Source organism: Ranitomeya variabilis, chromosome 3 (assembly GCF_051348905.1).
Source record: "Ranitomeya variabilis isolate aRanVar5 chromosome 3, aRanVar5.hap1, whole genome shotgun sequence".
In the NCBI taxonomy this organism is placed as follows: Eukaryota; Metazoa; Chordata; class Amphibia; order Anura; family Dendrobatidae; genus Ranitomeya; species Ranitomeya variabilis.
In genome coordinates this window covers 81,820,523-82,108,880 of record NC_135234.1, presented here as the reverse complement: position 1 = coordinate 82,108,880, position 288,358 = coordinate 81,820,523, and the positions used below count along the sequence as shown (strand labels likewise).

Sequence of the window (288,358 nt, the reverse complement as noted above, 5' to 3'; positions counted from 1 at the left end):
ATCATCAACATTAACAGAAATAAACACTTGAAATAGATCACTCTGTTTGTAATGACTTTATATAATGTATCAGTCAGTTTTTGTATTGAATAACTGAAATAAATTAGCTTTTTAATTTATTAGCAGATTTTGGGGCAGGATTTACATAAAGTGTGACCTCACTTGAATAAAAGCCATGAAGGAGAGCCATGTTGAATTATTTTGTTTTTTTATTACTATTCTCTTGAAAAAAAACTAGGTGAACGTATTGCCCCTACGGTGGATGCCTTTCTGATAACAAATCTGACATCAGAGTTTTTTTGAAAGATTTCTGATAGTTTACTGTCCTGGTTTAAAATCGGTAAATATTTGCGTATAATGACTGTTATTTCATTATACTGTGGATTATTAATTATTTTCACATTTGGTATTTTTTTGTAGATTGTGATCCAATAATAGGCTCTCTCTATTTATATTTTCCATAATCAAATTGAACCTCTTTTATAACCTCTATGCTTCATTCGAGGCTTTTTTAGATTCTGTATTAAAGTTATTCTCTTCGTTCTAATCAATTCACCAACTGGAATATTTTTTTACTACATATGGTGGGTGACATGTATGAGCTGTTAAAATGGTGTTACTATCTGTAGGTTTTCTATATGGGAAAATCACTCTCCTACCTGTTGTTACCTTGTCTATTAATGTAATATCCAAATAACTAATTTTTGGAGGGTTACACAATGTGTAAATTTAAGATTGAAGTCATTTTTATATATTTAGAAATTAAATTCTTTACCTCCTCATTCAGCCCCTTCCTAATAATTAGCAAGTTGTCTATATAACGACAATAAAATGCTATTATATGAGAAAATGGATTGGTTACATTAAAAAGACATTTTTCTTCCCAAATTGATAATCTTAAATTTGCTTGCGTGGGTGAAAATTTAGCACTCGTACTAACTCCTTGGCCATGTAAATAAAATTGATTGCCAAAAGAAAAGTATAAAAGAGACGGCCAAAACCAGAAATTTTGGTATTGATTGTGTATAGATACTGTATTTATTAAAAAAAATGTCAGGCTATTAGTTGCAATTTCATGTGGAATCGATGGGTATAGATTAACCACATCGCAGCCCAACCACTTGTGGGTGAAGTACCATGGATATCTATATAGGGTAGAAATAAACATTTCGGTGTTTTTTATATATAGAGCTAAGGGCTCTTTCACACATCCTGATATTTCCGGTAGTGGAAAAAATAGTACCAGAGATATCCATGTCCATGCGTACGTGTGTTTAATATGTGTGGCAACAAAGTGCCGCCCATGTGCCGCATCAGTATTGTACGTACCGGTGCCTGGGAATCAGCGGTACTGGTTGCACCGTTCCCCGGCACCGGATGCTAAAGGCAGCTCTCATCACTGTTACCTACTCACGCAGTGATTAGCGCTAGCAGGGGAGAATGTTGAGAGTTGTATTCAACTGTTAACATCGAGACACCGGTGACCTCACTGAGCTGAACTGTAGTGAACTCTCTGAGCTTGAACTGCGGCAAACTCACTGGCTTTTTCCTCACAGTGCTGAGGTCAGTGCAGTTCAATGTCCTGTCTGGGAATGCAGCCTCAGTGACCTGCGGTAACCTCGATGATGTCACCACTGCTCACTGATACTGCACTCTTAGTAGCTTATTCCTCCGTGGTTCTCAGCCTGGACAGTCACATCTTGGCACTGTCCAGGTTGAAAGCTGTTTATCCCGAGACATGGATTACGGCATGGGACAGAACGACGGACAGGTGAGGGATTTGTTGTTTTTTATTTTTGTTTTATTACAGAAGATGAGGGCTTCATTGGAATGGTCATTAGGGGAGAATACAGCTGTGCTCAAAAGTTTACATACACAGTAGTTTGACAATAAATGGCTTCACCCAACCATTAACCATCAGTGGAGACAGGAAAGATACAGTATATATATTGGTACCATGGAGAAAAACTTTTGGTGTTATCATTCATATTCTCTGAAAAAAGGTCAAGAAAGCAAAAATTCTGCCTGGTTATGTAAACTTTAGAGCACAACTGTAAAGTTTTGCTCCAAAAACAAAAAAACGTATTTTTTAACTCTAAATCATTAGCTATACTGTATGTCACCTCAAAGTTCTGAAAAATGTAGAGAAAGACCTTGGGCCGTGACCAGAGAACCCCTTTGTGGCTTCTGAGATCCTACTTTACAGTAGGAAGTATATTATCCCAGATCTGTTCTCTACAGCACCAACATGTTTCTTGGTCTTTACATTTATTTTTAACAATCTGCCTTTAACAGGTCTGACAAAATGGGTCTGGAATCACAGATGTTAATGCAAAGGACTTGCACCTCCATTAGGCTGTGTGCACACGTTCCAGATTTTTCGCATTTTTTCCCTATAAAAACGCGATAAAACCGCTAAAAAAAGCTCACATTAAACATCCTATTAAAAGAATGCAATCCGCATTTTGTATGCATATGCTGCGTTTTTTTCCTGAGCGGAAACGCATTCTGGAAAAAAACACAGCATGTTCATTAATTTGCAGAATCGCGGGGATTCCGCACACATAGGAATGCATTGATCCGCTTACTTCCCGCATGGGGCTATGCCCACCATGCGGGAAGTAAGGGATCATGTGCGGATGGTACCCAGGGTGGAGGAGAGGCGACTCTCCTTCACGGACTGGGCACCATATCACTGTTAAAAAAAAAAAAGAATTAAAATAAAAAAGAGTGATATACTTACCTTCTGATGGCCCCCCGGAGTCCTCCCGCCTTTCAGCGGTGCACACGGCGGCTTCCGTTCCCAGGGATGCTGTGTGACGTCATCCCAGGTCCTTCGCACACAGCATTCCTTTGAACGGAAGCCGCCGCGTGCACCGCTGAGGAGATCGGGGGCCGTCGGAAGGTGAGAATAACCATTTTTTAATTATTTTTAACATTAGATCTTTTTACTATTGATGCTGCATAGGCAGCATCAATAGTAAAAAGTTGGTCACACTTGTCAAACACTATGTTTGAAAAGTGTGACCAACCTGTCAATCAGTTTTCCAAGCGATGCTATAGATCGCTTGGAAAACACTAGCATTCTGCAAGCTAATTACGCTGGCAAAATGCTAGTGTTTAGCGGGAATATGCATGCCAATTCCGCATGCGATATACCCGCGGCAGGAGTTGCGGAATTGCCGCGGAAATTTCCGTGGCAATTCTGCAACGTGTGCACACAGCCTTAGAAACAGCTGTGCGTGAAATCTGCTGGCTGAAAATATTCTGTACAAAGTATCACGTCATCTGCCATGTGCAGCTTTGTTAGAGTACACTGAGTATAGCCAATTTAGGCCTTGTTCAGACATCAGTGATTTTTCTTTTACGCAAAAAAAATGACCAATTTTCATTAGTGTTTGGGATCCGAGTTTCATTTTTTACCATCAGAGTTTCATCAGTTTCTCGTATGAGAAAAATAATTAGCAAAACTTCTCCTATTAGGCATGAGCGAAACCGAACTGTAAAGTTCGGGGGTTCATACCGGACACTTAGCGTCCGGTGCTGAACTGCAAACACCGATTTTTTTTCTGGAAGTCCATTGTACTGTTTGCGTTTGGGTGTCAAATAAAGTTTGTTGAGTACTACAGAAATTCTGTTGTAACCTTGGCCAGATCTGTGACTTGCCACAATTCTGTCTCTGAACTCCTTGGCCAGTTCCTTTGACCTCATGATTCTCATTTGGTCTGGCATGGACTGTGATCTGTGAGGTCTTATATAAACAGGTGTGTGCCTTTTATAATGAAAAAAATAATTATATACCGTATATACTCGTGTATAAGCCGACCCGAGTATAAGCCGAGGCACCTAATGTTGCCACGAAAAAATGGAAAACCTTACTGACTCGAGTATAAGCCGGGTATGCATTGTCAGTCACCTCATCCCTATCCTGGTATGCATGGTTCCTCATCCCCATCTTTGTCTGCATGGCTCCCCATCCCCATCCTTGTCTGCATGGCTCCCCATCCCTGTCCTTGTCTGCATGGCTCCCCATCCCCATCCTTGTCTGCATGGCTTCCCATCCCCATCCTTGTCTGCATGGCTCCCCATCCCTGTCCTTGTATGCATGGCTCCCCATTTCTGTCCTTGTATGCATGGCTCCCCATCCCTGTCCTTCTATGCATGGCTTCCCATCCCTGTCCTTGTATGCATGGCTCCCCATCCCTGTCCTTGTATGCATGGCTCCCCATTCCTGTCCTTCTGTGCATGGCTCCTTATCCCCGTCCTTGTATGTATGGCTCCATATCCCCTGTCCTTGTATGCATGGCTCCCCATCCCTGTCCTTGTATGCTTGGCTCCCCATCCCTATAAAAAAAACACATCCTACTTACCTTCCCTGCGCTCCCTGACAGCATCTCGTTCCAGTGCCAGCAACTCTTCCGGCCGAGCAATCACATGTCCCTGCTCATTAAAGTAATGAATATTCACCAGTCGTCCTGGTCCCTTTGCAGAGACACAGCCCCAAAGCATGATGTTGCCACCCCGATGCTTCACAGTAGGTATGGTGTTCTGTCTCCTCCAAACACGACGAGCTTTGTTTCTACCAAACAGTTCCACTTTGGTTTCATCAGACATTATGACATTCTCCCAATACTCTTCTGGATAATCCAAATTCTCTCTAGCAAACTTCAGACGGGCCCAGACATGTACTGGCTTAAGCAGGGGGACACGTTTGGCACTGCAGGATCTGATTCCCTGGTGGCGTAGTGTGTTACTGATGGTAGCATTTGTTACAGTGGTCCCAGCTCTATGCAGGTCATTCACTAGGTCCCCCGTGTGGTTCTGGGATTTCTGCTCACCGTTCTTCTGATCATTTTGACCCCGCGGGGTGAGATGTTGCGTGGAGCCCCAGATCGAGGGAGATTATCAGTGGTCTTGTATGTCTTCCATTTTCATATTATTGCTCCCACAGTTGATTTCATCACACCAAGCTGCTTGCCTATTGCAGATTCAGTCTTCCCAGCCTGGTGCAGGGCTACAATTTTCTCTCTGGTGTCTTTGGTCTTCACCATAGTGGAGTTTGGAGTGTGACTGTTTGAGGGTGTGCACAGGTGTCTTTTATACTGATAACAAGTTCAAACAGGTGCCATTACTACAGGTAATGAGTAGAGGACAGATGAGCCTTTTAAAGAAGAAGTTACAGGTCTGTGAGAGCTAGAAATCTTGCATATTTTTAGATTACCAAATACTTATTTTTCACCATATTTTGCAAAATAAATCTTGCCAAATCAAACAAGGTGATTTTCTGCATTTGTTTTCTCATTTTGACTCTCATAGTTTTGGTCTACCTACGATGTCAATTACAGGCCTCTCTCATCTTTTTAAGTGGTAGAACTTGCACAATTGGTCTCTGACTAAATACTTTTTCCCCCCACTATATATTCAGTGGTGCTCAAAGGTTTACATACCCCGGCAGAATTTTTGCTTTCTTGGCCTTTTTTCAGACAACCAAAAACATCCAAATAACTCTGATCTAAAGTTCACAAACCCCATTTCTTAATACCGGGTATTGCCCCCTCTACCATCAATGACCGCTTGAAGTCTTTTGTGGTAGTTGTGGATGAGGTTCTTTATTTTCTCAGATGGTAAAGCTGCCCACTCTTCTTGGCAAAATCCTCCAGTTCCTGTAAATTCCTCGGCTGTCTAGCATGAACTGCACGCTTGAGATCTCCCCAGAGTGGCTCAATGATATTGAGGTCAGGAGACTGAGATGGCAACTCCAGAACCTTCACTTTGTTCTGCTGTAGCTAATGACAGGTCGACTTGGCCTTGTGTTTTGGATTGTTGTCATGTTGGAACGTCCAAATACGCCCCATGCGCAGCTTCCGGGTTGATGAGTGCAAATTTGCCTCCAGTATTTGCTGATAACGTGCTACATTCATCTTTCCTTCAACTTTGACAAAGTTAGCTTTGCCTTTGTAGCTTACACATCCCCAAAATATCAGCGATCCACCTACGTGCTTTACAGTAGGAATGGTGTTCCTTTCACCTTAGGCCTTGTTGACCTCTCTACAAATGTAACATTTATGGTTGTGGCCAAAAAGTTCAATTTTGGTTTCATCACTCCAAATTACCTTGTTCCAGAAGTTTTGAGGCTTGTCTCTGTGCTGTTTTGTGTATTGTAGGCGAGATACTTTCTGGCATTTGTGCAGTAATGGCTTTCTTCTGGCGACTCAACCATGCAGCTCATTTTTCTTCAAGTGTCTCCTTATTGTGCATCTTGAAACAGCCACATCGCTAGTTTTCAGAGAGTCCTGTATTCAGCTGATGTCATCTGTGTTTTTTTTTTTGCATCCCGAACAATTTTCCTGGCAGTTGTGGACGACATTTTTGTTGGTCTACCTGACCATGGTTTAGTTTTTACAGAGCCTCTGATTTTCCATTTGTTAATCACAGTTTGAATGCTGCTGACTGGCATTATCAATTCCCTGGATATATTTTTGTATCCCTTTCCTGTTTTGTACAGTTCAACTACCTTTTCCTGTAGATCCGCTGAGAATTCTTTTGCTTTCCCCCAAGACTCACAATCCAGAAACGTCAGTGGCTGGATGAAAGATGCAAGAGTCCGTCTGGATACCAGAAACTCACTGAGCTTTTATGCACACACACTAATTACGAGCAAACAGGTCACAAATGAGGATGTTACCTTTAGTAGCCATTCAAACCCATTTGTGTCAACTTCTGTGCATGTTATCAGGCCAAAATCAACAGGGTATGTGAACTTTTGATCAGGGTCATTTGGATGTTTTGGGTTGTCATTATGATTTAAAAAGAGAAATCATAGTAGTTTAACAATAAGTGGCTTCACCCAACCACTAACTATGAGTGGAGAAAAAGTTTTGGTGTTATCATTGATATTTTTTGTAAAAAGGCCAACAAAGCAAAAATTTTGCCAGGATATATATATATATATATATATATATATATATATATATATATATATATATATATATATATATATATATATATATAGTCTAAAATACAAAGGAAATGTGTCATTTATAACTTTAGGCCTTTTAGAAATAATTTCATCCTCACATTTCTTAACTGTTCACATTAACAGTTATTTTGACCAGGGGTGCCCAAACTTTTACATGCCACTGTACATAGCCCATACACACATGTACATACAGAGCAAATACATACACACATATATACATAGTACTATAGAGGGCTTAACAGTCATTCTCCTCCTGTTCAGTCATTCTAGGATTCCGCACAGTACAGGACCTTTGGTGACATTATGGTCACATGATTGTGTGTCACCAAAGGTCCTACTGAAATGTTAAGGTACCGTCACATTAAGCGACGCTGCAGCGATAGCGACAGCGATGCCGATCGCTGCAGCGTCGCTGTTTGGTCGCTGGAGAGCTGTCACACAGACCGCTCTCCAGCGACCAACGATGCCGAGGTCCCCGGGTAACCAGGGTAAGCATCGGGTTGCTAAGCGCAGGGCCGCGCTTAGTAACCCGATGTTTACCCTGGTTACCAGCGTAAAAGTTTAAAAAAAACAAACAGTACATACTCACCAGCGCGTCCCCCAGCCTCTGCTTCCTGACACTGACTGAGCTCCGGCCCTAACAGCACAGCGGTGACGTCACCGCTTTCACTTTCAGTTTAGGGCCGGCGCTCAGTCAGTGTCAGGAAGCAGAGGCTGGGGGACGCGCTGGTGAGTATGTGCTGTTTGTTTTTTTAACTTTTACGCTGGTAACCAGGGTAAACATCGGGTTACTAAGCGCGGCCCTGCGCTTAGTAACCCGATGTTTACCCTGGTTACCAGTGTAAAATATCGCTGGTATCCTTGCTTTTGCTGTCAAACACGGCGATACACGGCGACCTAGCGACCAAATAAAGTGCAGACCTTCTAGCAGCGACCAGCAATTTCACAGCGGGATCCAGATCGCTGCTGCGTGTCAAATACAGCGATATCGCTATCCAGGTCGCTGCAACGTCACGGATCGCTGGCGATATCGCCTAGTGTGACGGTACCTTTAGTCTTGAAAACTGCACTGATAATGCAGGACTACTACTATCAGTTCAGTTTCTGCTTATAAATGCAGAGGGCCTTTATAAGGATGTGGGCCCTGGCAAAATGCTCACTTTCTCCCTCCCCCACATCCCAATGCTGGCCCTGGTTGTACATAGCCCATTCATGCCTTTATAGCCAACATTAGTTAAAGAAGGAGCACACATCGTTTTATTAAAACAACACAATATATATACAGTATATGATAAATGCAGACTGCTGTTAGGTATTGTACCAGTATAGAAGGTGGATACAAGATAAACGTATAATGTCAAGGGAAAGATATGGGAAAGGAGATAAGAAACAAGTATTACATATATCGGTATTGTAAATATTTTAGATAAGTGTTATTTTTATGCAGCAGTTTGCTTTACATCTTTACCACCAGATGGCGCCTTTTTGTAATGAGCTTTGCTGATAGTCATTATGTGTTGCACAGACTACACAATGTTATTAAATGAATGCATGCTGCAACTTTATAAGCAAGCACAGTCAAATTTACTCAAAATCCTGGTTCATTTCATGTTAGATTCATACTAGCCTCAAAAATGATATCAGACAGACACATATATAATGTGATAGAGCTTCTAGTTGTATCCTCATGTGTCTGTCTTATTACTTTCAGTATATAATTCTCCGGATTGGCTATGCTCCAGGTAGTTTCCTAACATCCATGGGATTTCCCAACATCCAAGCGGAATGATTAGATTTGGGTGTCAGTCGTTGTTAGATCACAGGTGAGACAGACTGTGCACACTGCTCTCTTTATGTCAAGTGGAAATACACATTATCTCAAGAAATCTTATTGCCTTTCTTCTGAAGAATTGAAGGAGCAGGAACATGTTGTACATGAGCCTAAGGCCGAAGTTAATCTATGGGGCAGCTCCCATCATCCGTTTTTTTCCTCGGCCGTATTATACATGCGAGACAAATCGCAGCATGCTGCGATTTGCAACGTATTATGCCCGAGACTCGCCAATGCAAGTCTATGGGTGCGAGAAAAAAACGGATTACACACGGACTATGCGTGTGACTTGCGAGAAATACGCACCGGTGCCCTTTAGAAAAGCCGGCAATTCAGGGCGCTGTAATGTAAAATCACACTGACAGGTTAAAATAGAAAATAAATGTATACACATAGTATAGGTATATACACTCACCGGCCACTTTATTAGGTACACCATGCTAGTAACGGGTTGGACCCCTTTTGCCTTCAGAACTGCCTCAATTCTTCGTGGCATAGATTCAACAAGGTGCTGGAAGCATTCCTCAGAGATTTTGTCATATTGACATGATGGCATCACACAGTTGCCGCAGATTTGTCGGCTGCACATCCCAAAGATGCTCCATACAAGGCAGGATGGATCCATGCTTTCATGTTGTTTACGCCAAATTCTGACCCTACCATCTGAATGTCGCAGCAGAAATTGAGACTCATCAGACCAAGCAACGTTTTTCCAATCTTCTACTGTCCAATTTCGATGAGCTTGTACAAATTGTAGCCTCAGTTTCCTGTTCTTAGCTGAAAGGAGTGGTACCCGGTGTGGTCTTCTGCTGCTGTAGCCCATCTGCCTCAAAGTTCGACGCACTGTGCGTTCAGAGATGCTCTTAGGCCTACCTTGGTTGTAACGGGTGGCGATTTGAGTCACTGTTGCCTTTCTATCAGCTCGAACCAGTCTGCCCATTCTCCTCTGACCTCTGGCATCAACAAGGCATTTCCGCCCACAGAACTGCCGCTCACTGGATTTTTTTTCTTTTTCGGACCATTCTCTGTAAACCCTAGAGATGGTTGTGCGTGAAAATCCCAGTAGATCAGCAGTTTCTGAAATACTCAGACCAGCCCTTCTGGCACCAACAACCATGCCACGTTCAAAGGCACTCAAATCACCTTTCTTCCCCATACTGATGCTCGGTTTGAACTGCAGGAGATTGTCTTGACCATGTCTACATGCCTAAATGCACTGAGTTGCCGCCATGTGATTGGCTGATTAGAAATTAAGTGTTAACAAGAAGTTGGACAGGTGTACCTAATAAAGTGGCCAGTGAGTGTATATATATATATATATATATATATATATATACTGCTCAAAAAAATAAAGGGAACACTAAAATCCCACATCCTAGATATCTCTGAATGAAATATTCCAGTTGCAAATTTATATTCATTGCATAGTGGAATGTGGTCAGAATAATAAAACATAACAATTATCAATGTAGATCAAAATGAATATCCCATTGAGGTCTGGATTTGGAATGATACTCAAAATCAAAGTGGAAAATCAAATTACAGGCTGATCACACTTTAGTGGAAATGACTCAAGACAAGAAAATGATGCTCAGTAGTGTGTGTGGCCTCCACATGCCTGTATGACCTCCCTACTGTTCAACGCCTGGGCATGGTCCTGATGAAGCGGCGGATGGTCTCCTGAGGGATCTCCTCCCAGACCTGGACTAAAGCATCCGCCAACTCCTGGACAGTCTGTGGTGCAACGTCATGTTGGTGGATGGAGCGAGACATGGTGTCCCAGATGCTGAAGGATGTTGCAGGCAGAAGATCGCTCTCCATGGCATCTCCAGATTCTGTCACATGTGCTCAGTGTGAACCTGCTTTCATCTGTGAAGAGCACAGGGCGCCAGTGGCGAATTTGCCAATCCTGGTGTTCTGTGGCAAATGCCAAGCGTCCTGCACGGTGTTGGGCTGTGAGCACAACCCCCATCTGTGGACGTCGGGAATCAGACCAACCTCATGGAGTCGTTGCTAACTGTTGGTGCAGACACATGCACATTTGTGGCCTGCTGAGGGTCATTTTGAGGGGCTCTGACAGTGCTCCTCTTGTTCGTCCTTGCACAAAGGCTGAGTTAGTGGTCCTGCTGCTGGGTTGTTGCCCTCCTACGGCCCCCTCCACGTCTCCTGGTGTACTGGCCTGTCTCCAGCCTCTGGACACTACGCTGACAGACACAGCAAATCTTCTTGCCACAGCATGCATTGATGTGCCATCCTGGATGAGCTGCATTACTTGAGCCACTTGTGTGCGTTGTAGAGTCCATCTCATGCTACCACGAGTGTGAAAGCACAACCAACATTCAAAAATGACCAAAACATAAGCCAGAAAGCATTGGTACTGAGGTCTGTGGTCCCCACCTGAAGAACCACTCCTTTATTGAGTGTGTCTTGATATTTGCCAATAATTTCCATCTGTTGTCTATTCCATTTGCACAACAGCATGTGAAATTGATTGTCAATCAGTGTTGCTTCCTAAGTGGACAGTTTGATTTCAAAGAAGTTTGATTTATTTGGCTTTATATTCTATTAAGTGTTCCCTTTATTTTCTTGAGCAGTGTATATGTATATAATTGACATATATATATATATATATATATATATATATATTTATGTTTCATAGAGAGTTAGGTAGCAGAATAGCCGATAATTCAATTGTTGGCTTCTGTTAAATCATTGCAGAAGCCGACAGGATATGACACATGGTTTACATACAGTAAACCATTGCATATCAGTTAGATTTATATATGTCCCTGACTAATAATGTTAGTACTATGTGTGTGTTAAATTTTGGAGATGTAGGTGTTAAATTAACAAATTTATTCATGGAAAAAAATTGTGTGGGCTCCCGCTCAATTTTCTTCCCCAGGGAGGGAAAGCCAGTGACTGAGCGCAGATATTAATAGCCTAGAAAGGGACCATTGTTATTGCCCTCCCTGTCTTTTTAGCAACTGCCACCAGCCACCCCAGAAAAGGCACATTTGTAAGATGCACCAATTCTGGCACTTAGCCTCTCTCTTCCCTTTGCCCTGTAGCTGTGGCATATGGGATAATAAGGGGTTAATGTCACCTTGCTATTGTAAGGTGACATTAAGCCTGGTTAATAATGGAGAGGTGTCAATAAGACACCTATCCATTATTAAGCCAATAGTATGAATGGGTTAAAAAAATACACACATTAAGAATAAAGTCTTTTAATGAAGTAATTAAACACACAGGTTTTCCATCTTTATTACACTCTCAATCCAAGCGAAGCCCTCGTTCTCCTGTAAAAGATCCAAAAAAAAAAAGCAACAATATCCCATACCTGTCCGCCGTACAGTCAAGTCCTACACTGCGATCCATCTCAAGGGGTTAAATAGTTTACAACCGGGTGCAGTGCTAATGCTACCAGCCCGGCTGTAAACCACTGTGTAATGAATGAAAAGCTGCCTGAGCAGCCTCCCCACCTGAACGGACATGAACTCTGTAGTGTGAGAGCAGAGCAAAGTCCAGCAGTGCGCAGGCGCTGGGCCTCTCTGACCTTTCTCGGTGCCTGCGCACTGCAGTACTTTGCTCTACCCTCAAAAGGGCAGATAAGTACGCCTGCACAGGAGCGCAATTCCAGGGAGCCTGTGTGGATGACACAGGGATGTGTCATCCACATGAAACAAGCAGGAGGATGGGGATCGTAAGTAGATGGGAGGCGCCGGACCACGACCAGCGACACCCATTGGACCAGACCGCCCCCATATAAGTATAGTAAAAGTTATTTTTCTTCTCTTACAGGTCGGATCGGGGGCTTATCTACAGCATTATAGAATACTGTATATAAGTCCTGAAAGGGGGTGGATGTAACTCGTATCTGCCAAACCTGGTGACAGCTTCCCTTTAAAATCCGAAATGTTGGCCTACTGAAATATATGTTCAGTAAATGCACTCATTACTTGGTCGGGGCTCCTTTTGCATCATTTACACCATCAATGCAGCGTGGCATGGAGGCAATCAGCCTGTGGCACTGCTGAGGTGTTATGGAAGCCCAGGTTGCTTTGATAGCAGCCTTCAGCTCGTCTGCATTGTTGGGTCTGGTGTCTCATCTTCCTCTTGAGAATACTCCATAGATTCTATATGGGGTTAAGGTCAGGCGAGTTTGCTGCCAATCAAGTACAGTGATAATGTTGTTTTTAAACCAGGTATTAGTACTTTTGGCAGTGTGGACAGGGGCTAAGTCCTGCTGGAGAATAAAATTTCCATCTCCAAAAAGCTTGTCAGCAGAGGGAAGCATAAAGTGCTCTAAAATTTCCTGGTAGACGACTGTGCTGACTTAGGAAGCCTTTTCAGGTGTTTTTTGTTATTTTTCTTCTAATTTACTGAGATAATGACTTTTGGGATTTCATTGACTGTTAGCCATAAATATCAACATTAACAGAAATAAACACTTGAAATAGATCACTCTGTTTGTAATGACGCTATATAATATGAGTTTCACTTTTTGTAATGAAGAACAGAAATAAATTAACTTTTTGATGATATTCTAATTTTGTGAGAAGCACTCGTATTTGCAGATATTTATAATTATTCTTAGATGGTGTTACAGGAACAATTCTACTTTTCTACTTTTTCACTGACATGCAGTATACCATAGCACCTGTGCAAACCTACAGTTCAAATGTTGTAGATTGTAAGCTTGCGAGCAGGGACCTCACTCCTAATGTCACTGTTTAAATTGTCTTAACCTGTATTGAATTTATTGTTTGTACATGTCCCCGCTTCATTGTAAAGTGCTGCGGAATATGTTGGCGCTATATAAATAAAAATTATTATTATTATTATTATTATTATTAATGTTCATATTGCTTGCATTATTCCCAATAATACATGATAATAGCGGACTAAATATTTTTTTCCATATGTGCCAGTAACAAACATAATATAGAGTTATAAGACTATGTGCACATGTTGCGGATTAGGCTTAGGAATTTTTGGTGCGGATTCTGCATTTCTTGGCAGAAAACGCAGGTGCGGATTTGACGCGTTTTTTGTGCGGATTTTCTGCTGATTTTTTGCGTTTTTTACTGCGTTTTTTACCCCTGCGGATTTCTATAATGGAATGGGTACAAAAACGCTGCAGATCCGCAAAAAAAAAGTGACATGCTACTTCTTTTAATCCGCAGAATTTCCGCACGGAATTTTCAGCACCATTAGCACACCGGTTTTTTTTTCTCATTGATTTACATTGTACTGTAAATCACTTGCGGATCTGCAGCGTTTCTGCACCGCAAAAAAACGCTGCGGAAGAACTGATTCACAGGACTCCAGTTCATCGGCCATGTCAGAAGGTTTTTAAATCTCCTTACCTCCTGGCATTCCTGACTATTCTTTTGATTAACCTGGCTGGCACAATGTTGTATTACAAACACGTCATTGTGCCAGCCTGACAAATCAAAAATGCATACTTTACATTATTAAATTGGCCATGAATTTGTTTGATATATCTATAGGTGCATTGTAATACAGAGCTTCATTGGACTATGAAAACTGAGACTTGTCTTAAGACATGCCATGTGGAGGAAAACTCCATTCGGTTCTGTGTGGTCTTACACAAGTCTTTTTATAACTAGTATTATGCAGAGTGTACATGATATGCGAGTAAAAATAATCAGATAATGTAAATAGCACCAACACTATCCGAGATAATAAATGTTTTCTAAGCTTTGATTGTTTTCGTAGGCGTTATTCTGAAGCTGTTAGAATATCTCGCAAACATTAAAATGGATTGTTTATTCAATCCATCTTCTCCTCTCTATACATTGTCTCCGAGCTTTTTCAAGTGGACTCCAAAGAAAATATAAGAGACTGACACCTGATAATATCCTGGTGGTAAATATTGTGTAGCAGAGTTATGATCACATTGTGATACCGGAGAGAAGGATGGTTTCAGATGGGCATTTGACAAGTAACTGTTGCAAACATTGTAAAACACTCTGATCAGCCACAAAAATAAAATGTTTTCCAAAAATTTACACTTGTGTTCTGTTCAACAGGTGACAACTATCTGATTTCTGGGTGCCCATTGATGGATCCTCCAACGATCATTGAACAGAGATAGCTGCGTGTTGTACTTTGGTGATGTTTTTTTGCATTTTTGAGCAAAATCACATGCATATTTTTGCATTGTTGAGCAAAATTGCTGCTAAATAATTCCAAATTTCCTGTCTTTTCACAAATTGGTACAAAAAAACATCTAGAAGAGGTGACAGACAAATAACCAAAAATTTGGATTGATGAGAAAGTGAACGTAGGCTAATTCCCTCTGGGTAGAAATGGGAGAGGAGCAAAAGAGGTCAAAAGATCAGACGGAAAAGGAAGGGGCTTACTCATAATGAAGCTATATGTAGGAAAAAAAACCTTTATAAGCATAGTGAATTGCATGCACTGTTTAGAACACTATATTTGATGGTATTATTTAGCACTGGTGACATTATATCTTTTGGACTCTATTTGTAGGCACTATATGAGTAATATAGTTACTAGCTCTGCAAAATTTTCTTTTAGTCGATATTATATGGATAGTGTATCACAGATGTAGCAAAGGCTAAGGCCGGGTTCACATTAGCGTATGTGTGCGCAGCGTATACCTGCGTACCGATCCGCATGCATCTTGCGTACATATATTTAACACTGTGAATGCAGGGACATGCGTTAGCATGCGGATGCGTACACATGTGTCGTTTTGCGGTGTGCGGCGAACTTAGCGCAGACATACGAATGCGGATGAGTGCGTCATAACAACGCATTACTGTCCATGGGAACGCATTGGTACACAAGGACATACGTACGCATGCGTACTTCACACTAATCATGTCCGGGAAATATAATGTCCCTGCTGTATAAAAGGGGGTCTGGAGACAGGAAGTCCATTACTCTCAAAACTCTGGATGCGAGCCCAAGACTCTGGACAAGACTCTGGATGTAAGTAAAGAAGCTTTGAAAATGTCTGTCTGTCTCTCACTGCATTCTGTACTCTGTACTTATGTTTTGTTTTTTGTTCCTTCTAGACAGTGTGAATATTCCTGTCCTAGATTCCTTGCCTGGCTTGCTCCTTCCTGTCGGGGATTACCTGTTGTGGATTGCTCCTGTGGCCCTGTGTAAGTGAAGAGAGTAAAGGTACCTTCACACGAAACGACTTTACAACGAGAACGACAACGATCCGTGACGTTGCAGCGTCCTGGATAGCGATCTCGTTGTGTTTGACACGCAGCAGCGATCTGGATCCTGCTGTGATATCGCTGGTCGGAGCTAGAAGTCCAGAACTTTATTTGGTCGTCAGATCGGCGTGTATCGTCGTGTTTGACAGCAAAAGCAACGATGCCAGCAATGTTAAACATGGAGCTAACGACCTGTGAGAACGATAAGTGCGTCACCGCTACGTCACAGGATCGCTCCTGCGTCGTTCTGGAGCTGCTGTGTTTGACATCTCTACAGCGATGTAAACAGCGACGCTGCAGCGATCAGATCGTTGTCGTTCTCGTTGTAGAGTCGTTTCGTGTGAAGGTACCTTAAGAGTTTGTTGGCGTTCGATGAAGGATCAATTCAATAAGGATGTCAGACATGAGATGCGGGTAAAAAGTGGTGCTGCTCCAAAGCTTTCAAAGTATAAATACAATTGTATGCTGTCTTTTCTGAGGCCTGCGCTTGCTCAGCGAACGTGGGTATCTTTTCTGTTGTCTGACTATTATATAAACTTTTAAAAAAAATTTAGTAATGTTTTTCTTTTATTTTCCACACAGAATCTGGAGCAGCACTATAGAACCTGGATCTTCCTCTGTTGGAGCAGCACCTCATCGACCAGCCAACGAACAGTCCCAATCATCCACCAGAAATGTAGCAACCAAGCAGGCTTCACAGGCTGTGGAACAGGCAGCCGGTCCATCAGGTTTTCCCTTCTCCCAGTCCTCTGCCACTGCTTTTGTTGGGACTTCTCTTCAGCGGCAGAGGGCCTGGGAGTGGTCAGTCATGCCCGAGTTTATTCACTTAAGCTTGATTTCCCAGGATGGGATGAAGGTGATTGGAGATAGACTGGACAGTGGGTTCACTCAGGTGAACATACTTTTCCAGGATGTCCACCGCCTGGAAGCCGACCTTCAGAGACCGGCGAGACATTTTTTTTTTTAGCAATAGAGCGGGGCGTGTCAGAAAACCTTACGCCTAAACTCCAGCTGCATGTCATGCAGGCCTGCCAGGCTGCTTACAGCCAGGCATTACAGCAGCAGCAGTCCCGAAGCTATCAGCCGCAGGCCGGATTTTACCAGCATCAACAAGCACCGCATCACTGGCCTGTTCACATCCCCCAGTTCACAGCTACACCATGCTCCAGAGTGCAGCCCCCCTGCAGCAAGCAGCATCCACCATGCTCCAGAGTGCAGCACCCCTGCAGCAAGCAGCATCCACCACGCTGCACAGTCCAGCACCACGCACTGCTACAGAGGCCAAAACTCCCACTCATACAACAAAGAGACTCAGAAAGACTCCCATTAGTGACTTGGTGCTGCACCATAAAATGAAGACCAAGAGCAAGAAATGTCAGTCAAAAATGGTCCTACCACCTCCACCCTCACCTCCCAATGTGTCTCTGTTGTTTAATATGTTACTACCTTCCTTTGGTTGTCTCCCTTCCAATTTGTCTATCCCTTCCCACAGTTCAGCTGCTACTGTGTCGTCTACTCCCAATGTGTCCAGTCCCATCCAGGAGCCAATCCTTCAATTAATTGCCCCTTCCCCTGTAACCCCTTTATCATCAAATGATACTTAATCATCACATCTCAACACTCCCAAGCAGGGGTGTAACTACAACAGGTGCAGGGGTTGTAATCGCACCCGAGCCCTGGAGCCTAGGGGGCCCTAAAAGTCCCTTTGGCCTATAGAAAAAGACTATTGCTATTAAAGATTTAAAATATTTGGGGGCCCCGCTGGAGCTTTTGCATCGGGGCCCATGAGTTTCAAGTTACACCACTGCCCCCAAGGTCCACAATATATCACCATCATACAGACCCTGAACATAAAACCAATTGTTTGTTTGTTGTTAAATAAAATGTTTATTTTGTTTGCACAATCCCTGTTTTCTTTGTCTCTTTATGCAAAAACACACACATGTGTATTGTATTGTTAAGTCAAGTTGAAACGGGTGTTTAACTGGAGGTGTTTTATTAGTAGTAAAGTCAGCAAACATATGTAGTAAAGTCAGCAAACATATAACATTTACTTAAAGTGCATTAAGCCATATCATCTTGTCATGCAATACATCCAATATCCGAAACAAAGTAAGCAGCAAACTTATCCCTCATGTAGGCAACTTCCACTGCAGTCCTCAGAGGGTGATCACGGTAATCCTCCAAAGTGGTATCAACAGGTTTGTCAAGTTCTAATTGTAGTCGCTCTTTTGCCAGAATGTAATTGTGCATAACAATACACACTTTGACCACATCATCAATTGTCTCAGTTTTTAGATTGATTGGTGTTCCCAAAACGCGCCATTTTGATGCCAGCAATCCAAAGGTACACTCCACAGTTCTTCGGGCCCTTGTCAGTCAGTAGTTGAAAACCCTTTTGGTGTGATTCAAGTCCCAACTCGAGTATGGTTTTATGAGGTTGGCATACATTTGAAACACCTCATCTCCAACCACAACAAACGACATTGGTGGTCCTTCCTTCAGTTTTCGGAAGAGGTTGTGGCGGTGGAAAATTAAAGCTGATGCCAATAAAAAACGCAGCGTAACCATGCGTTTTAATGCGTTTTGGTATGCGTTTGCGCATGAAAATGATACGCTGCACATAGAGACGCTAATATGAACTTAGCCTTAGTGAAATCTTTGGCATTGTACTATGCCTATATTTCTCTGCCGTATCTGTGCATCATGAATCATGGTATGTGTTAAAAGAGCCACTGAGACTCTTTTGCCTGGGGCTCACGAAAACCTGGAGCCAACCGTGTATATTAATAAATATTTATATATATATATATATATATATATATATATATATATATATATATATATATATACATATATATATATATATATACACACAATGGGGAAAAAAGTATTTAGTCAGCCACCAATTATTATTATTATTATTATTATTATTATTATTCATTTTTATAGCGCCATTTATTCCATGGCGCTTTACATGTGAAATACGGGGCAAATATAGACAAATACATTAAACATGAGCAAAAACAAGGCACACGGGTACATAAGGAGGGAGGACCCTGCCCGCGAGGGCTCACAGTCTACAGGGGATGGGTGAGGATACACTAGGAGTGGGTAGAGCTGGTTGTGTGGCGGTTCAGTAGGTTCAGGATCACTGCAGGCTGTAGGCTTGTCGGAAGAGGTGAGTCTTCAGGTTCTTTTTGAAAGTTTCTATGGTAGGCGAGAGTCTGATGTGCTGGGGTAGAGAGTTCCAGAGTATGGGGGAAGCACGGGAGAAGTCTTGGATGCGGTTGTGGGAAGAAGAGATGAGAGGGGAGTAGAGAAGGAGGTCTTGAGAGGATCGGAGGTTGCGTGTTGGTAGGTACCGGGAGATCATGTCACAGATGTATGGAGGAGACAGGTTGTGGATGGCTTTGTAGGTCATTGTGAGGGTTTTGAACTGGAGTCTATGGGCGATAGGAAGCCAGTGAAGGGCTTGGCATAGGGGAGAGGCTGGGGAATAGCGGGGAGACAGGTAGATTAGTCGAGCAGCAGAGTGTAGGATGGATTGGAGTGGTGCCAGAGTGCTAGAGGGGAGGCCAGAGAGTAGGAGGTTGCAGTAGTCGAGGCGGGAGATGATAAGGGCATGCACTAGTGTTTTTGCGGTGTCGCGGTCAAGGAATGTGCGGATCCGGGAAATGTTTTTGAGTTTGAGGCGGCAGGAGGAGGCAAGGGCTTGGATATGTGGCTTGAAAGAGAGGGCAGAGTCGAGGATCACCCCGAGGCACCGGACGTGTGGGACTGGGGAAAGTGAGCAGCCATTGACATTGATGGATAGGTCTGGTGGAGGGGTAGAGTGAGATGGGGAAAGACGATGAATTCTGTTTTGTCCATGTTCAGTTGTAGAAAGCGAGCAGAAAAGAAGGCTGAAATAGCAGACAGACAGTGCGGGATTTTGGTAAGTAAGGAGGTGAGGTCAGGTCCGGATAGGTAAATCTGCGTGTCATCAGCATAGAGATGGTACTGCAGACCGTGGGATTCTATGAGCTGTCCCAGACCGAAGGTGTAGATGGAGAAGAGCAGGGGTCCTAGAACAGAGCCTTGAGGAACACCGACTGACAAGGGGCGAGGTGAAGAGGTGGTGTGGCAGAGTGAGACACTGAATGTCCGATCTGTCAGATATGATGAGATCCAGGAAAGGGCCAAGTCTGTGATGCCAAGAGATGAGAGGATTTGTAGCAGAAGGGAGTGGTCCACAGTGTCAAAGGCAGAAGACAGGTCCAGGAGAAGGAGAACAGAGTAGTGTCGCTTGCTCCTGGCAGTTAGTAGGTCATTGGTGACTTTAGTTAGGGCAGTTTCAGTTGAGTGATGGGAACGGAAGCCAGATTGTAATCGATCAAAGAGGGGGCAGGAGGAGAGGTGAGAGGACAGTTCAAGATGGATGTGTTGCTCCAGCAATTTGGAGGCATAAGGAAGAAGAGATATCGGGCGATAGCTAGACACAGAGGATGGGTCGAGGGAGGGCTTTTTGAGGATGGGTGTGATCTTGGCATGCTTGAAGGATGAGGGGAAGACACCTGTTGTGAGTGAGAGGTTGAGAAGGTGCATTAGGGTTGGGATGAAGACCGTGGAAAGGTTAGGGATGAGGTGGGATGGGAGCGGGTCGAGCGTGCAGGTGGTGAGGTGTGATCTTGACAGGAGGGTGGAGAGCTGATCTTCTGTCATGGTGGAGAAGCTGGTTTTGGAGGAGCAGGGGTGAGCAGCTAAGAGGGGCAGTGGGCGCTGTGGGCCAAAGCTTTCTCTGATCGTATCGATCAATTGTGCAAATTCTCCCACTTAAAACGACGAGAGAGGCCTGTAATTGACATCAAAGGTAGACCACAACTATGAGAGTCAAAATGAGAAAACAAATCCAGAAAATCACCTTGTCCAATTTTGCAAGATTTATTTTGCAAATTATGGTGGAAAATAAGTATTTGGTCATTAACAAAAGTTCATCTCAATATTTTGTTATATATCCTTTGTTGGCAATGACAGAGGTCAAATGTTTTCTGTAAGTCTTCACGAGGTTGGCACACACTGTTGGTGGTATGTTGGCCCATTCCTCCATGCGGATCTCCTCTAGAGCAGTGATGTTTTGGACCTTTCGCTGGGCAACACAGACTTTCAACTCCCTCCAAAGGTTTTCTATGGGGTTGAGATCGGGAGACTGGCTAGGTCACTCCAGGCCCTTCATATGCTTCTTACGAAGCCACGCCTTCATTGCCCTGGTGGTGTGCTTGCGATCATTATGCTGAAAGACCCATCCACGTTTCATCTTCAATGCCCTTGCTGATGGAAGGACGTTTGTACTCAAAATCTCACGATACATGGCCCCATTCCTTCTTTCATGTACACAGATCAGTCGTCCTGGTCCCTTTGCAGAGAAATAGCCCCAAAGCATGATGTTGCCACCCCGATGCTTCACAGTAGGTATGGTGTTCTTTGGATGCAACTCAGCATTCTGTCACCTCCAAACACGACGAGTTTTGTTTCTACCAAACAGTTCTACTTTAGTTTCAACAGACCATATGACATTCTCCCAATACTCTTCTGGATAATCCAAATGCTCTCTAGCAAACTTTAGACGGGCCCAGACATGTACTGGCTTAAGCAGGGGGACATGTCTGGCGGTGTATCTGAGTCCCTGGCGGAGTAGTTTGTTACTGATGGTAGCCTTTGTTACGGTGGTCCCAGCTCTATGCAGGTCATTCACTAGATCCCCCCGTGTGGTTCTGGGATTTTTGCTCACCATTCTTGTGATCATTTTGACCCCACAGGGTGAGATCTTGCATGGACCCCAGATCATGGGAGATTATCAGTGGTCCTGTGTGTCTTCCATTTTCTTATTATGGCACAGTTGATTTTATCAGATAATTCAGTCTTCCCAGCCTGGTGCAGGGCTACAATTTTGTTTCTGGTGTCCTTCGACGGCTCTTTGGTTTTCACCATAGTGGAGTTTGGAGTGTGACTGTTTGAGGTTGTGGACAGGTGTCTTTTATACTGATAACAAGTTCAAACAGGTGCCATTACTACAGGTAATGAGCGGAGGACAGATGAGCATCTTAAAGAAGAAGTTACAGGTCTGTGAGAGCCAGAAATCTTGCATATTTTTAGGTGACCAAACACTTATTTTCAACCACAATTTGCAAAGTTAATCTTGCCAAATCAGACAAGGTGATTTTCTGGATTTCTTTTCTAATTTTGACTATCATAGTTGTGGTCTACCTATGATGTCAATTACAGGCCTCTCTCATCTATTTAAGTGGGAGAACTTGCACAATGGATTGCTGGCTAAATATATATATATATTTCTCCTAATATATATATATATATATATATATATATATATATATATATATATATATATACTTGAGTATAAGCCGACCCCCCCAAATTTTGCAACAAAAAACTGGGAAAACTTATTGACTCGAGTATAAGCCTAGGGTGGAAAATGCAGCAGCTACCGGTAAATGTCAAAAATAAAAATAGATACCAATAAAAGTAAAATTAATTGAGACATCAGTAGGTTGTGTTTTTGAATATCCATATTGAATCAGGAGCCCCAAATAATGCTCCATACAGTTCATTATGGCCCCATAAGATGCTCCGTATACAAATATGCCCCATATAATGCTCCATGCAGTTCTTATGGCCCCATAAGATGCCCCATATAATGCTCCATTCAGTTCTTTATGGCCCCATAGATGCCCCATATAATGCTCCATGCAGTTCTTTATGGCCCCATAAATGCCCCATATAATGCTCCATGCAGTTCTTTATGGCTCCATAGATGCTCCATATAATGCTCCATGCAGTTCTTTATGGCTCCATAGATTCTCCATATAATGCTCCATGCAGTTCTTTATGGCCCCATGTAATGCTCCATATAATGCTCCATGCAGTTCATTATGGCCCCATAGATGCCCCATATAATGCTCCATGCGGTTCTTTATGGCCCCGTAGATGCCCCATATAATGCTCCATGCAGTTATGTCCCCATAGATGCTCCATATAATGCTCCATGCAGTTCTTTATGGCCCCATAGATGCCCCATATAATGCTCCATGCAGTTATGGCCTCATAGATGCCTCATATAATGCTCCATGCAGTTCTGTATGGCCCTATAGATGCTCCATATAGCATTGTGCCACATGTAATGCTGCTGCTGCACTAAAAAAAAAATGACTCATCTCTCGTCGCTGCTCCTCAGCGTCCCGTCTCTCTGCACTGACTGTTCAGGCAGAGGGCGGCGCGCACACTAATACGTCATCGCGCCCTCTGACCTGAACAGTCACAGCAGAGGACGCGGAAGACTAGGCGGCGGTGGAACGCGGAAAGGTGAATATGACATACTCACCTGCTCCCAGCGCTCCTGACGCGGTCCCCGCATGTCCCACGGTCTTCGGGAGCGGCAGCTTCTTCCTGTAGTGAGCGGTCACGTGGCACCGCTCATTACAGTAATGAATATGCGGCTCCACCCCTATGGGAGTGGAGTCCATATTCATAACTTTAATGAGCGGTATCAGTGACCGCTGAACAGGGGAAGAAGCTGCCGGCTCCCGAAGACCGTGGGACATGCAGGACCGCATCAGGAGCACCGGGAGCAGGTGAGTATTTGACAGGCGTCGCTCCCCCTCACCTGCCGACTCCCCCGCCTTCCATGACTCGAGTATAAGTCGAGAGGGGCACTTTCAGCTCATTTTTTTGGGCTGAAAATCTCGGCTTATATTTGAGTATATACGATATATATGTATATATACATTGATGTGAAAAAGTGCTTGCCCCCTTCCTGACTTCATATCTTTTACAAATGTAAATATTGAACAAAGATAACACAAGTAAATACATAATGCAGTTTTTAAATTAAGGTCTCTATTATTAAGGGATAGTCAAAACCTGAAAACTGTACTAAATCAGAAAGGGGGCAACCATTTTTTCACACCACTGTATATATTAACCTACAAGATAACCTTTTACACCAGTGAAGAGGAAAAGCAAGATGGAAACTAAAGTGGATTAGCACCATGCAATACAAACTGCGCAACTATTTAACAGATATCTTAAACCTGATAAGACTGGTCTTACTAAGAAAATCCTTATGGGAATGAATGGCTGTATAATAAAGTTTCAAACTTTTCCTGGCTAAAATTAAAATGACCATTTTACGTATTGTGGATTTCTTCTCAATATGTATTACTTACCATATACAGATATATCATGTGCTAAGCGAAGGTCAAACAGTCGTCTGAAATTTGCATAACACTTTTGCTCTGCTACAAAGTAAGTAGCGTAAGTGGCCGTGCTTCACCCAAGGGGGGATTTTATCATTCCCTCTATGCTCTACGCAAAATTTGTCTCAAGTGGTAATTGCATGAACTTTTGCAGTTTCTTGTCAAAAAAGTGATGGCTGACATCATTTTCATTTTCTTGCAGCCCACATCATGGCCAAATTTATTAAGAGGTTTGTGCTTCCTAATATATTGGCACACCTCACTCCAATGGGTTATATACTGTTGTATGTAGGCATGCTACGTTAACTCTCTAGTCTTACAGGGTCTCATAATGCCTGCTACTTTTTCTTCCAGAAGATCATTTGTGAAGTCAGTCACACATGTTGGAAGAGAGGACCAGGCTCGTTACCTCCATTGGAGTTCATCCCAAAGTTGTTTGATGGGCCTTGCGCAGATCTCTTTCTGACCAGTCAAGAGCTTCCACGCAAAACTCACTCAACCATGCTTTTATGGACCTTACCTTATGCACTGGGGCTCATTCATACTGGAACAGAAAAGGGCCATCACCAGACTGTTCCCACAAAATTGAAAGTATTCAATTATCTAAAACTAGATGGCAGCCCGATTCTAAAGAATCGGGAGTCTAGAATCCATATATACTTTATTTATTCAAATGTAAGAATAATTTGGTGGGCGGGGACCCTCGGCCTCCGATTTGGTTGGCGGGGCCCCACGGCCTCCGATTTGGTGGGCGGGGTCCCTCTGCCTCCGCTTTGGTGGGCGGGGCCGCTCGTCCTTCGATTTGGTGGGCGGGGCTCCTCGGCCTCCGATTTGGTTGGTGGGGCCCCTCGGCCTCCGATTTGGTAGGCGGGGCCCCTTATCCTCCGACTTGGTGGGCGGGGACCCTCGGCCTCCGATTTGGTGGGCGGGGCCCCTCGGCCTCCGATTTGGTGGGCGGGGCCCCTCGGCCTCCGATTTGGTTGGCGGGGCCCCTCGGCCTCCGATTTGGTGGGCGGGGACCCTCAGCCTCCGATTTGGTGGGCGGGGACCCTCGGCCTCCAATTTGGTGGGCGGGGACCCTTGGCCTCCAATTTGGTGGGCGGGGACCCTCGGCCTCCGATTTGGTGGGCGGGGACCCTCGGCCTCCGATTTGGTGGGCGGGGCCCCTCGGCCTCCGATTTGGTTGGCGGGGCCCCTCGGCCTCCGATTTGGTGGGCGGGGACCCTCGGCCTCCGATTTGGTGGGCGGGGTCCCTCTGCCTCCGATTTGGTGGGCGGGGACTCTCGGCCTCTGCTTTGGTTGGCGGGGCCCCTTATCCTCCGATTTGGTGGGCGGGGACCCTCGGCCTTCGATTTGTTGGGCGAGGCTCCTCGGCCTCCGATTTGGTGGGCGGGGACCCTCGGCCTCCAATTTGGTGGGCGGGGACCCTCGGCCTCCGATTTGGTGGGCGGGGACCCTCGGCCTCCGATTTGGTGGGTGGGGACCCTCGGCCTCCGATTTGGTGGGCGGGGCCCCTCGGCCTCCGATGTGGTGGGCGGGGCCCCTCGGCCTCCGCTTTGGTGGGCGGGGCCGGGCCCCTCGGCCTCCGCTTTGGTGGGCAGGGCCGCTCGGCCTTCGATTTGGTGGGCGGGGCTCCTCGGCCTCCGATTTGGTTGGCGGGGCCCCTCGGCGTCCGATTTGGTTGGCGGGGCCCCTCGGCCTCCGATTTGGTGGGCGGGGACCCTCGGCCTCCGATTTGGAGGGCGGGGACCCCCGGCCTCCGATTTGGTGGGCGGGGACCCTCGGCCTCCGATTTGGTGGGCGGGGACCCTCGGCCTCCGATTTGGTGGGCGGGGACCCTCGGCCTCCAATTTGGTGGGCGGGGACCCTCGGCCTCCGATTTGGTGGGCGGGGACCCTCGGCCTCCGATTTGGTGGGCGGGACCCTCGGCCTCCGATTTGGTGGGCGGGGACCCTCGGCCTCCGATGTGGTGGGCGGGGCCCCTCGGTCTCCGATGTGGTGGGCGGGGCCCCTCAGCCTCCGATTTGGTTGGCGGGCCCCTCAGCCTCCGATTTGGTGTGTGCTCTGCCTGGGGCCACTGTGCTCTGCCTGGGGCCCCTGTGCTCTGCCTGGGGCCCCATATGCTGCCTGGGGCCCCTGTGCTCTGCCTGGGGCCCCTGTGCTCTGCCTGGGGCCCCTGTGCTCTGCCTGGGGCCCCATGTTCTGCCTGGGGCCCCTGTGCTCTGCCTGGGGCCCCTGTGCTCTGCCTGGGGCCCCATGTTCTGCCTGGGGCCACTGTGCTCTGCCTGGGGCCCCATAAGCTGCCTGGGGCCCCTGTGCTCTGCCTGGGACCACTGTGCTCTGCCTGGGGCCCCATATGCCGCCTGGGGCCCCTGTGCTCTGCCTGGGGCCACTGTGCTCTGCCTGGGGCCCCATATGCTGCCTGGGGCCACTGTGCTCTGCCTGGGGCCCCTGTGTTCTGCCTGGGGCCCCTGTGCTCTGCCTGGGGCCACTGTGCTCTGCCTGGGGCCCCATATGCTGCCTGGGGCCCCTGTGCTCTGCCTGGGGCCCCATATGCTGCCTGGGGCCCCTGTGCTCTTCCTGGGTCCCCTGTGCTCTGCCTGGGGCCCCATATGCTGCCTGGGGCCCCTGTGCTCTGCCTGGGGCCCCTGTGCTCTGCCTGGGGCCCCATGTTCTGCCTGGGGCCCCTGTGCTCTGCCTGGGGCCACTGTGCTCTGCCTGGGGCCCCATATGCTGCCTGGGGCCCCTGTGCTCTGCCTGGGGCCCCATATGCTGCCTGGGGCCCCTGTGCTCTGCCTGGGGCCACTGTGCTCTGCCTGGGGCCCCATAGGCTGCCTGGGGCCCTTGTGCTCTGCCTGGGTGTAGGACACTGGTGACGTCACTTATCTCCGGACATTACCTCCGGACATTAGCTCCGGACATTAGCTCCGGACATTATCTCCGGACATTAGCTCCGGACAAAGCCACGTAAGTTGGCACAAATTGCAGGAAGTAGTATTCTAGGCAATTATATATTAGATGTCTTGGTATGGTGGAGCATAAAGAGATCTCATCACTGGAACTAAGAGACCTAGGCCAAGCCCTCAAAAACAAGCCCATTGCGTTATTCCTTTTCTGCCACACTTTACATTTGGCACAATGAAAAGGCAAATGCAAATACTATCCTGACTGTTGCCAAACAGAGACTCATCCAATCGACTGCCAGATAGAGAAGAGTAACTGAGAAGCTTTCAGTGGTGCTGTGTTTTACACAATTCCATCTGATTCTTGGCATTGTGCTTGGTGATGTAAGACTTGCATGCTGTTGATTGGCCATGGAAACTCAAGCCATGACACCCGTTACAGAGTTTTTGTGCTGATGTTAATGCCAAAGGAGGTTTGGACTTAGCAGTTATGGAGTCAGGAGAGTGTTATTGACTTTTATGCACTATGCGCTTCAGCACTCAGTGACCGCACTGTGGTCTAGCACTTTGTGGCTGAGTTGCTGTGGTTCCTAAACGCTTTACGTTTTCAATAATACCACTGAGTTTATTGTGAAATATTTAGGAGGGAATAATTTCACTAACTGACTGGTTACATCAGTGGTTGCTATTACAGGACTGCCCTGGTATCATTGAGCTTTTTAGAATGACCCCTTCTTTCACAAATGTTTGTAGAGGCCGCCTACTTGGCAAGGGGCTGGATCATATATACCTGTAATAAAGGGACTGAATGAAAAACCTGAATTCAATGATATCCCAAACTTTTAGTAAATTTAGTGTAGGGCCACATAGCAGCCTACATGGATCTCCACGTAAGTACCATGGTATTATACAATATTGGTCAAACATTTTGAGACCCCTGTTCCATAGTTTCATAGTTTATAAAGTTCCATAGCTTTTAAGGTTACATACAGTGCCTTGCGAAAGTATTCGGCTCCCTGGAACTTTTCAACCTTTTCCAACATATCATGCTTCAAACATTAATATACCAAATGTAAATTTTTGGTGAAGAATCAACAACAAGTGTAACACAATTGTGAACTTGAACGAAATGTATTGGTTATTTAAAATTTTTGTGGAAATTCAAAAACTGAAAAGTGGGGCGTGTAATATTATTCGGCCCCTTTACTTTCAGTGCAGCAAACTCACTCCAGAAGTTCATTGTAGATCTCTGAATGATCCAATGTTGTCCTAAATGCCTAATGATGATAAATATAATCCACCTGTGTGTAATCAAGTCTCCGTATAAATGCACCTGCTCTGTGATAGTCTCAGGGTTCTGTTTGAAGCACAGAGAGCATCATGAAGACCAAGGAACACAACAGGCAGGTGTGTGATACTGTTGTGGAGAAGTTTAAAGCCGGAATTGGATACAAAATGATTTCTAAGACTTTAAACATCACAAGGAGCACTGTGCAAACGATCATATTGAAATGGAAGGAGTATCTGTGAAGAAACCAGATTGTATCTTAATTTCCCAGACAACCATGTTTTTGCAAAAAAACAAAAGAACTGGCTTTTTATCTGTATATTGGCTTGTGAATTTAAGTGTTTACGTCTGGTGGGTCAAGAAGACAGACTTGCCAACTGATATACTATCTAACATACTGTGTAAGTCTGTAATAGTGACTGTACATAGAGTGTGTTAAGCTTTGTTTATTGTTGTGTGCTTATATGCTAATAGTGCTACTTAATCCCATCACCATTGTTTACCTTATCTTAATGTTAGACTGAAAGACCCTGGGTAATTCTAAAAATAGCTTACATGCCTTGGGTATAAAAAGACTCAGAGATCACATCCTGAGAGACTGAAGTAATACAGACCTACCAGCCGGACATTCTGCAAACCACACTACGGACAGGAGAAAAGACTGCAGCCAATTCATTATGGCACCATCACGAGGGACACTGATCTATGATTCTATAGGAAACAACCTAGGGGTTTTCGGCTCTGGTTGGAAGGACACAGATCTGATCCAGTGACCATCTCTGGACCATGGATATGTTTGGAGAAAGCCAGGTTTGGGACCCGCTGGTCGCCTGGTTCCATGGAGATGGTCAGATAAGCCAGGTGGTGGCTCTCGTGTCAACTGGCTTTGGACCTTGTATGGACTCTTTGGACAGTTCTTGGTCATCTCCCTATGCTTGTCATTACCTCTTCTCTGTGCGTTCATCCACAGATGAAGTAGCGACCCTGGGAGCTCTGACATCATGTCATACTGGAAATACGTGGAGATGCAGTGATCTTTTATATGCGCTCATGTGACCCTGGGAGCTCTGACAGCATGTCATACTGGAAATACGTGGAGACGCAGTGACCTTTTATATGCGCCCATGTAACCAAACAATTCGAGCCATGGTGGGATTGTTCTGTTTGCTATTGTGTGTTGTGGTTCAATAAAGTATTGCCACATTGTTTTACCTTAACCCTGTGTTGTCTGTGTAGTGTATTGCCCACGAGGAGATAGAGCGGGCGTTCAGTGGTATGAGCCATGGTCCATGCAGTCTTGCTAAAGACAGCCGGGCCAGCGGATGAGAGCACTCACTGAACCCGTTTCTCCACAGTATCATACCACTGCAAATCTACCAAGACCCGGCCGTCCCTCTAAACTTTCATCTCAAACAAGGAGAAGACTGATCAGAGATGCAGCCAAGAGGCCCATGATCACTCTGGATGAACTGCAGGGATCTACAGCTGAGGTGGGACAGTCTGTCCATAGGACAACAATCAGTCGTACACTGCACAAATCTGGCCTTTATGGAAGAGTGGCAAGAAGAAAGCCATTTCTCAAAGCTATCCATAAAAAGTGTCGTTTAAAGTTTGCAACAAGCCATCTGTGAGACACACCAAACATGTGGAAGAAGGTGCTCTGGTTAGATGAAACCAAAATTGAGCTTTTTGGCAACAATACCAAACGATATGTTTGACGTAAAGCAACACAGCTCATCACCCTGAACACACCATCCCCATTGTCAAACATGGTGGTGGCAGCATCATGGTTTGGGCCTGCTTTTCTTCAGCACTGACAGGGAAGATGGTTAAAATTATTGGGAAGATGGATGGAACCAAATACAAGACCATTTTTGAAGAAAACCTGTTGGAGTCTGCAAAAGACCTAAGACTGGGACAGAGATTTGTCTTCCAACAAGACAATGATCCCAAACATAAAGCAAAATCTACAATGGAACGGTTCACAAATAAACGTATCCAGCTGTTAGAATGGACAAGTCAAAGTCCAGACCTCAATCCAATCGAGAATCTGTGGAAAGAGCTGAAAACTGCTGTTCACAAACGATCTCCATCAAACCTCACTGAACTCGAGCTGTTTGCCAAGGAAGAATGAGCAAGAATTTCAGTTTCTCGATGTACAAAACTGATAGAGACATACTCCAAGCGATTTATAGCTGTAATCGCAGCAAAAGGTGGCGCAACAAAGTATTAAGTTAAGAGGGTCGAATAATATTGCACGTCCCACATTTCAGATATTTAATTTCCACAAAAATTTAAAATAACCAATAAATTTCGTTCAACTTCACAATTGTGTTCCACTTGTTGTTGATTCTTCACCAAAAATTTACATTTGGTATCTATGTTTGAAGCATGATATGTGTGAAAAGGTTGAAAAGTTCCAGGGAGCCAAATACTTTCGCAAGGCACAGTATCTATAGCCTAACATGTTGATCCAGAGGAAGGCAAAAACTTGTGCCAAATGCTAATTGCCCCTTATTAGAGGAAAAATTGCTCCCGACTGAACATATAGTAATCAGCTTAGTTCGCTGAATCAACATCCCATCATAGAATATAGTGCTCATAACCTGTAATATTACATTTTTCAAGAAAGGTATTCAGACCCTCCTTGAACTTTTGTAATTAATAAACAATGTCATGTTTTTCATTTTTGAATACTCACATTATAGATTGAGACTGAAGGCAGCAAAACTACTAATTAACACATATGGAAACAAAGAGTAAACATGTGTGACTTAAACCAGAAAGTGTTAAAACCTTAGATTCCTCAGAGTACCCCTCTTTTACTTTCAGGACAGCTTTTCATTGCCTTTGCATTCTCTCAAGCAGCTTTATCAGGTCGTCACCTGGAATGGCTTCCAATGAACAGGTATGCCTTCTAAAGAGTTCATTTATTGAATCATTGGCCTTCAGAAAGTGCCACAATCAGATGTTTTTGTATTTCATACAGGGCTGAGTCTTATTCCACAACTGTTCTAAGGCAGAATATGGAAAGAACCACTCAAATAAAGTGAAGACAAATGATAGTTCATCATTATTTTAAGATATGAAGGTCAGTCAATCCAGAAATTGCTAGAACCTAGAAGGTATCTTCAAGTACAGTCATTTAAATCATAAATTGGTATTATGAAACTGACTCTCATGTGGACATCCCAAGGAAAGGAACACCATGAATATGCTTTGCTATTCAGAGTCAGCCTCAAAAAATGCAAATTGACTGCACCTGAGATAACAGCATAGGTATCAAGCAGCAGACACATTTCAACATCAGTTTTCCAGAGGAGACTGTGAAGTGGCCGAGGGCAAGGTCGCCCATGTATATCCATGATCTGGCCCAGCAAAACTTCCACACTCAGATTCCATCTTAACAAACGTATCTTTACTGTTATACATTTTCCTTAACACAGCGGAACACAATAATAGACAATACAAAATATGCCTATTCACAGAGATAACGTGTAATAACAAACTGTCTCTCACTGTCCCTATCCACACGTTACCAGTTCCTTTGCTCCAGGAGGTTATCTTCCCACGTCGCAGGCCTGTCTGTCACTGCAGGGAGACGCTCCAGCCGAAGAGAAAACAACAGGGAGTAAACAAAACTCTGTCTCTCAGGTCCAGACTGTAGTCCTTGGGGTTCAGCAGGTAAGGGTGGGATGTGAGGCCTCTCAACAGAGGACCCGCTTACAGTTCATGGGCTCCAGGATCTGTGAAGATGTCACCGCTGAGTGCTCCGCAGTGTGGGAGCTGGGAACAAGCTGGATGTCAGCTTCCAAGAGAGAGAGGTCATCCAGGCAATCTTCTATATCGCATCTACAGGAGGACGCCAGCACACCCAGATCTCTCTCTGCACAGAAAAGTTTCCCGAGCTCTCTTTCCCACTCCCCTTCCTGTTCACATGACACAACAGGGGGAAGTTTAGCCAATACAGTTTGTTTCTCTGTAATCACATTCGGCATAGGTATAACTTCTGGCCACACGGGGGCAGTGTCTGTCACAGATTCTATGTCAATGATAATAGAACAGTCACAGCCGGCCAGCTCACTACACGCCCCCCCACTCAAAGGTTGGCAGTCCCTGTCAACGACTGACTCCAGGGCGGCGATGGCTGTGGAGGTTGTAGGACCCGGCTGTGAAGAGGGCCACACATATTGGTCTCTGTAGGACTGTCCCGGGGGCACTCCTGCGGTGGTCCTCACCGTCCGCCTAACGGGTGCTAGTCTCTCTCCCCGATCGGTCACCCCACTCTCTACCCCAGTCGGTAAGTCAGTCAGGCGAGCAGGGGTAGGGATGTCTTCCACCTCTACATCCCCAGTATCGGTGTCTCCCACAGTATTAGTGATATCTATCTCTCTAGGTATCACAGGAGGGGAGTCAGGCTGAGAACGACAGGGGCGCAACATGTTACGGTGCAGGGTGCGGAGGCTGCCGCTGTCTTCGCCTTGTACTTGGTAGACGGGGCCACCAGGGTACGGGTGTCCAATTACTCGATAGACTTCGGTCTCCCACTTGGGCCGGAGTTTTCCTTGCGGTTTCTTTATACGAACTAGGACTAGTTGACCCACATTCAGTAGGTCTTCTTGTACTGGAAGTGGATCAGCGTGGACCTGGTCCTGGATCTGCTGTTCCACCAGCCGGTAGACAGTCTCCATCCTTTGACGGTGTGCTTGTAGCCAGGAAAGATAGGTACCACAGGTGTCTTCATCAGAGTTAGACAGGTGTAGCTCATGGATGCCTTTGCCTGGGCGGCCAAAAAGGAGGGTGTAAGGCGTGTATCCGGTGACGGAATGGACTTGATTGTTATAGGCCCACAGCAGTTCTGGGAGGAATCGAGGCCAGTCGGGTTTTTTGTCTTCTGCTAAGGTTCGGATCAGTTGTAAGAGGGTCTGGTTGAAACGTTCACACGCGCCATTCCCTTGTGGATGATACGGGGTGGTCCTGGACTTCTTGATTCCATACATCTGCTGAAGTTCTTCAATGACTCGCCCTTCGAAACACGCCCCCTGATCAGAGTGCAGCCGCTCTGGACACCCGTAGACCCGAACGAAGTGTTGACAGATGGCCTGTGCAGCTGATTCGGCAGTCTGATCTTTGGTAGCAACAGCGACGGCGAATTTCGTGAAGTGGTCCACCATCACCAGACAGTACTGGTAGCCACTATTCGCCGTTCCGATCAACAGATAGTCCTCCATCAACAATTCGAGGGGCCTGGATGTGCTAATAGTCTGGACGGGTGTACGCTGCTCAGTAGACTTGTGGAGTTCACATGTACGACATCTTAGATAGACGTTTTCAACCAGCTTACGGAGTCCTGGGCAAAAAATGAATTGCTGGGTCCACCGGAGGGTCTTGTCTATGCCGAAGTGGCCGTTCCTTCTGTGGGCTTCAGCCACCATCTCATGGGCTAGCTGCACCGGGACGACAATCTGCAAACATTCTTCCAGCATATGGGATAAAAGGGCCCTGCGATACAAGACTCCATCCTTCACGATCAGCCGATCCCATTGGGCAAGTAGGGCAGAGGCCCTGGTTGATAGTCGGGCTCTTACTTCGGAGGGTGGTTTCTCTTGTGTCTTCACGTACTGTTTCAGTAAGACGTGTTCAGGGTCTCGATCTTGAAGCTTGGCCCATTCTTGTTGGGACAGGGGGGACCCCACTACGGCTTCGATCCCGCCTACAGCATACTGGCGGCTATCTTCTATTTGTTTAGCTAGCCGGGCAAAGTCGGGCAGTTCATCTTCCTCCAACTCTTCATCCCGGTCCCCCACTGGCGGGGATGATGTCACTCTGGAAAGGCTGTCAGCATTCTGATTCTCCGTCCCCGCTCTGTATTTAATTTTGTATTGGAATCTAGAGAGCCTTGCCATCCAGCGCTGTTCCATTGCCCCTAGTTTGGCATTTTCTAGGTGGGCAAGAGGATTGTTGTCTGTCACGACCAGCACCTCCGCCCCTGTCAGGTAGCCAGCAAATTTCTCTGTCATAGCCCAGGTCAGGGCCAGGAGTTCCAGGCGGAAAGAGCTGTAGTTGACGGGGTTCTTTTCGGTGTCACGGAGGTATCTACTGGCATAGGCTATTACGCGTTCCTTGTTATCTTGGACTTGGGAGAGGACCGCCCCGAGACCTTGAAGGCTGGCGTCGGTGTATAACTGGAACGGCAAGGTGTAGTCTGCAAATGCCAGAATAGGGGGTGATGTCAGAGCAGCTTGAAGCGCCCGGAAGGATTTTTCTTGGTCGGGCCCCCAGCTGATGCGTCGTCCTCTGGGACTGTTCGCGGTCCCTCGGAGGGTCTCATGCAGTGGTTCCGCAAGCCGGGCAAAGTCCTTGACAAATCGGCGGTAATAGCCCGCTAGCCCCAGGAAAGCCTGGACTTCTTCGATGGTAGTTGGTTGTGGCCACTCTCGGACAGCTGCTATCTTCTCTGGAGAGGGTTGGACACCTTCGGCCGAGATCCGGTGTCCCAGGTAATCGATCTCCTGCTGGAATAGACGGCACTTGCTGGGCTTCAACTTCAAGCCGTGTCTCTTCAAGCGCTGGAACACTTTGCCAAGCTTGTGAAGATGATCCTCAAAGGTGGCGGAGTATACCACGATGTCATCAAGGTATATCAGCGTGAATTCGAAGTTGAAATCTCCCAGACAGCATTCCATCAGTCTCTGAAAGGTCCCTGGTGCGTTACTCAAGCCAAATGGCATCCGGTCAAACTCGTACAGGCCCATGGGAAGGATGAAGGCGGTCTTTTCTCTGTCCTTCTCACTCATGGGTACCTGCCAATATCCACTGGCCAAGTCTAGAGATGAAAAATATTTGGCCTTTTTCAGGGCGGTCAGTGACTCTTCGATCCGGGGGAGTGGATAGGAGTCCCGGATCGTGCAAGCGTTCAGCCGACGGTAGTCTACACAAAATCTCAGGGATCCATCTTTCTTTTTGACTATCACCACGGGTGCAGCCCATGGGCTCTGGCTCTCCCGCACCACTCCGGCGTGTAGCATAGATTCTAAGAGGCTTTTCACCTCCTGGTATTGTTGAGGTGGTATTTGTCGGTACCTCTCTCGAATAGGGGCAGTATCGCCTGTGGGAATCTCGTGTTGGATACTGGTGGTGTACCCGAAGTCGGTGTCATGCTTTGCAAAGGAGTCTTGGTGTTCTCGCAGTAGTTTCTCCACTTGAGACACTTCCTGTTTGGTGTACTGGGACGGGTCCAGTTGCACTTTTTCCAGTAGTTTTCGCCCAATGTCTTCATCATCTGCTTGAGCATTTATGGCTGAGACAGTTACCGTCCAGCCATCTTCTGTAGATGGGGTGAATTGTAAGGGTCCCATGGAGTTCACTTCTGTGGGTAGAGCATATACTCTGGCAAGTTGCGTGCCAGCTTCAAGGGCTACACCTATGTCTGCGGTGTTGTTCAGCCTGACAGGGACTCTTCCGTTCCTCACGACGGCTAGGGTGCGGGCGACTAGTGGGTTTAGCTTACTCCCACTTTGAGCCCTCGGCTCGATTAACACTTCAACTCCTTCAAGCTGTCGGTTGGTGTTAAGAGGCAGGGAAATGACTGTCTCTTTTTCAGCGGGCAAAGTAATCCGGGTACAGCGGGGCACTTTAATGGCCGCTAGGGGTAGTTGTTCCTTTGCCATCTGTTGAAGTCCAACGGTCCGGATTACGCTGGAACGCCAGACGAGTCGGTTTATGTTTGGTAACTTTCTGCCAGTACTTGGGCCCTTTTCTTGTCAACAGCATAAGATCCAGGTCTTTCAAGATATTCATTCCGATTATTACTGGGGTCTCGGAGCCGAAGCCTTCCTTGACAATGACGATTCCTCGTTTCCCTAGGTCTTGTCCGCAGGCCTTCGTATCCATCCAGGCGACTCCGGTTACTGGAATGGGTAGGTTATTAGCTGCAATTATCTTAATGGTGGTATCTGGATCACAAGCAGTTCTTGGTTTGAGGTACTTTTCATAAAACTGTTCAGAGATCGTGGTCACTTGCGACCCAGTGTCCATCAATCCTTGCACTGCAACTCCCTCCAGAATAACTTCAAGTGTAGGACTACTCGAGGCAAGAGTACTCCGTTGCTGGCTCTGTTTTTCTACACCCCATTCTCTGTCCCCCCCTGCTGCTCGAACCTCAGCTGCAGGGGTGTCTAGTTTAACGGCGGCCATTGTGGTGAGACCTGGCGTGGTGGCTCTGCTCGTGGATGTAGCTGATATTCTGTTCGTCGTGGAAACTGATGGTTTGTTCGTTGAGGACAACGATTTGCCCTGTGGCGAGGGTCACCACATGACCAACACGGTCCCGCGGGACGGCTAGGTCGTATCCGCTGGTCTCTCTGTCGTTCTAGTGTTAACTGTGACACCTGTTGCTGTAAATCTGCTACCATCTGTTTCAGCTCCTCGGTGTCACTGTTGGGCTGTTTAATGTCTAATATGGATCTGCACGCAGCGCTTTGAGTCCCCACATCCATGACGGGTCCCCTAGAACGTTCTATGGCTTCCTGCTTGACTTCAGCGAAGGTGAGAGTCGGCGTCATCCGAATCAAGTCCTGTAGCGTACGGTTAAGATACTGGTCTCTCAGCCCTATAACGAATTGGTCTCTCAGTACCAGGTCACGAGGAGCTATATTAGCCAGTTGTTCCCCCTTTGCACAGACTTGTTCAAGGAGTACCTGAAGGGCATTTGCATATTGGGGAATGTCCTCCCATTCAAGCTGTGTCCGTCTAAAGAACAGGTATCGCAGTGTTCCCTGGTACGTAGTAGGCCCATAGGTCTTTTCCAGCACCCGCACCAAATCCTCCAACGCATGCTGCCCCCTGACCGTCTCCAGTCTGACTGTCGTCCATGCCTCCCCCTCTAGCGTCAGTACCGCCATTTCTGCCAAGGTCTTAGGGTCAATATTATACATTTCTCCCAGTATCCGCACTTGTTCCGCCCACTCTGGTACGGGGTAGTTTCGCCCGCCAAACTTCCTGACCTGGTTTACAATGGACACCGGCGGAGGTTTCTGACTGTACACTGGGCCTGGGTGGGAATCTTGCTGGGCACAGATCCTGCCGACTACGCCAGATGAAGTGGCCGAGGGCAAGGTCGCCCATGTATATCCATGATCTGGCCCAGCAAAACTTCCACACTCAGATTCCATCTTAACAAACGTATCTTTACTGTTATACATTTTCCTTAACACAGCGGAGCACAATAATAGACAATACAAAATATGCCTATTCACAGAGATAACGTGTAATAACAAACTGTCCCTCACTGTCCCTATCCACACGTTACCAGTTCCTTTGCTCCAGGAGGTTATCTTCCCACGTCGCAGGCCTGTCTGTCACTGCAGGGAGACGCTCCAGCCGAAGAGAAAACAACAGGGAGTAAACAAAACTCTGTCTCTCAGGTCCAGACTGTAGTCCTTGGGGTTCAGCAGGTAAGGGTGGGATGTGAGGCCTCTCAACAGAGGACCCGCTTTCAGTTCATGGGCTCCAGGATCTGTGAAGATGTCACCGCTGAGTGCTCCGCAGTGTGGGAGCTGGGAACAAGCTGGATGTCAGCTTCCAAGAGAGAGGGGTTATCCAGGCAATCTTCTATATCGCATCTACAGGAGGACGCCAGCACACCCAGATCTCTCTCTGCACAGAAAAGTTTCCCGGGCTCTCTTTCCCCCTCCCCTTCCTGTGTACATGACACAACAGGGGGAAGTTTAGCCAATACAGTTTGTTTCTCTGTAATCACATTCGGCATAGGTGTAACTTCTGGCCACACGGGGGCAGTGTCTGTCACAGATTCTATGTCAATGATAATAGAACAGTCACAGCCGGCCAGCTCACTACAACTGTGAAAAACAAGCCTTTATGACCGAATTGCTGCAAAGTGGACTGTAAACATGAAGAGACTTGTTTTTAGGCTAAGGAATGCAAGGACTGGATTTTACTTTAGTGTAAATCGGTACTGTGATCTGATGAGTCAAAATTTGAGATTTTTGGTACCAATAGCCATGTCTTTGTGAGATGCAGAAAGGGAGAGCAAATTGGTTTTTTATATGTATGGTGACAACCGTAAAGCAGGTGACACTGTTTATTCCAAATTCAAGACACAGTTACCCAGCATGGCTACCACCGCATGCTACAGAGACATGCCATCCCATCTTAGTGGGACCATAATTTGTGTTGCAAAAGGATAATGACCCAAAGCACAGTTCCAGGCTATGCTGGGGCTATGTAAACAAGAAGGAGAGAGATGGAGTGCTGCATCAGATGACATGGCCCTTAAAATCTCCCAGTATCAATGCAATTGAGATGGTTTGGAATGAGTTGGACTGCAGAGTGCAGGCAAAGCAGCCAACAAGAGCTTAGACCCTCTGGGAATGCCTTCAAGACTCTTGGAAAGTGATTACAGGTGCCAATCCATTACAGTGGTGTACAATGCTGGCATTGGAGTAAAAGGGGAGGGTGGGAATGTGAGGAATCTAAAGGTACCGTCACACTAAGCGACGCTGCAGCGATATAGACAACGATCCGATCGCTGCAGCGTCGCTGTTTAGGTCGCTGTAGAGATGTCAAACACAGCAGCTCCAGAACGATGCAGGAGCGATCCTGTGACGTAACGGTGACTCACTTATCGTTCTCACAGGTCGTTAGCTCCATGTTTAACATTGCTGGCATCGTTGCTTTTACTGTCAAACACGACGATACACGCCGACCTGACGACCAAATAAAGTTCTGGACTTCTAGCTCCGACCAGCGATATCACAGCAGGATCCTGATCGCTGCTGCGTGTCAAACTAAACGATATCGCTAGCGAGGACGCTGCAACGTCACGGATCGCTAGCGATATCGTTATAAAGTCGTTTAGTGTGACGGTACCTTAAGGTTTAACACATATTCTGCTTTGTTTCACACTTTCTTCTTTACTCCTTGTTTCCAAATATTTACCTTCCTGGTTTTGCTGCCTTCAGTCTGAATCTACAATGTGCACATTACAATAAAAACAAGGAAAATCAATTTATGAACAGACGTGTCCATACCAGTACTCTATATAATGTAATGTAGATGGAATTATGCAAATGACTGCTATTTCTCTTGTGCTTACCCAAACTGATTTTTTTTTTTTACATATACAATAAAAACAGCTATATACAACCTTAAATATAATGTATCATACACCGTAATATACTACAGTATTTTTACTGAAAAATAAGATGGTAGATTAGGTTTTGGGGCCGCCGATACGACCATCCCCCCATATCGGTCCATATGTTGATTGGAAACATACAGATGCTTCCATACAGAACTTCACTGAGGAAGAATTAAAGTCTGTGATATTCTTGCCGTAGTGATTCCAACATTGTCTTGACAGGAAATTAATTAACACTTTCCATGCTGGGGAAACGAATAAAACATTGTTTCATTATCTGTTTTCCTCAGTCTCAGAATTAACAAACCTTCAATATATTACACCATAGGTGTAATGTGAATGAGGTACCATATTATATATACAGTATCATATTTTTTATTTCAATTGCTATGGCATTGATCAGTGTATTCTCTACAAAATCCAAAATGTAAGTGTATATGATCTGCCATGTTATTATAGGGGATGTCCACCTCTGAGGAAATTTATAGCAAATCCTTCAGCTCGCAAATCCTAGTGATGTGTAATGTGCACACAGTTAGGAATTAACTCTGCTTTCAGGTTTCAACTGTCTTCACGTTTCTGCAAGTATCCGATGCACATAGTTGGACCACTTTTGGTAAACAGTAACCACTGTATGTCAGCTGCTCTGGAGATGCTCTGACCTAGTCGTCCAGTCATCATAATTTGGACCTGGTCAAAATTACTCAGATGATTAGGCTTTGTTCACCTGTCTGCTTTAGGAATGCCCTAATGGAATTCATGACCATGTAAGCAGGTTGCGAGATAATAATAAATAATAATTTTTATTTATATAGCGCCAACATATTCCGCAGCACTTTACAATTAAGCGGGGACATGTACAGACAATAAATTCAGTACAAGTTAAGACAATTTAATCTGACATTAGGGGTGAGGTCCCTGCTCGCAAGCTTACAATCTACAAGGAAATGGGGGGACACAATAGGTGAAAAGTGCTTGTTATTTCAGGTCTGGCAATTATAATAAATAGGGATTTTCATATAAAGCTGCATGATCCGGTCATCAGCCCGTGTGTTTAAGTGCAATAGTCAAGTGTCAAGTGCAGTTATCGTGTGCATGGAGGGTGTGGAGACAGATGGATAGTAGGGTGCAGATTCAGAATAATATTTGGAAGGAGGGAACAGGGCAAAGTTAGTTTACTGAGTAGTTGATGTGGTAGGCTTGTTTGAAGAGATGGGTTTTTAAAGCGCGCTTGAATAGTTCGGGGCTAGGTATCAGTCTGATCGTCTGGGGAAGTGCATTCCAGAGAGCTGGCGCAGCACGAGAGAAGTCTTGGAGACGGAGGTGCGAGGTTCGGATTACGGAGGATGTTAGTCTTAGGTCATTTGTAGAACGGAGGGCACGTGTAGGGTGATAGACACAGATGAGAGAGGAGATATAAGGCGGTGCAGAACTGTGGAATTGTGGGTGAGAGAGATGAGTTTATACTGGACCCTGTAGCGAATGGGTAGCCAGTATAATGACTGGCACAAGATGGAGGCATCGGTGAAGCGGCTGGACAGAAATATGACCCTGGCTGCCGCATTCAAGATGGATTGGAGAGGAGAAAGTTTGGTAAGAGGGAGACCGATCAGAAGAGAGTTGCAGTAGTCCAGACAAGAATGAATAAGAGCGACAGTAAAGGTACCGTCACACTAAACGATATCGCTAGCGATCCGTGACGTTGCAGCGTCCTCGCTAGCGATATCGTTTAGTTTGACACGCAGCAGCGATCAGGATCCTGCTGTGATGTCGCTGGTCGCTGAATAAAGTCCAGAACTTTATTTGGTCGTCCGATCGCCGTGTATCGTTGTGTTTGACACCAAAAGCAACGATACCCAGCGATGTTTTACACTGGTAACCAGGGTAAACATCGGGTTACCAAGCGCAGGGCCGCGCTTAGTAACCCGATGTTTACCCTGGTTACCAGCGTAAAAGTAAAAAAAACAAACAGTACATACTCACCTGCGTCATACCTCCCCCAGCCTCTGCTTCCTGACACTGACTGAGCGCCGGCCCTAAAGTGAAAGTGAAAGCCGCTGTGCTGTTAGGGCCGGAGCTCAGTCAGTGTCAGGAAGCAGACGCTGGGTGAGTATGTAGTGTTTGTTTTTTTACTTTTACGCTGGTAACCAGGGTAAACATCGGGTTACTAAGCGCGGCCCTGCGCTTAGTAACCCGATGTTTACCCTGGTTACCCGGGGACCTCGGCATCGTTGGTCGCTGGAGAGCGGTCTGTGTGACAGCTCTCCAGCGATCAAACAGCGACGCTGCAGCGATCGGCATCGTTGTCGCTATCGCTGCAGCGTCGCTTAATGTGACGGTACCTTCAGAGTCTTAGCAGTTTCAAAGGTGAGAAAAGGTCAGATTCTGGAGATGCTTTTAAGATGCAGGTGACAGGAGCGAGTGAGTGATTAGATATAGGGAGTAAAGGAAAGTTCGGTGTCGAATATGACCCCAAGACAGCGGGCATGCTGCTTGGGAGTTATGGTTGAACCCTCCAGGGTAATTTCGATGTTGGGTAGAGTGAGGTTAATAGAAGGGAGAAACACAAGAAGTTCAGTTTTGGAGAGATTTAGTTTCAGATCCTTGGTATTTTGAATTAGGGTAGGGCTGATGTCAGGGGAAGAAGTGTATAATTGGGTGTCGTCAGCATAGAGATGATACTGGAACCCAAATCTGCTGATTGTTTGTCCAATAGGGGCAGTGTATAGAGAGAAAAGGAAGGGGCCTAGGACTGAGCCCTGCGGAACCCCTATAGTAAGGGGACGAGGAGAGGAAGAGGAGCCGGCAAAAGATACAGTGAAGGAGCGGTCAGAGAGGTAGGAGGAGAACCAGGAGAGGGCTGTGTCCTTGAGACCTATGGAGCGGAGCATAGTGAGAAGGAGCTGGTGATCCACAGTGTCAAATGCGGCAGATAGATCCAGGAGAATCAGCAGAGAGCAAGGATCTTTGGATTTAGCTGTTATTAGATCATTAGAGACTTTAGTGAGGGCAGTTTCAGTGGAGTGTAAAGAGCGGAAACCAGATTGTAAGGGGTCGAGAAGAGAGTTATCCGAGAGATAGCGGATTAGACGGGAGTGGACCAAGCGTTCCAGGAGTTTAGAGATGAAGGAAAGGTTAGAGACAGTTCTGTAGTTAGCAGTGCAGTTCTGGTCCAGGGATGGCTTTTTAAGTAAAGGGGTAATGATGGCATGTTTAAATGAGGAGGGAAAGATACCTGAAGAAAGAGAGAGGTTAAATATTTTAGTCAGGTGAGTGGTGACTACTGGTGAGAGAGACTGCAGGAGAAGTGAAGGAATGGGGTCACTGTTACAGATTGTAGGCTGAGCAGAAGTGAGGAGCTTGGAAACTTCTTCTTCTGAAACAGGCTCAAAGATGTCTAGTGAGCTTGAGGTGTGGCAGGGAAGAGGATCCAGGCACTGAGGAGATTGGGCTGAGATATCCTGATGGATGTGGTTGATTTTTTCTAGGAAATAAGTGGCCAGATCCTCACCACTGAGATTGGTGATGGGGGCCTGTACTTTAGGTTTCAGGAGGGAGTTTAAGGTTTCAAAAAGTCGTTTTGGGTTGTTGGATAGTGAGGTGATGAGGGTGGTGAAGTAGGATTGTTTGGCCAGAGAAAGGGCAGAGTTATAGGTTTTGAGCATGAACTTATAGTGGATGAAGTCTTCTGCTAAGAGAGATTTTCTCCACTGCCGCTCTGCACGCCTTGAGCAACGCTGAAGAAAGCGTGTTTGCATAGTGTGCCAGGGCTGCCGTTGTCTGTGTCGGGTCTTTCTGCGTGTATGAGGTGCTGCTTCATCTAGGGCATTCTTCAGTGTAATACTGAAGTGTGACAATGCTAAGTCTGGACAGGAGAGGGAGGAGATGGGGGCTAAAGATGTGTGGAGGTTGTCCATAAGCTGCTGGGTATTAATGGTATGTGTATTCCGATAAGTGTGGTAAATGGGGGTGTCCTGGGTGAGAAGACAATTCTTGACAGAGAAGGAAAGAAGGTTGTGGTCCGAGAGCAGGAGAGGGGAGTTAGTAAAGTTGTGCAGCGATCCGGGACGGGAGAAAACCAGGTCCAGAGTGTTGCCGTCCTCATGCGTAGGAGAATTAATGAACTGTGAGAAGCCGCATGAAGAAGTTAGAGAAAGAAGATGAGAGGCAGATTGGAAGAGGGGATCGTGCCGCTTACACCTAAAGAACATCTCTAGAATCCGCCCTTTTCTTACCATAGAGACAACAAAAACACTCACTGTCGCCCTGATCCACTCCCGCCTTGACTACTGCAATGCTCTATTAATTGGCCTCCCCCTCACTTGACTTTCCCCTCTCCAGTCCATCCTTAATGCAGCAGCCAGGGTTGTCCATCTGGCTAATCGTTACTCAGATGCATCCGCTCTTCGCCAGTCATTACACTGGCTGCCCATTCATTACAGGATACAATTCAAAGTACTTGTTCTCACCCACAAAGCTCTCCACAGTGCGGCACCCCCATACATCTCCTCCCTCATTTCGGTCTATCGGCCTAGCCGACTGCTGCGCTCTGCAAATGACTTTCGACTAACCTCGGCACTAATCCGTACCTCCCACTCCCGACTCCAAGACTTCTCCCGTGCTGTGCCAATCCTCTGGAATGCTCTACCACAAGATATTAGGACCATCCACAACTTGCATAGTTTTAGGCGCTCCCTCAAAACACATTTGTTCAGAGCTGCCTACCACATTAACTAATCAAAGTCATTTTATGTTTGTGTGTAGCTCTTTCACTATCTCCATCTACCCCCCATCCCCTGAAGATGGCTGGACCATCATTATAAATACATCATTGTAAATACACACCTGTACTTTGTATCTCCCCCACCTCATTGTAGATTGTAAGCTCTCACGAGCAGGGGCGGCTTATTTTGCTTTATTATTGTATTGTTAACATTGTTACTTATGATTGTTGTTTGAAACTGTTAAACTGTAAAGCGCTGCGGAATATGTTGGTGCTATATAAATAAAGATTATTATTATTATTATTATATATGGCTGGAGTAAACAAGGCTGCAGCACAATCAGGGTATCTGCTGGAAAAGGTGGGTTACAAAAGTCTATCCAGTACTCGGTTCTCTGTTTGCGGTACGTGCGCTGTACTCACGATCGCAAAGCACCTCGATGTCTTATCAGCTACGGGGCGCTGCACTTCTGTCTCTATGCTGCACGCTGCCTGTTCCCACCAAGACTGTAGCGCCGACAACCACTGGCACGGGGTTGTTCTGGTGAGGTCCTGCAGACCACGGTCCGACAACGAGGGCAGCGGCGAACAGTCCTGAACTGTGCCCTGGCTCTTAGGCTGGCGTGCGGCGCTTAGCTTGAACAGGTCTCTCGGCTCTTTTCTTATTACTGCGGTGGGCTCCGCCAGCGTCCCGGCATCGGATCGGCCTTGAGTCGTTGCGACCGGGCTGCGCACCCCTCGGAGCCCGCTGCGCACACACCTTGCCTCTATCACTGCCGGCAGGAAACTGTATGATGCTGCGAGCGCTTTCTCTTTTAACTGCGCCCCTAGCTTCCGGGTCAGAGCCCCGGTCCGGTCCTTTTTGCCTTCCCCCAGGAAACAGAGGATGCAGTTCTGAACCTGGCTCAATACAGGTACTTGCAGCCTGGTCTTCCTCCTTACAACCAAATGGATGGGTCACAGACAACAGCAGATAGGCCCATTGAATATTATGGGATACACTTTGTTTCTCTTTGATGTCAGTTTTTAAAATGTAAGACAGTAGTGTAGTTACCGGGGAGGGGTAATGGGGCAGACACCCCAGGACCACTTACATGTTGGGGCCCAACTAGAGTGACCACAACTCTTCACTTTATCAGGCTGCATAGGATGCTGATACAGTTAAAGCCTGTGGTAATGCAAGGAGTTATGGTCTCCCAGTCTCTGCCCTACCACTCTCCATTCCAAAGCAACCTGTAGCCTACAGAATGGAAATGGCATGTACAGGACATCAAGCATCCTCGTACAGACGGTGCAATGATGCCACCTGATTGCTCTGCCTATGCCAAGACGCTGACTGTGCTAGTGGACTTGGCAAGATCCGTGGGCTAGGTGGGTATATTTAAGTATATATTTTTTTATGTTCTGGGATACTGTTACTTTTTTGTGGTACTAAGAGGTCTTTTTTTACTACATATGGTGGGATCAGAAAACATTATTACTATATGTTGGGGGATCAGGGTGAATTATTCCCATATATGGGGAACTCGGGTGGGGGAGCAATAATACTATACATGGGGGTACTTGGGACTAACTATATGTGGGGCATTCAGGGGTTAATAATAATTTTGGTGGGGCACTTGGGGCATTATTGTAAAGGTGGTATTCAGGGGCATTATTCATTTTGTGGGGCACTGAAGGGACATTAATACTCTTTAGGGACACTTTGGCATTATTAATTGCTAAGGGGACACTCAGGGCATTTCATTCTTTGGAGCATTTGGGGGCAATATACATTATTAAGTGGGCACAAGGCAGTTTTACCATCTTGAAGGCATAAACAGGGTGTTATTACTTTGTAGGTGCACAATGCTAGGCATTATTAGGAGTATTGTTAGGGAATGTTCACACAGTGCTCTTTTGCAGCCATTTTCCTGCTGATACTCTGCATTTTTCTTGTGGAAAAACAGCTGCAAAAAAGCACTGTGTATATTGTCCTTAAACAGGGGCCCTCTTCTGTAACTGTCCGTCAGTGATGGTCAGAGTATGCCGGTAATATCGAAGTTGGTCTTTATATATTGAATTTTATTCAGTATTATCATCTGCCAAGGTTCCCCTTTAGCCACTATAATTAGGATGTGCCTCTGTAGTTGTAACCATGGTTACCTTGGGTAACCTGAGATGTTTTTTTTTTCTGTTAGCCCTCCTTCGCGTGTTGCACCCCTCGCTACGGCGGTGATGTAGGGAAAAAGGGTATCATGTAGAACTTTTTTCTTCAGTTCTAAAAAGAACTGACACCAAATGAAAACCAGACGGACCCCATAACAATAAGTGGGGTTGCTCTGCTTCTGTATGAGGCAATTAGTAAACGGGTCTGTTTTGGGTATCAGTTTGTTTGGTCTTATTACAGGCAACACTTTTGTTTTTTTTCTATTTTTCCTGGTGCCTGATATATTCTACCCCTAGACAGGGGCCATATCACAAGATAATCAGTGGTACTAATTTTACCTGTCAGGTTTTTTAATGTTATGGCTGATTGTTGTATACCATCTCTATCTAGCTTATTGTACATTTTGAAGGCATGTCCTTTATATAGGACATATTGGAGATTGTCATTATTAGGCCATGTCCACACGCTCAGTCTTTGGTCAGTATTTTACCTCAGTATTTGTAAGCCAAAACCAGTAGTGGGTGATAAATGCAGAAGTGGTGCATATGTTTCTATTATACTTTTCCTCTGATTGTTCCACTCCTGGTTTTGGCTTACAAATACTGATGTATTATACTGACCAAAAACTGAATGTGTGAACATGGCCTAATTTAGTTAGACTCGAGAGTCGGTAATAATATATTTCTCAAGCGGCGGGGTCGATGCACTTTCTGGAAAAAAAAATTGTCCCATCATTACTTGCTAGTGAATCTCAGAAGAACTTACTGTGACCAGATACTTTGGTAATATTAATATTCTAGATATTAATGAGCAAAGATCTATTTCTCGTTTGTTTTTTTAGATGCTTTTACCAATATCATATGAAACGTATATTATTACATGTAAAAATATTAATAAAACATATAAATATTAAATATATATATTTAATATTTTAGCATGTAATCATAATGTTTTATTGTGTCGTTTTACTAATATTATTTCACCTGACGTGAAAATATTAATTATATATACACTCACTGGCCACTTTATTAGGTACACCTGTCCAACTTCTTGTTAACACTTAATTTCTAATCAGCCAATCACATGGCGGCAACTCAGTGCATTTAGGCATGTAGACATGGTCAAGACAATCTCCTGCAGTTCAAACCGAGCATCAGTATGGGGAAGAAAGGTGATTTGAGTGCCTTTGAACGTGGCATGGTTGTTGGTGCCAGAAGGGCTGGTCTGAGTATTTCAGAAACTGCTGATCTACTGGGATTTTCACGCACAACCATCTCTAGGGTTTACAGAGAATGGTCCGAAAAAGAAAAAAAATCCAGTGAGCGGCAGTTCTGTGGGCGGAAATGCCTTGTTGATGCCAGAGGTCAGAGGAGAATGGGCAGACTGGTTCGAGCTGATAGAAAGGCAACAGTGACTCAAATCGCCACCCGTTACAACCAAGGTAGGCCTAAGAGCATCTCTGAACGCACAGTGCGTCGAACTTTGAGGCAGATGGGCTACAGCAGCAGAAGACCACACCGGGTACCACTCCTTTCAGCTAAGAACAGGAAACTGAGGCTACAATTTGTACAAGCTCATCGAAATTGGACAGTAGAAGATTGGAAAAACGTTGCTTGGTCTGATGAGTCTCGATTTCTGCTGCGACATTCGGATGGTAGGGTCAGAATTTGGCGTAAACAACATGAAAGCATGGATCCATCCTGCCTTGTATGGAGCATCTTTGGGATGTGCAGCCGACAAATCTGCGGCAACTGTGTGATGCCATCATGTCAATATGGACCAAAATCTCTGAGGAATGCTTCCAGCACCTTGTTGAATCTATGCCACGAAGAATTGAGGCAGTTCTGAAGGCAAAAGGGGGTCCAACCCGTTACTAGCATGGTGTACCTAATAAAGTGGCCGGTGAGTGTATACTGTATATATAATCTGTTTTATTAATATTTTCATGTGTAATAATAATGCTTTATTATGACTTTTTAGTAACACTATTTCACATGACGTGAAAATATTTTATATATGTATAAAATCTGTTTTATTAATATTTTCATGTGTAATAATAATGTTTTATTGTGAGATTTTAGTAATACTATTTCACCTGATGTGTGAAAATATTAATAAAATATGTACATTAAATTTTTATTCATTATGCTTTGCTTATATAACGCTATCATATTTCACAGCGATACATTGTCAACACTGTCTCCAATCGGGCTCACAATCTAAATATATATAAATATATATATACACTACCGTTCAAAAGTTTAGGGTCACTTAGAACTGTCCTTATTATTGAAAGAAAAGCACATTTTTTTTCCAATGAAGCTAACATTAAATGATTCAGAAATACACTCTATACATTGTTAATGTGGTAAATGACTATTCTAGCTGCAAATGTCTGGTTTCTAATGCAATATCTTCATAGGTGTATAGAGGCCCATTTCCAACAACCATCACTCCAGTGTTCTTATGGTACTTTGTGTTTGCTAACTATGTAAGAAGGCTAATGGATGGTTAAGGTACCGTCACACTTAGCGACAACGATTCCGATCGCTGCAGCGTTGCTGTTTGGTTGCTGGAGAGCTGTCACACAGACAGCTCTCCAGCGACCAACGATGCCGAGGTCCCCGGGTAACCAGGGTAAACATCGGGTTACTAAGTGCAGGGCCGCGCTTAGTAACCCGATGTTTACCCTGGTTATCAGTGTAAAATGTAAAAAAAAAAAACACTACATACTTACATTCCGCTGTCTGTCCCCCGGCGTTCTGCTTCTCTGCACTGTGTAAGTGCCAGCCGGAAAGCAGGGCACAGCGGTGACGTCACCGCTCTGCTTTCCGGCCGCTGTGCTTACACAGCGCAGAGAAGCAGAACGCCGGGGGACAGACAGCGGAAGGTAAGTATGTAGTGTTTTTTTTTTTTTACTTTTACGCTGGTAACCAGGGTAAACATCGGGTTACTAAGTGCGGCCCTGCGCTTAGTAACCCGATATTTACCCTGGTTACCATTGTAAAACATCGCTGGCATCGTTGCTTTTGGTGTCAAACATGACGATACACGCCGATCTGATGACCAAATAAAGTTCTGAACTTTAATCAACGACCAGCGATATCACAGCAGGATCCAGATCGCTGCTGCGTGTCAAACTCAACGATATCGCTAGCCAGGATGCTGCAACGTCACGGATCGCTAGCGATATCGTTTAGTGTGACGGTACCTTTAGAATACCCTTGAAAACGCTTGTGCAAATATGTTAGCACAGCTGAAAACAGTTTGGCTGATTAGAGAACCTGTAAACCTGACCTTCCTTTGACCTATTTGAGAATCTGGAGCATTATATTTGTTGGTTCCATTAAACTCTCAAAATGGCCAGAAAAAAAGAACTTTCATGTGAAACTCGACAGTCTATTCCTTTTTCTTAGAAATGAAGGCTATTCCATGCAAGAAATTGTCAAGAAACTGAAGATTCCCTACAATGGTGTGTACTATTCCCTTCAGAGGAGAGCACAAACAGGCTCTAACCAGAGTAGAAAGAGAAGTGGGAGGCCCCGCTGCACAACTGAGCAACAAGACAAGTACATTAGAGTCTGTAATCAACGCCTCACAGGTCCTCAACTGTCAGCTTAATTAAATAGTGCACGCAAAACGCCAGTGTCAACGTCTACAGTATCTGGGATACTGACCTTCAGGGCAGAGTGGCAAAGAAAAAGCCATATCTGAGACTGGCTAATAAAAGGAAAAGATTAACATGGACAAAAGAACACAGACATTGGACAGAGGAAGATTGGAAAAAAATGTTATGGACAGACGAATCCAAGTTTGAGGTGTTTGGATCACACAGAAGAACATTTGTGAGACGCAGAACAACTGAAAAGATGCTGGAAGAGTGCCTGACGCCATCTGTCAAGCATGGTGGAGGTAATGTGATGGTCTGGGGTTGCTTTGGTGCTGGTAAAGTGGGAGATTTGTACAAGGTAAAAGGGATTTTGGATAAGGAAGGCTATCACTCCATTTTGCAACGCCATGCCATACCCTGTGGACAATGACCCAAAGCACACCTCCAAATTATGCAAGAAATATTTAGAGTAGAAGCAGGCAGCTGATATTCTACCTGTAATGGAGTGGCCAGCGCAGTTACCAGATCTCAACCCCATTGAGCTGTTGTGGAAGCAGCTTGACCATATGGTACGCAAAAAGTGCCCATCAAGCCAAACCAACTTGTGGGAGGGGCTTCTGGAAGCATGAGGGAAATTTCTCCAGATTACCTCAGCAAATTAACTGCTAGAATGCCAAAGGTCTGCAATGCTGTAATTGCTGCAAAGGGAGCATTCTTTGATGAAAGCAAAGTTTGAAGAAAAAAATTATTATTTCAAATATAAATCTTTTTTTCGAACCTTGTCAATGTCTGGACTAGATTTTCAATTCATTTGGCAACTCATTTGATTAATAAAAGTATGAGTTTTCTTGTTAAACACAAAATTGTCTGGGTGACCCTAAACTTATATACACTACTTTATTAATATTTTCACGTGTAATAATAATGTTTTATAGTGACGTTTTACTAATACTATTTCACCTGACGTGAATATATTAATAATATATATATATATTTATGTATTCTTTATTATTCTTTGCTCATATAGCGCTATCATATTTTGCAGCGCTTTACATACATTGTCATTGCTGTCCCCAATGAAGCTCGGCTCACAATCTAAATCTAAATATATATATCTAAATATATACAGTACAGACCAAAAGTTTGGACACACCTTCTCATTTAAAGATTTCTCTGTATTTTCATGACTATGAAAATTGTACTTTCACACTGAAGGCATCAAAACTATGAATTAACACATGTGGAATTATATACTTAACAAAAAAGTGTGAAACAACTGAAATTATGTCTTATATTCTAGGTTCTTCAAAGTAGCCACCTTTTGCTTTGATGACTGCTTTGCACACTCATGGCATTCTCTTGATAAGCTTCAAGACATAGTCACCGGTAATGGTCTTCCAACAATCTTGAAGGAGTTCCCAGAGATGCTTAGCTCTTGTTGGCCCTTTTGCCTTCACTCTGCGGTCCAGCTCACCCCAAACCATCTCGATTGGGTTCAGGTCTGGTAAATGGAGGCCAGGTCATCTGGCGTAGCACCACATCACTCTCCTTCTTGGTCGAATAGCCCTTACACAGCCTGGAGGTGTGTTTGGGGTCATTGTCCTGTTGAAAAATAAATGATGGTCCAACTAAATGCAAACCGGATGGAATAGCATGCCACTGCAAGATGCTATGGTAGCCATGCTGGTTCAGTATGCCTTCACTTTTGAATAAATCCCCAACAGTGTCACCAGCAAAGCACCCCCACACCATCACACCTCCTCCTCCATGCTTCATGGTGGGAACCAGGCATGTAGAGTCCATCCATTCACCTTTTCTGCGTCGCACAAAGACATGGTGGTTGGAACCAAAGATCTCAAATTTGGACTCATCAGACCAAAGCACTGTTTTCCACTGGTCTAATGTCCATTCCTTGTGTTCTTTAGCCCAAACAAGTGTCTTCTGCTTGTTGCCTGTCCTTAGCAGTGGTTTCCTAGCAGCAATTTTACCATGAAGGCCTGCTGCACAAAGTCTCCTCTTAGCAGTTGTTGTAGAAATGTGTCTGCTGCTAGAACTTTGTGTGGCATTGACCTGGTCTCTAATCTGAGCTGCTGTTAACCTGCGATTTCTGAGGCTGGTGACTCGGATAAACTTATCCTCAGAAGCAGAGGTGACTCTTGGTCTTCCGTTCCTGGGGCGGTCCTCATGTGAGCCAGTTTCTTTGTAGCGCTTGATGGTTTTTGCCACTGTACTTGGGGACACTTTCAAAGTTTTCCCAATTTTTCCAACTGACCTTCATTTCTTAAAGTAATGATGGCCACTCGTTTTTCTTTACTTAGCTGCTTTTTTCTTGCCATAATACAAATTCTAACAGTCTATTCAGTAGGACTATCAGCTGTGTATCCACCAGATTTCTGCTCAACACAACTGATGGTCCCAGCACCATTTATAAGGCAAGAAATCCCACTTACCGTATTAAACCTGACAGGGCACACCTGTGAAGTGAAAACCATTCCCGGTGACTACCTCTTGAAGCTCATCAAGAGAATGCCAAGAGTGTGCAAAGCAGTCATCAAAGCAAAAGGTGGCTACTTTGAAGAACCTAGAATATCAGACATATTTTCAGTTGTTTCACACTTTTTTGTTTAGTATATAATTCCACATGTGTTAATTCATAGTTTTGATGCCTTTAGTGTGAATGTACAATTTTCATAGTCATGAAAATACAGAAAAATCTTTAAATGAGAAGGTGTGTCCAAACTTTTGGTCTGTACTGTATATATATATGCTTTATTAATATTTTCACGCGTAATAATAATGTTTTATAGTGATGTTTTACTAATCCTATTTCACCTGACATGTGAAAATATTCATAAAATATATATTTATGTATCCTTTAGTATTCTTTGCTCATATAGCGCTATCATATTTTGCAGCTCTTTACATACATTGTCATTGCTGTCCCCAATGGAGCTCAGCTCACAATATATATATATATATATATATATATATATATATATATATATATATATATATATATATATCTTTTATTAATATGTTCATGTGTAATAATAATTTTTTATTGTGACATATTGGTAATAATATTTCACCTGACATTAATTTTGTTAACAAGAGCTTACTTATCTCTCATGTCTCTTCTGTTCCTAACCTGCTATTGACCTGTGAGGTGTGATATGAAGATTCACCTTTAGAGGGCGCTTGTGAGTCAGAAGAGGAGCACAGACAAGTTTACTTGCCTGAAAGTGACGCAAAGATGTCTTATAGAGCCCTTTGGCAGTGGATTTATCTGCAAATCAGACCATGTGAGGGGGGTTTGGTGTACAAAAGCTGTGCAGGATGCTGAGGGCTGCACTGAGCAGCTGAGAGCTCAGCAAGCAGGTGAGCACAGGGGAAGGGATCTCCTCCCAAGAAGACTTTGCTACCTCCTGTCTCTGCTACTCCTCCACTATTCAGGTAACTTACTGCATCTGTCCTGCCATGGACCTGACTGTGCAAGTGCTGCCACCTCTTATCTGGGCTCTTCTGTCTCTTATTAACTGTTGACTCATTAGTAGATTACTTATTGTATCATTAGTACTTGTGTCCTCAGCCTGACTGTACAGTATGTCAGGACCCTGCAGGAAGAAATACCTTGATGTAAAGGATGTTTTATGTACCAGGACCAAACAATTACTGATTGATGTCAGATAATTATTTATATGGTGGGAACATATTTCATAGTACTTTAAACATTGTATTTCCTAGAAAAAAGTAACAAAGGAAAAGTGGATGCTGCCCCACGGAGCTTACATGTTAATATTTACTGAATAATTTCTTCATATGAGGATATCACCTATGATCAGAATTTTTAGACTATATATATATATATATATATATATATATATATATATATATATATGCATACAAAACCTCATATGAAACTATATGATATATATATTTATTTTTCTCACTTATATAGCTCCATTAATTCTGCAGCGCTTTACAGACATTATCATCACTGTCCCCATTGGGGCTCACAATCTAAATTGCCTATTAGTACGTCTTTGGAGTCTGGGAACAAACTCACGCAGAACATAGAAGCTCCTTACAGATATTGTCCTTTGTAGAATTTGAACCCAGGACCTCAGCGCTGCAAAGTAACAGTGCTAACCACTGAGCCACCAAGCTGCCCTATATACACATGTGTATATACAATATTTATACATCCTAAATATCTGTGTAACCTATATCCTAAATAGTATACTAGCGACTAGAGAAACTGCAGCAGCACTGTGGTAGAGATGGGTGCAAATCCCAGGGCTTCAATCAAATTCAGTTAAGAGCTAATAGATAACATTAGACACACTTTTATTTGCAAAGATAGATATTGGTGGGGCAGAAAAAAATATATCAGCTAGTGCCTTGCTGGGACTTGACTTTTTAGATGTAATTTTTTTTTATTAATCAGTATTTTTCGTCCATGTTTGTATGCCAAAACCAGAAGTGGAGCTTACAGAGAAAAGCTATAATTGAAAGATTGACGCTTGTTCTGGAAACACTCCTGGTTTTGGCATAGAAATACTGATGTGTGAATAAAGCCTTAAACATATTGTTGATTACACCTTTTGGCCACATTCTCACAATGAGCTTTTGGTGAGTTTTTGATGTTGCAGATCCCTTTTTTAAAAAAAATACTCAACGTAAAAAAAAAAAACTCATCGTGGGGGCATAACCTTCCTGGCTTCTATCATTTACATTATATTGTCTATTTCAGCCTGGCTCACATAAACCAGTTTATTTTTCTTTATCCCAATATAATAACAACTTGGTGAATATCAGCCAAGCTTTTGTCGCTGTTCTGTCATTCATCGTTTTTTTTCTTACGCTAAATTTTACAACTTGGTTCACCTTTTAGTAGTTTTTTTTCCCCCGTCATCAGTCCTGTGTCAGCATAATGAACAGTAGATTGAGATCTTCATAGAAGGCACCGCGCTGACATGGTAAATTTGCACATCTGCCGGCATTTTCAATGAACAGATGTAATGAGCTCCAGACTGGAGAACAGGTTTCCATTCAATTTGGCTATGTCATGGTCTTGTTAGGGCCATCTTGTTCTTGTTTTATTAGAATTCCTATATTCAAAGAATATAATGAAGGGATTTTTTGGAGGGGGTCCTCCGTTTTTATCTATGTTCTGCCGTTTCACAAAGCAGCCGTGGTGCGTTCTGTCAGTGAGGACTCCCATTATTGTGAAGATCTCGGGAATCCTTTAGTCAGTGTTGACTGGGAATGACTCGGAATGACGGGTGCAGGTTTTAAGACGAGAGGACTCTGTAACATATTAAAGTATAGAGAAAACTGGAGCGATCACTTTTAAATCCATTGACTACTTGTAGTAAGCACATTGCCAGAAAGACATAGTTTAGTTTTTGAGCCAAAGTCTGAAGTAGATTGAAAGGGAATGGAAATATTAAAAATATATGGTTGGCCTTCATGTTTGATCCAGTTTTGGCTTTGTCTCAAAAAACTATTGAAAACTGCACCTTAAAATACATCGTCGACACTTGATAAACTCTACACTGTGAATCATTTATTACATTTCATGTCTGAGTAAAAATCAGCACCCCCACCAATGTAATTCCGTATGGATGTTCAGATAACCGAGTGTCCATGTAGGGGGGGGAAACATCATACTCGCTTATACAAGTCAATGGAGCGCAAACAAAACAAAAAAAATGTGATCCCTCGTGGATCATCTGGAGAACATCTGATTTTTATGGATACATGACAATTATTAACACAAGAATCTGTATTTGTTCGTGTACATTTTAAAATGTTGATTTATAAATATGGGCACGTGGATGAAAATCGTCCAATGTTTCTGGATGAAAATTAGATGACGTGTTTCATATAAAAATGAAGTTTTCATAAGACGATTTTTCATATAATAATACTATGCTTGTCTAAACCTGGCCTGATACAGTGGTCCACGAAGATTGGGTCTGTGTTGCAGTTGAGTTATGTCTTTAGTTATCTTAGTAAACAGATATGGGAAAAAAAGGTGATTGCTGATGAACTTCATTCAAATAGTGTTGTTACTGAATTAAAGGGTTATCTTGCTTTTCACTCGAAGCTGAACATCCACTTCTACTATGTTCTTGGAGAAAGAAATTGACAAGTGAAGAGGGTATTTCCTTTAGGTCAGTGCAGTAGTAAATGGAAAGGTCTTTAGTGTGAGGACTAGTGATGAGTGAACGTGCTGGGATAAGGTGTTATTCGAACATGATCGTGTGCTAACCGAGTGTCTTCCCCATGCTCGAATAATATGTTCGAGTCCCCTCGGTTCCATATCTCGCGGCTGTTCGACAGCCACAACACATGCTGAGATTGCCTGTTTGTTAGTCATTCCCTGTATGTGTTACGGTTGTCTAAGCCACGAGACATGCAACCACGGGGACTCGAACATATTATTCGAGCACGGGGAAGACACTCGGTTAGCACGCGATCATGCTCAAATAACACCTTATCTGAGCACGTTCACTCATCACTAGTCCCCTTCAGCAAATGGAATCATAGATCTTGTTTAGGGTCTATTCATACATTTCAGATTTGATCCATAAATTTCTGCAGCAAGAGATTAGTTCTGTACATCTAAATGGGCTGTTTTTGCACGGTGTGGATGAATTGAATGAGATAGTGACATAATGATCTGAGAACTTACATTTGGCTCTATTCACACCTCACCTGGCATATACAACTGGATGCAAAATGGTTCACTTATTAAAGGACCCTGGAGTCATTGGCAGATGTAAGGTATTTAAATATATGTACACCTCTTTGTGTTTATTCACTTTATACATTTGCATTCATCTTTATCAGATCTGAACTGTCCAAATTGTATATTTTATTCATATTCTACATATATATACTTGCTTCTTTACTGGACTTAGCCCTGACTTTTTAGTCTTTGAATGGATTCAGGGTTTGATGTCGAGAAAGTCTTTAGCTCCATCAGGATATTTACATTATATATCAGCCCGTAAAGCATACTTCTGTAACTTTTTATCTGTGTGTAACTACAAATGTCGACAAGCCAGTCTAGCCGCTAGAGATGATTCTTACTTCAATAGCTGTAGCGGGAACCTTTCATGTTGAAAATGGTATGTGATCTGCAGGCAGGATGTTATAGAGCAGGAGAAGCTGATCAGATTGATAGACATTTTTAAAGGGAAAAGTTTCACTAAAACTTGCATTTTATTTGACATCTCTGGTGAGTCCAGTGGGAGGTCCTGTTCAGTGACTGACAGTGTTGCGTGCATGCCGATAGCTGTCAATCACTAGTAGGACCGCCCACAGGACTAATATACATACAGATGCCAGGGATTTCAATAAGTGACATACAAGTTATACTGAATGTTTTCCAACAAACCTATATATCATTCTGCTCAATGTCTCCTTCTCTATACCGTGCTGTCCAAAGATCTCAGTACATATACAATGTGTCAGGTCCCCTTTAAGTCTGTAATTAAAGATTTGGCAACGATACCGTGTAGTGTCCTCTGCTATCTCACCACCTTTGGTTTTTATTATTTATCTGTCATTCAGAAAACATTTATTAACCATATTCAGTGGTGACTTTTGAGCATTAAACTGTAGGTCAGGATCTCGTCTGGAGCTGTGTAAAACTTGGATAGTAAATCCAAATGTTTAACACCTTTATTCCGCAAGCATTTCCTGCAGTATATTGCTGTGAATGGGTCACAAATATTTTTCTCCTCTTGCACCAGATGTTGGGGTTGGGGGAAGATGAGGCATGTTGGATTTCAACATACCTAATCTTTTGTTGTCACAGCAGATAAGTCATCATCAGAGGTATCTGGCAGTAGCTTTTCCACTCTCCCTATTAAGAGACGAGTCAGACGGCCGTATAACTCGGATGAGGATCACAACGCACTGCTTGGACTGGTCATCGGTTCTTCCAAACCAAGTGTGACAGCATGTATTTGTCATTCTTACAGTAGGTTGAGAGAGCCGATTGCCAGTCCAAGCAGTGCGTTCTGATCCTCGTCTGAGTTATATGGCCATCCTACTGTTCCCTTAGGAAAACACATGGACACTTGACCATTTATACCTGTCTGGAGGAATAACTGTTGGTGGAACGAGCATTCGATCAAAAACTATCTAAGATGCAGGATCTTTTAGAATATTGAGATCTGTTCAGAAATGTATTCATCTTAGGCCCGGTTCATACATCCTGGTGATTCTGGTACTGAAAAAAAAGTTTTGGTGAGATCCAGGGTACGTGTCCGTGTGCTAGACATGTGGAACATCCGTGTTGCATACCTGTGTATGTGTGCTATCAGTGTGTAAATGCGTTGCATCTGTATGCCGTACTTGTGCACCATCAGTGTGACAGTTTGAATGTAGAATGCACTGTAGAAATTACAGATGTTTAGGTGTTAGATGTGCAAAGATAGAGATGAGATACATAGATGATAGATAGAAAGATATCCATGAGATACTTTAAATAATCAGTGTTTTGCCTGTGTAGCTTGCTGTACATGTATTTAGCTAATAATTAAATAAATAACTGAAAAAAAAAATGGAGCGGGGTCCCCCCTATTTTTCAAAATGTACTGAGGACAACAGCCCTTTCATGCCATACAGCACTTCAACGGGTCCTTGATGTACTGAGGACAACAGCCCTTTCATGCCATACAGCACTTCAACGGGTCCTTGTATGACAGCACCTCATGTACTTCAACCATCCCAGCCTGTTAATATAAGCCCACAGCTGTTTGCTTGCCCTTAGCTGGTTATTAAAAATAGGGGGACCCCACACCTTTTTTTAGGGTCCCCCATTTTTAGTAACCAGCAAAGGCAAAGCAGACAACTGTGAGTTGATATTAATAGGCTGGAAAGCTCCATTCCCCTTCCCGGCACTTATGCCCCTTCCCGGCATAAGAAGACCAGCTCACACTTGTCTGCTTTCCATTAGCTGGTTATTAAAAATAGGGGGTACCCAATGCCATTTTTATCAATTATTAATTTAAGTATTAGTGAAATACATGTACAGTAACCTACACACGCAAAGCACTGATTATATATCTCACATACATCTATCTATCATCTATGTACCTCATAGCTAACTATCTATCTCTATCTTTGCACATCTTTAACACCAAAAAAACTTTGATTTCTATTCAGATATGTGTCACACGGATGGCACACATGTGTCATCCTTGTGCACGTGTGCAGCACGCATTTCATCCGTCCTGATGGTAAAAAAAGGACTTGTCTACTGGTTTTGGACACGGACATACAGTCATGTGACATGTGAGCAGCACCATAGAATGGGTGTGCGTGTGTCAGTATTTGCAGTGTGTGTGAAAACTGACAACGTACGTGCTGCAAACACGTACGTGTGAAGGGTGCCTTGGGTATTATGATGTAAACGAAGGTCTTAGTGCTAGTGACAACATATAAAAATGTATATTATTAATTGTGTTAAAGGAGGAGATCTAATGAGACGTTGTAACGTGGTGCAGGGCAGTAGCCGTGGGCAAGGTACTCATCATGATACATGAAGATGAGGGTCCAGACTGGGTGTGCGGACTTCTTCTATGGGGGCGCTACTCCCTTGCAGGTCGCATGTTACTGATGACTGATTGGTCAGGACCAGATGTTGAACAGTTCACTGAGGGAAACCACCCATCAAAAAGAAACTTTTTACTGAATGATAACTTGGTGGGGATTATGTATGACAGATAACTGGTACACAGTTTAATGGGCATTTCCTTCAGAATACGGAGTATTGTCACACACAGTCTCACTTACTTTCTCTTAACTCGCTTGGTTTCTGTCTCCACTAGCTCACCTTAATTCACCACAACCCAGCACAGTATTATATTCCAGCTCATGATAGTCCTGTACTTCAACCCGTAGTTCTGCGTTCTCTATCCTCTTAAGGTAACTAGTTTGCCAATGTAGTTGGTACTTAGTTTCTCCGTTTGCTGATGCCTTGGAATTCCCACCTGGGCACTCCCTTTGTCCCATGTTTACTGTTCCATCCTGGTTTGTTAACTCTCTGAGTTATAACTCTCTGAGATATAAGACGTACTGCTAGGCGTCCTGTGCCAGAGCTCCTCTCCAGGGCATCACTCTGTTATTCGGTCACTTTTCTGTTATGACCCCAATGGCAGAGGGTCTCAGAAATAGTTTCTAAGTCTGCAAACACAAAAACCAGCTCATAGGGCAGTGGTAACTGATCTGACCATATATCTAATCCTAGCACCACAAATAACAGCAGCCGGGGAACGTGCCTACGTTGATTCTAGATGTCTCGCGCCAGCCGGAGAACTAACTAACCCTAGAAGGGAAAAGAAAGACCTTTCTTGCCTCCAGAGAAAAGACCCCAAAAGTTGGATACAAGCCCCCAACAAATAATAACGATGAGGTAAGAGGAAAAGACAAACGTAAGGATGAGCTAGGTATTTAGCAAAGAGAGGCCCACTAGCTAATAGCAGAATATAGTAAGATAACTTATATGGTCAGCAAAAACCCTATCAAAAATATCCACGCTGGATATTCAAGAACCCCCGAACCGTCTAACGGCCCGGGGGGAGAACACCAGCCCCCTAGAGCTTCCAGCAAGGTCAGGAATCACATTTCGTACAAGCTGGACAAAAATGAGAGCAAGCAAATAACCCAAAAAACAAAGAAGCAGGACTTAGCTTAATTTTGCACGAACCAGGACCAGCAGATAGGAGCAAACAAAAAGGATCTGATTACAACGATGCCAGGCACTGGACTAAGGATCCAGGAGGTTTATATAGCAACACCCGTGGACTAACGACCCAGGTGGGTGCAAACTGAGGAAAGAAAATCCCAGAGTCATATCACTAACAACCACCAGAGGGAGCCAAGAAGTCTAATTCACAACAGTACCCCCCCCTTAAGGAGGGGTCACCGAACCCTCACCAAGACCACCAGGGCGATCAGGATGAGCAGCGTGAAAGGCACGAACTAAATAGGCCGCATGCACATCAGAGGCAACCACCCAGGAATTATCCTCCTGACCATAGCCCTTCCACTTGACCAGATACTGAAGCCTCCGTCTGGAGAGACGAGAATCCAAGATCTTCTCCACCACGTACTCCAACTCGCCCCCAACCAACACCGGAGCAGGAGGCTCAACAGAAGGAACCACAGGTACAACGTACCGCCGCAACAAGGACCTATGGAACACGTTGTGAATGGCAAACGACACCGGAAGATTCAAGCGAAAGGACACAGGATTAAGGATTTCCAATATCTTGTAAGGACCGATGAAGCGAGGCTTAAATTTAGGAGAGGAGACCTTCATAGGAACAAATCGAGAAGACAGCCATACCAAATCCCCAACACGAAGTCGGGGACCCACACCGCGGCGGCGGTTGGCAAAACGCTGAGCCTTCTCCTGTGACAACTTTAAGTTGTCCACCACATGATTCCAGATCTGCTGCAACCTATCCACCACAGAATCTACCCCAGGACAGTCAGAAGGCTCCACATGTCCCGAGGAAAAACGAGGATGGAAACCAGAGTTGCAGAAAAATGGCGAAACCAAAGTAGCGGAACTAGCCCGGTTATTAAGGGCAAACTCAGCCAACGGCAAGAAGGTCACCCAATCATCCTGATCTGCCGAAACAAAACACCTCAAATAAGCCTCCAGAGTCTGATTAGTTCGCTCCATTTGTCCATTAGTCTGAGGATGAAAGGCAGACGAAAACGACAACTCAATGCCCGTCCTAGCACAAAAGGATCGCCAGAACCTGGAAGCAAACTGGGATCCTCTGTCAGACACAATATTCTCAGGAATGCCGTGTAAACGAACCACATTCTGAAAGAACACAGGAACCAGATCGGAAGAGGAGGGCAGCTTAGGCAAAGGCACCAAATGGACCATTTTGGAAAAGCGATCACATACCACCCAGATGACAGACATGCCCTGAGACACCGGGAGATCAGAAATGAAATCCATGGAAATGTGTGTCCAAGGCCTCTTCGGGACAGGCAAGGGCAAGAGCAACCCGCTGGCACGAGAACAGCAAGGCTTAGCTCGAGCACAAGTCCCACAGGACTGCACAAATGACCGCACATCCCGTGACAAGGAAGGCCACCAAAAGGACCTAGCCACCAGATCTCTGGTGCCAAAAATTCCCGGATGACCTGCCAACACCGAGGAATGAACCTCGGAAATGACTCTGCTGGTCCACCTATCAGGAACAAACAGTCTGTCAGGTGGACAAGAGTCAGGTCTACCAGCCTGAAATCTCTGCAACACGCGTCTCAAATCAGGAGAAATGGCTGACAAGATAACTCCCTCTTTAAGAATACCAACTGGTTCTGCGACTCCAGGAGAGTCAGGCACAAAGCTCCTTGAAAGAGCATCAGCCTTCACATTCTTTGAACCTGGTAAATACGAGACCACAAAGTCAAAACAGGAGAAAAACAATGACCAGCGGGCCTGTCTAGGATTCAGGCGTTTAGCAGACTCGAGATACATCAGATTTTTGTGATCAGTCAAGACCACCACACGATGCTTAGCACCCTCGAGCCAATGACGCCACTCCTCAAATGCCCACTTCATGGCCAGCAACTCCCGATTGCCGACATCATAATTCCGCTCAGCAGGCGAAAACTTCCTGGAGAAGAAAGCACATGGTCTCATTACCGAGCAACCAGGGCCTCTCTGTGACAAAACGGCCCCTGCCCCAATCTCAGAAGCATCCACTTCGACCTGAAAGGGAAGTGAGACATCAGGCTGGCACAAAACAGGCGCCGAAGTAAACCGGCGCTTCAACTCTTGGAACGCCTCCACGGCTGCAGGAGCCCAGTTAGCAACATCAGAACCTTTCTTGGTCATATCCGTCAAAGGTTTAACAACGCTAGAAAAATTAGCGATAAAATGACGGTAGAAGTTAGCAAAACCCAAGAACTTCTGAAGACTCTTAACTGACGTGGGTTGAGTCCAATCATGAATAGCTCGGACCTTGACTGGGTCCATCTCCACAGCAGAAGGGGAAAAAATAAACCCCAAAAAGGGAACCTTCTGTACTCCAAAGAGACACTTTGAGCCCTTAACAAACAAAGCATTCTCACGCAAAACCTGAAACACCATCCTGACCTGCTCCACATGTGAGTCCCAATCTTCAGAGAAAACCAGAATATCATCCAGATAAACAATCATAAATTTATCCAGATACTGCCGGAAAATATCATGCATAAAGGACTGAAACACTGAGGGCGCATTAGAGAGCCCAAAAGGCATCACCAAGTACTCAAAATGACCTTCGGGCGTATTAAATGCAGTCTTCCATTCATCTCCTTGCTTAATGCACACAAGGTTGTGCGCACCACGAAGATCTATCTTGGTGAACCACTTGGCACCTTTAATCCGGGCAAACAAGTCCGACAACAGAGGCAAAGGATACTGAAATTTAACAGTGATTTTATTCAGAAGCCGATAGTCAATACAAGGTCTCAAAGATCCGTCCTTCTTGGCCACAAAAAAGAATCCCGCACCAAGAGGGGAAGAGGATGGACGGATATGCCCCTTCTCCAGAGACTCCTTGATATACGAACGCATTGCGGCATGCTCAGGTACAGACAGATTAAATAATCTTCCCTTAGGAAATTTACTACCTGGAATCAAATCTATGGCGCAGTCACAGTCCCTATGAGGAGGCAGAGCACTGGATCTGGACTCGCTGAATACATCCTGATAATCAGACAAATACTCAGGAACTTCCGAAGGAGTAGAGGAAGCAATAGACACCGGCGGGGAATCAGCATGAATTCCCTGACAGCCCCAACTTGACACAGACATTGCCTTCCAATCCAAGACTGGATTGTGGGTCTGTAACCATGGCAGACCCAAAACGACCAAATCATGCATTCTTTGCAGAACAAGAAAACGAATCACCTCCCGATGTTCAGGAGTCATGCACATGGTTACCTGCGTCCAAAACTGCGGTTTATTTTCCGCCAATGGCGTAGCATCAATACCTCTAAGAGGAATAGGATTTACCAACGGTTCAAGAACAAAACCACAGCGCTTGGCAAATGACAGATCCATAAGACTCAGGGCAGCACCTGAATCCACAAACGCCATAACAGGGTAAGAAGACAATGAGCAAATTAAAGTCACAGACAAAATAAATTTAGGTTGCAAATTACCAATGGCGACAGGACTGACAACCCTTGTTAGGCGTTTAGAGCATGCTGATATAACATGTGTAGAATCACCACAGTAAAAACATAACCCATTCTGACGTCTATGATTTTTCCGTTCATTTCTAGTCTGAATTCTATCACATTGCATTAAATCAGATGTTTGTTCAGACAACACCACCAGAGGATTAGCGGTTTTGCGCTCCCGCAAACGCCGGTCAAATTGAATAGCCAGCGCCATAGAATCATTCAGACTTGTAGGAATGGGGAAACCCACCATCACATTCTTAATGGCTTCAGAAAGGCCATTTCAGAAATTTGCGGCCAGAGCACACTCATTCCACTGAGTAAGCACGGACCATTTCCGAAATTTTTGGCAATACACTTCAGCTTCATCCTGGCCCTGAGAAATAGCCAGCAAGGCTTTTTCTGCCTGAACTTCAAGATTGGGTTCCTCGTAAAGCAATCCGAGCGCCAGAAAAAACGCATCAATATTTGCCAATGCCGGATCTCCTGGCGCTAGCGAAAAAGCCCAATCCTGAGGGTCGCCCCGTAAAAAAGAGATAACAATTTTCACTTGCTGAGCTGGATCTCCAGATGAACGGGGTCTCAGAGAAAGAAACAATTTACAATTGTTCCTGAAATTCCTAAACCTAAATCGGTCTCCAGAAAACAGTTCAGGAATAGGTATTTTAGGTTCAGACATTGGACTACTGGTAACAAAATCTTGTATGCCCTGCACACGAGCAGCAAGCTGGTCTACACTTGTAATCAAGGTCTGGACATTCATGTCTGTAGCAAGCACAAGCCACTCAAAGGTAAAGGGGAGGAAGAGAGGAAAAAAAAAAAACAACTCAGAATTTCCTTCCTTATTATCCCTCTTCTGCAATGCAATAAACATTCAATGTTGTCCTGGCATACTGTTATGACCCCAATGGCAGAGGGTCTCAGAAATAGTTTCTAAGTCTGCAAACACAAAAACCAGCTCATAGGGCAGTGGTAACTGATCTGACCATATATCTAATCCTAGCACCACAAATAACAGCAGCCGGGGAACGTGCCTACGTTGATTCTAGACGTCTCGCGCCAGCCGGAGAACTAACTAACCCTAGAAGGGAAAAGAAAGACCTTTCTTGCCTCCAGAGAAAAGACCCCAAAAGTTGGATACAAGCCCCCAACAAATAATAACGGTGAGGTAAGAGGAAAAGACAAACGTAAGGATGAGCTAGGTATTTAGCAAAGAGAGGCCCACTAGCTAATAGCAGAATATAGTAAGATAACTTATATGGTCAGCAAAAACCCTATCAAAAATATCCACGCTGGATATTCAAGAACCCCCGAACCGTCTAACGGCCCGGGGGGAGAACACCAGCCCCCTAGAGCTTCCAGCAAGGTCAGGAATCACATTTAGTACAAGCTGGACAAAAATGAGAGCAAGCAAATAACCCAAAAAACAAAGAAGCAGGACTTAGCTTAATTTTGCACGAACCAGGACCAGCAGATAGGAGCAAACAAAAAGGATCTGATTACAACGATGCCAGGCACTGGACTAAGGATCCAGGAGGTTTATATAGCAACACCCGTGGACTAACGACCCAGGTGGGTGCAAACTGAGGAAAGAAAATCCCAGAGTCATATCACTAACAACCACCAGAGGGAGCCAAGAAGTCTAATTCACAACACTTTTCACTTTATTCCGGATCATGCTATCCACTGCCTCGGTCTCCACTTGCATCAGGGACACCAACGTGATGTGGCTCTGCTCACTAGTCAGGCCATAGGTATCAGCGTGCCGTAAAAATGGACCTATCTGACTTCCTAACAGGAAACTATCTCTGTCTCTTCACCTTATCTCCCTCCCACTCTAGGCTTGTCCCAAACATTAAGCAACTCTCCTACTGTCTGGCAAAATACAACCAGTCACTAACATTTCACAATGCACTTTGTACATTAAGATACATTATATTAATACACATGTCTTCAAGGGGGAACATGGGTAGTATGTCCATCTCCCGACAATGTCTTATCACAGATCTGTTTTCTCCTGTGTCACAAATGAAGAAACTAGTGAAAGTCTGTGTTCAGATAACATACATTGTAATAAAAGTCTCTTAATGCATTTAAATTGCAATGTTCTAATTTTTAACAATTACTAACCATTTATGGATTGGATGACACCCTTGATAACGCATTTAAATACTTTTCATTATTAGATCTATTTTGATATATTCCAAAACTGATGGATGAATTAATGTACAGTGATATGGCATCACTCATTACCCATTGCAAATCTTTTTTCCCATACTTTTTGTTTAAAGAGACCTTTCACTGTTTTTTTTGTTGTGTTTTTTAAAATTTTATTTTCTATGCCATTTTTTTGCCCCTGGTAATAAAGATACAAACTTTTCCTTCAACCAACTGGGCTTAATTATGAGCTACACCACCTTGATAAAGTCCATAGTAATTAGCAGTTCCATATCTCTGGAACTGTATAGTGGGTTTCAAAAACAAACAAATGCATGCATGTTAGTGACCATAGATAGTGTCCCATACACTGGGGGCAAGGCAGAGGACATCAAGTGATTGTTATGATAAATCTTAGAGGCTCAATTTTAATTTTATTAAAATATGTATACTTTGATTACTTGGAAGCACACAACAGTATATAACAAAGTCGCCAAATGACTTGCTTGCCTCTTTTTCTAGATTCATGTGTTCCATAAGCGATCTTATTCGTTGACATAAATGTGAGACAAGCGGGTTATGAACACATTTCATAGAGCAAGAAAGTATGGACTGAATGCAACAAGTATACCAAGATAACAACTTTGTCCAGTTGCATGTTTATTTTTGTCTACTTTTCAATGGCAGCCCTACATACTTCATGTAGATTATACATCTAGGTTTATCTGTATTTATCTTGTATCATAAACACTTATTATTTGCTTACATCTTATTATTATGGCAACCTGTGCCTCCCTCCATTTTCCTACTTTGTATATATTGTGTAAGTCTATTTCTTCTCACTTTGTTACTATTTGTTTATATAGAGTCTTAATTGCTTGTGGTGAGTGTAGTATGCTCTACTGAATCGGTCTGGTGTATGTATTACATGTACTGCCTATTGATGTGAAGTTGCAGTGTAATATTACGTTTGTTTATCTACCTCCTGTAGTGAGGTTTTTATTGCTTTTAGTTTGTTTCCAAAAGGTTTTATAATTGTGAGATTTCATGAGGATTTCATTTAATTGCTTATGAAACAATGTAAAAAAAAAAATTTAACCAGTATGAAAGGTATTTCCACAGGATTGCCAAAAATGTCTGACAGATTTAGGTTGCAATTTTTTTGTCTCATACCTGTCTTGAGTTCAGGTGTCAGCCTGACTCCCTTCTCATGACCTGTCTCACTGTCAGAGTGAGTGTCATGCTTCTGGGTTCAAACCCTTGAACTTATGTTTTGTTGTCAACTTCTCTTTCGCCAAGCGACAACAGACACACCTTTTGTCAGGGTGTTTTGGTTATGCTATTCTGATTGCTGTCTATTTAGCATAAAACAGGTGTTTTCATTTGTCTGACCTATCATCTTTCGGGTGCAGCTTTATATTCTTTCTCCCCATGTTGGCATTTCCTACTGGTGATGGTTTTCATTTGGATGTTCAGCCATTCTGCAGTAAGTTAGAACCAGTCAGAGAAATTCCAGCTAGAGTTTATCACTTTGCTGTTTCTATTATTTACTTTGCACCTACCTTCTGTATGTTGTTAGGAAGTAGGAGGCATATAATCGAATTATCCGTACTTTTTACTTTACTTTGGATTTTGTGGTTTACTTTACTCACTGTGGGATCTTTCCTTTTTCAGCACACTTTCCCTTTTGCAGGTAATTCACACCCTGCACTGCCCTCTGATTCTTTATGAGGAACATGAATTGGTAGTTTAGATCCGAGCCGTCATCTTCTAGTCAGTGATTGGGACTTTCTCTTCTCATGTAGGAAACATTAGGAACTGTTGGTCAGGATCTGTAGGCTGTACAGGAACTGGCAGGGTCAGTTGCAGTTTTTAGTTTGTTACCTCATTTCCCAAGTGAGTTGCTACACAAGCATAACACAGAACACAGAGAAGAAATGACCATGCATGTGCATCTCTCTCCGTTTGAGATGGTATGAAATGATTCACAGGACCCCGTCCAGTAGCCATGTGAACAATCCGTGGTCACCAGACGGTAGCCCTATAACATGCCTCCTACCAATCAGCATCCATGGCTCTTCTTTTGTCACATCATCGTCACGCCACAACAATCTTACACCAGGCTGGCTAATTAAAAGAGAAACCAAGGATGCTGCCAGGTAAGAGGTGGTTCGCAGGGCAGCCACAGATTATCGATGTGTCTCCTGAATTTGGTCTTGCGACTCAATCTACACCATCTCTAGCCTCTCTTTGAAATCATTTTAGAATTTTTATAATAGCAAGGCAAGCTTAAATGCTATTCTCTTAAATCTCGTAGTGTGCAGTGAAGAGAGCTGTGCATGTGCATGCACTCCACCTGGGCTAGGGGACATAGATATGGGTGCCACTTTTATGGCTTGGTGGGGGTTGAGAAACAGATGCAAATCTTGTCTTCTTAACATGTAGCTCTCAGGACAGAGATTCTCACACTGAGTTTGAATTCTATTAAGCACATCTATCAAATTTAATCACTAGCAGCATATTATAAGAAATTACATTAGATATTACATGTACACAATTGGCTGTAATCGCCAAAATTAGAAATATTGGCTTGGCGTTTCTTTTCTCCTGCACGCTAAGGCTGTGTGCACACGTTAAGTAAATGGATACATAAATTTCTGCGCCATTTCTGCATCTCTTGGCAGGAAAAACGCAACTGAAAAAAATATGAATTTTTTATTCGCTTTTGACCTGCATTTTTGCCCTGTGGTTTCTGATTTGAGTGAGGTCAATGGTGAAAAACACACAGAGAATTGACATGCTACCAAAATCTGCAAGTCAAAAATACTCAACGTGAGCATGACACTTTAGGTTTCTCATTCACTTTGCTGGCATCAGGTTTGCTTCAGATTTTGCTAGCAAATCTGCATGGCAAAAACGCGCCAAATCTGCAACGTGTGCACAAGCCCTTATACTGCAGGTTGAACTTGAACGCCAATCGTTCAGGTTATCTTTTCAGAACTGGAAAGGAAAAAGAACCACAAACAATTGATGGTTGATAGAGGCCAAAACATTACTTTCTCCTAAGTAGTTTTAATCAATAAACTTGAGTGCCCAATAACAGTTGGTTCACATTTTGGTTTTCACAAAGTTTCCTGCTTCACTGTTTTTAAATGTTTTATCCAGATGTTTCTATGGTTACTGAAGTACAATTATCAGCATTTCATAAGTTTTTAAAATGTCATTGACAAATACATCAGGTTTACGTTAAGACTGCTACCTCTTAGTTTTCTAGAGTTCTGCAATTCCCTCTGTCAGTTGGATATCAGCTTCTGGGCCTAATCCTGACTGATGACAGTCCATTTATGCATAATCAGTGCTTGGAGTTTATCACAATGTCTGTGTTTGGCCAGGTACTTTTTGGTGGTTGACCACAGGTTCTCAATGGGATTGAGATGTGGAGAGTTTCCTGACCATTGACTTAAAACTTCAATTTTTTGTTCACTAAGCCACTCGGTTATCACTTTTGCCTTGTAACATGCCCTCCATCATGCTGGAAAAAGCATTGTGCATCATCAAGTTGCTCCTGGATCATTGGGAGAAGTTGCTCTTGGAGGATGTTTAGATCCCATTCTGTATTCATAGCAGTGTTCTTAGGCAAAACTATAAGTGAGTCACCTCCCGTAGATGAAAAGCAAAACATAAATGGTCTCAATCGCCTTTTCTTCTGGATAATCATTCTTCTAGATGTCCCAAACACTCCAATGGGGGCTTAATAAAAATTAAAAAAAATCAGTCCATTGCAGTCCAATTGTAAATATACCTCCTGCAAGATATCAGTCTGTCCTTGATGGTTTTTCATGGTGATAAATGGTACCTTTGCTGCGCTTCTTGATACCGGGCTAGCCACCAAAAGTCTTTTTCTCACCGTTTTTGCAGGTGCACTGACACGTTCCTGCTGCCATTCTTGAGCAAGCTCTGTACTGGCGATGACCAGATCCCATAGCTGAATCCTCTTTAGGAGGCAGTCCTGGCACTTGCTGGACTTTCTTTTATTCCCTCTTCTTCAGAACAATTTAACTTTTCTCTTCGAATTTCTAGATGATCTGATAAATTGTTGAATAAGGGTCAATCTTACAAGCAGCAATGTCCTTGCTTGTAATACCCTCTTAATGCAAAACAATGTCTACCTGTGTTTCCTTGGAGGTAATTATGGTTCTCATAAGAAGACAATTATTTTAAGCACCAGCTCCCAAAGCAACCAGTCTTTCTTATAATGAGAAGATCACTGAAAGCAGGTCATTTTGTGGTAGAGCTAAAATTCTGTGGAAATGGGGAAAAACGTGACTATTGTAGCCAATTCCAGGCTGCTATATAGTTTCAGTGGTCATGTAACGTCCCCTCTGGATGTTGATGCATCAAGACCAACAAGGGACACAGTTGCGAGATAGAAGGAACAACAACAGTCTGGGAGTAGAGTAAAGGTTTATTTTTCCGATTTACACCACCCTTTGGCACATAGACAGTGGTCCGATTAATCAAGACCTGTATTATGCATGATGGCTATGATGAGGGGACATGCTGGAGTCCAGACGCTCCTGCTTTGTGAAAAGGTATATGCCTCTTCATGAATTGGGAGCATTGGACAAACACCTGACACCTCTGTGTGCACCTCACCACAAATCCTACTCCAGCCCTTACTGGGGTAAGATTTGTGGCATAGAGCAGGGGTGTCAAACTGCATTCCTCGAGGGCCTCAAACCATGCGTGTTTTCAAGATTTCCTTAGCTTTGCACAAGGAGCAGGAATCATTATCTGTGCAGGTGGTTAAATTATCACCTGTGCAATACAAGGAAATCCTGAAAACATGACCTGTTTGTGGCCCTCGAGGAATGCAGTTTGACACCCCTGGCATAGAGAACACCACCGCTCGTCATTAATTTGACAAACAGCAGTCACCATGCCCCTGTCCTATGCCAATTTTGTCCATCTTGTTGGAGCTGTCAGAAACTGGTGTGAGAAAGCCAAAAAGTCACAAATTGTGGCTCAACTTGCAGTTGCACCTACATTTTGCAACTTCTCAGAGCTTTTACTCCAGAACTCTGTCATGAAAGCTTTGATAAATCAGGCCCAATTACTATTAAAGTAGATGAAAAACCCTTTAATAGCTATGTTTGGTTCCTTGGTCCGATGTCTGCATGTTGTTTAGTAAATTTTATATATTCAGATGTAATCATGTGTTTTCCTCATTTTCTCTAGTCTTCCAACACAGCTGCCTGTGTGCAAGTTTTAGAAAGAGGGGAAGATGGGTGGTAGGGGCTCTATTGTGACGCACAAGAACATAGAAATATGTGCACATTAAATTTAATGAGTCTTCAATTTTCTTTTCATTTGCATGTGTTATTAATATATTAGTATGCAACACAAATATTCTTAATTCACCAGTATAACAATACTAAATTGAAAATCCAGCATTGTCCTGTTAATAGGATTCTTAGCATTTAGGATTCTGATTGCATTTGTGAGAAAATACATCTGATGCTTATAGGCATTTACATACAATGGGGTGTACACAATGCTGAATGGCATGTCATAAATGGTACTCCAAGGCAGAGATGACATAGCCTATAAGTACTGTATGTATCCTATGAGTCTCTGCTGTGCCTCCAGTTGTCTTTAATGTTATATGAAGGCCCACAGAGGCTGTGTATTGCGTTCTGTACAAATGTATGGAAAATAAATGAGTACATTTTGTTAATTTTTATGCCATCTTTATATGCCATAGATGGACACAGATCACTAATTTTGGGCACCACTTGTATGTATGTAAGTTGCTGCAGACAATTGCGAGTAACAGCGGGTCACCTATTAAAGGGTATTGCAGTATTGGGGTTCTGTAGAATGTGGGGTTTTGCCATGAAAACATAATAGTGAAGAAAACTCTGCAGAGGTGAATTGTAGCTAGAAGAAGTCTTCATGGCATTCTGGGCCAGATGGAAAAGACTGAATTACTTAGTCAGAGAAGATATTATGAGAAACTGAATTTATTTCTTCTGCCTTTCATTGCATCTAATAAATATATTTATTTTGTTTATTCTGGTTGTGCCGGAATTAATTTAGTCCCTGTGTGATGGAATAATTTAGTCACTTTTATGATGGTAGTAATAAAAATAAAAGAATAGGACAGAGAGTGGAGGGACCCACATGTTGTTGTAGCACTTAGCCCCTTATATCTCAAATATGAACACAAGATAGTCCCCTGATGATTGTTCTTGGATGAAACGCGTCAGGACTTGTTTATAAGGGAAAGTGCAGGGCCTTTCATCCTAGGGGTAGCTGTGGACTGCCCTTGTCAGGGTGGGAGTATTGGGGATCAGTCTATAGCTAGCCCCACAGGGACATATAGGGATAACTGTCATCCCATTTCTTCTCTGGAGGACCATTTCAGGAAGACGATCCTTTTGTGAAAGTCGACTACAGAACCGGTGAGAGCGCTCCAATTTATTACCCTTTCCTTCATCCTTTTATATGATCTCTCTATATATCACCTATTAGATGTAACACATTGTTTTTTGTCCTTAGAGTCTAGTATCAGTTCCACTCTCGTAACAAAATAAAGGAATAACTAATGCTATTTCAAACAGCATCTATTGTCCCATGCACTCATTCGCATATAGTTTTTTCTTTCATGATTGGGTGGCCCATTTTGTTTGAGAATGTATCTGTAGATAAAATCGGTTCCACCCCATGATTATCATTCTTGCATTATTTTACCTGACTTCTCTTACTGCAGGAGAGGACAGCTCCCATATTTTATACAGTGGAGAAATAAGTATTTGATCCCTTAACATTGAGAGATAAAATATCAAAAATAAAATCTAGAAAATCACATTGTATAAATTATATAAATTTATTTGCATTTTCCAGTGAGAAATAAGTATTTGAATCCTCTGGCAAACAAGACTTAATACTTGGTGGTAAAACCCTTGTTGGCAAGCACAGCAGTCAGACGTTTTTTGTAGTTGATGAGGTTTGCGCACATGTCAGAACGAATTTTGGTCCACTCCCCTTTGCAGATCATCTCTAAATCATTAAGATTTTGAGCCTGTCGCTTGGCAACTTGGAGCTTCAACTCTCCCATAAGTTTTCTATGGGATTACGATCCGGAGACTGGCTAGGCCACTCTATGACCATAATGTGCTTATTTTTGAGCCACTCCTTTATTGCCTTGGCTGTATGTTTTGGGTCGTTGTCTTGCTGGAAGACCCAGCCATGACCCATTTTTAATGTCCTGGCGGAGGGAAGAAGGTTGTCACTCAGGATTTTATGGTACATGGCTTCATCCATTCTCCCATTGATGCAGTTAAGTATTCCTGTGCCCTAAACATCCCCCTAAACATAATGTTTACACCTACATGCTTGACAGTGGGGATGGTTTTCTTTGGGTCATAGGTTGCATTTCTCTTCCTCCAAACACGGCAAGTTGAGTTAATGCCACAGATCTAAAATTTTGTCTAATCTGATCACAGCACCTTCTCCCAATCACTCACAGAATCATCCAGGTGTTAATTGTCAAACTTCAGATGGGCCTGCACATGTGCCTTCTTGAGCAGGGGGACATTGCAGGCACTGCATGATTTTAAACCTTTACGGTGTAATGTGTTACCAATGGTTTTCTTGGTGACTGTGGTCCCAGCTGCCTTGAGATCATTAACAAGTTCCTCCCACGTTGTTTTAGGCTGATCTCTCACCTTCCTCATGATCAAGGATACCCCACGAGGTGAGATTTTGCATGGTGCCCCAGATCGATGTCGATTGTCAGTCATTTTGTATTCCTTCCGTTTTCTTACTATTGCACCAACAGTTATCTCCTTCTCACCCAGCGTCTTACTTATGGTTTTGTAGCCCATTCCAGCTTTGTGCAGGTCTATGATCTTGTCCCTGACATCCTTATAAAGCTCTTTGGTCTTGCCCATGTTGTAAAGGTTAGAGTCTGACTGAGTCTGACTGATTTACTGAGTCTGTGGACAGGGGTCTTTTATAAAGGTGACTATGTAAGACAGCTGTCTTTAATGCAGGTAATGAGTTAATTAGGAGCGTCTAACTGGTCTGTAGGAGCCAGAACTCTTAAGGTACCTTCACACGAAACGACATTATAACGATATCGCTAGCAATCCGTGACGTTGCAGCGTCCTCGCTAGCGATATCGTTTCGTTTGACACGCAGCAGCGATCAGGATCCTGCTGTGATGTCGCTGGTCGCTGAATAAAGTCCAGAACTTTATTTGGTCGTCCGATCGCCGTGTATCGTTGTGTTTGACACCAAAAGCAACGATACCAGCGATATTTTACACTGGTAACCAGGGTAAACATCGGGTTACTAAGCGCAGGGCCGCGCTTAGTTACCCGATGTTTACCCTGGTTACTAGCGTAAAATGTAAAAAAAACAAACAGCACATACTCACATTGCGTCCCCTGCAGTCTGCTTCCTCCTCTGACTCAGCGCCGCAAAGTGAAAGTGAAAGCAGCACAGCGGTGACGTCACCGCTCTGCTCTCACTGTACGGCGCTCAGTCAGTCAGGAAGTGGACGCAGGGGGACGTGAATGTAAGTATGTGCTGTTTGTTTTTTTTAGATTTTACGCTGGTAACCAGGGTAAACATCGGGTTACTAAGCGCGGCCCTGCGCTTAGTTACCCGATGTTTACCCTGGTTACCAGGGGACCTCGGCATAGTTGATCGCTGGAGAGCGGTCTGTGTGACAGCTCTCCAGCGACCAAACAGCGACGCTGCAGCGATCGACATCGTTGTCGCTATCGCTGCAGCGTCGCTTCGTGTGAAGGTACCTTTAATGGTTGGTAGGGGATCAAATACTTATTTCTCACTGCAAAATGCAAATAAATGTATATAATGTATACAACGTGATTTTTCTGGATTTTATTTTTTGTAATCTATCTCTCAATGTTAAAAGTAACCTACCCTTAAAATCACAGACTGTCCATGTCTTTGTCAGTGGGCAAACTTACAAAATTAGCAAGGGATCAAATATTTATTTCTCCCACTGTATATGCGAGGGAGGACAGAACTTCAGTCAGAAACACAGGAGTACTTGTTTCCTTGACTGGCTTTCTGGTTCCCCCTACTTTTAGAGGGGGCACTTTACTTTTTATTTATCTATTTAATTAAAGGTTACATTTTAGTGTTTAATATCTTACTTTTTGCTGTTTTTCTCTAGTAATAAAAATATATTAACCCCTTCCTGACGTCGGACGGGATAGTACATCCGACGTCAGGTCCCCTGCTTTGATGCAGGGCTCCGCGGTGAATCGCGATCTGCCCGCGCCTATTAACTAGTTAAATGCCGCTGTCAAACGCAGACAGCGGCATTTAACTACCGCATCCGGCCGGGCGGCCGGATATGACGTCATCGCCAACCCCGTCACATGATCGGATGTCGGCGATGCTTCTGAATGGTAACCATAGAGGTCCTTGAGACCTCTATGGTTACTGATCCTCGGCAGCTGTGAGCGCCACCCTGTGGTCGGCGCTCACAGCACACCTGCATTTCTGCTGTGTAGCAGCGATCTTATGATCGCTGCTACATAGCAGAGCCGATTGGGTTGTGCCTGCTTCTAGCCTCCCATGGAGGCTATTGAAGCATGGCAAAAGTGAAAAAAAAAAGTTAAAAAAAATGTGAAAAAAATAAAAAAAACATAAAAGTTTAAATCACCCCCCTTTCGCCCCAATCAAAATAAATCAATAAAAAAAAAATTAAACCTACACATATTTGGTATCGCCGCGTTCAGAATCGCCGATCTATCAATAAAAAAAAAGCATTAACCTGATCGCTAAATGGCGTAACGAGAAAAAAAATCGAAACGCCAGAATTACGTTTTTTTGGTCGCCGCGACATTGCATTAAAATGCAATAACGGGCGATCAAAAGAACGTATCTGCACCAAAATGCTATCATTAAAAACGCCAACTCGGCACGCAAAAAATAAGCCCTCAACCGACCCCAGATCATGAAAAATGGAGACGCTACGAGTATCGGAAAATGGCGCAATTTTTTTTATTATTATTTAGCAAAGTTTGGATTTTTTTTTCACCACTTAGGTAAAAAATAACCTAGTCATGTTAGGTGTCTATGAACTCGTAATGACCTGGAGAATCATAATAGCAGGTCAGTTTTAGCATTTAGTGAACCTAGCAAAAAAGCCAAGCAAAAAACAAGCGTGGGATTGCACTTTTTTGCAATTTCACCGCACTTTTTCCCGTTTTCTAGTACACGACATGGTAAAACCAATGATGTCGTTCAAAAGTACAACTCGTCCCGCAAAAAATAAGCCATCACATGGCCAAATTGACGGAAAAATAAAAAAGTTATGGCTCTGGGAAGGAGGGGAGTGAAAAACGAAAACGGAAAATCCCACGGTCATGAAGGGGTTAATAATATCAAATGATGGTTATAATTGCCATTAGTTACAGTATGGTGATATTCAGTTACAATGTTAGTGGTAATTTATTTGTTATTTAGGAATAAGGTGGCCTGTATATAAAGATTCAGATAAAGAATAGAATTAGAATTAGTATGTGAAACAAGTACAGTGCTTAAAAAAAAGAAGTAAACATACGTACACGTCATGCAAAAACCAGTACAAAAACTAAAGTGCTTAAATACATGTACAAATGGAATCTGTGAGTTCTTCTGGTGGATGAGATTGGCGTGAATATTTGGAAAGATCTACAATGTATCTTGTATCTCCTTGGTGTAAAAATGATTTTTTTTCTGGATGAGATATTATAGAAGGTTTTGAGAGAGAAAGGTTTTGTAAAATAAAGGGTCGGGTGTCAGTAGTTTGGCTAATTGTATGAATGGAAAGATGCAAGGACATGATTCTAATATGTCATATTTTCCCACAGGAACATTTTAGTTGATTAATGTGAGCTCCATGTTTCCGAGCTTACTTCCACCATCCAGGACACACCAAAGATGACTAATATATCCATAGTTTTTGCATTGATATTACATCAGAAAGTGTCAGCTACTCTCCTATGTGAAGAAACATTAATTTAACTGATCCATAACAGCCCTGCATTCCAGTATAAAGAACATGATTCTTGAGGGGCACCACTGACCACTATGACCCACCTGCATGTGTGATATATATTTATAAAAATTATGTTGCTCATAATATTTATTTTGACGATATTACAATAAATGATCAATGGTAAACATTTAGTTTTCTTCTACTTTAAAGCAGTAAGCACTATGTTTGTTTAGAAACTACAGAATGATGACAATAATTGGTTGGTATAAATAATACTTGATGCATGAACTGTAAATACACCCCTGGAAGTAGGCAGCAGCGTACAGAGAGGTATACAAATTCAGAGTGATTGTGCATACTTCTGTAGGGGGCCCTTATGCACACCAGTGGAATGTGCCATAATGCTTTTCTTGGTATTTTAAAGTTTGTGACCTCTTCAGAATTTTCCATTTTACTGTATAAGATTGACATAAAACGAAATCAGATTTTCACAAAAGTCCTAACAGAAGATGAAGATAATAAAAGCGGACTATTCTGAGTTAGTTTTTCTCAATATAAAAAAAATCTAATCACATGTTTGTGAGAGGCAAAAGCATGTGAACTGTTAAAATAGCAGATAATTTGAAGGTGAAATTAGAGTCCAGTGTTTTCAATCAATGAAATGCCAATCAGGTGGAGTGGGTCACTTGTTTACCTGCAGGATGTCTCTATAAGGGCTCATTTCCACTTGCGAGGCACACGTCCGTATCTCGCATGTGGAAACCAAGCTGTGGAGCCGGCACTCAGGAGCGGAGCGTGCGGCCACATAGGAACACATGGAGCTGCACAGCTCCGCTCCAAAGTGCCGGCGCCAGAGCTTGGTTTCCACATGCGAGATACGGACTTGTGCCTCGCATGTGGAAATGAGCCCTAAGAGCTCGCTCCCACTTGTGATTAAATCGGACGAATGCATTCCGATTAAAAATTTGAATCATATGGTTCTGTTCCCAATTGCGTTTTTTTTCTTTCGCCAATCATATTGCGATTGGGCACGAAAAAAATTGCAGCATGCTGTGATTGTATGCTGAATTCGGATTACATGCACCCATACATGAAACATCGCATTGCGAGAGGATCTGAGCACAGAGCTCTGACACTCGGCTCATGCTTGCAGCAGAGCAGGAGCTGAGTGTCATTAGCATATCGCATCTGATGCTCTCACATCGGATGTGATTCTGTAGTGGGACCCCGGCCTTATTCTTGTGTCAGCATCTCTGCAGAGACGCCGAGATACTCACCAAGGCGGCTGCTCTTCTGCTTCCTCCGCTGCTCATGTTCATCAGGGTTGGTGCACGCCTTACAGGTCCTCTGAAGCACTCTTAGGGCGCACTCACTTCCTGTATTTTAAAGAGACAGTGTGTGCACTCCTAGTGTGGCTTCAGCTTATAGCTGGAAGGCACTTAAAACCGAAGGCACCTTCACCTGTTCGGAGTACCTGTGCAACAATTGTGGTTATTGTGTGTGCAAACTTGTCTTGCTCTCTGTTATCCGTCATGTCTGCGACAATTCCAAAACTGCTCCAGTGGTACCTGAACCTGCAACCGCTCGGGCGGTACCTGAACCCAAAACTACTCTGATGGTATGTTAATGAGTATCTGCGCTTACCACCAGTATCCGGTTCGACCTTGGTCTCTGAGTTTGTGTTTCCTGTCCTGCCCTTTGGGGTCAGCTCCTGCGGTATCTGGGTCTGTTCTGGAGTAGCACCTGACTTCCACCTGTGGCACAAGTCTAACCACACCATCAGGAGCTCTATTGAAAATCAAGGTGTTTGCCTATTTATGCCCCTCCAGGCTCTCCCCGATTCCACAAACCATCTATGTTAGTGTTAGGGTTGGCAGAACACACTAAATAAATATGAAAATAAAATGTGTTCGCCACCCGGGGTCCACTGTGCAGAGATGGCAAACTGCAGCTAGGAGACAATGGTGAATACAAGTGCAGCGCCCCAGAGTCCTGGTCGTTGCAGTAATGTTGTTCCACCAGGGGGAGTGATGGTACGTCTGATGGTACTAAAGGAGTTCACCTGACCAGGTATCACAGTCACACACTACACTTCACACTCCAGTCCACCAGGGGGAGCAAAGGTTCTATGTACTAGGCCACTCCTCACACACGGGTAAAACTGGTGTGTTGGATAGGAAGTCAGTCAGAAAGCTACCTGGGTTCAACCCAGAGAAGACCTGTCAGGCAGACAGGGGGAGAAGGAGGAACATCTGAGCTGCAGACAGAGGTGCCTGTCAGGGGTGGGATCCTGACAGAGACAGAGCATGAGATAGAACGTTAGGGAGCTGTGCCTGCACCTCATTGCGGCAGCATCTTAAGAAAGGACACGAAGCGAAGTATATTGTGGAGAGTGAGAAACGAGATCACAGCACAAGGAGATAACACCGGGAGGAGTTCTGCCTTAAGATCGGCAACATCCTTCTGAGGCGCGTAGCCGGTGGCCGGAACACCAAGGGAGTAATCAGCTCTACGCATTACTTTGAAACACGGCAGGGCAGTTAATTCCAAGTTGGCTGTCCAACCTTTACACCTAATGAAGACAACGGAGGCAAATTGTGGGAGAGGGGTGTCACTAGGGTCCCTATAAAATAGCTCCAGGCCTACCCCGTCATACGGGTCGTCCTAGCCATACCATCTGGGGGACGGAGAGAGAACATCAGATACATCTAAGAGAGTTGTGAGGACTATCCCGTTGTGCTCAGCAGGGAGGTACTACAACACACAGGCGCCAGTAGAAAGGCTACTGATTTCCACCTGCAAAGGGAACTCTGGATGTGCCTTCGGACCGGCCGGACTCAGCCAGCCCTGTGAACAGTGCTCTGGACTGCGGACGCTGAAGTCTTCAGTAAAAGGTAAAAAGACTGCAACCTTGTGTCCTCGTTATTTACTGCAACCTACCATCACCACCTACTCTACTGGGAAGCCCTGGGGACATACTTCACCTGTGGGAAGGTACACCATCTAGCTGCTATAACATCACCCCAGCGGACCCCTCAGCAGCGTCGGTCATCCTGACCGAATTCCACAGGTGGTATCACAAACACCGTACAAACTGCGCTTTTAATTGGACGCCCCTCGGAAGGGCCACGGACCAGGTCGGGCCACCGTGACATCCTCATCCCCAGAACCGAGACAGAGTGACCCGGTACCGAGTTCTCCATTGCCCTTACGCGTGGGGGCGCTCCACAAGCAGCGAGCAAAAGTGACTTGCACTCAGCGGAATTCTAAAGGCACTAGCGCCTGCCCTGAATTGAAGCACACAATCTCCTCTTCGGAGAAGCTGGAATTCGAAAGACACTGAGCCTTCCCTGAGCACATATAGCAGAGTCCACACTAACGTTAGGTTCCTCACACACACCAAGCATAAATGATCTTAGCGCACTGACGGGTGCGCCAAAGAACCTTTTATAGTTTCTGTCAATCTGACAGGACCTTGCTCACTTGCCAATCTGGAGACGGACCAGGACCTGAGCATGTGACGGGCGAGCACCAACAAGAAGTCGTCCTACAAGCATGCTCAGTAGAGCGAAACCAGGACTTAGACTAAGAAGTGATCGCTCGCTGCTGTCTATTATTGATTACTAAAGCAGAACCTGGGAAGGCAGCAGTAACCATGCTCACAGACTGAGTCTGAGCAAGATGCCGATACTGACGTCTTTGCTGAGCAGCATCCACTGTGGTCAGAACTGAATGGGAGACCGCAGAGGAAGATAAGGCTTGGGATCCATCCTGTGCAGAGGAAGAATCCTGGTGCCTAACAGTTACACATACAGTTGTACATTATTACCCTCCCCAGGAGTAGTTAGCAAACAAAGATCACTCCAGAAAAAAAAAATTATACCTTTCCATGAGGTTACAAAGGAACCCAAGGTAAGCTCTAAGTAACTAAAGGCTGGGAGTTGACCAACCAACTTAGAAATTAAGCTGTTTTGTAGGGAGGAATGGGCTAAAATTACTCTTAAGCAAATATGCAAGACTAATGAACAATTACCAGAAATGTTTAGATGCAGTTATGGCTTTACAAAGGAGTCACACATGTTACTAACAGCAAAAATTCACATTTTTGCCACTTAATGCAATATTGGATTATTTATGTCATTTAAAAAAATGACAGTCTAATATTCTTGACTTGTGTGGTTCTCTTTATTTACTTTTTGGACTTGTGTGAAAATTAGTGTTGAGCATTCCGATGCTGCAAGTATCGGGTATCGGCCGATACTTGCTGTATCGGAATTTCCGATACCGAGATCCGATATTTTTGTAATATCGGATATCGGTATCGAAACAACATTAATGTAAAAAGGTGTAAAAGAAAGAATTAAAATAAAAAAAATCGCTATACTCACCTGTCCGACGCAGCCGGGACCTCGGCGATTGTAAGCGGCAGCGTTGTTTCTTTAAAATTCGCGCTTTTACTTGCTTACGTGAATTCCCGGCTTCTGATTGGTCAGGGCGGCCATGTTGCCGGGACTCGGACCAATCACAGCAAGCCGTGACGAAATTACGTCACGGCTTGCTGTGATTGGTCCGCGTCCCGGCAACATGGCCGCCATTAACCAATCACAAGCCGTGACGTCACGGGAGGCTGGACACGCGCTTATTTTGAAAAGCGCGCGTGTCCAGCCTCCCGTGACGTCACGGCTTGTGATTGGTCACGGCGCCATATTGCCGGGATGCGGACCAATCACAGCAAGCCGTGACGAAATTACGTCACGGGTTGCTGTGATTGGTCCGCGTCCCAGGAACATGGCCGCCATTAACCAATCACAAGCCGTGACGTCACGGGAGGCTGGACACGCGCTTATTTTGAAAAGCGCGCGTGTCCAGCCTCCCGTGACGTCACGGCTTGTGATTGGTCACGGCGCCATATTGCCGGGACGCGGACCAATCACAGCAAGCCGTGACGTAATTTCGTCACGGCTTGCTGTGATTGGTCCGAGTCCCGGCAACATGGCCGCCCTGACCAATCAGAAGCCGGGAATTCACGTAAGCAAGTAAAAGCGCGAATTTTAAAGAAACAACGCTGCCGCTTACAATCGCCGAGGTCCCGGCTGCGTCGGACAGGTGAGTATAGCGATATTTTTTATTTTAATTCTTTATTTTACACATTTATATGGTTCCCAGGGCCTGAAGGAGAGTTTCCTCTCCTTCAGACCCTGGGAACCATCAGGAATACCGTCCGATACCTGAGTCCCATTGACTTGTATTGGTATCGGGTATCGGTATCGGATTGGATCCGATATTTTGCCGGTATCGGCCGATACTTTCCGATACCGATACTTTCAAGTATCGGACGGTATCGCTCAACACTAGTGAAAATCTAATGTAGTTGTAGATCAGATTTATGCAGAAATATGGACAATTCTCAAGGGTTCACAAACTGTATTGGATGCCCTAGGATTGATTAGTGTCACTACCATCTATTAATCTAAACGTGACCTTACATAATCGCCACTATGAAACCTGTCAACATGAAAATGCCACCCAATCTGCAGGCACCATGTTATAGAGCAGGGGTAGCTGAGCAGATTGATACATAATTTGGTAAGAAAAGATTTAGTATAACCTTTATTTTGCTAATGGAAACCTCTGTTTTTTCTGGAATTTTCTGGCCATTGGGTGGTCCTATCAGTAAATCCTTTCTGTAAGTGTGCATACAGAGGCAGCTGTCAGTGCACTTCCCTTGAAAAATAGGTACAACAAAGGTTTTTAGATAGATGCTGACTTTCAAAGCAATCTAAAATAAGATTTATATACTATATATTGCTATTTTTATAAAACTAACTCTTTGGTGATCCTTAATCACCAAATTAATTTGGTCCTCCTTAATTTTGATTGCAACTGCAATTATTGAAATCCCCTCCCACCATTACAAATACAAGTTTATTAGCAAAATGTAAAAATGTACAAACTTTCTGCTATTTTGCAATAAATCAATCAAACCAGCTCATTATGACTAATACCGTTCCTCGTGCGGTATAAGTGATTCAGCGACTTTATTCTTTGGGTCGGTGCAAGTACAGAGATTTATATCGGGTTTTTATATTTGGCGACTGTCACACACTAAAAGACGCTTTTTTTCAAAAACTATTTTTTTGCATCACCATATTTTGAGAGCTATAATTTTTCCATATTTTGGCCCACAGAGTCAAGTGAGGACTTTTTTTTGGTGAGAATGAGACAAGTTGACATTTTTATTGGTACCATTTTCAGACACATGACATTTTTTTATCCCTTTCCAATTTTTGGGAGGCAGAATGAACAAAAAATAGCAATTCAGGAATATTTTTTGGGGGGTTTATGTCATTTCACGTGCTGTAAAATTGATTAGGCAGTTTTATTCTTCGGATCCGTACTATTACAGCGATACCTCATTTATATATTTTTTTTAATGTTTTGGCACATTTACACAATAAAAACTCTTTTATAGAAAAAATAATTATTTTTGCATTAATTTATTCTGAAAGCTATAATTTGTTTATTTTTCCACTGATAGAGTTGTATGGCAGCTTGTTTTTTTGCGGGACAAGATAACGTTTTCAGCTATACCATTTTTATTTATATCCGGTTTTTTTATCGCATTTTATTAAACTTTTTGTTCGGCGGTATAATGATAAAGCATTGTTTTTTCGTCTTTTTTTATTTCGTATTTTATTTATTTTATGATGTTCACTAAAGGGATTAAGTAGTGGGACAGTTTTATAGGTCGGGTCATGCGGACCAAATATGTGTACTTTTATTCTTTATATATACGGTATATATTTTTTTTTTCATTCAAATATTTATTTATGGGTACAATATCTTTTGACTTTTTATTATTGTTTTTTTTTTTTTTTTTTTATATATTTTTACAATTATTTAAAAAAATATATGTTTTACTTTTTAACTTTGTCCCTCTATGGAACTATCATTTTTTGCAGGCTGATTGCTCATATAGCATGGGGATCCAGCAGCATCCCTACGCTATGCAAACTGTTAACTCTGCACTGACAGATAAAGTTGCTGATCATGCTCTGATCATAATCTTGCAACTTTCCTAGCTCTCGTGACCCTGATGTCGTCATGGCATCGGGTCACCATGGCAAAGATCGGGATTCGGGGTCTCCAATCCAAGGGCAGGGGGGCTGTCATCCGTCATCCGTCTCAAGTTCGATCGCAGTATTTAGGGAGTTAAAGCGCCGGGAGCGGTGCAGGACCGCTTCTGGCACCTAGTGCTGGGTGTTAGCTGTTAGAATCAGCTGACACCCGACAGAAATTGCGCAAGCACGGCCTATGTGCACGCACGATCGTCTGGAAGTAATAATACATCCCACGTCAAAAAGGGCCAGGGCACAGGGACGTATTATTACTGACTATATCGGAAAGGGGATATAATATATAACATTTTTTTTTTAAATCAAATACTTGGACTGGCAAGGTTTTTTTTTCAGAGACTTTTGATTGCATGTTAGAGATAAAGTATGTCTTGGAAATAAGTCAAGAGAATTGTCCAAAAAGTTAAGAACTGATTGCCTTATACAATCATGGAAAATGATACAAAAATATTGGAAATTCTTTGAATATTCCTTGAAATAAAGTTGGCAGCATAGTTTGAAAGTTCAAGATGAAGGAACACTGGGTACACTATTATGAAATAGCAGAAAAATAATGTTATTGGTTGCAACCAGATTTCTGAAGAGGCAGATGGTCAAAACCTCCCAAGTCCCCCAAGTCTTGGTTTCATAGGAAGTCACTGAAGGTTCTGGAGTGGCCATCATGGTTGCATGTATTAAATTCCATAAAAAAATCTTTGATGGCAGTTGAGGAAGGCAGTTGCACAAACAAAACTGTATTAATGAACTGGAAAGGAAATTAACTAAAATTCCGCAGGAATGCTATACGAAGCTGGTTTCTAGCTGTTAATTTGATGCATAGCCAATGGCGCTTTACTAGGTATTAAAGACACTTGTAATGAAGGAGTTGAATAATTCGTCCTTTTAATTTTAAACTTGTGAAGTATGCGTCAAACTATACCTTTAGGAATATCCATTACCTTTCTAGCTTTATATTTTTTTCCTCTTGATTGTGCACCGCAGTGAATGATCTCTTGTGGGTTTTTTCTTTTTTTTCAGTTGGTCTCTTGACAACCCAAGAATATTGGTAAACTGGGGTCATTGCCAAATAAATCTTGCTGTTAAACCCTGTGTGCAATGGAGCTTGAATAATTGTGATTTCACCTGTGTATATATAAGACTAATCATTGGCTATTGTTATAGAGGATCATCCGCAGTGGTTAACTAAGTGACTCCAATGATTGCATCCAATATTCTCAATTAATAAACCTAAAACTATTAGTAAAAAAAAAATATAGTTCTTTAATGTTATAATATCTATTAAAGACTCATAATCTCCACTCTGTGTATGGAATATTGCCAGGTCTTAATTAGTTCTTTAACCTTTATAGCAGATGCTGGTTAATTGACATTTTAATCTAGATGTTCTTTTTTTATGATTTGCTATATTAAAGTTAATCCAATCAGTAGCAATTAGTTTGATGTATTTTCGTAATACATGTGGACAGTAGTTGCCTAACTATGCGCTATCGTTATGTCAATTTGGGACATGTGTTGTCTGCTTTGTAGTAGATCATATACTAGACAGCGCGAATGCTCTTAATTTATCTAATTCCCATCAGTAATAAGTGTTAAGCTCATTGCCCAAAACGCAGATCACCTTCTCCATGAGGTAATAACCATTAGACTTTACTTTCAAAGCCTCACAATTAACAGGTTATGGCAATTGAGGCGAAACTAATTCTAGAGTTTTTCTAAAACCAGTCTGTATGACAAACTTAGCGTATTTTTCCGACTATAAGACGCACTTTTTTTCCTCCAAATTTGGGAGGAAAGTGTGGGTGCGTCTTATAGTACGGATATAGCATGTGGGGAGGGGGGCAGCAGCGAGTGGGATCGCAATGATATCCCACTTCAGGATGTCCCCGCTGCCGGAATCAGCTGCTGGGGAAACCACATGGCCCCGCTGATTAAGTGCAGTGAATATTCATTAGCGGCTCCCCGCCCACCGATCAGCTGAGCGGTGAGCGGGGAGCAGCAAATGAATACTGCACTTAAGCAGCGACACACAGTTTCCCCAGCAGCTGATTCTGGGGAGAATCTGTGTGTCCGGGGGAGGAGGCAGCAGCAGCAGGGGCCAGGAGATCGCTGCATACCTGCCTGTGCTGGACGAGTGCTGTGCAGGAGGACCTGTGTGATGTCAGGAGTGGGCGGGCTGGAGCATCACATGGCAGCTCAGAGCCCTCCCTCTTCTGACATCATCATTAGTGTTGAGCGATACCGTCCGATACTTGAAAGTATCGGTATCGGAAAGTATCGGCCGATACCGGCAAAGTATCGGATCCAATCCGATACCGATACCCGATACCAATACAAGTCAATGGGACTCAAGTATCGGACGGTATTCCTGATGGTTCCCAGGGTCTGAAGGAGAGGAAACTCTCCTTCAGGCCCTGGGAACCATATTAATGTGTAAAAGAAAGAATTAAAATAAAAAATATTGCTATACTCACCTCTCCGAGGGAACCGGCAGCGTTGTTTGCTTAAAATTCGCGCTTTTCTTTCCTTACGTGAAGTCCCGGCTTTGTGATTGGTTGCGTCGCAGTCACATGGGCGACGCAACCAATCACAGCAAGCCGTGACGTAATTTCAGGTCCTTAAGGATTTTAAAATTACGTCCCGGCTTTGTGATTGGTTGCGTCGCAGTCACATGGGCGACGCAACCAATCACAGCAAGCCGTGACGTAATTTCAGGCCCTTAAGGATTTTAAAATTACGTCCCGGCTTTGTGATTGGTTGCGTCGCAGTCACATGGGCGACGCAACCAATCACAAGCCGTGACGTCACGGGAGGCTGGACACGAGCGCATTTTAAAATGCGCGCTTGTCCAGCCTCCCGTGACGTCCCGGCTTGTGATTGGTTGCATCGCGGTCAACCAATCACAAGCCGGGAGGCTGGACACGCGCGCATTTTAAAATTTTAAAATGCGCGCGTGTCCAGCCTCCCGGCTTGTGATTGGTTGACCGCGATGCAACCAATCACAAGCCGGGACGTCACGGGAGGCTGGACAAGCGCGCATTTTAAAATGCGCGCGTGTCCAGCCTCCCGTGACGTCACGGCTTGTGATTGGTTGCGTCGCCCATGTGACTGCGACGCAACCAATCACAAAGCCGGGACGTAATTTTAAAATCCTTAAGGGCCTGAAATTACGTCACGGCTTGCTGTGATTGGTTGCGTCGCCCATGTGACTGCGACGCAACCAATCACAAAGCCGGGACGTAATTTTAAAATCCTTAAGGACCTGAAATTACGTCACGGCTTGCTGTGATTGGTTGCGTCGCCCATGTGACTGCGACGCAACCAATCACAAGCCGGGACTTCACGTAAAGGAAAGAAAACCGCGAATTTTAAACAAAGAACGCTGCCGCTTCCCTCGGTAAGGTGCAGGCTGCGTCGGAGAGGTGAGTATAGCAATATTTTTTATTTTAATTCTTTCTTTTACACATTTTTACATTAATGTTGTTTCGATACCGATACCCGATACCACAAAAGTATCGGATCTCGGTATCGGAATTCCGATACCCGCAAGTATCGGCCGATACCCGATACTTGCGGTATCGGAATGCTCAACACTAATCATCATAGGTCCTTCAGACTCCCACCTAGAATCTGCAGCTTCCTCTTATGTCCTGCGCGTGCGCTGTGGAAAGGCAACAAGAGAGAGGGCTCTGTGTGTGCAGCCATGGGATGCTCCAGCTTTTACCTTACCACAGGCTGGCTCCCACAATTAAGAGGTTAGTCTTTACAAAACACAATAAAGCACTCTGCCACTCCTTTGGTGAACTATAACTCCCAGCATGTCATAGGATCTGCAGGACATGCTGGGAGTTATAGTTCTCCCATGGGATTTTAAAGCAGCACTCCAGTGTTATTTTGCAGTGCTGGAGTGGTGCTTTCACTATAAGCCCTGTGCCCCCATTCTTATACTCACCCTCCAGTGTCTTCATATAGTACTTTACAGACACCACACTGGTCCCGCAGCTTCCAACATAATAACGTACTATTATATATAATAACACCACATATAATAGTATGTTATTTATGTTATTAAATATTTTACCACATTTTTTTTGCTTCAAATATTTTTTTCCCTATTTTCCACCTCTAAATCCTGGGTGCGCCTTATAGTCCGGTGCGTCCTATAGTCCAAAAAATACGGTAAATATGTAGAAAAGCATGATATATCAGTGCTCACCATTGACAACAGCTTAACCCCTTTACGACTTTGGGGTTTTCCATTTTGCTTTTTCGTTTTTTGCTCCTTTTACTTCCAGAGTTATAACTTTTTTCATTTCTTTCTCAGTATGGCCGTGAGAGGGCTTGTTTTTTGCAGGAGGAGTTTTACTTTTGAACAACACGATTGGTTTTACCATATTGTGTACTGGAAAATAGGAAAAAAAATTCCAAGTGCGGTGAAGTTGCAAAAAAGCTCAATTCCACAATTGTTTTTTTTTTTTTTTTTACCATGTTCGCTAAATGCTAAAATTGACCTGCAATTATAGTTCTCCAGTTCATTACGATTACGCAGATGAAAAATATGTATCGGTTCTTGTTTATTTAAGTGCTAAAAAAAATCAAAAGTATGAAAAAAAAAATGGTGCCATTTTCTGAGACCCGTAGCGTCTCCATTTTGTAGGGATCTAGGGCTGGGTGAGGACTTATTTTTTGCACGCCGAGCTGAAGTATTTATTGATACCATTTTGAAATAGATATGATCTTTTGATAGCCTGTTATTGCATTTTATTGCAATGCTGTGGCGACCAAAACAACGTAATTCTGGCATTTTGATTTGTTTTATCGTTACACTGTTTACAGATCGGATTAATTCTTTTTACATTTTGATAGATCGGGCGTTCCTAAACCCGGCGATATCAAATATGTGTATTTTTTTAACGTTTTATCTTGAACAGGGCAAAAGGGGGTGATTTGAAGGATATATATATATATATATATATATATATATATATATATATATATATATATTGTATTTTTAAAAACCTTATTTTTTAATTTTTTACTTGCTTCAATAGGGAATTTGAAGTTGCGATCCTCCGATCGCCTGTGCTACACATAACAGGGCTTCAGGGTCCCTTGTCAGCTAATGAAATTCCCTTGTCAGCTAATGAAATCATCTGTCATGTGCCAGAAAACATGCGGGCTCATCGCTGGAGCCCGTATGGAGTGCAGTGACATGACCTATAATGTATAGATACGTCATAGCTCGTAAAGGAATTAAAATTGCTTTTCGTGTACATACTAGTCTAACGCATTCAGGTGCTCATGGTGCTAGTGGGGATCTCACCGAGGTCACGGCAGATCAGCCTGGCTGAGAACGCAGCCTCAGTGACCGGAGGTAACCTCGATGATGTCACCGCCGGCCACTGAGGCTGTGCTCGCAGTAGCTAAGTCACCAGTGGTTCTCATCCTGGATGGTTGCATCTTGTCCCCTAGACATGGATTATGGCGTGTGACAGAACGACGGAGAGGTGAGGGATATTGCTGTTTTTTTATTTTTGTTTTATTACAGAAGATGAGGGCTTCGGTGGAATAGGCATTAGGTGAGTATAACTGTGTTTGTTATTTTTAAATAAATAAAAAAGTGTGTGTTTTGTTTTGTTTCAAATGAAAGACTTTTTTTTCTCTGTGTTTATTTACCATGTAACTTTAGGATTAGTAATGGACAGGTGACTTATAGATGCCTCTCCATTACTAATCTGTGGGCTTGATGTCACCGGACAATACAAAGGTGACATCAACCCCACAAATATTAACCCCATTGCCACTGCTACAGGGCAAGTGGGAAGAGACAGGCAAAGTGCAAGAATTGGCGCATCTAATAGATGTGCCTTTTCTGGATGGCTGCAGACTGCTATTTTTAGGGTGGGAGTGGGCCAATATCCATGGCCCCTTACCAGCCTGAGAATACCAGCCCCCAGCTGTCTGCTTTAGCAGGACTGGCTGTCAAAAATGAGGGGGGACCCCATGCCATTTTTTTAAAATTATTTATTTAAATAATTAAAAAATACGGCATGGGGACCCCTCTATTTATGATAACCAGCCTTGCTGAAGCTGACAATGAGGGTTGCAGCCCCCAGCTGTGAGTATTGCTCTGCTGGTTGTCAAAAATACAGGGGAACCCATGCCATTTTTTTAAAATTATTTACAGTACAGGAGCCGGCTAATGAATACTCCCATCAGCCGCTCCTGCTCTTACTGTTATTATCAGCAGCAGGCGTCGGATGATGGGAGCAGTAGTCCCATCAGCTGACACCAGGTAAACTTTAAACCTCCGATCACAGCTGAGCACACACGCTGTCTTTTGACAGCCTGGGATCTGCGGCTCTATGACCGGCGGCGATGATTTTAGCACCGAGCAGAAGCAATGCTTGCTGCGCTGTCATGCACAGGAAAGTGTGGCAAACACTGGATGTTCGGGCTCCCCATTTAAGTGAATGGATTCCGAGTTTGGGTTCGGGTACTGTTGTGGTACCCAACCCGAACTTTTTGTAACTATTCGGCTGAACCCGCTGGACCCGAACATCCAGGTGTCCGCCCATCTCTATATGTCATAAATGTCTACCATATACATACATGATGTGTCAGCACACTGCGACTAATGAATGCGTGAACTCCAATATTGCTGTAAAACATGGAAAACCTAAAGGTACTTTTTCATCAAAGAGCACAAAAGCCTTCCAACCACTCCAAGGTGTACTTAATTATGAATGGTCCCCAACCTCTAAATTGTCCTACCTCTTTGTGCCAAGCCTTATATGAATGGGGAGTGAAAAGGAAACCAGGCACAATTAGCAATTAAAACTTTATTTGAGAAAGATGGGTAGACAAGGGTGCTGAGCCTTTTCTGAGAGCTTTTCTGAATGCAGCGATACCAAATATGTGTATTTTTGATTGTTTTATTTTGAATGGGGCAAAAGGGGGGTGATTTTAACTTTCGGATATTTTTTAAAACATTTTTTTAACTTGCTTAAATAGTCTCCTTAGGAGAAGATATAGAACCTGGGACAACCCTTTGAATCCTAGAAAAAAAACTTTTTAATGTGCATGTGAGTAAAAAAGAAATGACAGCACTCACCCGATCATTTGGAAGGTAAGTTAGTCCTTTATTGCTTAAGTGCTGTCATTTCTTTTTTACTCAGACTTTATATATACCTTTGATATTGTACCACCCTGAGGCAATCTGAATTAGAGGTTGTGAAGAAAAACTGGGTATATGGACACTTAACTAAAGGTACCTTCACACTAAGCGACTTTGCAGAGAGAACGACGACGGTCCGTGACGTTGCAGTGTCCTGGATAGCGATCTCATTGTGTTTGACACGCAGCAGCGATCAGGATCCCGCTGTGATATCGCTGGTCGGAGCTAGAAGTCCAGAACTTTATTTCGCGCTGATCACCCGCTGTCATCGCTGGATCGGCGAGTGTGACGCTGATCCAGCGATGTGTTCACTTGTAACCAGGGTAAATATCGGGTTACTAAGCGCAGGGCCGCGCTTAGTAACCCAATATTTACCCTGGTTACCATTGTAAAAGTTAAAAAAAAAACCACTACATACTCACCTTCTGATGTCTGTCACGTCCCCCGGCGTCCATAGGGTTACGCGCTGCTGCCGAGAGCTTCCTGCACTGACTGTCAGCACCGGCCGTAAAGCAGAGCACAGCGGTGACGTCACCACTGCTGCCGGCGCTGACACAGTCAGTGCAGGAAGCTCTCGGCAGCAGCGCGTAACCCTGTGGACGCCGGGGGACGTGACAGACATCAGAAGGTGAGTATGTAGTGTTTTCTTTTTTAACTTTTACAATGGTAACCAGGGTAAATATCGGGTTACTAAGCGCGGCCCTGCGCTTAGTAACCCGATGTTTACCCTGGTTACCCGGGTGCTGCAGGGGGACTTCGGCATCGTTGAAGACAGTTTCAACGATGCCGAAGTCGTTCCCCTGATCGTTGGTCGCTGGAGAGAGCTGTCTGTGTGACAGCTCCCCAGCGACCACACACCGACTTACCAACGATCACGGCCAGGTCGCATCGCTGGTTGTGATCGTTGGTTAGTCGTTTAGTGTAACGGTACCTTAATAGTGATGAGTTACTTGTTACTCTGGTTTTCTTGAGTATGCTCGGGTGGTCTTCAAGTATTTTGGCGTGCTCAGAGATTTAGTTTATGTCGAGACAGTTACATGATTTGCAGCTGCTAGACAGCTTGAATACACGTGGGGATTTCCTGTTTGTTAAGCAACCCCCACATGTATTCAAGCTGTTTACTAGCTGCAAATCATGCAGCTGTGTCAACATAAACTAAATCTCCGAGACCACTCGGAGACCACCCGAGCGTGCTCAGAGAAACTCGAGTACTGAGCATACTCGCTCATCACTATTAACTAAGGCTAAAAAAATTGGTGCCCCTCTATCTCTCTTTTTTGAAAAACGTTTAAATGACTAAACGTCTTACTTTTTTAAAATGTAACTTCTGATATAAACCCAAAAGATCAGCCTATATTTGACTTTAGAGAGCATATTATAAAAACTTCTTTCTGTAGTTGAATTAGCCAGTATTCCCTCTCCAATAGCATATTTCATCCTTCATAATATCTATTTTATGTTTCTAGTTATGTGGAATGACATTCAAGATATTTTTAAACAAGCCCCTAATGTGACTTCTGCTTTGGATCTCAAGATGGCAAATTCAATTGCTGTGTAGTAATTTTGTTAGTCATAGGGACCTAAACTCCTGTGCTGCCACGGGGATGAAAAAACGATGCTTCGAGGAACCTGATATGAAGCAGTTCACTGACGTTCAGAGAATGAATGACAGAGACGCAAAGGGTTTTTCCTTTCAGCTGAGGGACTGAGGCATCGCTTACAGGACCGCTGCAGTATAAGGAGACGTGTATATAGGGGGCATCCTTTTACACTTTATTAAAATATTTTAGCAAGAAATGTTTTACAAGACTTTCAATTTCTCCTTCCATTTTGTTAGTCTCTCTCAGAAGTACTGCAATACTGTTGTGCGTATGCAAATATGTGTGAACAAAGACTTAGAAACAAAACTACAGCAATAAAATAAGGGTTACTGTCGCTACTTTAGATAACACAGCATAAATCCAGGCAGATTTCCTTTAATGTAGATCTTAAAGGAATTACCAAAACTTTCCAAGGTGGCACTCTAGTGCCATCTAAATCAACATTATCAATCTATGCATAGACTCTTTAGTTGCTTGCCCAGATGTAATTTCATAAATTTGGCTTCAGATCTTGGTGCATTTACCCCCCCAAAAAACAGCAGCGTCTCTAAATCAACACACCGAGCATTATACTGAAAATAGAGGTTACCGGTGTTACCAGTTACTTGCTGGTTAAATTATGTAAAGATGTATTAAGCACCACTCCAGCTATTTTTTATTGTAGCGCTCGAATGGTGCTTCTAATCTAAATTACCTGCCCCTGGTATCAAAATTGCCAGATGCCATCTTCATCTGTTATCGGCGCCTCTCCGGTCAGTCTCCAGCAGTTTGTTACCTGCTGGACCGCTCTTGTGTTTGCTGGGCAATCCAGTAGTCATTAATCAATGTACAGTAAGGGCTTATTCACACGTTAGTGTTTGTATGACAAAACTAGGAGTGGAACTTACGGAGAAAAACTATAGTTGAAAGATAGACACTTGTACTGATCAAATATATTGATGCGTGAAAAAGGCCTAAGTCTATGAGAGCCAGAACGAGACTAGAACGGGCTCTCATAGACTTACAGTGAGAGCTTGTGATGGTTACCTTCCAGTCAGTCAGACGTTGCAATCACAAGATGGTGGTGTGAGACTGGAGTGGTGCTGGAACAGATGAAGATAGTGGATGGTGAGTGTAAGATTAGGTTCAGGAAACTTGGATTAGTGGCACCACTCCAGCTCTTGAATAAAAAAAATAAACGCTGGAGTACTGCTGTAAAATAATAACTTCTAAATGCCCAATTAGATCGGGATCCAAACCCACTAATTTTACGTATGAAAGGCAACCATAGGCATCTCGGTCAGCTCTCCCGTACCCAGGAGTGATCATCTGGCTGAGCATGTCTATACTGTCTACAAAAGAGCAGTCATCAGATATGTGTGGTAGCAGCTTATCTCTGAGGGACCATATGATTAGCAGTCTGAAATCAAACATGCTGGATGCTTAACTCCTCTACGATCAACTGTTCAGGGCCCCCAGACACATTATTCGGTTGTACTTATCGATAATGGCAGGTTTGTCCGACATTGACCTCTTGTGTATGGGGGGGGGGACAGTTTACAAGATGAAATAACTGGATGCATGTGCTGTGCCTTTATTGTAGTAGCTTACAAGCAAACAAACATAACAGCACTTTGAGAGCATATATGGTATATACAATATCTTTATTTCAAAACTAGGATAAACAAACCAACACAACCCCTTAAAAAACCCCTCTATATGAGACTGGGTTTACAGACTGGCCTGTATGTTCATGGGCAAGAAAGGGGGGAATGGGATACCCATTTAGAATCTGATACCTACACGTCCCTAGGATACCCCCTGCCTGTCTGCGGAGGTTGGCACCCTCTTGGACGCAATGTGGCGCCCCCGCTCCTCGACGGCTGACCCTAAATGCCCTATGGGTCCCTAGTGGATGGATATCGTGGACACAACACACTTGCCCACACCTAGGGCCCAACCTTGTGCGAACAAATCAAATGCCAGATGATATTTCACCAAAGTGCCACAATAACAAAAACAAGCACAGTGCCTCAACAGGCTCAATTAGATAACATGTGGCACACCTAGCCGTCTGCTCTAAGCCTCCTTCACTGGCTATTACACCCTTATACGTCCCTGCCCGGACTGCCCTGCCTGACAGCGGAGGTTGACACCCTCTTGAACGCAAAGTGGCGCCCCCGCTCCTCGGCGGCTGTCCTTTAGAAGCCCTAGGCAGATCCCTACAAAAAATGAAACTACTAAAAGGAAGTGCCTATGGGGCTGTACTAGTGGACTGCAGTGGAAGCATAAATGTATAGCAATTTAAGCAAGGAGAATACACAGTGAATTAGCCCCGGTATCCATATGCCATGTATCAACTTTGTTTGTGAATTATCACAAAAAATAGCAGAGGAGATACAATAACCTCTATATTCCAAAGGCACATAGATACAATAACAATTTTGTCTTAGAGCATACACATGGTGAAAAATCAACAATAAATAATAAAAAACCTGATACACTTATCTGTGCTCAGATCTCGCCTCTACACGTTTCCCCCCCATGATAAGGTTCTTCAGCTGCAACCAGGCACAGCATATCTCCGATGTGGCTGGAACACACGGTTCTTTTTCCCATGTGCCTCCTGAAGAACCATATCATGGGGGGAAACGCGTAGAGGCGAGATCTGAGCACAGATAAGTGTATCAGGTTTTTTATTATTTATTGTTGATTTTTCACCATGTGTATGCTCTAAGACAAAATTGTTATTGTATCTATGTGCCTTTGGAATATAGAGGTTATTGTATCTCCTCTGCTATTTTTTGTGATAATTCACAAACAAAGTTGATACATGGCATATGGATACCGGGGCTAATTCACTGTGTATTCTCCTTGCTTAAATTGCTATACATTTATGCTTCCACTGCAGTCCACTAGTACAGCCCCATAGGCACTTCCTTTTAGTAGTTTCATTTTTTGTAGGGATCTGCCTAGGGCTTCTAAGGGACAGCCGCCGAGGAGCGGGGGCGCCACTTTGCGTTCAAGAGGGTGTCAACCTCCGCTGTCAGGCAGGGCAGTCCGGGCAGGGACGTATAAGGGTGTAATAGCCAGTGAAGGAGGCTTAGAGCAGACGGCTAGGTGTGCCACATGTTATCTAATTGAGCCTGTTGAGGCACTGTGCTGGTTTTTGTTATTGTGGCACTTTGGTGAAATATCATCTGGCATTTAATTTGTTCGCACAAGGTTGGGCCCTAGGTGTGGGCAAGTGTGTTGTGTCCACGATATCCATCCACTAGGGACCCATAGGGCATTTAGGGTCAGCCGTCGAGGAGCGGGGGCGCCACATTGCGTCCAAGAGGGTGCCAACCTCCGCAGACAGGCAGGGGGTATCCTAGGGACGTGTAGGTATCAGATTCTAAATGGGTATCCCATTCCCCCCTTTCTTGCCCATGAACATACAGGCCAGTCTGTAAACCCAGTCTCATATAGAGGGGTTTTTTAAGGGGTTGTGTTGGTTTGTTTATCCTAGTTTTGAAATAAAGATATTGTATAAATTAGTTTTTGTTCATTTTTTTGTTAATACTAATTTTGGGTTATCATTCAATTAATTTTCATATATGGTATATGTAAACGTAAAACATATATGATTTGCATTACTGCTATATTAGATTATACTTAAAATTGCGAGGTTCTGATATCTAAGAGTGAGATCCTTCTGACTCTGTCTAACAGATGAAGTTGAAGGATTGGGCTATGTTACATATGACGTCTTACCAAGCCACCAAATCATACGCGGTATCGAGATGTCTGGAAGGTCAGGAAGTTTGCACAGGTCCTGTCCACAACCAGAGAGCAATAACCGTGACCATGGGCCCGGGGTGCTTGAAACAATCCGCCTATCTATAGTGTCTTTCTCCTTTACCTCTATTGAGAACAGATGAGCATTCATCTCTATGGAGGAGTTACTTGATATAGCCACACTATATCGCCTCTTATTCATTGTATTCAGGTTTTTCATAAGGTCCCATTACCACAGATGTGTAAAATTCAGCCACTTGCCATGGTGTCAGCCTTTCCTAATATTTTTTTAACAAACTGGTAGATTTATAGAGCTCACTAAATTGAAATGTAGCACTCTAGTAGGATGTTACCATTGTAACAAGTCAGTTCACAAACTTCCCTAAGTGTGAGTGATGTAATTGAAAAGTTGAAATCTTTAAATATCAAACCTCTGGCTTTAACTTCAGGACAAAAACTGTGCTCTGGAAGGATCATAGCATGGGTTTCCATGTCCAAGCAGCTGCATGCAAGCCCTACATCACCAAGCACAGTGCCAAGTGTGGGATGTAGTGCTGTAAAGCCACTTGGCTCTATATCAGCAGAAATGTGTTCTGGGGAGTGATAAGTCACTCTTCTCTGTTTGGCAGTCTGTTGGATAAGTTTGTGTTTGATTTCCTCAAGACTATTATCTTTCTAACTGTATTGTTCCAACAATAGAGCTTGGTGGATGAGGGTTAATTATTATTATTTATTTTTATATCGCCAATTATTCCATGGCGCTTTACATGTGAGGAGGGGTATACATAATAAAAACAGGTACAATAATCTTGAACAATACAAGTCACAACTGGTACAGGAGGAGAGAGGACCCTGCCCGCGAGGGCTCACAATCTACAAGGGATGGGTGAGGATACAGTAGGTAAGGATAGAGCTGGTCGTGCAGTGGTTTGGTCGATCGGTGATTACTGCAGGTTGTAGGCTTGCCGGAAGTGGTAGGTCTTCAGGTTCTTCTTCAGGGTTAATGCTAAGAGGTTGTTGTTAAGGGGTTGTTCTTGATCCTATATTTCCAGTGATGAGAATTCTTAATTCTTCAGCATATCTGCGATGCTGAATTACTACTCATGGACAAACCGTGAGACAGTAGTCAGGAGTTCTGAGGTCAGATACCAGGTGGGCTCATAGTACAGAGGAGTAAGACAAAAACATGGTCAGGTGATAGTTTGGGGTCAAAATCCAGAAGGGTACATCAAGACAAGGGAGTAAAGCAAACGAATAGTCAGAGGCCAAATTTGGGCTCAAATACCTGATATCAGAGAGTGTTGAGAGCAGGAGGGATACTCTACAAGAATAGTAATAACAAATCCCAGATCTGGCAGCAAGGTCAGGGGAAAGAGACACAGGGCTAAGCAAACACACCTAACTTAAGGAAAACTACAACTGACACTAACTACTAACAGCTAGACAGCTAAATACCTTGCAAATGAGTAAGGATGGGAGGCGCCTGGGGAAACACTCGCAGACAAGACCAGATTGAGTAGCAGGACCCCAGGCTCAAATTGGATGATTCAACTGTAAATCACAAAATTGACAGTCCAGCACACTCTAGATCCCATAGGGAGGCTGAGCTGCCACTCAAAGCGTTCCTTGGCCACAGTCATAGTCAATGTTGAAACTCTTACAATATCAAGACATTTTGGACAATCTTCTTTTCTTTCTTTATTTTTTTATATATAGCACTAACATATTCCGCAGCGCTTTTACAGTTTGCACACATTATCATCACTGTCTCCATTGGGGCTCACAATCTAAATTCCCTATCAGTATGTCTTTGGAATGTGGGAGGAAACCAGAGTACCCGGAGGAAACCCACGCAAGCACAGAGAGAACATACAAACTCTATGCAGATGTTGTCCTTGGTGGGGTTTGAACCCAGGACTCCAGCGCTGCAATGCTAACCACTGCGCCACCGTGCTGCCCACATATTATGCTTCAAACTTTGTGGGGACAGTTTGGGGAAAGTCCTTTTCTGTTCCTCATGACTATACCTCAGTGCACAAAGCAAAGTCCATAAAGGCAGTGTTGGGATGTTTGGTATGTAAGGACGTGCTTGTTTACACATAGTCCTGACTTTAACCTCATCCAAAACCTTTGGGATGGCCTAGAACAGAGTTGTCAGTCAGGGTCTCTCATCCAACATTAGTGTCTGACCTTACAAATGCTCTTCTGGATGAATAGGCAAAATTTCTCCCTCACACACTCCAAAATCATGTGGAAAACCTTCTGAGAGGAGTGGAAGCTGTAATGTTTGCAGAAAGACAGACAGACTCCATATTAATGCGTATGTGTGTAGAAAGGAGTGTCAAAAGTTCCAGTAAGTGTAATGTGAAGGTTTCCCAATAATTTTCCACATATTGTGTATCTAAGGCTCACAGACATTTGAGAAGGACACTGTAATGGAAACTGACCTGACCCAATGGCATCATTTGTGTTCATCATGGAACATACCTACTTCTCTGATTAGTTGTAACCTTCATGTGCTAGGTGTTCAGGCATCTTTTTGCTCCATCTCCAACTTCTGATCAGCTGATTGTCAACTGATTATTAGTGTTGAGCCACCCCCCTAGTGTTCGAGTTCGGTTCGGTTCGTCGAACTAGGACGTGTTCAACGAACGTTCGACGAACACCATCGACCCCCATTGAAACCAATGGCAGGCAAATCCAAACACATACAAACACATAGAAAACACATAGAAAACACCTTAAAAGGTGTCCAAAAGCTGACAAACTGCTCAGAAGACACAACAAACACATGAAAAAGTCACAACTACATATAGTTATGCGAACAGAAAAGAGGTGGAGGAGTAAAAGGAGGACGAGACACAGATATAGGCATGTCATGCCCTTCTAAAATCAAGAAAGGCTGAAGTAAAAATCTAAAATCACCCTACCAACACCCAGACGTCGTTTAAACAATAAAATAAAAAATAAATATCTTTAGGTAGAATGGTGGCGGTTCCATTCAGAACACTTTCCTTAGAAGTCGTAGTGGTACCCCCGTTGGGAGTTGTGCCAAAAAAGGAACCCAATACATTTAGACTAATCCACCATTTGGCATATCCAAGGGGCAGGTCAGTAAACGACAACATCGACGTGGAACCGAGTACATTACTATGTACTGTACCTCCTTTGACGAGGCAATCAGGTGGGTCAAGAAGTTGGGAAGGGGCACCCTAATGGCCAAAACAGACATTGAGGGGGCGTTCTGGTTTCTACCTGTGCCTCTGAATAGTGTCCTCCCATTGGGCTGCTTCTGTGAAGGAGCATACTACATAGATCGCTGTTTGCCCATGGGGTGCTCCATATCCTGCTCACTATTTGAGGCGTTTAATTGCTTCCTCGAATGTGTCGTCATGGACATGTCTAAGGCAGCACATATTATCCATTACCTCGACGACTTCTTATGCCTGGGCCCAAAAGATTCGCCACAGTGTGAATACACGCAGTAGTCCACCTGTGAGAAGGAGAGAGCTGGAGGGAAAGTGGACACCCCAGAGCCGAGGGGTTAGATTGAGAAAGGAAGAAGGCGGTGTAGCTTGCTTCATGGGTAGGGTACTCTGCTGAGTAGCAGAAATTGCTACTAGGCCCAAAAGGATTTCCTGGGCCAGATGCTGTTAAAAATTAGTAGTTAGGTAAACAGGCGGTGTAGCTTGCTTCATGGGTGGGGTACGCTGCTGAGTAGCACAAAATGCTATTAGGTCCAAAACGATTTCCTGGGCTAGATGCCGTTAAAAAATAGTAGTTAGGTAAACAGACGGTGTAGCTTGCTTCATGGGTGGGGTACGCTGCTGAGTAGCAGAAATTGCTACTAGGCCCAAAAGGATTTCCTGAGCCAGATGCCGTTAAAAAATAGTAGTTAGGTAAACAGGCGGTGTAGCTTGCTTCATGGGTGGAGTACGCTGCTGAGTAGCAGAAATTGCTCCTAGGTCCAAAACTATTTACTGGGTTAGATGCAGGAAAAAATTTAGATACACAGGCGGGGTAGTTAGCTTCACAGGCGGGCTACTCCGCTGACATGCAGACACTGCTCCTAGGCCCAAAACTATTTACTGGGTTAGATGCAGGAAAAAATAAAGATACACAGGCGGTGTAGCTAGCTTCACAGGCGGGCTACTCCGCTGACGTGCAGACACTGCTCCTAGACCCCAAACTATGTACTGGGTTAGATGCAGGACAAATTTAGATACACAGGTGGTGTAGCTAGCTTCACAGGCGGGTGTTATGACCCCAGTGGACAGGGTCTCAGAGGAACGTGTAAGTCTGCAAGATACAAAAATCCAGCTCATAGGGCTGTGGTAACTGGGTTGACCAAATAGCTACTCCTAACGCCAACACTAGAAGTAGCCGGGGATCATTCCTACGGTGATCGCTAGATGACTCGCGCCAGCCGGAGAATCTAACTACCCCTAGGAGAAGAAAACAAAGACCTCTCTTGCCTCCAGAGAAAGGGACCCCAAAGCAAGATACAAGCCCCCCACAAATAATAACGGTGAGGTAAGAGGAAATGACAAACACAGAAATGAACCAGGTTCAGCAAAGAGAGGCCAGCTTACTAATAGCAGAATATAGCAAGATAACTTATCTGGTCAACAAAAACCCTATAAAAATCCACGCTGGAGATTCAAGAACCCCCGAACCGTCTAACGGTCCGGGGGGAGAACACCAGCCCCCTAGAGCTTCCAGCAAAGGTCAGGATACAGATAGGAACAAGCTGGACAAAAATACCAAACAAAACAAAAGCAAAAAGCAAAGAAGCAGACTTAGCTTGAAAAACAGGAACCAGGATCAGAGGACAAGAGCACAACAGATTAGCTCTGATTTCAACTATGCCAGGCATTGAACTGAAGGTCCAGGGAGCTTATATAGCAACGCCCCTGAACTAACGGCCCAGGTGAGGATATAGGAAAAGACAGACGCTCCAGAGTCAAATCACTAATGACCACTAGAGGGAGCAAAAAGCAAAATCACAACAGTACCCCCCCCTTAGTGAGGGGTCACCGAACCCTCACCACGACCACCAGGGCGATCAGGATGAGCGGCATGAAAGGCACGAACTAAATCGGCCGCATGAACATCAGAGGCGACCACCCAGGAATTATCTTCCTGACCATAGCCCTTCCACTTGACCAGGTACTGAAGCCTCCGCTGTTGTGAAATTGGATTTTGGGCTCCCCCGGTGGCCACTGGTGGAATTGAACTTGTGTGCATCATCCCCTCTGTTCACCTGTTCCCATCAGGATGTGGGAGTCGCTATTTAACCTTGCTCCTCTGTCACTTCCATGCCGGTCAACATTGTAATCAGAAGCCTTTCTGTGCATGTTCCTGCTACCAGACAACTTCCAGCTAAGTCGGACTTTTGTCCTTGTTTGTTTTTTGCATTTTGTTCCAGTTCACAGCTGCAGTTTCGTTTCTGTGTCTGGAAAGCTCTTGTGATCTGAAATTGCCACTCTGATGTTATGAGTTAATACTAGAGTCTTAAAGTAATTTCAGGATGGTGTTTTGATAGTGTTTTTAGCTGACCATGAAAGTGCCCTTTCTGTCTTCCTGCTATTTAGTAAGCGGACCTCGATTTTGCTAAACCTATTTTCATACTACGTTTGTCATTTTCATCTTAAATCACCGCCAATATATGTGGGGGCCTCTGTCTGCCTTTCGGGGAAATTTCTCTAGAGGTGAGCCAGGACTGTATTTTCCTCTGCCAGGATTAGTTAGTCCTCCGGCCGGCGCTGGGCGTCTAGGGATAAAACGCAGGCTACGCTACCCGGCTACTGTTAGTTGTGCGGCAGGTTTAGTTCATGGTCAGTTTAAGTTTCCATCCTTCCAAGAGCTAGTTCTTATGTATGCTGGGCTATGTTCTCTTGCCATTGAGAACCATAACAGTACTGTTGTGAAATTGGATTTTGGGCTCCCCCGGTGGCCACTGGTGGAATTGAACTTGTGTGCATCATCCCCTCTGTTCACCTGTTCCCATCAGGATGTGGGAGTCGCTATTTAACCTTGCTCCTCTGTCACTTCCATGCCGGTCAACATTGTAATCAGAAGCCTTTCTGTGCATGTTCCTGCTACCAGACAACTTCCAGCTAAGTCGGACTTTTGTCCTTGTTTGTTTTTTGCATTTTGTTCCAGTTCACAGCTGCAGTTTCGTTTCTGTGTCTGGAAAGCTCTTGTGATCTGAAATTGCCACTCTGATGTTATGAGTTAATACTAGAGTCTTAAAGTAATTTCAGGATGGTGTTTTGATAGTGTTTTTAGCTGACCATGAAAGTGCCCTTTCTGTCTTCCTGCTATTTAGTAAGCGGACCTCGATTTTGCTAAACCTATTTGTCTTTCTCGTCTGCTTTCCATCCTCAGACTAATGGCCAGACCGAGCGGACGAATCAGACTTTGGAGACATATTTGAGGTGTTTTGTGTCTGCAGATCAGGATGATTGGGTTGCTTTTTTGCCTTTAGCGGAGTTTGCCCTCAATAATCGGGCCAGCTCTGCCACCTTGGTGTCTCCTTTTTTCTGTAATTCGGGGTTTCATCCTCGATTTTCCTCCGGTCAGGTGGAATCTTCGGATTGTCCTGGAGTGGATGCTGTGGTGGAGAGGTTGCATCAGATTTGGGGGCAGGTGGTGGACAATTTGAAGTTGTCCCAGGAGAAGACTCAGCTTTTTGCCAACCGCCGGCGTCGGGTTGGTCCTCGGCTTTGTGTCGGGGACTTGGTGTGGTTGTCTTCTCGTTTTGTCCCTATGAGGGTTTCTTCTCCTAAGTTTAAGCCTCGGTTCATCGGCCCGTACAAGATATTGGAGATTCTTAACCCTGTGTCCTTCCGTTTGGACCTCCCTGCATCTTTTTCTATTCATAATGTTTTTCATCGGTCATTGTTGCGCAGGTATGAGGTACCGGTTGTGCCTTCCGTTGAGCCTCCTGCTCCGGTGTTGGTTGAGGGCGAGTTGGAGTACGTTGTGGAAAAAATCTTGGACTCCCGTGTTTCCAGACGGAAACTCCAGTATCTGGTCAAATGGAAGGGATACGGTCAGGAGGATAATTCTTGGGTGACTGCCTCTGATGTTCATGCCTCCGATCTGGTCCGTGCCTTTCATAGGGCTCATCCTGATCGCCCTGGTGGTTCTGGTGAGGGTTCGGTGCCCCCTCCTTGAGGGGGGGGTACTGTTGTGAAATTGGATTTTGGGCTCCCCCGGTGGCCACTGGTGGAATTGAACTTGTGTGCATCATCCCCTCTGTTCACCTGTTCCCATCAGGATGTGGGAGTCGCTATTTAACCTTGCTCCTCTGTCACTTCCATGCCGGTCAACATTGTAATCAGAAGCCTTTCTGTGCATGTTCCTGCTACCAGACAACTTCCAGCTAAGTCGGACTTTTGTCCTTGTTTGTTTTTTGCATTTTGTTCCAGTTCACAGCTGCAGTTTCGTTTCTGTGTCTGGAAAGCTCTTGTGATCTGAAATTGCCACTCTGATGTTATGAGTTAATACTAGAGTCTTAAAGTAATTTCAGGATGGTGTTTTGATAGTGTTTTTAGCTGACCATGAAAGTGCCCTTTCTGTCTTCCTGCTATTTAGTAAGCGGACCTCGATTTTGCTAAACCTATTTTCATACTACGTTTGTCATTTTCATCTTAAATCACCGCCAATATATGTGGGGGCCTCTGTCTGCCTTTCGGGGAAATTTCTCTAGAGGTGAGCCAGGACTGTATTTTCCTCTGCCAGGATTAGTTAGTCCTCCGGCCGGCGCTGGGCGTCTAGGGATAAAACGCAGGCTACGCTACCCGGCTACTGTTAGTTGTGCGGCAGGTTTAGTTCATGGTCAGTTTAAGTTTCCATCCTTCCAAGAGCTAGTTCTTATGTATGCTGGGCTATGTTCTCTTGCCATTGAGAACCATAACACTCCGCCTGGAGAGACGAGAATCCAAGATCTTGTCCACCACGTACTCCAACTCGCCCTCAACCAACACCGGAGCAGGAGGCTCAGCAGAAGGAACCACAGGCACAACGTACCGCCGCAACAAGGACCTATGAAACACATTGTGGATAGCAAACGACACAGGTAGATCCAGGCGAAAGGATACAGGATTAAGAATTTCCAATATCTTGTAAGGACCAATAAAACGAGGTTTAAATTTGGGAGAGGAAACCTTCATAGGAACAAAGCGGGAAGAAAGCCACACCAAATCCCCAACACGTAGTCGGGGACCCACACCGCGGCGGCGGTTGGCAAAGCGCTGAGCCCTCTCCTGTGACAACTTCAAGTTGTCCACCACAAGATTCCAGATCCGCTGCAACCTATCCACCACAGAATCCACCCCAGGGCAGTCAGAAGGTTCCACATGACCCGAAGAAAAACGAGGGTGGAAACCAGAGTTGCAGAAAAACGGCGAAACCAAGGTGGCGGAACTAGCCCGATTATTAAGGGCAAACTCAGCTAACGGCAAGAAGGTCACCCAATCGTCCTGATCAGCAGAGACAAAACACCTCAAATAAGCCTCCAAAGTCTGATTAGTTCGTTCCGTCTGTCCATTAGTCTGAGGATGGAAAGCAGACGAAAACGACAAGTCAATGCCCATCCTACTACAAAAGGATCGCCAGAATCTGGAAACGAACTGGGATCCTCTGTCTGACACAATATTCTCAGGGATGCCGTGCAAACGAACCACGTTCTGGAAAAACACAGGAACCAGATCGGAAGAGGAAGGCAGTTTAGGCAAAGGAACAAAATGGACCATCTTGGAGAAGCGATCACATATCACCCAGATAACAGACATGCCCTGAGACACCGGAAGATCAGAAATGAAATCCATGGAGATATGTGTCCAAGGTCTCTTAGGGACAGGCAAGGGCAAGAGCAACCCGCTGGCACGAGAACAGCAAGGCTTAGCTCGAGCACAAGTCCCACAGGACTGTACAAATGACCGCACATCCCTAGACAAGGAAGGCCACCAAAAGGATCTGGCCACCAGATCTCTGGTGCCAAAAATTCCTGGGTGACCTGCCAACACCGAGGAATGAACCTCGGAAATGACTCTGCTGGTCCACTTATCAGGCACAAACAGTCTGTCAGGTGGACAAGAATCAGGCCTATCAGCCTGAAATCTCTGCAACACACGTCGCAGATCAGGAGAAATAGCTGACAAGATAATACCATCCTTAAGAATACCAACAGGTTCAGCGACTCCAGGAGCATCAGGCACAAAGCTCCTGGAAAGAGCATCGGCCTTCACATTCTTTGAACCTGGTAAATACGAGACAACAAAGTCAAAACGGGAGAAAAACAATGACCAGCGGGCCTGTCTAGGATTCAGGCGTTTAGCAGACTCGAGATACATCAGATTTTTGTGATCAGTCAAGACCACCACACGATGCTTAGCACCCTCGAGCCAATGACGCCACTCCTCAAATGCCCATTTCATGGCCAACAACTCCCGATTGCCCACATCATAATTTCGCTCCGCAGGCGAAAACTTCCTAGAGAAAAAGGCGCAAGGTCTCATAACAGAGCAACCAGGGCCTCTCTGCGACAAAACGGCCCCTGCTCCAATCTCTGAAGCATCCACCTCAACTTGAAAGGGAAGCGAGACATCAGGCTGGCACAAAACAGGCGCCGAAGTAAACCGATGTTTCAACTCCTGGAAAGCCTCCACGGCAGCAGGAGCCCAATTAACCACATCGGAGCCCTTCTTGGTCATATCCGTCAAAGGTTTCCCAATGCTAGAAAAGTTAGCGATAAAACGACGGTAGAAGTTAGCGAAACCCAAGAACTTCTGAAGACTCTTAACTGACGAGGGCTGAGTCCAATCAAGAATAGCTCGGACCTTGACTGGGTCCATCTCCACAGCAGAAGGGGAAAAAATGAACCCCAAAAAGGGAACCTTCTGTACACCAAAAAGACACTTTGAGCCCTTGACAAACAAAGAATTTTCACGCAAAATTTTAAAGACCATCCTGACCTGCTCCACATGCGAGTCCCAATTATCAGAATAAACCAGAATATCATCCAGATAAACGATCAGAAATTTATCCAGATAGTTCCGGAAAATGTCATGCATAAAGGACTGAAAAACTGAAGGGGCATTAGAGAGCCCAAAAGGCATCACCAAGTACTCAAAATGACCTTCGGGCGTATTGAATGCGGTTTTCCATTCATCCCCTTGCTTAATGCGCACAAGGTTGTACGCACCACGAAGGTCTATCTTGGTAAACCACTTGGCACCTTTAATCCGGGCAAACAAGTCAGACAACAGCGGCAAAGGATACTGAAATTTGACAGTGATCTTATTTAAAAGCCGATAGTCAATACAAGGCCTCAAAGATCCGTCCTTTTTAGCCACAAAAAAGAATCCCGCACCAAGAGGGGAAGAAGACGGACGGATGTGTCCTTTCTCCAGAGACTCCTTGATATATGAATGCATAGCGGTATGTTCAGGTACCGACAGATTAAACAGTCTTCCCTTAGGAAATTTACTGCCTGGAATCAAATCTATTGCACAGTCACATTCCCTATGAGGAGGCAATGCACTGGACCTGGACTCGCTAAAGACATCCTGATAATCAGACAAGTACTCCGGAACTTCCGAAGGCGTAGAAGAAGCAATAGACACAGGCAGGGAATCCTCATGAATACCACGACAGCCCCAACTAGACACTGACATAGCCTTCCAGTCAAGGACTGGATTATGGGTCTGTAACCATGGCAGCCCCAAAACAACCAAATCATGCATTTTATGTAGAACGAGAAAACGTATCACCTCGCGGTGTTCAGGAGTCATGCACATGGTAACCTGTGTCCAATACTGCGGCTTATTTTCTGCCAATGGCGTGGCATCAATACCCCTAAGAGGGATAGGATTTTCTAATGGCTCAAGAATAAAACCACAGCGCTTAGCAAATGAGAGATCCATAAGACTCAGGGCAGCACCTGAATCTACAAACGCCATGACAGGATAAGATGACAGTGAGCAAATCAAAGTTACAGACAGAATAAACTTAGGATGCAAATTACCAACGGTGACAGGACTAACAACCTTAGATATACGTTTAGAGCATGCTGAGATAACATGTGTAGAATCACCACAGTAGTAGCACAAGCCATTCCGGCGTCTATGAATTTTCCTCTCATTTCTAGTCAGGATTCTATCACATTGCATCAAATCAGGTGTCCGTTCAGACAACACCATGAGGGAATTTGCGGTTTTTCTATCACATTGCATCACATCAGGTGTCTGTTCAGACAACAACATGAGGGAATTTGCGGTTTTGCGCTCCCGCAACCGCCGGTCAATTTGAATAGCCAGGGACATGGTATCATTCAGACCTGTGGGAATGGGAAAACCCACCATAACATTCTTAATGGCCTCAGAAAGGCCATTTCTAAAATTAGCGGCCAGTGCACACTCGTTCCAATGTGTCAGTACGGACCATTTCCGAAATTTTTGGCAATACACCTCAGCCTCGTCCTGGCCCTGAGACATAGCCAGCAAGGCTTTCTCTGCCTGAATCTCAAGATTGGGTTCCTCATAAAGTAAACCGAGCGCCAGAAAAAACGCATCAATATCAGCCAATGCCGGATCTCCTGGCGCCAACGAAAAAGCCCAATCCTGAGGGTCACCCCGTAAGAATGAAATAACAATTTTTACTTGTTGAGCAGAGTCTCCAGACGAACAAGGTTTCAGGGACAAAAATAATTTACAATTATTCCTGAAATTCCTAAACTTAAATCGGTCTCCTGAAAACAGTTCAGGAATCGGAATCTTGGGTTCAGACCTAGGATTTCTGGTAACATAATCTTGTATACCCTGCACACGAGCGGCAAGCTGGTCCACACTTGTAATCAAGGTCTGGACATTCATGTCTGCAGCAAGCTTAAGCCACTCTGAGGTAAAGGGGAAAATAAAAAAAAAAAAAAAAAAAAATGAGAGAGGGAAAAAAAAAAACTCAAAATTTTCTTTCTTATAATCCCACTTCTGCAATGCATTAAACATTTAATACGGGCCTGGCATACTGTTATGACCCCAGTGGACAGGGTCTCAGAGGAACGTGTAAGTCTGCAAGATACAAAAATCCAGCTCATAGGGCTGTGGTAACTGGGTTGACCAAATAGCTACTCCTAACGCCAACACTAGAAGTAGCCGGGGATCATTCCTACGGTGATCGCTAGATGACTCGCGCCAGCCGGAGAATCTAACTACCCCTAGGAGAAGAAAACAAAGACCTCTCTTGCCTCCAGAGAAAGGGACCCCAAAGCAAGATACAAGCCCCCCACAAATAATAACGGTGAGGTAAGAGGAAATGACAAACACAGAAATGAACCAGGTTCAGCAAAGAGAGGCCAGCTTACTAATAGCAGAATATAGCAAGATAACTTATCTGGTCAACAAAAACCCTATAAAAATCCACGCTGGAGATTCAAGAACCCCCGAACCGTCTAACGGTCCGGGGGGAGAACACCAGCCCCCTAGAGCTTCCAGCAAAGGTCAGGATACAGATAGGAACAAGCTGGACAAAAATACCAAACAAAACAAAAGCAAAAAGCAAAGAAGCAGACTTAGCTTGAAAAACAGGAACCAGGATCAGAGGACAAGAGCACAACAGATTAGCTCTGATTTCAACTATGCCAGGCATTGAACTGAAGGTCCAGGGAGCTTATATAGCAACGCCCCTGAACTAACGGCCCAGGTGAGGATATAGGAAAAGACAGACGCTCCAGAGTCAAATCACTAATGACCACTAGAGGGAGCAAAAAAGCAAAATCACAACAGCGGGCTACTCAGATGACTATCAGACAATTCTACTAGCCCAAAAGGATTGGCTGAGCTGGATTACACCAAATGCTGTGACTAACACTTGCACAGCACTGGCTCAGACCTGCCTGGCAAAAAGTGCTAGGAACTTTTGTAACCTACCCTGAAAAGGGCTGATATTACAACTAGTCCCGACTCCCTAAACCTATCTCTATCTAACAGAAAATTTGCTCGCAAAAAACACTCTTAGAATGTATAGCTCCCACAGCAGCAGCGGTGCCGTCTAACACTATTCTGCAGCAGTGAGGAAATGGTGGCGACGGGGCAAATGGCTGGTTCTTATAGGGCAAGGACATGTGACATACACAGCCAATGACACATGCCCTTGCTTGTGTGCATCACATGCACATTGCTGTCTGTGTGTGTGCACTGCTGATAGGCTGAGAGACTGCACCGCCCCACTGTAAATGCGGGAAAGAAAAAAAAATGGAGATTGGCGTTATTTCAGCACAGATCTATCCCCCGCCCACCTCCCCCCCCGCCCACTATTCACTGAAACAGTCCATTAACAATGATAAACAGTTTTAATGTGCAAATCAAGTTAGGCTTTTGGTGAGCGAACAGTTATCGAACAGAAACTCGAACAGTCGAATTTTAAGCAAATTGTTCGAGTTCGACGAACGACTCGAACACCGCCCAAAACAGCTCGAATTTGAAATTGGAGAACAGTTCGACTCGAACATCACTCATCTCTACTGATTATACATTCTTTGTTGCAGATTTGCTAGAAAGGGTCCTGATTAGGAACCCTCCTCTGTTGGATTGATATATCTACTCGCTGGGAAGAAAAAAGTTAATTCTTTAATGATGTTATGTCCTTAACCCTTTTATGATCTATGACTTATAAGTACATCATAGGTCACCTCCCCCTGTTTGATGCAGGCTCCAGTGCTGAGCCCGAATGTTTTGTTTTTTGGCACATGACAGCTGATTTCATCAGCTGACATGTGCCCCTAACAGCCACAGTAGGATTGGGATCCACCCCCGGCTGTTATCATGTTAACTGCCACTATCAATCTCTGACAGCATCATTTAACATGCCCACGCCACAAGCGTGTCATGAGCCCCGCCCACCAGCACCCCTGTCACATGATCGGGGGAACCAATGGATTGGCATGACATCCCAGGGTCAGTTTTAGCATTTAGTGAACATAGTAAAAAAAATTAAAATTGTGAAATTGCACTTTTTTTGCAATTTCACCACACTTTGATTTTTTTTCACATTTTCCAATACACTATATAGTAAAATTAATGATGCCATTCAAAAGTAGAACTCCTCCCACAAAAAACAAGACCTCTCACGGCCATATTAATGGAAAAATAAAAGAGTTATGGCTCTGGTAAGATGGGAGCAAAAAACAGAAAACACAAAAACGAAAAATCCCAAGGTGCTAAAGCGGTTAAGATTAATAACTTGTAAACAGATTTTTCCAACATGAATTGCGTGGAAAAGGCATTGGCCCTGAATCATCAAAGCTTTTTTGCCCAAAAAGTGGCATAAAATGTTTGAAAAGTCACAAAATTTTGGCACAACTCAGAGTTGTGCCAAAGATTGTACCTCCACAGCTCGTCTAAAGAGCTGTGGCATTTCCTATACCTTAAATCTTACTCCAGCCTCTGACTGGAGTGAGAATTATTGTGTGGCACACAGAGCCTCACACCACTTTTCAGACATTCTAGATTCATGAAGAGGCGTGTGTCTTATTCTACCATGAACTCTCATCAAGAACAGCGAGAAAATCAACGGTTTTGATGAATCGAAGGCCATTGAGTATTACAGTAGAAGCATTGTGGATGAGCATTCATGACATCTAATCCATTCTCTTGAGCAAATGTGCAGCATAAATTGACCAAACCAGTAGATTCTCCATTTCAGGGAGTCGCCGGTAAAGGGCTTCTATGGGAACATACCCCAGAAAGATGAGGATAGTTTCCAATTCTAGTTATTAGAATTTAGAATTAGAAGCTACGGAGCTACAGGATACTTGTTGCTCAGTTGTTTTTTTTAATTAAACCTTCATTGTATATTTGTGGGGGGGGGGGTTCTGTTATGATGACCTGGTGGTTAGGAGCACTAGGAATGACCAGATGAGCAAACTAGTAATACAGGACAAGCTCTGGGAAGTGGGAGCTCTGCTGACCGCAACCCCTAATCCTATCACAACAACTAGAAACAGCCGTGGAGCGTACCTGACTCTGCCTAGACGCCTCTTCACAGCCTAAGAGCTAACTACCCCTAAAGATAGAAAATAAGGCCTAACTTGCCTCAGAGAAATTCCCCAAAGAAATAGGCAGCCCCCCACACATATTGACTGTGAGTTAAGATGGAAGTCACAAACACAGGAATGAAATAGGTTTCAGCAAAGGAGGCCAGACTTAACTAAACAGACTTGAGGATAGAAAAGGTATCTTTGCGGTCAGCATAAAAAACTACCAAAAAACCACGCAGAGTGTGCAAAAGAGACCCCACACCGACTCACGGCGTGGAGGTGCCACTCTGCATCCCAGAGCTTCCAGCTAGCAAGGCAGGATCATGATAGCAAGCTGGACAAGAAAATAGTGGTAAACAAATAAGCTAGCAGGGACTTAGCTTTTGCTGGAGGAGACAGGTCATCTGAAAGATCCAAGAGAGAACTGAACCAGTACTAGGACATTGTCAGCTGGCATCTAGTAACGATCTAAGTGGAGTTAAATAGAGCAGCCAGCCTAGGACTAACGAGGTCAGCTGAGGAAGGAATCTCAGAACCAGCAGCTCCACTCACAGCCACCAGAGGGAGTCCATGGACAGAACTCGCCGAAGTACCATTCATAACCACCGGAGGGAGTTCGAGAACAGAATTCACAACAGTACCCCCCCTTCAGGAGGGGTCACCGAACCCTCACCAGAGCCCCCAGGCCGATCGCACAAACAAGATCGGCAGCATGAACATCAGAGGCAACCACCCAGGAATTATCCTCCTGACAATAACATTTCCACTTAACTAGGTACTGAAGTTTCCGTCTCGAAATACGAGAATCTAAAATCTTCTCCACCACATACTCTAACTCCCCCTCAACCAACACCGGGGCAGGAGGGTCGATGGAGGGAACCATAGGAGCCACATATCTCCGCAATAACGACCTATGGAACACATTATGGATGGAGAAAGAAGCTGGAAGGTCCAAACGAAATGACACAGGATTAAGAATTTCCGAAATCTTATAAGGACCAATGAAACGAGGCTTAAACTTAGGAGACGAAACCTTCATAGGAACATAACGAGACGATAACCAAACCAAATCCCCAACACGAAGTCGGGGACCAACACAGCGACGGCGGTTAGCGAAACGTTGAGCCTTCTCCTGGGACAATGTCAAATTGTCCACCACGTGAGTCCAAATCTGCTGCAACCTGTCCACCACAGAATCCACACCAGGACAGTCCGAAGGCTCAACCTGTCCTGAAGAAAAACGAGGGTGGAAACCAGAATTACAGAAAAAAGGCGAAACCAAAGTGGCCGAGCTGGCCCGATTATTGAGGGCGAACTCAGCCAAAGGCAAGAAGGACACCCAATCATCCTGATCAGCAGAAACAAAGCATCTCAGATATGTCTCCAAAGTCTGATTGGTTCGTTCGGTTTGGCCATTTGTCTGGGGATGGAAAGCTGAAGAAAAAGACAAATCAATGCCCATCTTAGCACAAAAGGACCGCCAAAACCTCAAAACAAACTGGGAACCTCTGTCCGACACGATGTTCTCCGGAATGCCATGCAAACGAACCATGTGCTGGAAAAACAACGGAACCAAATCAGAGGAGGAAGGCAATTTAGGCAAAGGTACCAAATGGACCATCTTAGAGAAGCGATCACAAACCACCCAGATAACCAACATCCTTTGAGAGACAGGGAGATCTGAAATAAAATCCATGGAAATATGCGTCCAGGGCCTTTTTGGGACTGGCAAGGGCAAAAGCAACCCACTGGCACGAGAACAGCAGGGCTTAGCCCGAGCACAAGTCCCACAGGACTGCACAAAAGAACGCACATCCCGTGACAAGGAAGGCCACCAAAAGGATCTAGCCACCAAATCCCTGGTACCAAAGATTCCAGGATGACCAGCCAACACCGAACAATGAACCTCAGAGATAACTCTACTAGTCCATCTATCAGGGACAAACAATTTCTCCGCTGGGCAACGGTCAGGTCTATCAGCCTGAAACTCCTGCAGCACCCGCCGCAAATCAGGGGAGATGGCAGACAAAATTACCCCCTCTTTGAGAATACCAGCCGGCTCAGGAACTCCTGGAGAATCAGGCACAAAACTCCTTGAAAGGGCATCAGCCTTCACATTCTTAGAACCCGGAAGGTACGAAACCACAAAATCGAAGCGGGAGAAAAACAGCGACCAACGAGCCTGTCTAGGATTCAACCGCTTGGCAGACTCGAGATAAGTCAGATTCTTGTGATCCGTCAAGACCACCACGCGATGCTTGGCTCCTTCAAGCCAATGTCTCCACTCCTCGAACGCCCACTTCATAGCCAACAACTCTCGATTGCCCACATCATAATTGCGCTCAGCAGGCGAAAACTTTCTAGAAAAGAAAGCACATGGTTTCATCACCGAGCCATCAGAACTTCTTTGAGATAGAACAGCCCCTGCTCCAATCTCAGAAGCATCCACCTCGACCTGAAACGGGAGCGAAACATCTGGCTGACACAACACAGGGGCAGAAGAAAAACGACGCTTCAACTCCTGAAAAGCCTCAACGGCCGCAGAGGACCAATTGACCACATCCGCACCTTTCTTGGTCAAATCAGTCAATGGATTAACAACACTAGAAAAATTAGCGATGAAGCGACGGTAAAAATTAGCAAAGCCCAGGAATTTCTGAAGACTCTTCACAGAAGTAGGCTGAGTCCAATCATAAATGGCCTGAACTTTAACAGGGTCCATCTCGATAGTAGAAGGGGAAAAAATGAAGCCCAAAAATGAAACCTTCTGAACTCCAAAGAGACATTTAGACCCCTTCACAAACAAGGAATTAGCACGAAGCACCTGGAACACCATTCTGACCTGCTTCACATGAGACTCCCAATCGTCCGAAAAGACCAAAATATCATCCAAATATACAATCATGAATCTATCCAGGTACTTTCGGAAGATGTCATGCATAAAGGACTGAAACACAGATGGAGCATTAAAAAGCCTGAATGGCATCACCAGGTACTCAAAATGGCCCTCGGGCGTCTTAAATGCTGTTTTCCATTCGTCGCCCTGTTTAATACGCACAAGATTATACGCCCCTCGAAGATCTATCTTGGTGAACCAGCTAGCCCCCTTAATCCGAGCAAACAAATCAGACAGTAGCGGCAAAGGGTACTGAAATTTGACTGTGATTTTATTGAGAAGGCGGTAATCTATACAAGGTCTCAGAGAACCATCCTTCTTGGCCACAAAAAAGAACCCTGCTCCCAACGGTGATGACGACGGGCGAATATGCCCTTTCTCCAAGGACTCCTTTACATAACTCCGCATAGCGGCATGTTCTGGCACAGATAAATTGAACAGTTGGCCCTTCGGAAACTTACTACCAGGAATCAAATTAATAGCACAATCACAATCCCTATGAGGAGGTAGGGCACTGGATTTGGGCTCATCAAATACATCCCGGTAATCTGACAAGAACTCAGGGACTTCAGAAGGATGGGAAGACGAAATTGACAACAATGGGGCATCCCCATGTACCCCTTGACAACCCCAACTAGATACAGACATTGATTTCCAATCCAATACTGGATTATGGACCTGTAGCCATGGCAAACCCAAAACGACCACATCATGCAGATTATGCAACACCAAAAAGCGAATATCCTCCTGATGTGCAGGAGCCATGCACATGGTCAATTGAGTCCAGTACTGAGGCTTATTCTTGGCCAAAGGCGTAGCATCAATTCCTCTCAATGGAATAGGATACTGTAAGGGCTCCAAGAAAAAACCACAGCGTCTGGCAAACTCCAAGTCCATCAAATTCAGGGCAGCACCTGAATCCACAAATGCCATAACAGAATAGGACGACAAAGAGCAAATCAGAGTAACGGACAAGAGAAATTTTGGCTGTACCGTACCAATGGTGGCAGACCTAGCGAACCGCTTAGTGCGTTTAGGACAATCAGAGATAGCATGAGTGGAGTCACCACAGTAAAAACACAGCCCATTCTGACGTCTGTATTCTTGCCGTTCAGCTCTGGTCAAGGTGCTATCACATTGCATAGGCTCAGGCCTCTGCTCAGAAGATACCGCCAAATGGTGCACAGTTTTGCGCTCACGTAAACGTCGATCGATCTGAATGGCCAAGGACATAGACTCATTCAGACCAGCAGGCGTGGGGAATCCTACCATAACATCCTTAAGGGCTTCAGAAAGACCCTTTCTGAAAATTGCCGCCAGGGCACACTCATTCCACTGAGTAAGCACAGACCACTTTCTAAACTTCTGACAATATACCTCCGCTTCATCCTGACCCTGACACAAAGCCAGCAAGATTTTCTCTGCCTGATCCACTGAATCAGGTTCATCATAAAGCAACCCAAGCGCCAGAAAAAACGCATCTACATTACGCAATGCAGGATCTCCTGGCGCAAGGGAAAATGCCCAGTCTTGAGGGTCGCCACGTAGCAAAGAAATAATGATTTTTACTTGCTGAATGGGGTCACCAGAGGAGCGGGGTTTCAAAGCAAAAAACAGTCTACAATTATTTTTGAAATTCAGGAACTTAGATCTATCCCCAGAAAACAAATCAGGAATTGGAATTCTGGGTTCTAACATCGGGTTCTGAACTACATAATCTTGAATGCCTTGTACCCTTGCAGTGAGTTGATCCACACAAGAGGACAGACCTTGAATGTCCATATCTACACCTGTGTCCTGAACCACGCAGAGATTTAGGGGAAAAGAAAAACAAAACACGCTGCAGAGGAAAAAAAAATGGTCTCAGAACTTCCTTTATCCCTCTATTGAGATGCATTAACACTTTACGGGCCAGCTGTACTGTTATGATGACCTGGTGGTTAGGAGCACTAGGAATGACCAGATGAGCAAACTAGTAATACAGGACAAGCTCTGGGAAGTGGGAGCTCTGCTGACCGCAACCCCTAATCCTATCACAACAACTAGAAATAGCCGTGGAGCGTACCTGACTCTGCCTAGACGCCTCTTCACAGCCTAAGAGCTAACTACCCCTAAAGATAGAAAATAAGGCCTAACTTGCCTCAGAGAAATTCCCCAAAGAAATAGGCAGCCCCCCACACATATTGACTGTGAGTTAAGATGGAAGTCACAAACACAGGAATGAAATAGGTTTCAGCAAAGGAGGCCAGACTTAACTAAACAGACTTGAGGATAGAAAAGGTATCTTTGCGGTCAGCATAAAAAACTACCAAAAAACCACGCAGAGTGTGCAAAAGAGACCCCACACCGACTCACGGCGTGGAGGTGCCACTCTGCATCCCAGAGCTTCCAGCTAGCAAGGCAGAATCATGATAGCAAGCTGGACAAGAAAACAGTGGTAAACAAATAAGCTAGCAGGGACTTAGCTTTTGCTGGAGTAGACAGGTCATCTGAAAGATCCAAGAGAGAACTGAACCAGTACTAGGACATTGTCAGCTGGCATCAAGTAACGATCTAAGTGGAGTTAAATAGAGCAGCCAGCCTAGGACTAACGAGGTCAGCTGAGGAAGGAATCTCAGAACCAGCAGCTCCACTCACAGCCACCAGAGGGAGTCCATGGACAGAACTTGCCAAAGTACCATTCATAACCACCGGAGGGAGTTCGAGAACAGAATTCACAACAGGGTTCTTATGTAGTAAGAAATTTGACATGTTGGATAAAATGTTTTAGAGATGGAATTCTTATTGCAACATTTTGAATTGACCTTTTATTTGATGAAAAAGTTGATAAACTTTACTAATAAATCATCATAATTAATAAGCCGTGTTCTGACAGGAGAAAATATAACTCCTTACTTAAATCTCCTTTTGTTTACAGTACCGGTTTTGAAAATCCAATGTAACCTTATAAAATTTGTTATTTTAGGCCAGAGTCACACTATTGCAGAATACGACTATGCGAGAAAACATCTTATAGCACTGGGCACAGTGTTTATCTATGGGGCAGCTCACATCAGCGTTTATTTTCTGAGCCGTTTTCGGCGTGTTTGTAAGATCGCTGCATGCTGCGATTGTTACTGAGACTTGGCTGAGACTCGCTAATGCAAGTGCTCTCTGATTTTTAAGCATCGGTGTCCTTTGAAAAGCCGGCAATTCATGTGCCGCGCACAGTAAAACCACAGAGTGACAGGTTAGAATAGAATAGATATATACATATAGAATACATAGATACATGGATGTCAGTGACACACACATATATATACTGTATATGTATATATATTACATATATAGAAGCAAAGCCCGCAATTCTGCAGCTGCGTAAAATCACAGCAGGAGCCAACAGGATAGAAGAGATGGATTACATACAGTAAATACAAATAGAATAGGTAGATATATAGATGTCAGTGACAAATACAATTACTACAGTGTGTATGCAGCTTACTGTACATGTATTTAATTAGGAAAATTTAATTTTTCTGAAAGAAATGAGGTGGGCTCCTGCATCATTTTCGTAACCAGCAGAGGGAAAGCCGACGGCTGGGGGCCAATGTTTATAGCCTGGGAAGGGGGGTAATAACTATGGAGCTTCCCAGGCTATTAATATCAGGTCACAACTGTATACTTAGTCTTTACTGGCTATTAAAATAAGGGTCCCTAAAAAAAATGACGTAGGGTTCCCCCTATAGTTAATAACCAGCAAAGGCTACACAGACAGCTGCGGGCTGATATTAATAGCCTAGGAAGGGGCCATGGATACTGCCCCCCAGGCTAAAAACATCAGCACTCAGCTGCCCCAGAAAAGGCGCTACTCTATTTGTATTTACTGTATGTAATCCATCTCTTCTATCCTGTCGGCTCCTGCTGTGATTTTACACTACTCGGCTGCTGAATTGCTGGCTTTTCTTTTATCTATCTATGCAATATATATACATACACCGTGTTCCAAATTATTATGCAAATTATATTTTTCTCGGATTTTCCTAAATGGTCGGTGCAAATGACAGTCAGTCTAATAAAAGTCACCACCCGTTAGATTATACATCAAATTTTATTGAATAAACCTCCCAATGATAACAGTATCAAAATGAATAAAAACTTAAAATGCACTGTTCCAAATTATTAGGCACAGTAGAATTTCTAAACATTTGATATGTTTTAAAGAACTGAAAATGCCCATTTGTGGAATTTGCAGCATTAGGAGGTCACATTCACTGAACAAAAAAGCTATTTAACTCCAAAACATCCTAACGGGCCAAGTTACATGTTAACATAGGAACCCTTCTTTGATATCACCTTCACAATTCTTGCATCCATTGAACTTGTGAGTTTTTGCAGAGTTTCTGCTTGTATTTCTTTGCATGAAGTCAGAATAGCCTCCCAGAGCTGCTGTTTTGATGTGAGCTGCCTCCCACCCTCATAGATCGTTTGCTTGATGATACTCCAAAGGTTCTCTAAAGGGTTGAGGTCAGGGGAAGATGGTGGTCACACCATCAGTTTATCTCCTTTTATGCCCATAGCAGCCAATGACTCAGAAGTATCCTTTGCAGCATGAGATGGGGCATTGTCAGCATGAAGATGATTTTGCTCCTGAAGTCACATTTCTGCTTTTTATACCATGGAAGAAAGTTGTCAGTCAGAAACTCTATATACTTTGCAGAGGTCATTTTCACACCTTCAGGAACCTTAAAGGACCCTACCAGCTGTTTCCCTATGATTCTGGCCCAAAACATGACTCCGCCACCTCCTTGCTGACATCGCAGCCTTGTTGGGACTTGGTAGCCATCCACCAACCATCCACTACCCCATCCATCTGGACCATCCAGGGTTGCTCAACACTCATCAGTAAACAAGACTGTTTGGAAATTAGTCTTCATGTATGTCTGGGCCCACTGCAACAGTTTCTGCTTGTGAACACTGTTTAGGGGTGGGCGAATAGTAGGTTTAGGCACCACAGCAAGACTTTGAAGGATCCTACACCTTGAGGTTCGAGGGACTCCAGAGGCACCAGCAGCTTCAAATAACTGTTTGCTGCTTTGTAATGGTATTTTGGCAGCTGCTCTCCTAATCCAATGAATTTGTCTGGCAGAAACCTTCCTCATTATGCCTTTATCTGCATGAACTCTGTGTGTGCTCTGTTTCAGTCATAATATCCCTTACAAAGCCATGAAGCTACTACCATGAAAAATACCAACAAGAACCCTGTCACATAAGACCAGGAAATAATTAAAAATATATAAACTTTATTGAAACACACATAAAACAACATAAAAGGCAGTAACCACAAGTGCAGCAGCAAGGGTGGGAACCCCACAAGGACATCCTCTATATAAATATTTAGTAAAGTGCAAATAGGATACAATACATCAAAAAATATGCAAATAAATAATCAATATGATATTTACATATAAATATATATAAAATGGCATCCACCTTGCACCAATGACAATATATAGCAAACAACTAAACTAAACACTGAACCTGTAGGTACTACATAGATATAAATTGAAATTTTTTTAAATTATAATCACCTGGAAAACTAATTATCACATGTGTTTAAGATTGATTTCAGTGATCCATTGAGCCCTGAGACACAATAGCAACCATGAGTTTACGGTATTTGAAAAACAAAACAATTACATCTTTATGACACTTAAATCCAATTTGCATAATAATTTGGAACACGGTGTATATATATGTGTGTGTGTCACTGACATCTATACAATATATCTATATATTCTATGTGTATATATCTACTATATTCTATTCTAACCTGTCACGCTGTGATTTTTACAGTACGCGGCAAATGAATTGCCGGCTTCTATCTATCTGTCTATCTATTATATATATATATATATATATATATATATATCTATATATATATATAGATATATATAATGTGTGTGTGTTTTGATTAATATTTCCTTTGAAAACGATATGTAAATGATCATATTAAAATCGCATTGCAATCGAATAGCAATCGCACTGCATTCGGATGTAAATCGGATGCTAGGTGTGAAAAATCGGATTGTACTCGCATAACACTCGCATTAAACTCGTGCGACTCTCGGCAGGGAGATTCGGACCGATTTTTCATACGTTTAGTGTGACTCCGGCCTTAGAGGGAACCTCATTTATTTTAAATGTCACCTAACATGGTTTTTAGTAATTACATATTCATTTGTGGATTGGCACAAAAGAAAATGAAGTGTGAAGAAGAAGAAAATTTAAAACATGAATTTTATTGAAACAAATTCGTTAAAATTATACATATAATATCAACAATAGAAAAAAGGGGTTAAAAAACCACCAGACTAAAGGAGACAACGGATCTACACTATACCATACAGGGTAAAATATGTAAACCCGGTTTTTATCTACTAATGGTGAGAATATAATGATGGTATAAAAAGCAGCGCAGGTGTGTAAAAACAGACTGTATTTATCCCCAGGCAATTACCATAATCCCCAACCAAATGAAAATGTCCAGTTAATGCAATTGGTAAATAGATATATAGGTGTGGGATAAGTACATGTATCTCCAGATGTGCGGAAAAGACTGCTACTCAACCTGAAGCGTATACCCACAACAAGTATCAATATGGAAACAAAGACAAATAAATATGGGGAAGTGGATTACCTGCGGTGCAGAGTGGATGAAATAATACCTAACGCTGATATTGGAAGTGCAGATCCGGTTCCCCAACGCCCTTGGGCGTTGGGGAACCGGATCTGCACTTCCAATATCAGCGTTAGGTATTATTTCATCCACTCTGCACCGCAGGTAATCCACTTCCCCATATTTATTTGTCTTTGTTTCCATATTGATACTTGTTGTGGGTATACGCTTCAGGTTGAGTAGCAGTCTTTTCCGCACATCTGGAGATACATGTACTTATCCCACACCTATATATCTATTTACCAATTGCATTAACTGGACATTTTCATTTGGTTGGGGATTATGGTAATTGCCTGGGGATAAATACAGTCTGTTTTTACACACCTGCGCTGCTTTTTATACCATCATTATATTCTCACCATTAGTAGATAAAAACCGGGTTTACATATTTTACCCTGTATGGTATAGTGTAGATCCGTTGTCTCCTTTAGTCTGGTGGTTTTTTAACCCCTTTTTTCTATTGTTGATATTATATGTATAATTTTAACGAATTTGTTTCAATAAAATTCATGTTTTAAATTTTCTTCTTCTTCACACTTCATTTTCTTTTGTGCCAATCCACAAATGAATATGTAATTATTGGATTTTTTTGAAGTGACTTTCAGCCTTAGGAAATAAGGACTATGGGAACATGGTTTTTAGTAAGTATTTTACCAAATTGAAAAGTAAAGTTCAATTCTCTAATATTTTTATCTGCCTTTTTAAAATGCTGTTGGCATCAATCATCTATTACACGTCACTTGTTTGGAGTATAGATGGCATTGATTGTCAGGTTGGCACTATCATGGGCATGATACAGCAAGGTTATAATGGCCTGCAGCATTTGCCTTGGGATTGGCATTGGAATTGTAAGCGAATGAGCGGCAACATTGCATGATGTTTCCTGCCAAGCACGGGGAAACAAATCTGTTGGTAGAATGAAATTATTATAGCATTTATTAGCTAGAAGGGATAAGTGTTTTGAAGAATATCCCCTTCGAGCAGTTTTAAAGTTCTATCTCTACTCGTCCTACTCTGAACTTACTCACCCAATTGTTAAAAGATCTTGAGGGTTTCATTACTGACCAGAGGGAAAATCTATGGGTCACTAACATTTACTGCATAGGATTAGCCAGAAAGTTCCAGATTGTTCACACTCACTACATTGTGGATACTCCACTTAGTTAACTCTTTGAAGAACTTCCAATGTAATACTTAACACTTGGGATATTTACATTCTTCTGCAATTTTTATTATTAAAAGTGCTAATATTGGGAAGTAGTATATCCAGAATGACGGATGCCCCATTGATTATCTTACCTATCATCCATGATTGGATAGCAGTGAATGCAGTTATTGTAACCGCTGAGTGTTCCTACAGTAGAATTTGTGGGATTCTTGAGTTCATGGTGGAATCAGTTGCACATATTCACCTTATTTTAAGTTTGTAAAATATTTCAAGTTTCTGATTATTACAGTTTCAGGTGACATAATTAACACTCGGTGCCTGAAACTTTGCTGCATTGTTTCTATTAAATAAAAAAAGTTTTGAAAACACGAAAAAAGTCAACAGCAGTACAATAGTTTTAAGTTTTTACAAATTATCAGTGTTCCAACCGCGAGAGGGGATTGACGATAAAGGTACCTTCACACTAAACAACTTTACAACGAGAACGACAACGATCCGTGACGTTGCAGCATCCTGGTTAGCGATCTTGTTGTGTTTGACACGCAGCAGCGATCTGGATCCCGCTGTGATATCGCTGGTCGGAGCTAGAAGTCCAGAACTTTATTTGGTCGTCAGATCGGCGTTTATCGTCGTGTTTGACGGCAAAAGCAACGATGTCAGCAATGTTAAACATGGAGCTAACGACCTGTGAGAACGATAAGTGAGTCACCGCCACGTCACAGGATCGCTGTGGAGCTGCTGTGTTTGACATCTCTACAGCGACCTAAACAGCGACGCTGCAGCGATCGGCTCGTTGTCTATATCGCTGCAGCGTCGCTGAGTGTGACGGTACCTTAAGAGTTTCATAGGGTAGGAGAATAAAGAAGGGTGTCTGAAAAAGACATCTGAAACAGCAGCATAAACAGACAGGACATCATAGCGCACAATTCCATATGCTTTGGAGATGAAAGTGGGCCCCCTTAATTTAATTTGTAGCCACCATAGATTAGATAGGACTGTAAATTGTATGAAATGGCTACATTTAACGCTTAAAAAAAACCACCAGGAGGGTGTCCATGATGGACTTTTCTCAACTCAGAAGAGTGTAGACTGATTTGCGCCGTCACTTTGAAGGGATATTCATTTCAATCATTAACACCTTTCTTGCTCAATAGATTACAGCTGCTCTTTGTACAGGAACTGCTATATAGTATAAGCTATTTGGTTGGAAGCCACCAATGAGAAATCAAGAAGAAATGACAAGGCCTGCTGGCCATAGCTGTCTGCCTCCTCATGTCATAGAGCAGTATGAATCACAGTAACTGAATAATACACTAATTCAGTAAGACACAGGGAAATTCCAGTATAGAGATGCACAGCCACAATAAATCTCCATAAATCGGATGACCAATTCTCTATTTTATCTTTGGTTCTTCACTAAGAAAAATCAATGTAACAATTACATCATCTGTGATAAAATGTAACATTTGTTTGCTTCAATAAGCAAAATGTTATTAAGAATTACTTACTAGCAGCGTGGAGAGAAATGGATTCCCTTTTAAAAGGACTTTCATGAATTTAAGTTTAAATAACTACCGTTGCAATAAAAATTATTCAACCCCAAGTGCAAGTCAGGTTTTTTTAGCAAAATGTACAAACTTTCTGCTGCTTTGTAATAAACCAAACCAGAACAATTTTGAAATAACCCAACACAGCTAATAGAACATGCAATTTCAGTTTGTAAGGCAGATAATAAATGCAGAAGGTCTCTATGCCAAAACTCCTAGCTATATAGTGGTACTAACCCAAAACACAAGAAAAGTCTGCTCTAATTTGCTCAAAACTTTTCATACCTATGGAATAAATCACCGGTATGTTTGGAGGAGGAAAAACAAAGCATATACTGCAAAGAACACCCTGCTTACTACAGTCAAGCATGGTGATGGCTTTGTGATGCTCAGAGCCGCCATCAGGGCATTACTGCCCTCACTGCCGTTTGGGGCCTGATGAGCAGAAGGCCCCAGTGGCAGGATTCTGCCAGCTCAGTAGCTGCCCATGAAGATTCTGCAGTATGGGGCATATTGTACACTATGGGGCGCATTATACCCCTATGTGGGTGCATTATACCACTATGGGGCTGCATTATACCCCTATGGGGGTGCATTATTCCACTTTGGGGCTGCATTATACTATTATGGGGCTGCATTATACTACTGTGGGGCTGCATTATACTATGGGGGTGCATTACACTGTGGGACTGCATTATAACACTATGGGGGTGCATTATACTATATTGCTACATTGTACGATAGGGCTGCATTATACCATTGTGGGGCTGCATTATACTATGGGGGTGCATTATACTGTTAAGGGGCTGCATTATACTATGGGGGTGCATTATACTGTTATGGGGCTGCATTATACTATGTTGTGCATTATACTGCTATGGGGCTGCATTATACCCCTATGGCGGTGCATTATACCCCTATGGGGGTTGTGAGATAGCGCTTACTGCATGTGTTGGAGGACACTCGCTTACCAACGAGACTCAGTCACACAGGCACATTTTTCTCAAAAAACAGTCCACGCGGTTTATTATGCAGTCATAAACCGGGTTATGCACAGTTCATTATAAACTTAATAGAACACAATAGGCACCAACAGGTGACATTAAGTGGCTGCTTTAACTTATATACTTCCTATATGGCTTTAACTCACAGTTCAGACACTACACCCGCAAGCCCTCCTTGACTAGTTCTCGGGGGTGTCCGTATGCCTTATCAATGTCTCTAGTCATATAGTGCACATGACATTGATTCGTAGTCTCTAAACACGCTAGACCTTACTTTGTCCAGGTACCGTGGGAGACCACACAGTTCATTACTGACCCCTGTCAATGCACACATTTCCCCATACTCTGAATTACCTTCCAGGAGTTCCTGCTCTACACGCTGACCTCCTGTCCTCTCCCCTCCAGGGAAACCGCCAAACCGGGATCACCAACTTGCCTGGCAGGCACACATCAGTTAGTCCAGATCCTCAGACGGGCTGTAGCTCCCTCTGCAGTGCCGTTGCAGACTCTGCATCCACTCCTTCCCATGTGCTCTACAGGAAGTCCTATTCCCAGGATTTTCCAACACAGGTTGTGCTATTCAGGAATCCTACTCCTAGGACTTCCAACACAGGCCACTCATTGCGCTATTCAGGACGTCCGTCCCCACCTGGGACCGTCCAACACACCAGTCTCTCAGTGCACTTAACAGGGATTCGATCCTACTCCCAGGATCTCCCAATACACAGGTCTAAGTGCGCTGTTCAGTGATCCAATCCTACTCCCAGGATCTCCCAACACACCAGTCTTCAGATCCATGGCCTCACAGTGCGCTATTCAGGGATCCAGTCCACACACAGGACCTCCCAACACACAAGCCGTCCAGGATCTCACACAGTCTCCATTACAGAGACCACTGAGGTCCATACACAGGAACCACTACAGACCATATGACCACACCATGGTCACATTATGTAGTTGTAAACACTTAGTTGTAAACACTCCCATAGATGGGTGGTGTGTGTGTGGCTAGTCCAACCAGCCCAGCTCTCGAACTAGCCCAATAAGCCTCCCTACATAACTATACAAACACTTGTGGGACTACAGGTCCCAGAACAACAACATTACATCAGGCTTACAGCGCAGACTCCCTCTGCAACACACATCCGCCATTTACAATTCTGCCAGTCACTGTTTCACCATCATTATAACCACAGATATGCCTCCATGCATATTCTGAGGAGCACACACAGCACCCCCTAGCTGCAACAGGGGTCACTGCATCACAGGGTGCATTATACTATGGGGGTGCATTATATGACTATGGGGCTGCATTATACTATGGTGCTGCATTATACCACTATAGGGCTGCATTATACTATAGGGGTGCATTGCATTATATTGCTATGGGGCTGCATTATACTATGGGGGTGTATTATACTATGGGGCTACATTTTACTATGAGGTTGTATTATACTGTTATGGGGCTGCATTATACTATGGGGTGCATTATACTGCTATGGGGGTTCATTATACTACTATGGGGGTGCATTATACTGTTATTATGGTGCATTATACTGCTATGGGGTACATTAACCCCTTCACGACCTTTGACGCATACGCTGCGTCATGAAAGTCGGTGCCAATGCGACCTATGACGCAGCGTATGCGTCATGGAATGATCGCGTCCCTGCAGATCGGGTGAAAGGGTTAACTCCGATTTTACCCGATCTGCAGAGACAGGGGGAGTGGTGCTTCAGCCCAGGGGGGGGTGGCTTCACCCCCCCGTGGCTACGATCGCTCTGATTGGCTGTTGAAAGTGAAACTGCCAATCAGAGCGATTTGTAATATTTCACCTAAAAAACTGGTGAAATATTACAATCCAGCCATGGCCGATGCTGCAATATCATCGGCCATGGCTGGAAATACTCAAGGGCCCCCCCCCACACCCACCGATCGCCCCCCCAGTCCTCCGTTATGGGGTCCGGTCCGCCTGCCGGCTCCCCCGTCCTCCTGTCCGCTCCCTCCTTGCTCAGATCCCCCCCCCCCTGTGCTCCGATCACCCCCCCTGTGCTCCGATCCACCCCCCCACCACCCCTTCATACTTACCGATCCTCCCGGTGTCCGGCCGTCTCCTCGCTGGGCGCCGCCATCTTGGAAAATGGCGGGCGCATGCTCAGTGCGCCCGCCGAATCTGCCAGTCGGCAGATTCCTTACAAGTACATTTTGATCGCTGTGGTAGGTTCTATCACAGCGATCAAAATAAAAAAAATAATAAATAACCCCCCCCCCCTTTATCACCCCCATAGGGACAATAATAAAATAAAGAAAATTTTTTTTTTCTTTTTCCACTAGGGTTAGGGTTAGAACTAGGGTTAGAACTAGGGGTAGGGTTAGGGGTAGGGTTAGGGTTACGGGTAGGGTTAGGGGTAGGGTTATGGCATGTGCACACAGAGCGGATCGGCCGCGGATCCGCAGCGGATACGCAGCGGATCGGCAGCGGATCTGCAGCGGATCGGCCGCGGATCGGCGGCGGATCGGCAGCGGATCGGCAGCGGATCGGCAGCGGATCGGCCGCGGATCCACAGCGGATCGGCCGCGGATCCGCAGCGGATTGGCCGCTGCGAATTCGAAGCAGTTTTCCATCAGGTTTACAGTACCATGTACACCTAAGGAAAACCAAATCCGCTGTGCCCATGGTGCGGAAAATTCCGTGCAGAAACGCTGCGTTGTATTTTCCGCAGCATGTCAATTCTTTGTGCGGATTCCGCAGCGTTTTACACCTGTTCCTCAATAGGAATCCGCAGGTGAAATCCGCACAAAAAAACACTGGAAATCTGCTGTAAATCTGCAGGTAAAACGCAGTGCCTTTTACCTGCAGATTTTTCAAAAATCGTGCGGAAAAATCTCACATGAATCCGCAACGTGGGCACATAGCCTTAGGGTTAGGGTTGGAATTAGAGTTAGGGTTGGAATTAGGGCTAGGGTTTGAAATAGGGTTAAGATTAGGCTTGTGGTTAGGGTTACGGATAGGGTTAGGGGTGTGTTGGTGTTACAGTTGTGGTTAGGGTTGGGATTAGGGTTACGGTTGGGATTAGGGTTAGGATTAGGGTTGGAATTAGGGTTACGGGTGTGTTGCGGTTAGGGTTGTGGTTAGGGGTGTGTTGGGGTTAGGGTTGTGATTAGGGTTATGGCTACAGTTGGGATTAGGATTAGGGGTGTGTTGGGGTTAGTGTTGAAGTTAGAATTGAGGGGTTTCCACTGTTTAGGCACATCAGGGGTCTCCAAACGCAACATGGCGCCACCATTGATTCCAGCCAATCTTGCGTTCAAAAAGTCAAATGGTGCTCCCGCCCTTCCAAGCCCCGACGTGCGCCCAAACAGTGGTTTACCCCCACATTTGGGGTACCAGCGTACTCAGGACAAACTGGGCAACAACTGTTGGGGTCCAATTTCTCCTGTTACCCTTGCAAAAATAAAAAATTACTTGCTAAAACATAATTTTTGAGGAAAGAACAATTATTTTTTATTTTCACGGCTCTGCGTTATAAACTTCTGTGAAGCACTTGGGGGTTGAAAGTGCTCACCACACATCTAGATTAGTTCCTTGGGGGTCTAGTTTCCAAAATGGGGTCACTTGTGGGGTGTTTCTACTGTTTAGGCACATCAGGGGCTCTGCAAATGCAATGTGACGCCCGCAGACCATTCCATCAAAGTCTGCATTTCAAATGTCACTACTTCCCTTCCGAGCCCTGACGTGTGCCCAAACAGTGGTTTACCCCCACATATGTGGTATCAGCGTACTCACAACAAACTGGGCAACAAATATTGGGGTCCAAATTCTCCTGTTACCCTTGTGAAAATAAAAAATTGCTTGCTAAAACATCTTTTTTGAGGAAAGAAAAATGATTTTTTATTTTCACGGCTCTGCGTTGTAAACTTCTGTGAAGCACTTGGGGATTGAAAGTGCTCACCACACATCTAGATTAGTTCCTTGGGGGGTCTAGTTTCCAAAATGGGGTCACTTGTGGGGGGTTTCTACTGTTTAGGCATATCAGGGGCTCTGCAAACGTAACATGATGCCCGCAGACCATTCCATCAAAGTCTGCATTCCAAAACGTCACTACTTCCCTTCCGAGCCCCGGCATGTGCCCAAACAGTGGTTTACCCCCACATATGGGGTATCAGCGTACTCAGGAGAAACTGGACAACAACTTTTGGGGTCCAATTTCTCCTGTTACTCTTGCAAAAATAAAAAATTCTGGGCTAAAAAAATATTTTTGAGGAAAGGAAACACGTTTATTATTTTCACGGCTCTGCGTTATAAACTTCTGTGAAGCACTTGGGGGTTCAAAGTGCTCACCACACATCTAGATAAGTTCCCTTGGGGGTCTAGTTTCCAAAATGGAGTCACTTGTGGGGAGTTCCTACTGTTTAGGCACATCAGGGGCTCTGCAAACGCAACCTGACGCCCGCAGAGCATTCCATCAAAGTCTGCATTTCAAAACGTCACTACTTCCCTTCCGAACCCCGACGTGTGCCAAAACAATGGTTTACCCCCACATATGGGGTATCAGCGTACTCAGGAGAAACTGGACAACAACTTTTGGGGTCCAATTTCTCCTGTTACCCTTGGGAAAATAAAAAATTGTGGGCTAAAAAATCATTTTTGAGAAAAGAAAAATTATTTTTTATTTTCATGGCTCTGCGTTATAAACTTCTGTGAAGCACTTGGGGGTTCAAAGTGCTCACCACACATCTAGATTAGTTCCTTTGGAGGTCTAGTTTCCAAAATGGGGTCACTTGTGCTGGAGCTCTAATGTTTAGGCACACAGGGGCTCTCCAAACGCGACATGGTGTCCGCTAATGATTGGAGCTAATTTTCCATTCAAAAAGCCAAATGGCGTGCCTTCCCTTCCGAGCCCTGCCGTGCGCCCAAACAGTGGTTTACCCCCACATATGGGGTATCATCGTACTCAGGACAAACTGGAAAACAACATTTGGGGTCCAATTTCTCCTATTATCCTTGGGAAAATAAAAAATTCTGGGCTAAAAATAATTTTTGAGGAAAGAAAAATTATTTTTTTATTTTCACGGCTCTGCGTTATAAACTTCTGTGAAGCACCTGGGGGTTGTAAGTGCTCACTATGCATCTAGATAAGTTCCTTGGGGGGTCTAGTTTCCAAAATGGGGTCACTTGTAGGGGAGCTCCAATGTTTAGGCACACAGGGGCTCTCCAAACGCGACATGGTGTCCGCTAACTATTGGAGCTAATTTTCCATTCAAAAAGTCAAATGGCACGCCTCCCCTTCCGAGCCTTGCCGTGCACCCAAACAGTGGTTTACCCCCACATATGAGGTATCGGCATACTCAGGAGAAATTGCCCAACAAATTTTAGGATCCATTTTATCCTGTTGCCCATGTGAAAATGAAAGAATTGAGGCTAAAAGAAATTTTGTGTGAAAAAAAAGTACTTTTTCATTTTTGCGGATCAATTTGTGAAGCACCTGGGGGTTTAAAGTGCTCACTATGCCTCTAGATGAGTTCCTTGGGGGGTCTAGTTTCCAAAATGGGGTCACTTGTGGAGGAGCTCCAATGTTTAGGCACACAGGGGCTTTCCAAACGCGACATGGTGTCCGCTAACGATGGAGATAATTTTTCATTCAAAAAGTCAAATGGCGCTCCTTCCCTTCCGAGCCTTACCATGTGCCCAAACAGTGGTTTACCCCCACATGTGAGGTATTGGTGTACTCAGGAGAAATTGCCCAACAAAATTTAGGATCCATTTTATCCTGTTGCCCATGTGAAAATGAAAAAATTGAGGCTAAAATAATTTTTTTGTGAAAAAAAAGTACTTTTTCATTTTTACGGATCAATTTGTGAAGCACCTGGGGGTTTAAAGTGCTCACTATGCTTCTAGATAAGTTCCTTGGGGGGTCTAGTTTCCAAAATGGGGTCACTTGTGGGGGAGCTCCAATGTTTAGGCACACGGGGGCTCTCCAAATGTGACATGGTGTCCGCTAAAGATTGGAGCCAATTTTTCATTCAAAAAGTCAAATGGCGCTCCTTCCCTTCCGAGCCCTGCCGTGCGCCCAAACAGTGGTTTACCCCCACATATGAGGTATCAGCGTACTCAGGACAAATTGGACAACAACGTCCATGGTCCAGTTTCTCCTTTTACCGCTGGGAAAATAAAAAAATTGTTGCTAAAAGATCATTTTTGTGACTAAAAAGTTAAATGTTCATTTTTTACTTCCATGTTGCTTCTGCTGCTGTGAAACACCTGAAGGGTTAATAAACTTCTTGAATGTGGTTTTGAGCACCTTGAGGGGTGCAGTTTTTAGAATGGTGTCACTTTTGGGTATTTTCAGCCATATAGAACCCTCAAAATGACTTCAAATGTGAGGTGGTCCCTAAAAAAAATGGTTTTGTAAATTTTGTTGTAAAAATGAGAAATCACTGGTCAAATTTTAACCCTTATAACTTCCTAGCAAAAAAAAAAATTGTTTCCAAAATTGTGCTGATATAAAGTAGACATGTGGGAAACGTTATTTATTAACTATTTTGTGTCACATAACTCTCTGGTTTAACAGAATAAAAATTCAAAATGTGAAAATTGCGAAATTTTCAAATTTTTTGCCAAATTTCCATTTTTTTCACAAATAAACTCAGAAATTATCGACCTAAATTTACCACTAACATGAAGCCCAATATGTCACGAAAAAACAATCTCAGAATCGCTAGGATCCGTTGAAGCGTTCCGGAGTTATTACCTCATAAAGGGACACTGGTCAGAATTGCAAAAAACGGCAAGGTCATTAAGGCCAAAATAGGCTGGGTCATGAAGGGGTTAAACTACTATGGTAGTGCATTATGTCACTATGGGAGTGTATTATACCACTATGGGGGTGCATTATACCATTATGGGGGTGCATTATACTACTATGGGGCTGCATTATACTACTGTGGGGCTGCACTATACTACTATGGGGTGCATTATACCTCTATGTGGGTGCATTATATTATGGGGTGCATTATACTGCTATGGGACTGCTTTATATTGCTTTGGGGCTGCATTATACTGCTATGGGGCTGCATTATACTATTATGGAACTGCATTATACTGCTATGGGGCTCCATTATACTACTATATATGATTATGGAATGCATTATACTATTGTGGATGACTTGGGGGGCAATATGGAGAGACATGAGGCAGAATGGGTGGACACATGGGGTCCAGAATCTGGGATAATATTACTCGTACTAGGGCTAATTAAAGGATATTATTTTTGAGGATACTGTTTTCAGTGTGGGGGAGGAGAGGTTCTGCTAATGGACAGGGCGACATGGTCGCTGTTTTCTTCATCCGGCGTAGCATAGCAATTGGGGAATGTGCTCTAGGTAACTGTGTTATTTTCTGCAGAGACGATTCCTGGCTATAAGAAGTGATGGCGGTCTGAACTGGATGAAGAAGAAAAGTGAAGATGAAGAACTTCAACTAGAGACGTCACCGGTGAGTCAGTGTGTTACCTGTACACTTATACATTATACACTGTATACTATATGCAGAGCTCCTGTGTATCATATCACTAGTGATCACTGTATAACATCACTGGTGTTCACTGTATTACCTGTACACTATATACAGCATTTGTGTGTATAATGTCACTGTAATACTATTGCAAACTCCATCTTAACAAAGTGCAAGATCATTCACAAGGTGACTTGGAAAACCCGGAATACTGAAATTACTCCCCCCCATAAACGGCCTCAGGATGATCCTGGACCAGGCTTGTCTGGGTATCTACGATGAAATTGAGCAACCTTCAGGGGAGCATTGATGTTACTTACTGGTTCCCAAGAATCATTTTCAGGAGAGTAACCCTGCCATCTAACTAGATACTGAAGCCGGTTCCTATGAAGTCTTGATAATGTCCTGTACCACAAATTGTTTTTCGCCATCAACCAACACTGGTGGAGGAAGAGGTACCATATGTCCCTGAAATGTGTTAAGAGAGACCGGTTTTAATAAAGAAACATGAAATACTGGGTGTACCTTTAGAGTTCGTGGTAGCTTCAGCCGACAAGCAACAGAGCTCACAATCCCAGTGATCTTAAATGGACCGATGAACTTCTGTCCCAGTTTCTGCGAAGGAACACCAATCTTAGATTCTTGGTGGACAACCAAACCGAGTCTCCTACCTAATACATAGGTGCCGGTTTCCAGAATCTATCGGCCGACTTCTTGTAACGCTCCTGTGCTGCGGTCAGGGAGTCTTTCAAAACTTCAAGATTACGTTGCAACACCGCCACTCTGTCTTGAACTGCCGAGACCAAAGTAGCAACCAGAGACCTAGGCAAAATATTTGGATGATATCCCAGATTGGCGAAAAAAGGCGTTACCTTCGTGAAACTGCTCTGTGAGTTGTTATACGAAAATTCCGCTAAACAAAATTAGCTTCAGCCAATCATCCTGCAAATGACTGATGTAACAGCGTAGATATTACTCCAAGGTTTGATTGGTCCTTTCGGTCTGCCCATTGGTCTGAGGGTGGTATGCAGAAGACAAGCAAACATTATTGTGGAGCGCAGAACAAAATCCTTTCCAAAACCTAGAGGTAAATTGTATTCCCCGGTCAGAGATGATCTCATCTGGTACCCCATGCAGCCGGAAAACATTCTTGATAACCAGATCCACTGTCTCTGTAGCTGAGGGAAGACCGGTGCAAAGAATAAAATGAGCAGCCTTCGTTAAACGGTCCACTACCACCAAAATAGTATTTTTATCAACAGAGGTGGGTAACTCCACAATAAATTCCATCGAGATAGACCCCCATGGGCGAGATGGTATGGGTAGTGGCTTAAGAAGGCCAGTAGGTGAAACACGAGGAACTTTGTACCGGGCACAAACCTCACAAGAGCGGACATAGTCATTCACATCCTTCAAGCAGGTAGGCCACCAGAAAAAATGACTTAAAAATTCCTGCGTTTTCTGTACCCCCCGATGACCAGCCAATACGGAGTCATGGACCAATTTGAGAATTCGAAGTCTCACAGCCTCGGGACATAAATACATCGATCTCTAAGCCATACACCATTCTGAAAGACATGGTCCTGGAGCACTCCTATGAAATTGGCATCAGACAAGATGGTCTTAGACGGGGTCCCAGGCACGGAGTCCATCTTGTGGATTTGGGATAATGCATCGGCTTTCCCATTACGTGAACCTGGGCGGTACGAGATAATAAAATCAAACTGGTTCAAGAACAAACTCCACCTAGCTTGTCGAGGAGAGAGACATCTGGCGGACTTAAGGAATTCCTAATTTCAGTGATCTGTGACTGAGCACTACTACCTGTTGAGTTGCTCCCTGAAAATGGTGTATCCATTCCTTAAAGGCAGAAATGATTGCCAAAAGTTCCTTATCTGTTATATCATAGTTTAGTTCAGCAGATGATAACCTGCGAGAAAAGAAGGCACACGGGTGCAGCAAACCTTTGTCTCCGGTTCGTTGTGAGAGGATTGCTCCCATCCCAGTGCACAGTCAGAAGCATCCACCTCCACGACAAAAGGCAGTGCAGGATCCGGGTGCGTCAATATCGGAGCTGTGGTAAAACAAACCTTGAGGCGATCAAAGGCTTCCTGGGCTTGCGAAGACCATACAAACTTCTTCCCCTTCTTAGTGAGGAGAGTGATGGGACGGACAATTTCTGAAAAATTCCGGATAAAGCGTCTATAAAAGTTAGCAAAACCAATGAATCGTTGTACCTCTTTAATGTTTCCTGGTACCGACCAATCTATGATCGCCTGGATATTGCTGGACTCCATATTCAATCCCTGGGGAGAAATAACTTGGCCTAAAAATCTCTCAAACGTCTGAGCACGGTCTTGACATGTTCCTGATGTTCCTGTAGGGAATCAGAGAAAATCAAGATGTCATCCAGTTAAATTACTACATAATGATCCAGTAAATCCCTGAAAATATCATTGGCTAAGTGTTGGAAAGCAGCAGGAGCGTTACAGAGTCCGAATGGCATCATTAAATATTCAAAATGTCCATACCGGCATCTGAAAACTGTCTTCCATTCGTCTCTGGGACGTATATGGAGTAAATTATATGCCCTGCGAAGATCTAATTTGGTAAATATTTTAGCTTGACGCACTCTCTCCAACAATTCAGGAATTAGCAGCATCAGGTACCTGTTACAAATTGTTACCTTATTTAACTCCTGGTAGTCAATGCAAGGTCTTAGAGTCCCATCTTTCTTCTTTACAAAGAATATGGGGACTCCTGCTGGTGAAGAAGATGGTCGGATAAATACCTTGGCTAAATTATCATCTATATATTCTTGTAATATCTTTAATTCTGGAGCTGCCAACGGGTAAACATGGCCGAAAGGAATCATTGCCCCAGGAAGCAGTTCTATGGGGCAGTCATATGGTCTATGTGGAGGGAGTTGGTCTGCCTTCCTCTTGTCACAAATGTCCAAGAATTCCTGGTAAACCAGAGGGAGAGTAGATACCTGTATTGTTTCCTCCAAATTCTGGGTAACTGGAGTCGTTACCGTTGGACTGATGATAGGACTACACTTCGGGAGGAAGGATATCTCCTTGGTTTCCCAATTGATGTTTGGATTTTGTGACCGTAACCAGGGAATACCTAAAATTACAGGAAAATGAGGAGAAGATATTAACATAAATGAAAGGGTTTCCTGATGGTCTGGTTCCATCTTACACTTCATAAGCACCGTCTCCCGGTCTACTGGTCCAGAAACTAACAGAGAACCATCCACCGTTTCCATGGTGACTGGTGAGGCTCTTGGTTGTGTCTTAATACCATGTTCCCTTGCAAAAGAAGAAACCATGAAATTCCCGCCTGCTCCAGAGTCTATCATAGCAGAACTTGATAGCCACTGTCCCTCCCACTGAATCTGAATAGGAAGAGAGCAATGTGAATATTTCTCCCCTTGATCTTTAGGGGAAGTCGACATCACTGTTAAGGGAACCACAGCATCTAGATGTAAACTGGTCTCCGAAACCTCTGACTCAGTGTCCGTATTGTCATAATCCCCTACTGCCACCAACACTTTATTAGGTCGCCTGGGACATTTAGGACAATTAATGAGGAAATGATCTGATTGACCGCAGTAAAAACATAAGCACACACAAATATGATATTCATGGCGTTCATTTCCCTCAGGTTTTTGTAGTGAGTCCACTTGCATAGGCACCTCCTCAGCCTCCCGCGGGTTCTTGCTGGTAGTTTCCCTAGACGGAAGAGCAAAATTAGTGATGCGATTTAAAGCTGCCCATTTCTCTTGTCTGCGTTCAGTTAGGCGGATATCAATATGCACACAGTGTTGTAAAAATAATTCAAACTCCTGTGGAGACTCTGAGCGAGCTAGCTCATCCTTGATTGTACTGGACAACCCTTTCTTAAAAATTGGCAATAAGGCATTGTTATACCAGTTGGTATCCACTACTAACCTCTTAAATTCAGTAATATATTCTATGACAACATTTCCCCTGGCATAAGGAAAGCAAGGCAGTTTCAACGGAGGCACGGCAGTTGGGGTCATCAAACATTTGCGCCATAGCTGCCAGAAAATAATCCAAATTATTTAGATGGACATCGCGACTTTCAACCATAGGATTTGCCCAAGCCAGTGCCCGTGATGTCAACAACATAATAATACATAATACCTTAGATCTATCAGACTGGTAGTAGGAGGCATGTACATCAAAGAATAATATTCATTGATTATCAAACCCGCGGAATTGACTTCGGTCACCATTAAACCGGAAAGGAGGCAATTTAGGCATACTGGTGGATGGTGTATGCTGAACAGGTGGTGTATGCTGAACAGGTGGTGTAATCTGAGCTTCTACCAAGGTACGTAAATCTTGGAGAGCCTGACCAAACACCTGCGCATTGTGGTTAGTCCGGGAGTCCATGTCTCTAATCTTATTTTGTACAGCCGCCATCACCTGCTGCAAGGAGTTAATCATAGCAAACATCTTGTCTACCCGTGTCTCTGTCATTGCCCCAGTAGAATCCTTTTTTGGGCTGGAGTATCCTGTAATACTATTGTAGGAACTCGAGGATTCTGGTAGCGTGGGGCAATGAACAGGCAGGGACGGGTTTCTTTAGTGCAAATAGTGTATTTGTACCACAACAATAATGCCTAAAACAATATCCTGATAACCCGCAATGAAATAAGTCTCTTAACCTTATACAGCAAATCGGCAGAGTTCTTAGGGCAGAGTCCTCGGCAAGGTGAGTGTGACATGTGACGTGGTGCAGAAAGAGTCAAATCCAAGTATGTAGTAAACACAGGTAAGTCCAGAACAAGTCCTCAGGTTAATCCCAGGTGTGGCATGAACACGGGTAAGTCCAGAAACAAGTTCTCAAGTTGATCTCAGTTGTGGCATAAACACGGGTAAGTCCAGAACAAGTTCACATTAAAGTATTATACTAGTGTAGAATCCAGTAGCTCCCACTGGGGGGAGTAAATGAAGGATTAAGTAGCAAAACCACAGTCCAGCAACATAGTTCCAAAACACAGTTCAAAAACAGAGTTCTTACCAGAAGGAGTGAACCAAGGGTTAAGTTTCAAAGTCAACAGACTAATGATAACTGAGAGTGTAGCTTACAACGGCAGAGAATGTCCAGAGGCATGGGTAGAAGCACAGTAGAACAAGCAGCTGAGCTGAAGGGGAAACAGAAGCAGAATACTCCAGCAAGGAGGCTGACACCTGAGCCGGGTTTTAAACAAACAAACAGAAAGTAGGGCAGACAAAAACAGCAAACTCCATCTTAACAAAGGGCAAGATCATTCACAAGGTGACTTGGAAAACCCGGAATACTGACAGTCACTGTGATCCCTGTATTACCTGTACACTGACTCTATACACTATATGCTGTATACAGAGCTCCTTTGTATAATGTCACCGGTGAACACTGTATTACCTGTACACTATACACTATATGCAGAGCTCCTGTATATGTCACTGGTGATCACTGTGTTACCTGTGATCACCAGTGTGTTATCACTGTATACTAAGTACAGATCTCCTGTGTATAATGGCATTAGTATTGTGTGTTTTTTATTAATGATCAGTATTGTAGTATTCGGTCACTATGTGGTGGTAATATGTGATCTGGTCATGGTGTGGCGGTATTTGTTCCTTGTATGTGGTATTATTCAGTTACTATGTGATTGTAATATATGGTCTGGTCATGGTGTGGCGGTTTTTGTTCCTTGTATGTGATATTATTCAGTCACTGTGTGGTGTAATATGTGGTCTAGTCATGGTGTGGTGGAATTTGTTCCTTGTATGTGGTATTATTGGTCACCATGTGGTGGTAATATGTGATTCTGTCATGGTGCGGTGGTATTTGTCCCTTGATTGTGATATTGGTCATTTTAAAAATGTAAAAATAAATATATACCTAAAATGTTATTAAATATTTTAACAAATGTTTAATAAGTTACAGTAGAGTAGATCCTGGCCAAAAGAGTCTACCTTGTCATCGTGGCGAATAAAAAATATTTTGGCCAAAACAAAAGTTCCTGGCTATGTATGTGATCTGGTGATGGAAACTGTTAATGTGTCATTGGTGAGAACATGGTACAGAAGTGGAGTTTTTCCAAGAGAGGGTGGTGGGACTGTGGAAGGTTTGGGGGTGGAGCCGGAGCTAGGGTGGAGCCTAGGCAGATTTTCAAGGGGGCCCCAAAAATGTTGCCAGTATGGGGACCTGAAATTTCTAGTGGCAGCCCTGGTGATGCTTACAGTGAAGCAGCGGGGTGATAATCTAGGGCTGTATTACTTTTACTGGGACTAGAAACCTGCAGCGTGTGTAGAGCGAGTGTTCGCTCACACGAGCGTATAACACGACCAAGTTATATCCAATGTTGTATCGGATAGCACTTGTCCCAGTGTTATATTATGGGGCAGTGCAGATCTGCTTTTTTTTTTTTCTCATTCTGATTTGGCACGAGAAAAAATTGCAGTATGCTTCGAGTGCATCCGATAATCGAACCATGCACAACAATACAAGTCTATGGGTGCATGTGAAACATCAGACTGCACTCGGATGTCATTGAGTGCAGTTCGACATCTGCAGAGTCAGACAGTGGAGAAGATGGATAAATTAAGTTCTCCATCTTTTCCACACCTGTGCTTCGATTCTCGCATGCAAGAGAATCTGATCGCACTAAGATAACATTCGGCTCAATCTCTAACAGCGTTCGAGACCAGTGTCATTAGCATAATCGGCCTGATTCTCTCGCATGAGAGAACATATGGGCGTCTGATTGCAGCCTAAAATGGATTCAGTCAAGAATCAGAAAATTCTAGGAGAAAACATCATGCCCTCTGTGAGGAAACTGAAGCATTACAGGACCTTCCGATATGACAATTATCCCAAGCACACCTAAGGTTGGTTTCAGAAGATATTCTGGATTGGCTATTACAGGTTCTGCACATAAACTCAACTGATGGCCATTGCCATTTTATAATGGGCAAACGCTTGTAGAGAAAGGGTTAAATATTTCTACGACTCCAACAGTCAGTAGTGGGATTTTATGTTGATTTTTGGATAAACCACTTGTTATATGCAGCTATTTTTACAGAAATTTTTTGAGTTGATCCACTCCAAAAACCTCCTCAAAAACTACTTTAACATACCGTACTTAGAAATTAATTGTAGCAGTTTTTCATGGAAAGTCTACTTAAGGCTATGTGCACACGTTTAGGATTTTTAGCGTTTTTCACGTTTTTCGGACGTTTTTAGTGGAAAAACGCTAAAAAAAGCTTACATAAGCATCCCATCATATTTAATGCAGTCCGCATTTTTTGTACACATGCTGCATGTTTTTCCACATCAGAAACGCATTCCGGGAAAAATCGCAGCATGTTCATTCTTTGTGTGGAATCGCGGCGATTCCGCGCACATAGGAATGAAGTTGGATCGCCCCCAGGCGCAGGGCAATGGGGTACTCGGCACCGGGTCCCTCGGTCTCGGTTCTGGGGATGTCACGGTGGCCCGACCCGGTCTGTGGCCCTGCTGAGGGGCACCCAATTAAAGGTGTAAGTTTGGTGTTCGTGACGCCACCTGTGGTATTCGGTCAGGGTGACCGACGCTGCTGGGGGTCCGCTGGGGTGATGGAATGGCAGCCAGATGGTATACCTTCTCACAGGTGAAGTATGTCCCCAGGGCTTCCCAAAGTGTGTGGATGATGATAGTGATCGTTGTGAGGCGCGATGAATAACGAGGACACAAAGGTTGCAGTCTCTTTACCTTTTACTGAAGACTTCAGCATCCGCAGTCCAGAGTACCGCTCACGGGGCTGGCTGAATCCGGCCAGTCTGAAGGCACATCCAGAGTTCCCTTAGCCAGGAGGAAATCAGTAGCCTTCCTACTAGCGCCTGTGTGTTGTAGTACTTCCCTGCTGAGCACCACGGGAAAGTCCTCACAACCTTTGTAGATATTTCTGATGTTCTCTCTCTCTCTGTGCCCCAGATGATATGGATAGGACAACCCGTATGACGGGGTAGGCCTGGAGTTAATTTATAGGGACCCTAGAGACGCCCCTCTCCCACAATTGCCTCCGTGTCTTCTTAGGTATTTAGGTTGGGCAGCCAACTTGGAACTGACTGTCCTGCCGTTGTCTGGAGTAATGCGTAGAGTCAGTTGTTATGATCCGGTGACCTTGGAGCCGCATGAAACTTTCTCTGGAGTAGGTGGAAACTATACTGACCGCAGATCCTGAACTAACACCGCAACTAGAAGTAGCCGTGGGGTGTGCCTAACAAACCCTAGACACCTCGACACAGCCGGAGGACTGAATACCCCTAAAGATGGAAATAGGAATACTACCTTGCCTCAGAGCAGAACCCCAAAGGATAGGCACCCCCCACAAATATTGACTGTGAGTAGGAGAAGAAAAGACACATGCAGGCAGAAAACAAGATTTAGCAAAAGAGGCCACTCTAGCTAAATAGGAAAGGATAGGACAGAATACTAGGCGGTCAGTATTAAAACCCTTCATAAAATACCCACAGCAGATAATACAAAAAATTCCACAATCTAACTAAAGACGTGGAATGAATATCTGCAACCCCAGAGAATCCAACAAGACTGAGAAAATACTGACACAATCTAAGCTGGACAAGAAGACACAAAAGAATAGCACTGAATCATGAAGCACACAGCATGTGTGCCACAGAAAAAAAAACAGACACTTATCTTTGCTGATTTGGCAGAAAGGCAGGAGGAACCAGGCAGAGGTCCAACACCTCCCAACAACAATTGACAACTGGCAAGGACTAATGGATCCTGCACACCTAAATACCCCAGTCAGAACTGCAATCAGCAGAAACACCTGACCAGGACTGCAACTCAGGGACAACTGCATTACCACCTACCACCACCGGAGGGAACCCAAAAGCAGAATTCACAACAGTACCCCCCCCCCCTTGAGGAGGGGTCACCGAACCCTCACCAGCGCCCCCAGGCCGATCAGGACAAGCCAGATGAAAGGCACGGACCAAATCAGCAGCATGGACATCAGAAGCAAAAACCCAAGAATTATCCTCCTGGCCATAACCCTTCCATTTGACAAGGTACTGAAGCCTCCGCCTCGAAAAACGAGAATCCAAAATCTTCTCAACCACATACTCCAACTCCCCATCAACCAACACAGGGGCCGGAGGATCAACAGAGGGAACAACGGGCACCACATATTTCCGCAATAAAGATCTATGGAAGACATTATGGATAGCAAAAGAGGCCGGAATCGCCAATCGAAAAGACACCGGATTAATAATCCCAGAAATCCTATAAGGACCAATAAACCGAGGCTTAAACTTAGGGGAAGAAACCTTCATAGGAACATGACGGGAAGACAACCAAACCAGATCCCCAACCCGAAGCCGGGAACCAACACACCAACGACGGTAAGCAAAACGTTGAGCCTCCTCCTGAGACAACACCAAATTGTCCACCACATGAGCCCAAATCTGCTGCAACCTGTCAACCACAGAATCCACACCAGGACAGTCAGAAGGCTCAACCTGCCCAGAAGAAAAACGAGGATAAAAACCAAAATTACAAAAGAAAGGCGAAACCAAAGTAGCTGAACTAGCCCGATTATTAAGGGCAAACTCGGCCAATGGCAAACAGGCCACCCAATCATCCTGATCAGCAGACACAAAGCATCTCAAATAGGTCTCCAAGGTCTGATTAGTTCGCTCGGTCTGGCCATTTGTCTGAGGATGAAATGCAAAAGAAAAAGACAAATCAATGCCCAGCCTAGCACAAAAGCCCGCCAAAACCTAGAAACAAACTGGGAACCTCTGTCGGACACAATATTCTCCGGAATACCATGCAAACGAACCACATGCTGAAAAAACAACGGAACCAAATCTGAAGAGGAAGGCAATTTAGGCAAAGGCACCAAATGAACCATCTTAGAAAACCGGTCAAAAACAACCCAGATAACCGACATCCTCTGGGAAACCGGAAGATTAGAAATAAAATCCATAGAAATATGCGTCCAGGGCCTCTCAGGGACCGGCAATGGCAAAAGTAACCCACTAGCACGGGAACAACAAGGCTTGGCCTGCGCACAAGTCCCACAGGACTGCACAAAAGAGCGCACATCACGCGACAAGGAAGGCCACCAAAACGACCTACCAACCAAATCTCTGGTACCAAAAATACCAGGATGACCAGCCAACATGGAACAGTGAACCTCAGAAATCACACTACTAGTCCATCTGTCAGGAACAAACAATTTCCCCACAGGAAAGCGGTCAGGTCTGTCAGCCTGAAATTCCTGAAGAACCCGCCGTAAATCAGGGGAAATGGCAGAAAGGACCACCCCTTCTTTCAGAATGCCGACCGGTTCAAGGACCTCAGGAGAATCAGGCAAAAAACTCCTAGAAAGGGCATCAGCCTTAATATTCTTAGAACCCAGAAGATACGAAACCACAAAATCAAAATGGGAAAAAAACGAGGACCATCGAGCCTGTCTAGCACTCAGCCGTTTGGCAGACTCGAGGTAAATCAGATTCTTATGATCAGTCAGGACCACAATACGATGCTTAGCTCCCTCAAGCCAATGTCGCCACTCCTCAAACGCCCACTTCATAGCCAACAACTCCCGATTGCCGACATCATAATTGCATTCAGCAGGCGAAAACTTGCGGGAGAAGAAAGCACACGGTTTCACCAAGGAACCCACAGAATCCCACTGAGACAAAACGGCCCCTGCCCCAATCTCAGAGGCGTCAATCTCAACCTGAAACGGAAGGGAAACATCCGGTTGGTGCAACACCGGAGCAGAAGTAAATCGGCGTTTAAGCTCCTGGAAGGCAGAGAGAGCGGCAGAGGACCAATTCGACACATCAGCGCCTTCGTCAAATCGGTCAAGGGTTTAACCACACTGGAGAAAGTAGCAATGAAACGGCGATAAAAATTTGCAAAACCCAAAAATTTCTGAAGGCTCTTCACGGATGTGGGTTGAATCCAATCATAAATGGCCTCAACCTTAACCGGATCCATCTCCATAGATGAGGGAGAAAAAATGAAGCCCAAAAAAGAAACCTTCTGCACCCCAAAGAGGCACTTAGACCCCTTCACAAACAAAGCATTGTCACGAAGGATCTGAAATACCATCCTAACCTGTTCCACATGAGACTCCCAATCATCAGAAAAAATCAAAATATCGTCCAAATATACAATCAAGAATTTATCAATATAAGTCCAGAAGATATCATGCATGAAGGATTGAAAAACCGATGGAGCATTAGTGAGCCCGAATGGCATCACAAGGTATTCAAAATGGCCTTCGGGCATATTAAACGCAGTTTTCCATTCATCACCCTGTTTAATACGAACAAGATTATATGCCCCCCGAAGGTCAATCTTAGTAAACCAACTAGCCCCCTTAATCCTAGCAAACAAATCAGAAAGCAAAGGTAAAGGGTATTGAAACTTGACCATGATCTTATTCAAGAGGCGGTAATCAATACAAGGTCTCAAGGAGCCATCCTTCTTAGCAACAAAAAAAATCCCACTCCCAACGGTGAAGAAGATGGCCGAATATGCCCTTTCTCCAAAGACTCCTTAACATAACTCCGCATGGCGGTATGTTCAGGCACAGACAGGTTGAAAAGTCGGCCCTTAGGAAACTTACTGCCTGGAATCAAGTCAATCGCACAATCACAGTCCCTGTGCGGTGGAAGGGAACTGGACTTGGGCTCATCGAATACATCCTGAAAATCAGACAAAAACTCTGGAATTTCAGAAGAGGAAGAAGAGGAGGTTGACATCAAAGGAACATCATTATGAACCCCCTGACAACCCCATCTAGTCACAGACATAGACTTCCAATCCAACACAGGATTATGTACCTGCAACCACGGAAAACCCAGCACGATAACATCATGCAAATTATGCAACACCAGAAATCGACAATCTTCCTGATGGGCTGGCGCCATGTGCATGGTCACCTGTGTCCAAAACTGAGGCTTATTTTTAGCCAAAGGTGTAGCATCAATCCCCCTTAAAGGAATAGGGTTCTGCAAAGGCTGCAAGGGAAAACCACAACGCCTGGCAAACTCAAAATCCATTAAGTTCAAGGCGGCGCCTGAATCCACAAACGCCATGACACAAAATGATGACAATGAGCAGATCAAGGACACCGATAACAGAAATTTAGGTTGTACAGTACTGATGGTAAATGAACTAGCGATCCTGTTTGTCCGCTTAGGGCAGACTGAAATTACATGAGAAGCGTCGCCACAATAATAACACAACCTATTCTGACGTCTGAGTCCTTGTCGTTCTGTCCTAGACAGAATCCTATCACACTGCATTGGCTCAGGAATTGGCTCTGAGGACGACGCCACAGTGCGCACAGTTCTACGCTCCCGCAAACGCCGATCAATCTGAATGGCCAGAGACATAGAATCACTCAGACCGGAAGGCGTGGGAAACCCCACCATAACATCTTTAACGGATTCAGAAAGACCCTTTCTGAAAATTGCCGCCAAAGCATCATCATTCCATTTAGTCAACACAGACCATTTTCTGAATTTCTGACAATACAATTCTGCCGCCTCTTGACCCTGAGACAGGGCCAACAAGGTCTTCTCCGCTTGATCCACAGAATTTGGTTCATCATATAATAATCCTAAAGCCTGAAAAAAGGAGTCTACATTAAGCAAAGCAGGATTCCCAGATTCCAGGGAAAATGCCCAATCCTGTGGATCACCACGCAGCAGGGAGATGACGATTTTAACCTGCTGAATGGAATCACCGGTGGATCGAGGTCTCAAAGCAAAAAACAGTTTACAATTGTTTTTAAAACTCAAAAATTTGGACCTGTCACCAAAAAACAAATCAGGAGTAGGAATCTTCGGTTCTAAAACAGGAGTCTGAACAATATAATCAGAAATACCCTGTACCCTAGCAGCAAGCTGGTCTACACGAAAAGCTAATTCCTGAACATCCATGCTAGCACAAGACTCCTCAGCCACCCATAGATAAAGAGGGAAAAAAAAGACAAAACAGACTGCAGAAAAAAATGGCTCAACACCTTTCTTCCCTTCTTCTGAGATGCATTTAGCTCATTATTGGCCAGTTGTACTGTTATGATCCGGTGACCTTGGAGCCGCATGAAACTTTCTCTGGAGTAGGTGGAAACTATACTGACCGCAGATCCTGAACTAACACCACAACTAGAAGTAGCCGTGGGGTGTGCCTAACAAACCCTAGACACCTCGACACAGCCGGAGGACTAAATACCCCTATAGATGGAAATAGGAATACTACCTTGCCTCAGAGCAGAACCCCAAAGGATAGGCAGCCCCCACAAATATTGACTGTGAGTAGGAGAAGAAAAGACACACGCAGGCAGAAAACAAGATTTAGCAAAAGAGGCCACTCTAGCTAAATAGGAAAGGATAGGACAGAATACTAGGCGGTCAGTATTAAAACCCTTCAAGAAATATCCACAGCAGATAATACAAAAAAATTCCACAATCTAACTAAAGACGTGGAATGAATATCTGCAACCCCAGAGAATCCAACAAGACTGAGAAAATACTGACACAATCTAAGCTGGACAAGAAAACACAAAAGAATAGCACTGAATCATGAAGCACACAGCATGTGTGCCACAGAAAAAAAAACCAGACACTTATCTTTGCTGATTTGGCAGAAAGGCAGGAGGAACCAGGCAGAGGTCCAACACCTCCCAACAACAATTGACAACTGGCAAGGACTAATGGATCCTGCACACCTAAATACCCCAGTCAGAACTGCAATCAGCAGAAACACCTGACCAGGACTGCAACTCAGGGACAACTGCATTACCACCTACCACCACCGGAGGGAACCCAAAAGCAGAATTCACAACAGTCAGTACTCCCTCGGTGTTCCGGCCACCGGCTACGTGCCTCGGAAGGAGGCTGCCGATCTCGGGGCAGGACTCCTCCCGGTATTATCTCCTTGTGCTGTGACTTCAGTTCTCACTCTCCACAATATACTTTGCTTCATGTCCTTTCTTAGGATGCTGCCGCAATGATGTGCAGGCGCAGCTCCGTAACGTTCTATCTCTTGCTAGGCCTCTGTCAGGATCCCACCCCTGACAGGACCTCTCTGGGTCAAACCCAGGCTGCTTCTCCCTCCATGTTATCTGGTCGAGGCCCAGTCTGCTTCTCTCTCTAACTTCCTATCCAACCCACCAGTTTTACCCGTGTGTGAGGAGTGCCCTAGTAGATAGAAGCTTTGCTCCCCCTGGTGGACTGGAGTGTAAAGTGTAGTGTGTGACTGTGATACCTGGCAAGGTGAACTCCTTTAGTACCATCAGACGTAACATCACTCCCCCTGGTGGAAGAGCAACATTACTGCAACGATCAGGACTCTGGGGCGCTGCACATTGATCTGCTTACTTTCCACATGGGGCTATGCCCACCATGTGGGAAGTAAGCGGATCATGTGCGGATGGTACTCAGTGTCTGGAGGAGAGGAGACTCTCCTCCAGGGACTGGGCACCATATCCTGTGTAAAAAAATAAAAAATAAATAAAAAATAGTTATATACTCACCTTCCGGTGGCCCCCGGATCCAGCCCAGGCCTTAGCGATGCTCCCGCCAGCTCCCGTTCCCAGGGATGCATTGCGCGAATCACCTGGATGACGTAGCGGTCTCGTGTGATACCACGTCATCTCGGGTTATTGTCGCAAGGCATCACTGGGAACGGGAGCTGGCTGGAGCATCGCGAGGATTGGGAAGGCTGCGGGGGCCGTCGGAAGGTGAGAATATCACAATTTTTTTTATTTTTTTTAACATATCTTTTACTATTGATGCTGCATAGGCAGCATCAATAGTAAAAAGTTGGTCACACTTATCAAACACTATGCTCGACAAGTGTGACCAACCTGTCAATCAGTTTTCCAAGCGATGCTGCAAATCGCTTGGAAAACGCTAGCATTCTGCAAGCTAATTACGCTTGCAAAATGCTAGTGTTTAGCGGGAAAACGCCTTTCCATGACAATTACAGACGTGTGCACATAGCCTTAATGTTCACATGAGGAGTTTTTTTAGCTTTTTTTCTGAAAAGGTTTTTAAAAATGTTTTACCTGGTGGGGAAAAAAATGGACATCACTTCTTTTGAAGCAGATACTGAAAGAAGCATTTTTATTCGACACTCTGTCCCATCAAAAGGTTACAAAGAACACTGCAAGAAAAAATAAACTTTCAAAACTCTACAAAAACTCCCAAAAAAGTGTTTCCTGAAGCGATATCCGTTTGAAAAGCTAGTGGCTATTGAATACCTCCAGGAAAGTCTTGTGTGAATATAGCCTTAAATGTATTAAAGTTGTTCTTGTTTATTTGGTTTAATGCAAGTGCAAAAATGTCAGTCATTGCACACTCAAAAACTCATAAGCAATCTAAAAAAATGGCTTTAAGGTGGAAAATAAATGAAAATAACAAAAGAACCTATAGTTAACATGTAGTTTCCCTGCGTGATGATGCACTGCACAAGATTGTGATACCCTGCTGACTGGCTTGATGGCTGCAGTTGCTACATGGGTATCTACAGCAGACGAAATAAGTATTGAACAAGTCACCAATTTTCTAAGTAAATATATTTCTAAAGGTGCTATTGACATGAAATTCTTACCAGATGTCAGTAACAACCTATCCAATCCACACAGGCAAATCAAACCATAGATGTCCATAAATTATGTGTGATAATGAAAATTGACACAGGAAAAAAGTATTGAACACGCATACTGAACTTTATTAAAAACTTTGTGCAAAAGCCTTTGTTGGTGATGACAGCTTCAAGACTCCTTCTGTATGGAGAAACTAGTCGCATGCATTGCTCAGGTGAGAATTTGGCCCATTCTTCCACACAAACACTTTTCAAATCCTTAATGTTCCGTGGGCTCCTTCTATGAACTCTGAGCGTTAATTCATTCTATAAATGTTCTATTGGATTCAGGTCAGGTGCCATTCTAATAGCTTTAGTTTCCTTCTCTAAAACCAGTTGAGTTTCCTTGGCTGTGGTTTGGGATCATTGTCTTGTTAAAATGTCCACCTTCATTTCATCTTCAGCATCCTGGTAATTACATAAAATTTGCAATGTTCCCACCTCCAAACTTTACTGTTGGTATGGTGTTTTAATGTGGTGTGTATTATGGCATCCAAAGTGTTCAATTTTGGTCTCATCTGACCAGACTATATTCTCCCAGTAAATATATAAAATATAAATGTGATTGAGGACACCAAAGGCAACAGGCAACTGATAGCAAAAAAACACTGTTATAAAAAAGTGCACAGTGGTTGGTTCATAATCTTCCTCTAGTTTTAAACATAGCGCATGGTTGGTTGTTTTTTGGTCATCTATTTATTGCATCTAGTTGGCACTTATTGTTGCAGGTACATCGCAGGTCAGTTAACAACTGTATGCTCAATTGTGCACTTTTTTATAACATTTTTTTTATTATATATACACATAATTATTCTTCATGTGTCAAATGCTGTATATTTCCATCTAGTGCGGTGTCATATGTATATTTTCTATATTCTCCCAGTATTTCACAGGCTTGTCTAAATGTTGTTGAACAAATTTTGAATGTGCATGAACCTGCTTTTTGTTCAGCAGTGGAGTCTTGTGTGGTGAGCGTGCATACAGGCCGTGGAGGCTGAGTGCATTACTAATTGTACCTGCTGATCCCAAGTCTTTCTGTAGCTCGCTACAGGTGGTCTTTTGTTCTTGGACAACTGCTCTGATTCTTTTCACTCCTCTGTCTAAAATTGTGGGGAGCACCAGGTCATGGCCGGGTAATACGGTAATGACATTATGGTCTTTCCACTTCAGAATTATCACCCCAACAGTGCTCTCTGGAACCTTTAGTAGTTTAGAAATTCTGTCGATACCATCAGTATGTTTGCAGCAATAAGGATGTGCAGGTCTTGAGACAGTGCACTGGATTTTATCCATCATGACATGTTTCTAGTGTGGCACCTTGGTAATGAGACACCTATTTATAGGCCATCAATTGAACCAGCCGATATTATTTTTCACTGAGTGGCAGGATTGCTTTCTAATTACTGATAAATTTCACGACTTTCCATGGGTTTTTGCACCTCTCTTTCTTCATGTGTTCAATACTTTTTTCCTGTGTAATTTCTCATTATTACACATAATTTATGGACATCTATGATTTGATTTCTTGGCCTGTATGGATTGGATATGTTGTTACCGACATCTGGTGGGAATTTCATGTCAAGAGAACCTTTTAGAAATATATTTACTTAGAAAATTGGTGTAATGTTCAATACTTATATCACTTGCTGTATGTATCCATGTAGACGTCACTGCTGCAGCCAAAGGCCAATGGACCTTTTGGGGTGGTAGGCAATTTAAAAGGTGAGTTTTGGGGCTTTTTATGTAATTTTATATCATTCGGTCCTTTTTATATCCATTTTTTTTTTTTTTTAGATCTTGAGGTAAAAAAAAACATTTTTAAATATTTTATGACCACTTCAGGCATTTCCCATCTATTTTTCCACTTGGGGATATGAAATCCTCTTTATTAGAATGTCTGCATGGACGTTTTGGTCTTGTTTTATGCAAGGAATCCATCTCACATAGACATGAATGTTCTTTCATCACCTTCAATATGTCCACTTTTTTTAAAAATCTTTTTTTTTCTTTCACAGCACAGGTGGTGATGGTGCTAGGCGAATGAACAATGCCAGCTTTCCTTCACCTCTGGCAAAATATTAAGAGGGGTCCCCTTACCATGTAGCCAAGTATTCTGGTGGATAAGACAGCCAGTTTTATGTAGGATATATGTTTAGTCCCATATTTACTGAGTTGTATGTTTTACTCTTGTGGTTTCTATTGTTTCAGGACCACCACTCGAGGATTATATATTCATTGGCAACTGTAATCGCTAAAGTCTTCATAATTTCTACAAAGTGCCAATGGGATTCATCTAAATTTCTACAGAACCAAGAGGATGGAAAGAAAACCAGCTTGTACTGAGAGCCCATCCTTGGGTTCTGAAAAAGAGCCCCTGACATGCAGATCCCGGTCAGAATGCAAAAAAGATGGCCAACTTCTACGGAACTGCAAACCATCTCTACGTCTTTCTGAAGAACTTAATAAAGTACACCCCAGTCCAGGAGAGAGGGCTGAGTCTGATCATGTATCTAATAAATACTTAGCAGTTCAGAGTCCTGATGCCCCGTGTAATGGAACCAGGAATGGACTAGATGACGGTTCAGCACCTACACTCACTGTGATTCCCTCTTGCAGAGCAGAAGTGCAACATCTCCAGACAGAGCTAGGCGAGAGAGAGACTTGGAGCAAAAAAATAGACTTTCTCCTATCGGTTATTGGTTATGCAGTGGACTTGGGCAATGTATGGCGATTTCCCTATATCTGTTACCAGAATGGAGGAGGTCAGTATGCAATTTTTTATCTTTATATCTATAAAAAAAGGTGCTATAAACCTGCGATATTCATGAGCTATACTTCCCATTTTTTACTGTACGGTATTTAAAAAAAAATAAAAAACAAACAAACATATGTCCATACATACATACATATATACTTGAAAAAGACTGTACTGTTTTAGTCTGGAGTCGAAACATCATAATTGAGATGTGTCAATAAAGTGCCACAACTTATTTTGTGCACTGTATATGTATAGAGTGTGTGTGTAATATATGATGTTAAATGATCAAACATATAGGCTCCCATCATGCTACTAAAATACCTCTGGGCTGTCAATGCCATGGACAGCCTGACCTAAAACTAGAATATTAGCAGCAGAACCTTAAAGTCCTGTGTGGCATGGCATGGTGTATGCTTGGGTTGAACTTGTTTTCCAACACATCCCACAGATGCCCCATCGGCTTGAGTCCTGGGGACTTTTAAAGGACAAGTCAACAGTTTGAACTCTGTGTCATGTTCCTCAAACCGGTTCAGAACATATTTTGTGGTGTTGATAGGGCTCTGCCGAAAGAGGCCAATGTATTTAGAAGATACTTTTGCCAGGAAAGGGCACACTAATCTGACCACACAGTTCCATACACCCCCCCCCCCCGCTCCAATACATTGTATGTTCTGACACCTTTTTATCTAACTATTTCAGTGATTTATGCTACATAAGCTCTTCCATGGGGTTGGACCAAATGGCTAGCCTTCTTTCGACACTCACATCAATATTCTTTAGGAGCCCATAATTTCCCTTACTTAATACAAACTGTCTTTTCTAAAGTTGGAAGCATCCATTAGTCTAACGTTGGTTGATTCTGCTGTACAGAACTGTCCAACAATGGGATGTGTATTTCATGTTTCGATTACTTTGCTCGACCTAGATTATGTTACTGAATAAAAGGATTCATCATGTCTGATCTTCTGTTCCAAAGGAAGATAAGCTGTTTGTTGGCGAATCTAGTAGATTATTGCCAACTCTACATTTTCATCACGTGCACGGTATGCTGAGCGAAGCGTGAATGTGTATGAGGTGTTAGAAACAATTGGTGTTGGCCTAGTCTACAGCATTCAGCCTACGTCTATTGAATGTGTATGACCATCTTTACATTGCATCACAACAGGGTTTTCTTTGTGCAGACAATGAAACCACACAAAACTCATTTTTAAAAAAGGTAGCCCCATTTTCCAACCCCAAATGCATTAGCAATGTAACCTAGTTTTGGGAACATACAGTTTCCTTTTTTTTGTGCTGTTTTTTTGAATTGTATTCCAAATACAATCACCAAATTATCCCCTATCCTCCACTCATCTTGAATTGGGGATCTGAAATGTCTTATATGGATCACACATGCACCATTGCTCCATTCCAGTGGGGTATTCCAGTTCCCATTTTCCAGATTAGAGGGGGATCTCAGCTGGTAGTTAAAAAACACCTATGCTGTGTATCGCTAATAACTTGTTAAAATAGGAATACCCATTTACATTAGATGGGGTCCTGTATTCTTAGAGCTAACAGTGAACCAACAGAATTTTGAATGTTACATGAATGTGACAAATGCATACTTCTGTACCTGTGTGGCAAAGGTAGTCCTCATCCTTGGGTGAGTGGCTTGGTGAGATGACCTGTCTTTATAAAATGGAAGATCTAACGGCGGAGGTCTATGGCTCAATGAACTTGGAGCTTGTTTTTAGATTCCCATAAATTCCATAGGATATTCATTGCCTCATAAAAGATGGCCTCTAAATACTCTCCCCCGGCCCTAATGTTCTCATCCCTTTTACTTTCCCTACTTTTTCTATTCTTCGTTCTTCTCTTACTCTGCTTTCATTTCTTATTCAGTGTTATAGCTCTTTTTTTTTCTTTTTGTCTAACCCTTAGGCTACTTTTACACTAGCATCGGACGACGCACGACGAATTGGGTTGTTGCGACGTACCGACGCTAGCAGTGAATGCGCCGCACAACGGGGCAGCGGATGCTGTTTTTCAATGCATCCGCTGCCCCATTGTGAGGTGCGGGGAGGCGGGGGCGGAGTTACGGCCGCGCATGCGCGGTCGGAAAAGACGGGAACGACGCAACAAAAAACGTTACAAGCAACGTTTTTTGGTGGCGACGGTCCAACGCAACACGACGCAACCGTCGCACGACGGTTGCGACGTGTGGCAATGTGTCGCACTGCGTCGCTAATGCAAGTCAATGGAGAAAAAACGCATCCTGCAAGCACTTTTGCAGGATGCGTTTTTTCTGCAAAACGACGCATAGCGACGTGCAGTGCACGACGCTAGTGTGAAAGTAGCCTTATATACAGTTGTGCTCAAACGTTTACATACTCCAGCAGAATTTTTGCTTTCTTGGCCTTTTTTTTAGCAAATATGAATGATAACACTAAAACTTTTTCTCCACTCATGGTTAGTGGTTGGGTGAAGCCATTTATTGTCAAACTACTGTGTTTTCTCTTTTTAAATCATAATTACAACCCAAAACATCCAAATGATCCTGATCAAAAGTTTACATACCCTGGTGATTTTGGCCTGATAACATGCACAGAAATTGACGCAAATGGGTTTGAATGGCTACTAAAGGTAACATCCTCACCTGTGACCTGTTTCCTTGTAATCAGTGTGTGTGCATAAAAACTGAGTGAGTTTCTGGGATCCAGATAGACTCTTGCATCTTTCATCCAGCCACTGATGTTTTTGGATTGTGAGTCATGGGGAAAGGAAAAGCATTGTCAAGGGATCTATGGGAAAAGGTAGTTGAACTGTATAAAACAGGAAAGGGATACAAAAAGATATCCAAGGAATTGATAATGCCAGTCAGCAGCGTTCAAACTGTGATTACCAAATGGAAAATCAGGGGCTCTGTAAAAACAAAACCACGGTCAGATAGACCAACAGAAATTTCACCCATAACTGCCAGGAAAACTGTTCAAGATGCAAAGAAAAACCCACAAATAACATCAACTGAAATACTGGACTCTCTAAAAACTAGCTGTGCGGCTTCTTCCAGATGCACAATAAGGAGGCACTTGAAGAAAAATGGGCTGCATGGTCGAGTCACCAGAAGAAAGCCCTTACTGTGCAAATGCCAGAAAGTATCTCACCTACAATACACAAAACAGCACAGAGACAAGCCTCAAAACTTCTGGAACAAGGTAATTTGGAGTGATAAGACCAAAATTGATCTTTTTGGCCACAACCATAAGCGTTACATTTGGAGAGAGGTCAACATGGCCTATGATGAAAGGAACACCATTCCTACTGTAAAGCACGGAGGTAGATCGCTGATGTTTTGGGGATATGTGAGCTACAAAGGCACAGGAAACTTGGCCAGAGTTGAAGGAAAGATGATTGCAGCACGTTATCAGCAAATACTGGAGGCAAATTTGCAATCATCAGCCCGGAAGCTGCGCATGAAACATACTTGGACATTTCAACATGACAACGATCCAAAACACAAGGCCAAGTCGACCTGTCATTGGCTACAGCAGAACAAAGTGAAGGTTCTGGAGTGACCATCTCAGTCTGCTGACCTCAATATTATTGAGTCACTCTGGGGAGATCTCAAGCACGCAGTTCATGCTAGACAGCCCAGGAATTTACAGGAATTGGAGGCTTTTTGCCAAGAAGAGTGGGCAGCATTACCATCTGAGAAAATAAACAACCTCATCCACAACTACCATAAAAGACTTCAAACTGTCATTGATGTTAGAGGGGGCAATACACGGTATTAAGAAATGGGGTATGTGAACTTTTGATCAGGGTCATTTGGATCTTTTGGGATGTCATTATGATTTAAAAATAGAAAACACAGTAGTTTGACAATAAATGGCTTCAACCAACCATTAACCATGAGTGGAGGAAAAGTTTTGCCGAGGTTTGTAAACTTTTGAGAACAACTATATCTATGGGTCAAAGATATTAAACATGACTTTATTCGGTATTTTGATACTATGTGAAGTATGAGTATAAGTTCTTTTTAGTTTCATGTTATCAATCCTGTGACTTAAAGAAGTTGTCCACTACTTGAACAACTTCTTGTCATATCCTTCACAGGGCCCCCATAAAATAATAAAGGCTATGAACAACCCCCTGAGCCGGTACTGAACCCACGTTGTCGGCATTTGTTCTCCGGGGGCTCCTGTGCTGTTGTGACACGTGATGCCCGGTGCCCAATCAGCGCCAATGTCACTCTCCCCGCCTTCAGACAAATTGAACATGAAGAGGACACCAGGGATCAGCTGCAGCCCGGACTTCCTTTTCATGTTCGATTTGTCTGAAGGTGGGGACAGTGACATATGCGCTGATTGAGCGCCGGCGTCATGTGTCACAACACCGCACGAGAGCCCTGGTTAGAGCGACTGTCGACAACACAGTAACGACGCTGGCACAGGAGGTGAGTATAAGCTTTATTATTTTATGGGGGCCAAACATTTTGATCAAGAAGTGGACAACCCCTTTAACAGGAAAATTTTACATGTACTTTTATTTGATCATACATTTCGTTTGTTGATCCATGATCCAATGTGAATGTATGTATATATTAAAAATTGTTCAATAAAAACAGATTAAGCAAAAATTTTAAAATTCAGCTTACTTAGGCATTAATTTAATGTTTGTCCTTCACATGTAAATCCCCTAGAAAATGGAAGCTATAATGGTTGATTGGCACAGTTCCACTTTTTGATTGAGCTCTCTCTTCTCTCTCTCACTCGAAATTATATAGTATACAGGTGTTATTTGATGAACAAAGGACACTTTTCAAATTACACTATCTATTAAAGGGACTCTGTCAGCAGGCTTTTGCTATGTACTCTGATGACAGCATGAGGTAGGGGTTAAAACACTGAGCTCAACGATGTGTCACATGTTCGGCTGCATGGTGTTTACTTGTACTGAAGGTTTCATCACTTTGTAATTAACATTGCTGTGACTAGCTGCATTGTGCTTGCAAGTCCGACTCCACCCCCTTCTGTGAGAAGCAGCTCACTGTCTATAGAGAGAGACTGGTGTGGGTGAGGTTAGCTTTCTCAGCTCTGCTGTGCTGCATTGCTAAATCTAAAAAGTCTTATTGTATCAGAACTGTTGCACCCAGTAATCTAAGTGATACATCAATGGATTCAGCTTCTGTTTGTCTACATCTTGCTGCTCTCAGATGAGGTAGAAAAAAATCCTGCTGACAGATTCCCTTTAAGGTCTTTTGGACACTGTATGACAAAATACCAAATAGGGAAGGGAGGGTGCCAACTGAATGTAGCACACTGGGGTTGACAAAATTAGACATAGAAAAATTATAGATGAAGGAATTTACTAGTAAAAGATATCAATGACCCATCCTCGGGATAGGTCATAAACATCAGATCAGTGTGGGTCCACCACACCACCACTCAGAACATACCTGTTGCCACGCCAGCAGAAATAAAAAGTGTATAGAGCAAAGACCCAATAGCTCTGGACACTGTGTAGTATTAAAGGGAATCTGTCAGTAGGATCAACCCTACTAGGCTATCTACATGAACCTTTTATGTGGATGGATAGATTATGGTAATGATGAGCGAGTGTATTCGTTCCTCGGGTTTTCCCGAGCACGCTCGGGTGATCGCCGAGTATTTGTGAGTGCTCGGAGATTTAGTTTTCGTTGCCTCAGCTGTATGATTTACAGCTGATAGACAGCTTGAATACATGTGAGGATACCCTAGCAACCAGGCAACCCCCACATGTATTCAGGCTGTCTAGCAGCCATAAATCATGCAGCTGCGTCGACAAAAACTAAATCTCTGAGCACTCTCAAATACTCGGAGACCACCCGAGCATGCTAGGGAAAACCCGAGCAACGAGTATACTCACTCATCACTAATTATTGGCTCTTACATTGTTAAGACCAGGTTGTAAATGGCTGCCTTTACATCCATCATAAGTTAGCCACTAAAAGTCAATATTTGAATCGCAAATTATCTATTGAAAGAATGCTGTTCCTACTCATCATTAGGGACCTGTGCTTAATTGTTGTTTACAATGGTAATTAAAAAAAAAGAAACTAGATTTTATGGCACTGAGGGCTGGCCAAAAAAACAAATTTGAATCTCAACCTAAATGTCTGTCTAATTTAATAATCAATTAACTTTTCTTATATACTTTGAATTAAAAGTACTCTACTGTTCCCTCTCTGCTCCATCTTCCTGCTTATTTTTTTTCCATACTGATGACATCTCCTTTGAGAATGCCCAATGAATGCTGGGATACTCAAACAAGACTTCATCAGGGGGCAGAGGCGCAGTCACTGGTGCCGCTGCTTTCAACACACAGAAATGAAGCGCCATCAGTGACATCTGTCTCGAGTGCTGGGCTGGTCTCTGGTCAAAGTAAGAAAATCCACCAGCCATGATTTCAAATAAAATAATTTTATTCCACCAAGGTTAAAAGATCCCTGGGTACATCTAAAATATAATTTGCAACTTTCCTATATGTTTTAGACTGTGACTCAATCCTTATTCATTCACTGAGTCTCAGTCTGAAACGCGTAGGAAAGTTGAAAATGATATCTTGGATGTACCAGAGGATGTAATTGTTTTAAATTCTTTATTTTATTAGGAATTACGGCTGGAGGATTTGCTTTCTTGGATTTCTGTGGTGTCACGTTGGGCAGGAATGGCTTAAAGAATTGCAGTGGCCACATTCAGTTGAGCTGGCTTCTTTCTACGTTCTACATCTCTGTTCCCGCTGCTTTCTGCCTTCTCTCTTTTCAATGCGCACTGACAGTGCACTCACTTGCCAGCTCGTTAATTCTTATTAGATCGGCACTGTCCCGCACATTAAAAGGACTATAGAGCAGGTAGCTGGTTAGCACTTGCTGAGCATGCTTCAGAATTGACAACCTATGTATGGTCAGTAGAGTAGGGACTAGTCCAGTCCCTGAAACGGACCTCACTAATGACTCTACTTTTCTTTGTGCGGAAAGTGGCTGCGACAGTGACTGCAGCCCCGGCCCCCTGATGACATCTTGCATGAGTATCCAAGCATGCACTGGTGACTCTAAAACTCAAACTAAACGTCATCTAAACGGAAGTTATCAAAGAAAATAGAGAGGGAATGGTTGGGAATGTTTAAATTAGGTAATTAGGAAAGGGATTTAGATTAATTAAATAGACAGGATGAAATTTTAGTTTTGGCTTCACACCACCCCTTTAACATTCACTAACATGTGGTTAAGGCAAAGCCTTAACTGGATAGTAATTACATAATGATGATCTCCTAAAGCTTTTGCTCACATATATCCACTTGAAATATAGAATACATCTACTTGCCAGAAATATTTTTCATTAGAAAAGATTTGTCATAAAATGAATCTAATTCTTCTCCCTAATATTCCTTGACAACATTTAAAAGTTTGACCAAATATTCATGAGATGGACCACAGTGAAAGTGAGCAAATCTAATACAAAATATTGTCATTATAAAACCACCCAAAGCTCTTCGATAATGCTATAACATTCAGGCAATTTTCCCATGATTAGTATTTGCTAAGTTTTTGATGTTGCAGAATTTTCCCTACACCCTCACAGCACCGTATGGAGAGAGAGAGTATGCTCACCCCGAACAAGAAACCTACAGAATAAAAAGTTGGAATCTCTCCATACATCTCAGTGTGGTTTCCTGTTCCTGTGACAGGAGATCTACAGCTCTACTGGGTGAAGTTGGTGATACCTGGAGAAATGTCTTTAGGAGTTGCAGGAGGCATCCCTGGGATATGCAGTCAATGATCCACTGGGTCCATTAATGGCGTCTGCTGTCCTTCAGGGCAATTGCTGAATTGGGGAGTGGACACCAATTTGCTACCGATGGGCTGCTTCAGAGTTTAAAAGTCTGGCGGGATGTAGCACGCCGGTGTGTGCGAAGGGACAGCGTTTCCGGTGCTGAGTTCACTTGGGGAGCATGCGCACAGCCAAGCTGGGCAGAGGCCAGGCTGGATGTAGCTGAGGACTGTGCATTCTACAAAAAAAGTCCACCTTAAAGTTCGGAACAAGTGACCGGTATACAGCTGGTTGGAGGTCAGGGGTGGAACCTATTTCCAATCGGAATATGGCCCCACCCCCACTCCTCTATCTTTGGATGTAAAAGGTAGGCAGTTTGTTGTGAATTCTGCTCTTGGGCTCCCTCCGGTGGTTGTTGGTGGTAGTGCAGTTGTCTTGGGGTTGTAATCCAGGGCAGGTGTTTCTGCTGATTGCAGCTCTATTAGGTATTTAGGTGTGCAGGATCCATGAGTCCTTGCCAGTGGTCCATTGTACTTGGAGGGATTGCATCTCTCTCTGGCTCCTCATGCCCTGCTGCCAATTCAGCTAAGATAAGTGTCTGGTTTTTTGTCTCTGTGCACACATGCTGTGTGCTTTGCAATTCAGTGCAATTCATTGTGTTTTTGTCCAGCTTAGACTTTGTTTGGATTTTTCAGTCATGCTGGATTCGCAGGAGATGCAGATATACTTTCTATGTCTTTAGTTAGATGTAGAATATTTGTATTATCTGCTGTGGATATTTTTAGGATTTTAATACTGACCGCTTAGAATTCTGTCCTATCCTTTTCTATTTAGCTAGAAGTGCCTCTTTTGCTAAATCCTGTTTTTCTGCCTGTGTGTGTTTTTCCTCTTATACTCACAGTCAATATTTGTGGGGGGCTGCCTATCCTTTGGGGTTCTGCTCTGAGGCAAGATAGAATTCCCATTTCCATCTATAGGGGTATTTAGTCCTCCGGCTGTGTCGAGGTGTCTAGGACGTGTTAGGTACATCCCACGGCTACTTCTAGTTGCGGTGTTAGTTTAGGGTTTGCGGTCAGTACAGGTTCCACCTACTCCTGAGAAAGTCTCTCATGCGGCTCCAAGGTCACCGGATCATAGCAGCAGTTACTCATTCCGGTGGACAGTGGATTAACAGCTACAGAACTGGCAGTATGTACAGTCCTGGGATGTCCAGCATTGATGCCATAAATGACCCAAAACCTCCTCCTTGCAAGGTAGTTCTCATCATATGCCTTGGAGTGAGTACTAATACTGCACTTTACATGCTGATTGGTTGTTATTGATATATTCCCTAGCATAAGCCTAGGAAGTCTACAGCAAACAGTAAAAACAGTTAGCGTGCTTTATGTAAAAAAAGGTTTCCCAACTCATATACTAAGAATTAGAGAATCAGAGATGGAAGGGACCTCAAGGTTTATCGTGTCCAACCCCCTGCTCACTGCAGGGCTCTGTCGCTCCTCTTGAGAAAACAGTAACTGAAGCGTCTCCAGCACTGGTCAAGGATATTAAATCATTGATCAAGGCAGAAGTTAAAAATACTGTTCGGAAAGAGATGCTGCAAATCAACGCTCACTCTTCCTTGTCAAGTAAGCGACACGTCCCTGTTGTAAGCAGTTCTGATGAAGAATTTGAAGAACAATCATAAATTAATTCCTTGGAATCTTCTGAGTCATTCTCATGATGAATATGGGCGTTCATGCTTCCCGGTTGAAGATATGGGAAAATTGTTTACGGTCATCTGCTATACCATATGAGCAGAATCTCCTAGAGAACCCTTATCAGTCCGGACTCTATGTTAATGGGTTTGAGGAGCGTAGACATGGAGTATTCCCAGTACATAAGAATCTACTTTCCCTCATTAAGAAAGAGTGGAGGAAACCTGTTAAAAAGGTCTTGGTCCCTAATGCACATAAGAGGAAGATTTGTGCAAAGTTTGGGAGATATCGTGAAAAATTGACATGGCGGCAGCTAAAATCTAAAAAAATAAGGCACACTCTCTTGATGATCTAGGTTCCGACTGCTTAGATAACAAAGCTAACCCCTTTCTTGAGGGAGCATAGGAAGCAGCTGCTGGTTCTTTTAAGCCCAGTATTTCGGCTACCTGTACAGGTAGCAATAGGTTGGCCTCCCGCTTCTGTGCCCTTTCTAACTACGCCCGCAAAGCTCTTTGTCTTAAAAACAGGTTAATGGATTTTCAGTTTAAAATTAAGCTTTGTGCTATTCCCTGTCAGGGGGTTATTTATTCGGGTCTGGTCTGGAAGAAATTTTAGAGAAAGCAGCTGATAGGAAATAGGATTTCCCTTACTTTTTTTCCTAGATCCAAAAGATCCTTTTAGGGCTCCAGGAGAATCCAGAGGAATTCGAGCGGGAGGGGCAGACTCACCTGGATAAAGAAGAGTCCAGGGCATCGGATTCTTATTCTGTAAGCCTAAAAACAATAAAGGAAGACCTATTCAACCATAACACCAGGTTTCAGGTGGGGGGAAAGATAAAGCTCTTTTCAGATCAGTGGGCCTCTTTGCCAGCTTCCCGGTGGTTCATAGATACTCTATCCCAGGGTCTGAGGCTAGTTTTGTCCTCCACCCGCCAAGAAGAATGGGAGAAACATGAGTAGGGACAAAGGACCAGAGGTTGTTGGAGTTAAAAGTTCAGAAACTTTTAGAAAAACGGGTACTGATTAAAGTAACAAAGTACCAGAATCAGAAATCAGAACAGGATTTTACAGCAATCTGTTCTTGGTAAAAGAAAAAAAAAAAAAAAAGCCTGATGGTTCTCATAGAACTATCATTAATCTAAAAACCTTAAATTTCCATTTAAAAACTGCAAAATTAAAAATGGAAGCCCTGAAATCCACCGTAAATACCCGATTTGTTTCATGTCAGTGATAGGCCTAAAGATTCATATTATCATTCCCTAGCAACCAGGCAACCCCCACATGTACTTATGCTGGCTAACAGATGTAAATCATTCAGCTGCGGCAAGAAAAACTAAATCTCTGAGCACTAAAAAATACTCGGAGGACCCCCCGAGCATGCTCGAGAAATCTCGAGTAACGAGTATATTCGCTCATCACTAGTCCCTATCCATTCAGACCATCAAAAATTCCTCACGGTAGCGGAAAGACAGAGGAGACTTGCTCCATCTGCAATACCAATGCCTTCCCTTCAGGGTTTCCATAGCACCGAGGGTTTTCACCAAGATTGTAGCAGAAATGTCTTCCAAAATAAGAAAAAGAACTTTTGAGTGAGTGTTGTGCAGTTAGGTTTTACATCACAATGTTAGAAAAGAGCAAAGGGAAGTGGTTATAGGAAAGTGTTTTGGTGCCAGAGAGGGGAGAGTGTAATTAGACCATGTGAGGTTCTTGGACAAGCTGTTGTTGGCAGGGCCGGCATCAGCACCCGGCGTACCCGGGCAAGTGCCGGGGCCCTGGCGAGATGGGGGGGCCCATTTACGGTGAGCAGCTGCAGCAGGAATGCTCACCTCCGGGAGTCGGGACCGTCACCATGGATACGCAGAGTGAGTCACATCCGGGCCGGGCCTGGGACAGAGTTTCACGCAGCTGCAATACTCACCAGTCACCGCCGGCGCCGCCATCACCATGGATACGAGTCACTTCCGGCCGGCGCTCGCTGCAGTCGCTCGCTGAGGCCAGGATTGCTGCTCGGTGTGTTCCGTGGCTGCTGCTGGTGAGCGGTGTCTTGGCTGCTGTGCTGAGCATGGCCTCGGCGGACGGGAACGGTGTCCCGAGCAGGAAGCTGAGGATGCAGTACACGGCGGGGCCGCTGCTGAAGTTCCTGATCTGGTGAGTAGACATGGTGGGTGAGCGCACAGTGCCCGCTCCCAGCACCATCCTGCGGGGTCACCTTGTCCCCGGGGGATAGCAAGTGGTCCCGACCTGACCCAGTACGGGAGCGGCGGGGAGAGCTGCGCCGCTGAGTAATGGCTGCACGGAGAGGCCTGTGCTGCAGTGCTCTCAGTGTGCGAGGGAGGGCGCTGTGACTACGGGAGGCAGCTGAGCGGCCCGTGCTCCAGGGTCAGCACATCACAGCAGCCGCCACCATTGTCCTTACCCCAGAGTGATGTCCCCTGTGGGCTCCTCGGCAAGCTCTGTGGCAGCCTGTAAGGGCATTAAGGTGCAGGTGACGAGCCGGGCCCCCCTAGTGTGGAAGAGGAGTTAGTGGGGAGCCGGGCCCCCCTAGTGTATTAGAGGGGTGTGTGGGGAGCCGGGCCCCCCCAGTGCATTAGAGGGGTGTGTGGGGAGCCGGGTCCCCCTGTGCTATATACTGCATCTGCGTGGGCTGTGCTATATACTGCGTGAGCTGTGTTTTATACTGCGTGGGCTGTGTTATATACTGCATGGGCTATGTTATATACTGCGTGGCTGTGTTATGTACTACGTGGCTGTGCAATATACTACGTGGCTGTGCAATATACTACGTGGCTGTGCAATATACTACGTGGCTGTGTTATATACTGCGTGGGCTGTGCTATATACTACGTGGCTGTGTTATATACTACGTGGCCTGTTATATACTACGTGGCTGTGTTATATGCTACGTGGGCTGTGCTATATGCTACGTGGGCTGTGCTATATACTGCGTGGGCTGTGCTATATACTTCGTGGCCTTTGTTATATGCTACGTGGGCTGTGCAATATATTACGTGGCTGTGCTATATATTACGTGGCTGTGCAATATGTTACGTGGCTGTTATATACTACGTGGCTGTGCAATATACTATGTGGCTGTGCTATATACTACGTGGGCTGTTATATATGCTACGTGGGCTGTTATATACTACGTGGCTGTGTTATATACTACGTGGCTGTGCTATATTTCTCTGCTGTATCTGTGCATCATGATTTGTGGTATGTGTCAAAGAGGGGGGCCCACTGAGACTCTTTCGCCCGGGGCCCTCAAAAACCTGGAGCCGGCCCTGGTTGTTGGCGTGTGTAACCATTAGGCCTGGACTTGCCCCTTATGGTTAGTTGGAGGCCAGAATAAAGAGAAGGTGAATATGAAAATGCTATACAGTGGGTCACCTTGAGTATTGAGCAGACAGAGAAGACTGGATGTGCCCCTACAGTACCTTCCAGAAACAGAGTCATAGAGTAGCAGGTTGTGAGTTCAGATAACAGGTGGAACTATGACTATCATGGTGGATTGGATTGAGGGTAATTTCATCTCTGATAGAAGTCAGCTTTGGGAGACCTGATGGGACTATGTGATAACTTTTACCCCGTGAGCATTGGGTTGAGTGGGATCTTTAGCACTCTGGATAATAGTAGCTGAGCTAGGCGGGAATGCACGATTCTTTAGCCTAAGAGAAACTATGACCAATGGAAAAATAAAAATTGACTACCCTGAACACTGTGGCCTTGATTTATCAAAGCTTTTACACCAGAAACGTGGTGTAAAAAGCTTTCAAAAGTATCAAAATGTTTGCGCAATTCAAGGCTTTCTCACAATTTTCGACCAACTTTGACAAAGCGGGTGGATCTGGGGCGGGACAGGGCATGACGACCCTTGCTCATCAAATTCATGATGGCTGCTCCATCACACTGTTGACTCATGTGCAGTCTGTGATCTATTAGTATACCCGTCTTTTTCACATGTGCTGTTGCTTAGTTCTATTCCTCCCATTCTATAGATGTAATTTTTGTGTTTTTTGCCCAGATGTGGAATATTGCATTTCTCCCTGTTAAATACCATTCTATTAGTTATTGCCCATTGTTCAAGCCTATCTAGATCCTTCTGAATCCTTTCTGTCTTCTCTAGTGTCAGCTATCCCTCCTAGCTTTGTATTGTCTACAAATTTGATTAGTTTACCTTCAGTTCCCTTATCTAGATCATTTATAAAGATGTTGAACAACACTGGGGCCAGGACAGATCCTTGTGGTACCTCACTTGAAACACTTTTCCAATTAGATGCGCAACCATTTATCACCACTCTTTGAGTACAATCACTGAGCCAGTTATGAATTCACCTAAGGGTACTGTCACACAGTACCATTTTGATCGCTACGACGGTACGATTCGTGACGTTCTAGCGATATCGTTACGATATCGCAGTGTCTGACACGCAGCAGCGATCAGGGATCCTGCTGAGAATCGTACGTCGTAGCAGATCGTATGGAACTTTCTTTCGTCGCTTGATCACCCGCTGACATCGCTGGATCGTTGTGTGTGACAGCGATCCAGCGATGTGTTCGCTTGTAACCAGGGTAAACATCGGGTAACTAAGCGCAGGGCCGCGCTTAGTAACCCGATGTTTATCGTGGTTACCAGCGTAAACGTAAAAAAAACAAACAGTACATACTTACATTCCGGTGTCTGTCCCCGGCGTCTCAGCTTCTCTCCACTGTGTGAGCGCCTGCCGGCCGGAAAGCGAGCACAGCGGTGACGTCTGACGTCACCGCTGTGCTTTCCGGCTATGGCGCTTACACAGTGGAGAGAAGCAGAACGCCGGGGGACAGACACCGGAATGTAAGTATGTACTGTTTGTTTTTTTTACGTTTACGCTGGTAACCAGGGTAAACATCGGGTTACTAAGCGCGGCCCTGCGCTTAGTTACCCGATGTTTACCCTGGTTACCGGGGACTTCGGCATCGCTCCAGCGCCGTGATTGCAACGTGTGACCGCAGTCTACGACGCTGGAGCGATAATCATACAATCGCTGCGACGTCACGGATCGTGCCGTCGTAGCGATTAAAATGGTACTGTGTGACGGTACCCTTACCGTAGCCTTGTCAATCCCATACGTGGTCATTTTTTCAATAAGGATAGTATGAGATACTGTATCAAATGCTTTGCTGAAGTCGATATATACTATATCTACCGCTTTTCCTTCATCCACCCAGTCAGTGATTCCATCAGAGAAGGATACTAGATTAGTCTAGCATGACTTGTTTCTATAAACCCATGCTGGCTCTGGTTAATTACTGTACTCTTATCCAAGTACTTACATCCATGCTGTTTAATAATTTGTTCAAATATCTTTCCTGGTATAGAAGTAAGGCTCACTGGCCTGTAATTTCCTGGCTCCATCTTCTTTCCTTTTTTGAAGATTGGGACATTTGCCCTTCTCCAATCTTCTGAGACTTTTCCTGTTTTCCAGGATTTTTCAAAGATTCTGGCAGGTAGTTTTGCAATTTCCTCTGCTAACTCTTATCAGTATCCTAGGATGTAATTCATCTGGACCAAGAGATTTAAATTAATTTCAATCAGCTAAGTGTTCCTTCACCATCTCTCTGTTTATGGATAGACTGAATTCTTTTATTCTTTCGATGGCACCGTGAAGATCAGTTGATGTTACATTTGCTTTCTTAGCGAAAACAGTTGCAAAATAGGAATTTAAACGTTTGGCTTTCTCAACATGATTTTTGACCACTTCAACCTTTTCATCCTTGAAAAATCCTATAGCATCTATGACTTTTCTTTTGATTTTGACATACCCCAAAAATCCTTTTTTGCTACTTAAAAACAGTATAGGATATTTTAAGAAATGTTTAATAGGTTAGAGTACAGTAGGGTCATGCCAAAAGAGTCTATTTTGTCATGGTGGCGGCTTAAAAAAAATGTTTTGGCCAAAACAAATCTGATAGCTATGTATGTGATGTGGTGTTCGAATGGAACTGTAAATGTCTGATTGGTGAGGATGTGGTGCAGAAGTGAAGTATCAAGGGGGCCTGAAAATGTTGCCATTATGGGGCCCTGAAATTCCTGGTGGCAGCCCTAAAGGGGCTGCAGAAGCAGGAGGCGCCCTTTTGTGTATGGGGGCACTGGGCAATTGCCCAGATTTATCCCTTAGGGTATGTGCACACGTTGCGGATTTCTTGCAGAAAATTCCTGAAGAAAACCGGAAATTTTCTGCAAGAAATCCGCATTTTTTTTTTTGCGTTTTTTTTCCGTTTTTTTCGCGTTTTTTTAGCATTCTGCAAGCGTAATTAGCTTGCAGAATGCTAAAGTTTTCCAAGCGATCTGTAGCATCGCTTGGAAAACTGACTGACAGGTTGGTCACACTTGTCAAACATAGCGTTTGACAAGTGTGACCAACTTTTTACTATAGATGCAGCTTATGCAGCATCTATAGTAAAAGATAGAATGTTTAAAAATAATAAAAAAAATAAAAAAAATGCTTATACTCACCCAGACATCTCCTCAGCGGCCGTCCGGCTCCTCTTCTAGCTGGTCTGTGCGCACAGGACCTCCCGTGACGTCACGGTCACGTGAGCGGTCACATGACCGCTCACGACCAATCACAGGACAGTGACGTCATTCGGCGAGGTCCTTCAGCGCACACCAGCTACAGGAACCGAACGGCAGCGTGCGAGGAGGCGGGAATACATCGAGGGTGAGTATAGGACTGTTTATTATTTTATTTCTTATTTTTTGACCACTTATATGGTGCCCAGTGCGTGGAGGAGAGTCTCCTCTCCTCCACCCTGGGTACCAACCGCATATAATCTGCTTACTTCCCGCATGGTGTGCACAGCCCCGTGCGGGAAGTAAGCAGATCAATGGACCCCTAGGTGTGCGGAATCCCTGCAATTCCGCATTTTTAATGAACATGTTGCTTTTTTTTCCGCTATGCGATTTTTTCGCGGAAAAAATCGCAACATTTGCACAAAAAATGCGGAATACCCTGTAAATAATAGGAGGCTTATGTAAGCGTTTTTTTTCGCGTTTTTATCACGTTTTTATAGCGAAAAAACGCGAAAAAAACGCTAACAATCCTGAACGTGTGCACATGGCCTTAATGCTAGCCTTGTCTGTGACTGAAAGCTGGAGGCTGAAGATAATTTTCCTCTAAGTTAATTTGAGTGCTGCAGCCGAATGCTATCAATCTCCCTATTATCCTCATATCTGTAGGTTAAGGGTGTTTGAGGACATGACAGGTTTTTGCTATGTCACCTGTAGACAGCAGGAGATAGGGACTGAAACACTAAATTCAGCAATATGTCATTTATTAAGCAGTGTGCTCTTGTTTACTTACCATAAAGGGTTTATCGCTGCCCGGACTACAGCTCATGCGACTGATAGTCCAACTACTCCCCTCCTGTGATAAGCAGTTGTCAATAGACAATGTACATAGAGAGACTGGAGTGGAGCTCTGACAGCTTTTTGCCTCTGTTTGATGATACATCTAAGAACTCTGATTGTGTCAGAACTGAATTAAATATAAATATTATTATTATTATTATTATAACTGCTACCTCCAGTAAACCAAGTGATATATCATTGGAATCAGGATCTCTTTTCCTACGCTCTTTTCCTATGCTCACATGAAGTAGCAAAAACCTGGTGACAGATTCCCTTTAAATGGTATCTCGACTGCATTAATTACCCCTGTACTGAAAAATCACTGTGTACTTTATTTCTGAGACCTGATCCCTGTCATGTGGGAAGCACGGTGGCTCAGTGATTAGCACTGCTGCTTTACAGCGCTGGGGTCCTCCTGAGTTCATATCCCACCTAGGGCAACATCTGCAAGGAGTCTGTATGTTCTCCCTGTGTTTGCATGTGTTACCTCCGGGTTCTCCGGTTTCCTCCCACATTCCAAGGACATACTGATGGGGAATCAAGATTGTGAACCCCAATGGGGACAGTGATGTTGATGATGATGTCTGTAAAGCTCTGTGGAAGTAATGGTGCTATATAAGTGAGTAATGAAATAAAATGTGACATTACTGTGCAGTGTGCACATTATCCCTATACAATGACATAAGTGCTTATTTCCATACTATGACATAACTGTGTGCAATAACTTTTTCTCATGACTACAGAAAGCCTACTATGTATGACGTCACTTTCTTTGTCATTTCTGTTTTGTAATTTCGTATTCTGATCTCTGCACTGTAACATTACTATCTATTCTGATCCCTGCACTGCCACATCACTATCTGTATCATCCCGTGCAGAGCTATCACTGTTTATTATCTGTTTTGTGACATCCTGTGTATTTATTACCTCTTCACTGTCATTTAATGTCAGTGTGATGTACGGTCTCTGTTGTCATCACTGTTTTGCTAATCTTGTTCTGTGACTTTACTTTCTGCTTTACTCCTGTATAGTACTATACTGTGACCATATTCACCATGTGCATCATTCTTGCACGATGTGACCAGGGCTGGGTTCTTTCTGGTTCTCTGTAGCTCTCCTGAAGCAGTCCTTAAAATTACAAATGGTCCCCAGAACTATGGCAAAGTGGGTTGTCTACCCAATTTCTCCCTGGCTGTAATAATATGGAACATGGGTTCCTTTAGAAAGTGGATATAACTGGGTATACATTAAGCTAAGCAATGGCGGGCAAAGGAAAACCCTGCTAATTCCACTTTTAGCATTGATCCAAAAGCGCTAGAGATGTCCTGCATCATTAACCCTGCTGTGGAACCATGGGGTCATATAGACTCCAGCGCTGAATTTCTAAAACTGGTCAATCTCAGACATTGACCTTCTATGTATTTTCAAGTAACATATTTCTGCTTATGTTGATGATATTTTGAATTTGTTTTTCAATTTTGTTTCAAAGTTATTTTCAATTTTCTGTGTTTGGGACTCTCCTGACCCCATAGTACCTTTATTGTCTTACATTTTTTTTAAATATTTTCTGTTTATTCACAGGTTTTGTAATATTATTGTAAATAAACAATGGTTAGTTCCAAGTGACACCAGCAGTGTTACAGGATAGCTCAAGTGCTGCTATGTTTGTCCTCGATCGAAGGACAAAAAGACGATATTTGTTTGCAGTGACTGCAAGAAGTTCATTTGTGAAGAACATGGCACTATGACGGGCAGTGAATGCAAGTGCTAAATTTTTTGCCTGATCATTCGTTATCATTATAATTTTACTAAAATCCACACCGTTGCAGTGAGGCCAGTCTCACACGTCCAGATAATTCCGGTACCGGAGAAATCGGTACCGGAGTTGTCCGTGTCCGTGTGTCCGTGTGCTCACGTGGCACGTCAGTGTGGCATACGTGCAGCAGCCGTGTGCCACCCATGTGCCGACTGAGGACCACACGGACCGTGCAGGAGACAGCGCTAGAGTTAAGCGCTGTCCCCTGCTTTTGGTGCTGAAGCCGGAATTCATTCCTTCTCCCCAGCAGCGTTCGCTGGAGAGAAGGAATGAAAAATCAAGGTTTTTTTGATTTATTTTTTGTTAAGAATAAAGTTTGGGGTCACCTCCCGCCTCCCACCCCCTGTGCGCCTGCCCGTTTGCATTAAAATACTCACCCAGCTCCCGCGATGTCTCCTCTTAGCGCCGGCAGCTTGTCCTGTGTGAGCGGTCACGTGGTACCGCTCATTACAGGGATGAATATGCGGCTCCACCCCTATGAACCCGAACTTTATTCTTAACAAAAAATAAATAAAAAACCTTGATTTTTCATTCCTTTTCTCCAGCGAACGCTGCTGGGGAGAAGGAATGAATGCCGGCTTCAGCACCAAAAGCAGGGGACAGCGCTTATCTCTAGCGCTGTTTCTCCTGCAGCGGTACTTGCACACGGAGGAGAGTGCACACCGTGCTGCCGGAGAAACGTGGACATGTCTCTGTGTTTTGCACACGGACACACGGTCCGCGAAAAATCACTGACATCTGCAGAGACACATTGATTTTAATGTGTCTACGTGTGTCACTGTCTCCGGTACGTGAGGAAACTGTCACCACACGTACAGGAGCACTGACTTGTGAAACAGGCCTTATTGTGCAATTTTATTGAATTTCAATACTTTCAGTTATTAGTAAAGCATTTTGGTATAAATTTCAATTTGTGTTTGATGATGACAAATAAATAACTTCAAGGTTACGTTTGATTTCATAACTGCGTTCTGAAATGATGACAGAATAAAACTTGATTATTCTGAACAGCGGCATGTTCATTTTAATGAAATATGACGATTTTGAGCCTGGGGTCATATAGACCCCATGGTATCAAAGCAGTGATTTTTTTCATGGTTCCACAGCAGGGTTTAAGGCGAGTGGCTCTTTATTTTCAGAGTCACTATTAATGTTCATGGATATTTTCATTTTCATTCTGGCATTTAATGTGGGATATTTATATTACAGAGACACTATGTGAGGAATTCCTTTTTCTTGGTCAATTATTTAGGCACCTATCTTTCTGGAAGCAATTTAGGGAACACTATTGTTTTCAGGGGGCTGTGCAAACAACATTTTTCTACACAGTGGTGACTGTGAACTGATGCGACACAGCGCATGGCACTACTATATTTAGGGAAACTGTGCACTTCTCAGGATGGCACAGTGTTTGTCAGTATTATATTTAGGAGGGATTTTGTGGTACTATTTTTAAGAGTGTGCTGCTATTTCTCTTCAGAGACACATTACGTGCAACTATTTTTAGTGGGCACAGCGTGCTCCATTATTAATTTTAGGGAGAACAGTGTGTTGCACTATTGATTTTAGAGGGTGCAGTATATGGCATGGTTATATTCAGGGGCACTGTGATTTTACGCTATAAAAAGAGTTTATTTTATCGTAAGGCCAGGAATGTGAAAAGGCGAGAAGCTGAAGGCATCTGGGTGGCAAATTCTGTAGAGACAGGTCATGTCTGGGAGAAGTCATCATGGTGGTTTGGGTCAGATGGAAAAGAACGAGAGCTACTCCAATTAGACAAGACATCACTGGAGACTGTCACAGAACATTTTTGCTTATTCTGCATCAGGTCAATATAGGATGCGATCATGTGTAACTTACTACTTCCAGTATTTCCTTATCATTCTAGATATACAAGGAACTGCCGTTTCTGACTGTACAAACTTTTAAAGCAGGAGCAAACCTGACATTGTAATGTATCTCCTGGTTCTGGTGTAACCTGGGCAGGGGCAGCAGCCGAGACCAAGGGATGCATCCTCAGCGCATCTCCACGCTACAGAAAAATGGGGGTCCTGGCTGAGTGTGTGTGTGCTGCTGTTACCTTGGCGATACACATTTGTAGACTGCATGCTGCTGCTTGACATGGCAGGCCAGAGCCAGATGTTATAGAGATGAATGCGGGAGACAAAAGTCCAAAAATCAACTTTTTTTTTTACATTAGAACTTGATCAGATAGCAGGCCAAACACTTTAAGAATTCTTATTTTTTATAATGCTGAGGCAAGAACTTTACGGTTTCATGTGGTGGTAAATTACTTCTGCTACATGTCATCAGTCCAGCAAACTACTATGGGATCATAGTCCATCAATCTTCTCATGTGAGGACTGCATGGGTTGAGGAGAGTTGCCATGGCCCCTCACAGCTATTCTCAACATGCAGTTGATTTGTGAGGACCTCAATGGCTGAGGTACGTCAAGTGGCTCCTCACCACTGGTTTCCAAGTGCGATCGATGAGGACCATGCGCTCCTTGCTGTGCCACTGCATCTTCAAGAGAACTTGTGTCCCAGCCTGGCCATCTTCTCCTTTTATTACCCTCCAGGCCTGACTACATTCAAACTATTATCTATACTAAATAAAAAGCTAAAGACCCGCTTGCCTGAGATGAGGAGTCCTTCCTTCCAATGAGTCCTTTTAGGCCCCCTTGCCTGAGATCAGGAATCCAGTTGCTACACTTTAAAGCTTGTTTCCTTCAGAACATACTGAACAGCGCCCCAGAGTCCTGGTCGTTGCAGTACTGTGGCTCCGCCGCTAAGGGGGGCTATGGTACGTCTGATGGGCCCGTCAACAGGGGAGATCCGCCTCCTGATCTTCTATGGCGGGCGGAGACCGAAGAAACGAAACTATGACTCAGATGAGGTGGGACTGGAGACTAGAGAAGGCCTGCAGAAAAGGATGGCCCCGCATCGACCCCTGTCACCAGAGGATTATTCTGATATGCCCCCGCTGGAGGATTTGGATCCGTGGGAGCTGTCGATGGGGCATCCTTTGCCTGCGCGGTCCCCAGCCCGTGTGCCTCCCCCAGGGGAAAGGAGTGACGCTGGAGGAGTCACCCCAGGTAGGGGTACTGAGTGCCGCGACCCCCAGGGAGACCGCCTCACCTCTGCACCAGACCCGGCCGCTGCTGCGGCCACTGGTGCCCCAGCATTCCTGCTGCCTGATCCCAAAGAACCGGGGGGGCCAGACATGGGGCCCTTCCCTTGGGGAGAGTACAGGAATCACCTGATTGCGGAGTTCCAGCGGGAAGTGGAGCGGGAGGCGCGTGGTGAGCTGCTGGAGGGCTCCCTGCCGAAGTGGGGCGTCATAATTGTTTACCTGCCCCAGACAGGAAAGGGCTTCGTGCAGGAGATTGGAACAGCCCTGAGAGTCCGCATCACCCGGGATGAAGTGGAGCCCTGCCTGTGCGGAGACGGCGCCAAGTCCTTCCTGAAGCCGGGGGATGTGGTAACGTATCGCCGGCACCTAAAGGGGAGCAGCTGGTGGGCCCGGGATATGCAGCGCTGCACAGCCGTTCTGGCGGTATCCCGAACCGAGGGGGAGGAGCTTGCCGCTGAAGCCGCTGATGCCGCCGCCACCAGCATCATCCATCGACCCACGCAGACACTCATCGCAGCGCACGACCTGGTCGTGCAGAAGACCCGAACCCACGGGGTACACCTGGCCACAGGAGTAAACTTGGAGTCCAGCCAATCCGGGCCGCAGAGGGCCACCTGCCAGGTAAAGCCTCGGTGGGGGCTGCCAGAAACTGAGTAATGAGTAAGCTTTAATGACTGTAAATAGTTCATTGTTTTTCTCTGCTATTTTGCTGCTAAAACCCGTCGAGGGTTAACTTTTAAAGGGATCCCTTTGTTGACCCGGGATCCCTATTGTTTTTGTTTGTTTTCTACGTTTGCACAAGTTATCAAGAACTGCTGAATCATGAACAATGCATGATACAAACTCCTTGTATATAGTTTGCACCTTCTTAAAGGTGCTCTCTACTGGTTTTACATAAAAGACGGACTCTTTGCGAAGATACGGTTCTTGGAACTTGCACTGGAGTCCTTGCTGCATACGGACTTGCAGCTTGAGAAGTTGCACTACCTCATAGAGACTTGGTCCCCTCTTAAAGGGGATGTGCACATCCTGCACTTATGAACAGTGTTGCCTTAAGATGGTTGAATGGCAATAATGTCTTGGAAAGAAAGTATTGATGATGTTGATATGTGAAAGTTAAATGTAACTAACTAGTTGATTGTAAGAAATGTTTAATAATGTTAATAGAAGAATGAGGACAGGAAGTGAACCCGTAGGGGTTAGTAGTGAGTCCTCCTAGGAGCCATACAGAGATGGCTCAGTGTTCTGAAACTGAAAGAAAAATGATATGTTCTATACTGTGTATAGTAGTGGAAGGACAGTAGGCCCGGGCGGAAAGGGGCGGTCCTGTAACAGAAAGGAGAGGCAGTAGGTCTGGAGCAGTTAGGACAGGCGGTCCTGCAGACGTAAAGTAGGAGAATTCATAAAAGTTAATTAGCCTTATATGTGATATAAGAAGGTCTTTAGTGGATTTAGCGAGTACGTCCTTGAAGGCAATGTTAAATTATTGTTCAAAAATTTTGCACTTAGTAGAATACCCGGTTGGGTAAGAAAAGTTATTTATAGTAAAAGTTATTTAAAAGTATTTAACCATGTTTGTAACGTTCAAGTGTCCTCACCTCCCATAAAGGGAAGCTCTGTTAAAAAGTTGACTTGTACTTGCATTTTCAAAATTGTATGTCTTTTTGCTGACATGTATTGTTGTTTTCTTCCCAGTCCAGGAGTACTGGATTTAACCGGGGGGGAGTGCAGCGCCCCAGAGTCCTGGTCGTTGCAGTACTGTGGCTCCGCCGCTAAGGGGGGCTATGGTACGTCTGATGGCACTGAAGGAGTTCTTCTGACCAGGTATCACATACACCAATACATTTCACAGTCTGGCCTCCAGGGGGAGCTAAGGGTACTATTCATTAGGCCATTCCTCACAGTCTGGTAAAACTGGGGGTTAGGCAGGAAGTTAGAGAGAACGCTGACTGGGTTGGAACCAGGCAACACCTTGTGGCAGAGGGTGTTGTAAGGGAAGATTCGGTAGGGTCCCTGTCAGGGGTGGGATCCTGACAGAGGCCTGGCAATCAGAGAGAAAGCTACGGGACCGCGCCTGCACTTCATAGCGGCGGTGCCCTAAGAAAGGACAAGAAGCGAGATTTATTGTGCTGAGTGAGAAACGAGATCAACGCAACAGGGAGAAATACCAGTAGGAGTCGTGCTGTTAGACCGAGGCAACATCCTACTGAGGCGTAAATAACCGGTGGCCGGAACGCCGAGGAAGTACAGAGCTCTAGGCATTACTTCAAACCAATGGCAGGACAGAGAGCTATAGGCTGGCTGTCTCACCTACATCACCTACGCAGACATAGGGGGCAACCTTTGGAGAGGGGCAACTCTAGGGTCCCGGAAGAGCTCCGAGCCTTCCCGTCATACGGGTGCGTCCTACCATAAGATCTGGGGGACGAGATTCAGAAGAACATCAGAATCGAGTTGTTGTGAGGGAACACGAGGAACAGACACAACAGTTGTGGGGACTATCCCGTAAGCACAGCAGGGGAGGACCACAACACACAAGCGTTAGAAGGAAGGCACAGATTTCCACCTGCAACGGGAACTCTGGAGGTGCCATCGGACCGGCCGGACTTGCGCAGCCCGGTTAACCGTATTCCGGACTGAGGACCCAGAAGCCTTCAGTAAAGAGGTAAAGAGACTGCAACCTTGTGTCCTCGTTATTAACTGCGACCGGCACTACACCGCACCACTACCACCATCCACACCTATTATTTGGGCGCCCCTCAGCAGAGTCACGGACCAGGTCTAGCCACCGTGACAACCCCAGAGCAGAGACTCAGAGGCCCGGTACCGGGTACCCCTCAGCCCTGCGGCAGTGGGGGCGCTGCACTTCCCTATAAATTCTGGTCTGGGGAAGGGGTTAGACAGTCTGTTAGTGAGTCTGTGTGAGGGACAGTGAGAGGAGAGGAAGCAAATGACAGAAGTCTGGAGTCTAGAGCTGCGGGTGGGCTCACCCAAGAGGAAAGCGCCAAGAGACAGGACACCCGGGTCCGTGGTGGTGTGGGAATTGCAGACTCAGCCACTGAACCAGGAGGGCAGGAGATTGCAAGTCTCCTGTCCCATCCAACACCTGCAGGTACCACAGCAAGTGAGGAGCCTGGGGCTGCTGGAGAAAGGACAGTGCCCATGAAAGGTTCAAGCTGTCAGCCATGGGGGACCAAGCTCTACCTTTGTGGAGCTATACCATCTAAGCTGCCAAACCATCAGCCCCAGAGGACCCCTTTAAGCCGTGTTGGCCACCCCTGGCCGAATACCACAGGTGACGTCACGAACATACTACATTAGACTTTATTCCCATTTCCGTTAATCCCATTTTTACTGGATGCCCAGGGCCACGGACCTAACTATCCCTTTAAGAACAGAACCGGCCCGGTACCGAGTACCTCACGGTCCTAGTGGGCGCTCCAGTAACACACTACGCAGTCATAGATTAAAATCCTTCAGGGCACGCATGGTCCCCCTGCTCATGCCAGCACATGTCCAGGCTCGTTTAATGTTTGCCAATGACCATCTGGATGATCCAAGGGAGGCATGGGAGAATGTCATGTGGTCAGATCAGACTAAAAATAGAACTTTTTGTTATCAACTACACTCGCCGTGTTTGGAGGAAGAAGAAGGATTAGTACAATCCCAAGAACACCGTCCCAACCTTGAAGCATGGTGGTAGAAACATCATACTTTGAGGTGCTTTTCTGCAAAGGGGCAGGAGGAATGCATCATATTGAAGGGAGGATGGATGGGGTCATGTATCGCAAGATTTTGTCCAACAACCTCCTTCCCTCAGTAAGAGCATTAAAGATGGTTAGTGTCTGGGTCTTCAAGCATGACAATGACCTGAAACACACAGTCAGGGCAACTAAGAAGTGGCTTCGTAAGAAGCATCTCAAAGTCCTGGAGTGGCCAACCAGTCTCCAAACCTGAACCTAATATAAAATCTTTGAGGGAGCTGAAACTCAATGATGCCCAGCAACAGCCCCGTAGCCTAAAAGATCTGTAGAAGATCTGTGTGGAGGAATGGGCCAAAATCTCTGCTGCAGTGTGTGCAAACTTGGTCACGAACTATAGGAAACGTTTGACCTCTGTAGGTGTATCAAATACGTATTTTATGCTATAAAATGCAAATTATGTAAAAATCATACAATGTGATTTTTTGGAATTTTTTAAAGACTCTGTCACTCACAGTTGAAGTGTACCTATGATAAAAATTACAGACCTCTTCATTCTTTGTAGGTGAGAAAACTTTCAAAATCGGCAGTATATCAATACTTATTTTCCTCACTGTATATGGTCTCCCTTCACTGCACACAAACAACCATTTGCATGCCGGTCCGCAAGCAACAGTACCATAGGTCTTTACTTCTCAAGTACTCGTCCCTATCTGCCCAATAACAGGGAACTACATTCCCATGTGCCCACATAACTTCTCCCATCCTGGGCTGGTTCTAACTCTTAACCCTGTCAGCAGCTGACCCACTGTAGCAGCACACAAACCAGATAAAACCCACATTTATACTGCATTTGTTCTGTAGCTTTAACTATTTTACACTACACTACATGGTCATTTTTGCTGTGACACAATTTGTGGCCAAAAATTGCTCTATACTCCTGATACTTAGCAGCGTAATGCAAGTGAATGGGTTAACATTGCGACCTTGGCAGTACCGCAACTACAAGTTTCAATTCAAACCGTTCAATTTTTTTGCAACCTGCTTGTCTCAGGTGGGGTACCTTAGGAGTCGCAATTCATGCCTTATGCTGTAAAAGTACTGCAACCGAAACAAGAAGGTTGCATAAAATTCAAGTGGTTTGAATTTCTGTGACTTACTGGTTGCAAATGCGGTAGCGTTGGGGTTGCAATGTTACCCCATTCACCTGCATTGTGTTGCAATGTAGCGGCTATACACAGCAATCTTTAGTCACGTGACCTGTCACTGCCATATCACCTGCAGGATCTAAAAAAACATACCGCAACCCATGTGATCTTCAAAACTCTGATGTGGCTTGGGGTTGTATTACCTCCCACCCCCCTCCAAAAAAAAAAGAAAAAAAATCCATTTCAATTTTTTTTTTTTTAATTTTTGAATTCCGAATTCTTGATTAAATGCTGCATTGACATCTACAGGTCAGATTTGGTCCTGCAAAGATGACATTTTTGAAAGACACTTGGTTTTAGTCCTACTGGTGTACCTACATTTAGTAACTGGGATACGTGGCTGGTATCTCTCTTCTTTATCTTGTATAAATGTGTCGGACACCGATACCAGTGTCGGGTTGTTTACAAGGATCGAGTGCCAGATGCCATCTAGAACGGAGTGGTAACCAGGTAAATATAGACTGTAGGGTTGTGCTGTGGCTGGAGATGGGATTGCCTGCTCATTGTATTTGTTCATCTATTTTTACCAACAGCCGAGTTGTATAAATAATAAGGGGCGGATTATCATGGCGTGATAGTGAGTAAGCTGAGGAAATGCAGAACTTTATTTCATAGAAGGCAGATTATGTCGAGGATAATCTTATGTCACGTGAAAAGACATCTAACACAGCTGTCAGGTCTGGTTACCCTTGTTTTTGATTATAAGGACCTTGTACTTAGTGTATGACTGATCTTTGCTGTGTTTTGTAACATTTCCCTTGTGTTTCCATGCCTGTGTTTAAATGCAATTAAAGGATTTTCCTCTAAATTACTTTCATGACATCAATCAGATACTGACGGCCCAGCAGGACTCTGACGATTTCAAGAAATATTGGATTATTGGCTTTCCTGCTCTTTATTTTTCACCAGTTTGGAATAATATTTTGGATCCTCCACTTTGGGCTTTATTATAATATAATTAATCATGTCATTACACCTAAAAAAAGACTCTCCAGTTCCAAGTGACAGCAACATCAGAAAGAAGGAATATGAGTAGCTGGAGAAATACCAGGGCCTCAAAGAAGAACTGGAGAGAAGGGGAAGGTGAAGACCATAGTGATTCCAATGGTGACAGAAGCACTTGGAGTAGTGACCCCTAAATTGGGAAAATGGCTACAACAGATCCCAGGAGCAACTTCTGAACTCTCTGTCCAGAAAAGCACAATGCTGGGAACAACTAAGATCCTGTGCAGAAGCCTCAAGCTCCCAGGCCTCTGGTAGAGGAAACTAGAATAAGAAAGGTCAAAAAAGACCACACAGAGTGTCTTATTGTCACGTGTAACGAAAGAAGAAAAAAATATTGTTTGTTCTTTAGCCAACTCAGATTACCAACTGTTGGGACCAGGGTACACCTTCACGGACAGTGGCATAACTTGAAGTTCGTGGGCCGCAATGAAAAACCTTCAACAAGGCCCCTAACTATCATGGGTCTGTAACAGTATTGGTCTTCTAATATAGGACAAAGGGACAGTTTGGGCCCCCTATTTTCCAGGGATCAAGTTTGTCTGCAACTCCTGCACCCATTATAGTTGTGCTGCGGTTCACTGTCATACTGAAGCCAGACACGACTTTTCCTAAAAACACAATCTGTCAGCCCAGATTTTCCAATGTTGCCACAGTCTTTCTTGTAGTCTCAAGCCATGGGAAGCTTGTAGTGTGTCCACAAGTCACTGACTGTCACTGGTCCTGGCGAGCCCATCACTGTCAGTTAAACACACTGCCTCAGGTCACTTCTCCTCTAGTGTCTCAGACCACAGCATCACTTCACATAGGCCACAGTCTCAATTACTGTCTCAGGCTTTTGGATAGGTCTGTGTGCCCTATTACTTCAGGTCACATTAATTTGTGTTTACACCAAGTCTATATTTTGGTCGGGGCATTCCTCCAATTATCTGAGGTTGCCCACAGATACCCATTGCAGAGTGGCGTATGACCACTGTTCAAGAGCTGCATGAATTCTCCAAGCCTGGTTTGTTCAATTTGTCAGCCGTCCAGAGCAGGTCTCGTCGTGGTCTCTCCTTGCTGTCATTGACAGGTATGTTTATTACGGGACAGCTCTTTGTCACACACTTCACCTCACTACTGTCAGTAGCGTCTGCCTGAGCTGATGAAAACTGATGTCAAAATGGTATAAGTTGTGTTTCTCCTGCTAAACTGGTGAGCTGGACCAAAAAAAATAACGTAGCATCTTCTAATCTGTCTGTTTGAATGATTCGGTGCAACAGCTCATGTGACAGATAATTGTGAAATTCCATCAGTTTCTCTCTACCACATCATATGGAAATATGTTAGATGGGTCAAATTAATAGACATGTGCCGGGCCACATATGTAATGATGAATTTGTTGACCATACTCTACCACTTTGTTTGGCCCCCCTTTGGGAATGAATGGAGCGCAGGTCGAGTAAGTGCACTGCCATTCTAACGGGGATAAAAGTTCAGAGTTTTGCTGATCGCTGCAGGTCCCATCAGTTGGAATCCCCCACGCTTGTGAATAAATTATAACCTGTCATCTGTATAGGCGAAAATTTGTTTTGACCAGACAAACCCTTTAAGGCAGTTGGATATTATAGAGAGGGCTACCACTCTGGAGACCACTAGTTACAGAACAGAAATTCACTTTCTTAGAAAAAGGGGCAGTCTTACTGAGATGAGACTTTTTTAAATGGGATCTGTCACCAGGATTTACAATACAGACTGCATACATTATTACATAGACCACTTGGACCTGATAAGGCCGGTGCACTTACTTTGAAAATCTATGTCAGATTGGCCGTATAAGAATTTTTAAAAGTTTTCCTGACTTACATCAATTTAGCCAAAATGTGGTGACAAATTGTCTTCCAATACTCATTCTTTTTGAACAATATAGTAAGCATAGTATTTTCTGTGATTTTAATGCCACTTAAACCTCTGTAATTTTAGGAGCATTTCTCATCCCATATGTGATCATGGCTGTGTTTGGTGGAATTCCTCTCTTCTATATGGAGTTGGCCTTGGGTCAATATCATAGAAATGGCTGCATTTCTGTATGGAGGAAAGTATGTCCATTATTTAAAGGTAAGATGGTAATTTTGTCAACTAGAGTCAAGCCAACCCAACAGTCTTTCTGTTACCCCCAAAGAGAGCTGACTCTTCACTCTTCTATGATGCACAGAAGCTGTGGAGAAGGAATTCTGAAACTCCAGTCCTCACGGCCCCCAACAGATCATGTTTTCAGGATTTCCTGTGGCAATGTCTGATGCCTTGATATTAATCCCATCACCTGATTAATACTAAGGAAATACGATTCTGTGTGGGACCTAGAGGACTGGAGTTTGACTGCTGTAGAGGTTAATTGAGTCCTATTCCTATTTCGAATTAAACCCTTGTGCCATGGTGCTAAAAAAAAACAAAAAACATATTTTTAAGAAATAAGAAGAAAACTTTCAAGGTTCTCTATATCCTTTAACCCCTTCTTGATAGGGCCAATTTCTGTATTTGCGTTTTTTTTTTCTTTTCTGTGAGCCATAACTCTTTTTTTATTTTTCTGTCCCCATAAACATATGAGGGCTTGTTTTTCTGCAGGACAAGTTGTACTTTTGAATGACACAATTCATTTTACCACATAGTGTACTGGAAAGCAAGAAAGCAAAATTCCAAGATGGAGAAATTCAGAACCCCCCGCCGCCATTCCGACATTGGTTTTTGGGATTTGGGTTTACGGTGTACATTTTGTGGTAAAAATAACCATGAAATGACTTTGCTCATCGGTACGACTTACAGCAATGCAAACAAGTCCAGTTTTTGTTTTTATTATTATTTTAGTGATGAGTTTAGAAGTTGGAAAAAAAATATGGGGGTTCATCAGGGGCATCTAACAGGTTAGCAATCAGGAGTGAAGCACTGCTCCACCTGTGATTGATAGAGGCAGGTCCTGACTGTAACACGCCACGTGAGCTCACTCCATACACCCGCTTCTGACTTGCGCTGTATGTGTGTAGGATGTCGGGGCCAGGGCTATAGCCATGGCCGACAGTAATCCTTGTATCACCCTCTGGTCGTCCCATCCCTCCTGAGTACCACGGTACTGCTCTTCTGCACCATCTGGGCTCTCCCAGTATGGGGTTGTTTCCTCTGCAGATGGTTCCACAAATAAAGAGTCACAGTCCGGCTTCACTTTAACTTCAAGTTCTTTACTCAGCACAGCATCATCCAGAGCACAATCAATCACAGCAATTGACAACGCTTTCCCTTGTCTCTTCTCTCTGTCGCTAAGCCTGTCCCTGGGATGTACCGTATCTTCCGGTCCTGCAGTGTCCTCAATGCCCAGAACTTCTGCTTCTCGTGGGGGTATTCTCTGCCGTCTCGCCCCGGTCCAAAGAATAGCAGCCCACGCAAAAATCTGCCACATGTTGGATAACTTGCTCCCGTTCTGCTTAGCCTTCTTCCTCTAGCAACTGCAGTCCCACTAATACTGCACCGCTAGCACTGCTGCTGCTGTACTCTCTTCTGTGCTCTGGCCCCCTGGATGCTAGATGCTGGGCCCACTCTTCTACAATGTTGCGTGGCACGGTGATGCTCTGGACTAGCCAGCCCTGTGAGCTACACGGGTGCCCCAGCCCCCATCTAGTGGCCAACTTGGGGTACTACTCCGCTAGCACTATACCTAATGACTGGCCCGGGGTACTCACTTTCCCTATTATGCAAATACTGTGCAAAACATGTAAACAAACAGACATATGTACATATCAGAGTAATACACTTTAAGTGTAGCAATACTCATATACACGGCTGGTAATACACTTATACGTGTAGCAGTACTACCGTGTATAAAACATATTTGTGACATTAAATATGTAAACAGGGATTGGGAGAGAAAAAGGCATTATAACTGTCACACCCCCTATAAAGATATGGCGGTTGTCGTGAAGGGATTAACCTCTTAGAGATGCTGCCATTTTTTTTTTCGGTGCTTTTGTTTTATTCCTTCTCGAATTCCAAGATCAATATTTTTTATTTCTTGACTTGTCAGTTTGAATATCCCCATTTTCTTATACTGAAAAAAATAGGAAAAAGAAACCCACCTCCAAGTGAAGTGGAATTGGTTTTAAAAAAGAGACTGCAACTCCAGCATTATTTGTTTTTTTTAGTTTTCTTTTACGATACACACTTCCTGTTATTTTTCTCTAGGGGTCAGTGATTTGATGTTGCTCAATTAATATTGATTATTTTTTGTTTTACTACTTAAGAAAAAAATGTTTGTTTGCTTTTTTTTGCTTACTATATGGGCTAAAAGTGCCTAGTCATGGTTAATAATTCACTGTTCTGCTGCTCAGTGCGGATCCCAGTGATCGGGCACCCACCGATCAGCAAGTTATGACATCCATCAGATAGACACTGAACAACCCCATTGACTTTTCTGCTCTCTTTGTTCACTCTCCAGGAATTGGCTATGCTATCTGTATAATAGCACTTTATGTAGCATCTTACTATAACACCATTATGGCCTGGGCTCTCTACTACCTCATATTCTCATTCCGGTCTGAGTTGCCTTGGACCAGCTGCCGCAACGAGTGGAACACAGAGAACTGCACCAACTATTTTCAGAATAGTAGTGTGACTTGGATCAACAGCTCTATATCACCGGCAGAGGAGTTTTACACGTAAGTGCATGTAAGTGTGGTGAAGTCTAAGGGACTATGAGGGTAGTTGGAATGATCCAAAAAGTTGCAAATGTATCACAGTGAAATGTATCAGGAAATTAGTGGCAGGGTTAAGAGTCAGTGTGACAAATACACCAACCAAATGGTTTCCATTGCTCATGTCAGTAGACTTTGAGAATAAATCAAGCAAACTTAGCATTTCTTTATTGAGAATTGATATTATGCAGTCCAGTAATATAACTGACTGCAACCTAACAGATGTTTACCATAAAAAATATGAGCTGACCTTTTCTTTAAGTGATCAGGTATTGCAAATAAAAATGTTAAAGATTCAAAACCGTATATAATGTCATGTTTGTTTCTTGAGGACCCGTTAAAAGAGAACTGTCTCTTTGTGTATTGCATATGAAAAGTTCTTCAGTGTCCATAAAAAGTATGAAAATAGTTTTGAATCCATTACATTTGGAGCCTACATGCCCAGATAGTGATGGGCTTTTCACATTAGTGCAGACATGAATGAGTGAATTGTTGTTTAGAAATGTTTAATACTTTTAACAGGTGCATAGTTGGAGGGGCTGCCAGACCTTTCAATACTAAAGTTTGATTGAGGTGGTGTGTTAGGAAAAAAAAATACTATCCTGCCAATATACCCTGTTAAGCAGCTAGAGACCTTCTACAAAACCATCACTTTTGTGCATTGCATAGACAGCCACTAAAATTGAATAGTTGCGTTGTAGATATTAAAATTCAGTTTGTGCTGCCATCCAGTTTGGTCTTCTGTAGCAGCCATCTTCACTTCTGGCATCCAGCATTCTTGGTCCTGCATCCTAGGTGCATTTGTTGCTTATTAGGCCTTGTAACGTCATGACACATGCCAAAAATGCGGGAAGCAAAAGTGAAGGAGGACCAAACTGGATGTCGGACCAGGGCAGCGCTAATCAAATTGCTCATCTCTACCGCCTTTTAATGCTTCAATACCCCTATGTATGGGGTTACAACAGGTGATTGCAGGTGGTGATAGAAGACTAGCAGATCACCCCACTGGCTTCATTTTCCAAAAAGATTCGCTCCATGAGACACTTCCTTCAGTAATAATGAGGATACATACGGTACTGTTTCGGCCACAGATTTATTTTGCATGGTGGAGAATATCAGGACCTCTTAATACAGGCTGCAAGTATAAAGGCAGGTCAAGGTGATGAATGGACCATTGAACTACAAACAAATCCATATATATGTCAGCATACACGGTTTGATATATGCTTTGTGGGGTAGAGGCACCAAACAGAATTTTTCCCAGATGAAAGAAAGCCTAGCTTTTTGTATTTGCTTTTTAATATTGTGATATATAGTACCTTGCAAAAGTTTTAGACAGGTGTGAAAAAATGCAGCAAAGTAAGAATGCTTTCAAAAATAGAAGTGTTAATGGTTTTGTTTTTATCAATTAACAAAATGGAACGTGGACAAAGCAAAAACTAAATAAAATCAGTATTAGGTGAGATCACAATTTGCCTTCTTGTAGACACTCTTGAACACAGTTGTTGAAAGAACTCGGCAAGGAGGTTGTTCCAGACATCTTGGAGACCTAACCATCGATCTTCTGTGGAGGGAGGCTTGTTCAAATTCTTCTTTATTTCCATGAAATCCCACACAGACTAAATGATGTCTAGATCAGTGCACTTTGGAGTCCATATCATCATTTTCAGGACTCCTTGTGATTTTTACACTAAAGATAATTCTTATTGACCTTGCTTGTAGGTTTGGGGTTGTTGTCCTGCTGCAGAATAAATTTGGAGCCAATCAAACGACTTTCTAATGGTATTGCATGATACATAAGTATTTGCCTCTAGGGTTCTGTATAGTGGACAACAAGAAATGGGCAGCGTTGAGGACTGTAGACTCAGTGGTCGGCCAAGGAAGGCTAGTGCAGCTGATGAGGCACATCATGTTTCTTCCCTTCAAAATTAGAAGATGTCTAGCACTGCTATCAGCTGAGAACTGGCAGCAACCTGTGAGACCTAGCTACACTCATCTACTGTTAAGAAACATCTGGCAAGAAGTGGTCTTTAAAGTTGCTGTCCGGTCAAAATCGATAAGTTGTCACTCTATGCAACTGCAGACTTATCAATCATGCCCAGAACACGCACTGTGGGGATTCGCCGGTTTCTGAGCGGGGACCGTAGCGTATGTATGCATTATACATTCTCCAGCCTCACTTTAGTAGAAGAACATGGAGTCCTGGAAGTGAGCCATATCATCACTTCCAGGACTCCATGTTCTTCTTTAAACTGAATATTGTTCTTTATGACATTGGATTTATTTTGGGGGTTTTGTTCTACTGCAGAATAAATCTGATGGCATTACATGATAGATAAGTTTTTGTCTCACAGAGCATTGATCTCAACATCATTGATACTGTCTAGGATTACATACAGAGAAAGACGGATTTACACAAGCCTACATCCACAGAAGATCTGTGGTTAGTTCTGCAAGATGTTTGTAACAGCCTCCCTGCCAAGTTTCTTCAAATACTGAGGACAAGTGTACCTATAAGAATTTTATGCTTTGATGATGTCTTGAAGGCAAAGGGTGGTTGCACCAAATATTGATTTGATTGAGATTTAATTTTGCTCATTCAATTTTGCATTTTTTCGTTGATAATCTATCAAGACTTCTATTTTTGATGGCACTCTTGTTTTGTTTTTCCACGGTATTGTACATGATTAATTGTATATGTTGTCCAGTGTCCACGCAACAAATAAAATATGTAAAATGGCTTAAAAAATGTACTGATGTGTAATTAGTGCAGATCCTAAACAACCATGACCGCCACTGATTACATGTTGATAGCATAATTTAGCAACATTCCATGAATAATTAACACAGAACCAATTCAAACGCTAATTTGGAGTTAGCACATTTCACAGCTCTGCATCATTAATAATGATTAGATTTCTGGTCCATCTTCTGCTTCCAGTCGACTTGTGCTGCAGATACACAAATCAAAAGGTCTACAGGAACTCGGAGGGATTAGCTGGCAGCTTTGTCTCTGTCTACTCCTTATCTTCACTATTGTCTACTTCAGCATATGGAAAGGGGTCAAAACTTCTGGAAAGGTTAGTATGAAGCTAGAGACTTGTCTACTTTCCTCTTATTTGAGATCAACATACTGGAACCATCATTAGTTAATCTGATCGAAAAGTGCCTACAAGATGTCCTCTACCTGGAGGACCAGACATGTTCATAGTTACACAGAGAGCCCCTAATATTAATGGGAAATGTGTAATGGCTTATTTTCCCTGTGGAGGAACTATAGAAAAATTTGACAATTTGTGATCAAGTTTTGTTACAGATTACAGTTGATTGTGAAAGTTGCATTTACACAAACAAATGTTACCGATAACACCAATTAACAATATTACAATTTTACACTGGCCAATGCAAATGGATAATATAATTATTTAGTCCTGATTCATCTTGTAAGTACATATTATATAAGATGATGTGCTGATAAAAAAATATATGATTTTTTTTGCCATGTAAAAGATGTTTGCTTGGCTGTCATTCTACACTGACTAGTAATTTGGCCAAATAACAGCCTGTGCCAAAGGGCTTTACTTGTCCCTGGGTATAAATTCTGTGCCACTTACTGGACTAATTGATTTATGTATAAGATAATTTTAGTTTTTGATTCTTGTTTACAGGTGGTGTGGGTTACTGCAACGTTTCCATACATTGTGCTTACATTGCTATTAATACGAGGGGCAACACTCCCTGGTGCTTGGAGAGGAGTTTTATTCTACCTGAAACCTGACTGGGAGAAGTTGCTGACCACAGAGGTAGGGTGGATAATTACAAATACACAAAACTATATAAATATTACATATGTAGATCATCGCATTCCAAAATTGACCAATATTCGTTGACTACTTTGATCTAGACTTGGCAAACTAAACCGGCCATAGGTACAACGTGACCACTCTTGCCTTCGAAGGAAACCACGCTGGCAATTTGCCAGGCAATTATTTCTGTTCTGGTTATTCTGGTTAGGGACATCAACTTGTCATCATCATCAAATGATAGGCTGTCAATTAATGTTAAATTATTGTTATAATCCTCGTCAGATGGTCAAGGTCTTTGTCTAAAAAGGACAATGTCTAGAGCAACTTTTTAGGTTCCCTTAATGAGGGAATTATTTCATGACTTCATTTTGCTATTTTCACGTTCTTAGGAAATTAAACTATTTTCCTACCAAGAGAAGTTATAGCATGTAATTATTATTATTAAAATTATTTGTTCAAAGATTTGCAATGAGACATAGTTCATTGACTCAATCTGTGCATATATGTTGTATTTTTTCCAGGTAATATTTCTAAAATTGGACTTATCTGTATATCTCTGTAGGGTATTTATGGGGTTGGAAAATAATTATACTAATGTGTTGTTTGTGTTCACAACAGTTCAATATAAAGACAGGGAGATTAACTTACTGGCCCAAACTGCGTGTTTGATGAGGTTCTCACAATCCTGTAATCAGATCCACTTGTAAAAAGACATCATACATAGTAAGCAAACATATCAAGCACCAAAGGGGGCAAATAAAGTGGAGAGACCCCCAAAATATAATTGAGTTGGTGGGCAGTCGTGCTAAGAATTTGTTATGGAATTCCGACAGTTCCTGACACCCATGGATATAACTTTAATGGTTTGAATTTACAGGAACTGAATGGTCAACCATGAAGTCCCCATGGCTCGAGATTGAGCCAAGGGCCATAAAATAAAGGAGCATATGCCTAAGATTGTCATGCACTTCATTGGTGACATTTGCATGTTAGGTAATACAAGCAAATAGCAAAAGTGTTGCCATGTGTGATGTCTTTTACATGTATTGTGGACAGAGTTGGTGGAATCAATTTGCAGGACCGGATCCTTTGAACATATAAGTAATCTGTGACCGATGGAAGAGAGCCCTGACCTGAGCACCGCCTCCTACTTGACTGCTTCTGCAACTCTTCTTTTGATTATGCTGCCTGGAGCGACATCCCATGTGCATAACGCAACAACGATAATCTCTCGCCAGATCGCCTAATCAAAATAGGAACGGCAGACAGAGGATGGCAGGGTTGCCAACTTTACTTTTTATTTTTTTCTGGACAGTTTATAAAAAAGTGATGGACAGACAACATTTTTTGTGAACACATTGGAAAACCATAATAATTCATTATGATTATAAGTGATACATGTCTACAGCCCAGAATTCTAATATGAAGACTTTTTAGCTGCATTCACTGCGAACTATAAAATTATGATAATTACAGTGAAAATAATCAGTGTAAGTTTCTCCATTGTCAAAAAAAGGTCATGGATGCCCTACATTTTTTTTCTAAGGACTGGGCAAAAAAGTGCCCATTATTTACGACTGTCCTGGAGTTTATGGACAGTTGGCACTCCTACAGGGGGGTAGGACACTGTTCTCTGGCTTCCTGTCAGATGGGTAGAGATCTCTAACATGGCCGATGAAGCAGATCCTGCAAATTGATTTGTACCAACTTTTGTAGGTGTTGGCAATCACTTTTCTTAACATGAGGGATTCCATGTCATGATTTAAAAGGACTGTCCAGATACAGTAGTTAAAAAGTTATTTTATTTGAAAATATGATTTAATCGGAATAATATTGAGTAATTATGAAAGCTGCACAGTTCTAACTATATTATCAGCACCTGTCCCGCGGTCCTGCTTCAACATTTTGACACAGCAGAGAACGTTGCCCTTCCATCCTCATTACTAGATGTCCAGTGACCAGATGAAGAAATCTGGATATCAGGCTCACCAAGATCCTCCATCTCAAGTAATCCAGAGACAGAAGGAGCTGGCTAAGCTAAAAAAGCTATCTTGTGTATGGAGGTGAGACCCTGGAACCAGCAATGGTATCATGAAAACAATTCTCGTTTCAAAATTACCCTTCATTACTAAGTCTTATTAAATCATATTTGGAAACCAACATGTGTGAGAAGGAAGATCTTCACTTTAATGAAGCTTTACATGAGGAAGTGCGATACTGGACCTGCAGGCAATGGAATAGGCAAAAAAGTCATGCTACAGGATTGAATGACTAAAACAAACAATGAGGCTGTACTTGGATGGAAAAAAAACCCCAATTATTTTATGTACAGTGTATGACACACAATAGTTTCTGTAGTCATCATCACAAACATGACTACCAGCAGAAATAAAGAGGTTGTGTATATTATATGAACCTAATTGTCTATAGATTGTAAGCTTGCGAGCAGGGCCCTCACTCCTATTGGTATCTATTTTGAACTGTGATTTTTTTATGCTGTAATGTCTATTGTCTGTACAAATCGCCTCTATAATTTGTAAAGCGCTGAGGAATATGTTGGCGCTATATAAATAAAATTATTATTATTATTATCATTATTAATTGTACTTTGTATGGAATACCTAACTGTTCCATAATGAGAAGTATTGATTTTGTTTTGCCTTCGGACTTTTCTTTAATTAGTTACATCAATAACTATGGATTTAAATTGTTTTCTCGACATAGTCTGGGATAAATGCTTCATTCTTGTATTGTAGAGTTTCAATGCCAATGTGTTGAAAATTTGGCCTTGGGTGGATTTTCCATAATTGGTTACTAATGAAGCCAATATGATCTGCATACATATGTAGAATTATGGACAGCAACCCACTCAAGATTTTTACAGCAAAGAAAGCCATAGAGATGAGAGGAAATTCATCTGAATCTAATGATGGTGGCATCAGCCAATGAGCTATAATGTACAGGCTCTGCCGATACTCTGAGTAGGAGGTAAACGGCTACCTGTGAATTGCAGCAGCTCATTTTACTCAATGACTGACTTGCATAGCCTTGATTGACTGAACCGGATGTGCATGTTTATGGGGAATGTCAGAAGAGATATGTAGCTGTCAACCAACAAGACAACAATTATCTTGTAAGCCAGCGTTATAAGGCTGTGGAAACAAAGGATAGGGGCTCAGTAGAAAGAGAAGCTCGAAGTGTTGATAAAATGGAAATGTGCCCGCCATGATTTACGTTCTTTCCTCTATCCATAGATAAATATTACTTGATTTCAACTGTGAAATGTAATTTCCATTCATTCTTTTGCTTTATCTTTGCAGGTCTGGGTGGACGCAGCAGCACAGATTTTCTTCTCCCTGGGCCCTGGGTTTGGAGTTTTATTGGCCTTTGCTAGCTACAATAAATTTCACAACAACTGCTACCAGTTAGTATTAGTAACATTTTATTAATTTCCCTGAAAATTATATTTATTTTATTGCATGACCACACAGTCATCAGAGAATTTAATTTTCTGTTGGCTTCATGAATGCATTTTATGGTAATACAAAAAAAAATCTAAAAGCTTTTTCTTAGAAAGCAAAAATAAACTACGCATACACATCTTTGTCCATAATCATCCAGTCTATCTTGTTAACATCTGGTTTGTTTTTTTTAATCAGATTTTCAAATAATTAGACCTATAAGCATATACCAAGTAAAAAAAGAATTAATTTTATTAACAAAAAAAAGTTAAACATACAAGTTTTATAAAAAACTTAGGACAAGTGATTGTCCTAGCGGGTAGACACAAAAATGGACCAGGAAACCCAGGATTAATTTTAGGGAGTGAGCCAAATTTCACAATAGGAATAATGACATGTAGCGATATTTTTACAGTATGTGTAATCAATATAAAGCACCAGAATTGGATTGCAATCTTATATAAGAAATACTTTCTTCACGAGGAGAATGTAGCACCTAAGTATAATTAGATCAATTGCTGAATGTCATACATTCTCACAATAGATGCATAATGCCACTATAAAAATGGTAAAAAAAAGGTCCACATAAATCCAAAAGAAAGCGGTGATAAATTCTATGCAATAAGTCTGAGCTCAAATTATTGTTTGTATTGATTCGCTAAGACCTATATTATGAAGATCATATATATATATTTGTAATATGTAATAATAGTAGCTCTATATCCACCTGGTAAGAATACAGTGCTCAGTGCTCACTCCAAAAAAACATTCTATACCATTATATGAGTATGTAAAATAAAGTACACTTGTGCTACTCAATTCTGCAGTAATTAAGCCTATAATAAGGGGTAAGCGTATGATTTATAGAATGGTATACATGACCTGGTTTTCCGGAAGGCTCCCCTTTCAAATAATTAGTTTTTTTTCCAACTTCTGGCCAATCATATAATAAATGTGTATTATTATTATTATTTTTTACCACATGAATATCTTGGTGTTTTCTTAAATTTAGCTCTTTTTTTTATCTTTCCTCCTCTCCTTTCCTGACATATGCTTTCTATTCCTTGTAAGTAAAATCTAGTCTTTTTACTCAAGGGTGTGTAGCCCTCAGATCTTTTCCATGGAAGTTTTCTTGCAGAACTTTCACATTTTGGATAAAAAGGCTAGATTCATATGCAGGGAAGAGAGGACCGTATATCCTGATCGCATAAGTCCAGAAACAGAAAAAATAAACCATGACGAATTCAGGAGAACTTACAGGATTGTCATTAGCTAAAAAAATAACACATTTATGGAAAATGACTGGTTCTCTTTAATTGAGACCATTTCTAAGTTCATGAGAAATCCTAAGACTGATTTTGCAAAGCAAGATTAGTGTTTAGTTTGTTTTTTTTATGCATGTAAGTGATGATTGATTTAACTTTACCTTACAGGGACTGTGATTACGTACAACTTTCTAAGCATCCTTTATTTTGAATCACTGTCAACCTCAAATAGTCGTACAACATGGCTATGATTGGGCTAAACTAGTGACTGCCTTTTTTTAGACCCTATTGTTTTGGAGTTTTACATATTTCATAATCTTTTATTTCGGATTTGGGGCATAAAGTGAACTTGTAACTAAAGCTATGGTTACTAGACTTCATAGTGCTCAATTGCAGACGACCATCTGTTTAAACAGCTAGGATGAAGAACTTGAACTTCGAAAAATGCCGTGCACTTCTTTCAATAGTCACCAGGGTTGTGCTGTAGCAGGAACTAGTCATGGTCTCCTTGATGCCTTGACTGACCATTGCCCCAGTAAGCACTGTATAGTCAGCATTAGTTCTGCTGAGTGGGACATAAATCGAGGTAGAGTGGGCAGCCATTTAAACAGTTGGGTGCCTGCAAGATATACATGAGCTCTACCCTGGTGGTAGTTGCCAACCACAACTTTGATGAGCTGTCAGTATGTAATTTGTAAATATTAATTTTCTTTTACCAATTTCATACCTCAATACTATATTGACTGTGCATTACAGAGATGCAATGGTGACGAGCACAGTTAACTGCATGACGAGTTTCATCTCCGGCTTTGTCATATTCACTGTCTTGGGATACATGGCTGAAATGAGAAACTTGGATGTTTCAGAAGTTGCCAAAGATACAGGTAAAAAATTATTTCAAAGTTGTTGATGAAGACATAGGCTGTTAAAGTAGCTAGAACTGAATGTACATTGATGAGGGTAGTCATAATTTTTCCATTGACAAGGCTAGGCAATAATTTTCCTTGATGAAGCTACCCATAATTCAATCATTTATGGAACTATTTGAAATCGGTCTCATTGATGGGGCTACCCAATAGTTTTCCATTGATCGAGGCTAGTCATAACTGTTTAATTAATGAAGCTAGTTAGAATTGGTCAACAGTGTATATTGAGATGATCATCCAGTTGTAGGATAAATTAATACAGTATTGTAATAGTTAAAGGAAATCTGTCAGTAAGATGCTCCCTCCTCCCCGCCTCCACACACCGCACATATACGCATGTTGGTCTTTGACAGCTAAATCAAATGACACATCACATTTATATATTCAATCTGTTTGTGCATTACCAAGAAATCCAATTTTACTTTACATGCAAATTTGATGTTAAGTGCTATGGGCGTGACAGAGCACGTCCTGAGCCTCCACTTCACATGATTGTTTTCCCACCCTGTACCAGCTTCTTTTGCCTGATTCATAGCTCACTGTCTGTGTAATGTCATAAGCAAGGCAAAGAAATTAAGCAAAAGAGGCTGGTGCAGGGCGGGAAAACAACCCTGTGAAGCGGGGCTCCGGAAGTGCTCCATCACTCCTCATTTGCATATGAATTAAAACGCTGATTTCTCAAGCCTGTAGCGTGCAGTTAAGGAGTTGATTTTAATGGCCATTTCCATTTAAGGGAGGTTTTGGGCACTAATTGATTTATTGACTAGGAATATTTTCAAAAATTTGTGCTACAGTATAGTTATCAATTACCAATTCACGTATTCACGCATGGTAGATTTTTTGTAAAATAAAAAAAAGTATTCTGTTCATCAGAGTCAGGTTTATAAAACTCCATGCACATGTTGCTAAAAAAAAATACAGATTTTCAGCCCCAGAAATTTATGCAACAAATGTGATTTACAATTACTGTGCTGTACGTTTATGATGAACTGTATAAAATGAGTTCAATCCCTTATTATGTACATTCTGCCGCCAATGTGTAACCTATATCATGATTTCCTCCTTCTCATACACTAAAATACGAAAGGGCACGGAATGAAGTTGGCAGATGAATGCAAGTTATTTTGTGCCTCGAGGTAGTCAATCTGTCAAGTCAAAGCAGTACTACATAAGAGTTTTCAGACAACTACCTTAGTCAAGCGAGCTAGACTATCAAGTGTTACTAATTATTCTCTTTTCTGAAAGAAGAAAAATATTTATGGTAGTGGAAATTCCAGTCCGAACCAATGGCCAGTGCTGAGGTTACCAATGGCTTACTGTGCACATTTCGTTGTCAAAGTCACTGATCATCAAATCAGCCAGTGAGCTGCAAGCTATTTCAGATATCTGACTGATCTAGGAAGACAGTGTAAACACTCAGTGCCCATAATGAGGACAGCAAAATACTCCAGCCATGCAGGAAAATTCTCTGACCAACAGGTGTATATTATTATATCGCAAGGATTTATACTTTACATATCCACTACTTCATAGTAACATAGTTAGCAACGCTGAAAAAAGACATTTGTCCATCCAGTTCAGCCTATATATCGTCAGAATAAATCCCCAGATCTACGTCCTTCTAAAGAACCTAATATCTGTAAGATACAATATTGTTACGCGCCAGGAAGACATCCAGGCCTCTCTTGAATCCCTCAACTGAGTTCGCCATCACCTCCTCCTCAGGCAAGGAATTCCAGATTCTCACTGCCCTAACAGTAAAGAATCCTCTTCTATGTTGGTGGAAAAACCTTCTCTCCTCCAGACGCAGAGAATGCCCCCTTGTGACCGTCACCTTCCTTGGTATAAACAGATCTTCGGAGAGATATTTGTATTGTCCCCTTATACACTCACCGGCCACTTTATTAGGTACACCATGCTAGTAACGGGTTGGACCCCCTTTTGCCTTCAGAACTGCCTCAATTCTTCGTGGCATAGATTCAACAAGGTGCTGGAAGCATTCCTCAGAGATTTTGGTCCATATTGACATGATGGCATCACACAGTTGCCGCAGATTTGTCGGCTGCACATCCCAAAGATGCTCCATACAAGGCAGGATGGATCCATGCTTTCATGTTGTTTACGCCAAATTCTGACCCTACCATCCGAATGTCGCAGCAGAAATCGAGACTCATCAGACCAAGCAACGTTTTTCCAATCTTCTACTGTCCAATTTCGATGAGCTTGTACAAATTGTAGCCTCAGTTTCCTGTTCTTAGCTGAAAGGAGTGGTGTTGTGAATTTGGATTCTGGGCTCCCCCGGTGGCTACTGGTGGAATTGAACTTGTGACATCATCTTCCCTGTTCACCTGTTCTGATTAGATCTGGGTGTCGCTATATAACCTGGCTTCTCTGTTAGATGCTTGCCGGTCAACAATGTTATCAGAAGCCTCTCTGTGCTTGTTCCTGCTCCCAGACATCTACTAGATAAGTTGGACATTCGTCCATGTTTTGTTTTTGTATTTTGGTTCCAGTTCACAGCTGCAGTTTCGTTACTGTGTCTGGAAAGCTCTTGTTGATCAGGAATTGCCACTCTGGTATTATGAGTTAATGCCAGAGTCCTAAAGTAATTTCTGGATGTGTTTTGTTAGGGTTTTCTACTGACCATGAAAGTATGCTTTCTGTCTTCTGCTATCTAGAAAGCGGACCTCAAATTTGCTAAAACTATTTTCCTGCTGCGTTTGTTGTTTCATCTCATATCACCGCCAATATATGTGGGGGGCTTCTGTCTCCTTTTTTTTTTGGGCATTTCTCTAGAGGTGAGTCAGGTCTTATATTTCCCTCTGCTAGCATTATTTAGTTCTCCGGCCGGCGCTGGGCATATAGGGATAAAAAGTAGGACATGCTACCTGGCTACTTCTAGATGATGCGGTAGGTTTAGTTCATGGTCAGTATAGTTACATCTTCCAAGAGCTTGTTCCTATAGAGGCTTATGCTAGTTCTCTGGCCATGGAGATCATGACAGTTTGACCGGCCCCCTAAAGGGTTAAAATCCTTGGCTGAGAAAGGAGAGAAATAAGAAGTCTGCTGAGAGTTTTTTTTTTTTTTTCTGTGCTCTTAATTGGATCACTTGCCAGTCTGTCTATGCTGCAGTCTTTCTTTTTTTTCTCTCTCCTTATAATCTTTGAATGGCTTTGTGTTCACCTGTTAATAATGGATCTTCAGAGTGTAACTGCAGGTTTGAATAATCTCACCACGAAAGTACAAAATTTGCAAGATTTTATTATTCATGCTCCGGTATCTGAGCCGAGAATTCCTTTGCCGGAATTCTTCTCAGGGAATAGATCTAGCTTTCAGAATTTTAGAAATAATTGTAAGCTATTTTTGTCCCTGAAATCTCGTTCTGCTGGAGACCCTGCACAGCAGGTTGGGATTGTGATTTCCTTGCTCCGCGGCGACCCTCAAGACTGGGCTTTTGCATTGGCACCAGGGGATCCTGCGTTGCGCAATGTGGATGCGTTTTTTTTGGCCTTGGGCTTGCTGTATGAGGAACCTCATTTGGAACTTCAGGCAGAAAAAACTTTGATGTCCCTATCGCAGGGGCAAGATGAAGCTGAAATTTACTGCCAAAGATTCCGTAAATGGTCTGTGCTTACTCAGTGGAATGAGTGTGCCTTGGCGGCTACTTTCAGAGAGGGTCTCTCTGATGCCATTAAGGATGTTATGGTGGGGTTCCCTGTGCCTGCGGGTCTGAATGAGTCCATGACAATGGCCATTCAGATCGATAGGCGTCTGCGGGAGCGCAAACCAGTGCACCATCTGGCGGTGTCCACTGAGAAGACGCCAGAAAGCATGCAGTGTGATAGAATTCTGTCCAGAAGCGAGCGGCAGAATTTTAGACGGAAAAATGGGTTGTGTTTCTATTGTGGGGATTCTACTCATGTTATATCAGCATGCTCTAAACGTACTAAAAAGCTTGATAAATCTGTTTCCATTGGCACTTTACAGTCTAAATTTATTTTGTCTGTGACCCTGATTTGCTCTTTGTCATCTATTACTACTGACGCCTATATCGACTCTGGCGCCGCTTTGAGTCTTATGGATTGGTCCTTTGCCAATCGTTGTGGGTATGATTTAGAGCCTTTGGAAACTCTTATTCCTCTGAAGGGGATTGACTCCACCCCATTGGCTAATAATAAACCACAATACTGGACACAAGTGACTATGTGTATTAATCCGGATCACCAGGAGACTATTCGTTTTCTAGTGCTGTATAATCTACATGAGGATTTGGTGCTGGGATTGCCATGGCTGCAGTCTCACAACCCAGTCCTTGACTGGAGAGCTATGTCTGTGTTGAGCTGGGGATGTAAGGGGACTCATGGGGACGTACCTTTGGTGTCCATTTCATCATCTATCCCCTCTGAAATCCCTGAGTTCCTGTCTGACTATCGTGACGTCTTTGAAGAACCCAAGCTTGGTTCACTACCTCCGCACCGTGAGTGCGATTGTGCTATAGATTTAATTCCGGGTAGTAAATACCCAAAGGGTCGTTTATTTAATCTGTCTGTGCCTGAACATACTGCTATGCGAGAATATATAAAGGAGTCCTTGGAAAAGGGACATATTCGTCCATCGTCATCTCCCTTAGGAGCCGGTTTTTTCTTTGTGTCAAAAAAAGACGGCTCTTTGAGACCATGTATTGATTATCGGCTTTTGAATAAAATCACGGTTAAATATCAATACCCATTGCCGTTGCTGACTGATTTGTTTGCTCGCATAAAGGGGGCCAAGTGGTTCTCTAAGATTGATCTCCGTGGGGCGTATAATTTGGTGCGGATCAGGCAGGGGGATGAGTGGAAAACCGCATTTAATACGCCCGAGGGCCACTTTGAGTATTTGGTGATGCCTTTTGGTCTTTCTAATGCCCCTTCAGTCTTCCAGTCCTTTATGCATGATATTTTCCGCGATTTTTTGGATAAATTTATGATATTCTGATTTTTTCGGATGACTGGGACTCTCATGTCCGGCAAGTTAAGAGGGTTTTTCAGGTTTTGCGGTCTAATTCTCTGTGTGTCAAGGGTTCTAAGTGCGTTTTTGGGGTTCAGAGAATTTCCTTTTTGGGATATATTTTTTCTCCCTCTTCCATTGAGATGGATCCTGTCAAGGTTCAAGCTATTTGTGATTGGACGCAGCCCTCTTCTCTTAAAAGTCTTCAGAAATTTTTGGGCTTTGCCAACTTTTATCGTCGATTTATTTCTGGTTTTTCGGATGTCGTTAAGCCATTGACCGATTTGACTAGACAGGGTGCTGATGTTGCTAATTGGTCCCCTGATGCTGTGGAGGCCTTTCAGGAGCTTAAGCGCTGTTTTTCTTCTGCCCCTGTGTTGCGTCAGCCTGATGTGACTCTTCCTTTTCAGGTTGAGGTCGACGCTTCTGAGATCGGAGCTGGGGCAGTGTTGTCGCAGAAAAGTTCTGACTGCGCCGTGATGAGGCCTTGTGCCTTCTTTTCCCGTAAATTTTCGCCCGCTGAGCGGAATTATGATGTTGGGAATCGGGAGCTTTTGGCCATGAAGTGGGCGTTTGAGGAGTGGCGCCATTGGCTCGAGGGGGCCAGACATCAGGTGGTGGTATTGACTGACCACAAAAATTTGATTTATCTTGAGACCGCCAGGCGCCTGAATCCTAGACAGGCGCGCTGGTCATTATTTTTTTCTCGGTTTAATTTTGTGGTATCGTACCTACCAGGTTCTAAGAATGTTAAGGCGGATGCCCTTTCTAGGAGTTTTGAGCCTGATTCACCTGGCAACTCTGACCCCACAGGTATTCTTAAGGAGGGAGTTATCTTGTCAGCCGTTTCTCCAGACCTGCGGCGGGCCTTGCAGGAGTTTCAGGCGGATAGACCGGATCGTTGTCCGCCTGATAGGCTGTTTGTTCCTGATGATTGGACCAGTAAAGTCATCTCTGAGGTGCATTCTTCTGCGTTGGCAGGTCATCCTGGAATTTTTGGTACCAGGGATTTGGTGGCAAGATACTTCTGGTGGCCTTCCCTGTCACGAGATGTGCGAGGCTTTGTGCAGTCTTGTGACGTTTGTGCTCGGGCCAAGCCTTGTTGTTCTCGGGCTAGTGGATTATTGTTGCCCTTGCCTATTCCTAAGAGGCCTTGGACACACATCTCGATGGATTTTATTTCAGATCTGCCTGTTTCTCAGAAGATGTCTGTCATCTGGGTGGTGTGTGACCGTTTTTCTAAGATGGTTCATTTGGTTCCCCTGCCCAAATTGCCTTCTTCTTCCGAGTTGGTGCCCCTGTTTTTTCAAAATGTTGTTCGTTTGCATGGTATTCCTGAGAATATCGTTTCTGACAGAGGAACCCAATTTGTGTCTAGATTTTGGCGGGCATTTTGTGCTAGGATGGGCATAGATTTGTCTTTTTCGTCTGCTTTTCACCCTCAGACTAATGGCCAGACCGAGCGGACTAATCAGACCCTGGAGACATATCTGAGGTGTTTTGTGTCTGCTGACCAGGATGATTGGGTTGCTTTTTTGCCATTGGCGGAGTTCGCCCTCAATAATCGGGCCAGCTCTGCCACCTTGGTTTCCCCGTTTTTCTGTAATTCGGGGTTCCATCCTCGATTTTCCTCCGGTCAGATGGAATCCTCGGATTGTCCTGGAGTGGATGCGGTGGTGGAGAGATTGCATCATATCTGGGGGCAGGTGATGGACAATTTAAAGTTGTCCCAGGAGAAGACTCAGCTTTTTGCCAACCGTCACCGTCGTGTTGGTCCTCGGCTTTGTGTTGGAGATTTGGTGTGGTTGTCTTCTCGTTTTATCCCTATGAGGGTCTCATCTCCTAAGTTTAAGCCTCGGTTCATCGGTCCGTATAAAATATTGGAGATTCTTAACCCTGTTTCCTTCCGTTTGGACCTCCCTGCATCCTTTTCTATTCATAACGTTTTTCATCGGTCGTTATTGCGCAGGTATGAGGCACCGGTTGTGCCTTCCGTTGAGCCTCCTGCTCCGGTGTTGGTTGAGGGTGAGTTGGAGTACGTTGTGGAAAAAATCCTAGACTCCCGTGTTTCCAGACGGAGACTCCAGTATCTGGTCAAGTGGAAGGGATATGGCCAGGAGGATAATTCTTGGGTCACTGCATCTGATGTTCATGCCTCTGATCTGGTTCGTGCCTTTCATAGGGCCCATCCTGATCGCCCTGGTGGTTCTGGTGAGGGTTCGGTGCCCCCTCCTTGAGGGGGGGGTACTGTTGTGAATTTGGATTCTGGGCTCCCCCGGTGGCTACTGGTGGAATTGAACTTGTGACATCATCTTCCCTGTTCACCTGTTCTGATTAGATCTGGGTGTCGCTATATAACCTGGCTTCTCTGTTAGATGCTTGCCGGTCAACAATGTTATCAGAAGCCTCTCTGTGCTTGTTCCTGCTCCCAGACATCTACTAGATAAGTTGGACATTCGTCCATGTTTTGTTTTTGTATTTTGGTTCCAGTTCACAGCTGCAGTTTCGTTACTGTGTCTGGAAAGCTCTTGTTGATCAGGAATTGCCACTCTGGTATTATGAGTTAATGCCAGAGTCCTAAAGTAATTTCTGGATGTGTTTTGTTAGGGTTTTCTACTGACCATGAAAGTATGCTTTCTGTCTTCTGCTATCTAGAAAGCGGACCTCAAATTTGCTAAAACTATTTTCCTGCTGCGTTTGTTGTTTCATCTCATATCACCGCCAATATATGTGGGGGGCTTCTGTCTCCTTTTTTTTTTGGGCATTTCTCTAGAGGTGAGTCAGGTCTTATATTTCCCTCTGCTAGCATTATTTAGTTCTCCGGCCGGCGCTGGGCATATAGGGATAAAAAGTAGGACATGCTACCTGGCTACTTCTAGATGATGCGGTAGGTTTAGTTCATGGTCAGTATAGTTACATCTTCCAAGAGCTTGTTCCTATAGAGGCTTATGCTAGTTCTCTGGCCATGGAGATCATGACAGAGTGGTACCCGGTGTGGTCTTCTGCTGCTGTAGCCCATCTGCCTCAAAGTTCGACGCACTGTGCGTTCAGAGATACTCTTAGGCCTACCTTGGTTGTAACGGGTGGCGATTTGAGTCACTGTTGCCTTCCTATCAGCTCGAACCAGTCTGCCCATTCTCCTCTGACCTCTGGCATCAACAAGGCATTTCCGCCCACAGAACTGCCGCTCACTGGATTTTTTTTCTTTTTCGGACCATTCTCTGTAAACCCTAGAGATGGTTGTGCGTGAAAATCCCAGTAGATCAGCAGTTTCTGAAATACTCAGACCAGCCCTTCTGGCACCAACAACCATGCCACGTTCAAAGGCACTCAAATCACCTTTCTTCCCCATACTGATGCTCGGTTTGAACTGCAGGAGATTGTCTTGACCATGTCTACATGCCTAAATGCACTGAGTTGCCGCCATGTGATTGGCTGATTAGAAATTAAGTGTTAACAAGAAGTTGGACAGGTGTACCTAATAAAGTGGCCAGTGAGTGTATACTTATACATGGTTATTAGATTGCCCCTCAGTCGTCTTTTTTCTAGACTAAATAATCCTGATTTTGCTATTCTCTCTGGGTATTGTAGTTCCCCCATCCCCTTTATTAATTTTGATGCCCTCCTTTGTACTCACTCTAGTTCCATTATATCCTTCCTGAGCACCGATGCCCAAAACTGTACACAGTACTCCATGTGCAGTCTAACCAGGGATTTGTACAGAGGCAGTATAATGCTCTCATCATGTGTATCCAGACCTCTATCAATGCACCCCATGATCTTGTTTGCCTTGGCAGCTGCTGCCTGGCACTGGCTGTTCCAGGTAAGTTTATCATTAACTAGGATCCCCAAGTCCTTCTCCATGTCAGATTTACCCAGTGGTTTCCTGTTCAGTGTGTAATGGTGATATTGATTCCTTCTTCCCAAGTGTATAACCTTACATTTATCATTGTTAAACCGCATCTGCCACCTTTCAGCCCAAGTTTCAAACTTATCCAGATCCATCTGTAGCAGAATACTATCTTCATTAATGACTATCGACATGAAATTATTGCGCGGACAAAATTTCTATCTTCTGATATCTCTCCCCAATATGCACCATTTGCAGAAAAGGAGTGTCATGCCTCTGTCTCACTCAAGTCAAGAATAAAATTGAGCTACGTCAGAATTATCTCACCTCAATTGTGGGACATCAAGTGAGGCAATGATGATGACATTGCTTGCAAGCCCAATAGATCCATCTGCTGCAGCCTCTTCTTGCTGGGTGACATGATCATCCAGCCATTTAGTTTAATGCATTATGATAAGTTGGCCATCTCATTTGTCTTACTTCCCTGCCTAACCCTACCTGGACTTGTGCCCAGCTATTCCTATGACATCTCAGGGCTAGCGACATTGTCCACATTTCTGTGGATAACTGGGAAGTCATGTAAGTACCAATTTGTTGCACTTGCCAACGAGGAGCTACTCCATGTGCGCAACCCAGGAGCCTCTGCAGCAAAGTCCAGATCTTTGTATTGAAAAGTGAAAAGCGTGGACAGGGCACTCCTTAGTGTATTATTACAATAGCAGGTCTAAGTAAATTGAAGGTCTCTTGCACTGCACTGAAGAGGGCCAAAAACTGCAAAACACTTGTCAGGGGTTAGCTGGTTAAGATTTAAAATTGAACAGATGTATTTTATGCCTGAGGAAGAGTCCTGAGTTTGGAATCGAAATGCGCTGCAGTTTTATCCCAATAAAGAATCAAGTTCTATATGCTCACCTTGCTCATGATCGTTTAAATCCTCCAGGTGCTTGTATATGAGTAAATGAGTGTATATAATAGTATTCCTGGTACCTTCTAAGTGGAGTGGCTTACACCAAGACTGGCTGTGGAAAGTCTACTAAGAGTTGTCGGAGCCCATAACAAAAACAACTATATTATGTCACATCATGCTCATTTCAGTGCAGATTTCCAGCACAGATTCTTCACCAAAAATCCACCCCAAAGGTGACGTACATAAGTAATTTGAATTTTTTTTATCACATTGATATGACCAGGATAAAATGCACAGAGATTAGGGCTTGGTGTGAAAATTGAGTAGATTCTCCTGTTTCTTGATGTTTTTTGCTGCAAACTTTGCCTAAAAATTTTAGATATAAAACCTCCATATCAAAATTTGTTTGCAGTATTCAAAGCATTGTTGGTGGACTCAGGACTAAAGCCCCCCAAAACACATTAAACTAGTGTGGGGGTGCCAGCTAACTGCTGTCAGGGAAAATGTTGATCGTGCATGTACAGTTTCTGGTGATCGCTTTGTTGTCCCAGAAATATAGACGTCAGCAGAGATTTCTATTGGCTAAAGCAAAGACCACCAAGCGCTCATGTTTATAGGAGATACGGCTGAGCTGGCTCTATGCCAAACGATCAGCTGAAGCATCCAATGTGTAGAGGGGCCTTACGTCAATAAAAAAGGGAAAATCAGTATTGTAGACAGTTGTCAAAAATGTTCCTGTCAAAATTTAGGGAAAACTTGTATAGTCACCTCAAAAAAAGGTAAAGATATTCAGTCTTTTGTAAGCTGAACATCCATGTTAAAGCAGGTCTGTCACTAGATTTCACTATGCAAATTGTATACATTATTAGACCGGTTGAGTACTTACTTTGAAAATCCATCTCAGAATGTCTGTATAATCCTGATATTTTATGAATATTTTATGAGGCATTCAATAGAATGAAATACTTCTGGAGTCCAAGTGTATTCAGTCTCCACCCACCCAACCTGACTGAGAACTGCAGCTTGTACCGAGTGTAAGATCTCAACAGCAGCAGGGACACTGAGGAGCAGATAATCAGCATAGGCGGGTCAAGAAAGACTTAGGCTGGTTTCACACTTGCGTTTTGATCTGCAGCGTTTAAAAAAAACACGCATGTGGTGAAAAAACGCATGTAAACGCATGCAAACGCTGCGTTTTTTAGACGCATGCAGAAAAAAAACGCGGCGTTTTGCCGCGTTTACATGCGTTTTTTCCTGCGTTTGCGTTTTTTAAACGCATGCTGAGAAGTGTGTGACAGCTGCCAATCATCAAAATCAACTAGAAAACCCACTATAAACAGAAATAGCTAGGGATAGGGTTAGGGTTAGGGTTAGGATCCCTAGTAACCCTAGGGATCCTAAACCTAACCCTAACCCTAGGGATCCTAACCCTAACCCTAGGGATCCTAACCCTAACCCTAACCCTAACCCTAGGGATCCTAACCCTAACCCTAACCCTAAGGGTTAGGATCCTAACCCTAACCCTAAGGGTTAGGGTTAGGATCCCTAGGGTTAGGGTTAGGATTCCTAGGGTTACTAGGGATCCTAACCTTAGGGTTAGGGTTAGGGTTAGGATCCCTAGTAACCCTAGGGCTAGGGTTAGGGTTTTCTTGTTTTTTCTTGTGTTTAGGGTTAGGGTTAGGGTTAGGGTTTTCTTGTTTTTTCTTGTGTTTTCTTGTGTTTTTCTATAAAAACGCATGCGTTTTTAACGCAAGCAAATGCATGTGCTTAAAAACGCATGCGTTTACATAGACAGCAATACATTTTTTTGCCGCGAATAAACGCATGCGATTTTTTGCGGCAAAAAAACACCACTAGAAATTACTACAGGTTGCATTTCTGCAACTAAACGCACGCGTCAAAAAATGCATGCGTTTTTAATGTTAAGTATAGAAAAAAAACGCATGCGTTTTTTAGTGCTAAAACGCTGCAGATCAAAACACAAGTGTGAAACCAGCCTTAAAAGTTCTATTTCCGTCTCAAATATCCTATCACAATATGATAGTAGGTGTAATAATAATAATTTTAATAAATACCTCCAATTAGAAATGCAGTATAGTTTTCTTGATTCGCTATGTCTCTCTCCTCATGTGCAGCCATTACAGGACCTTAGGTGTTCTTGGTTACGACCACTATCAACTAACTAACCAACTGTCACTATATCAGTGGTCATAACCATGGATACCTAAGGTCTGCAATGTCTGTACATGAGGAAAGAGACATAAAGAATCAGAAAAACTAAACTGCATTTCTATTTGGAGATATTTGCTAATATTATTATTATTATTACTACACCTACTACATATTGAAATAGGATCTTTGAGATAGGAATATTCCTCTAAACTTTATAAAGAATTATAAGGCTTTCTGTCAAGTATTCTCAAAGTAAATCAAGTCTAAGAGATCAACTTAATAGTGGATACAGTTTGTATTGTGAAATCTGGTTACAGATCTTGCCCAGAAGAACTGCCACGGAGGTCACACTGATCCCACCACTGTTATCACAGATGACACTGGAGAGATGACACAGATCTCACCACTGCTACCAGTTTGTCTAGGGAACGCAACTCCACTGCCTCCAGTCGTCAGGGCAATTACGCCATTGACTGATGAGTGATGGACGAGGCCACTGCTACTTCTAAGCTGGATATTGGGGAACTCACAGTGAGCATATGGTATATACACCTCCGATTCTAACTCATGGAATATATATATATATATATATATATATATATATATGTATATATATATATATATATATATATATATATATATATATATACATCCCAGTACGGTCACTGCCAGCTGCACAATAACAATAAAAGGAACCACTACTAGCTGCCACCACCAGTTTTTTAATCAGGCCAATTCTCACTGAACATCTGCCAAGTGTCCTCTACTGAACAGACAATATTATCAGCTGAAGGCGCCTTTGAAAAGCTTTAGTTCTGAGAAAGAACCAGTGTGTCAAGCTGCTTTTGTGGGTTGGTGATTATGTCCCCACAGACAGGAAATTAGGAAAGAGAATATGAAGGAGTATATGAGGTATGCTTAGAGCATTCCTGTATTCTTTATACCCTGATAACCTTACAAGATATCGAGACTATAAAAGAAATCGCTGTGGTGCAAACATTAAAAGAAAAAGGTAGTCTTGTCAATAACAGGGAATTTGGAGTCATAGCAACACCTCGATCTTTGTTTTGTTCCTCACACCATTCCGGAATAGATTTTAGAGTGTGGCAGGGTGTTTTATCCTACAGATAGTGGCTGCTGCCATGTAAAAATGTACTTGATCTGTAATAATATTTAGGTAGGTTATTTGTGGCAAAGGTACAGCCACGTGATTTCCAGGACCAGAGGTATGCCAGCTATACATTGCCCAGAGCTTCGCACTGCCTTTGTTGGACTATCTTCTCTGGCTGGTCAGATAATATAAAAAAAATATAAATAAACTAAAATGATGAATTCTTCCTCCATTGGTTCATGGTCCATTTTCTGAGCCTCACACATTGTGATACATTGGGGCCAATTAATCCATACTGGCATAGTACATGCTTGTGCTGTGCCAGTCTCGCTGGAGTAAAAGGTGCCAAATTCATGAAGACACGCACACTTTAATCAACAGATCTTGGAATAAAATTTTTTTCCACAATTGGATGTGTTAAAAATTAATATTCCTGTGCTGAGATAATCTTATAAATGTGCCCCTGCTGTGTACTACTTAAACCATCACCACAGCATAGGGTGCCAACCTCCGCTGGTAGGTAGGGAGCCTATAGTGTAGTGTAGGGCCTGGCACCTCCCTGGCCTTTTCTATAGTATGCTGTTGCTGTGGTGATGGTTTAAGTAGTGCACATATGTGGTTGATTTACAAATTGGATTAATAAAAGTTAATTTTTATCTTTTGTATTTTGGGGGTTCTTCTGTGAAATTGTAAATATATCCCCAAGGGCATTTTATTTTTTTTCTCTTCTGTGAATTTCCCTGCTGTGTACTGTGTAATGGCTGTGTATGTCCATACAAGAACATGGTCTGATTATACTGGGCAGGAGAGGATGCAAAAGAGTATACAGACAGGACAGCAGGGGATCACAGCTGATTTTTTTTTGTGAGGCAAAACATTTCACTGCCTGTTTTTCAGCAATGTTTTACCTCACAGAAAGAAATACTTGAGATCCCATAGTATGCTGTCTGTATAATCCTTTGCATCCTCACCTTTTTTAGAGGCCATCAGTTGAACCAGCTGATATTATTTTTCACTACATGACAGAATCGCTTTCTAATTACTGATAGATGTCAGCTGGTGTCATGACTTTCCATGGCTTTTTGCACCTCTCTTTCGTCACATGTTCAATACTTTTTCCCTGTGTCATTTCTCATTATTACACATATCTTAATATATGGACATCTATGGTTTAATTTCTTTGCCAGTGTGGATTGTATGGGTTGTTACCAACATCGGGTGAGAATTTCATGTCAATAGCACCTTTATAAATATATTTACTTAGAAAATTGGTGACATGTTCAATACTTATTTCACCCGCTGTGTACGTGAAAAATGAGCGTGTTAATGGGGCCTAGCACCTGAAATCCAGGAACAGACTGTTCACTTGCTGAGTAATATATTCCACCCTTTTAGGTGTCACTGTGACAAGATACAATAAATCAGCTGGATATATATATTCCTGTTAAATGTATGCATTTTGAGACTATAGAAAAATTAATGTTTAATGCACTGTGAATTTGTAAGATCATTTGCTAAGTTTAATCAGTTTTTTGTCACTTTAGGTCCCAGTCTTCTATTCATCACCTATGCAGAGGCGATAGCCAACATGCCAGCGTCCACCTTCTTCGCCATTGTCTTTTTCTTAATGCTGATTACACTTGGACTGGACAGTACGGTAAGACAGAATAGCTTTTTAACATATTGATAGTGAAACTACAAAGACAGTAAACTCATTGCTAGGAATGTTTACCTACTTTAGAAGACAAAACACGATTCATCATTTGCAGGTTTTTAAGTCACTTATGTGTTTTTGTCATTTAATACTTGTAACAGAATTTCAATCAAATTTTTTAAAATGGAGCACGCAGGTTGATAAGTTTTTCCCAAACTTAAAGATGCTTGTTTTGTCTTCAGCTTTTCTATGCCTTTTTGGAGAAAAGAGTTGGACAATGCTTTTTCAAATGTCATATGTTAGTTTTGAAATGAAAAAAAAAAAGATAGATTTTATTATCCACTAACTTACTGGATAGGAAGAAAAGCGCAACAATTTTATGACATTTCGAAAAGTTGCAAAATGATGAATTAGAGTAAACCATACATATAATGCCGAATAAAAAAACAACAACAACTGAAGGTAAACATTAAAAAAAGGAGCAAATAAAATAATGAATAAGGCCATTTTAATTTCTTTAAAGTCACTATTAGAACCATTTGTATGCCGTATAAAAATTGAAAAGCAATGATAAATTGTGCCTATCGTCTCAGTAAAGAGAAATACACAGACTTTCACAGTTCATATTTACAAGTAATCTGTCACGTTGTATAACTCTGTTGCTCTACAGATATAGGGTTATTCTGCATGTTATTAGTGTTAGAAAGCAGTCAAGCGCGAACGTGCTCAGATAAAGTGTTACCCGCCCACACTCGTGTACCTGCACCTGCATGTCTTGCTGCAGTTCAACAGACGCAACACATGCGTGGATTGTCCGTTTACTTCCTGCCATCTCCTATGCTGTGCCTCCTGTTCCTGTAATCATGTGCTGTGATCTTCCTCCTGCAATCTCCTTCTATGCTGCGATCTCCTCTTGTGCTGTGACTGATCTGTGATCACAGCAGCAGTTCCCCAATCCCTGTCCCACTCCCAGTTCATTTTTTGCTCACTTTTTTGCGCTTTTTGCATGTGCGCGGCATCCTGGGTTGATCATCATTTGTGCTCTTCCCGTGGCCACAGCGCTCTAATCAGTATTGCTGCTGATCAAGTCACAGCATAAGTGACGTCCGTTTTGTTGTTGTTTTTTTTTTTTAAATAATAGTAGTTAGTACAGTGTAGTTTCATAGATAGCAAGGTAACGGACGTCACAGTGTTAGTGACGACCAATTTTGTTTTGGAGTAAAAAAAATTATAGTACAGTAGTTTCATAGGTAGCGGGTAGCGCATTAGAGTAGTGGAAGTTACGGTGTTCGTGACGTCTGATTTTCTTTTAGAATAAAAAAATAGTAGTTAGTACAGAGTAGCTTTTTAGGTAGCGCATTAGAGTAGTAGACATCACACTGTTAGTGACGTCCGATTTTCTTTTACAAAAAAAAATAGTTAGTACAAAGTAGCTTTACAGTTAGGGAGGGAGTGTCTTTCTTTTGCTTTAAAAAAAAAAAAAAAATTGTTATCACCGAGTAATTTATTAGCGTACTTTGCATTATTAGTGATGTCCGTTTTTCTTTAGTAAAAGAAGAATTGTTGGCGTAGAGTAAATTTTTAGCGAGCGAATGGGGGGGGGCATACATTGCATTGTTAGTAGCGTTCGTTTTTCTTTTGCAAAAAATAGAATTGCGTAAATTTTTAGTGAGTGCGTTAGGGGAGTGTATGTCTCTTTTTCTTTTGCAAAAAAAGAATAGCGCAGGGTAAATTTCTAGGTAAGGCATTAGTGGAGTGAACTTTTATATACATTTTTTACATCTGATTTTTCTTTTCATGTTTTCTTCTAAGTGTTTCTTCTAAATGTTTACTTTTTCTCTCTACTTTTTTCCTCAAGACTTATTATAATAAATAGTACCCTTTACACAAGCCCCACGCAATGCACGTGTAAAAGCACCACTTACACATCCTCAGTGTTTTTTATAAAAATAAATAAATAAAAAAAAGGCCCATTCGTCAAGACGCTAATCACCAACCCGGATTCCGCCAGTGAGAAAGATCCCACATTCCCTATTCCTCCTCCTCCTCGTCTAGTGAGGAGGGACCCTCAGCAATGCACCTTAGAACCCAGGCAACCCCTACAGGAATCGATTCTATATGGCGTGCATCCCCTGAAAATTATTCCAGATTTCATTGGCAGCCCAGGAATCCAATTTAATATTACAGACCTCACTGAAATTAACTTTTTCAAACTATTTTTCAGCAAGGAAATAATAAACCTTATGGTGGCCCAAATGTATTTGCCCATCATTTTTTCACCTAAAATCCCACATTATCATACACCAGATGGACCCCTGTAAATGCAGCAGAGATGATGACATTTTGGGGCATTGTGCTGCATATGGGCATCCCCTCCTCACATGTAAAGCACCATGGAATAAATGGTGCTATAACAAATAAATAATAATAATAATAATAATATGGGCATAGTCAGAAAACCAGAGATTCGACACCAGCATTCCGTATGGCCACGACAAAGACACGATTTAACCCCTTAATGACAGCCAATACATCTTTTAACTGACCTGAGATATAAGAGAATAGCACCCACATACAGGTGACAATCCAGGAGCTGTCAGCTGTACACTATAGCTGACAACTTGCTGTATCAGCCACGATCAGTATTTGCACCGTCCATATCTGTTTAACCCCTTAGATGCTGCTGTCAATAGTGACTACATCATTATAAATGGTTAACAGAGTGTGGGGGCTTCCTCTTTATCCCAATTGGTGCACTCAGATCATGATTGTGTGGTCCTGATGTTTGCCATGGCAATACATGACCAAATAGCAGCCTTACAGTCTGACGGCTGTTGTAACCTGTTCAGAAGTTAGAGGCATTTAGATGTTAAAAATACACACTTTCATTTCTGTCATGCCACTTTGCATTAATTCCTGTAAATCACCTGAAGGGTTAATAAACTACCTGACAGCAATTTTCAATATGTCAGGGGGTGCTGTTTTTAAAATGGTATCACTTTTGGGGGTTTCCCAATATATGAGACCCCTAAAGTCACTTCAAAGATGGATAGGTCCCTAAAAAATAAATTTTGTACATTTCCTTGCAAAAATGAAAAATTGCTGCTACATTTTTAAACGTCCTAAAATGCTAACAAAATAAAATAGCATTTTACAAATGGTGCTGATGTAAAGCAGACATGTGGGAAATGTTATTTATTAATGGTTTGCCGTGGTATGACCATCTGGATTAAAGGGATAATCATTCAAATTTTGAAAATTGCTAATTTTTTAACATTTTTCTCAAATTTTTGATATTTTTAATAAATAAACACAAAACATATTAACCTAAACTTACCATTATCATAACGTATAATGTGTCACGAAAAAACAATCTCAAAATCACTAGGATTTGTTGAAGCATTGCAGAGTTATTACCACATAAAATGACACTGGTCAAATTTCAAAAATTTGGCTCTGTCACTAAGGGGTTAAAGCGTTACAAATTTTTTTCCATTGTTGTGATAATATGCAGTGTCCTCCCTGAGACAATCCTAACTTTGTTTGTCTATACAATATTCATCCAGTAGTTGACCACTTCAGCAGAAAAATTGCTGAGGCGTACAACCCCCAAAGGGACATCGCTATAGATGAATTTCTGGTTCATTTAAAAGGGAGGCTAAAATTCCGACAATACCTGCCCAGTAAGAGGGCCAGGTACGGAATTAAACTGTACAAGCTGTGCGAGAGTACCTCAGAGTACACCCACAGATTTAGGATCTACGAAGATTAACCCCCAGAATACCTCCCTGTTCTGTGGGTGAGTGAGAAAATTGTGTGGGAATTGCTACACCCACTGCTAGATAAGGGTTATCACCTCTACCTTGATCATTTTCACACCAGCATCTCACTTTTCAAGACCGTCTCTCAGAGGTATAGTTGAATGTGGCACTGTGTGAAAAAATCAGAAAGGCCACCCTAAGCCACTAATTAGGACAACTTCTGAAAAAGGGGCGAAAGCAGAGCCCAATGAAGTAACATGCTGGTGGTCAAGTATAAGGACAAGAGGGATGTCCTTATCTTGACCACCATACATCGTGACAACAGCTCCCTTGTCACTGTCTGAGGTACCACAACACAAGTCCCAAAGCCAGATTGTATCTTGGATAAGAAATAAGTTCATGGAGGGTGTAGATCTCTCAGATCAGGTCCTCAAATCATACAGTGCCATGCGAAAAGCTAACGCTTGGCACAAAAAATTGGCCATACAGATGGCACTGTATAATGCTTTTGTGCTGTTTCGATCTGCAGGCAGTATGGGAACTTCCTTCAGTTTCAGGAGGAAGTCATCAAGGCCCTAATGTTTGGCACTCAAGAAGATGAAGGTCCCAGTACTTCTGAAACTGATACTGCCCGTATCGTCCCAGCTCAACATTTTCCAGGAGAGGTTCCCCAAACAGCGGAGAAGCAAAGATCACAAAAACGTTGCAGAGTATGATCCAAGAGGGGACTCCGAAAGGACACAATATATCATTGTGAAACCTGCCCTGAGAAACCTGGCCTTTGCATTATCGATTGCTTCAAAGCGTACCACAAGTCCACAAATTAATAAAATTAGTTTTTACCCTGTTGACACAACACACTTTTATAATCTGATGTACTCTGCACAATTTATCATACCTCCACATTATAAATTTATACACAAGTAAAACCAAAAGCATTATAATCATTACTATAAAACTATGCCTCTAGATAAATTTCTTGAGGGCCGTAGTTTCTAAAATAGGGTCACTTGTGGGGGATTTCCACTGTTTAGGCACATCAGGGGCTCTCTAAACGCGACATGACGCCCATTCCATCAAAATCTGTGCTCCAAACTGCCTCTCCTTCCCTGCTGAGCCCTGTCGTGTGCCCAAACAGTAGTTTTTCACCACATATGGAGTATCAGCGTACTCAGGGGAAATTGCACAACAATTTTGGGGCTCCATTTTCTCTTGTTACCTTTGTGAAAATACAAAATTGGGCTAAAAAACATTTTTGTGGAAAAAATTGATTTTTTTTTTATTTTCACGGCTCAACTGTATACATTTCTGTGAAGCCCCTATGGATCAAGGTGCTCACCACACATCTATATAAATTCTTTGGGGGGTCTACTTTCCAAAATAGGGTCGCATGTCGCGAATTTCCACTGTTTCAGCACATCATGGGCTCTCCAAACGCAACATGGCGTCTGCTCTCAATTCCAGCCAATTTTGCGTTCAAAAAGTCAAATGATGCTACTTCCCTTCCAAGCCCTGCCGTACGCCAAAACAGTGGCTTTCCCCCACATATGGGGTATCAGCGTGCTCAGGAGAAATTTTACAACAAATTTCAGGGTCCATTTTCTCCTGTTACTTTTGTGAAAATAAAAAAAATTGTGTCTAAATTAAATCTATTGTAAAAAAAAAAAAAGGTAAATGTTAATTTTTTCCTCCCACAATCAATTAATTTATGTGAAGCACCTCAAGGGTTAATACACTTCTTGAATGTGTTTTGATCACCTTGGGGGTGCAGTTTTTAGAATGGGCTCACTTTTGGGTATTTTAACCCTTCTAACTTCCTAACAAAAATAAATTATGTTTTCAAAATTGTGCTAATATAAAGTAGACATGTGGGGAATGTTATTTATTAACTATTTTGCGTGGCATAACTCTCTGGTTTAAGGGCATAAAAATGAAAAGTTTTAAAATTGTGAAATTTTTGGTAAATTTCCTATATTTTCACAAATAAATGCAAGTTGTATCGAACATATTTTACTATTATCATGGAGTACAATATGTCAGGAGAAAACATTCTTATAATCAGTGGGATCCGTTGAAGCGTTCCAGAGTTATGACCTCATAAAATGACACTGGTCAGAATTGAAAAAAATGGCCTGGTCAGGAAGATGAAGGGGTTGAATGTTGAAAATGGTATCTGATCGGTTGGCAGGATGTTATAGTGCAGGATGCGCTGATCAGATTGATGAACTTTCCCCCCCAAAAAGTACAAGTATAACTTATATTTTATTCCTTGAAATCTCTGGCGTTTTTTATGTATAGGAGTCCAGTGGGTGGTTCTATTCTGTGATTGACAGTCGTTCCTCTATGACTGCCTGCAGAGATAGCTGTCAATCACTGATTAGGTCTGCCCACTGGACTTTTGCTACAAACACCAGGGATTTCAGTGAATAAAATACAAGTTATGCTGAATCTTTTCAAACCTACGGTATATATAATTCTGCTCAGCATCTCTTCTCTATACCATGCTGTCCACAGGTCAGACTGTATGTACAACATGACACATTCCCCTTAAAGGAGTTGTAAGCTAGAGATTGTCTATAAAAGGTATCTCACCCTGGAGGAGTTACATGGACAATCTATTGATTTCAATGCGGTGATGCTGCACATTGACAATAGCTGGAAGTCCTAGCTAACCGGACGGACCCTACAAAGAAAAGAGCATTCTCCAAGGTGGACACCTCCTATGTAATTTCCCCCCAGAGGCCTGCGACTATAGAGCACATATGTGATATTACTGAAGAATGTATGACCTCACTCATTGCATAGTAAATGACTTGTCGGCCTTCTGTATAACCATATTCCCTGTGTAGTTTGCAGGACTGGAAGGCGTCATTACTGCAGTGCTGGATGAGTTCCCACACGTATGGGGCAAGAGACGAGAACTTTTTGTCTTCCTTTTAATTTCTCTCTGCTTCCTCGGGGCACTATCTACCCTAACATTTGTAAGTAAGAATAACAACGCTCTGATCCACAGAGATATCATTTTCCTATTTATTAAAGTGTATTTTTAAACATGGACTTGTCCAGGGGATGAGAACAATGTGGTTGTTGGAATAGCTAGAGAAATAAAAGTGAACTTTTTGAACTTTGTGATTCCTTAATTAACTGTGGAGAACTTTCTCTCAGAGAACACTTGAAATTCAATTTTAGCCGATTAGGTAGGTAAAGTTCTGCCAAGTTCCTCTTCGTGCCCACATGTGCTAGATGCCAAAAGAGAGAGTTATTCATAACAATACAGTATTATTTTTAACCATTCAATGAATAATAATGATGTCAAGATAAGTTACATTGTTTTCGTATAACAAGAATGGACAAGCAGTTGAGTTCCACAAATTTCCTGTCTCAGACCTTGTGCTCAACCGATAAGACATTTGGCTGTAACAGGTGGCTCACATTGCATACATAAATAGTATGTTACACCATACACAGTAATAAATGCCATTATACCATATGAGAGAATAGTACTTGTATATTTTACATATAAATGATACTTCTATACTAGACACACAGTGATTCTATACCATACACATGTAAAGCGCCATGGAATAAATGGCGCTATAACAATAAATAATAATAATAAATAATAAATACACATAACTAATACTGAAATATTGTACACATCAATTGTACCTCTATACTGTACACATCAATTGTACCATTATACTGTACACAGTTGTACCATTATACTGTACTAGTACCATTATACTGTACACATCAATTGTACCATTATACTGTACTAGTACCATTATACTGTATATATCAATAGTACCTCTATATACTATGCACAGTAATAGTACCACTATACTGTTGACGTAACTAATAGCACTATGCCATTCAATTTCTTACTCACAAATATATACAAACATACAATTAAACACACACGCACACACTTTTGTCAATAGCTGTCACATACCAGCACAACATTTGAGAGGGTTCACATTAAGAAAGGTATCTACATATGCCAGTCTGCTGTGTTCTTCATGAACTGGTCTGTGCAGAATCCACTTTCCTCAGCCTCCTATTCGTTCTGAGTACTGAACTGACGGCATCTAGTTACAACAACTGACAAGCTCCTGCTGTTGTAATTTAAATCACCACTCCAGTGGATTTTTTTTATTGCACCGCTGAAGGGATACATTACATATAATTCACCAGCCGTTGCCTTCATCGTTTTCCAGCGTCGCTCTGGCGAAAAGTGACCTGCCGGCTGTAGTAGTGATTCATGTTCATGTTTCCAGTCAGTTGGTGAAGAAAGCTGCACTAACAGGAGAAAGTGGCTAACCTCTTTAAGTACAGTATCCAATTATTATTCTTGCATTGTACTAAATTAAAACTTAACTCTAGGATATACTATTTCTGATCTGATCAGACATGTTAAAATCCTCACTAATCTTTAAAACGAGGAGGCTGTGACCTATTCTGGTTCCTTTGTGCTGCATAGTGCCAAATATGATCAAAATGTGTATTTTATTATAACACATTATTTAAAGCAACCTGTTAGCAGGGTTTTGCTAAGTAAACTACAGGCATTGTCAGGTTGGCAGTGTTAAATTGATTAAAATGATTCCTGAGGTGAAGAAATCCGTCTTGTGGTTCTTGTGTAATCAGTATTAGAAGTTATCAGTTAATGATATACCTGTTCTCTGGGGCGGGACTGTAGGCAGAGTCTTACCTTCCTGATCTAAGCCAGAGAAACCAAGGAAAGACCTGCTCACAGGCCTCCCTGAAGCATAAACAGTGTGTCTCTCCCTGTCTCTATGATGAAGAACATGTTTGTGCTTCGGGGCAGCCTGTGGGCAGGTCTTTCCTTGGTTTCTCTGGCTTAGAGCAGGAAGATAAGACTCTGCCTACAGTCTGCCCCGGAGCATAGGCATATGATTAACTGAAAACTTCTTACACTAATTACACAAGAACCACAAGACAGATTTCTTCACCCCAGGTATCATTTTAATCAGTATAACATCGACAACATGACAATCTCTGTAGTTTACTTAGCAAAATCCCTCTGACAGGTTCGCTTTAAGTGAAGGGGCCAAGTGACAGCTCCTGCACTTTACTAGATCAGAAGGTGGCCCATAGGTTGGATGACAGAATTTGGACCCATATGATCCAATTTTAATGCCATCTGCTAATATTATGCCATTTCTTAGTGTTGAGTCCCTATTTATGTAATAGTGATTGGGTCCATCCATGTTGTTTTTTTAAACATAGTCTACTAAGGGAAAGCTTTTCAATAAGGAGCTGTCTTTGTGCCAACCTGAATATACAAGATATTGAATAGTTTATCCTTGACCATGCACTCTTGGTTTTATTAGGCAGGGAAATTGTCACCAGGTTTTTCAGTTTTTTACTACGTCATCTGAGAGCGGCATAATATAGGAAAAGAGACCCTGATTCCTGTATCACTTAGCTTATTTGGTGCAGGTTATACAATCAGAATTTGTAGATGGGGCAGAACTCAGAAAGCTAACCATACCCACACAAGGCTCTCTATGTACATAGCCTATTGACAGTGAGCTGCTTCTCAGAGGAGAAGGTGTGGGTGGTGGTCGGACCAGTGCTCATGTGCACTGTGGTCAGGACAATGAATCTTCTAATGACAAAACCTTCATTATATGGAAACAGCACACAACCTAATAAATGACATCCCTGAATTCAGTGTCTCAGTCCCTGCCTCATGCTGTCCTTAAATTACATAGCAAAAACCTGCTGACAGATTCCCTTTAAAAGAGAACTGTGCTTTCAACAAACTTTCCATAAATGAATAGCACAAGCAAATGTACGAAACTTTGTTGTATAACTTATCAAAGAAATCTCCTTCCTTGCCCACTCATGAGCCACTTCTTCCTCTCCCCTACCTTCTTATCTTGTCATCCACTGTAAAAAAAAAAAAATAAAGAGCTGATCTTGCTCAGACAAAACAGGCTGCAGGTTCACTGTGGTGTCAGGTTGCACAGACCATTATACTCTACTGAGAGGGGAGTTGGACTGAGGAGCAGAGTGCGGAAACAAGCAGAGTGAGATAAAGAAAGATCTTGCTGAGCTTCTTAGCAAGTCTTTTACCTCGTCCCAGAGCTTGTTTCTCACCTTCACTGTTTAGTCCAAGTGCTTTATAATGTTCTCCTTGCTGCTGCTGGGACTTCTCTTTGTGTGCTACAAAGGAATGAAGAGCACAGCAATCCATCTGTGTGCTGTGTATGGGAGACACCATAGCAGCCAGTCTCCTCCCACCAGCTCAGAGTGGATTGCAAGTTAGAGATGGAGCCTACAGAGGAAAAAAAACAGCTGAAAATGCAGGATACAAGTCACAAGTCAGTATAATGGCCAGATATGTTATTCGTTATGTACAAACGACAGCTTATTCTCAAAAGTTATTTGAAAGTACAGTTACCCTCTAGGGTCATCACATTAAAATGACACAAATACAGCGGGTTTTTGTTAATCAAATATTTTGTTATTAGCAGCTAAGAAATCTAGAAATTGCATTACTGTGTCTGCCTGAAATTAGAAGTCCACTGTATTCTTTCTTAGATGCTATATGCCAAATGGAAGACTTTTTTGTACTGCTTCTTATTTGTTGTATGAAACTGTTTTCTTTTCCCCTCTGGGTTACAGTTCCTACCCAAAAAAATTGTTTAATAACTTTTCATAGTTTTATGAAGACTCTATCTGATGCATACTACATCTTACCAGGTGATTTTATACAGCTGTCAACACATGACAAGTGCACGGTTTTCTGAATGAGGAGGTGCTGACAACCATAAATAGTGGCAGTGCACTCCTGAAATTGTATGAAAAGTCATATTAACATGTTATGCATGACTGCGATACAGTGCAGGTGTGAGGGGTAAGGGAATCAATAGATGGTCATTTTAACTTGTTGGATGAATTTGTAAATCATATATTGTTACTGCGTTTTCTTTTGCTACTGTAAGTCTTCACTTTTCAACACCAGGTCATTTTTAGGGTCCACATTCTTCACTATTTAGTTTACTGAGTGTATGCAGGCTGCCAAAGGTTTATGACTTCAATAGAGATAAGTGAATGGATGCAAAGCTCACTCAGTGCGAATCGCCTAAATTGCCATTTTAAAGGCTATGAACCCATTTGATTTAAAAAAATATTTTTACAGAAGTTAGTGCAAGTTTATTTACTAAAAGGAATCAAATAGGTTTAAGTCTTCAATGCTCATTCCTTCATTTATTTTGAGACTGCCTGCGTGCAGCCTGATCCAAGTTTTAGATTTTCTCTTGTATGAGTGTCTCTCTCAGTTAAATAGGCTGGATGTGAGCTTTTATGTGTGTATCCAGGGTACTGCTGACTTCATTAACTCCTATATCAGCACAGCTTCTATCCTGCACTCATTTCCTCTTCATGTGCTTCCATCCTTATATCTAGCCTATGTTATCTGCATTATCTGCCCTCCATCAGACTGTAAATACTGTCCACTCTTGAGATCAATGTACAACCCACTCCCTCCTGCTATGTCTAAGGCCGGGGTCACATTAGAGAGTTTTACGGACGTATGAGAGGCGCAAAACCAATGCATTGCACACTGACCAATGATTCTATATGGGGCAGCTCCTATCTGCCGTATATTTTGCAGCCGTATTTTACGGGCTAAGAAAATTGCAGCATGCTGCGTTTGTCAGCGTATTGCGCAAAAAATCCGCCAATTAAAGTCTATGGGGGCGAGAAAAATACGGATTCCACACGGACCAGCAGTGTGACTTGCGAGAAATACGCAGCGGTGTTCTATAGAAAAGCCGGTAATTCAGTGCGGTATACAGTAAAATCACACTGACAGGTTAGAATAGGCTAGATAGAATAAATGTCTACACATAGTACAGGTATATATATATATATATATATATATATATATATATACACTCACCGGCCACTTTATTAGGTACACCTGTCCAACTTCTTGTTAACACTTAATTTCTAATCAGCCAATCACATGGCGGCAACTCAGTACATTTAGGCATGTAGACATGGTCAAGACAATCTCCTGCAGTTCAAACCGAGCATCAGTATGGGGAAGAAAGGTGATTTGAGTGCCTTTGAACGTGGCATGGTTGTTGGTGCCAGAAGGGCTGGTCTGAGTATTTCAGAAACTGCTGATCTACTGGGATTTTCACGCACAACCATCTCTAAGGTTTACAGAGAATGGTCCGAAAAAGAAAAAAAATCCAGTGAGTGGCAGTTCTGTGGGCGGAAATGCCTTGTTGATGCCAGAGGTCAGAGGAGAATGGGCAGACTGGTTCGAGCTGATAGAAAGGCAACAGTGACTCAAATCGCCACCCGTTACAACCAAGGTAGGCCTAAGAGCATCTCTGAACGCACAGTGCGTCGAACTTTGAGGCAGATGGGCTACAGCAGCAGAAGACCACACCGGGTACCACTCCTTTCAGCTAAGAACAGGAAACTGAGGCTACAATTTGTACAAGCTCATCGAAATTGGACAGTAGAAGATTGGAAAAACGTTGCTTGGTCTGATGAGTCTCGATTTCTGCTGCGACATTCGGATGGTAGGGTCAGAATTTGGCGCAAACAACATGAAAGCATGGATCCATCCTGCCTTGTATGGAGCATCTTTGGGATGTGCAGCTGACAAATCTGCGGCAACTGTGTGATGCCATCATGTCAATATGGACCAAAATCTCTGAGGAATGCTTCCAGCACCTTGTTGAATCTATGCCACGAAGAATTGAGGCAGTTCTGAAGGCAAAAGGGGGTCCAACCCGTTACTAGCATGGTGTACCTAATAAAGTGGCCGGTGAGTGTATATATACACTAGCTGTTTCCAGCCAGCTAACGCTTGGCATGCTCATTGCTATCTAATTAACGCTGCTAGTGATTAAACTAAAGTAAATAATGACAACATTCAATAGCGCTTACGCAGGTGGTAAATTAACTTAAGATGAGGTTAATAACAATAATAAGAATTAAAAATCAGAATAATACTAATACATTTTATTCAGTGTAAAATCAAAAGCAAACTGGATTCGTGTGGTAATGTGTGGGGATAGAGCCTCGTGTGGTAATCTGTGGGGACGCAGCCTCGTGTGGTAATGTGTGAGGACGGAGCTTCGTGTGGTAATGTGTGGGGACGGAGCCTCGTGTGGTAATGTGGAGGGACGGAGCCTCGTATGGTAATGTGTGGAGACAGAGCCTCGTGTGGTAATGTGTGGGGACGGAGCCTCATGTGGTAATGTGTGAGGACGGAGCCTCATGTGGTAATGTGTGAGGACGGAGCCTCGTATGGTAATGTGTGGGGACGGAGCCTCGTGTGGTAATGTGTGGGTACGGAGCTTTGTGTGGTAATGTGTGGGTACGGAGCCTCGTGTGGTAATGTGTGGGGGACGGAGCCTCGTGTGGTAATGTGTGGGGACGGTGCCTCGTGTGGTAATGTGTGGGGACGGAGCCTCGTGTGGTAATGTGTGGGGACGGAGCCTCGTGTGGTGATGTGTGGGGACGGAGCCTCGTGTGGTAATGTGGTGGTGGGGATTGTGTGTGGTAATGTGGTGGGGGGGCGAGATTGTGTGTGGTAATGTGGGGGGCGGGATTGTGTGTGGTAATGTGGGGGGGCGGGATTGTGTGTGGTAATGTGGTGGGGGGGCGGGATTGTGTGTGGTAATGTGGTGGGGGGCGGGATTATGTGTGGTGATATGGTTGGGCGGGATTGTGTGTGGTAATGTGGTGGGGGACGGGATTGTGTGGTAATGTGGTGGGGGCGGGATTGTGTGTGGTAATGTGGTGGGGGGGCGAGATTGTGTGTGGTAATGTGGGGGGCGGGATTGTGTGTGGTAATGTGGGGGGGCGGGATTGTGTGTGGTAATGTGGTGGGGGGGCGGGATTGTGTGTGGTAATGTGGTGGGGGGCGGGATTATGTGTGGTGATATGGTTGGGCGGGATTGTGTGTGGTAATGTGGTGGGGGGCGGAATTGTGTGGTAATGTGGTGCGGATTGTGTGCGGTAATGTGGCGGGGGACGGGATTATGTGTGGTAATGTGGTCGGGGGCGGGATTGTGTGTGGTAATGTGGTGGGGGGGAGGGATTGTGTGTGGTAATGTGGTGGGGGGGCAGGATTGTGTGTGGTAATGTGGTGGGGGGGCGAGATTATGTGTGGTAATGTGGTGGGGGGTGGGATTGTGTGTGGTAATGTGATGGGGGGAGGGATTGTGTGTGGTAATGTGGTGGGGGGCGGAATTATATGTGGTAATGTGGTGGGGGGCGGGATTATGTGTTTTAAGGTGGTGGGGGGGCGGGATTGTGTGTGGTAGTGTGATGAGGGGGCAGGATTATGTGTGGTAATCTGGTGGGGGGCAGGATTATGTGTTGTAATGTGGTGGGGGGCGGGATTATGTGTGGTAATGTGGTGGGGGCGGGATTATGTGTGGTGATGTGGTGGTGGCGAGATTATGTGTGGTAATGCGGTGCAGGGGCGGGATTATGTGTGGTAATGTGGTGGGGGGCGGGATTGTGTGTGGTAATGTGGTGTGGGGGGGCGGGATTGTGTGTGGTGATGTGTGGGGGCGGAGCTACTGTACTGTGCAGGGGGCGGGATTAGCACGTAATCATGATGCCTCTTATATATATAGATATACAGATATATATATGTCATTGAGACATGCATATATATATATATATATATATGCAGTATATATTTATATTTCATACAGCGCTAGATAGCTTAAAAGCCGGTAATTCAATTGCCAGCTTTTGCCATCTCCTTATCAAACACGACAGGATATGAGACATGGTTTACATACAGTTGACCATTTCATATCCCTTATTTTTTTTTACATATTCCTCACTACTAATGTTAGAAGTGTCTGTGTGCAAAATTTGGTGGCTCTAGGTGTTAAAATAAAGGGTTAAATCATGGAAAAATCTAGCGTGGGCTCCCACGCAATTTTCTCTGCCAGAGTGGGAAAGCCAGTGACTGAGGGCAGATATTAATAGCCTGGAGAGGGACCATGGTTATTGCCCCCTGGTTAAAAACATCTGCCCCCAGCCACCCCAGAAAAGGCACATGTGTAATATGCGCCTATTTTGGCACTTAGCCTCTCTCTTCCCACTCCCGAGTAGCAGTGGGATATGAGGTAATAAGGGGGTTAACATCACCTTGCTAATGTAAGGTGACATTAAGCCTGGTTAATAATGGAGAGATGCCAATAAGACACCTATCCATTATTAATCCAATAGTAGTAAAGGGTTAATAATACACATACACATTATGAATAAAGTATTTTAATGAAATAAATACACACATGGGGTTTTAAAATCTTTATTGTACGCTTAATCCACCTGAAGATCCTCGTTCTGTAAAAAAAATAAAATAAAAAAGCAACAATATCCCATACCTCTCCGGCGATCAGTCATGTCCCACGCTGTAAATCCATCTGAAGGCGTTAAATAAATTTACAACCAGGAGCCTGCTAATGCAGCTGTTGCTCCTGGTTGTAAAAACTGGGGAATGAATGGAATGCAGGGGAACGCATCGTAGACTTGCGGTGATGAGCCCCCTGCTGGTATAAACTCATATGAACTCTAGCGTGGGAATTTTTCTGAATATTTTCCCAGGCCAGATTTTTTCTGTGACGTTTGTCTTCTATTTTAAAAGAGTTTAACATTTTAGGAACTTTTTTTTTCTTCCGTCTAGGGTGGTGCTTATATGGTAAAGTTATTTGAGGAGTATGCCACCGGCCCGGCGGTACTCACTGTGGTGTTCCTTGAAGCTATAGCGGTGTCCTGGTTCTATGGTACGTACCACTATTATCTTGCAGGTTACGGATTCTTGTTAGTACATTTGGTCTGCTTGTCAATTAGTTACTAGAGTCATGGGAAACAAGCATGTCTAATATCTGGTTTTGTTTCAGGTATTAACCAGTTCTGTCGTGATGTTAGAGAAATGCTGGGTTTCACTCCAGGCTGGTTTTGGAGAATCTGCTGGGTGGCTATATGCCCACTGTTTCTTCTGGTAAGTCCTTTGCTTCTCCTAGGCGCTAGCAATGTTTGCCTTACTTAGAGAGGTTAACCATTTTCAGAACATGGGGTCGAATTGAGGAATAATTTAAATAAGAACAAAGGCATTACTTATGCATTGAATCCCCAGCAGCTGCAACGCCACCTATCTGCTGTTCCCTGTCAGTGCTCGCTCAAACTGGCGTTCAATACGGAGGAGTGCAAGGTGAGAAAATCTCGTATTGCACTCTGTCCAATGTTATTCAATTAGGCAGAGAAGATTTGCAAATTTTTTCTCGTGCTGAATTGGCATAAGAAAAAAAATTGCCGCATGCCGCGATTGGCAGCGTGTCTTGTCGGCACGCACCCATTCAAGCCAGTGGGTGCGTGCAAATCATTGGATTATACTCTTCTGAGTGCAGTACGATTTACGCTGAGACAGACAATGTAGAAGATGGAGAGATTAATCTCACCTTCTTCTCACCTGTGATCTGATTCTCATGTACGAAAGGATTGGATGACAGAGCACTGACACTCAGATCATTATCGCAGCAGAGTTTGAGCCGAGGGTCATTAACATATCGCATGTGGCCCCGGCCTTAGTCTGTGACAGCAGTGATGAAGTTCCACCTACAACATATGGCCGCTGCAGCCAATTTATAACCTCCAGCAATCTCATGCTGTTTACCTCATCATGACTGCATGACTCATGACATGTTTCAGATCTGATGGACAATCTTTTTAATTATATTGAGATCTTTATAGCATAAAAAGCATGGATATATTCCAAACTTACAACTTGTGAGTTGTAAGTAACATATAAAGCAATGTGTAAAAATAAATTTTTTTTGTTGCACATTTTTATAGATTTTATACAATTTAGGACTGTCCACATTTAGTAATATATAAAATACAAGGGTAAAACCGGCTGTATGATATCAGCCATATATGTTTCATTCTGAAACACTTAAGAACCTACTTTAAAAGCAGACAGGAACCGAACCGCACTGGAGTCTAGTTGGCTTCTCCCCACCAGCTGTGCTAAAAGACAGGTCTCTCTCGGCGTGCGCGTATAGGGAGATACCTGTCACTCAAGGGCAGTGGGTGGGGAGAAGCTGCTGGGGACCCGCCTTTCTGACTAGTCTCCGGTGTAGCTAATTTCCCAGCGGCTTTTAAGGTGTGGGGTTTTTTTTTGTCTGGAACATCGCAGAACTTCAGAGTTAAACATACAGTATATGGCTCTAATTATACAGCCAGAGTCTGATACATGCTGCTTGTGGTTCGGGCAGCATGTATCAACTGTCAGATTCCCTATAATTAATGGTCCCCCGTTCTGCCCCAAAACAGTAATAACAACTCAATTTTTGCTCCTTTTTATGCAGAAAATAATAAAACATACCTTACCCTATCCTATGACGAGGGGTGCAATCGGGACCTCTTCTGACCCATGTGCTCAGCAGCTTGTCACAGATGGCGCATTGCAATTATGTAATTTGCATCTTTGCCCAAGACAGTGACATCCTGTGCCAGTGGCTTATAAGAAACAATTTGACAGGGCAAGGAGTCTGTAGTTTCCTTATCTACCATAGTATTCATCTGTTACCAAATCGTGAGGACGTGGACGCAGTCAAAAGTAGAGTCCTCCACGATAAGGTGCACTGGCCCAAAATTCTGGTATCCTGGATTTCTGTTTGAGTATTGCAGTTGCCAGTCTGCACACCACCCTTCCGCCGTCCCTGATTTGAGGGCCAGTTATTTATTACTAGTTGGTGGCCCGATTCTAACGCATCGGGTATTCTAGAATATTCTGACTGACAGAACGTGTTCAGTGAACGTGATTGAACTATGTCGCACTGTGACTGACTGAACGTGTTCAGTAAACGTGACTGAACTACGTGGCACTGTGACTGACAGAACTTGTTCAGTAAATGTGAGTGAACTATGTCACACTGTGACTGACGGAACTTATTCAGTAAACTTGAGTGAAACGTGACAGAACTTGTTCAGTAAACGTGACTGAACTACGGCTAGACTGCGCCTATCACTGATTGGTTGCAGGCGGGCGGCTGGCACGACCAATCATCAACGTGGGATTTCCATTACAGACAAACAGACAGAATTAGACGACTCTATAGTAGACTAGATGGTGGCGCGATTCTAACGCATCAGGTATTCTAGAATATGTATGTAGTTTATTTATGAAGTTTTCAGAATAATGCAATTTATACACAGGATTCGGCCAGTCGGGCGCGACCAATTAGCGAAGCGTGGTTCAAATTCCGCGCCAATTCTCGGCCAGACTGCGCCTGTTGCTGATTGTTCGTGGCCGGCTGGGCTTGACCAATCAGTGAAGCCAGGGCCTGCTCCAGGTTTTTGAGGGCCCGGGCAAAAGAGCCTCAGTGGGCCCCCCTCTTTACCATAAACCACAATTCATGATGCACAAATACAGCAGAGAAATATAGCACAGCCACATAGCTTATAACACAGCCCACGCAGTATATAACACTGCTCAAATAGCATATAGCACAGCCCACGTAGCATATAGCACAGCCCACGTAGCATATAGCACAGCCTTGTAGCATATAACACAGCCACGTAGTATATAGCACAGCCACGTAGTATATAGCACAGCCCACGCAGTACATAACACAGCCCACGTAGTATATAACACAGCCACGTAGTATATAGCATAGCCACGTAGTATATTGCCCAGCCACGTATATAGCACAGCCCACGCAGTATATAACACAGCCGCGTAGTATATTGCACAGCCACGTAGTATATAGCACAGAGACATAGTACATAACACAGCCCACGCAGTATATAACACAGCCCACGTAGTATATAACACAGCCCACGTAGTATCTAACACAGCCCACGTAGTATCTAACACAGCCCACGTAGTATATAGCAATGTGGGCACCATATCCCTGTTAACAAAAAGAATTAAAGTAAAAAATAGTTATATACTCACCTTCCGGCGGCCCCCGGATCCAGGCCAGGCGTTTAGCGATGCTCCTTGCGACGCTCCGGTCCAAGGAATGCATTGCGGTCTCGCGAGATGATGACGTAGCGGTCTCGCGAGACCGCTACGTCATCATCTCGCGAGACCGCAATGCATTCCTTGGACCGGAGCATCGCGAGGAGCGGGAAAGGCGCCAGAAGGTGAGTATATAATAATTATTATTATTTTTTTTATTATTTTTAACATTAGATCTTTTTACTATTGATGCTGCATAGGCAGCATCAATAGTAAAACTTTGGTCACACAGGGTTAATAGCAGTGTTAACGGACTGTGTGAGCGCTGACTGGACGGGGCACTGACGGAGAGTAGGAAGGTGCGAATTCGCGGCCGGACTGTGCCCGTCGCTGATTGGTCGCGGGATTTCTGTGACAGACAAACAGACGGAAGTGACCCTTAGATGATTATATAGATAGATGCTTTACTCATACAACACCATCATATTCTGCAGCTCTTTACAGACATCATCACTGTCCCCGATGGGGCTCACAAGCTAGATTCCTTATCAGTATGTCTTTGGAATGTGGAAGGAAACCAGAAAACCCAGAGGAAACCCACGCAAACACGGGGAGAACATACAGACTCCTTGCGGATGTTGTCCTAGGTGGGATTTGAACCCAGGACCACAGCGCTGCAGTGCTAATCACTGAGCCACCATTATGACAGTTGTGTCTTACCACCCTTTCATTGCTCTCTGCGTTACAGATGGATGATGATGTTGCAGTTATAGCCAAATCTTCATGTAGTTTACCTCATCACAACTTCACTACGCGTAGTGGTCGTGATAACAACACGGAGATCATTTAGTCTACTTGGCAACAGAGATAGATGTATCTGAGCTGGAATACAAGGGTCTGAACAACATCATCCTGCAACCTGACGTGAAGCTGGCATCCATCTGTGGCCTTAAAGCGTCCCGTAACCCTCTTTAGCCAGTTTTATTTTTATTACTATTATTATAACCCCGGGTCTGCCTGATTCACCGCAGAGAATCTGGAGGAAGGTGGATGCTGCAGCCTCTGTGGCTGGCAGAACAGGGCAGATTAATTAGTAGAACAGGTTTATGATAAGGTGACACTTTGCAGAGGCTCCTGTTTACTCTCTTCACTTTTATTACTAGTGTAAAAATAGATCCGCTTCTCAGAGAGAATGGAGTATGAATCCACGGAGTATGAATGATGCAGAGCAAGGTCCTGGTCACTGCACATTTAAAGTATAAAAACTATGCAGAGAAAGTAGTCATAAGCTAAGCTTCTATAGAAAATGGAGACTCCTTCCTCAAAAAAGCACTCACATCAAAATGTTTATTATATTGCAGTCATCATATTATATAGCACCGTGTACTTACAATTGCTCATTTTGCCTTTCTACCCAGCAAATTCTTCTCTTTTTCATTAGGTCTATAACATCATGTGATTAAAAACTGAGTAGCTGAATTCTTCTAAGCTCTATCTAGAAACAGGAAGTCCCTTGTCCCTGCATTTATAATCCCACTCATCAACTCCTGACCCATCTGCTCCACTCCTCCCCACTGCCGGGGTCTTTGCAGTGATGTAGAATTGTAATCCTAATGATGACTCATGCAGGGAAAAGAGACTTCCTGTTTCTACATGGACCTTAGAAGGATTCAGGTTGTCAGTTTTTAATCACGTGATGTCATAGACCTAATGGAAAAAAGAAGAATTAACTGGGTAGAAGGGAAAATGAGCAATTGTAAGTATACAGTGCCATATAATATGATGGCTGCTATATATTAATTCCTTTATGACCTTGGACTTATAGGTACGTTTAAGGTCGTCAATTCCCTTTTGTCAGGAGCCTGCATTTTTCCCGGCACATGACAGCTGATTTGATCAGCTGTCATGTGCCTCTAAGAGCCGTGAGTGGAATCGAGAACCACTCTAGGCTGGTAACATGTGAAATGCCACTATCAATCACCATCAGCAGCATTTAACTCGCTCTCTAGAAGCGCATCATAAGACCCGCCCATCGGCGCCTCTGTCACATGATCGCGGGGTGCCAATGGGTTGGCATGGCAGCCAAGGGTCTGCAGAAGATGTTCTTCACAACTAATCATATCCAGCTGTCACCAGAACCAGCTGATCAGTAGGGGTCAGGTGTTGCACCCCCACCAATCTGATATTGATAAGTTGATGGAGCTGTGATGCGCCGGCCCGTCACTGCCAACATGCGGCTGTAACAAGAACCAGGCTGATCGGCGTTATGTCTGGTGTCTTACCCCCACAAACTAATATTGATAACATATCCTAAAGATAGGCCATCCATATAAAAGTAATGAACAACCCCTTTGAGGCTGGTTTCTTCTAGCACTCACCATACAGTTGATGGTCTGGGTGTTAAGAGCCAGAAAACACTGACCTCCATGTTACCGCCCTGCTCACTATGGCCCAATTGAAGTGTGTTCTATTAATTCCCACCCTTGTAGTTCCAACCAATTAGGAAATTATTAACCCATTTATACATATGTTCCCCCGTCCCATCATTCTCATTTTATGCACAAGCCTTTATTGTGGTTCAGTGTTGACCTTACCGCCTCCTAGGAGCTGGTGAGATTAGTCTTATAGGACAAGTCATTCATGAACCCATAAGTGTTGATGCTGGTATATAAGGTTATTGTCATTTAGATGCTTACGTTTTGCCCCTTTTCCAGAGGAGTATTTATAGGTTTCGGACCCCATTTTCCCCACTGCTTATTGTTGAAAAAAATATTTTGAACTGACAAAGTAGGAGAAAGTCATCTCCGGCTGTACGCAGCCCGAGGGCCATATGTGATACAGCAGATGTCTTGTGAAATTAATTATCAACATGTTGGACATCTCATTGGTCAGTCGCTGGAAATAAATGTTATTGAAACAGGCAAATGTTAGTCCGCGGAGATCAGTAGACATAAAAAAGCCATCGTCTAGTTATGGCCGTCAAGAATATATTGACTTGGAAGATTCAACTCAACGAGTAAAGAAACCATAGTATTAAAGGCCCAAGTTGTGATATTAGTCAAATCTCTACTGTTCGCTTATTCTGTCATATAAACAAGAGTGCTATAGATATAGCACAGGTTATCACGACGCATCATCTTTCTAACTTGACACATAAGATTTTCACAATCCATTGACGGATGCCACGTAACGGCTCATTCAGACATCCGTGCAAATCTCTCCGAGAGCGGACCACTATGCATGGATTGGCCATGGGTGTCCTGACCCGAGCATGACCGCTACATAGAAGTACATGAAGCTGGCACGCTCGCGTCGGGAAAGTGTGCGGCCAGTCCGTGCATTAGTGGTCCATGCTTGGACCAATTGGCATTGACATCTGAATGAGCTTTTAGCAGTCGAATAAACCTTGTGACTCCCGACCCGAGTGCTGTGTTGTCAGTGTCAAGATTAAGGGTATGTGCGCACATTGCGGATTCTGCTGCGGATTTTTCCGCAGCGGATTTGGAAAATCCGCAGTGCAAAACCACTGCGGTTTTCACTGCGGATTTCATCGCGGTTTCTTCTGCGGATTCCTCTGCGGGTTTTCAACTGCACTTTCCTATTGGTGCATGTTGAAAACCGCTGCGGAATCCGCAGAAAGAATTGACATGCTGCGGAATGTAATCCGCTGCTTTTCCGCAGCATGTGCACAGCGTTTTTTTTTTCCCATAGGTTTACATGGTACTGTAAACTTGGGGAAAACTGCTGCGGATCCGCAGCGTCAAATCCGCTGCGGATCCGTAGCAAAATCCACAGCGTGTGCACATACCCTAAACCTGTATGTCTGCCTCAATTTCATGGGTAGACAATTACATTTAAAAAAATAAATGTGGTATCTTTTGTTTCCCCAGTTTATTATATGCAGCTTTATGTCCAGCCCACCTGAGCTACGTCTTTTTAGCTACACGTACCCAACCTGGTCTGTTGTGCTTGGTTACTGTATTGGCACGTCTTCATTCATCTGTGTTCCAGTATACATGGTGTATCGGCTGGCTAGCACTCCTGGCACATTAAAAGAGGTAAGAAAGGACGCAGACTACATTGCTCTAACAATAATATGATATGGCTACTAAACTGGCATTTTTGGCTAGAAATATCTCTTGTAATTGAAGTTCCGAAAGTAATGTAAGCGATAAATCTGTGTTCTACACTTTCTAGCCCATATGCTCTTTCTCACTGCACCAGAAATTGCTCAACTTACCCTGCCTTGCATCTTGGTATTGTGAAAAATTATAGTCCTGAGCTCTCTATAACCCACCCCACCACTGATTGGCTGCACTGTGTATAGGCAGAAAGCTGCCAATCAGTGGTGGGGTTATACAGAGCTCAGCATTCATAGCACAGCCAGATCTGCAGCAGATAAAACTGCAGTAAGCAACCCAGTAAGTAACACATCGCTGTAATCAGGGTCTCTGCCCCTACATCATGCTGCTCTCAGGTGGTGTATCAAAACCCTGCTGACAGATTCCCTTTAAAGCAGTTGGTTACTTTGTGTAAGAAATCTATGGTAATGATGGATATATTAAATTTACTCAGTGTACTTCTTAGTCCCCTTCCCACCATGTTCATTTTTTTTGTTGGTCTTTTCCACCCCTTTTTCCAATAGACAGAGCTTTTTCTTTTTCAGGTAACATAGCTGTATGAAGGCTTGTTTGTTGTGGGACAAGTTGTAGTTTTGAATAACATAATTAACTTTTCCATACAATTTACAGAACAAATCCCACATGCATGGAAATAGTGAGCAGAAATGCAGTTCCGCCATTGCCTTTTGGGTTCAGTTTTTACAGTATTAATTGTACAGTTAAAAATGCAAAACATGATTCTCCATGTCAGTATACGTGCAAAAATACCAAATGTACAGAAGACAGTTTATTTTAGCGGTTTAAACTATATTTAAATTATAAACTTTTGTAAAAAAAAAAACAAAACTTTTTTTTTTCTTTACATCGATGGAGCGGTGTGAGGGCTTGTTTGTTTGTGTGGTGAGCTATAGCTTTTATTGTGAATATTTTGGGGTATGTGTGAAAATGTTATTGCTTCTTATTTCACTTTTTTGAGATGCAAGATGACTAAAAAAAAAGCAATTCAATTTTATTTTCTGTGCGGCACTTGCTATACAGTTTAATTAAAGAAGTTGTCCACTACTTTATTATTGATGACCTATCCTTAGGAACAATGTCCGATTGGTAGGGATGCGACACCCGTCTCCCCTGCTGATCCGCTGGTTTTTGGTGCAGGCGACGGCCAAAAGTGCTCAATTACGGAGCTGCTCCATCTACTCATAGTGGCCACGGCCAGGTACTGCACATCCGACCCCTATTGATTGATAGTTATGTGTATACAGTGCATAGGCAGGAAGCTGTCAACCTGTGCTGAGTACATGGGTCAGACCGAGCTCATAACTATGAAGGACTGTCTCACAGCAGATTTACTGGTCCTCTAGTGACACATCACTGGAATATGCCTATTTGGCATTAGTATTCTCATTCTAGATAAGGCCTGGGACCCCCTATATCAGGGGTGTCAAACTGCATTCCTCGAGGGCCTCAAACCATGCGTGTTTTCAAGATTTCCTTCTCATTGCACAAGGTGCTGGAATCATTCTGTGCAGGTGATTAAATGATCACCTGTGCAATACAAGGAAATCCTGAAAACATGACCTGTTGGCGGCCCTTGAGGAATGCAGTTTGACACCGCTGCTCTATATGAGCCAGAGAGGGGAGCTGCCTGACCTAACAAATGCTATTGGTGAATAGGCAAAAAGTCCTACAGACACTCTTCAAAATCTTGTAGAAAGCCTTCCGCCTGAAGACCGGAAGCTCTTATAGCTGCAGAGACCACCTCTTTATTAATACCTATGGATTTAGAATTGGACCTCCTGTAGGTGTAATGTGGAGGTGTCCCAATACATTTGTCCGTGTGGTGTATAGTAGCTGCTGCATTATTTATTATTTAATGCATGATTTCTCGTGCTGTATGTAGAGTATTGCTGAAGAGTCATGGAGGCTGTTGCATTCACAGTACACACATGAAATAAAGGCCGATACAACCCTATGTGCCAGATGCAACCAGAGGTGACTTGTATCGGCAGATTCCGGAAAGGGCAGACTCCTCAGAAAGGTAGTGCGGCCTTCATGACTCTTCAGTGATGCAGAACTCGCTAAACTTATTGGATAATGCAGTCACTAATGGCCATATATTGGGACATGTTTAAATACCTTCTCCTCCCCATTTTAGTACCTTGGTGGCGAATTTAGAGATGAAAATATCCTGACAACTTACCGTGAATATTTAATCAGAAAACAAACTATTGTTTAAAACCATTTTTGTGTTGTGTATTTCTTTTTACAAAATGTTGCTAATTTTTGTTTTTTCACAATAAAAATAAAAATTAGGAATCTTGCAATTTTCACATGACCATTTGTTAGATTCTTACCTGTTATTGTAATCCTCTGATTAGAAGGAAACAGCTGAAAAGTCTTCCTAAAATCACAGGACATATGCGCTTAAAATTGCAAGATCATTAATAGTGGTGAGCGAGTATACTTGTTACTCGAGATTTCTGAGCATGCTCGGGTAATCTCTGAGTATTTCGGCATGCTCGGAGATTATGTTTGAGTTGCCGCAGCTGCATGATTTGCGGCTGCTAGACAGCCTGAATACATGTGGGGATTCCCTAACAAACAGGCAATCCCCACATGTACTCAGGCTGTCTAACAAGCCGTAAAGCATGCAGCTGTGGTGATACAAACTAAATCTCCGAGCACGCCGAAATACTGGGAGACCACCCAAGCATGATCAGAAATCTCGAGTAACGAGCAAGTTCGCTCATCACTAATCATTAATGTGTTGTTTTTTTTCAATAAAGATTGTGATAGATAAAAAAATTATCCAATGTATGTAACAAAAAAATTATATTTAAACAATAGGTCATTACCAATACCTACAAATCCGGCATACTCTTTCAGCTCAATCGGGTCTGATGGATCCTAGCATACAACATCATCCCCTAATAGATACTATTGCTTCTACAAGTCATACAAAGGGTTACATTTCTACCATATATAGGAGCCTATTGTCATCCCAACTGGATAATCACTCTCTGATCGTTAAAAGTAAATGGAAGGCAGATGTAGACCCCATATCGATGGAGAAATGGGCAGAGATTCTAGAAACTGTTCCCAAATTATCTCCCTGTGAGGCCAAGGCTGTCAACTGTATATAACTCACAGAGTATACAAAACTCTAAGCTTTTTACACAAGATAGGATATTGCCATGATGCAGAGTGCCCTAGGTGTTGACTTGATGCATATGATGTGAGGATGTAGTCAGGCCCATTTTGGAATGAGGTCATCTCCTTGATAGGAAGGCTGTATGGAGTGAAATTGTTAACAGATCTTCTTTTTTTACTTCTTATTCCCTTCTATGAACTTTATACTCCATTATTCTAGAACTGCTCTGAAAATGAAAATGGTCGTCTCTGGAATGTTAGGATGTGGTTTAGGGAATCGAAGTAGAGATACTATGTCTATATTTTATACTATGGAATTAGTATGTCATTTATGTTCTTTGAAAGATGGAAAATTTGTACTTGTAGTTTTTCAATAAAAATGATTTGATTGAGAAAAAAAAATTAAAAATCAATAGGTCATTTTCTGATGACACATTCCTTTTACCATTGAGATTCCTTCAAGACTATTTTAGGAATATTAATATTGTATGAAGGAATAGCACACCAAGAATAGTCACAAAGGGGAATGTTTATTTGTTTAATGCTTTTAATATTTAACCCTTATATTAAAAAAAAGTTATTACACCACAGAGTGAAGTATAGCAACGTTTCAGGTGATGTACCCTTCATCAGGCTGGAATAGGGCATGTGTGGAATGTCTTTCTTGGACGAAAAAGAACGCAAAATATCCACAAGTACTGTTGATTCTGTCACCACGAGGGGGTGACCCGTCTTAATTGTCTGTGGCCAAATCGTATCTCAGAGAGATACTTAACGTGCACGGAGAAGACACACAAGACAGCAGTTGTGCCTCAAATTAATTCTGATTTATTGGTCGAATCAGTACAGTATTTATAAAGAAAATTTAGGTGGTTATCCACATTGCTTCATTTGTTTTTCATCTATAATTATTGCAAGTCATTGTTGATTACGCATGTTCTATGTCATTATCTTTATATGAAGGGAGGGAATTACTGGGCTGTCTAGGAATTCAGAGAAAGTGTGGAAATTACTGGGAAAACAGAAAGTAGCTGCACAACCATCCATAAAATGCCAAATTTGTATTCAAAAGTCCGTAAAAACAGGTGGAACCACAAAGCAGCTAAAACCGGACTAGTTTCTGGCGCGACAAACACCCTAAGTCCCACCAGAGATGTGTCAGGTTTTAGCTGCTATGTGGATCCACCTGTTTTTATATATATATTTGAATAAAGATTTTGGATTTTATGGATAATTGTGCCACTACTTTCCTTTTTTTCCCATATATTTATGGCAGGTCTACCAGCTGGAGTCGGCACCCTGCTTTCTAGTGCTTTTTCATCACACTACAGGCGTAGTAAGCTCCATTTTCCTCTTTTTGTGGAAATTACTATTGCATATCGAAGAAGGACTTCGGTGGTATAACATGCAGTGGATATGGAGGAAAGCTGTGTGAAATGGATGTTGATCAACCCACCTTTTGTCTATTGTGTATTTTATGAATATTGTGATAAGAAAAAACTACAATTTGCTGCTAATGTTTGTCTTTTTTTTTTTGTCTCCCTATAGCGTTTCATTAAAAGTATAACTCCAGAAACAGGAACCGAAATGCCTCTGGGAGGTATTCACATGAATGCTGTGTAACCTGGAAACAAAACATTGTCCTTTCCTGTTTGCAAACAACGCACCCCGTTCTGTGCCTCAGGAAAACTTTTTAAACCTCAGACTGTCTATGGTTCAAATACCCAACACTGCACTGGATCATGCCAAGAAGACAGACTGGGCACAGGTCACGTCCCTAAAGTTATCAACCCAACAAGTACAGGGTCCTATTCAAAGAATATTAAATGTCCATGACTGAATAGCAGTGTGCATGTGTCTTATGATGTGGAGAACATGGTCTTATTTTAAATACTGGACACAATATTCTCTGACATGAGAGCAAAGTAATAATTATTATATTTTAACTTTGATCAGGACCTGATACACTAGAGCTCAGAATCAAAGTACAAAGATACAGAGAAACAATAAAACTGATCGTCATCAACCATAAAGCGAGATAAAAGATAGTGGAAAAAAATACAATTGGAAATCTGTATAAAGCAAAACAACTAATGAAATATGGACCAGCCGTTAATGATGTTGACATCTGATAGGTTTCTGTGGAACACCCTTGCTAGTAGCCAGATGCTGTAAGTTGTGGTGCACAGGTATGAGCCCAACCAAAAAGTCCAGAGATAATTATATTATTAGGTTAGACAGTATGAACAGGGTCCCAGACCGGTAGTGGACGAGCAGTAAAGCATAGTCCGGAAAAGCCAGTGACGGTTGTCCCTTCTATACCTAGAGGTTACCAGTCGGATTAGGACCAACCCTATTGTGGACCTTTACCTTGATCATTCCCCTGAATCTAATTTCATTCTTTAAAGATCTGCCTTTTTTATAATTATAGTAGGGTTCTCTTGCCCTGCTTTACAGTAGATGGCTAGTTGTAATGTAACTTATATACATGTTGAGATGTTTTGTGGCTGACGACTATAATTGGCTTTGCCAGAATGGAAAGAATTGGGTTGGGTTGGGCAGGTTGTACTGCGGGAAATGAGGAGCTTTGGAGCTTCAGATAATGATTTTTATTAGGACCAACGCGTTTCGGTGCCGGACCAACGCCTTTCTCTAAAAAAAAACAAATTGGCCTCTTGTCCATCTGAATTGAAGGTGAGGGGAAAAAAGACGGTTCCATGTGGTCACCATCATACAAATACTGGGAATACTCCTTTTGATGCCAGTCTCTTAGTAATGCACCAGTCTCTTCTTAGTCCCCATAATTCCAGTCATTTCAAGGTCATATATTAATATTAATGACCTGCCTTTAAGATAGCACGTCAGTATCAGATCGGTGAGGGTCCATGTACTCCCAGCTATCTGCCGGAAGGGATGCAGCAGTAAACCCCTCCATGCCTTCATCATAACAAAGCAAAAATTACTTCCCTGTTCCAGCTCTTGTGTGGCTGCATGTGAACAGCGGTTTAGTAAATATGTGGCGCTTGGATATAATTTCCACCTCTGCTGCCAATCTCAATCAATAAAACAATATGCCTAACACTAATATAGGTGGTAATGTGTGGAAGAAATTTGGATTAACCCAACTGCATGAATAAAAAACAATATTAATCCGAAATATAATTCAGCATTAGAAAAATGTAAAATGACCTTATTCTTTAATAAGATTTCTATTTTCTTTCATAAATTTTATAAATCAATGGTGCATAGGAAAATAAGAAACTTTTAAATATATCTTATCAGAGACATCCGCTTCTTTCTTCGCCAAGACTGATCTTTACCCATGAGTAGAGAATTTTGAAAATTAAAGTGTCCTCAGTGAATACAGATTTGTCTATTTCTAAGATGTCAGTCGGTGCTCATGAAGCTCTATGGAGAACGGTAGCTGTTTCATGAGAACTTACTGTAGAATGTCTGCATCGGCCTCCAGCTCCTCCACTTCCCCTTTCCGTAGAATTTTAAAAGCACCAATCGTCGTCACCTATCTTAGTAATGGGAAAATCTGTCTTCACTGAATGCAGATTCTACCCATGAATTGAGAATAAAAGATCAGTCCAAGAAGAGAGAGAAGCAAATATTAAATGTAAAAACTACAACAAATATGGCCGCCCCAGCTCACCATCACATCCGCTCATGCTTGTCTGCAGTTTATAAATGGTGCTTAAAATGCTAGAAATTGGAATTGTTGTGAAAAGCACCAAAACCCCAGTGCATATGTAAATGTAACCATGTACTATGTCAAGAAGTTAGGATTTTTTTTTTCAGTACAGGCAGAACAAATCTCACCCTTAAAGGGAACCGATCACATTGTACATTCGGTCCCATCAGTAGGTAGCATGTTGTAGAGAAGAGGGGGCTGAGTAGATTGATATATAGTTTTGTGTGAAAAGGTTCAGTAGAACTTGTATTATATTCATGCATATCAAAGCACTTTTTATTCTTGGGAGTCCAGTGGGCGGTCCTTATCAATGATTGACAACTATCTCTGTATGCACAGCCATACAGGGAGGAAATGTGTGCAGGACACTGTACAGTGTAAGTGGCTCTTTACTGCTACTATGGTGCCCCAAGTCAGAAAAGGCTACATGGGTATCTGAGGAAAATGGTGGGCACACAGAGCCCTACTAATATAGGGAACACAGAGCCCTACTAATATAGGGAACACAGAGCCCTACTAATATAGGGCATACAGAGCCCGACTAATATAGGGCATACAGAGCCCGACTAATATAGGGCATACAGAGCCCTACTAATATAAGGCATACAGAGCCCGACTAATATAGGGCATACAGAGCCCGACTAATATAAGGCATACAGAGCCCGACTAATATAGGGCATACAGAGCCCGACTAATATAGGGCATACAGAGCCCGACTAATATAGTAAACATAGAGCCCGACTAATATAGTAAACACAGAGCCCGACTAATATAGGGAATACAGAGCCCGACTAATATAGGGAATACAGAGCCCTACTATTATAGGGCATACAGAGCCCTACTAATATAGGGCACACAGAGCCCGACTAATATAGGGCATACAGAGCCCGACTAATATAGAGCATACAGAGCTCGGCTAATATATTGAATACAGAGCCCGACTAATATAGGGCATACAGAGCCCTACTATTATAGGGCATACAGAGCCCGACTAATATAGAGCATACAGAGCCCGACTAATATAGAGCATACAGAGCTCGGCTAATATATTGAATACAGAGCCCGACTAATATAGGGCATACAGAGCCCGACTAATATAGGGCATACAGAGCCCGACTAATATAGGGAATACAGATCCCTACTAATATAGGGAATACAGAGCCCGACTAATATAGGGAATACAGAGCCCGACTAATATAGGGAATACAGAGCCCGACTAATATAGAGCATACAGAGCCCGGCTATTATAGAGCATACAGAGCCCTACTAATATAGGGAACACAGAGCTTGACTAATATAGGGCATACAGAGCCCGACTAATAAAGGGCACACAGAGCCCGACTAATATAGAGCATACAGAGCCCTACTAATATAGAGCACACAGAGCCCAACTAATATAGAGCATACAGAGCCCTACTAATATAGAGCATACAGAGCCCTACTAATATAGGGAATATAGAGCCCGACTAATATAGAGCATACAGAGCCCTACTAATATAGAGCATACAGAGCCCTACTAATATAGGGAATACAGAGCCCGACTAATATAGGGAATACAGAGCCCGACTAATATAGAGCATACAGAGCCCGGCTATTATAGAGCATACAGAGCCCTACTAATATAGGGAACACAGAGCTTGACTAATATAGGGCATACAGAGCCCGACTAATAAAGGGCACACAGAGCCCGACTAATATAGGGCACACAGAGCCCTACTAATATAGAGCACACAGAGCCCGACTAATATAGGGAATACAGAGCCCGACTAATATAGGGCATACAGAGCCCGACTAATAAAGGGCACACAGAGCCCGACTAATATAGGGCACACAGAGCCCTACTAATATAGAGCACACAGAGCCCGACTAATATAGGGAATACAGAGCCCGACTAATATAGAGCATACAGAGCCCTACTAATATAGGGAATATAGAGCCCGACTAATATAGAGCATACAGAGCCCTACTAATACAGGGCATACAGAGCCCGGCTATTATAGGGCATACAGAGCCCGACTAATATAGGGAATACAGAGCCCAACTAATATAGGGAATACAGAGCCTGACTAATATAAGGAATACAGAGCCTGACTAATATAGGGAATACAGAGCCCGACTAATATAGGGAATACAGAGCCCGACTAATATAGGGCATACAGAGCCCACTTAATATAGGAAACATAGAGCCCGACTAATATAGGGCACACAGAGCCCTACTAATATAGGGCATACAGAGCCTGACTAATATAGTGAATACAGTGCCCGTCTAATATAGGGCACAAAGAGCCTGACCAATATAGGGCACACAGAGCCCAACTAATATAGGGCAAAGAGAGCCCGACCAATATAGGGCACACAGAGCCCGACTAATCTAGGGCATACAGAGCCCGACTAATCTAGGGCATACAGAGCCCAACTAATATAGAGCATACAGAGCCAGACCAATATAGGGCACACAGAGCCCGACTAATATAGAGCATACAGAGCCCGACTAATATAGGGCACACAGAGCCCGACTAATATAGGGCATACAGAGCCCAACTAATATAGAGCATACAGAGCCCGACTAATATAGGGCACACAGAGCCCGACTAATATAGAGCATACAGAGCCCGACTAATATAGGGCACACAGAGCCCGACTAATATAGGGCATACAGAGCTTGACTAATATAGGGCATACAGAGCCTGACCAATTTAGGGCACACAGCGCCTTTGTAGCATAATATCGGTGCCCTACTACAGATCAATACCGTAGTACAGGTTGTATAGAGCCATAATACATACATGTGCACAATGTTATAAACTGCCTCATGGTAAAAAAAAAAAAAGTATTATAAAATAATTTAAAGTATATTTAATATATCATAATCGTTTATATATATATTTTTATATTTTATTGAGAGATATATTAGAGTGCTTATCATTGTGCCGGAGGACATTGCATATAAATTGTATTTATTATACTTATTACAATTTGCAGACCTTATATTTTCATATAACTTGTTTTATCTGCATTAATTTGAGACATAATACATGTAATTCCCATGAAAGATGTGTAAAATTTAAAATAATAGACTGAAGAGTTAAGTACAAAATGACATTTAGTTTTCCATGTAACATCCTGTAAATCTCATGGCTTACCGATCGCTCGCACCCATAATACACCCGTCCTTTATAATTGGAGTTAGTTGTGTAATACTGTAACATGACGTTAAGGGGCATTCCCATCTCTGAGATCCTATCCCAATATGTAGTATGTGCAATAATAATAGTATTAGCAAATACCTCCAATTAGAAATGTAGTATAGTTCTTCTGATTCGCTATGTCTCTTACCACAGGTGCAGGACATTGCAGTAGCTAAGGTATCCATGGTCACAACCACTCATTATGTGACAATTAGTTACTTAGTTAACTGTGAATGCTCGTAACCATGGATACCCAAGCTACTGCAATGCCCTGCACATGGGGTAAGTGACATAGCAAATTAGAAGAACTATACTACATTTCTAATTGGAGGTATTTGCTAATATTATTATTAATACCCCTACTACATATTGGGATAGGATCTTGGAGATGGGAATAGCACTTTAAGTGTTTTTGTTTTTTTTCAGAATGGCTGTATCCATTCATACAAACGGTCATGCTGCTTTGTGGTTTTCATGTCGTAATTCTGTTTGTTAACTCATTTATTTCCTATACAAGTTCTACCAGTAATAGTATTTTATAAAGTCATGAGTCTCGGCAGTAGGTTAGAACGGCTGAGCAATGAAAGCAGCAGAATTATACACCGTTATAGTGCTATACCGTTACAGGGGTTGTCAGGGAACATTGTGCTCATATTCCCTATGTAGACATCACAGACACTGTGTGTGCCAGATTAAATAGTTGCTGTGTTCTGGTGGACGCCATCTTTGTATTACAAGGAACATGTACCTCTACCACCGCTGCAGGGGAAATGCCTGGCTGGCCAGGGCATCACCCAGCAAAGTTGCTGCAAAGAGTGAGGTTTAGGGTGATCAGTCGATCACTTTCTGCATTTTAAAAGGGTTGTATGTGATAAAATAATTCCCTTATTCATGTGTCACAGTATACCGTATTTTTCGGACAACAAGACGCACCGTCCCATAAGACGCACCTAGGTTTCAGAGGATGTAATTAGAAAAAATTGAAGCAAAAAATGTGGTCAATTCTGTACTTAATATTACCTATCCTGGTATGCATGGCCCCCTCATCCCTACCCTGGGATGCATGGCCCCCTCATCCCTACTCTGGGATGCATGGCCCCTCTCATCCCTATCCTGGTAGGCATGGCCCCCCTCATCACTATCCTGGTATGCATGGTCTCCATCTCTGTCCTAGTATGCATAGCCCCATCCTTATTCTGGTATGATTGGTCCCCATCCTGGTATGCAGGGTCCCTCTCATCCCTACCCTGGTATGCAGGGCCCCTTTCATCCCTATCCTGGGATGCATGGCCCCTCTTATCCCTATCCTGGTATGCATGGCCCCCTCATCACTATCCTGGTGTGCATGGTCTCCATCTCCGTCCTAGTTTGCATAGCCCCATCCTTATTCTGGTATGATTGGTCCCCATCCTGGTATGCATGGCCCCCCATCTCTGTCCTGGTAGGCATGGCCCCATCAGAAAAACATTAAAAAACACCCCAAACCATTACACTTACCTGCAGCTGCTGGAGAACTGACAGTATGGCATTCAGGAATGTCCACATGGGAGAAATACGGTAAGTGGCAGACTTGTGGGCAGAAAAATAGTTTGTTACAGTTCTGGCACAGTAGATGAAATTTTACAAAATCTATAAAATCTGGAGATAAAATTTATCTGTGCAGATCAGCAGAATTTCTGCAATAATGTCTGATTTGATGAGGATTTTGCCACTGTTGAATATCTACTTCAGATTAGTCCTTTGTAGAGTACCGTAAATGTATAGTTTAGAAACGGAAGGACCCAGCGTATGGGCTCTTATATAACACTTGTTGCTATCCGTACAGTTCTCTTATACTGTATGTATTGAACAAGCTTTGTCCATATGTAAATGGCCATTGCCAACACTGCTTAATGTCGTTTTGATGACTCTTGTTCAACTGGCATAAAAGAATTATATCCCTCATGGACATAATTATAGGTGACGTAAAAGGTAGCAACTAGTGATGAGCGAGTATACTCGTTGCTCCGGTTTTCCCGAGCACACTCGGGTGTTCGCCGAGTATTTGTGACTGCTCGGAGATTTAGTTTTTGTTGACTCAGCTGCACGATTTACGGCTGCTAGCCAGCCTGAGTACATGTGGGGGTTGCCAGGGAACCCCCACATGTAATCAAGCTGTCTAGTAGCCGCAAATCATGCAGCTGCGGCAAGGAAAACTAAATCTCCGAGCACTTACAAATACTCGGAGACCACCCGAGCGTGCTCTGGAAAACCCGAGCAATGAGTATACTCGCTCATCACTAGTAGCAACCTAAGACGATCCTGGGAATCCTCTGGCCCATATGACAGTGCTCAAAATGATCCGTAACAGTTGCAGGGTCTTATTTAATAAAACATGACATGAAAATAGAACTCGGATATCCTTTACATCTTGTGACATATATGTTCATGTACATTGGCAGTGATATCGAAGACGCATGTAGGTCTGCATCTACCATCAAAAAGCAGTTCTAACTGTAGAAAGTGAAAGACTTCCCCCCCCCCCAAAAAAAAAAAAAAATCCAAGTGCACAATTAAATGGCATCTGAACATTAATGAGAATTGTGGCATCCATAAGCATTAACGTCCTATTGAGGCCACGTTCAGTATTACTAATTAAATGGTATTCAAAAGGAACCTGTCACCTGAATTTGGCGGGACCAGTTTTGGGTCATATGGGCGGGGTTTTCTGGTGTTTGATTCACCCTTTCCTTACCCGCTGGCTGCATGCTGGCCGCAATATTGGATTGAAGTTCATTCCCTGTCCTCCGGAGTTCACGCCTGCACAAGGCAATATTGCCTTGTGCAGGTGTGTACTACGGAGGACACAGCATGAACTTCAATCCAATATTGCGGCCAGCATGGAGCCAGCGGGTAAGGAAAGGGTGAATCAAACACCTGAAAACCCCGCCCATATGACCCAAAACTGGTCCCGCCAAATTCAGGTGACAGGTTCCCTTTAACCCTTATCCGGCTGAATAGGTACAATTGTAACTATTCCGTTTTAAAATTGCAATAACTTTTTTTTGAAAAGACGTAGAGGGCTGAAATTTCGTGACATCTCTACATTTTTGGTCCAGAATATATTGGCCAAATTTCAATAAAATATCTCCACCCGCTTCCGAGATAAGGGGTCGAGATCTTTTTGCATCCATAACAAGCTGCATAGGTACAAATGTACCTCATATATTTTGAATGAAGATAATGCAAGGGAAAAAGCATACATTTTTTTTTAATGATAATGCTATTTAACTATTATAAACAAGTAAAAAACTGTTCATTTACATTATAAAAGAAAATGTAAGAAACTTTTTTTTATTGATTTTCTTTGCAAGTAATGCATGTTGGCTTTGCTACAGAGTGTTCATCGCAAATGGGTTTCACACAAACCACACAAGACTTTCTAGTCTTGCGTTGTTTTCGCCTCAGGTCTCTGCAGACATAGCAACTACCAACAACAGGGGAGGGTCCACGACTACCATGAGGTATGTTGGGGCCAGCTGCTGGCTGCGATGCTACCACAATGCATCGTCCAAGCACCATTTCTACTGCACCTCGAAGAAAATGGTTTCTCATTATCATTTTGTTTGTACTACGATCTTCAATTGCAATCATACACAGCTGATTTGCGAGATCTTTCAGGAACTTTCTTCGTTGATCCTTTGCCCTGAAGCTTGGATTGTGTTCTCTGTAGATGATGTAGGATGCTAACCCACTGACATCAATCATATTGTAGAAAAATGCCAAAGTCCAACGTGATGTTCGTCGTTTCACAGTGTACTCTCCCAACATTTTATCCATAACATCAACGCCACCTTTTGTTATGTTGTAGTATTTTATTATCTCTGGCTTGGCTGCTAGTGTCTCTTCAACTTCTCCCGTCATGTGCATAGATGATAGAAGCACGACTGATTTGTTCTTCTTTGGTACATATGAACAGACTGTTGCATCATGATTGTAGGCAAAATTTGTCGAGTTTACAGGCCTTTCTTTGGCAGGCTGCATGTTGTTAGGTAGGAACCTTTTGTTTTTTCTCACTGTACCAACTAGTGTCATGTTCCAGGAGTTCAATACCTTAGCTAGTTCCATGGTTGTAAAGAAGTTATCGGTGGTGACATTTCTTCCAGAGCCTTTATACGAGCTCACTAGGTCCAATACTGTTCGTTCTCCAATGTTTACTTGTCGAGGACCATCAGTTGGTTTCCCAGTGTAGAGCTGACCTTGTAAAGGGTAGGCATTTGATGAGTCACAAGCCCAGAAAATCTTTATGCCATATTTAGCTGGTTTTGAAGGTATATACTGGGTAAATTTAGTATGACCTCTAAATGGAAATAATTGCTCGTCGACGGTGATACAATGATATGGCTTGTAGGCTCTCTCCAGATTACTGTTCAGCATTGTCCAGATGTCCCGTATTGGTGCAGCTTTATCTGTTTGCACACGTTCTGCACGTGTATTTTCGTTGTCAAACCTGATAAATCTGAGTATCATCTTGAAGCGGTCACGAGACATGGCTGCACGTATAAGAGGCAGAGCAGCAACATTCCACATTTCCTCCAGATTCTCTTTGTTGGCTCTGTGCACACCAGCAGCAATCAGTATGCCCAAAAATGCATGAAGTTCAGTTTCAGTAAATTGCTTGAATGTTTTTTGTGGTGGCCGTTTGGAAGAATCAGGAAAACGTTGTACCAGTTCGTTGTTGTAAGCATCACAAACTCTCTTGGCCTTTCGATTCGTTTCCAGTAATATGATGTCACACATCTCGGGAGTCATGATGGACTTGAATAGCTCTTTTGCTGTATATAGGTTGCTGATTGCTGCAGGGCCACCTCTTTGTCGTAGGACATTACGAGATTTTGTTTGTGCATTTGGCAGTGGATTACTGCACCATTGAGGTTCATCCTTAGCAGTCCAAATGTCGCCTGCACTTTGAGGCACAGAATCATCCTCAACACTTTCGTCTGATTCGTATTCATTTTCATGCTCTATGACCATTTCTTGTTCAATGTCTGAATCTTCTTCAGTAACATCCACTTGTGGTACATAGTTTTCATCATCAGATGCAACATATGGTTCATCCTCATGCTCAGAATCAGATTCTTCTAGCATTCGCATTATTTCGTCAGACGTAAATCTGTAAATATGAAAAAATGTAAAATAAATAATTTTCCGAAATACTACATTATTGGCTTTTCACAAAATTATACTAACCTGCAAACACGTTTTCTTGGATTATGGCGGAAACTAAATCCAGCATTATTATCACTCATGATGACTTGCTAGATGAATTTTGGCTTCGTATTTTGTGCTGAATATAAATAAAACATCGTAAAACAATATGTAGATACTAATTATTATCCATTTTTCGTATAAAAATTATACCTATAGTGATAAGTTTCATACAAAATATATGTAAGCCAAGTCCAGGCTGAAAGACAATTTGACTGTTCTGTCCCCACATAATGAGAATAAAGGTATAACTGGCTGTTAGATGCTGTGAGACTTTCCTACCTTCGTTTCCAAGAAATTGAAGACTTCACAAGCCTAGAAATGTGTGCTCACAGCAATGAGATGAACAGCAAAATGGCTAATGAGAGGAGGGAGGCAGGAAGACAAGTAGAAGCCACTCCCAGTTTGAATTAACTTAATTGACAGCAACATAAGTGACCAGTAACAACACTGAACAATAGATATCAGCATAACATTTGTAGCTGAATGAACTTTAGTTTCTGAAACCAAGTAAAGTCTTCCCACAGTGGAGGTATATGTGAAGGTACAATTGTACCTATGCAGCCTGTTAAGGTTGTAAAATTATGCAGCCTGACAAGGGTTAACAAGGAGAAATGCAAGATTCTACATCTGGGCAAGAAAAACAAAGATAACATCTACAGAATGTGAAGAATAGAACTAAGCAACAGCATGTGCGAAAACAGGATAAATATTGTAGAACATTGTGCACTTGCAGGAGCCACAAGTTTAGCTGATCAGTTCAGATTTGTATCCATTAGATGTAAAGCATGAGGAAATCTGGTGAATCCCCAATCAGTATTATTGTAGCTAGTCTATTTCCTGCCACTATATATATTGCAGTCAGTACAATCATTTTCAGTATCTAAGTATTTTGAATGTGTTAATTAAAGGGTTTGTCCAACTTTGGGGATAACTTTGTTTTCTCCATTGCATGTAGTTGGCGCTAAAAATCATTTTTGCAATTGGGTTTTATCCAAATTTTGCACCACAGTTTGCCTTCTATTGCTGGCTATAGAATGAGCTGAGAATCTCCCAGTCAGTCCACTATGACAGTCTGAAAGGTAATTTATAATACTTCATCTGCCTTTTTTTAACCTGAGCTCTTCTCAGCTGATTTATGACCACAGTCCACATCAAAGTTGAATTGACAGGGGCACAATTACTGTAAAAGTCAAACTGTGCAAAATTTTGAATGAAGCACAAATGCAAAACAAAATTGACCCCCACTTGAGGTCTCTTTTAACCTGCCCCCCCAAAAAAAACCCCCAAAATAAATATTTTTAAGCATGCTTGTACTTGATTTGATAAAAATTGCAGTGAGCAGTTGACAAATGAGCAAACTCCGGTTCATCAGTTGACACATCTTTTATGTGGAGTAGTGTTGAGCGAACGTGCGGTCTGTGTTATCCGAGCATGCTCGTGTGCTGAGTGACTTCGGCGTGCTTGAAAAATATGTTCGAGTCCCCGTGACTGCATGTCTCACGGCTGTTCGACAGTCGCAACAAATGATTGTCTAGCAAACAGGCAATCCCTGCATGTGTTGCGGCTGACGAACAGCTGCGGGACATGCATTGACGGGGACTCAAAGATATTATTCGAGCACACCGAAGTCACTCGGTTAGCACATTCACTCATTACTAATGTGGACCTAAATATCATTGTTTTCACCTCCACATCTCCCTCGGTAATCAGGGAATGAGGTCCTGACGATATACAAACTTTATAGGGCGCAAACAATTGCATTACCGATTGTTCACCCCATATAGTTTGCATCGGTCTGGGTTAAAGAGCCGTTATCTGAGTGCTGATCAATTTATGTTGCGAGTTTGAACTTTTTCGGGCAGTAAATTTGCCCTTGTAAATGGTTAATTCATCAGGTCACTGGTGACCATTAGTGATAAGAGAGTATACTCGTTGCTCGGGTGACCTCCGAATATTTATGACTGCTCGGAGATTTAGTTTTCATCGCGGTAGCTGAATGATTTACAGCTATTAGCCAGCTTGATTACATGTGGGGATTCCCTAGCAACCAGGCAACCCTCACATGTACTCAGGCTGGTAGCTGTAAATCATCCAGCTGACGCGATGAAAACTAAATCTCCGAGCAGTCATAAATACTCAGAGGTCACCCGAGCAACGAGTATACTCGCTCATCACTAGTGACCACCACTGTTCTGAACCTGAAATGCACCCAGAGCATATTTTCTGTGCTTAAAAGGAACCTGTCAGCAGTTTTGGCCAACATAAGATAAGGCCACCGCCTTTCAGGGCTGATATAGCATTCTATAATGCTGTAGATAAGCTGCCGGTCGGACCTGCAAGATAAGAAAAATAACTTTTATTATACTCACGCGGGGGGCGGTCTGGTGCGGTCCGATGGGTGTCGCAGGTCCTGGTCTGGCGCCTCCCATCTTCTTGCAATGCTGCCCTCCTGCTTGCTTCATGGCTCCCCGGCATCGGCACTCCTGCACAGGCGAACGTATCTGCCCTGTTGAGGGCAGAGCAGAGTACTGCAGTGCGCAGGCGCTGGGCCTATCTGACCTTTCTGCGCAGGAGCGCGATGCCTGGGAGTGATGAAGCAACAGGAGGACGACACTGCAAGAAGATGGGAGGCGCCAGACCCGGACTTGCGACACACATCGGACCGGACCGTCCCCTCGGGTGAGTACAAGTTATTTTTCTTCTCTTGCAGGTCAGACCGGGGGCTTATTTACAGCATTATAGAATGCTGTATATAAGCCCTGAAAGGCAGTGGCCGCATCTTATATTGTCCAATACTGCTGACAGGTTCCCTTTAAGTAAAGCACTATACTATAATTATACGATGTCTGTATGACTATGTAACTACTTTACTGACTTTTAAAAAAAAACAACTAAATGTGTTCAGACCATTACTAAAGATCACTTTTTTGGTCAATGTTGCATTTTCTTTCAGACCGTTTAAGAGTTGTCTTGCTGTGTCTTTTCAGTTCACCAGCCTCTCAGCTTCCTGCTTGCTGGGGGCGCTGCGCTCCTGCTTGATTGACAGTTTAGACTTGCAGCTTCTTCGAGCTTCTGTCGTTACTGCTTTATTAGACAGCTTTGCCTCTGCATCATCGAAGGTGCACAACAGTGCTGAAGCTGGACGGGATCAGGAACCATGCACTCCAGTGACCCCGGACCGCTTCAGTACAAGCATTATTGGAAAAAGCTTGAAAACTCTGAGCATGTTCTGCCACCGCTGCTAGACTGCAGCAAAGACCGCTTCCCTTGGCAAGGAGCCAGAAAAACTTAAAAAAACCCCAAACCTCTATTCTTGAGAATGGAGAAGAAATTTTATAACTTTGTAAAGTTTTTTTTGTTTACAAACACTTTGCATTTTTATCATTCTAAGAAGAGAATTCTTTAAGGGTACCGTCACACAGTGCCATTTTCATCGCTACGACGGCACGATTCGTGACGTTGCAGCGTCGTATGATTATCGCTCCAGCGTCGTAGACTGCGGTCACACGTTGCAATACACGGCGCTGGAGCGATAATTTCATGACGTATTTGCGATGTAGAAGCCGTGGGTTACTGTGCGCACATCGTATACAACCTGTGTCACACGATGCAATCATGCCGCCACAGCGGGACACTAGACGACGAAAGAAAGTTTCAAACGATCTGCTACGACGTACGATTCTCAGCGGGGTTCCGGATCGCAGTAGCGTGTCAGACACTACGATATCGTAACGATATCGCTAGAACGTCACGAATCGTGCCGTCGTAGCGATGAAAATGGCACTGTGTGACGGTACCCTAAGACTTCAGTTGTTGCTGAACTTCTCTTATCTCCTTAAGTTGGAATACAACAGCTGTAATACAGAAAGTTGTATCTTTATAGTCGTTGAATGGTGTGGCCAATTCAATATTATCCAAATTATTGCGCCAATTTATTTTTTATTACTTTCTTGTAATGCTTGTTTATTCAGGCTGTTTGTAGGTCCGCAAAAAGGACAGGTGGTGTTTATGACGAGTTTTTGACACAGCGTATTTACGCTGCACAAAAAACACAGCGTCTAACAGCTTCGGTAAATAAACATTTTCTTTGCAAATTTTCCCCATATACTTGAAGAAAATCTGCAGGTAAAAATCGTAAGCTACTGATCTGAAGAATGCTCATTTACGACAATCAATTTTTATTTTTTGTACTGGATAACGAAAGTAATACATAAGTATCTAGAGGGACTGCATACACAAAAGTTTTTGCAAAATTATCGAAGCAATCATAAATTTGTTACCAATGTGCCCCTATTATAACCTTTACAATAATGCTCTGTGTAATGCCTGACCGTAAAAGGGAACATCCTTAAATTCCTGGCCGATGTTTCACAGTAAATGTGCGTAGATTGGTTGTTTGTTTAAATACATAAGCAGAAAACATTCGATTTTTGAGAGCGTTCTGCATTCTTTTTTGGCAGATGGTAAGTTTTAAGATCAAATATTTCATTTGCATAATTCACCTTTCACAAGCAACCCCAGCAGACTCCGCTATCTATGAGAAGAGGCAGCTGTTAAGAGTGTAGATAATAGAAAACCATCATAAATAGCTAGGTGTCACACTATTGTGTATGGTTTATATTGCACTTGTTGCCAAGTGATGCATTTTCCATAATCAGTAAGTGTAGAGATATTAAGGTCCAATGTTAGAATAATAGTGAGTGAAATGTAGATTTCCAGCACAGTCTAGTTGGGATGATCTGTCTCAGGGCTTGTTTCTTATTGTTGTTCCAGTTTTCCCTTTTATATGTTAGCACTAGTAATGAGCGAATGTGCTCCATAAGATGTTATCCCGCCATGCTCGTGTGTTAACCGAGTGTTTCGGAGTGCTTGAAAATTATGTTCCAGTCTCCGCAGCTGCATGTCTCGCGGCTGCTCAACAGCTGCAACATATGCAGGGATTTCCTGTTTGTTAGGCAATACCGGCATGTGCTGCAGCTGTTGACTCGACTCAACTGTTGACTCGACTGTGGGGACTTGGCCGAATAACAACTTTCCGAGCATGTTCGCTCATCACTATTGTGCACTGTAATAGGTCTATAACCTCTAGTGTATGCATGCATATTTTACACTGTTACTTTGCAGGTAATAAGCTATAATTAAAGGGGTTGTGCAGTAAATAATGTTTTTTTTTCAAATGTTAGAAATTGCTAAAATAAACATTTTTGTAATTTACCTTAACTAAACATTTTGAGGGATTTCATAACTATTTGTGTCAGCCATTCATGTGACCAGAGCGTTCGACAGATAGGAGGGTAGCGCCTGTCACCTGGGGAGAAGAAAGGTGCGGTTTTCTATGGGTCCAGAATACTGGCAGCATAATTAGATGATGCAACTAGGGGATCTGTACTAGAATAATGTGGAAATGACTAGCTTACCATGGCTGTGACTGAGGCTAGGTGGCGGAACTAGGCGGGCTATGGAGAGGGTGACCTTACTAAGGGGTAGATTTGATGAATATTTATTAAACTCCTTTGGCTACATGCTGTGCTGATGCTAGGAGACAGAGAAGAGGAACTACAGAACTTCTGGTCAGGTGACAAGTGATCAAATCTTTACCATTTTTAGTAAAGGTAAATTACAAATTTGTTTTGTTCTTTTCTAGTGTTCCATTTGCTACCTTTTGAAAAACTATTTGTAGTCACTTGACCTGCCCTAACAGGGGCTTTTCCAATGAACAATGTTAATTTTAATCAATAGATCTTTGAATAATAAGTTCCACAATTGGATGTGAGATGAATTGTCCTCATGGAAGACATGTAATAATTAACAATATAAACAAAAATGCTTTATTCTATTGCTCAATATATATTGCTAACACAATAGACTGTAATTGATAAAAATCTATTTCATGTTCTAAGACTGATTATCGGACACCACAAAGAAAGGGTTTAACAAAGTTTTAAGCATTTTAGTGTAGTGTTTTATTAGTAATCATACAAAAAAAAAAATAGAAAAAGGTTGGTTTTTTTACGACTCCATACTGTACTTTTGTGTCTCCAGAGGCATAGAAAGTTTATTTTCTTTCAAAATTGCATAAAACCAAAGATAGTCTCCATAGTGTATTAGGGATAAATCGACCCATGTAAAGAAGACAACCATAGCTAGACCAGCAAATGAGTAGATAATAACGCAAGATTAAAATCAATGTTCTAGTCTGTATGCAATCTAAAATTGAATAGGTCCATCCACGTGTCGGAGACAGTACAAGTTATCTGTGGGGGCTTCCACATTTATTTTTGACAAATGTTTGTTGCCAATGTTAGAACAATTAAATCTATATATTAGAATATACCTCTTATTTCCCCCTTCAATGACAATGAGGTGGTCCTTTCATTCTTCCGTTTACAAGTGGCTGCTGCAGTAGTCTTCAGTAGTCTCAGCAGTTACTTGCCGTACCAAATCGCTGAGCTGTAAAGTCAGTAGTACGACACATAACTGTGATGTCGCACCATTAGAATTTTGGGAAAATATTAACAACATTGAACAGATTTCTGGTTACCTGCGCCTAATACCAAGAAGCACTTCTAATAGTGATGGGCAAATGTGCTTGGATAATGTTGAACATGCTCGTGTGCTAATCGAGTGTCTTTGGTGAGCTCAAAAAATATGTTTGAGCCCCCGCGGCTGCATGTCTCATGGCTGTTAGACAGCTGCAACACATGGAGGGATGTCCTGTTTGTTAGACAATACCTGCATGTGTTGCTGCTGTCTAACAGCCATGAGACATGCAGCCGCGGGGACACAAACCTATTTTTCAGGCACGCCGAAGACACTCCGTTAGCACCTGATCAGATAACGCCTTGTCCGAGCACGTTCGCTCATCACTAATTTCCAACATTAGTCTGGATAGAACACATCACGTGCCATTTCCTACTCATTTCCGTCCGTCTATAATACATTTTCGATGCTATCCATTTCAGAGAATATATCTTTTTGAAGACTGTTATTACGTGTGTAATCAGATTGCTGATTCTTTTTAATAGCACAATCGCATTGTGCACTTTGTGATACTATGAGCTGGTTCTTTGTGAAGAGTGTGCATCCAAAGCCATCCTGTGGTTTCACAGAGAGATACCAGCTGTTGGTATATATATATTTATATATTCGTGTCGATCAGGAATAGTAAAGCCTTTAGTTAAAAGCATGTAATCGGCGTCATATTTGTACATATCTATATATTCTATTCGTTCACCTGTACATTATGTATCGGTATTAAATGATGCAGCCATTCCACTTATGAATGTTCCAAGACGGATTGTAAATCATCAGTATGTGCCTTGTATTGTACCTGTTACTGTAAGAAATTAACTGCCATAATAAATATATCAACATACCACATGGTCTCGTGCATGGACTTTTTTTTTTTTCATCTCGATAGATGTGGTATTCAGAGATAAGCTCTTGTATAAACTTCTTGCATATTCCAAGTATTATAAAATGATACATTCGTGCCAGACAGACAATTCGTGAATAATGAATATAATTTACGGTTATGTACACAATATTTTTCGGTTAGCAAAGTAAGACACGGATATCAGTCCAATTTTCTAGAAAAGGTCAATTCTACCTAAGTGCATGAATACCAAAATCTTAAGTTTTTAAACATCCCCTCACCCCCAATGGTTACATAAACTAGCTTAGCTTTATCCAAATGTAGTGTTTTCATAAAATGTAAGTCTATAGGAGAGCAAAGGGCCAAATTAATAATTTTTCATGATCATCCAAAAGAGTTTACTGTGGCTTACAAGGTACAAAAGGTTTTTTTCCTATCACCTCTAACATGTCAATATATAATGATTGGTTGTAGGTTTAGGAGAGAACTGGTTTTCCTACTGTCCATGCAAATGAATATGAGAAAAAGTATAACATGTCTCGGTAATTACCGTAATCCTCTCCTGGAACCTCTGGGAAAACAACTGAGTTTATACGGGGGAAGTTGTAGCCAGTCAGCCGTTTTCAGCAACGGGAGTATTACATAACCCCATTCAGGTGAAGGACAGTTCAAGTCCAGTTTAATGGAAGCTATTCTCTTTTCTGGCTCCTAAAAAGGGGTCTCAGGACGGAGACCCCTGTTGTACGATGTCCTTATTCTCTAAGAGCTTTTATGGACTAGGACTGTCTTCATGAGACAACTCTTTTAAAGGGGTTACAATCCACTAATGAGAACTCCATTTTTATATCCTTCTAGTAAACCTAAGTTACTAACCATACTGACCAGTCCTTTTTAGTGCCGGAATCGCCTATATCCACCCATGAGTGCCCCCTGGTCATGCACCAGTCCTTTATACTGGCCACACATAAATTTATACATGTAAATGAGATCCCCTCTTAGGCATCTTTTTTCTAAGCTAAACAAGCCAAACTTTTCCAACCTCCCAGGATATGAGACCGTCCATCCCATGTGATAATCTAGTTGTTCACCTAGTTGAACTGACTAACTTCTGAATATCCTTTTTAAATTGTGGAGCCCAAAAATGGATCCCATATTCCAGATGTGGCCTCACAAGTGATTTATGAAGAGGTAACAATACATTGGGATCTCTGGATTTTCTCTCTTTTTTTTTTAGATATCCTAAAATCTTGTTTGCTTTTGCAGCTGCTGCTTGACATTGAGTACTGCTGCTTAGCTTACTTGTAACGAGAATACCCAAGTCCTTCTCCTTTTCTGTAGTCCCGAGTATACTCCCATTTAATGCATATGAAGCAATAGGATTACTCTGCCCTAGGTGCATTACTCTACATTTACCTTCATTAAACATCATTTGCCAAGTGTTTGCCCATTCAGTTATCTTATCCAGCTCTTTTTGCAATATTGTAATGTCAAGGTCAGATTTCAATATCCTACATAGTTTGGTGTCGTCAGCAAACACTGACACTTTTCTCTCAATCCCATCCACAAGGTCATTAATAAAGAGATTAAAAAGAATCGGTCCTAGCACAGATCCTTGTGGTCCCCACTGCTGACTATATCCCATTTAGAGAACAAACCATTTATGACGACTTTGTTTCCTGCCTTTTAGCCAATTCCTTACCCATCTGCAGTTTCCCCCAGTCCTTGCCTCAGTATAAGACTTATGTAGTACCTTATCAAATGCCTTTGCAAAGTCCAGATAAATCACATCAGCCACATTACCAACATCCAGATTTGCACTCACATTCTCATAGAAACCCAACATGTTAGTTAGACATGACCTATGTTTCATGAATTCATGCTGGTTGTCATTATATTATTCTTTGCAATGTATTTCTCCAGGTCATCTCTTAGGATGACCTCAAGAACTTTGCACACTACTGATGCCAGGCTTACTGGACGGTAGTTGCCTGGATCCACCTTCTTACCTTTCTTAAATATCAGTACCACATCAGCCATCCTCCAATCCTGTGGCACCAAACTTCTCACAAGAGAGTCTAAGAATATGAGATACAGTGGTCTGTCAATTACTGAGCTCAGTTCCCTCAGTAACCGTGGATGAATGCCATCTGGGCTGGGGGATTTGTCAATGTTTAATTGAGCTGCAAGCCAGCAGTGAGCACAGACCTGTAGCTCTACCAAACCCTCTTCCACTCCTTCCCCAGAGTCACACAGAGCCCCAGCACAGTCTCCTGTACAGGACACTGCAGGGAATAGAAGTAATGCACACAGAAGTAATGCACAAAGCCCCAGAACCCCAGCCCTGGCAATAAAGACCATCTACTAGTCTCTTTCACTGACATGGATGATGAGATGGATCAATGGATAGGGAGAGATTTGAATGTATTCATATTATGAAAGGCAATACAGCAGGATGTATGTACATTACACATACACATTTATATACACCATGCTGTATGCATACAGATAGAAGGGAGATAATTGGGTCTACAGCAGCAGTCAGAGAAACAGAGTGAGCTCAGCTGAATGCAGCATCTCCCACTCACACAGAAAGCCCTGCCAACCGATCAGTTTCCAGAGCCCAGTATTGAAGGAGACTTTGATGTGACATGAAAGGAAGCCAGGAGTTTCTCCACCAGAGATCATGTAACCAGAAGAGCAGCTCGTTACACAAGGATATGGAAATCAAAATATTTACCGAATTTTAATAAATCTGTATTAAAAAGGTTTCTTCTCTAGACATGGGCAAACACATGGTGTCCGAATGAACATTTTAAAAAAGTTCAGTTCAAGTACCAGAACTCGAACCCCATTCAAATGAATGGGGGGCCAAAGCATCGGGCGTTTCGCACTCTGTCATTTGTGTGACAGTGCGAGAAACACCGGCTCTGATTGGCGGCAAGTTCGTTACTGCTGGTCAGAGGGCTGCGGTTCCCATGATGTCATCTGTGTGAGAGCCACCAGCTGTGACCAGCGGTAAAAAGGTTAATAGCTTGGGAACTTTATGGCTATTGACCTGTTCACAAAATATTAACATCAGCCCCCAGCCGTTGGCTTTCCCTCTGCCGTTTATGAAAATTACGGGGGACCCCATGCCGTTTTTTTTTATTTATTTGATTATTTATTAACAAATACAGTAAAATACACACCCAAGGTAACCTTAGTTCACAGTGTCCAGGTGTTCCAGCAGCTGGAACTTGAGTACCCTTAAAATGTCCCTCAAAGTTTCCATGAGGTTTCTGGGCCTCACAGGTGCTGGTGGCTGTGGACTCTGGTAACCTGAAAGGCAGGGCAAGAGAAACAGCTGCTATGAACTCAGGTGACCTTATTAATAAATACAAAAATAAAATATACATTATTTATAAAAACATATCTAATCAATTTGCCTTTTCTGGGGAGGCTACGGGCTGCTATTTTTAGACAATATCCATGGCCCCGTCCCAGTCTGAGAATACCAGCCCCCAGCTGTCTGCTTTATCTTTGCTGGATGTCAAAAATAGAGCTGGAGGATATTAAAAAGCATTTATTTAAATAATTAAAAAAACTGGCTTTAGGACCCCTCTATTTTTGATAGCCAGCCAAGATAATGCTGACAGATGAGCGCTGCAGCCCACAGCTGTCGGTTTCGCCGACACTGGCTGTCAAAAATAGAGGGGACCGCACATCATTTTTTAATTTTATTTATTGCACAGGTGTCGGCAGGTGAATACTCCTAGCATCGTAATCATCGTACACTTCCTCTCACTGCTATCAGCGAGACCAGGTGTAGGGTGATGAGGGTAGTACTCATCAGCTCAGAAGGATAGGCCTGTGGCCTTTCCTATCAGGAGGAACCAAATACTTCTCCTCATCCTTTGAGAAGCTGGGTGAGAACATTCCTTTCCTATAATTACACATACCATGTTAAGACACTGATGGAGATGCATCCTCACTATCTGTTTCTAATATTTTGTATTTTCATGAGCTGTTTGTGTACTGGTGGATTTTCCTTTGACCACCATTAACACTATATGAAAACTACAATTTCTACTCCATTCTGATTTATTAATGGAGATAAACGATGATAGGGCATTGGTATCTATTATTCCTCTATATACCAAACAACACTATGAAGACCAAGGAGATCTCCAAACAAGTCAGGGACAAAGTTGTTGAGAATTACAAGTCAGAGTTGGGTTATAAAATATATATATATATATATATATATATATATATATATATATATATATATATATATATATATATACCCTAATCTCTGATGATCCGCAGGTGCACCTTTAAATCCATTATCAAATAGAAAGAAGATGGTGCCATAAGAAACCTGCTAAGAGAGGGTCACCTACCAAAACGCAGTCTGGGCAAGGAGGAAATTAATCAGAGAGGCAGAAAGAGACCAAAAGGTAACCCTTAAGCACTCCAGCACAGACTGGAGTATCTGCCCATATGTATACTACATAGAGGTAGCCTTTATGTAGAGTGGGCAGAAAAATGGCTTTAGTTACACACAAAAATTGTAATGCTCATTTTGAGTTTGCCAAAAGATGCATGGGCAACTTCCCAAATGTAGGGAGGAATGTGCTGTGGTCAAATGAGACCAATATTGAGACCAACTTTTTAGCCACCAAGGTAAATGCTATGTCTGAGACCAAACAACACAGTTCATAACCCCAAGAACACCATCCCCACAGAGAAACATGGTGGGGGCAGCATCATGCTGTGGGGATGTTTTTTGACAGCAGGGACAGGGAAAATGGTTCATGTCAAGAGAAAGATGGATGGTGGAAAATACAGGGATATTCTTGAGCAAAACCTGTTTTAGTCTGTCAGTGATTTGAGACTGGGACGGAGGTTCACCTTCCAGGACAATAACCACAAGCATACTGCTAAAGCCCAGACCTTAATTCAATTGTGCTCAGACTTGAAGATTGCTGTTCACCAGAGGAAACCATCTAACTTGAAGGAGCTAGAGCAAGAAAAGCAGTTTTGCCTTGAGGAATGGGCAAAAATCCAAGTGGCAAGATGTTAAAAGCTCAAAGTCAGATCTAAAGAGACATGTAGCTGTACCTGCCGCAAAAGGAGGCTCTACAAAGTACTGACTTTATGGGGGTGATTAGTTATGCACATTGAAGTTCTCAGTTATTTTGTCCTAAATGTTCTCAGTTGTAGGCATATTCTTTACATGAACTGATGCAAACGCTCAATAAAACTGTAAAATTCCAAGTTGTAAGGTAGCAAAACAAAAAAATCCCAGGGGAAGGGTGAATACTTTCGCAAGCCACTGTATTTAGTGAAGTGCTTATCAATGGCAGTTAGTTTACATGGAAGGAACCTGTAAAGTAGTTGCCAATCCCTAATACATGTATCAAAGCCATATTCATGAATGTGTATATAATTGAAAATTAAGGAACGCAGTTAATAAATATGTGCAGTTAGATAAAGGATGCATGTGCCCGAAAACAAAATATTAGCTCAATTTATATACAGACTTTTTCTGCTCGACAGAAAATTTGATAAACAACCTAAAATTAGAAATTATTAAAGGGAACCTGTCACCCCCAAAATGGAAGGAGAGCTAAGCCCATCGGCATCAGGGGTTTATCTACAGCATTCTGTAATACTAAAGATAAGCCCCCGATGTATCCTGAAAGATGAGAAAAAGAGGTTATATTAAACTCACCCAGGGGCGTTCCCCGCTGCCGTCCGGTGGGTGTCGCAGTCCAGGGCCTCCCATCTTCATAGGATGACGTCCTCTTCTTGTCTTCATGCTGCGGCTCCGGCGCAGGCGTCCTTTGTCTGCCCTGTTGAGGGCAGAGCAAAGTACTGCAGTGCGCAGGCGCCAGGAAAGGTCAGAGAGGCCCGGCGCCTGTGCACTGCAGTACTTTGCTCTGCCCGCAACAGGTCAGACAAAGTACGTCTGCACCGGAGCTGCGGAGTGAAGACAAGAAGAGACGTGATCGTAAGAAGATGGGAGGCACAGGACCAGACCGCGACGTCCACCGCAGCGGGACCGCCCCTGGGTGAGTATACTCTAACCTCTTTTTCTCATCTTTCAGGTTACATCGGGGGCTTATCTACAGCATTACAGAATGCTGTAGATAAGCCCCTGATGCAGGTGGACTTAGCTCAACTTCCATTTTGGGGGTGACAGGTTCCCTTTAAGGCTACTTTCACACTAGCGTTGTTTGCTGTACGTCGGAATGCGTCGTTTTGGAGAAAAAACGCATCCTCCAAATTTGCCCGCAGGATGCGTTTTTTCTCCATAGGCTTGTATTAGCGACGCATTGCGACGTATGGCCACACATCGCATCTGTCGTGCGTCCGTGTTTTGGCGGACCGTCGGCACAAAAAAAGTTCCATGTAACGTATTTTTGTGCGTCGTGTCCGCCATTTCCGACCGCGCATGCGCGGCCAGAACTCCGCCCCCTCCTCCCCGGACATTACAATGGGGCAGCGGATGCGTTGAAAAACTGCATCCGCTGCCCCCGTTGTGCAACATTAACACACTGTCCGTCGGTACGTCGGGCCGACGGTTTGCGACGGCTCGTACCGACGGACTAGTGTGAAAGTAGCCTAAAAGTGAGAATTTACATCACTCCCGAGTGACAGATATTTTTTTTTATTGCCTAGAGCAGTGGTCGCCAACAAAGGAATTTGAAGTCACATGTTATCATGACCCTACAGTGGTCCCCAATCTTTTCTTAGTTGTGAACCACATCCAGAGGTCTTCAATTACAGTAGCTCATGCCACCTCTCCTCCGAGAAGTGACATCCAAAGCCCGCAATACCAAAATAATGACAGTCCAATTTTTCAGGTAGAATGCACACTGAGGCAGTATACTTCCATCCAGGGGTTCCCACCTTACCTCCATTTGGTATTCTCACATTAGGCACTCACACCACACTATAGCACCAAGATTCAAGCAACTCTCTAAATGGCAATCATCACACTTGACAAATGCTGCTGGTTTATATGGGCTGCTAGTCGGGAACGAGCATGCAAATTATCGTTATGTCACTATACAAAAATGCATTTAATCAATCCAATATTTTTGACTTGCCAAGAACGTACCTTGCTTCATCCTTTCCCATTCCCACCACAGTTTTTTAAAGCGTTGTCCAGAACGTTTCCATTTATGGTCTAATCTGAGGATGGGTCATCAATATCAGAACAGTATGGGTGTAACATCTGGCACCGAGGCCAGTCATCTGTTCCCGATGGCGGCAGTCAGATGTGATCAGTTGCGGAACAACACAGCTTCGTCAACTATATATTGGCAGCAGCTGGTACTACCGATCCACCACTATTCATACAGATAAGGGCGGATGTGCAATACTCATTTATGGATAACTTTTCTTGAAATATGCATTTATAAAGCCTTAAACAATCCGCTATTCCCTTTTGGAGGTGAAAACCCAACAGTCATTAGATAAATGTTAATTAGATTTATAAACATAATCCGCTTCTGTGTAAGAAAAACATACAATCTTTTTAGGTCATGCTGTTTGTGTGGGTACCTCATTGGGGGACACAGAAAACTATAGGTGAAGTCTGCTGCCACCAAGGGGCTGACACTAAAACCACCACCTTCAATTACTTAGCTCCTCCTCAGCAGGCTACACCTGGCTTACGGTCACCAAGCTACTCAGTTTAGCTTAGTGTCAAGCAGGACTCAGACATAGATCTGGAATCCATACCTGTTTCTAACTATGGTTTTTCCTGCTCATAACCTCTTTTCCATATGACCTATCTAGTAGGCGTCCTCTTTCAGTGGAGCTCCAAATCCTCTTCCATTGCGGACACAACATCCTCCTGTAAAAGCACAACTGATCGACGCATTGATTTGCTGACAAAGCCTCCCCTTGTGGTGGACTCAGTTCCTTCATTCCGGCCTTCTCAGTCTCTACGGTGATTCTCCATCTTATCCTAGCCTTTTCTCCCTAGAGTCCTGGATGTCTGGGTCAGAATAGTACCTGTGTTTTCCATTTTAACACATCCTCTATTTGCTACCAAGAAGGTCCATCCTTCTCAAAAGCTAAATAAAGTAGATCCTCTACATGATTGTGCCATACCCCCAGAGCGTTTAGTGAGTTTGTATCCCTGGTGGTCACCTAGGACACCTACATCCTCCAATAAGTTTCCTACGGTACATGACAGTTAAGGGCTGTGGCTTGGGCATTTCTACATTTCAGGAGAATTTTTTTACTAGATCGGAGTGACGTTTTCTCATGCCCTATCATGACCCCAAAACGTAAACTGTTGCCAATTCTACACATTGGCTGTAAGCCATAATCATCAACATTAACAGAAATAAACACTTGAAAACTCTGTAATGACTATATATGAGTTTCACTTTTTGTATTGAAGAACTTAAATAAATTAATTTTCTGATATTCTTATTTTTTAAGAAGCACCTGGAACATCCTGATAAGCCTTTCCCTCAGCCCCTTCTTCCAGTCACTCAGTTTAACAGCAAGGGTTGTTCAGGCAGCAGTTCTAAGGGCTTCAGCTCCGATTATGATCAGGACTTGGCATACCTGCCATCACACTTGGTAGGCCTTGTTTCATTAGTGGAGATTGAACAACGTTACTTTCATGTTTTTCTCCTTTATAGTTCTTTTCGCCTTTTGTAATCCGGTCTCGAATCCAGATTGGCTCTCTGTACAGTCAAGGGCCAGGTCTCTGCTTTGGCTATCATTTTGTAGCGTGAAGCTGGCTTCTAAGTCTCAGGTAAAGACTTTCCTCCAGGATGTGGCACACCCCGTGCTGCAATATTGGCCCCAAAAGGTCTGTGGGACATCAAACTGGTTTTGGATGGTCTTCAGTCCCCTACTTTGAGTGGATCAGTGTCATCTATTCGCTCCTGCTTTCCTAAAGGGTGTTTTTCCTGATAGTGATCATTAGCTGAGAATCTGAGTGGGTGGCTGTTGATTGACGCGCTTGCTTCATTATTCTTCACCTACAAAAGGTGGTCTTGTATCTAGCAAAGTCCTCTCTCCCTAAGGTGCCTTTTGAAAGCTGGATGTATCTTCCATTCTGAAACAGATTGGGCTACAGCAATAGCATCCCCATTCAGGGTCACAGCTCGCTCCACTGGCGATGGTCCTGGGCCGTATGTTATTAGTATCTGTTCTTCAGGTCTGTAAGGCCAGCTACTTGGTCTTCAGTGCACATCTTTTCAACTCTTTGGAGAGATCTTACCTTTACATTGATAGATGCAAGTCTTAGCAGAAGGTTGCTGCACAAAGCAGTCGCTCGGGTGGTAGCCTGAGGGATTGCTATTCTTTCTTTTGCAACATTATTAATTTCCCACTGATATGACTGCTTTGGGATATTCCATGGTTTTCAGTGTCTCGCAATGAGCTGCCAAAGAAAAGAGGGTTTTTTGTACTCACCATACAATCTCTTTCTAGTAGCTTTCATTGGGGGACAAAGCACTTACTCTTGCTTGAAGTTGTTCTTCCCAGGGTGGTCGTTTTTGCTTTTGCTTATTGTACTGCTTCTTTACTGAGAAGATAGGCGCCACTAGGCCTGCCATAGCCTGCTGTGAAGACGCAGACTAATTTTTTCTTTCAGGTGTTGTTCTTAGCACCAGTCTCCAGGTGGCACCAGACTTCACCCATGGTTTCCTATGTCCCCCAATGAAGGCATCTTGAAAGAATTTTTACGGTACCAAAAATACCCTTTTGTTTTAAATTTAAGCATGGCCTATATGTTGAGTTTTTGCAGAGAATATTTTTATCAATAAAGGGAAATCAAAGAAGAAAATACATGATTAGTTTTCTATAGAAAGATTTCAGTGGCCCTTTGAAATCAGTTGATCGATGGAGATGCCCAAAACTCAAATGTGTCAAAAATCCATCAACACGTCAACATTCAGACAGCACATTTAACCCCTTAACGACCGCCAATACACCTTTTACCGGCAGCAGTTAAGGGCAATTATTCCTCAGTGACGCTTTTTAACGGCGCTGAGATAGGTGTATAGCGCCCCACAGGGTCGGAAATTTTCCGGGGGTGCTACCGGAGGTAGCTTAGACTCCAGAGAACATGATTCGGGTTGGTTTTTACAGACCTCAGTGTTGCGATCACCGTTATTCACAGAATAACGGCGACGGCAACAAAAAAAAAGTCTGATTTCCCATTAAATTTCTCTCTCCTCTGATGTGATCACACATCAGAGGAGAGAGAAATAGGGTCTGCCCCCCCCCCCCCCCCCAGTACCTCCGATGTCCCTGGACGCTCCTTCTGCCCCTGTGATGTCCCACAGCCAGCGGAGTCTTCTTCCGGGAAGAAAATGGCAGGCGCATGCACCTGGCACAACAACAGAACATTTTTCCTATTAGTTCATTTTGATCACTGTGATAGACCCCATCACAGTGATCAAAATAAAAAAGTAGTAAATCAAACCCCCTTTATCACCCCCTTAGTTAGGTAAAAATAATAAAATAAAATAAGTATTTATTTCCATTTTTCCATTAGGGTTAGTGTTGGGCTAAAGCTAGGGTTAAGCTAAAGTTAGGGTTAGGGTTGGGGCTAAAGTTAGGGTTGTGGTTATGGTTGGGATTACGGTTAGGGTTGGGATTAGGGTTGTAATTAGTGTTCTGGTTGGGATTAGGGGTGTGTTGGGGTTAGGGTTGGAGTTTGAATTTGGGGGGTTCCACTGTTTAGGTGCATTCAGGGGGTCTCCAAATGCGACATGGCGCTGTCATTGATTCCAGCCAATTTTGCGTTCAAAAAGTCAAATGGTGCTCTCTCCCTTCTGAGCCCTGCCATGCGCCCAAATAGTGGCTTTCCCCCACATACGGAGTATTGGCAAACTCAGGAGAAATTGCACAACAAATTTTGTGGTCCATTTTCTCCTGATACCCTTGTGAAAATACAAAAAAATTGGTTCCAAAGTTAATTTTTTGTGAAAAAAGTATAATGTTCATTTTTTCCTTCCACATTGCTTTAGTTTTTGGGAAACACCTGAAGGGTTAATAAACTTCTTGAATTATTATTATTATTATTTATTTATTTATATAGCACCATTAATTCCATGGTGCTGTACATGAGAAAGGGGTTACATACAGGGTTATAGCTATCATTTACAGTAAACAGGTTTACAGTGACACACTGGTACAGAGGGGAGAGGACCCTGTCCTTGCGGACTTACATTCTATGGGATAGTGGGGAAGATACAGAAGGTAGGGGTGAGGCGGCGGCGGCTCTGGCGGTGGTGAGGCGGCGGCTCGGTTATTGTAGGCTGTAGGCTTTCCTGAAGAGATGGGTTTTCAGGTTCCGTCTGAAGGATCTGAGGGTGGGGGATAATCGGACGTGTTGAGGCATGGAATTCCAGAGGATGGGGGATATTCGGGAGAAATCTTGGAGGCGATTGTGTGAGGAACGAATAAGTGCGGAGGAGAGTAGGAGGTCTTGAGATGAACGAAGATTACGTGGAGGAAGATATTGGGAGATTAGTTCAGAGATATAGGGAGGGGATAGATTGTGGATGGCTTTGTAGATCAGTGTTAGTAGTTTGAACTGGATTCGTTGGGGGATTGGGAGCCAGTGGAGGGATTTGCAGAGGGGAGAAGCAGGGGAGTAGCGAGGAGAGAGGTGGATTAGGCGGGCAGCAGAGTTGAGGACAGACTGGAGTGGTGCAAGAGAGTTAGCGGGGAGGCCACAGAGGAGGGTGTTGCAGTAATCGAGGCGGGAGATGATGAGAGCATGCACAAGAGTTTTGGTAGATTGTGGGCTGAGGAAGGGACGGATTCTGGCAATATTTTTGAGTTGGAGGCGACAGGAGGTGGCAAGAGCTTGGACGTGAGGTTTGAAGGACAGGGCAGAGTCAAGAGTTACCCCGAGGCAGCGGATTTCAGGAGCGGGAGAGAGCGTGATGCCGTTTACCATAATAGATAGATTGGGTAGGTGGGATACGTGAGGTGGGGGAAAGATGATGAGTTCGGTTTTGTCTACATTGAGTTTTAGTGTGAAAAGCAGGGTGTGATTATTTAGTTAAAAATTAACTTTTAATAAACTCATTAAAATAGGATGCCAAAAAGTTTTTTTTAGACAAACATACATATAGGACAAACAGTATATCACTTTTCAGGAAGAGAAAAGCCAAAATACAAAAATACCAATAAGCCGAACTGCTACAGACCTCCCAATCATGAGATTCCTGTAAACGGACCTGCCGCAGGCCTCAAGATGTACAGTCCTAGACCTCTTAACAGTACGGGAAAAAATCAACTTTCACCACAAAAGTCATTTAGCCAAATAGACAAATAGATTAAACCACATATGTCGTATAGGTAGACGAATATTGCTGGCTTAGATAAACTATGACCACTTGGATGCTGTGTGAAAGTAAAACAGAGAGCTGCATCTGGTGTTATAATTGGAGAGATGGCACATACCTGTCCATACTAATCCCCCATTGTTAAATATCACCGTCACAGCACCCCGTCTTGTCAGACGAACCTCCCACTCAGATGGAGGGATACAGGAACCTTCCCCTGATGAGTATAAGGACACGAAACGCGTAGGGAAGTATACCTTTTTCGTATCTACTTTTTTGGGGGTCTAGTATAGATACTGGTGATATTTAACAATGGGGGATTAGTATGGACAGGTATGTGCCATCTCTCCAATTATAACACCAGATGAAAAAAACGGTTATTATCTTACCCATTATGACAATAGGGTGAGTTTGTGCAGCTCTCTGTTTTACTTTCACACAGCATCCAAGTGGTCATAGTTTATCTAAGCCAGCAATATTCGTCTACCTATACGACATATGTGGTTTAATCTATTTGTCTATTTGGCTAAATGACTTTTGAGGTGAAAGTTGATTTTTTCCCGTACTGTTAAGAGGTCTAGGACTGTACATCTTGAGGCCTGCGGCAGGTCCGTTTACAGGAATCTCATGATTGGGAGGTCTGTAGCAGTTCGGCTTATTGGTATTGTTGTATTTTGGCTTTTCTCTTCCTGAAAAGTGATATACTGTTTGTCCTATATGTATGTTTGTCTAAAAAAACTTTTTGGCATCCTATTTTAATGAGTTTATTAAAAGTTAATTTTTAACTAAATAATCACACCCTGCTTTTCACATTATATTTGATTGGTGGTCACAGCTTTCTGTACATTGAGTTTTAGAAAGCGAGAGGTGAAGAAGGAGGATATGGCTGACAGACACTTCGGGATTCTGGACAGCAGGGAGGTGACATCTGGGCCAGAGAGATAGATCTGAGTGTCGTCCGCATACAGGTGGTACTGGAAGCCATGGGACTTTATGAGTTGTCCTAGGCCAAGGGTATAGATGGAAAAAAGTAGGGTCCTAGGACAGAGCCTTGAGGGACTCCAACAGAGAGAGGGCGGGATGAGGAGGTAGTGTGGGAGTGGGAAACGCTAAATGTGCGGTTGGATAGGTATGAGGCAATCCAGGACAGGGCGAGGTCTTTGATGCCAAGGGAAGAAAGAATCTGTAGCAGTAGGCAGTGATCGACTGTGTCGAAAGCAGAGGACAGGTCAAGAAGGAGGAGGATGGAGAACTGTCTGTTAGCTTTGGCTGTGACTAGGTCATTAGTAATTTTTGTCAGGGCAGTTTCGGTGGAGTGGTGGGGGCAGAAGCCAGATTGGAGGTTGTCAAGGAGAGAGTTAGATGAGAGGTGGGAGGAAAGTTGACCATGGACATGCTGCTCAAGGAGTTTTGAAGCAAACGGGAGCAGCGATATTGGGCGATAGCTGGGCATAGCAGTTGGGTCAAGGTTAGTTTTTTTGAGGATAGGTGTGATGGTGGCATGTTTGAAGGCAGAGGGGAAGGTACCAGAGGAGAGCGATAGGTTGAAGAGATGGGTTAGGGCTGGAATAAGCGTGTTAGTGAGGTTGGGGAGCAGGTGGGAAGGCATGGGGTCAAGTGCACAGGTGGTGAGGTGTGATTTGGAAAAGAGGCGAGTAAGCTCTCCTTCAGTGATGTTGGAGAGGGAGGTTATTAGGGAAGGGCAGAGGTCTGGTGTATGGAGTGGTTGGGGTGGTGGACAAGTAAAGGTTTGCCTTGTTTGGTCGATCTTGTTTTTGAAGTAGGTGGCAAAGTCCTCGGAATGTGGTTTTGCGCACCTTGAGGGGCGCGGTTTTTAGAATGGTGTCATTTTTGGGTATTTTCTGTTAGATTGACTCCCCAAACTCACTTCAAATGTGATGTGGTCCATAAAAAAATTGTTTTGTACATTTTGTTGGAAAAAAGAGAAATCGCTGGTCAACTTTTAACCCTTATAACGTCCTAACAAAAAAAAAATAATTATGTTTCCAAAATTGTGCTGATGTAAAGTTGACATGTGGGAAATGTTATTTATTAACCATTTTGTGTGACACCACTCTCTGATTTCAGGGTACAAAGATTAAAAGTTTGAAAATACAGAATCAGTGTTATACATTGAAGAGTTCCAGAGCTAAACCTCATAAAGTGACAGTGGTCAGAATTGTAATAATTGGCCCGGTCATTAAATACCAAATTGGCTCTGTCACTAAGGGGTTAAAAGAAATGTTTATTTGAAAAATTGATTTAATATTTGTTCTAAGCAACACACAAGTCTCACCCCCACCCAAAAAAAGATAAATAAATCATGAATATAAACTTCAAAATTTCTTCTCAAAGGAATATCACAATGACAAAATAACAAAAAAGTAAACCTATATTGCCATGGTATCTGCAGAGTCAAAGTGACAATGTCTTAGTCCTCCTCTTTTTCTACATATGTTTTTCCCGCAGAACGAGCAATTTGTCTGGCAAGATATCGGTCTCTGGCTGAAATAACGGTTTCTTCATTACTTCGTTTTACAAATTTGCTTGTTGAGGAGTTCCCATCTTTTGAGGTTTCCTCTACCTTGCGCTTTGAGTCAGGATCTTTTTCCTGTTCATCATGTTGATTCACGTCACACGATGACACTATCTGCCCTTTCCTCTCCACGCTCTTATGGATCTTGGCTTTATCTAAACTCTCCTCCAGCTCTCTTTCTGTTTTTCCTTGATCTGCTCTTTCTCGCCCAGCTCTACCTCTATTTTCTCTGTCTGGTTTATCTCTATCTGCTTGCTCTTTGTTGTCTGTATTCTCCCCGTCTGCGCGATTTCGGTCTGACCTGTACGAGTGATCTCGGTCTGACTTGTGCCTGTCCTTTTTGCGATGCTCTCTGTCAGTGAGATCCCGATCTTTATCAACCCTGTCTCTTCGCTTTCCCTCATCTATTCTTTCTTGGTGTTTCTTGCTATCTTTTTCAATATAATATTCATCATCCTCCCTCCTGACATGTTCCTTTTCTCTTTTTCCATCCCTGCGGCCATGTTCTCGCTCTTCGTAATCTTGCTCTCCTCTCCTCCTCTCCCAGTCTTTACTGTTGTGCTCCTTGTGCCTTGTTCTTTCCTCGAAATCTAGAATACTTTCGCTTTCATATTCACGGCGCTGAGATTTGCCACTCTCCATTCTGTTTTTGTCACTCATTTTTGTACTTTTTTCCTTGTACCTCTGGCAATCATCTTCCTCACTTGATGAGCTTGTGTGCCTACGTCTATAATGGGTTTTTCTTTCTCTTTTAAATGGTTTGTTTGTAGTCTCTTTTTCATTCTCACTGGACTCAGTTTCCAAATCACTATCTGCATCGATGTTTTCCAATTGGTTCCCATTGTTAGGTTCATCAGAATATCCTTTCGGCTTCTCCTGTTTAACCCTATATTGAGAAACAAACATAACGTTTACACAGATATTTCTAGTATTTCTTGAAGTGTATACAGACAGATCAATCCCAGTTTGCTATACAGTCATTTGTGTGAACCCAACTTGATTAAGATTAACTTAGCCAGTATCATATTGGATACGTTTGCAGTCAAATGTTACCAAATACTGGACGTTTAGAACAGCTTTCACAATAACAAAATTCAATTATACTTTGGGGGCACCAACAAATAGTACATAGATGTATAATTACAACCAATTTTACGAATAATAACTTTATTGATCAACATTCTTTAAGAACACAACTACAAAAGACAACAGATCATTAAATAAAAAACCCTGACAAAGCTGCATATGAAACGCGCGTCGGGGTACTGGGCAATGTGGTCCTTTATGCATGATGGCACATGGTGGGTGTAGCTGCTAGTTCATGTGATAATTTACCTATATAGGCACCAATGCAGGGGGTCTTTTGACTATTTCAGTTAATACACTGTTCAAAAAAAATAAAGGGAACACTAAGACACCACATCCTAGATATCACTGAATGAAATATTCCCATTGCAAATCTTTATTCATTACATAGTGGAATGCGCTGAGAACAATAAAACATAAAAATGATTAATGTAAATCAAAATTAATATCCCATGGAGGTCTGAATTTGGAATGACACTCAAAATCAAAAGTGGAGAATCAAATTACAGGCTGATCCAACTTCAGTGGAAATGCCTCAAGACAAGGAAATGATGCTCAGTTTTGTGTGTGACCTCCACTTGCCTCTATGGCCTCCCAAATGTTGGTAATGTTCCTGATGAGGCGGCGGATGTTTTCATAAGTGATCTCATCCCAGACCTGGAATAAAGCATCAGTCAACTCCTGGACAGTCTGTGGTGCAACTTGGTGTCGGTGGATGGAACGAGACTAGTGATGAGCGAGTGTACTCGCTGCTCGGGTTTTCCAGAGCACGCTCGGGTGGTCTCCGAGTATTTGTGACTGCTTGGAGATTAGGTTCTTGTTGACACAGCTGCATGATTTACAGCTGCTAGCCAGCCTGACGCTGCCGTCACACTAGCAGTATTTGGTCAGTAGTTTACATCAGTATTTGTAAGCCAAAACCAGGCGTGGAACAACTAGAGGAAAAGTATAACAGAAACATATGCACCACTTCTGCATTTATCACCCACTCCTGGTTTTGGCTTGCAAATACTGATGTAAAATACTGACCAAATACTGCTAGTGTGACAGCAGCCTGAGTACATGTGGGGGTTGCCTGGTTGCTACGGAATCCCCACATGTAATCAAGCTGTCTAGCAGCCGCAAATCATGCAGCTGCGGCAAGGAAAACTAAATCTCCGAGCAGTCATAAATACTCGGAGATCACCCGAGCAACGAGTACACTCGCTCATCACTAAACGAGACATGATGTCCCAGATGTGCTCTATTGGATTTAGATCTGGAGAACGGGCAGGCCAGTCTATAGCATCAACGCCTTCATCATGCATAAACTGCTGACACACTCCAGTCACGAAGTCTAGCACTGTCATGAATCAGAAGGAACCCAAGGCCCACTGCACCTGCATATGGTCTCACAATGGGTCTGAGGATCTCTTACCGGTACTTAATGGCAGTTAAGGTATCTCTTGCTAGTACATGGAGGGCTGTGCAGCCCTCCAAAAAACAAGCCTCCCCACACCACTACTGACCCACTGCCAAACCAGTCATGCTAAAGGATGTTGCAGGCAGCAAAACAATCTCCACGGCGTCTCCAGACGGTCACATCTGTCAAGTGCTCAGTGTGAACCTGCTCTCGTCTGTGAAGAGCACAGGGTGCCAATGTCGAATCTGCCAATCTTAGTGTTCTCTGGCAAATGCCAATCGCCCTGCACGGTGTTGGACTGTAAGCACACCCCTACTTGTGGACGTTCGGCCCTCATAACACCCTCATGGAGTCGGTTTCTGACAGTTTGAGCAGACACATGGATGTTAATGGCCTGCTGGAGGTCATTTTGCAGGGCTCTGGCACTGCTCTTTCCGTTTCTCCTTGCACAAAGGAGGAGGCAGTGGTCCTGCTGCTGGGTTGTTGCCCTCCTACGGCCCCCTCCATGTCTCATGGTATCTGTTCCATGCTCTGAACATTGTGCTGAGAGACACAGCTACCCTTTTTGCCACAACTCACATTGATGTCCCATCCTGTATGAGCTGCACTACTTGAGCAACTTGTGCGGGTTGCAGACACTGCCCCATGCTACTGTACAGTATCTCTAGGCATGAGAGCAATGACAAGATGAAAACGTGACCAAAACAACAGCCAAAGATAATAGAGAAAAGGTCTGTGGTCACCCCCCTGCAGAACCACTCCTTTATAGGGTTGTCCTGCTAATTGCCTATAATTTCTACCTGTTGTCTCTTCCATTTGCAAAACAGCAGGAGAAAGTGATTCACAATCTGTGTTGCTTCATAACTGGACAGGTAGACCTCACAGAAGTGTGACTGACTTGGAATTACATTGTGCTGTTTAAGTGTTCCCTTTATTTTTTGGAGCAGTGTATATCTCACTGACATGATTATTAACTTGTAGCGTTGGTGTTGTATATACTCAGGGATTGGTTATACCAATACTGAATATAGCTGCCATGTAGATTTAATGTTTCTGTAAATTATGAGAACTATAATCCTGGGTTTTATGTTGTTTTTTTTTTTTTTACTGATCTGTTGTCTCTTGTAGTCGTGTTTAAAAATTGCTTAATCAATAAAGTGGTTATGTGATTTGTAAAAGGATTTTTTGTACTTTATTATATACGATTTGATGGTAATTATAGGATTATATAAATTGGTCAAATGCGCAAGTAATTTACCCATAGAAAAACAGATATCTACAAAAAACTGATGATCTGCTTTGCTGGCAGGGAGGAAAATCCCAACTGCAATTTTCTGGATACATGATCAGAGAAAAATCAATGGTAAAGGTTATAGGATTTGTTGGTGAACTTCTTACTTTATTGGCCAATTGCTATGATTGCTTTGGCTTGTGCCAAGTTAAATTAAAGGGGTTGTCCGGGATTTAGATTCTTCATTGGGAGCCGAGTTGCAGTATCCTAGAATTTAACACAGCGTAAAGAGCAATGCGTTCCCAGAATTGTTTATTGTGTCCGAACTCATCTGACATCTAGGTCCTGAACAACCCCTCTAAAGGAATGGTTAACTCCAATAAAGAAATTGTGCACTTGTAGTTCTCCAATGAATAACCGAACTCTAAATAGCAATGTAGGTTTTCAGAAATACATCTAAATGAAGGCACCTGCACTTTCTGTTGTACAAGGAGGCAATGCTAAAAAATAAATGTCGCCAGTGACAGACTTTACTTACTCAGCACTTCTCAAGCTGCATTCAGGAGCTTTCTCTTCGCCCACAGTCTGGTTCAGCAGATGTCGGTAAAAGCCGCTCAAGTCTTTCTGCTTAGTTACATCCAGAGATGCTAAAATTAGAGATGTTTAAAAGTGTATTTAATGTGCGTTTTATTGGATGCAATTGTAGATGTCCTAAAGCTGGAAATGTATCTACATCACAGCAGTACCGCATCTGCAATTGGGTACATATTGTTCCCCTTAGTAAAATACCTGTAAAACCTCACAGGCTATAATATTAGGATTGTAACAGTGCCCATAGGTACAATGGATGGCAGGATGATAAATGTTTATATTTTATTTTCCTGGAATTTTGGGAAAACCAATGCAATCATTTAGGGTCTCTCCCTACAAACCACAAATCAGGACATAATCCTTTCCACTCTACAATCGGCTTCCCTGAAGTGGACATGTGCTATGAAGTTTGGTTTGTTAGAGGGAATCTGTCTACATGCAGGTTATAGAAAGATGATACCTTGATATCTGTGATCTGACGTCTTATCCCAGAGAAATCCATATATTTTTTGAATATGTTAAGATCTATGGGTTGGACATAGATCTCCCTGAGAATCTGCCTCCAGAGATTATTGTAAATGGAATGTAGAGTTAGCAGACAGTCAGTCATTACATGTCTCACACTGGTAACTCCCCCTGACATGTAAAATAATGTCTGAAGGCAGATTCTCAGGGAGATCTATGTCCGGCACATAGATCTTAGCAGCTGATTTACGGATTAAGAAAAAAGTGGATTTTTCTGGAATAAGACTCCAGATCAAAGACATCAAGGGGTCATTTTAGTACATTTTCTTTTACCTACATGCCCATATAGATGTCTTAGAAGGGTTGAACCTACCGACAACCTCTCCAGTGATATAGATAGCTATCGTTTATATCCCTGCTACATAATAGGCTACGGTCATGACTACCATCTATTCTGTCTTAACAAAATGACATTGTCACCTTCTATCGCAGCTTCTCTCCTCTCCCGCTCTTCCTCTTCAGCTTTCTCCTGAAGCTTTTTCTTATAGGCGGTTGTGACAAAAGCTTCCTTGTCCTGAAATTCTTCCCCTTCCATTTCACGTTCCTTCTGGATCTTTTTCTCCATTCTTTTTTCCTGTTCCTTCTTTTTGTGCTCCACTGCTTTCAGGATGTTCTGCATATACTTAGGCTGAGTAAAGTAAAAATGTATGTAATCCATTCACAATGTCAAAATCTTTAGTTTCCCTGCAGATTCTCTACCGGTGAAATAAGCATGGCATCTATAAGTGAAACATGTAATTTTTCTTTGTTGCACAAAGCAGTTAAAGAGTTGTTCCACTACTTTCATACTGCCGACCTATCCTCAAGAATAGGTCATCAATATAAAATTGAAAGGGGTCCAACACGCCCAGCATTGCTACCTGTTCTCATTGTTTGAATGAACAGGATCAGATCTGCAGCACCCGGCAGCGACCACTACACAGCTGATAGATCTATATAACTAATAACAACGGATTGCCGTCAGCACTGAGAACAGCTGATGGGTGCGGGACCTCCACCGATCTGATAGTGATAACCTTGGAACAACCCTTCAATATTAAGACATACTTGTTTGGATTTAAATGGATTGGCCTCGCCAAAGAACTCCATTTTAATATGAGATTTACTGCAGTGATCAGCTTAAATCCAGGGTAACAGATGATCTTGGATGGGAAGATGTAGCTGGACATTCAGCTGTAGTACTATGTGGTGGTCATTTAGATGAATGGCTTTATATATATATATATATATATATATATATATATATATATATATATATATATATATATATATATATATATATATATATATATACACACACACACACAGTACAGACCAAAAGTTTGGACACACCTCCTCATTTAAAGATTTTTCTGTATTTTCATGACTATGGAAATTGTACATTCACACTGAAGGCATCAAAACTATGAATTAACACATGTGGAATTATATACTTAACAAAAAAGTGTGAAACAACTGAAATTATGTCTTATATTCTAGGTTCTTCCAAGTAGCCACCTTTTGCTTTGATGACTGCTTTGCACACTCTTGGCATTCATAAGTACATGTGGGGGTTGCCCGGTTGCTAGGGAATCCCCACATGTACTTATGCTGGCTAGCAGATGTAAATCATTCAGCTGCGGCAGTGAAAACTAAATCTCCGAGCACTAAAAAATACTCGGAGGTCACCCGAGCGTGCTCGGGAAATCTCGAGTAACGAGTATATGCTCATCATTAATCGTGAGATTATCTTGCATGTGCAGCAGATGTAAGAAAAAAACAAAGGGGCCAAATTATCATTGGTTTTGCATCTTTTTTTTTCAGGAGTAAAGTAGTTCAAATACGGATTTTCTTTTATGTGTACCTTAATCATTATTAAATTTGCACCGTTCTTAAAAATAACAACATGGTGTTTTCCGTTTTTGTTATCCAGATGTTTCAGCCCAATTCATAATTTGTCACGCTTGAAATGTTGCTAAAAGTTTGTGTAACCGGTAGGGTACAAAATATATCTGACCTTTTTTTTTTTTTTTTTGCTCAGCTGAAGACTAACATGCAACATTGTCTCATCAAAACTATTGTGCGACTTTTTAATCTAAAGGCGGTTAAAAAACAAAAAATACCAAAAGAATAAGTATCTTTGAATTTTCGCCCATTCATCAAACATTGTGTGCCCATGAAATAATTTAGATTTTTATTGTCATTGCTTTTTTTACCCCGAGGTTGTATTGACCTTTATCTAATCTATAATATTAATAACTACAAATGATTACAAATTAAATGTCACATTTAGCATTCAGTTCAAGAATTTAGCACAGAGATACCTTCGTATCCTTTCCTGATTGCATCTTAGCTGCATTATCCTCCTTCTTCTTCTGCAGGTCATCATACACACTGTCATATTCATACACAGATGCATCCTCCTCCAGGGCTTTCTGCATTTCCAGCTTGGTCTTGGAAGAGAGATATAAACATGAACATTTCTGCAATTCATCATATTTTATTACAATGATCTCAGAATGATTCAGATAAACCTCATTAGATCTTCACCAGAAAGGTCAAGTTCAACAACCCACCTGTGTGCTACTACATGATAGTGAGATTAAGCAGAATTCTCCATAAAATGTATGGAAAGCTTCAATTTACACAAGGTGCAAGATTGCAACACTAGTGTTTCTGTAGCAACAATACATCATGGAATCATGTAAAGGAAAAACTTCCAGCTTCCAGCATATGTACGGTCTACAGAAATCATCCTATTACTTTATCTCATTTCAGCAGACTCGGGGATGAAAGGCGTCACCTATCATGTCACATGCGAGAACGTGCAAGGTTGTGTGTACAAGGTGGCTTTCTGAAGAGCCACGTAGCGGGGGTCAGGTATTGACACACAAGCGGCCACCAGACAGCCGTCAGGATCTTGTTATGCATCAATGTAGCATGTGATACACACTGTTCGATAAGGCAAATAGGAAAAACTAATCCAGCTTCCAAAAATATCAAAATTTATTGAGGATAAAATCCAAAGTCCAATGACATGGTTCACAGGAGAATGAGTAGCAGCAGGCTACGCGTTTCGAACAATGAGTTCTTTTTCAAAGAAAAAAAAAAAAAGAAGAACTCATTGTTCGATACGCGTTGCCTGCTGCTACTCATTCTCCTGTGAACCATGTCATTGGACTTTGGATTTTATCCTCAATAAATTGATATTTTTGGAAGCTGGATTAGTTTTTCCTATTTGCCTTATCGTTTCACGTGATGACTGCACGGTATCCGGGCTTCCCCACAACAAATGCCCAATAGGTGAGATGGGTTTTCATTATTTTTCCTTACACTGTTCGATACCCTTCGAAAGACAGTTAGCGAGAACACACAGACAACACACAGATGACATACATCACTAGTGCCATCTTTTGTTTTGTGCCTTATATCTATAGTGAGTTAAAGAGAAAGAAGATTTAATGTGAAAGAACGGTCACAGCTCCACCGAAGGCTGCTCCTTCGACGTCTGCTTCTGTCAACAGGCACCACCGTGTTCACCCAGCGGGCTGCGCTGGTGTTAGAAGAGGTGTGGGAACCAGAAGCTCTGGACGACGCAGGCTCTGTCCAACCACTAGGGTTAAGGTTAGGGTGGCTCGGACCGGCAGCGCTGTCCAGTCTGACAGTATTGGTGTGGGGGCTGTTCAGCTGTAATTAACAGGTCCTTGCTTCAGCCAATTGGAAAGCACCTCACCCTACTTAAGCTTCCAGCTTACTGCTAGAAGCTGCCAGTTTACTGCTAGAAGCTGCCAGATAAAGCTTTGTGCTTCCCTGGTTTTGGTCTGTAATTACTGCTTCAGTTTAGTATGGTTTTCCTGTTCTAACCGTAGCGGTTTTATTGATGATTTTGCACCTTTGCTGCCCTCTTGGTTTGGACCTGGCTACCCATCTCTGTGGCCCCTGCCCAGAGTCCCTTGTGTAACTCCAGATCACTGTGTAAAAGTTAAAGCATGAAGGCCTAGGCAACCCCAGGGCTCTGGGAAATGGAGTGGCTTGCTCTATTAGGCTTTAGCCTATTCATGATAGCCATTTTAGAGCTGCCAGGCGACCACTGACGGAAGCTCCTTATAAGAACCTTTTTTCTTTATACGCTACAGCTGCCTTGGGGCTCCTTGATGAGTTAAAGGACAGTACGGGAGGCTCCTTCTGCAGTCCATTCACTTGCAGCCACAAATAGGTTTGAGAGGAGGAAGGAGGGAAATAGCTGTATATAGAACCGTATATAGAATGATATGTACATTTCTCTTTTTTCAGCGCAATATTAGAAAATAGATTGGAGGGAAGAATTTTCTTTTTATTAAAGTGGTTGCTCGGTTACATCGACAAAATGGTCTGATCGGCAGAACGGGAAAACTTACAAATGGAGCAGAAGATCGGAAGCCCAACAGACGCACTTTCAAAACTGATAATTAGACAAAAACTCCTCTTAAATGTGTTCATATCCTTCAAGGGTAGAATTAGAGGGAAAAGAGTAGTATTGTTTTAAAAGGATATTTTGAGTTGTACATTAGAGTTTCACTTGGCAAAGAATTCTTAGCAAAAGTGATTAAATAGATGGTTTTGGAGTGGGCTGGGCATCTTCGGTCAATAATCACAGTGCGAACCCATCAAACATCATCTTGTCAATGTCATTCTGATCTGGAATGAGTGGCATGAATACTACAGTGTATCCACAAGTCAGTTCTGCTATTGCAATGCATTTGAGAGGACGCCTTGGGCTGCGCCTAAGAGAGAATTAATATAACCTGGATCAAAAAGCTGAAGGTTTTGCAGTAACAGTATGCACTTCTTTTACTTTGCAAGATGGTATACAAAGCGAAGATTTCTAATACAAGTATAGTTTTATAAACATTGGCCCACATAACCTACCCGTATTATAGCCAATTGCCTTTACATTTTGCCAGTGTACGTGTCCATTTCTATTTTTCTCTATCTAAAATGTGGCCAAAGATGCAGAACACACAATACCTGCTTCATCACGCGTTTCTTCAGGGCTTCTTTTTGCAGAGTTTCGCCAACCGACATCTAGAAATACATAAAAATGCATTTATGTAGAAAAGCAAATTAAAAAAAATAGGGAATCAAGTAAAGTATGGGATAGAGTTACATATAGTTTCTTGTGATATTATCTATGCCAGTGGTGGTTAACTTACCATTCTATAAGGGCTTAAGATGTGGCCTTTGGTGCCATCCAAAAGGCCAAATATTCCAAATGCATCTAAGGACCTATCTTTCCAGGCCGTCAATATCAAGTCAGAGCGGATCCAAAAGCCAGTATCCCAAAAGATCTGTTGATCTCTGTGCTAGCGGTGGCTGGATGTTAGCTGGCATTCCCTCCAATCAGCTGTTCTCAAAGCTGGCGGCTGCTGGATGTTAGCACTTGCAAAGATGAACAGCACAGCTCCATCATCTGTGTAGTGGCCACTGCCCGGTACTGCAGATCCACCCTTATTCATTTGAATAGATGCGCAGCTATAGTATCAAGCAGTGACTGCTACACAGTTAATAGCAGTTGCAATGATGAACAGCACAACTCTAACATCCAGCACCGCTAGCATGAAGAACAGCTGATTGGTTGTGGTGCAAGACCCCCAAAGATCTGATATAGATCCCAAAGATAGGTCATCTATATAAAAGTAGCTGAACAACCTTTTAAAAAGTCATTATACAAAATACAGAACACATTTTCGAGCAGCTGTGAAGATTTGTTTATAGATGCTACAGCCCAGCTATAAAACGGGTGATCCAGCCCTCTATATCCACTAACAGATTATAAGAATCTAGTCCTCATTTTCATTATTCCTGTTGGGCAGGAGCTGTGTAATCATCTTCAGTAAGTGTGATGAGCGTTTCTGTATCTCTTATACCTCAAACCAGCTGGACTCAAAATGCAGATTGCAGATTAATTGTAAACAGAAAAACTGTCAGAAAATATTGTACAGCTATTTCAAAATAAATACTAACCAGGACTAATACAGCTATTTAATGTATGAAGTTTGTATTGTAAAATCTGGTGAATGATCCCCTTTAAGGATACGTTCCCACAACAAGATTGGTTGAGTTTTTGATGTTGCAGATTATCTTTACTTATTAGGTAAATTACAGTGCCTTGCAAAAGTATTCAGCCCCCTGGAACTTTTCAACCTTTTCCCACATATCATGCTTCAAACATAAAGATGCCGAATGTAAATTTTTGGTGAAGAATCAACAACAAGTGGAACACAATTGTGAAGTTGGACGAAATTTATTGGTTATTTTAAATTTTTGTGGAAATTCAAAAACTGGAAAGTGGGGACGTGCAATATTATTCGGCCCCTTTAATTTAATACTTTTTTGCCCCTCCTTTTGCTGCGATTACAGCTGCAAGTCGCTTGGGGTATGTCTCTATCAGTTTTGTACATCGAGAGACTGAAATTCTTGCTCATTCTTCCTTGGCAAACAGCTCGAGCTCAGTGAGGTTTGATGGAGATCGTTTGTGAACAGCAGTTTTCAGCTCTTTCCACAGATTCTCGATTGGATTGAGGTCTGGACTTTGACTTGGCCATTCTAACACCTGGATACGTTTATTTGTGAACCGTTCCATTGTAGATTTTGCTTTATGTTTGGGATCATTGTCTTGTTGGAAGACAAATCTCTGTCCCAGTCTCAGGTCTTTTGCAGACTCCAACAGGTTTTCTTCAAGAATGGTCCTGTATTTGGCTCCATCCATCTTCCCATCAATTGTAACCATTGAAGTAAAGCAGGCCCAAACCATGATGCTTCCACCACCATGTTTGACAGTGGGGATGGTGTGTTCAGGGTGATGAGCTGTGTTGCCTTTACGCCAAACATATCGATTGGCATTGTTGCCAAAAAGTTCGATTTTGGTTTCATCTGACCAGAGCACCTTCTTCCACATGTTTTGTGTCTCTCCCAGGTGGCTTGTTGCAAACTTTAACCCTTTCTGACATTAGACATACTATCCTGTCGAGGTGCGGTGGGCCCGTATTACCAACGACGGGATAGTCATATGCGATCGGCCGCGCTCACGAGGGGAGCGCGGACGGGTGTCAGCTATCACAGCTGACATCCAGCACTATGTGCCAGGAGCGGTCACGGAACGCTCCTGGCACATTAACCCCCGGAACACTGCTATCAAACATGATCGCAGTGTTCCGGCGGTATAGGGAAGCATCGCGCCGGGAGGGGTCTCCCTGCGCGCTTCCCTGAGACCCTCGGAGCAACACGATGTGATCGCGTTGCTCTGAGGGTCTCCTACCTCCTTCTCCCTGCAGGCCCCTTATCCAAAATGGCCGCGGGGCTGCTTCCGGGTCCTGCAGGGAGGTGGCTTACAAGCGCCTGCTCAGAGCAGGCGCTGGTAAGCCAGGAGCACTGCCTGTCAGATCGCTGATCTGACACAGTGCTGTGCAGTGTCAGATCAGCGATCTGACACTATAGTGTGATGTCCCCCCTGGGGCAATGTAAAAAAGTTAAAAAAAAAATGAACACCGTCACAAAAAAAAAAAACCTGAGGCAAAAAACAACGCTTTATTATCATATCGCCAAACAAAAAGTGGAATAACACGCGATAAAAAAAGGATATAAATACCCATGGTACCGCTGAAAACATCATCTTCTCCAGCAAAAAACGAGCCGCCATACAGCGTCATCAGCAAAAAAGTTATAGTCCTCAGAATAAAGCGATGCAAAAATAATTATTTTTTCTATAAAATAGTTTTTATCGTATAAAAGGGCCAAAACATAAAAAAAGATATAAATGAGATATCGCTGTAATCGTACTGACCCGAAGAATAAAACTGCTTTATCAATTTTACCAAACGCGGAACGGTATAAACGCCTCCCCCAAAAGAAATTCATGAATAACTGGTTTTTGGTCATTCTGCCTCACAAAAATCGGAATAAAAAGCGATAAAAACGTCAACTCGTCCGGCAAAAAACAAGACCTCACATGACTCTGTGGACCAAAATATGGAAAAATTATAGCTCTACAAAAACTATTTTTAGCAATAAAAGCGTCTTTTAGTGTGTGACAGCTGCCAATCATAAAAATCCGCTAAAAAACCCGCTATAAAAGTAAATCAAACCCCCTTTCATCATCCCCTTAGTTAGGGAAAAATAATAAAATGTAAAAAATTTATTTATTTCCATTTTCCCATTAGGGCTAGGATTAGGGTTGGGGCTAAAGTTAGGGTTGGGGCTAGGGTTAGGGCTGGGACTAGGGTTGGGGCTAAAGCTAGGGTTTGGATTATATTTACGGTTGGAATTAGGGTTAGGGGTGTGTCAGGGTTAGGGTTACCATAGGGTTAGGGGTGTGTTTGGATTAGGGTTTCAGTTAGAATTGGGGGGTTTCCACTGTTTAGGGAACAGTTTTCCACATCAGGGGCTCTCCAAACGCGACATGGCGTCCAATCTTAATTCCAGCCAATTCTGCGTTGAAAAAGTAAAACAGTGCTCCTTCTCTTCCGAGCTCTCCTGTGCGCCCAAACAGGGGTTTACCCCAACATATAGGGTATCAGCGTACTCAGGACACATTGGACAACAACTTTTGGGGTCCAATTTCTTCTCTTACCCTTGGGAAAAAAAGAAAATGGGGGCAAAAAAAATCATTTTTGTGAAAAAATATGATTTTTTATTTTTACGGCTCTGCATTATAAACTTGTGTGAAGCACTTAGTGGTTCAAAGTGCTCACCACACATCTAGATAAGTTCCTTAGGGGGGTCTACTTTCCAAAATGGTGTCACTTGTGGGGGGTTTCAATGTTTAGGCACATCAAGGGCTCTCCAAACGCGACATGGCGTCCCATCTCAATTCCAGTCAATTTTGCATTGAAAAGTCAAATGGCGCTCCTTCCCTTCTGAGCTCTGTCATGCGCCCAAACAATGGTTTATCCCCACATATGGGGTATCAGCATACTCAGGACAAATTGCACAACAACTTTTGGGGTTCAATTTCTCCTGTTACCCTTGGTAAAATAAAACAAATTGGAGCTGAAGTAAATTTTTTGTGAAAAAAAATTAAATGTTCATTTTTTTTTTTAACATTCCAAAAATTCCTGTGAAACACCTGAAGGGTTAATAATCTTCTTGAATGTGGTGTTGAGCACCTTGAGGGGTGCAGTTTTTAGAATGGTGTCACACTTGGGTATTTTCTATCATATAGACCCCTCTGACTTCAAATGAGATGTGGTCCCTAAAAAAAATGGTGTTGTAAAAATGAGAAATCGCTGGTCAACTTTAAACCCTTATAACTCCCTAACAAAAAAAAATTTTGGTTCAAAAATTGTGCTGATGTAAAGTAGACACGTGGGAAATGTTACTTATTAAGTATTTTGTGTGACATATCTCTGTGATTTAACGGCATAAAAATTCAAAGTTGGAAAATTGTAAAATTTTCAAAGTTTTCGCCAAATTTCCATTTTTTTCACAAATAAACTCAAGTCTTATCAAAGAAATTTTACCACTATCATGAAGTACAATATGTCACGAGAAAACAATGTCAGAATCATCAGGATCCGTTGAAGCGTTCCAGAGTTATAATCTCATAAAGGGACAGTGGTCAGAATTGTAAAAATTGGCCCGGTCATAAATCGTGCAAACCACCCTTGGGGGTGGATCTCTGCAGCTCATCCAGAGTGAGCATGGGCCTCTTGGCTGCATCTCTGATCAGTCTTCTCATTGTTTGAGATGAAAGTTTAGAGGGACGGCCGGGTCTTGGTAGATTTGCAGTGGTATGATACTCCTTCCATTTCAATATGATCGCTTGCACAGTGCTCCTTGGGATGTTTAAAGTTTTGGAAATCCTTTTGTATCCAAATCCGGCTTTGAACTTCTCCACAACAGTATCACAGACCTGCCTGTTGTGTTCCTTGGTCTTCATGATGCTCTCTGTGCTTCAAACAGAACCAACCCGGAGACTATCACAGAGCAGGTGCATTTATACGGAGACTTGATTACGCACAGGTGGATTATATTTATCATCATTAGGCATTTAGGACAACATTGGATCATTCAGAGATCCACAATGAACTTCTGGACTGAGTTTGCTGCACTGAAAGTAAAGGGGCAGAATAATATTGCACGCCCCACTTTTCAGTTTTTGAATTTCCACAAAAATTTAAAATAACCAATAAATTTCGTTCAACTTCACATTTGTGTTCCACTTGTTGTTGATTCTTCCCCAAAAATTTACATTTGGTATCTTTATGTTTGAAGCATGATATGTGGGAAAAGGTTGAAAAGTTCCAGGGAGCCGAATACTTTCGCAAGGCACTGTAGGTTAGGCTACATTCACATTTGCATTGTGCGCCGCAGCGTCGGCGCCGCAACGCACAACGCAAACAAAAACGCAGCCAAACGCATGCACAACGCTGCGTTTTGCGCCGCATGCGTCCTTTTTTTCATTGATTTTGGACGCAGCAAAAATGCAACTTGCTGCGTCCTCTGCGCCCGGACGCGTGCGCCGCAGTGACGCATGCGGCGCACAACGCAAGTGCGACGCATGTCCATGCGCCCCCATGTTAAATATAGGGGCGCATGACGCATGCGGCGACGCACGCTAATGTGAACTTAGACTTACTTGCATTTTTCATTGTATTATTGTGTGCATTTTTTTTACATTATTTTTATCGCTGCGCATTTGGTCTCTTTTTGAAATGTCATGTTTTAAACACGGCTAATTTGTTTTTTTATTTTTCCTGGAGTTTAGCTTTGACAAAACTTTATTGAAACATTCATTGGTAGATTACATGCATTTTTGATGCGCTTCCACTGAGGAAAGGCACTAAACACTTGTAGGTTTTCTTAACTGTAAATTTTCCACTTCTAATGAGAGTGTATGGGAAAATCTTCACATAAAACCCAGTATACATCCAAGAAAAACTGAATTGTTACGGATTTGGAACACGCATCACAGGTCAGTATTCGCCAGTAAACAGAGGGCAGGAGATTTCTATAAATCCCATATACTCTGGTGGAACTGTAAGGCTATGTGCACACGCTGCGGACTGGTGTGCGGATTTTTCCGCACTGATTTTGATAAATCCACAGGGCAAAAACACTGCGTTTTTCCTGCGGATTTATCGCGGTTTTTTTGCGGATTCTACTGCGGTTTTACACCTGCGTTTTTTTAATATGGAGCAGGTGTCAAACCGCTGCGGATTCCGCACAAAGAATTGACATGCTGCGGAAAATAAACCGCAGCGTTTCCGTGAGTTTTTTTTCCGCAGCATGTGCACAGCGGTTTTTATTTTCCATAGGTTAACATGGTACTGTACACCGCATGGAAAACTGCTGCGGATACGCAGCGTCAAAAACGTTGCGGATCCGCAGTAAAAACCGCAACGTGCGCACATGGCCTAAGACACTGCATTTTTGACCCAACAAACAGATGCAGAATCAAAAACTCACCGAAAAGTCATTGTAGGCACGCAGCCTAAAAATTCTGAAATGTGCAAGGTACGGCATAGAAATGTCTAACTAACTTATATGTAAAATTCTTCAAATCTGACAAGACCCCACTGGCAAAGCCATGACGAGTTATTTGGAGGGAACGTCACAACAGTCCTACTTCCAGGATTATGGTATGGGGTGGCATAATGTACGACAGTCAGGCCCCTCAAGTCTTCATTCCAAGTACAATAACAGCTCGGATCTACACGGATTTAGTCGTAGAACCAGTAGTAAGGCCATTTTTACATAGTGTCCCTGAAGCAGCTTTTTCAAAATAACAACGCTAGACCACAAGTTGCTGGTGCGCAGTCTGTGTGAGCCAAAGTGCTACCATGGTCTGCAGAGTCTTTGTGATGGTTTCTCATTGAGCAGATCTGGGACATATCTTGAGTGATAATTACAAAGGGAGCTGCCAGCAGTGGATCTTGATTATTTGCAAGCCCAAGTGCATTCTGCAATGCAGAGCATTCCTCAGACAACCATTAATAACCTCACTGACAGCATGCCAAGGAGTGCAGGTGTGGGTATTTCTGCATGTGACACTCATACTCATTAGTGAATAATTTGAGATGTTTCAAAATGTTAAATTTCCACTATTTCAATATGTTTAACCATCCTGTGATTTCCACAATTCCATGACTTTTCCTTCTTGGGGTTGCAACTTCTATTTTGAAAAGTACGGTAGTAGTGTAGTATGGCTAAAGGATATAACTCATACAACTAGTTCCTGATGTCTGTGCCAAAGACATATTTTCTGCCTAAACCCACTGCACACATCTCTCCAAGCACAGCACATGTCTGACAAGTCAAGGAAAGCACTACAGACATCCGTCTTCAACACCAACAAGTCACTGCTGTCAGATCTGGATGAATATAGGGAAGGTCTCTGAGAATGCAGGTGGTGGAGCGCCATTGTTTCTCCTCCATTCAGCTGTTACAGCACACCTTATGAAACATTGAATAGTGTCCGTCCTGTCATCAGTGTTCACTTACATACACACAGCTGGACTACACATAGGAGTCTCATAAGACCAGAGCAAATAGTGCGACAGGTCCTTCAAAAAAAAAAAAAAAAAACTCTCCAGGAAAGATGTTCTTCACTTTAGTGTGGAAAATAATGATGGCAGAGAATGGATAAGGCGGCTTTGGGGTGCACACTTAGGTCTTTTACCGGTCACATCCTGCAGCATATCGAGACAAAATTTCCCAAATCAACACTTCAATGTGTGCCACTGCTTAGGCATAATATATATATATATATATACATATACATATATATACAGTGGGGCAAAAAAGTATTTAGTCAGTCAGCAATAGTGCAAGTTCCACCACTTAAAAAGATGAGAGGCGTCTGTAATTTACATCATAGGTAGACCTCAACTATGGGAGACAAACGGAGAAAAAAAAATCCAGAAAATCACATTGTCTGGTTTTTTTTATCATTTTATTTGCATTTTATGGTGGAAAATAAGTATTTGGTCAGAAACAAACAATCAAGATTTCTGGCTCTCACAGACCTGTAACTTCTTCTTTAAGAGTCTCCTCTTTCCTCCACTCAGTAACTTCTTCTTTCAGAGTCTCCTCTTTCCTCCACTCATTACCTGTAGTAATGGCACCTGTTTAAACTTGTTATCAGTATAAAAAGACACCTGTGCACACCCTCAAACAGTCTGACTCTAAACTCCGCTATGGTGAAGACAAAAGAGCTGTCAAAGGACACCAGAAACAAAATTGTAGCCCTGCACCAGGCTGGGAAGACTGAATCTGCAATAGCCAACCAGCTTGGAGTGAAGAAATCAACAGTGGGAGCAATAATTAGAAAATGGAAGACATTCAAGACCACTGATAATCTCCCTCGATCTGGGGCTCCACGCAAAATACCACCCCGTGGGGTCAGAATGATCACAAGAACGGTGAGCAAAAATCCCAGAACCACGCGGGGGGACCTAGTGAATGAACTGCAGAGAGCTGGGACCAATGTAACAAGGCCTACCATAAGTAACACACTACGCCACCATGGACTCAGATCCTGCAGTGCCAGACGTGTCCCACTGCTTAAGCCAGTACATGTCTGGGCCCGTCTGAAGTTTGCTAGAGAGCATTTGGATGATCCAGAGGAGTTTTGGGAGAATGTCCTATGGTCTGATGAAACCAAACTGGAACGGTTTGGTAGAAACACAACTTGTCGTGTTTGGAGGAAAAAGAATACTGAGTTGCATCCATCAAACACCATACCTACTGTAAAGCATGGTGGTGGAAACATCATACTTTGGGGCTGTTTCTCTGCAAAGGGGCCAGGACGACTGATCCGGGTACATGAAAGAATGAATGGGGCCATGTATCGTGAAATTATTTTAGTGCAAACCTCCTTCCATCAGCAAGGGCATTGAAGTTGAAACGTGGCTGGGTCTTTCAACATGACAATGATCCAAAGCACACCACCAGGGCAACGAAGGAGTGGCTTCGTAAGAAGCATTTCAAGGTCCTGGAGTGGCCTAGCCAGTCTCCAGATCTCAACCCTATAGAAAACCTTTGGAGGGAGTTGAAAGTCCGTGTTGCCAAGCGAAAAGCCAAAAACATCACTGCTCTAGAGGAGATCTGCATGGAGGAATGGGCCAACATACCAACAACAGTGTGTGGCAACCTTGTGAAGACTTACAGAAAACGTTTGACCTCTGTCATTGCCAACAAAGGCTATATTACAAAGTATTGCGATGAAATTTTGTTTCTGACCAAATACTTATTTTCCACCATAAAATGCAAATAAAATGATAAAAAAAACAGACAATGTGATTTTCTGGATTTTTTTTTCTCAGTTTGTCTCCCATAGTTGAGGTCTACCTATGATGTAAATTACAGACGCCTCTCATCTTTTTAAGTGGTGGAACTTGCACTATTGCTGACTGACTAAATACTTTTTTGCCCCACTGTACATACACACACTGCTCAAAAAAATAAAGAGAACACTAAAATCCCACATCCTAGATATCACTGAATGAAATATTTCAGTTTCAAATCTTTATTCATTACATAGTGGAATGTGTTGAGAACAATAACACCTAACAATGATCAATGTAAATCACAACTAATATCCCATGGAGGTCTGGAGTTGGAATGATATTCAAAATCAAAGTGGAAAATTACAGGCTGATCCAACTTCAGTGGAAATGCCTCAAGACAAGGAAATGATGCTCAGTAGCATGTGTTGCCTCCACGTGCCTGTATGACCTCCCTACAATGCCTGGGAATGCTCCTGATGAGGCGGCGGATGGTCTCCTGAGGGATCTCCTCCCAAACCTGGACTAAAGCATCCACCAACTCCTGGACAGTCTGTGGTGCAACGTGACATTGGTGGATGGTGCAAGACATGATGTCCCAGATGTGTTCAATCAGATTCAGGTCTGGGGAACGGGCGGGCCAGTCCATAGTTTCAATGCCTTCATCTTGCAGGAACTGCTGACACATTCCAGCCACATGAGGTCTGGCATTGTCCTGCATTAGGAGGAACCCAGGGCCAACCGCACCAGCATATGGTCT

General features: G+C 43.1%; 2 protein-coding genes across 4 annotated transcripts in view; one reads left to right on the top strand and one right to left on the bottom strand.

The window, feature by feature from the left end:
- The first annotated feature begins 53,456 nt into the window (after nt 1-53,456).
- SLC6A4 (solute carrier family 6 member 4) lies at nt 53,457-236,203 on the top strand. Its single transcript, XM_077294287.1, has 14 exons — nt 53,457-53,572; nt 150,989-151,542; nt 181,234-181,368; nt 183,734-183,953; nt 186,931-187,069; nt 187,658-187,792; nt 191,116-191,219; nt 193,278-193,405; nt 208,021-208,133; nt 214,741-214,872; nt 223,599-223,698; nt 223,816-223,916; nt 230,771-230,938; nt 235,700-236,203. Exons 2-14 carry the CDS (start codon nt 151,098-151,100, stop codon nt 235,772-235,774), a joined length of 1,995 nt encoding a protein of 664 aa, XP_077150402.1. The 5' UTR covers nt 53,457-53,572; nt 150,989-151,097; the 3' UTR covers nt 235,775-236,203.
- Nucleotides 236,204-268,209: 32,006 nt separating this feature from the next.
- The window catches only part of NSRP1 (nuclear speckle splicing regulatory protein 1), an 86,971-nt gene continuing 66,822 nt past the window's right edge, over nt 268,210-288,358 (bottom strand). For 2 of the 3 annotated variants that reach the window (XM_077294285.1, XM_077294284.1), the window contains exons 3-7: nt 278,342-278,398; nt 275,659-275,787; nt 273,776-273,983; nt 272,778-272,886; nt 268,210-269,406 (exon numbers count right to left, since the gene is read on the bottom strand). In XM_077294285.1, coding sequence (XP_077150400.1) covers nt 268,416-269,406; nt 272,778-272,886; nt 273,776-273,983; nt 275,659-275,787; nt 278,342-278,398 — 1,494 coding nt within the window. In that variant the 3' untranslated portion in view covers nt 268,210-268,415. Of the gene's footprint in view, nt 269,407-272,777; nt 272,887-273,775; nt 273,984-275,658; nt 276,287-276,667; nt 278,399-288,358 lie in introns of all 3 variants that reach the window. The other variant, XM_077294286.1, reaches the window with a different exon arrangement.

Excerpts from the sequence above, each read along its gene's own strand:
- SLC6A4 (XM_077294287.1), top strand. The coding sequence starts at position 151,098 with ATGGAAAGAAAACCAGCTTGTACTGAGAGCCCATCCTTGGGTTCTGAA. Across the intron at positions 187,070-187,657 it reads GGGTCAAAACTTCTGGAAAG|GTGGTGTGGGTTACTGCAAC; the intron begins GTTAGTATGAAG and ends TCTTGTTTACAG. Across the intron at positions 193,406-208,020 it reads AGAAGTTGCCAAAGATACAG|GTCCCAGTCTTCTATTCATC; the intron begins GTAAAAAATTAT and ends TTGTCACTTTAG.